This window comes from Marmota monax, unplaced genomic scaffold (genome assembly GCF_021218885.2).
Source record: "Marmota monax isolate L192 unplaced genomic scaffold, Marmota_monax_Labrador192_F-V1.1 WCK01_AAM20220418_F8-fsc00017, whole genome shotgun sequence".
Classification (NCBI taxonomy): Eukaryota; Metazoa; Chordata; class Mammalia; order Rodentia; family Sciuridae; genus Marmota; species Marmota monax.
In genome coordinates, this window is record NW_026695241.1 from 1,228,458 (window position 1) to 1,514,533 (window position 286,076).

Sequence of the window (286,076 nt, forward strand, 5' to 3'; positions counted from 1 at the left end):
ATTGTATGGAATTCCTGTTATGTGAGTAATGCCAAATGATGAGCAAAATTGTTTAAAAGAGGTGGAGGCATAACCAGGACCATTATCGGTTTTTAACTGTTTTGGAACGCCCACAGTGGCAAAATTTTGTAAGCAATGAGCTATAACATCTTTAGTTTTTTCTCCGGCATGAAGGGAGCCCATCAGAAATCCGGAAGAAGTATCAACTGTAACATGTAAATATTTTAATTTTCCAAATTTTGACAAGTGTGTGACGTCCATCTGCCAAATATGGTTAGGTATCAGTCCTCTAGGATTGACTCCAAGATTAACTTGTGGTAAAAATGTCACACAATTTCGACATTGTTTTATTATATGTCGGGCTTGTTCTTTAGTTATTTTAAAACGCTTTTGTAAAGTATTAGCATTGACATGGAACCTTTTATGAAAATTTATAGCTTTTTCTATTGTGGAGAAAATATGTATGTCATGTGTAGATTTATCTGCTAATTCATTGCCCAAACTAAGGGCTCCAGGCAATCCTGTATGTGCCCTGATATGTCCTATAAAGAATGGATCTTTTCTGTCCCAGATTAGACTTTGTATAGTGGAAAACAAAGAGAAAACAGTAGAAGAAGGGGAAATCCTACCAGCATCTTCAACGGATACTATAGCATTAACTACATACTGACTATCAGAAAATAAATTAAATACAAATCTTTAAACATCATAAAAGCTTGTAATACTGCATTAAGCTCTACCTTTTGAGCTGATTGTTTGGGTACTAAAAATTTAAAAGTTTGATCAGGGGTAACTACTGCTACTGTACCATTATTTGACCCATCAGTGAATATATTTGGAGCATTCATGATAGGGGTTTTTCTTGTCATTTTAGGAAAAACTACAGGATGCTTAGACCAAAAAGACAACAAAGGATTAGATGGTAAGTGATTATCAAATGAAACATTAGATTTACACATGATTATTGCCCAAGTATTTAACTCATTAGCTAACTCATCAATTTGATCCATAGTATATGGAGTAATACTTTTATTGGGAGAAATCCCAAACACTCCCTTGGCTGCTTTTATTCCTTTTAGTATTAATTGTCCTACAGCCTCAGGATATCTAGTAAGAATAGTGTTAGGAGAATAAGATAAATGTATCCACAATAATGGACCTTCTTGCCAGAATACTCCTGTAGGAATATTTTTTGTTGGCAGTACAATAAATAATAAAGGCAAACTTATATCAATTCTATCCAAATGCATATTTTCCATATATGTTTCAATGATTTTTAATACCTTTCTTGCTTCAGGCGTCAACATGCGGGGTGAATTTGGATCTGATGGACCTTTTAGAATATCAAATAAAGGTCCCAACTCTCCTGTTGGTATGCCTAGATAAGGCCTTATCCAATTTATGTCTCCTAATAACTTTTGAAAGTCGTTAAGTGATTTGAGTTGATCTACTCATATTTGAATTTTTGGTGGACGGACCATGGTTGAGGATAATAAAACCCCTAAATAATTAATTGGAAGATTTAATTGTACTTTATTTATTGCTATCTCTAGATTATAATTTTTTAATAAATTTGTAAGTGTGGCGTAACATTCTAGCAATGTGTTTTTATCTTTATGTGCCAATAACACATTATCCATATAGTGAAATATTTGTAGTTCAGGATTTTGATTTCTAAGTGGCTGGATTGCTTTGTTAACATAAATTTGACACATAGTTGGACTATTAGCCATCCCTTCAGGGAGTACTTTCCATTCATATCTCTGATCAGGACCTTCATGATTTAGTGCAGGGATAGTAAATGCAAAATGTGGACTATCCTCGGGATGAATTGGAATTGAAAAAAAAACAATCTTTAATATCTATAGCTAAAACATACCAGGTTTTTGGTAAAGCAGACAATTGGGGAATCCCTGATTGAGCAGGTCCCATAATAACCATCTCATTATTAATGGCTCTTAAATCTTGCAATAATCTCCATTTACCAGATTTCTTTTTAATGACAAAAATGGGAGTATTATGGGGAGATACGGAAGGTTGTATATGTCCCTCTACTAATTGTTGTTTGACCAGGTCATGGGCTATTTGTATCTTTTTTTTAGTCAGGGGCCACTGAGGAACCCACACTGGTCTTTCTGATTTCCAAGTAATTTTTATTGTCTCAGTGGCCCTTTCTGAAAACCCAATCCATGTCTATTTGTTTCTTGATCTATTTGAATTGGTGCTGTCATACCTTGTTCTTGTTCTCTTAATCTTTCTTCTTTCCTAAAGCCTTGTCTAGCCCTAGTAGTGGGCGCATTAGGATTGATGTTATTTGTTAATGTCAAACCTAATTGATCTAGGACATCTCGTCCCCATAAATTTATAGGAAGATGATCCAGTACATAGGGCTGTATAGTTCCTTCACATCTTTCAGGATCCTTCCAATCTAATACCATTGCACTTCTATGGGGATTAGTCGCCACTCCTAGGCCTCAAAGCATTTGAGTGGCTTGTTGTAATGGCCAATGTTTTGGCCATTCTTGATGAGATATGATGCTAAGGTCAGCCCCTGTGTCCAGTAGCCCATTAAAGTCATGTCCTTGAATATTTAGTTTTAGCATGGGGCGAGAATCTAGATTTAAAGACAGCATAGCCCAGTCTACACCTGTGGAGCCTAATCCCTTGGAACCTCTTTCTACAGTACGACTGGAAAATTTATCATGCAGGCTGGGTATTATTAATAACTGCTATTCTATCTCCTGGTGAAATTACTGATATACCTCTTGGAGAACTAGCTATAATTTTTATTTCACCCTCATAATCGGGATCAATTACCCCAGGACTTATCATAAGTCCTTTTAGTGTTGAAGAACTGTGTCCCAATAATTAGCCTACTGTTCCTTGGGGAAGAGGTCCTTTTACTCCTGTGGGAATGATTTGAACTCCCATCTCTGGAGTTAGTACTGCCCTGGCGGAGGTGCAGATGTCCAACCCTGCGCTCCCTCTAGTTTGTCTGATGAGGGATTTAATGGATAATGCGTCCTGGGCACTACCTTGATGGTGCTGCTGGGTTCCTCCATTGCCCCGTATATTTGTGGTTTTGGGCCCCGGAGCATTGGGCCCTCCAGTCCGTTTTTTGGCAATGGAGCCTGATGTCTTTCTCCACGATATCGTGGGTAAACACTTGGTCCTTGTCTGTTTTTTGATAACGGAATACCCTCTATGGTGGTTTGAGAACGGCATTCATTAGCCCAATGTTTCCCTCTACGGCATCGTGGGCAAATACCCGGTATTCTATTCCTTTGATACCTAGCCTTGTTAAACCCTCCTCCTATGGGGCAACTCCTTTTAAAATGTCCTGTTTGATCACAATTATAGCATGTTTTTGGCCTGGCATCTAAAGCCTGTTGTACTGCTGCTAAGACTTGCCCTTGTTCATTAATGTCTCTACATAATTTAATATATGTGTTTAAATCTTCATGTTTCCATGGTCTGATGACCTCTCTGCAGCAACGATTTGCTTGGTCATAAGCCAGTTGTTTTATAAATGGCATTGCCTGTTCTGTATCTCCAAATACTCTAGAAGCTGTCTGAATAAGCCTATCTACAAATTCAGCGTAAGGTTCATTAGCTCCTTGTATTACCTTAGATAATTGTCCTTGTAAATCTCCATGCCCCTGTAAAGTTTTCCATGCCCTAACTGCATCTATAGCAATTTGTGCGTATACGCCAGGATCATATTCAATTTGTTGCCGTTGACCCTCATAAGGTCCTTTTCCTAATAACATATCTAGATTTCTTTGAGGGTAACCAGCTGCTGCATTTCGCCTAGCTGTCTCCATGCAAAATTCCTCATTGGCAACCTTCCATAACAAATATTGTCCTCCATTTAGCACAGATCTACACATGTTAGCCCAATCTGCTGGCGTCATGTCTAAGTTGGTAATGGATTCGACCATGCTCACAGTGAAGGGTGCTTGTGGCCCGTAGGTTGTTACAGCCTCCTTTAATTGCTTCACTGTTTTGAAATCTAAAGCACGGTGAATTCGTTGCCCTCCTGCCTGCTCAAGTACAGGGCATGCTAATCTTTGGGGTCCTGCCTCAGGATTCCGTCCATCAACTACGGGAGTTGAGGGCCGCTCAGCTGTAGATGGAGCTGTTGGTTGAATTACGCCCTCTGGTGATAGAACGGAGTTAGTAGCAGCCTCCTGTTGTAATTCCCCGCCTGATGGTTGTTTTTCCTCTAAGCTTTCTTTCTTCAAATCTTCCTCTGTCTGACTAGCTCGAGAGACCTTCTCTTTCGCTTGACCTAACATGTTTTCTACCATAGTCTGGACCTCTAACAATTTACTTAACAGTCTTTCGGTTTGTTTTTTACTAGTTTCTAATCTACTATAAAGGTAACGCAACCCAGTAAGATAGCATAAAACAAAACCGAAACAGAATGAAACAAAAACCAAACAAAGAATAGTTGTATCAATTTTCTCTTTCTCAGGGCCGAACAACTTCAAACCTTGAGCCAACCATTTTCCCCAGTTTGCCTGAGAAAATTTTAGGGATAGGCAGCTTGAAACAAAAACAAGATGAATCAAAACGAGAACACATTGTTTTTTGAAATGGTCACCCATTTTGTTGCCTTCCCTCAGGGGCGAGCAATTTTACTCACCTCCAAGCTTTAGGCGTTCCCCGTACGGGCCACCAGTTGCCGCAGTCTGGCTGCCACAAAATCACGAGCCACTCAAGCAGGAACAAACTTTATTTTTTGAAACTGCCGCCAATGTCCAGTACACGCCCGGGAAGATTTTTTGATCCACCCACGCGGCCTCCTCCCTGAACCGCCAGAGAGAGCTCCTCCCCTGGAACTCCCTCCTGTACTTCCCCAACCAATGGGAACTCTCCAGGAGTCCCGTAGTAGGCCTAGGTGAACAGCAGGAGTCCAATATCTATATGAATGCAAATCTTAACATAATCATATCATCTCAATGGCTAGCTGGCGTCACCTTTCAACCAAAAATGCCATGCATCATATACTTGGCTCTTAGCAGGCAGCAGAATGCATTACAATTCACATTACACATATAGAACACGACTTTTCAAATCTCTGGTTGTATACAAAGTATATTCACACCATTTGTGTCTTCATACATGTACTTAGGGTAATGATGTCCATTTCATTCTACCATCTTTTATACCCCTGTGCCCGCTCCCTCCCACCCCTTAGCCCTATCTGGAGTTTATAGAATCCTCCCATGCTCTTCCTCCCAACCCACTATGAATCAACTTCCTTATAACAGACACAACATTTAGCATTCAGTTTTTTGGGATTGGCTAATTTCACTTAGCATTATATTCTCCAACTCCATTCATTTACCTTCAAATGCTATAATTTTATTCTCTTTTATTACTGAGTAATATTCCATAGTGTATATATACAACATTTCTTTATCCATTCATCTGTAAAATGGCATCTAGATTGGTTCCACAGTTTAGCTATGGTGAATTGTGCTGCTATAAACATTGATGTGGCTGCTTCACTGTAGTATGCTGTTTTTAAGTCCTTTAGGTATAGACCGAGGAGTGGGATAGCTGGGTCAAATGGTGGTTCCATTCCCAGCAATCCTTAGCAAGAAGAGTGAAGCAGGTGGCATCACTATACCAGATCTTAAACTATACTCCAGAGCAATGGGAACAAAAACAGCATGGTATGGGCACCAAAACAGACCAGTAGACCATTGGTACAGAATAGAGGACACTACCCCACATAATTACAGTTAACTTATATTAGTCAAAGGTGCCAAAAACATACATTGGAGAAAAGATAGCCTCTTCAACAAAGGGTGCTGGGAAAACTGGAAATCCATATGCAACAAAATGAAATTAAACCCCTACTTTTTTTCTTTTCTTTCTTTTTTTTTTTTTAAGGTACTGAGGATTGAACCCTGGGCCTCATGCACGTCAGGCATGTGCTCTACCACTGAGCTGCGACCCCAGCAGTGTATCTAAATTCTTTTACTAACATTATGTCTGTCACATTCTTCCTGTTGTTGGAGGTAATGGTCTATTCTTTGCTGTCTTTTTGAAAGAGTGCTAGGGATTGAACATGAATACAAAGCAGTCACTCTACCACTGAGATACATTCTCCAGTCCCCAGTACCCTGCTTTTCATTTCTGTGTATAATTATTTTCTTGTGTGACTTGAACACAGTATGTATTTTTCCCTTTGGTGAATACTTGAGTTGTTTCCACGGTTTGGCTTTTATGAATAAAAGTGTTCTTGTTCATGTCTTTTGTTGGATATAAGCACTGATCTCTCTTGGTTATAGAGTAGTTCCCCCATCTTAAGGGGATGCATTCCAAGACCCCTATATTTGTGTTAATCAACTTTCCAGGACTGAAACAAGTGTCTGAGATAGTCAACTAATGAAAGAAAACGCTAATTTTGGCCAACAGTTTCAGAGGTTTCAATCCATGATCAGTTGGCCTCTTAGCTTCGTGAGCATGGAAGCCCTCCATGGCGGGAGCACATGGTAGAGTAAATCTGCTCATCTCATGGCTGGGAGGTGAGAGAGGAGGAGGAAGGGCTGGTTCCCACTTCCACTTCTAGGGTACACCACCTAAGACCTTGAGACCTCCCACCTCTTAAGGCTTCTGCTACTGCCCAGCACCCAGCTGAGGACCAACCTTTCTACACATTGGGGGACATTTCAGATCAAACTATGGGGATGTTTTTTTTCTATACATAAAAACTAATAAAATTTAATTTATAAATTAGGCGCAGTAAAAGATTAACAATCACTTATAGTAAGAATGAACAATTATAACAATAAGTTGTAATGAAAGTTATATGAATGTGGCCTCTCAAAATATTGTAGTGGAGATCTCAGCTGCTGCAGTCTGGCTGGACACAAATCACGAGCCACTCAAGCAGGAACAAACTTTATTTCCAAACTCCACCAGCACACTCCCTGGGAACTCTCCCAAACGCCACCCACGTGGCTCCTCCAGGAACACACCACACACCCACCGGAACTCCCTCCCCTGGGCTGCAAGTGCACTCACTCTCGGAACCCCTCAAGAACTCAACTGGAACTCCAAAGTAGCAGGCACCCGAGGAGGCAGCAAGAGCCATCCTATTACTGGACAGTAAAAGTCTAATATACAATTGAATCAATCCAGCATCATCTTAATGAATTGCCTCTCAACCATTACTTCTGACAAAATGCCTCGGGCCGTTCTGACTTGGCTGTGGCTCTCAACACTCAGCAACATCAGCACTCAAGTTTTTTTTTTTTTTCCCTTGTTAAGAACATTCACCTTTTCTCTTCAATACTTTATGGCTTGTCTTTGGCATATTCAAATTTCCATTTAATATTTTCAGATCACAGTTGATCATAGTAATTGAAACCACAGAAAATGAAACCACAACCCAGGAAGACTACCACATGCTGCACGTGGAACTGCAGCTTTAGTGAGTACTCCCAAATGGTTTTCCAAAGTGCTGACACTAATCTGCATTCCCACCAGCAAGGCCTGTGGGTCCGCGACTCCACACCTTGGTAGTATCACGCCTTTGATTTCACCAGATGGGTGACATCTGGCAGGGTTGCAGCAGCATCTCATTGTGGTTTTTATTTGCATTTCTCAATTAATTATCTTGAATACTCTTTAATATGCTGATGGTTCATTTAGGTATCTTTTATGAAACTGTTAATCAAATTTTCTATTTTTAAGTTGGGTTGTCTTATCACTGCCTACCTAAACGAAGGCTGGGAAAGTGCATTTTGTCAGGAAGGATGGGACCCCACAGCAGGGTGGCAAGGATGTGTTTATCAAGCTAGAGAGGCAAACTGGCTTTGTATTCCCAAGCAGCTCTAATCATTGGGCTTCTCAAAGAGTGCGCTTCCAGGAAGAGAAGGTACTGGTGAAGTGGGTGTAGGAATCTGCCTCCTACCAGTTGTTTCTCAGTGTGGTGCTCTGTTGTCATTCCTGATCTCCCAGTAAATCAGTGAAGGCAGGTGAGCATCCAGGGTACGTGGGTATCTGTCTGTCTCTCCCTCTCTCTCTCTTCTTTTACTTTTTTGTTTTTTCAGATGGTCTTGCTGTGTTGCCCAGGCTGGTCTTGAACTCCTGTGACTTGGACTTCAGGCAAGCAGGTACCACCATGGCATGGTTGAGAACTAGGCTCCATCATGAATTTGCCAATATTAGTGCCACATAATGTGGCCTCTTGGTGACCTTATTACTTAAGTGTCCCATCACAGCCAGATGGAAATGGAAACTTTGTTGGATGACTAGAGGCTTGAATTAGTTATACATCTATAAACATACAGATGTTTATGAATTAGTTACCTGTCAATTAAATAATTTTCATTCACTGATTAATATTTATGCTTTGTTTTCTTCCAATTTCTAGAGATACAGAAAAACAAAATCCTTGCCTTCATAGAGCCTACATTTTAATGAGGGAGATGGAAAATAAATACACAGATATAAAAATCATGTCTAATGGGAGCTGAGAAAAGGAACAGAATGGGGTATCATTGGAAGATCCCTCTGGGGAGGCCTCTCTCAGCAGGTGATATTTGAGCTGAGCATGGATGAAGTGAGAGCAAGCCGTACATGTGTGTGGGCAGAGTATCCCAGGCAAAGGCACCAACAGTGATCATGGCTTGAGGAGCCAAGTGAGGGGGGCAGCGAGGTCACATGGATCAGATTGAACAAAACCTCCTAGGCCCAGCTCAGGACTTTGCCTCTAACTCCAAGTGAGATAGGAAGGCAGGGGCCTTCGAGCTGCTCTGACTTCTGTTTATTATTAAGATGCCTCTGGCTGAGAGCTACAAGAAGTCACAGAAAGGAACTGGGTAGGGGGATGGGGTGGTACAGCAGCAATCCAGGGGAGAAACCATGCTGCCCTGCACCAGGGGAGGTAGTGCTGGGGGGGATGAGAAATAGATTCAGGGTTTTTATTTTTGTAGTTGTTTTTTTAGTACCGGGGATTGAACTCAGGGGCACTCAACCACTTATCCACTTCCCCACCCTATTTTGCATTTTATTTAGACACAGGGTCTCACTGAGGTGCTTAGTACTTCACTGTTGATGAGGCTGGCTTTGACCTCAAAATACTTTTGTCTCAGCCTCCCTAGCCGCTGAGATTACAGGCGTGTGCCACCATGCCTGGCTCAGGGTATGTTTTGAAAGTTGAACCGGCAACTTAGGGTTCAACAACAACAAAAGACAACCCAAAATAAAGTGGGCAAAGACTTGAATATTAATTTTTTTTCAAAAGATAATATCCAAATGGCCAGCAAGCCCATGAAAAGATGCTTAGTTACAGGGTTGGGATGTAACTCAGTGGTAGAATGCATGCTTAACGTGTATAAGGCCCTAGATTCAGTCCCCAGCACCACTACACACACACACACACACACACACACACACACACACACACGAAGAAGAAGAACGATCCGGAGAAAAAGAGAACATTCTTAGTTACAATATGATGTCACTTAGCTAGATCATGGCGGTGGGGGCACAGCACTGTAAATGTTCTCACATACACTTTATGTACTGAACATACACTTAAAGATGTTTACAATGGCACATGTTATGTGTATTTTACTATGTGTTATGGTTGCAAATATCTCTTGAAAAGTTCATGTGTTGACAGAATGATCCCCAATGCAGCAAGCTTCTGAAAGGGGACTTTAGGCAATGATTAGGGTTCTAACCTCAGCTGTGGGTTATTTGCTAGGTTAACCCATTGATAGCCGGAAGGACTACTGAGTGGCAACTGCAGGCAGATGAATACTGGATGGAGAAGTAGGTCACTGGAGGTGTGGCCTTGGACTCTAGTTACCCCTAACCCTTCTTCCCTCCCCACCCCCAGCTTCCTGGCTGCCAAGAGTTGGGCAGCCTTCCTCTGCAGTACCCTCTGCGTGACCTTCTGCCTCACCTTGGGCCTTGAGCAATAGTTAGCTGAGGGCCATGTGCTGACACCTGTGAAACTGGTGTCAAACTAAACTTTTCTCCTCTAAATTGTTCTTGTCAGGTTTTTTTTTTTTTCCACAGAAATGAAAAGTTGATTAATACAACCATGATTTAAGGAAAAAAAAAATGTGAAGGGCTGGGGATGTGGCTCAGTGGTAAAGCATTTGCCTGGCATGCATGAGGCCCTGGGTTTGATCTCCAATGCCACAGAAAAATAAACAACAACAATAATATATGTACACACAGACATACAGTCTATGTAATTTTAAAAATGTAGTTATATTCAGGTTACATTGTGAAAATATATATCATTAAAGTAATTTCTTATTTAAGGCAAATCTAGGAATTTTAAGGGGGTTTCAGAGCTGGGGAAAAATTGTGAGCTTAAGCCTATATCATAAAGTTAATTTGTCAAAATATATTTGGCAACTTTCTAATTATCACATATATCATCAGTATTATTCTTTGTGCAACATGGATTTTTTTTCCACCACAAGGTTTACAGTTCTCTGATTCATCAGATAGAATCTTGATCCTGAACTCAGAAGCAGCCTTACAGAAGCCAATCTTATCTGACTTACTAAGACTCAACAACTGTTCTATTTATTTTCATTTCTAACCATTGGTACTGGGACCTGGTACTAAGTTAACAAGTTGTGTAAAATCATTAGTGAACCTGCTAGTGATTTTCTTTGTGCTGTAAATTAAATTACTATGGGCATGAATATGCAGAATATTTGGAACTGACCTAATAATGAAATATTAAATCAGCATTGATCTCATAGGCTATGCACAGATGCCTTATCAATTTATTTTTCAATTGTAGTTTTAATGAAGTAGTCATTCACTCATTGCCATTTAGCTTTTTATAATGATTCTACTTTATAGAATATTTGGTTACAGAAAAAGAAAGAATTTTCAAAAAACTAAGAATGCATTTCTAAAAGCAATTTTTTCAGATTACACTGTTAAGTTGATCTCTAGCTCTGTAGGGTTGCATGTTACAAGATCTTTGAAGTTTTACTGCGTTTCAGCATTGTTCTTGAAGAGATATTCTGCCTACAATTCAAAAAGACAAATCAACAATTTATAAGATATTTATTATTAGTTATATATTTGTACTATTAATGCTTATAATTTTAAAATAAAAGTATGTAAATTCTTTGCTTCCAAATGAATGATAAAATTCTATTATATAAGAATAAGTAGGGGTTGGATGTTCTTGTATACTGTGAATTTGAAGCTATTTCTCAAATAACCAGACCCACAATTTCTCTATTCAGGTGTTTTCCATTAAACTTCAGGCAAATCTTATTTTGAGACTGATATTTTAAAAAATTAAACCTCTTACCAGAAAATCCACAGGATCATCGGGTCTGACTTTACAACACTCATTCAGCCCCTGCATGAGGGTTGGCATCACATAGGTCATTAAGTAGTTCCTCAGGGGAACAGACTGAGCCTCCAGCAGTTCTCTTTCTTCCCGTTTTACTTCCTCTAGTCGCTTATTCTAAGAATAGTATGTTTGGAGGAGGGGAAAATGCACAGTCAGAAATGGTAGAACCTCTACACAACCCCCCCACACACACACACTGCATTAGAACTGGATAATGCTAAAAATGTTACCACCTTATGATAAAGATGACATGTTCAGTCAGCAGAGAAAAGACATAAATGACGTGATCACAACTGTCTCGTCATTTAGAAAATCAAAAGATGGATCCTTTCTGATACAAAAACATTTCCAGCTGCCCGGGGGAGGAAATAGCAAAATCACAGGAGTGCTACTGGGGAGTCCAGAGGGATTAGTACAGTGACCATGCTGTCCCTGCTCAGAGCACAGTGTGTAGTCCCCCTTTCTCCAACTCCAGATTTCCTTTGAAAACTCCTGCCTTTGGGGCCTGTTGTTTTGGTTTTGGCAAGACTTAAGCCTATTGGGCTAGGTGTCTTCTGCCCATGGGCATTAGTTAAGGGTAGGCCCATCAGGTGGGCTTTAGAATGAAGCCAACCATGGAAGGTAGAGCAGAGAGGGAGACCCCAGCTCCTTGGTGAATTATCTGAGCCACCAAATCAGGTCTCACCTGAAGCCTGGACTGTTACAAGAACTCATAAACTTTCTTTAGGCCATTTTGAGGTTTTTGGCTTTTTTTTTTTTTTTTTTGGTCACTCTCAAGGTGAAGTCATAACTGATATTTTTGCTTGAAAAGAGATGCTTCTCAGCAAGACAGCAAACCCAGATACCTAAACTGGGAAGTCAGGCATCATAGCGCACATCTGTGTTCCTTGTAGCCCGGGAGGCTGAGGCAGGAGGATCATGAACTCAAAGTCAGCCTCAACAACTTAGTGAGGCTCTAAGTAACTTAGTGAGACCCTGTCTCAAAATAAAGTAGCATTTTTAAAAAGGCCTGGGCATATAGTTCAGTAGTTAGGTGTCCTTGGGTTCAATCCCTGGTACAAAAAAAAGTGGGGTGGGGTTGGGGGGTAACATCTCCCGGGCTACAAGGAACACAGATGTGTGTTATGATGCTTGACTTTCCAGTTTGGGTATCTGGGTTTGCTGTCTTGCTGAGAAGCATCTGTTTTCAGGCAAAAATATCAGTTATGACTTTACCTTGAGAGTGACCAAAAAAAAAAAATTTGTTTGGCCAGAGAAAATGCCATAAATAATATTAAAAGATGGGTGATTAATTCAGAAAAACTCTTTGTAGCACATTATAAAAAGCTAGACTATTTTAAAGAGTTTATGTAACTGCACACTATTGGCCAGGCATTGTGTGCTTTATGTTAATTAATGTTTTTTTAAAAAATATTTTTTAGTTGTAGATGAACACAATACCTTTATTTTACTTATTTATTTTCATGTGGTGCTGAAGATCAAACCCAGTGCCTCATACATGCTAGGCAAGTGCTCTACCACTGAGCCACAACTCTAGCCCTTTAATTAATGTTTTAATCAGGTACAACTTTATGAAGTAGGTGCTATCATTGTTCCCACATTATTCATTTATCATTTTTATTTATTTTTATAGCACTTATATCAAATCCAGGGCTTTATAATTCTGGGTGAGCACTCTACCACTGAGTCACATCTCTAGGCCTGAATCCCCATTTTACAGATAGAGAAATTGAGGTACAAAGGTAACTCTGGCAGGGCCACATACCTACAAAGAGAGTGGAGTGGGATTTGAATGCTTGGAGCAAGTCTTGGAAGACCAATTGAGGTTATTGCTGTTTCTATTATATTGCTGTATCAGGAGTTCTAATAAATAACAAGAAAAAGACAGCCTACACACAGTGACAACGAGCAACATGAAACTTCAATTCCTAACAAAGTTGGAAAGGTTGTCAAATTAGAGATCAGAGAATGAATCCAAATACAACATGGTTGTTTTTCTTTATCAGTTTGACATGTTTGAACAAATTTGAGAAAGCCAGGTTGAATGAAGTGTCGGAAAACAGCCTCTGTTAGATGATGTGTGAATCAGTTTACCCTTGCTGGAGGGCAGTGTAGAAGTATATATCAAAACTTGAGGGCTGAGCTGGGACTGGGGCGCAGTGGTAGGGCGCTTGCCTAGCACTTGTGAGGCACTGAGTTGGATCCTCCGTACCACATAAAAATAAATAAATAAAGTTAGGTCCATCTACTACTAAAAATATTTTTAAGAAAACAAAAACCAAACAAACAAAACCTTGAACCTTGCCTAGTCTGACCCAACAGATCTTAGGAATTTATGCCAAGGCAATCAATCCATCCCCCAAGGATGTGTGCTGAGGACATTCTCCCTCCCCTTGTCCTTTTTTCTAGCCTGCCTTCCTTCCATCTTTTCACAACATTTTCTTAGTGCCTCTCAGGCATTGTTCTGGGCACTGAAAAATATAGCAGTGGAACACAATGACAAAGACTCCTGTCCTCATGTAACTTGAATTCTGTGCAAGGAAAGGGCAAGAAACAAGTTGAACATATAAAATATATAGAACTGTTAGAGAAGAAAGTCAGAAGTATGAAAGGGTGTGTAACATGGTAGGAAGAAGACGGGTTGAAATTCTACAAATGGTGGCCAGAAAAAGCCTCCTTAGAAAGAAACTTTTAGCAGAGTTGTGATGAGGCAGTCAGTCATGCAGATGGTGTGAGAAGACCAACCGGGCAGAGTTTGAAATTGGGAAAGATTCGAAGTGCCCGGGACACTCAGGACCTTGTGAGTTAACAATGAGGAGAATGGACTTTTACCTAATGGAGCCGGACAGCCCGTGAGGAGCTTTAAACAGCGATGCCCGTGGTGGAGCTGCAGGTTAGAAGCACCACCTGGCAGCAGCGAGGAACAGTGGGAGATGGACAGGGGCAGAGAGGAAGAGCTGGGGAGAGGACACCCCCTAATTCTGATGAGACACACTGACCCTGGTCAGGAGAAGTGGAGAGTGTGGATGGATCTGAGTGCTGTTTTGGGAAGCAGAATTAACCAGCCTTAGTGATTTGGAAAGGGAGGCTGACCACTTAGGTTAGATGGGTAAATGGAGGAAAAATCAAACCAAGTCAGAGCACGCAGCCAAATGCAGCACATTCACAGAGGTATATGTTATTAATCCTACTGACAGTGCCAAGTTTTTCTCATTAATTAAGCAAAAGACTGAGGATGTCTTTTTAAGATGGTACATATAACGGAAATCCATGTTTGGGGTGTTTCCATGACCCCTCCCCCCCATGCTCACTCACCCACTCCTCCCAGCGGGCCAGCTTCTCCGCAGCCTCCATGGCCTCAAGGCGCTCACACTCAGCCTCCGCGGCAGCCTCCCTAGCCAGGCGTTCCTCTGCAGCTCGCCGATCGGCTTCGACCTTTTCCTCCTCGGTTAAACCATAATTTCGAGGCTCCCCAATCTCTTTGATGAGCTGTTTGATGGCAAGTCTGTTCTGAGCATCTTCAAGTTTTCCTACATCTTTAAATACGGGAGAGGGGAGACCAACACATACTTATATTCTAGGGCTGTCTGCTATTAGGGATATCCTTTCTTATTATTGTATAATTTGCTTGTGATAGCAAATTATACAGATCGCCACCCTGAAGTTTCCTCTTCTAGGGGACGACAGTTGAGAATTTCTATTCCCATGGAATACTTATGATTCTCTGAAATTAAGCAGGAGGATGTGGGCTTGGGTCTGTCGGATTGTTGATCTGAATGGATGGATTAGAGAATGGGCTGTGCTATAGTTTGGATCTTGAATGTCCCCAAAGGACCATGTGTGAAAGGTTTGGTCACCAGGGTGGTACATCAGGAGGTAGAGCCTTTAAGAGAGGGGGCCTAGCTTATATGGTGGAGATGCCAGATCTGATAATAAAATGAAATTATAAGAGCATTATGATGAAGAACCAGCGCCTGGGGAAAGGGTTAGCCCACCTCTCAGCCTCTCCTCAGGGAACCTAATTAACCAGAGGTTAATTGGGTTGTAAATAGCTTATCTGTAGGAGTCTGGTGACTCTCTCTTGATATGTAAACATATCAGGTTTTTCAAGGCCAGAGATACTTCTTATACTTTGTAAACTTTTTATTTTTTTAGTTTGTAAACTTTTTAGGGATGTAGCTACATCACTTAATGGCTACTATAAATTTTAGGTCACAATGCCAATTAACTGTTGTCTAAGCCACGATAACAACGCTCCCCAGTGTTTTCCTTTGTTCTGCACCTGTGAACTACTTATGAAATTTTGTACATGGTCCTTGGTCCTGAAGGTCAAGAATCCTAACCCACCAATATTGTACCGGGGCCCAGAACCTCAGAGCACAGGCTCATCTGGATCCATTGATGGACGAACCTGAGTTCTCCTGCTCTCCCAGTGGTGCTTGATCTGCTGAGCACAATGTCCAGGACACTTAGGTCACTGGGATGTGCCTTTGAAGGAGATTTGGGGCTCTGGACTCTTCCTCTGACTCTCCTTCGCTTCCAGGCCATGGGCCCAGAAGTTTGGCTCTTCCACAGGCTCCCCCATGATATGCTGCCTTGTCACAGGCCCAAAGCAACAGGGCCTGTGGAGTATGAACCAGACTCTGTGCAGCTGTGACCAAAACGGACTTCCTTCCTCCCCTCCCTCCCACTCTCCCCCCTTCCCTTCCTTTCAACCTTTTTTGCTTTCTTCCTTTTTGCAGTACTGGGATTGGAACCCAGAGGTGCTCTACCCCTGATCTACATCCATAGGCCTTTTTATTTTTTATTCTGAGACAGGGTCTTACTAAGTTGCCAAAACTGGCCTTGAACTTGGGATCCTCCTGAGTAATTGGCATTATAATTGTGTGTCATGATGCCTGGCTTGTTGTTATGATTTTATTTTATTTGGTACCAGGGATTGAACCGAGAGGCATTTAACCACGGAGCCACATCCCCAATCCTCCTTATTTTTTATATTGGCACAGGGTCATGCTAAGTTTCCCAGGCTGGTCAGGATCTTGCGATCCCCCTGCCTCAGCCTCCCGAGTTGCTGGGATCACAGGTGTGTGCCACTGTGCCCGGCTCATGCTTGGGTTTTCCTGGGAGGTTTCTGCAGAGAATGGAAGGTAGTGCACACCTGGCAACTGCTTGCTGCATCTCACCCGCAGCCACTGCTGTGCATGACCTTGATCTAGACTAGAGACACAGCAAGTTCTAATAGAAGAGGGGAGGAGCAGGGCCCATGCATTAGAGAGTAGCAGAAATAAATCCTGGAAAAGCGAAATACAGGCCCAACCTGCCACCTCCCCATTGCCTGACCTCTGAAATTGAGATGTACTCCCTGATGTCTCCAAGTAATCACAACCTTGATGTCACTAAGTGCCCTCAAATGTTTCTTAATGGGTTCCGTTTTAATGGAGTGTGATCTGCTAAATAATCTGCAACATCCTCCTCGACCCTTGGAACTGGGTAGCTGCTGTTGGGCCCCGTGATATCTGACCAAACCTCAACCAGCAAAGTTGCCTGTCTAGGAATGTGGTGTTGGGACACAGAGTCAAGTCCAGCTCTGGCTCAACTCCCAGATAGCAAGGCAACTCCAGGGTTACGGTGGCCTCAGTCTGCTGTAGGCCAGACAGGAGGAGGAGTACACTGGTCTACAGAGGGTGTGGTCCAAAGAGATGGGACAAAAGACCCACAGAGAAGTGGACTCCCGACATGCAGAGAATGTGCTTCCCAGCATCTTCCCAGGTCCCGTTGCAGACCCTTATGAGGCCAGCCTGCATTCCTGACCTTCAGACACCACCCCCCAATGCCCACACCTGTGATCCGCTTCTCCCTTTGCTTTTCCTTTATCTCCCAGTTGTCAGTGTGGACATGAGGCTCAGTGCAATGGGCACAGACAGGACGGGCAGGAACACTACGGTCACTCATTCCTTCCTCCACCCACCTCGGTTTCTCCTCAGTGTCTCTCCTCAGGTTCTCTGATCTTTCTTTCTATAAATAATTTTTTAGCCTTTACTGAAAAGATGACAATTTTCTGAAATTTACCATTTTTTTCCTAGTTCTTTAGGTAAACAGTTTGACTTTCATATTAGTAGCTCTTTATATATAAGTGTGTTCCTTGTGCAGAAACACATCGGAACGATGGCAAACCCCAATCAATGCTGAGGGTGTAAAACAGAGAAGAAGACTTTATAGACTTGTATATATTTTTTTTTTCTTTTTCAGTATTGGGTGTTGAAACCAGAAGCACTTTACCACTGAGCTACATCCCTAGCCCTTTTTGAGACGGGGACTTGCTAAGTTGCTGAGGCTGCCTCAGACTTGTGACCCTCCTGCCTCAGCCTCCTGAGTTGCGGGGACTATAGGTGTGTGCCACTGTGTCCAGCTTATTTTTCTGTTTCTTAATAGTGCATCACGTTATGCCTTAGTATGGATAGTGATAAACTCCTTCAATGCACCAGGCACTTTATCTCTCATCTCTACCATTCATAACAAGCCTCCAGAGTGGTCATTTTCCTATTTCACTGATGAGAGGACAGAGCCAGAGCTGGAGTGAGCCCTCTGTCCCCACCGTCTCTTAGTTCTAAGCCTAACAGTACTCCAGGTTCCAAATGCTGTCCTATCTGCCAGGTAGGGAACGGGTGTTTTCCCCAAACCCAGAGAAGTATCAAGAGCCAGAAAACTAGAAAGGAAACTGAAGGTTCGCTGAGCCAAGGGAAGCCGGACAGCTCTGAGGTGTGAGGGGACAGGAGGGTGGGGAGAGGCTGATGCAGACGCTGGTTCTTGAGCAGTGCTGCGTGCTGAGCTGAGCTGTGTGTTGTGGGAAACAGAAGGTGAGTCTGAGGTCTGTGAAAAGTGCCACTGCCTGGCAAGCAATGGGGACAGAACAGTGCCCCAAGAAACCTGGAGGAAGGGTCCAAAGCAACCAGTAGTAAGAATGCATTTCTTCAAAATGCCTTTTTAAAAATAGGCCTATCTGGCTTCCATTTCATAATGTACCCCTATGTTTTCCTATAATTCTTCTTCACCACCATGTCCCCTGGTGGAACAACAGCCCAGAGGAGTGCCAGTCCACCTGTGGCTCCCTGAGCCCCAGCACAGGGTTATACCCCACACTCCTCATCCCCACCATCCCCATCAGATGTGCACCCTGGTTGGCAGGGGTGTCCTGGGTCTGAACATCCACATCCCCCTGCAGTTCATTTCATACCAATATGTATTGGGTGGATTTCAATTTCATCAAAATAGTTTAAGACAGTCTCATCTTCAATATTGATGTCCCGGTAGTTGCTTAGCGCCCGGAGGAAGCGGTCCTGGCTATAGTGGGTTCCAGCCACAACGGTCTCAGGAAGGTTCATCACCCGCTCCTTCAGGAACTCATCGGAGGCATCCAGTGAACACACGAATTCTGCAGAGAGGGAGAAGCTCTGGAGTTGGCCCAGCAACGCAGAGCTGTGTATTTGTTGAGTGAATGTGAGATCAGAGTGTGGGTCAGGGGAATAAGCTGCCCAAGGGAAGTTGCTCTTCCTGATATTCTCAACAATAGCACCAGCAGACATGGGTCCCAGGCCAAGTGCATCCCCAAAACATGCTACCCACAGAAGCCCGCTAAGATGGAGAATCATCGATTTCTGCTCTGATTGTCTGGTTCACACCTCATTTACTTGCACTCTAAGAGCTCACTAGAGTGGAAAGTTAAGTGTATCAGGAAGGCTAGAGGATGGTGTGCCCATGGTGTGTGAGGAACAGGTGTGAACAGGGCCTGGGGCTGCCACCTGTGTTAACAGTGGAAATAAAGGCTGAGGACTGGGCTGTGGAATGGGACCCTACAAATCCATAATAGTCGGATTCTACTACTGTTCTCATCTGTTTTGCTCATCATTGGCCATTTGGTTTTCATGAGTAGTACATTTTGAAAAGGGAGACACTTAAATTCCTAAATTCTTGTATAATACTTAAATCAAAATTCTGTCAATAAATTTATTGGAAATTGAATCTATTTAAGTTCTAGGATGTTAGAAATCTAGGTAGAAAGTTACTAACTTTGTTAATAATCGAAGAATTTCAAAATATGTATAATATTATCTCTTATTTCCCCCAAGTGATTGGGAGGTAGAAGATTCCAGTTAATCAAATATTTCAAATAGTGAGTATTATACTTGATTCTCCAATTTTCAAAGGACTTTACTGTCATAAAATATACTTACCAGTAGGTGATTTTTTTCAAAGTTCCTTTTTTCCACATTTTTTTATTCTTGCATTATAGTTGTACATAATGATGAGATTTGTTGTTACATATTTGAACATGTACACAATCACAGGTCTTTATGATTCAGAGAGAACTTCAGGATTTTGCAATATCTCAAGACAATTATTCAGAGCACCTACTGTCTTAAACTGGCTGGGAATGAAACTGGACCTGAGCTCACGGCAGTGGGGAAATCCACGGACTGATCCCGGGGAGAGAATGCGTCCAGAACTGATGTTGTACAGTCAAAGGCTTCATCACTGACGTGAAGCATGGATGCTGTATTAACCATTTTTAAATTTTTCTATGTCTTATGATGTTTTGATGTCTTGGGGGGCCTCCGGTCTAGAGATTCCCCCGCTCCCAGAGCTAGCTAGTTGTGAGTTTCCAAAGACAGGCAACTTATTGGGGGGCATCTAGAAGGGCGCAGGCAGCCAGGAAAGACGGCAGTGAGGAGGTCGGGGCAGGGCCAGGACAAAGGAGCACGGAGAGGGCCTTCCAAAGAGGTCAACTTCCTGATTGACAAAAGTGCTCGTGGACACAACCAGGGGACCCAATCAGACAGACACTTCCATACTCATGCTCCTAAGTGGGGGATCCAATGGAAAAACTAACACAGATGTGTGGACAGAGGGGACACCAGTCAGTAATATTGATGAGAGTGTGGACAGAGGAGGAGATAAGGAAAGGAGGAAATTTCAGAGACCGTAAAAAGAACAGGCCAAAATTCCCCACCAGACTCCCAGCTCTGGGGCCCCTTTTCCATAGAGAAGTCTGTCACCACTTTTGCAATAAACCTACTGCTTGCCTGCTATCTCTGTGTCCTGCTCTTCAATTCTTTGCTGAACGAAGACAATGAGCCAGCACCCCTAGATGGGTTTACTTGAGAGCAACCCCCTCTCAGTAAGCCATCACCACTTGACCCAACTCTCATACCACACCAGTCTCTGCCCTGCCCCAAATCATCTCAGGGCCAGGCAAGTAAAGACCACCTCTGCGCCCCAACTAGCCAACCCTGAGCTTCCTTTCATCTGCCTTGCTTTCCCATAGAAACCCAAAAAAAGGTTCCATGCAGCCTAGACCAAGTTTGAATGGAAACCCTTCCCTTTTTCAGAAAGGTAAACTGGGGTTTGGCTTTTGGATCTGGTAAACCGGGGTGTCATTCCTCCACATGGCACTGTGAAAAGGTTCCCCAGCTCAGATCTCACGCGGTACCTGGCACATGAGAAGCTGTTAATCAAGCTGAATTTTATCCAATTACCTCAGCAAGAGCATTATAATTTACTATGGAGTTTGCAATAAATTAATGAATATTACCCAGAAGTGTTAAAGTCTCATAAATAGGATAGTTCTAGTTATTCAAAAAATATCAATTTTACTCTCTAACTTTTCCCAAAGTGTATACTTAAATTAATGACATATCTGAGACAACCCCTCCTTTTGGCATTTTGGGTTTCTGCCATTGGTGCAGAGCCCACAGACAGACAATAAATATCCATCCCTGAGGATAACTGCTTTCTGGTGATCTCAGAGCTTCCAGAAGCTTCTCTGCCAGCTGTGCCTAGACCAAGGGGAAGAGATTACTACAGCTATCAACTGTACCCCTTTGGTGCCCGCTAGCAGGCCCTTTCAGTTACAACCTTGAAGTTGCTGAAAATAGCTGCTTTTATTGATCACACGACTCAAAATGACTCCCTATGATTCACGTCATGCGAACTATCCAAAAGTGACCATAAAACTTTTTAAAGGGTCACAGAGTGCCTGCCCATGCTCCACAAATCCTGTTGTGGTGGACAAGTGGTTTATGCTTCCATCTCCAGTGCGCTGTGAGACATCTGTGTCCAGACACCGTGGATTGAAGTGCTGCGCCTTAAGTCAGTGGCCAACAGGAAGGCTCTCACCTGACCGTCTCCACTCAGGGTCACAGGGTCCTCTGGAAATAAAGGCATAATGGCGCCAGAAACAGGAGGGAAGGGGCTGTGGTAGCCCAGGCCCCTGTGGGCTTCCCAGGTGACTCAGTTCCACACCTTCACCAGGACAGCTACTGGCTACCGGGTCCTTGGTCACAGGGGAGAGCAGCAGGACTGCTCTCCAAGGGACTGCTCTCTATTTCAGAACTTCAGTATCTCTGATATTTACCCCTGGTACACTCTCTCCTTTCCAAGTTTGTGCTTGTGTGCATCTTTTAATTTTTTCCTAAAAATAGATCTATTTTATTAAACTCAAAAAGATTGTTTTGGCACACGAGATGTTGAATACCATTCATTTAAATGTGATCTTGGAGAAATATCTTAAACTTACCAGGTATAATTAATTTATCAAAGGGAAGCATTTTGCCTTTGACTTCTTCCTCCTCCTCCTCATCTTCCTCTAATAGAACAAAATATATGAAGTAACATTTATTAACATATTACTAAGGGTCATAGCAAGAACTTAAATATCCTATCTTAATTCACAAACACTAATGAAAACTAGTCATCAATAGACAACGTAGTTCAGAAATAGTCTTGCAACCTAAACATCAATTGATAGATGAATGGATACAGAAAGTGTAGTTCATACAAAGAGTGGAATGCTATTCAGCCTTGAAAAAAAAAAAAACTTCTGCAGTGTGGACGAACCTTAAGGACATTAGGCTAAGTGAAGTGGGCCAGTCACAGAAAAAGTCCTGTGGGATTCTACTTACATGAGGGATCTTAAATGGTCAAATTCATGGAATGGGGGCTGTGCTGGGCTTCGGAGGTGGGGAAGGAGAATTAGCAATCAATGGAGACAAATTTTAGTCCAGCTAGATAAATAAGCTTTAGAGATCTGCTGAACAACATAGGACAAAGAGTCACCAATAACGCACTGTGCACTTAAGAATGTATTAAGAAGGTAGATCTCATGTTAAGTGTTTATGCTACAATGAAATAAAAACTTTTAAAAAGTTAAAAGCTATGCATCTAACTGGATGTGGTGGTGCCGGTCTGTAATCCAAGTGACTCAGAAGGCTGAGACGGGAAGATTGCAAGTTAGAGGACAGACAGCCTGACAACCTAGCAAGACCCTGTCTCAAAATAAAAACTAAGAAGGGCTGGAGGTGTGGATCAGTAGGAGAGTGCCCTTGGGCTCAACCCCTAGCACCAAAACAACAACTACAAGACCCTAGACATTAAATAAAAACAAGGAATAAAAATAAAGACCCTAGACATTAAATAAAAACAAGGAATAAAAACAAGGAATCTTTGTATTGCTTATCTGTTTCTAACAAAGACAAAAACATACATTTAATACTGGACAACGGGGAACATAAGCCTCAGAATAACACGGATTGTTTTGCTTGTTTCCTGGAACTGTACACCAGACCACTACCAACCCCAAGAAGGCAAAGGTCCTCCTTCCATTACCGAACACATTAGACTTCTGCCCACGTATTTAATTTTCTTCCTATATTATTCTACTTTTTTAAAAAAACTTCTACAATGAATATAAAATGAGGAAAAAATCAACACATAAACCTACAATATGATGATTCACTAAAATTTCTTATTATGGCTGGGTACCGTGGATACCTGTAATCCCAGCAATTCAGGAGCCTATGGCAGGAAGATTGCAAGTTCAAAGCCAACCTCAACAACTTAGTGAGGCCCTTAGCAATTTAGCAAGATCCTGTTTAAAAAAAAAAAATTCACTGTGGCTGGGTGCAGTGGTGCACACCTATAATCCCAGCTAGCTACCTGGGAGGTATTATCTCAGCTAATCAGGAGGCTGAGGCAGAAGGACCACAGGCCAGCATGATCAATTTAGCCAGATCTCATCTCAGAATTAAAAAAAAAGATCTGGGGATGTGACTCAGTCATAGTATGCCCCTGGGTTCAATCCACAGTATCAATAAACTAACCAACAAACAAAGCTATGTACCTAATAAAAGGTGAGCCAAGATTCAAATTTAAAAGTCTCTCCATATTTCTTTATTTAATTGAGTGAACAATAGGGTTACAATTTATCTGAATATAAATACACAAAACATAGGAAACACTCAAAACTTACGATTGAACAGATCTTTTGCTTGATCATAGGTCTTTGGATATCCATCCAAAATGTATCCTTGATTCCTACAAGGCATAGATTTTAGCTTTTCTTTGACAAATCTAATTACATATTGATCTTCCAGTCGACCTGATAAAAAGAAAAAATATGTTACTGGGGAGCACGGTCTACATGGGAATGAGGTTCTAAACTACCTCAAGAACTGTGTGGTTAAAAGGGTGATAGGGATCCTTTTAAAGTAAAAGTTACGTGGTTTTGATAGATGAATGGAGCAGTGAGCTGTCTGTAAGAGGGACAGAAGCAAACGTCCATGCCTGCGTTGAAAACTGTCTTGCAATCACAACTTTAGGTGGAGCCGAATAAGACTCGGAGTTTTACTCAGTTCTGGTGTTTTTTTTTTTTTTTAAAACAGACTTTTTTGTTGAGATGGGGTCTCATAGTCTTGAACAAGCTGGTCTCAAACTCCTGAGCTAGAGCGAGACTCCTGCCTTGACCTCATCTAGAACTACAGGCATGTGCCTCTGAGTCCAGCTCTCCCAATTTTAACTCAATATTACACTTGTGTAACCCTAATATGCAATAATAAATGCTTCTGTTGTGAGAATGAAGTGAGATAGTGTTCATTTATGTTGCTAGCACATGATTTATTAAAAGTAGGTGCTTGTCTCTAGGTGTGGTGGTGCACACCTGTAATCCCAGCAGCTCAGGAGGCTGAGGCAAGAGGATCCTGAGTTCAAGGCCAGCCTCAGCAACTTAGCGAGGTCCTAAGTGACTTGAAAGACCCTGTCTCAAAAATGCTTGGGGATGTGGGGATGTTACTCAGTAGTCAAGGACTCCTGGGTTCAATCCCTGGTACAAAAAAAAAAAAAAAAACCCCACAAAAAGTAGGTGCTTGGCAAAGGAGACAATAGGAATGTAAAGAGAGAATCTATAAAACGGGAGATTATCTTTGCTAGCTACTCCTCCGACAGAGCATTAATATCTAGAACATGTAAAGAACTCACAAAATTTACACTCCAAAAATCTGATCCAATTAATAAATTGGAAAATGAATTAAATAGACACTTCTCTAAAGAAGAAATACAATGGCCAACAAATATATGAAAAAATGTTCAACATCATTAGCAATTAGGGAAATGCAAATCAAAATTACACTGAGATGTCATCTCACATCAGTGAGAATAACAGTCATCAAGAATACAAACAATAATAAACGCTGGAGAGCATGTGGGTAAAAAGGAACGCTTTTACACTATTGGTGGGATTATACATTAGTATAACCATTAAGGAAATCAGTATGGAAGTTCCTCTAAAGGCCAGGCACGGAACCACCCTGTGACCTACCTGTACCACTCCTCAGTATTTATCCTAAAGAATCAAAGTCACGTTACTGCAGGGATACACACATCCCCATGTTTACAGCAGCACCCATCACAAAAGCTAAACGACGGAACCAGCCCAGGGGTCCATCAATGGATGAATGGATAAAGGAAATGTATGTATACACAATGGAGTTTTATTCAGACAAAAAGAAAAATGAAATTATGTCAATTGCGGGAAAATGGATGGAACTTGAGACCTTTATGTTAGAAATGAGCCAAACTCAGAAGGTCAAGGGTCATGTTTTCTCTATGTGGAAACTGGAGAGGACAAAGGAAAGGAAAGGTAGGGGAGGCAGGGACCTCCTAAAAATCAAAGGGAGATCAGCAGAGGAAAGGGGTTACGGGGTGAGAGGAAGGGACGGGGTGGGGGGGGGGGAAGTGCTGGGGAATGATATTGGCCAAGTTATCTTGTTATATTGTGTGCATGTATGAATGTGTTACAATAAGTAATTATGTACAACCATAAGGCACCAATAAAAAATGTGGAAAGAAAAAAAAAATAAAAGTAGGTGCTTGGGCTGGAACTAAATCTCAGTAGCAGAGTTTGTGCTTGGCATGCATGAGGACCTGGGTTCAGTCTCTAGTGCACGTGCGCCCCCCCACCCCACCCCCACACACACTGCTCAGGAAATATTTGCTAGATTTGAATGATAATTAAATTTGACCCAACTTTCAAAGGCACTGTTCTCTTTAGAGCTGCAGAAAAGGCTGTGCCCCCACCTCACTTCCTCTGTGCCTGGCATTTTTGACTTGGCCCAGTGCACAGGTCCCTCTCAAGCCCTGGATGCAGGGTTCCTGGAAGCTGGGAGGTGGACCTGAGGAGGGAGGAGTCTGCTCTAAAAAGGCACAGTGGTTACAGGACAGCATGTTATCTGAGCAGCTGCCAGTCCTTCAACTGCTTAACAGCGTGTCTAACAGTAACGCAAGTTTGCCAAGCCCGAGGTTAGATCTCCACGGTTCCTTCTAATGCTTTTAGTTTATCAGGGAGTTGCTTATATAAAATAGCTTTTAGCCTCTTTTGATATCCTACTAGTGACAATAAAATGATCTAATTAAAACATCTCTTCTTTCTTCTACTTTTCAATGTCACACAGATCATTACATGGTAAAGGATTCAGGAAATAATTGTGTCTTTCAGAAATTTAAGTGTTATGACCAAGATAAAATAATGATTAAAGGTGTTATTTAACATAATGAAATTCCTCCAAATGGGTTTACATTACTTCTTAGTAAGGCTGCAGTGGTACAAAGAAATAAAACCATTGTTAAGAATATCGAGGGATTCACTAACATTCAAAGACCAGCTTTATTTAAGCAATCTAGTCTCAGTTTTCAAAACTTGCATCATTATGATAAGGACACATAATCAGAAATCTAGCTGAGGTCCGTTTCAAGAACTCCCTTATTTATTTAAGTCACTGGGCTTTACCATTCATTTCTGCTTGATTCAGAAGGAAAGTGTGTTCAGTAAACAACAAGGGGCCTCTTACGTAGTTTTTGGTAATTATGGAATGTTTTAGAGGCATGACTGGGTGGGCCAAGCCCAAGGGCCTTATTCTAGAAAACTAGCACCTCCCTAGGCTAGTGTTGAGCTACAAGGCAGGTGATCTCTCCCGTCTGCTTTATTTTTAATTTTAAATAAATTTTAATGTGCATATCTGAGGTTTAACTGTGTTGCTAGGGGATACATATAGATAATAAGATGGTTACTACAGTGAAGCAGACTTGCTGTGTATCTTCTGGTTACTTTCCTGTGATAGGGCTGCTAAAACGCTACTCAACAAAGATCCCTGCTAGAACACACTGCCATTCCCTGGAGTCCTTGTGCTGCGGCACCTTCCACCTCTAGACTGTGATTTTGTTTCACTTGACCTATGTCTCCCCATCCCCACCCCACCCTAATCTTCACCAGTGGTTACACTGTTTGTTCCTCTAAACCTGTAATTAGATCTCTTTTAAAAATAAACTTCACAAATAAGTGATACCATGTGCAAGTTTTTTTTTTTTTTCAGAGCTTATTTCTCTTGACCTAACGCCCTCCAGTTCTATCCGTGTTAAGACAAATGGCAGGATCTCCTCCTTTTCAAAGACTGAAAAATATTCTGGTGTGTGTGTGGGGGGGGGGGGCGTGCGCATGTATGTATGTATATAACACATTTTCTTTATCCATCCAGCTGTAGATGGACACTGAGTTTGCTCCCATATCCTGCTTTCGTGACCAGAGCTGCCAGGTTTGCTGGTGAGTTCAGATCTTTTTGTTACATGCCCAGAAGAGCGATCGCTAGGTCTAATGGTGGTTCTATTTTCCATTTCTTTAGGAACCTCTATGATGTTTTCCATGGTGGCTGGACCACTCTTTGCTTTGAAATGAACGAGTACAGACCTACTGGAACTTTTAAAATGTCAACCTGCTTTTTTTCTTTTAAATACCACTAATATTTAAAATATTAATGCATATTCATAATTTTCAAAACAGGATTTAAAGAGAGCTATAGGCCAAGGTTTTCCAATTATCTATGCACAGAATAGATTTACAAAGCTGTACAATTACAAATGATTTTCCCTTTTTATTTCAAACTCACGGGAAATCCCACTACCTAGACTTAATAACCCCACACATTTTGAAATAGATGAGATGAACACAAAGAATCCAGAACTAACACACTCTGTGCTTTAGGGACTTTGGTTCCCATTTTGGCTGCATTGTTGGGGACAGCAGGCATGGAGTTCTGCCAGGGGCCCAGGGGCCTGGCTGCAGGACTGTGACATCACACCGCTAGGATCCTTGGAACCACAGGACAAAGGGTCATGTGAGGGGAAAGTGAGCTCGCCTCATGTCCCTGCGGTGGGTTCAAAGGTCTTGTTTTGTTCAAACATAATCAAGGTCTACGACCTGGCTTCAGGTAAACATGAATAGGAAGGATTTTTGGACAACCTTGAGGAAAGAAATCTCCCTAAAGTTAAGAGGGCTGGATGAACTATTCCCATCTCATAGGAAGTGGTTGGCATTGGGTGCCACGTGGGAAGGGCAGTGGCTTGCCGTTCTACACACTGCCCTCTCCAAAGGCCACTTCCCTGCTCCCAATCACTCCTGCATCTCTTGCCGGAGGCTGCTAGCCTCTTTGGCCTCTCTGGCAGCTGGGGAAGAACGGTGTCTCCTGACAGGAACAGGTCCTTCTTGAGCTTGGGGACTTGGCTACTGCACTATCTCCAATAACATCTGTCCTATAACGTCTGTCCTGGGTGTGAAGAAAGCTCAGCTGGTATTTTGTACTATTGTGTTTCGCTAAGTATGTGGATAGTGTCTTTGAGTCCTTGCAAAGACCAATTATGAAGTCTCTGTCAATAAGTAACAGTCGGCTGTCCTGTCAGCCTGAATATTAGTCTGGGGTGGCATAGATCACTGCTCCCACGCCCTGTCTGTGGCCTTCCACGCAGCCATAAGGTTTGCGTATACAAGGCCACATACACCTGTTCGTTACTAAGAATTCCACCCTCCACCCCTCAACATGACCTTGCCAGCCAGATCTCCTTCCACCATGTTCTCACTGTGGAATGTCTTATCTTGAGGGCTTTCCCCCTCCCCCAAAAGGTGAATGCCAGAACTCTTGAGCTCTAAAACTAGAGTATCGCCTCCCAAATGCCTTGTGGCAAGCCAGAGGCAATGCTGTGTCTTAAGTATTAATCTGTGTTTTCTGTGTTCCTTTGCTTTCCTCTGGGAACTTTTCCTGGAATTTGAATCCCATTTCCTCCAGAACCAGCCATGCTAGAGCAGAAGCTGACTCAGACAGGCAGCTGGCTTAAGTGGTTGCTCAGGATCAGCATCCAAAACCACTTTCTCTACCAGATGGAACCAGCCTGGGAGAAGAGGAGAAGTACAGGGGACCTGAGCTCAGAGCAAGGCAGGGAGAGACTAGCGACTTTAAAGTGGAAGGGGGCACAACAAACTAAGGAGGAAGAGTCAGGGATAAGAGGGGACCGTGCTCAGGCTGGCTGAATACCCTGCACTGTCACACATCCCACAAGGGAGGTGGCAATACTGACACTAGGGCATGCTATGAAGTCAGGACAGGGAAACTGGGTCCCCAGCCAAGGGGGAGCTGGGCTGGAAAGAGGAGCACCTTGGGACAAAGGTTGGGAGCCAGAGGACATCTCTGGATGGCCGTGGAGGGCAGTCAGGTCCTGTGCCCCAGGGCATGCAGTGGATGGGTACCAGTGCAGACTCAGCAGAACCCAACACGGCTGGATTCTGATGCAGGAAGGAACATGAAGCGCCATTACCCAGCATGGCTCCCACCTGAGTGGCCACAGATGCCTCTGTTGTATCCCCCCACCTCCCCCAGGCTCCGCGGCCCTAGATCAACCCTGGAGGATCAGAAACAGCCACCAGTAAGAGGGGCGAAGTAGGGAGAGGAAAGAAAACAAAGGTGGTGGAGAGGAGGGCGGGAGCTCTGATTAGACGCCCCACCAGCCCCCACCAGTCGTACCTCCTGGACACTCTCCAGACACTCTACAGTGATGGCTAGAAGGAAGGTCTCAATCGTCTGAGTATAAAAATGAAAAGGTTTTCTGCTTTCCTGCTGGGTAGCAAGATCCCCTAGAGATAACTCAGTTCAAAATCCAGTTTGTGAAAATTTGATTGTCAAGGATTTAGAGCAGGAGTAAACACAGGTGTTACTGGCTTCTTATCTGAGAGTTGCAAGAGGACAGGCTTGGAATTCCAGCCAAGGGTGGGGAAAGAATGAATCCAGAGTTTGAGTTTAAACAGAAACCCTCTGGTCTGGAAATGTGCCTCAGTGGTAGAGTGCTTGCCTAGCATGTGGCATGCTGGGGGCCCTGGATTTGATACCCAGAAACCGCCCCTGTAAAGTTCTTGCTTAGCATCTGGATGGCCATCTTAAGTGACAGCTGCCATTTTAAGGAAAAAGTTTTGCTTTTCTATCCAAGGGCATTTCTTTTTTTTTTTTTTTTTAATTTTTTTAATTTATTTTTTTTAGTCATACATGACAGTAGAATGCATTTTGATATATAATACATACATGGAATGTACATACATCAATCATATTGTCTATTCTATTCTACTGCAAGGGCATTTCTGAGAAAGGCTCACCACTCCCTCATACCAACCCAACCCCTAACTACCTTCATTAGGACCCACAAGGCTCTTATTCCTGAGCCTGCCCCATAAAAGTCTGGGAACCCAAGCCTGTTTTGCCTCTCTCAGATTTAGAGAGATGGCCTTTATTTGTCAACTCTGACAAATAAACTCTCTTGTGAACCTCTGCCTGGTCTCCATCTTTCATTTCTCATTTACCCGACTCTCGTTCTTCGATTTCCCTTCAGCATCACCCCCTAGCAATAAATAAAAATAAACAAAGAAATAAAACACCTTACTGTGATTAGTTGGTTCAATAAACTGGTTAATAACTAATTATCAAGTGAATAAGAAAACTTTATTTCTTCCTACATGAATTATTGGTTCATGTTATTCATCCATTTTTCTTATTGAGTTTAATGGGGTTTTTTTTTTTCTTTTTCTGGTGGTAGTATTGGGGCTGAGCCCCGGGCTTCATGGGGCCTAAGCTAGTACTCCACCTCTGAGCTACATCCCCAACAGTTTTTAGTTTTGATTTTAGACAGGGTCTCCCTAAGTTGCCAAGGCTGTCCTCAACCTGCAGTCTTCCTGCCTCAGTCTGTCTCCTGAGTTGCTGGAATTACAGACATGTGCCACAGTGCCCAGCAGAATTTAAAGATTTTTCTATTAGTTTGCCTGAGTATTTTATAAATTTTTTAAAAAATATTTTTCTTAGTTGTCAATGGACCTTTATTTTATTTATTTATAGGCAGTGCTGAGAATTGAACCCAGTGCCTCATACATGCTAGGCAAGTGCTCTACCACTGAGCCACAACCCCAGCCTGGTATTTTATATATTAATAAAATTAATTATTTTATTGGTCGCAATTATTTGTTTTCTTGGTTTGTCCTTTGCTTTTTGATTAATGATGTTTGGTACCTATAAAATTTATATGAACATACATTTGAATTGTGTGTGTAGTGATGAGAACCAAATCGGGGCCCAGCATCTCTTAGGTAAGTGCTCTACCACTGAGCTGCCCACTAGTTTATGATTTTTTTTTTAACTTAGAAAGTTCTTTCCCATCCTATTTTCAGACAGTCACCAAAGTATTGACAATGACGTTTTTCTCCCTGGGGGGTGAGATTAGAAATGAATTTTCTTTGTTGTTACCATAACTTCTGGAGTGCTTCACTTTCAGAAGCAAACAGGTAGTCTTTTAAAACCAGATGTGAAAAGCAGTCACCATTGGCAAGCTGTGTGCTGCGGCCTCACCTGCGTTCTGCTCCATGCTTTCCTTGATGCCATCCAAGAGCTCCTGAGCATCCTCCACGTTCTCCTCCTCCTCTTCCTCCTCGCCCTCGTCTTCTCCATCCCCTACCTCCTTAGGTGCAACAATCGCCTCCTGCAGACCACAGGGATGTTCAAATTGGACAGTGCTCTGCTTTGCTTTGCTCCTCACAAATCAATTGCCCAGTGATCCTGGAGAATGGCTAGTGCCCAAATCAGGAATGTAGTCAGTGACCGTGCAAAGGTTTGTCGAATATGTTTGTCTACAGCAATGTATGGGAGACTCAAGGTCTTTCCTACTCTGCTTTTAGGAGAATGTATTTCTGTGCTAATGCCAAAATTGCCTAAGAGTCAAGTCCTTTCTAAGGTATTTGGTTGTATCTTACTTGAAGGAAACATATTTTGTAGAAATCAAGACTTTAGGCTGGGGCGTAAATCAGTGGAGCGAGGACTTGGGTTCAACATCCAGCACCAGATGAAGAAAAAAGGAATTTTAGAAATCACTTCTGGAAAATTTTCTCAGTAGCTACCATTTCCAATAAAACGATGAAAAGCAGTCAGGGTTCTGATAACACCCTGAGAAACATACTGCAAGAATGAAAAGCAAAAAACAAAAAGCTTAATAGTATTCCAGTCAGCAGAGAGCAGACAAGATACACTTTGAGCAAGAGCGGGAGGCCGACTAAATTTCAAGGACAATCCATGAAAGATGCTTCTGTTTCACTGAGGAAAGCCCCACGGGAGTCTGGGTTTTCATAACCGGGGCCAAAACCAAAATCCAAATAGAAGAACAAATCTCTTTGACAGGTAAAATTAGTTGCTAGCATATTACAGCACTCAGGAAAGCATCTTTTAAACTTAAAAATCCCCAATAAAGTAGTTTAGCATGTTACCAGTTTTGCTATGGCTTCGGAAATCACATCCTTTATTTTGATGTGATGTAGTTTGTAATGCTTGGCCAGCTCTTCAGCAATACTGGATTTTCCCACGGCAGGAGGACCAAGGATACAAATCTTGATTGGCTGAAAAAGGAGAACAGAGAACATATAGTGAGTCTGAATGATCTGGGGCTACACATTCAGGGATGTGCCTTCTTCAGTCTCAGGACCCTGCAGCTGAGGCTCCTTCCTCCATAGAGACTCCAGAGCCTCTGCCTCCAGACCCTGCCATCATGGTCATGTTGTGTCATCCTGAAAGCGCCTGAAGGGTTCACGTCCTGGTTCAGGTTCATTCCTTCAGCAGGGATTTAATAGCATTTACAAATGTACCGACCTGGGCCTGGGGGATGACACTCGCAAGATTCCCCCAGGAACATCCCAAAAGGACTAAACAGTAAGTGCTTAGGCATCGGGTGCTACCCGTCTCATCTGTATGCGCCACTGTCAGGAGCACAACCACAGCAAAGTGATCCCACAAGAATCTCCAGTCCAGTGCACAAGGGGCCTGCTTTATTGCCTGAATATTACTTGTTTTTATTTATAACACAGTTCTCTACTCTGATTTTTAAAAATACACTTATTAAAATAAAACACCATTTATTCTACTGAAAAACTTGCTTGAATGCTATAGAAGCTCTGTGGCATTCGTAAGTGAGTAAACGTTTACTTCTAACAGAAATAAAAATATCAGTAGTAAGTAGTCACTTCTTTCAAAATAGTCCAAATAGTTGTGAAACTGAGGCCCAGTGTTTGCAAGGTAAATTTTAAAATCATGCCCATGAAAAGAATTTCCATGGGTGGGATATCTGTGTGCTCAGTGACGACAGATTTCACCAAGACGGCAGGCAGGAGGGAGGCAGGAGTAGAGGAGGCAACGCCAGAGTCAGTCCTGAGGGCAAGACTGGGCCCCTGGATGGTCTCGGTGCAGTTGCCAAGGCCTGAGGCCCAGTTGTCAGCTGGGCAGGTTTATATGCCTCACTGACCATGTACACAGGATGGATCCTGTCCCTTGGGTGGGCTCACCTTATCCAGCCAGGTATGAAACAGGAAGCAATTCACTCACTTTTTATATATAATTGTGATTTTAATATCTGATTTTATAAATTGGTAAATGCTATAGGTACAAATCCCTAATTATTACATCTAACTTCTTTTTAATAACAAACGAATTTTCACTGTTTTAATACTGACAGCATATAAGATGTTGTCTTTATTTGATTTTTTATTAGAGCTTTATAGTTACACACAGTAGCTGGGTTTTTCCGGACAGACTCAGACCCGCATGGGATGAGATTTCAGTCACTATCCCTCCTTTTCCCTCCCCATTTTCCTTCCCTCCCCTCCCCCGTTCTCCTTTCTCTACTACACTTCCATGTGCTTGTTCATCATTTATTTATATCTGATCAATTCCTTTTATTTATGCATAAAGGTAAAATCCCCGTGGCATATTTGTGTATGCATATAATACGTTCTTAAAGAATCCATCCTCATTGCCTCCCCTTCCCCACCCGCTGCTCCCCTCTCCGTCTCCTCCTCCTCTATTACTGCTCTTCCCTTTACCTTCACTATATACTAGGCCTCCGCCCCTTTCCTTTATTTCCCTCTAGCTTCTGCAGCTGGTCACTCATCTACTTATAAGGAGAAGCATGGCTGCCACAGAACTCGGAATGCTCCAAGTCCACAGGTCTGGCACTTTCCTCCCCTAGAGCACATAAGCATGGCAGCCAAGTCAGGTTTGCTTGCTGAACATTGATCAGAACAAGGGGAGTGGGATGAGCTGCCTGTTGAGTGGCTTCCTCTGTGTGTCTCTGCAGCAGTGGTCACCCAGCCTTGCTAGAGGAGCTGGGGTCATGGGAGGGTATGGCTCGAGACCCCATCCTGGATGGAGGCATGGGATGCTGCTGGCAGAATGCTTCCTATGCCGGGCCTGGCAGCTTCCTATTCTATGCTGCTAGCCAGTGCCCAGGGATGGATAGACTTTGTCTAGTTTTTTTTTTTTTTTTTTTTTTTTTTTTTTTAATTTGAGGTGCTGGAGGTGGAAACCAGGGCCTTGAGGATGCTAGGCAAGAGCTCTACCCACCACCAGCCCTCTGTTTAGTTTTTAGATACACTATTCCTTCTATCATGTTCTGTGCAGTCTTGCTAATCAGAAACCATATGGTCTCTTTAAAGTGTCTTGTCATCTCTCTAAGCTTGTGCTGCTGTTTTACAATTGACCTCCAGAGGAAAACACTGTCTAACACCTAGGGCTGGCTGTGCACTGCCTCAGGATTATCTCCCCATCAGGGAATGCAGATACTTTACAGGGATCATTATTTCTTCTGCTAAGTTTTTTTTTTTTTTTTTTTTAAGAGACAGGGTCCTGCTTTGCAGCTCAACCTGGCCCCAAACCCTTGGGTTCAAATGATCCTCCTGCCTCAGCCTCCCAAATGACACCAGCAGCACAAGCTACCATGCCCTGTGGAGTACCATGGGAACACTGCGCTTGCTTAGCTGCAGCTTTCCATGAACAGTAATTGTGATAATGGTGACACTTTTTACTCACAGGCTATTTTACAGTTTCAAAGCATTTTCTTACGAATGACCTACTTTCATCTTTAGAACACTTTCCTGGGATTAGCCCAATGATTTGGGCAGGTGCTGCATTTATCTGACTTCAGAGCAGGAGGTGTAGAGGCACTGTGGTGAAATGAGACGATTCTTACTAAGTCTGCATCCTAAGTTTGAATCCCTGAGTAGTTGTGTGACCTTGAAGAAGTTGCTTCATCTCTCTGAACCCCAGTTTCCTCATCTATAATGTAGAGATAAGAGTACCTATCTGAACATGAGGCTCTGAGTTTGGTTCCCAGCATCACAAAAACAAAAAACTACCTTAAAACATTGATTATGTGGGGAAAAAAAAAAAACAAAAAAACTTCTAGAGCTGATGAATTCACAAAATAGCAGGACACAAGATCAACACTGGTAAATCAATAACTTTCCTATATTCCAATAATGAATCTTCTGGGAAAGAAATCAAGAAAAATATCCCATTCACAATAACCTCAAAAAACCTCACTTGGGGATAAATCTAACAAAGGAGGTGAAATACTTCTATAATGAAAACTAGAATACTACAGAAATAAATTAAAGAAGACCTTAGAAGATGGAAAGACCCCTCCCCCCATGTTCTTGGATAGACAGAATTAATATTGTTAAAATGGACACATTACCAAAAGCAATATACATATTCAATGCACTCCCCACAAAGTACCAATGACATCCTTCACAGAACTAGAACAAAAACAACAACAACAACAAAAACAGTCTTAAAATTCAGGTGGAAGAATGAAAGACCAAGAATAGCCAAAGCAGTCCTGAGCAGGAGGAGGGACACGGGAGACATCACGACACCTGACCTCAATCATCTACAGAGCTCTAGTAACACAAGAGACACAAAGACCAATGGAATAGAAGAGAAGACACAGACACAAATCCACATAGTGACAGTCATCTGACATTCGACAAACGTGCCAAAAATATATATTGGAGAAAAGACAGCTTTTTTAACAAATGGTGCTGGGAAAACCGGATATCCATAGGTAGAAGAATGAAACTAGATCCCTCTCTCACCTTGTACAAAAGTCAAATCAACATGGATTAAAGAATTAGGAATTAGACCAGAAACTTTGCAATTGCTAGAAGAAAACCCAGGGTCAATGAATTGGTGCAGGCATCAGCTTCCTTAACAAGACTCCTAAAGCTCAAGAAATACAACCAAGAACCAAAAAGTGGGATGCCAGCAAATTAAAAAGTTTCTGTAAGCAAAGGAAATGAGTGCCCAAAGAGAGAGCCTACAGTCTGGGAGAAGATCTTTGCCAGCTACTTCTTGCAGAGAATTAATATCCAGAATATATAAAGAACTCGAAAAACTTAACACCCAAGAAATGAAATAACCCAAACAATAATCTGGTAAAGAACTACACAGACATTTCTCAAAAGAAGAAAACAAATGGCCAACAAAAATGTGAAAGAATGTTCCCAGTAGTCAGGAAAATGCAAATCAAAACTACATTGCACTCCAGTTAGAATGGCAATCATCAAGAACACAGATAATAAAAAATGGTGGAGAGGACGTGGGGAAAAGATACAGCCATACATTATTGGTGGGACTGCAAATTAATATAACCACTTCAGAAAGCAGAATGGAGATTCCTCAAAAGACTAGGAATGGAACCACCATATGACCCAGCTACCCCACTTCTTGGTGTTTGTCCAAAAGAACTAAAATCAACATATACTATAGTGACACAGGAACATTTAATGTTTATAGCAGTGCAATTAATAAAAACCAAATTATGGAACCAGACCAGGTGCACAACAGATAAATGAATAAAGATAAATGAATAAAGAAAATGTGAAAGCTGGGGTGTGGCTCAGCGGTAGAGCAGTCGCCCGGCAGGTGCGAGGCCCTGGGTTCCACCTCAGCACCACATAAAATAAATAAGTAAAATAAAGGTGTTGTGTCCAACTCTAACTAAAAAATAAATATTTTTTTTAAAAATGTGATATAAATACACAGTGGAGTTTTACTCAGCCATAAAGAAGAATGAATTTATGACATTTGCTGGTAAATGGATGGAACTGGAGAACATCACGCTGAGTGAAATAAGCCAGACCTAGAAAGTCAAGGGTCAAATGTTTTCTCTCATATGCAGAAGCTGGAGCAAAACAAGGGGGGAAAGGGAGGACAGATTCCACCAAACAGAGGGGAGATCAGTGGAGTAGAGAAGGGGACTAAGGGGAGAGGAGGAGGGATGAGGAAAGGGAGGAATTACAGAATGAAATTGGCCAAACTACGCTGTGTGTGTGTGTGTGTATGAAAGTATCACAGTGAATTCCACCTTTATGTATATTTATAAAGCATAAATAAATAAATAACTGGAAGACCAGTAGAGGAAGGGGAGGAGGGTAAGGGAGGAGGGAAAGGAAACAGGAGGTACTGGGGACTCCATGTGTGTGTGATCATGTCAAAATGAACCCTACCATTATGTATAACTAATAATGCACCAATAAACACATTTTAAAAAACCAATCAAAGGGCTGGGGATGTGGCTCAGTGGTTGAGTGCCACTGAGTTCAATCCCTAGTACCCTCCTGCAAAAAAAAAAAATCAAAACTAAAAAGAATATCTAGTGTAGCTATCTTTCACCACAAAAAAATGGTTAAGTATGTCAAGTAATGCACATTAATTAATTTACACATTCCATATTTCACAGTGGATACATATTTTGAAGCATCAGGCTGTATATGATACATATATATAATTTTTATTTGTTAATTAATTTTTCAAGAAGAATACCTACCTTGAAAGATTCTGAGTATTGAATAACCAGTGAATCCTCTGGCCAGTAGAAAGAAATCAAAGTAGTTTATAGACTTCTGCTAAGTCCAACCTACCCTCCCCTGAAACTGGCCAGCCAGTAAGATACCTGGGTACATTTCCTTGCATAGACAATTTTGCCACAATTATTCTTGAGCTCACCATCATGCTCAATTTGCATAACTCTTACTTTCAAAGCTCACTTTAAGATGTTTAATGTTCCATTGACAATATTAATGTAACTAACATGCATGTAAATTGTCAGACCTGGACAAATTTGTCAAATTTAAAAAACAACTTGAAGTTAGATGTTTGGATATTTGAAAAAGAAGATACTTTGATTGGTATAATCGCATCCAAAGTCAGTTTCCTTTATTTTGCTGAAATCAGAAGTTTAAATAAGAAATGATTATAGTTACCAATAATCCTCTGCTTTGCTTGTACTCTTTGAGGATATTGTTGATATTTTCCACAAATCCCGTCTGGGCAACCCATCGGATATTAAAATTCTCCTTCACGAAGAGCGCTTCCATTTTTAGGTTGACCAGCAAATGATCAAGACACTCTTGCTAAGAGTTAAAGTAAAATTAGAAATTTACCTTTTTTGTTTCATATTGACAGTTATAACAGATCCAAATCACTACGGTTCTTGAAGAAAAACAGAATGCATGCATTAATTAGGAAGTCAGTTCATCCAGAGCTGAGTACTGCCAGGGATATGATTATTGATAACAGGATATGATTATTGTTTATCTTATGTGCTGCGGGGGTGGAACCCGGGCCCTCAGGCATGTGAGGCCTGTGCTCCACACTGAGCTGAAGGCTCAACCCTGAAGCACTTCCACTCCCCTTAAATCATTCGGGGGGCAGTACTGGGGAGCAAGCTCAGGGCTTTGTGTGTCTCAGACAAATGTTCTTTCACAGAGCTACATCCCACCCAGTGCTTTTAAAAAAAAAATTAAATAGCATCTACTTTTCAAATAATGCAGTCCCATGGTTTAAAATTCAAAAGAATGATAAGTATAACAGAAAACAATCCCTCTGTTCCCCAAACATCACCCACCCAGCTCTGCTCCTCAGAGGCCACCAGTGGTATCAGTTCTTACAGCACCACAGCTGTCTATCTATCTTGGTGGTACTGAAGATTGAACAGGGCACTCTTCCACCGAGGTCTTTCTTTTTCTTTTTTTTTCTTTTCTTTTTTGGTGGAAGAATGTAACAGGGATTGAACTCAGGGGCACTCGACCACTGAGCCACATCTCCAGCACTATTTTGTATTTTATTTAGAGACAGGGTCTCACTGAGTTGTTTAGCACCTCACTTTTTGCTGAGGCTGCCTTTGAACTCATGACCCTCTTGCCTCAGCCTCCCAAACTGCTGGGATTATTGTATGCGCGCCACTGTACTAGGCCCCACCTGGTCTTTTTTATTTGTTATTTTGAGACAGGTTCTTACTGGTTGCTGAGGCTGGTCAGGGACTTGGAATTCTCCTAACTTAGCCTCCTGTGTAACTGGGATTTCAGGCATGTGCCACCGTGCCCTGGCAAAATATCACTCTCACAGTAAATAAGTTATATGTAAACACGGTGCTTGAGCCAGGTGCCACGACGTAGGCCTCAGCATGTGGGAGGCTCCTCGGGAGGCTGAGGCAGGAGAATTGAAAGTTTGAGGTGAGCCTCAGCAATTCAGTAAGACCCTGTCTCAAAATAAACAGGGCTGGTATGCAGCTCAGTGGTAGAGCATCCTGGTTCAAACCCCAGTACTTAGGGAAAACAAAAGAAAGGAACAAACAAACAACAACAACAACAAAAACCCAGATTACATCGTAAAGCAAGCTTAAAGAGCTCACCACCTGACGACAAGCTATTTGTTGCTGTGATGTGATGAAAGGTTGGAACCTCACTCAGCTCATGGAATTTTAGAAACAGGCCAAGGTGAACACAACCAGTGTTCGGGTAGCAGTTTACACATCAAGCGTTCACACACCTTCTCTGACTACGGCCTCTGAGGGGTTTTCACAAATGAAAACTGAGGCTAGAAGAGGAAGCTGCTTTAAGTAGAGCACCTAGAACACATGTTTTTGCAGACAGGCCTCCACCCACCCTCAGGAACCAGCAGGGTCTAGAAAACAGGTTGTTTTTTTTTTTTTTTTTTAAAGAATTTATTATATACTAACTTTTAAATCCTTGATTAGATAAGCATTTTCTTTGGGTACTTTCTGGGTTTTTCCAGGGCCGGTGTGTTTACTGATGCACTGTTAGGGAAGAGTAGAGATGTTATTTAGTTTATATAAAACTTCTCAAATGAATGTGAACAGAACTGAATATTTATAAACTCCAAAACAGAGTGTAGGGCATAGAGGGTACATAGTTAGTTACTTATTCTGAAAATATATTGGAGATAGAGATGAGTAAGGCCCAGTCTCTGCCCTGGAGGAGCTCCCAGTTTGAAAAGGGAGACGGACACAGATAAGGCCCTTGCAGCTCAGCAAAGGAGGCTCTGTGCTACCATCTCACTAAACAAAAATCACAAGAGCCCACTGTTTGAGAGACTGAACTGCAGCAAAGACCCCAGCAGACCAGACCTAACCAAAATGGAGTGACCCATGCTAAGTGCCACCCAATCAAGCTGAAACAGGGAAGCAGATAGACCCAAACAGAACTATTTTTCCCCCAAACAGGAGATTCCTGTTTACCCGAGTCAGCTTAATTAAGGAGATTCCCTCTGCTTTAACCCTTACAAAAACTAACCTGATGCTAACCCATAAGCGTTTTGCTTGCTATTTGGTTTCCTTGTTCCGTAGCCCCGTGGGAGCCCTTGTTCTGTTTTGTAGAATGGAGGCTTTCCTGATTTCGTGAATTGAGAATAAAAGCTAATTACATCTGTAACTAAATTTGTTATGATTTTGTCCTTGACAGTCTGTGCTCCCCACTACCCCGACTTCACATGCTGAAATCCTAACACCTGAGATGTTGGATTTAGGAGGTGGGGATTGGGGAGCCCATCGGTTCATGAGGTTGGAGGCTCATGAATGAGATTAGTACCCTGATAAAAGAGGCCAGAGAGAGCTCCCTGCCTCCTTCCACCACGTGGGCACACAGGGAGAAGGTGACTCTATGAAGCCAGACAGCGAGTCCTCACCAAATCTATCAGCGCTTTGATCTTGGACTTCCCAGCCTCCAGGACTGAGGGACAAAGCCTGCCAAGCTGCAGTGCTGTGTTATAACCCCAGACAGACTAAGATGCTCTGGGAGCATGGAAGAGAGGCCTCTGGCTGGAGGGGGAGCTTTGCAGGAGCAGGGAGGGTGCCGAGGAAGAGATCTGAGCCGAATCTTACAAACGCAGAGAGAGGAGGCTGGTCGGGGCAGGGCGATGGTCACACTCCCCAGGCTGCCAGGTGGTGGCATTAGCCAGCATGGCCTGGAGGTGGCCAGGAGGGCTGGTGAGCCTGGGCATACCCATACTGTGAGAACAGTGTCTCCACTGTGTCATCCGTGTGTCCTTGGTGTAGTGACGTTTGTCCCCTCAGCCAGAGCCCTATGCGGTCCTTCCTGTTCCCCTTGTAGGCTGAAGGAAGGCCATTTGGGTCGTAACTCCCCATACACACTGCAAATACAGAGTTCTAGTTTTAAGGACATTCTATTTTAGGAGCCCTCAGTCTTATTAGCACAACGAATTCCTAATATTTGTTTAGGGGTAAACCTATTTAACAAATCACTTCTGAGTACTGTACCTTGACAAAGTCCTCCAGGGTATGGACGGACTCGTCCACAGCCACCAGGTAATGGAGCTTTGGCACGTGGTCTATTACGTTTTGTACCACTCTGCAGAGCAACAGAGAAGAGAGGAAAAGTTGAGGAGAGACTGAACTAGAATTCACTGAACTCCACCCCCAGACATGACATTTGGAGGGTTAAAAAATTCTCTTAATCGCCAACAAAGTTGGGGTTGGGATCATTATCCAAGGATATCCTTGCACCCAAGGATGACATTTCTCAGGCTGACCACCTACGAGGAAAGCCGTGGAGCCAGCCTTTAAAGTCAGAAACGCCTGGCGCTGGATCTGGGCTTCTCCTAGTCTGCAGCACCTCTCCCATCGAAAAGGCTTAATCCTGTTAGGTCAGGAAGCCCCTGCCCACGAACCTCCCGACTGCTTGGAGTTGTTGTCTGACAAAGTGAAACACTGATGCAGAGAAGCAGTATCTCAAGGAAGTCGCCTAGCTGCAGTGACCAAGCCTGAGCTCTCCTACTCTGAATGATTGACTGTCAACATTTCTGAGTGCTTAACTCTATGCCAGGACTGTGCCGAGGTGCTCTGCCACTGAATCCTCACAACAGCCTTACTAGACAGGCACTATTACCATCCCCATTTTATAAATGAGAAAATCCAAGTGAAGAAACCTTCCAATCCCCAGAGCTCTGGAGAAGGCAGAGCAGGGGTTGGGCAGATTGAAGGATTCTGGAGAGAACTACGGTTAATAGAAGTCGATCACAAGGGCCTGTCTACCCAACCCCATTCATTTTAGCTTCCTCTTCAGTAAAATGAAAGAAAAATGCACACATCTAAATGAAATAATAACAGTTCATTTTACATTTGTTTTATATTTAATTTATCAGATTTTTTTTAGCTTCTTATCTTCTGTTAAGTATTTGGCAATCTTCAGAGAAATTTGGAAGAAGAAAACAGTGTTACTGAAGAGGGCCCCAAGTTCCATAATGAGAACATTTTCACTAATTTATTGGGAGAAGATGTTGTAGACTGATGCTAAGTACTTTGTCCTAAGAATGTAAGAGAGCCTTTCAGCCACATCTTGAGAACCCTGTTACACAATGCACATATCTGCAAAAGGCCAGGGCGCGTTTGGCTCCTTCGCTCCCAGAGTTAACGCAGGCTGGAGCAGATCGAGGTTTGGTGGAGTTGAAACTCGTACTTTAAGAAATTCTTTAAGAACAATAATAAAAATGAGGTTCAGGGCCTTGAAAGGCACGCACATAGGGGAAAGGCGGTGACGTCTAAGTTTCACTTGCTTCCTGGTAAATCTCTCTGGGACCATGACTAATGACTGTGGCCAGTGGATGAGGGGAGGGCGGAAACCAGCCCCTCTCTGAAGGGCAGAAACTGTTCCCTCCCTGGGAGCGTGCCTGGGGTGGGGGAGTGGGTCCCTGGACCCTGGAAGGCAGGGTCTTCTAAGGAGAAGGTCTCAGGACCTGTCTGGGTGGCAGGGTGGGAGCCCCGGGGAATGGGAAAGACAGGTCAGCCAAGTTCTCTGAAGAAGCCACATGTGTACTGGAAACCTTGGAGACTGTCCAACCTTTGCTGTGTGGAACCCTGCGGCTGTGGAGAGATGATTGTCATTGATCAAGAGTGGACATCATCTTGGGCCATGGTGGGCCCCTTAGAAAAACAACCATTTACTTTTATCCTCTGTGTGTGACCTAACATTCCCGTGACTATTAGGTAAACCTCTTGGAATGTATCGCTAAGCCTAGCGACCTCCAGCCTCCTTCCACCCCAAAGCCGAGTGCTGTGAGGTAATACCTGTTACCTGTAGGGAGAATCTCCTGGCGACCCACATGCCTAATGGGCCCACCGGTGTGTTTGTTGATGTATTGATTTATAGGTATCTTGAGTTAGTGTTCTTGGGCCATCGTCATTCACATTTACCTCAGAATAAACTTAAAGGCAGAGTTATTTCCTTAAAGGCAGAGTTGTTCTTTTGAATTGGCACTTTACCTCCAGTTGCAAAAAAAAAAAGAAAGAAAAAGCTTCAGGTCGACAGTTCATCATCTGATGTGTGGAATTTAGTTTGGTGGGCCTGACATCCCCATCTCATCTGGACAAAGGAAAGGCAAACTCTGTTCCCAGAGTGTACAGAACAAGTTCTTTCTTCTCCAGAAGGGTCACTCTGCCGACAAAGTTCCCAAGAGATGAACCGGAACCTGTCATCGGAAGTACAGGGCCTTAGGGCTGGGGTTGTGCTCAGAGGCAGAGTGCTCGCCTAGCATGAGTGAGGCACTGGATTTGATCCTCAGCACCACATAAAACAAAGTAAAGGCACTGTGTCCACCTATAAGTAAAAAGTCAATATTTAAAAAAAAATTCTAAAAAGTGGGGAGCGTTGAGGGCGAGGGTGTGGCTCAGTGGTGGAGCACTTGCTGAGCATGTCTAAGGCCTGGGTTCCACCCCTAGCATCACAACAAAATAAGACAAAACAAAACAAAAATCTAGACATGTAGACCTCTTAGTTAGATATAATTCTCACCAGATGCAAATGGAGATAGTAAGAGTCCCCTCTGCCAGGGTGTGGTGAAGAATCAATTTGACAACACTGCTGAGTTCTCAGAACAGATTAGTTAACAGACTGATACACGAACCATCTAGAAGAGTCCCCTTTCCGGGAGAATGCTTACCCTGCTAGGTCAAGAACATGAATTGCCGGAATTACATTTGTTCCATCTCCAAAAACAGGTAAAGCAGGAACCTCACCCAACCAAGCTATCTGAAAGAAAAACAAAGAACAGCATTTCCCCTGGTTCTATGGGTCTGACTGTTGCAGATCACCAGCTCCAGAAGAGCTGACCACCAGCTGAGAGATCCCCTCCAGGAGAGGCTTCATAAATCAGTCCTCATGAAATTTATCTAGAATTCACTCCTCTCAGGAGGAATAAAGTGTGACTTCAGGACATTCTGCTAAGTGAAATAGGCCAGACACAGAAAGATAAGTACCACATGTTCCCTCTTATGCGTGGAAGCTAAAAAAAAAAAAAAAAAAGTTGATCTGAATGGAGAATTACTAGAGGCTGGGAAGCAGGAGGTGGGTGAAGGGAAGTTGGGTTTGACCAGTACTTGGGAAGCTGGTGAGGGGTGAGGAGGAGGAACTGGGTTCTGATGGTAGTTAGATGTAGAGTGGTCCCATTTTCTGAGGTGGAGCTCTGGAGGGGGAGCAGGTTTGGGGGTGACTGCAGGATTTAGGCCTGGGGATGTGGCTCAGAGGTAGAGTTAAGGGACTGAGGGGGCAGCTGGACCTGTAGAGCTGGAGTGTAAGAGAGAGCCTGGCTGGGGGGCTAGGTCTGGAGGACACTGGTGCCCGTCCTGGGGGAGTGGCCCAGGGAAAGAGCCTACAGGGGGGAGACAAAAGGGTCGGCAGAGGCCCTGGAAGGCCAACACTCAGCGGTCAGGCAGGGAGGGGCCGCCGAGAGGGGACAGGACAGGGAGTTTTCTGAGGCTTATCCTCTTCAGCTGTCATATTTATTAAAAAATAGATCCAACCAGCCTTTCAACTACCCTCTTCCCTCTATCTTTCCCCTGTTGTCTCTATCCCTCTTTTACAGCAAAATTCCTCTTGAACTCCTCTCCACCTGCTCCCTGCAGAACCCACTCCTGCGGGACTGTTGTCCTACAGCCTCGCAAAACCCAGTGGCCAACTCTCAGGTCTCATCTGACTTGATTATCTGTGGCATGTGACATGATTTCTTTCCTTCTTTCTCTTTATTGACTCAGCAGTGTGGATTTGAGCTCAGGGCCTCGTGTGCTTTGTGAGCACTCCTTGACAGAGCTGTCCCCAGCCTTCATTCTTTCTTTTTAGAGACTTTTTTGCTTGGCTCTCTCTTCTTCTCTTACCTCCGGGCACCCCGGCAGCCTCCCCTTCTCATTCCCTCTCATCTCCCTGGAGCCCCTAAACACTGGAATGTCCGACTCATATCTTCTCCACGTTCCTTCTCCTGGTGAAGTCGTCGGGTCCCACAGATCTAAAACCTTCTCTATGAGGCAGCCTGTGACATGACATGTCAATCCTGATCTCTGATCTCTAACTCTTACGTCCAACCGCCTACTCTGATCTGTGCTGGAAATCAGTCATCTCCAGTCACAGGCCCAGACTGGACTCCTGAATTCCCACTGCATTCGCCCTGCCCTACTCCAGCGCCGATCCTGCCCATCTCAATAGCCTGCAGCCCCCATATGTCCACTGCTTACACCCGGATCCTTTTCATGGTCCTCTGCTTTCAGTCCCCTTTGCATTCACAGTCTGAGCAATCCCACTGCCTCTACCTTCCCCACACACCCCGACCGGAACAATTTTCAGCATCACCACTGTTTCCACTCAGGTCTCAGACCCTCCTGGCCGGTCTCCCTCCCTCTCCATTCTGCCTGCCCCACTAGGGCACATCCTCACCTAGCTGCAGAACAGGCGAGATCTTTTAAAACTTCAGATTGTGACTTTTGTGCTCAAAACAGTCCGATGGTCTCCCAGCTCATTTAGGGGAAAAAAGCCAAAGCTCTTACCGTGGCTGGGACCTGGGCTCCGCCTGACTCCCTGAAACTCCTTGGGCCTCCTGGTCTTCCTGCTGTTCCTCAAACACAGCCATCACATTTCCACCTGGGCTCTTTGCATTCAAGTCCCACTGCCTGGAATGTTCTTTCCCCAGAAAGCACCTTAGTGATTTCCCTCGTTGCCTTTCCCTCAGACACCACATCTTTAGAAAGTCTTCCCTGAGCCATCTCCCCGCCTGGCACGCTCCACCTTATTCTGTGCTGCTGGGTTTTGGAGCGTGTTTCAACTTCTGAAATGTTCCATATTTGCTGGCGTCTTTGTTCACATCTTCATCTTCTTTGTTTTTAGCTTACCCCACTAGAAGTAAGCACCACAAGGACAGAGGCTTTATGATGTTATTGTGTCCCCTGTACCTGTAAGAGTTGGCACATGGTCGGCACTTAATATTTATTTCATCAATGAAAGGAAATCCATCTTTTCCTTTACTGTTCTCAGCGTGTGAACATAAGTGGTTAATAATGGCAACTAAGCGCAGGTGGTAACGGTAGATGCCCAAGTTTTTCCTTATTATGTGGAACTAGCCACCTTCAATCTGCGTTTCCTTATTGCAGCACACTTTTTATTTATTATTTATTTGTGGTGCTGGGGATGGAACCCAGAGGCAAAGTGCTCTACCACCGAGCTCCACCCCGAGTCCCGCAAAACACGTTAAAATATCCATAGTCATTGAAAAGTCCTACCTTAAAAAAAGTGTGTAAGATGCCTTCTTCCACCCCATACTGAAGTCCGGCAGCAATAACATAAGTTGCGAATTTTTTGACCTGTTAGTTAAAACAGAACAAAAGCTGAACATAATGTTTAACAATCTTGTTTACTAGATCATTTGAGAAGTTAAAATGAGCACTGAAGGAAGTTTCATTAACTCTTCCAGGCTTCTTAGGTATTGTCTAGGACAGAAATAATGTTCTTTAAATGGGAGAACACACTTCTGCACTATTCAGGAATGTCTTTGACCACAATTAAAATTTAGTTGAATGCTGGTGCAGTGGTGCACACCTGTAATCCCAGCAGCTCAGGAGGCTGAGGCAGGAGGATCACAAGTTTGAGGCCAGCCTCAGCAACTTAGTGAGGCCCTAAGCAACTTAGTGTCTCAAAATAAAAATTAAAAAGGCTGGGGATGAAGGACAGTGGTAAAGCACCCCTGGGTTCAACCCCCTGGTACAAAAAAAAATTTTTTTTTAGTTGGGAATCCTAATTCAATTAAAGCCAAAGCTATTATTTGTAAAAATGTAATACCTGAAAGTTTTATCCTGGTACTGGGGGAAGGAACCTTTAAAAAGGGACCTTCTGTGAAGTTCTTTAACCACTTAGTAGGGTAGGGGTGGAGCACGAAGCAAGTTGGGGGAGTTTTAGCTGGCATGGATGTTCACTCACCCGACCTGGGGTGGGCCAGGCACTGTGAGACTTTGCCTCAGTGGTGGCACTGGGGATGGAACCTGGGGCTCAGGTAAGTGCTAGGCAAGTGCTCTACCACTGAGCCACACCCCACCCAGCATTTATCTGTGTTTTAATACTCATCACAGTGCCGAGAGTGGCCCAGGGCATATGGCTTTCTGGCATGTTGGAAGCTTAGGGCAGAGAGCGTACCTGGGCACTGATCTTCCCCCTCTGTGCCCTCCCCACTCATATTCTAGTAAATATGTGACCTGGATGGTGCTTAATTAAGAAATCGAGCTGGGAGCAATGGTATTTCTGTCATCCCGGCTACTTGGGAGGCCGGGGAAGGAGGATCATTTGAGTCCAGGAGTTTTTTGAGGCCAACCAGGGCAACACAGTGAAACACTTTCAAAATAAAAAAGTAATAAGGATAAAAAAGAAAAAAAAAACCCAAACAACAAATCAAATCCCCAGATAACCTCGTGTAATTAATTGTTGGCATGATGTTTTTCTGTGTTGCTGATCTAAGGTTCCAGTCTACAAGGAGCAGTGACCTCTAGAGGGCTTGTGGGCAAGTGCTCCAGCCCTTTCCACTCAGCCCTGTCCCCAGCCCTTCCAGGGAACACCCGACTTCCAGACTTCCAGAGGCTGCCTCACTTCAGATCAGAACTTTAAAAACCTTTGGTTAATTAGATTGCTTTATGGTGTGGAAGTGAGGTGTCCCCAACACTCCTGTGTTAATTCAGGAATGATCAGAGGTAATATAACTAGATTACAAGAGCCGAAACCTCATTAGACCATCCTGGTTTGAGTGGGTGGTAGTGCAGGCAGGTGGGCATGGCTAGAGGAGGTGGGTCACTGGGGGTGCCCTGGCAGGTGCATCCCCCCTCCCGCCCCCCGCTTCCTGGCCTCCATGCGCTGATAGCTCTCCTCCATGACTGCTGCCTCCCACCAGGGCCCAGAGCACTGGAGCTGCCGTCTGCACTGAGACCTCTGAATCTGTGGTCCTCATTCCTACCAGTGGAAGAGCGGAGCAAGGTGACCTTGTTCCCGGGTTTCTCCTAAGTGTCCTGGGTAATGTGACAGCAAAAGACTCCCCAAATGAACTTTTTGTCCCCTAACTTGCTCTTGTCAACACATTTGGGTCACAGCCAAGCAAAAGCTAGCTAGAGCAGGTTGGGCAGTCAGCCTCCCTGGAGAGGAGGCCGTGGCTGGGGGCACTGCTCTCTCCAGCTACCCATTACCAACTGAAGTAGCACGGTGGCGCAGCGGGGCTATCGGGCTGCTGTCTTGTCTTCCTTCCTTTCTTTCATTTGTGTGATGCTGGGCATCAAACCCGGGGCCTCCTCATGCTGGAAAGCGCTGCACCACTGAGCCACACCAAGCCCCCACAGTAGAATGAAGTCCTCTCGAGGACTTGCTAGAATTGGAGAGTCAGAGGTTGGTAAATTCAGGGAGGGAACTGATGAACTGAGGACGGAGCCCAGCAGGAAAAGCCACAGGGTGGCAGAATCAGGGCCATGGAAGGAGGTTTTGAGGAGCAATTACATCACTGTGCTACAAGGATCTGGAGTGCTCCCCGAAGGCCCATATGTTAGCACCTCAGCCTGGAGCTGTTGGAGGTGCTAGAACCTTCAGGAGGGGGTGCCAAGTGGGAGGTCTTCAGGTCACTGGCGGGGGCGGGGGGATGACCTTGAGGGGATTGTGGGACTCTGTCTCTCCTTCCTTCTTCTTCTTCTTCTTCTTCTTCTTCTTCTTCTTCTTCTTCTTCTTCTTCTTCTTCTTCTTCTTCTTCTTCCTCCTCCTCCTCCTCCTCCTCCTCCTCCTCCTCCTCCTCCTCCTCCTCCTCCTTCTTCTTCTTCTTCTTCTTCTTCTTCTTCTTTTTTTTCCCTCCAGCTATGAGGTGGCCTCCTCTAACACACACTCCCATCATGATGTATTGTGCCACCACAGGCCAAGACAACAGGGACAGTAAGTCATGGACTGAAACCTCTGAAACAGCGAGTCAAACAAATCTTTCCTCCTATTAGTTTATGATCTCAGGTGTTTTGTTACAGTAATAGAAACCTGGACAACACATGCTATAATTGGTCCTCATTCCTACCAGTGGAATAGCTAAGCAAGGTGATCTTGTTCCCTGTTTTCTCCTAAATGTCCTGGGTAATGTGACAGCAAAAGATTCCCCAAAGGATTTTAAAAGCCTATGTGCATGAGGTAATCCTGCAGGTCCTCTCAAGCCCCAACTAGATGGGCATGCATTTGCTTTCTGGGAAGAAATTAAATAACTGTTGAGGTTTTATGGGGTAGGTGGGAGAGTGCAGCTAAGAATTTAGGGGGTGGAAGACGGCTCAAAACAGAAGGGATAAAACAGAGGAAGATTCTAAACATGGGTGTGGGGGGTAGTGCAAGTTTAAAAAAATGCTCTTTTGGGGAGGATGTTCTGGGGGGTGATATTGGACAAATCACATTGTCACATTGTGTGCATGTGCAGATATCAACAACAAATCCTACCACTGTGTACAACTCTAATGCACCAACCAAAAATGTGGGGGAAAATGCTCTTTTTTTCACTCATTCTTTCTGATACAATGTTTAAGGAGGAAATTGGTTTCAGTAAAACATTCTCGTTAGCAGCTTTATTTTAGGATGCTTTGAATCTTTTATGGGTCACTTTGGTCTGAGACTATGGTTTGGGAAAAAGTGCTGGGAACTGAGCAGGCTGAAGTTAGGGTTCAGATGCCCCCCATTGTACTTTAAAAGACACATACCAGTATCTTGCTTCAACTAAGGGCTTGAAGGGGGTCTGCTGGGGAGACAGGACCCTTTAGAGAAGAGAAATAGAAGACCTGAGAGTGGATGGCGTGGAGTACTGGGCCTCAAGCAGATGATGACTCTGAGCACTTCCCTTCCTGTGACTTCAGTAGGCAAGGAAGAGTCACAGGGGCTGTGGGGTGTGGCTCAGCGGAGAGACCTGGCCCAGCAGGCGTGAGGCCCTGGGTTCCACCCCAACCCACCCACACACACACACAATAAAGAAACAACTAAATAAATGGTGGTGGTGGTGGTGGTGTGTGTGGGAGAAACAAGAAAGAAAGAAAGGCTAGCATCATTTTAGGCTGGTATCAGAAAGTCAAAGTCTGGTTGGCTTGTTTGAATTTTGGTGAAACTTTGGGAATCCTATTGGGTTACACGCACCATGTTACAGGAGAGACATTTCACTTTCTTTTCTGTGCTAATGTCATCAAAGAATGCAAAATCGGGAATACACATATTGAACATTCTAGTCAAATGAAGTTTACAAATATTTCTATTTTGCCTTTCTTTTTAAATTTTTTTTAATTTTGGTTGTCGATGGATCTTTATTTTATTTATATTTATATGAAGTGCTGAGAATCAAACCCAGTACCTCACACGTGCTAGGTGAGTGCTCTACCACTGAGCCACAACCCCAGCCCTATTCTGCCTTTCAGTAGCTATCCTGTACTTGCTTAGAGAGAAAACTTCTAAAATGTACCAATAACTGATTGATTATAGAAAATACAAATAGAACAAACAAAAAAGCAATTATAATCTTTCATAATCCACAGACACAGGGGCCTTTTCTATGTTAGGTCTTGTGTAACCCAGACAGTGGGAAAACTATTAGCATCAGACATTATTCTACAACATTCTATCAGAACGACAATTCTTGGTGTCGATTCTTCTTCTTTGTTTTGTGTGTGTGCGTTTCAGATTGAGCCCAGGGAATCTTTACTATTGAGCTACATCTCTATTTTTTTTTTTTTGAGACAGGGTCTCGATAAATTGCTGTCTAGCCTTGAATTTGTGATCCTCCTGCCTCAGCCTGTAGAGCTGCTGGGATTACAGTTGTGTGCCATCATGCCCGCCTTGATTTATGGTATTAATTCTTAATTGATTTTTGACAATTAGTTGGCAAATGACTGAGATCAAAAATAGTGCATTTATCAAAGATATTAAAAAATTGGGCTTTCGATGTAGATTGGTGGTGGAGTGCTTGATGAGCATGCATAAAGCCCTGGGCTGATCCTTAGCACTGGGAGAAGAAACAAAACAAAACAAAAAACAAAAAACAAAACAAACAACAACAAAAACAGAAGGAAAGAAATAAAGATGGAGATGAAAAGAATAGATTTCATTATTTGAAGGTGTTTGATTTTTATAATAAATATTAATGATAATAAGATGATGATATTTCTTTACTTCAGACAACTAGTTAGTTTTTGCGTATGATCATTTATTTTAAACTAATGAATTAGACATAAATGATCAACAATCATGAATTTTAACAAAACAATAAAGTTATGGAATTTGGCACTGGAAGAATATTAGAACATCTAATCTAGCCCCTTTGCTTTATTTATTTTAACCCCAGAAATTATGGGGTGGGTATGTGGCTCAGTGGTAGAACGTTGTCTAGCATGTGCAAAGTCCTGGCTTTAATTCCCAACAGTTAGAAAAAAAAAGACATCATAACCCCAAAAGTTTAATGACTTGATAAAGGTCATAAGCTAGTGGACAGAAAAGGGGATTGAATTCCTAATTCATTGCTAATGTCAATGTGTTTTTTATAGTCAGCCAGAACTTGAGGACACTTGAACTTCTGTTGTAATATATTCCAAGACCACTAGGTGTCACCTTAGAACTATTATTCCACATCACTTAACTGTGGGTCTTCTAGGGGAAAAATGTAATGAAATCCTTAAGGGAATCCTTGGGGTTCCATATAAGATAAACAGGGATGATGATAGAAGCACCTACTTCACAGAATTTTGTAAATTACACATGAGATCCTGGAAGCTAAGCCCCTAATGACTTCTCAGCTATTACTACTTCTTCATTACCAGGGTATTCCACCGTTTATGTTGATAAAAGGCAAGAGAAAAAAAATAATTTTATGATAGATATATGTAAAAATGATACATTTGTTGCAATAGAAGGCTAATAAGCTATTATTATTATTATTTATTTGGTAGTGGGGATGGCACCCAGGCCTTGTGTATGTAAGGCAAGTGCTCTACCATGGAATCGCACCCCAGCTCTAATAAGCTCTTATTATTGTTTACATAAACTTCTCAGCCTTCAGTATGTTTTAATAGTGAGTGACTGTGGATGTGTCAAGATAAACTCTACTGGATGATAGAGTTTTGGAGTCAGGGGGAAATAATAAAAGCAAATCCACAGGCCTGTTGTCTGATGGGTCTCAGTTTGAATCCCAGCCCCACCACTTTCCCATGGTGTCTGCATCTATGAAGGGGACAGTGGTGTCCGCAGACAATACCACTGTTGTAAGGGGTAGATCAGACAAGGCAGAGCAGTGCGCAGGATGGCTTGGCAAATCCTAGTTAACCCCTGGAAGGTGCCATCTCTTTATTTGCAAGATGAAGTTAATATGCACTTTTCAGAATTGTTTTAAGAAACAAATGAGATAGATTCTGGGATCAGAGACAATGTAGTTCCCCTCTTTTCCATTCCAACTGAGTTATCTGCATCTTCTGGACCAGGGACCCTTGGGATGTTCAGACCCCTTGATGGGTGAGGGCTTTACTTCAGTGGGCTAGTTGAGAGCCTGGGCCAGCACCCTAAGGGCAGTACATCTTGGGGTGAACCTGAAGCTGAGAGATCTGTGGGTGTAAATACAAGGAAACTAAAACAAAGGTGTTTAAAGAATCGTGATAGTGTGAATAAAGCCAGGAGCATTTCCAGCTGTGCAGATAAGTAAAAATATTACCTTAACCAGGTTGAGTAAATATGAATGAGGAGGAAGAAGCCCAGGTACACTGCCTCAAAAAACCCTTTTTCTACCCTAAATGTTCTATGACTCCATACTTACATTTTTTCCAAATTTGAGAACCATTTTTTCAGCATTGATGTGGTCTGTAAAATTAGGATGATGCTTTCTTCTTCGATAATCCTCTTCAGTAAATGGGACCTCAGAATCATCCTACGAGAGAGAAAAGGTGCAGACCTAGTATATTAGAACTCCTCTGCAGCCCAGAGATGTGTTTTTTAAGTTCAAATAAAGCTTAAAACTACTGCTCATCAGTAGGGTAACTGTGGTCAACAGCAATTGTATATTTCAGAACAGTAAGTATTTTAACATTCCCAACATAAGTGATAAATGTTTAAAGTGATGGATATTCCAATTACCCTGATCTGATCACATTGTATAGATATTATTAAAATGTACCCTATAAGTATGTACAATTATTATTGTCAAATTTATAAAACTAAAAACGTATTATTTTAAAACAAACAAAAAATACTGCTTTTTTAAATTTTTATTTTTTATTTTTATTTTTTGTGGTGCTGGGAATGGAATCTGGGCTTCATGCATGGCAGGCAAGTACTCTACCACTGAGCCATATCCACAGCACACTACTGTTTCTTTTAACAGTGATTTCATTTCTTGAGAATGCTTTAGGCCACAAATTTAATAATTTAAGTTTAATCTCAGCAAATTAAAATTTTACATGTCTTTTATTTTGTAGAGACAGTGGCAGGTTGTTACTGTGATTCCATAAAGGTATTCAATCCTTCTCAGTAGTCCATGTAATGTACACCCCCACCGCCCATGGTGCTGGGGACAGAACCCAGAATCTTGCACCTGCTGGGAAAGTGCTCCAACTTTGAGTGACATTCCCAACCCTTATTTTTAAGTTAAATCATGTTTTTACCCTCTTGTCCACACGCCTCTCCCCTCTCCGCAGTCAATCATATGTTAATACTAATAAAAACATTACGTGTGCAAAGTTCAGTCTCGGGCTTTATAAACTGCCTCCATCCCATAAGATGAAGTATCAGTTCATCCTGGAACTCATGGATCAGAAAAATCTAACAGTCCACTGTTGAGAGCCACACCCGAAGGGGCCCCAGCAAACTTCCAGCTGCCAGCTGATGATTGGCTCACAGCAGCCCCAGCAACTTCTAGCTGCCAACTGATTGGCTCCTCTGAGGTGATGCTCATTGGGCTGTTTCCCTGCCCTTTCAGACCACGGAGCTGCTCATTGGGGGACTTTTTTTGGCTCCACCCACGAGACTCAGCCAATCGGCCTCAAGAGCAGGAGGAGTGGGGGAGGTGGAGAGGCTTGTGGGAAGCCGGTGGTGGCAGTTGAGGCTCTGAGGGTTTTTCCTGAGGAGCTGTGTGGTTTGGTGTGTGGTTCTAAAAATAAAGTTCATTTCTTTTGACAAGTGGCTCCTGAACTGTGCCCAGCCAGACTGCGGCATTTGGTGGCTCGCACAGGGAACGACTGAGGGTAAGTGATAAGGTAAACTGCTCGCCCCTGAGGGCAGGGCGAGAGGATGGGTAGCCATTTTAAGATTCTTCTTTTGTTTTGTTTCGCTTTTGTTTTAAGTTTCCTGTCCCTGGAGATGAGTGAGACGGAAGAAAAACCGCTCACATCTGAGGAAAAACTATTTACGTCTGAGGAACAGATAGGGAGAAAGGACAGATGGACATTTCAGGAGGATAGAAAGGCTATAATGATTTTTTGTTGTTCCATTTTTGTTTCATTCTGTCTCAGTTTTGTTTGGCGTCATCTTGTTGGGTTGTATTATAGTAGAAATATGGGGTCAGAAATTAGTAAAAAACAAACCGAAAGAGTGTTAAGTAAATTGTTAGAGGAAGGAGGCATCTCAGTAAAATCAAGAACAGTCAGGGCATACGTTGATACAATACAAAAATGTAGCCCATGGCTTTTTAAGGAGGAGTTGTTAAATATATCACAATGGAACCATCATGGTGAAGATTTAAAAAGAATAGAAAAGAAAAGCCCAGGGACTCTGCCAGTTGGCACATTGCCATTGTGGACGTTTGTATCTTGTTTGCTTAGTCCAAAGCCTTCAGTTCAGACAATGGTAGAGGAAGGAGAAGACATATTGATTCAAGTAAAAGAGAAGGTCTCTCGAACTAGTCAGACAGAGGAAGAAACTTTAGAGCAGAAAAAGCCATCAGGGGAAAAGTTACAACAGGAGACTGCTACTAACACCTTTCTATCACCAGAGGGCGTAAGTGTCCAACCAACAGCGCCACCTCCATATGCTGGGAGGCTCCCAACCCCCGCAGTTGATAGTTGGGATCCTGAGACAGGATCTCAAATACTAACATGCCCTGTATTTGAACAGGCAGGAGGGCAGCGAATTCACCATGCTTTAAATTTCAAAAAAGTGAAGCAGCTAAAAGAGGCTGTAACAACCTATGGTCCTCAAGCACCCTTCACTGTAAGCATGGTCGAATCCATTAACAACTTGAACATGACGCCAGCAGATTGGGCTAATATGTGTAAAGCTGTGTGAAATGGAGGACAATACCTGTTATGGAAGGTTGCCAATGAGGAATTTTGCAAGGAGTCGGCTAGGCGAAATGCAGCAGCTGGTTATCCTCAGAGAAATCTAGATATGTTGTTAGGAAAGGGACCTTATGAGGGTCAGCAGCAACAAATTGCATATGATCCTGGCGTATACATACAAATTGCTGTAGATGCGGTTAGGGCATGGAAGACTTTACAAGGACATGGAGGTTTACAAGGTCAATTATCTAAGGTAATACAAGGAGCTAATGAACCTTATGCTGAATTTGTAGATAGGCTTATTCAAACAGCTACCAGAGTTTTTGGGAATACAGAACAAGCAATGCCATTAATAAAACAACTGGCTTATGAGCAAGTGAATCGTTGGTGCAGAGAAGTCATTAGACCATGGAAACATGAAGATTTAAACACATATATTAAATTATGTAGAGACATTAATGAACAAGGGCAAGTCGTGGCAGCTGCAGTACAACAGGTTTTAGATGCCAGAGACATTAATGAACAAGGGAAAATCATGGCAGCTGCAGTAAAACAGGCTTTAGATGCCAGGCCAAGAACATGCTACAATTGTGAACAAACAGGCATTTTAAAAGGAATTGCCCCATAGGAGGAGGGTTTAACAAAACTAGGTATCAAAGGAGTAGAATACCAGGTATTTGCCCACGATGCCGTAGAGGGAGACATTGGGCTAATGAATGCCATTCTCAAACCACCATAGAGGGTACTCCATTATCAAAAAATGAACAAGGACCAGGTGTTTATCCACGATATCATGGAGAAAGGCATTGGGCTCCATTGCCAAAAAAATGGACAGCGGGGTCCAATGCTCCGGGGCCCAAAACCACAAATATATGGAGCACTGGAGGAACCCAGCAATCCCATCAGGGTAGTGCTCAGGACACATTGTCCATTAGATCCCTCATCAGACAAACCAGAGGGAGCACAGGGTTGGACATCTGTGCCCCCGCCAGAACAGTACTAACTCCAGAGATGGGAGTTCAAATCATTCCCACAGGGGTAAAAGGACCTCCTCCCAAAGGAACAGTAGGCTTATTATTGGGACGCAGTTCTTCTACTCTAAAAGAACTTATGATAAGTCCTGGGGTAATTGATCCTGATTATGAAGGTGAAATAAAAATTATAGCCAGTTCTCCAAAGGGTATATCAGTAATTTCACCAGGAGATAGAATAGCACAGTTACTAATAATACCCAGCCTACATGATAAATTTTCCAGTTGTACTGTAGAAAGAGGTTCCAAGGGATTAGGCTCCACAGGTGTAGATTGGGCTATGCTTTCTTTAAATTTAGATTCTCGCCCCATGCTAAAACTAAATATTCAAGGACATGAATTTAATGGGCTAATGGATATAGGTGCACACCTTAGCATCATCTCTCGTCAAGAATGGCCAAAACATTGGCCATTACAACAAGCCACTCAAACGCTTCGAGGCCTAGGAGTGGCGACTAATCCCCATAGAAGTGCAATGGTATTAGATTGGAAGGATCCTGAAGGATGTGAAGGAACTATACAACCATATGTATTGGATCATCTTCCCGTAAATTTATGGGGACGAGATGTCCTAGATCAATTAGGTTTGACATTAACAAATAACATCAATCAAAATGCACCCACTATTATGGCTAGACAAGGTTTTAGGAAAGGAAAAAGATTAGAAAAACAAGAACAAGGTATGACAGCACCAATTCAAATAGATCAAGGAACAGAGAGACATGGGTTGGATTTTCAGAAAGGGCCTCTGAGACAATAAAAATTACTTGGAAATCAGAAAGACCAGTATGGGTTCCTCAGTGGCCCCTGACTAAAGAAAAGATACAAGCAGCCCATGACCTGGTCAAACAACAATTAGCGGAAGGACATATACAACCTTCTGTATCTCCCCATAATACTCCCATTTTTGTCATCAAAAAGAAATCTGGTAAATGGAGATTATTGCAAGATTTAGGAGCCATTAATAATGAGATGGTTATTATGGGACCTGCTCAATCGGGGATTCCTCAATTGTCTGCTTTGCCAAAAACCTGGTATGTTTTAGTTATAGATATTAAAGATTGTTTTTTTTCAATTCCAATTCATCCTGAGGATAGTCCACGTTTTGCATTTACTATCCCTGCACTGAATCATGAAGGTCCTGATCAGAGATATGAATGGAAAGTACTCCCTCAAGGGATGGCTAACAGCCCAACTATGTGTCAAATTTATGTTAACAAAGTAATCCAGCCACTTAGAAATCAAAATCCTGAACTACAAATATTTCACTATATGGATGATGTATTGTTAGCACACAAAGATAAAAACACATTGCTAGAATGTTATGCCACACTTACAAACTTATTAAAAAATTATAATCTAGAGATAGCAATAGATAAAGTACAATTAAATTTTCCAATTAATTATTTAGGAGTTCTATTGTCCTCAACCATGGTCCGTCCACCAAAAATTCAAATACGAGTAGATCAACTCAAATCACTTAACGACTTTCAAAAGTTATTAGGAGACATAAATTGGATAAGGCCTTATCTAGGTATATCACCAGGAGAGTTGGGACCTTTATTTGATATCCTAAAAGGTCCATCAGATCCAAATTCACCCTGAATGTTAACGCCTGAAGCAAGAAAGGCATTAAAAATCATTGAAACATATATGGAAAATATGCATTTGGATAGAATTGATATAAGTTTGCCTTTATTATTTATTGTAATACCAACAAAAAATATTCCTACAGGAGTATTTTGGCAAGAAGGTCCATTATTATGGATACATTTATCTTATTCTCCTAACACTATTCTTACTAGGTATCCTGAGGCTGTAGGACAATTAATACTCAAAGGAATAAAAGCAGCAAAGGGAGTGTTTGGAATTTCTCCCAATAAAATTATTACTCCGTATACTATGAATCAAATTGATGAGTTAGCTAATGAGTTAAATACTTGGGCAATAATCATGTGCAAATCTAATGTTTCATTTGACAACCACTTACCATCTAATCCTTTATTGTCTTTTTGGTCATTGCATCCTGTAATTTTTCCAAAAATGACAAGAAAAACACCTATCATGAATGCTCCAAATATATTCACTGATGGGTCAAATAATGGTACAGCAGCGATCGTTATACCTGATCAAACTTTTACATTTTTAGTACCCAAACAATCAGCTCAAAAGATAGAGCTTAATGCAATGCAGTATTACAAGCTTTTGTGGTGTTTAAAGATTCTGTATTTAATTTATTTTCCGATAGTCAATATATAGTTAGTGCTATAATATCCCTTGAAGATGCTGGTAGGATTTCTCCTTCCTCTACTGTTTTCTCTTTCCTTTCCACTATACAAAGTCTAATCTGGGACAGAAAAGATCCATTCTTTATAGGACATATCAGGGCACATACAGGATTGCCTGGAGCCCTTAGTTTGGGCAATGATTTAGCAGATAAAACTACACATGACATGCATATTTTCTCTACACTAGAAGAAGCTACAAATTTTCATAAAAAGTTCCATGTCAATGCTAATACTTTACAAAAGCGTTTTAAAATAACTAAGGAACAAGCTAGACAAATAATAAAACAATGTCAAAATTGTGTGACCTTTTTACCACAAGTTAATCTTGGAATCAATCCTAGAGGAGTGATGCCTAACCATATTTGGCAGATGGATGTCATACACTTGCCAGAATTTGGAAAATTAAAATATTTGCATGTTACAGTTGATACTTCTTCTGGATTTTTGATGGGCTCCCTTCATGCCGGAGAAAAAAACTAAAGATATTATAGCTCATTGCTTACAAAATTTTGCCACTGTGGGCGTTCCAAAACAGTTAAAAACAGATAATGCCCCTGGTTATACTTCTACCTCTTTTAAACAATTTTGCTCATCATTTGGCATTACTCATATAACAGGAATCCCATACAATCCACAGGGACAAGGCATAGTTGAAAGAGCTCATCAAACTATTAAAATGTACTTATTAAAGCAAAAAGAGGGAATTGGGAAGGGGTATATATTCCCCAAAGATAAACTTAAAATAACCCTTTTTACTCTAAACTTTTAAAATTTGGATTCATCAGGGCTTAGTGCTGCGGAAAGGCATATGTGTCCAAAAAAATGTACATAAGCCCAAGGTACTTTGGAAGGATATTCTAACAGGACAACGGAAAGGTCCTGACCCAGTGATTGTCTGGAGTCGGGGTTCTGTTTGTGTGTTTCCACAGGGAGAACAGCAGCTGATTTGGATTCCAGAGAGATTAACTAAAGCGATTTCTACAGACCAAAAAGAAGATGATTTGGCTCAAATCCATAATAGCTGATATCCAAGACTCCAGTTTGGCTATCCTTACATCTGCGACAGAACCAGGATGCTTTTTTCAATATCTATTTTATTATTACCCTTTCCCACATCATGAAGTTCTATTTTGTTTTTTGAGCTCATAACAGACCTAGGTTAATGTTTTGCTGATCAGTTCTATTTTTGACTATAGAGTTTTTAAACATTGCAATGGAGATTTCACCTGTAAAAAGTTATAAGGCCTTTACTATTATGTTATGTGTTGTATGTATTATATTATGTGTGCACACTTGTGTTTTATGTTGTATGTTTGTATGTACGTATATCCATATATCATATATGATGAGTGCTCATGAAAAAATGGATCCAAATATTTTTTTTTTATTCACGTGATTTAAATGGTTTAATTTAAATTGGGTAAACAGCTGTTGAGGATTGTTTTAAAATGTGAACAAACAAGGAGGTTAACAGATCTGTTTTTTTACTTTCACCTTTCCTTTTCATTATATTTAATAATTCTGTTCAAGATAATGTAAATTGTTAAGAAAATTGTTTTCTTTTAGTGCCTTCTGGAATGTTACATAATTTTTTCTTTAGCCATTATTGCCAGAATTCCTATCTTCATCCCAGTGCTGGTGAAGACAAAGATAAAACCAATCTACAGCTTCTGCAATAGCCATCACTGAACTGCTTGCAGAACTTCCCTGGACTATGTATCACTTGTATGCATTGTGAACTCACTTGTATGCATTGTGAACTATCTGTTGGTGCAGCGACTTGTGGTAGTGTTGGGGTATTTTTGCTGATGGTGTCATCGGTGGTACAATTTTTTCCAAAAGGAGCCGTCAATTGGCTTGGTGTATCTTCCTCCCTTCTGCTTGTCATGGTCCTTCAGCTAAAATTTGGGGGCCAACAGAGGTGAGGCAAAGAACCTCACCCCCCCCCCCGCCGCTGGTACAAAGACCTATCCACAGGTGTGGCTGTATGCTGAACTGGTAGTCAATAACGGGTAAGATCCAATTGCAATTGTACCAACCTAAGACAGGAGGCTGATGCCTTGAGGTCAGCTCATCAGATTACGGGTAAGGACCATATGTACTATTGGACAACCTAAGGCAGGCATGGTCCCTAAGCCACATGCTTGTTATTTAAACAGAGAGGGGGAGATGTTGAGAGCCACAGCCGAAGGGGCCCCAGCAAACTTCCAGCTGCCAGCTGATGATTGGCTCACAGCAGCCCCAGCAACTTCTAGCTGTCAACTGATTGGCTCCTCTGCGGTGATGCTCATTGGGCTGTTTCCCCGCCCTTTCAGACCACGGAGCTGCTCATTGGGGGACTTTTTTTGGCTCCGCCCACGCGACCCAGCCAATCAGCCTCAAGAGCAGGAGGAGTGGGGGAGGTTGAGAGGCTTGTGGGAAGCCGGTGGTGGCAGTTGGGCTCTGAAGGTTTTTCCTGAGGAGCTGTGTGGTTTGGTGTGTGGTTCTAAAAATAAAGTTCGTTTCTTTTGACAAGTGGCTCCTGAATTGTGCCCAGCCAGACTGCGGCAGTCCACTTTAACTGTTCAGCACGTTCAGCCCCTCCACAGTCACCCTCTTCAGGGTGCAGACCTCAGAGGGATGCCTCTGAAACCACCGCTTCCTGGGGACTCAAAAGGAACAACTGAGAGTCATGCAACTTCTCAAACATCTGTCCAGACTTCGAGGTCCTTGTTAGGTTGGTGGCAGCGACTTGGTGGTGACTTAGTGGCAACTTAGAACAAAGCAGCCCGTGCTGCTTTGAACATCAATCAGATGCCGGCGGAAACGCCTGTCAATCAGCCAGATCTCCTGACTAATGCCTGTCAATCAGCAGGACCCCCTGGCCAATCCTGGAGTTCAGCCAACTCCCCTGACCAACTCCAAGGGGGCAAGGGACCCTAGAGACACCTTTTTCTGTCTCAAGCCCTTCCCTTCCTGCTGTAAGCCCCATAAAAGTCCAGTCTGGTTGAGCTTCCACGCAGTTTCTCCTCAGACCCTTCCCCTGTCCTCTCTGTGGGTCTGGTCGAGTTCCGCCCGGGAGTGATATCTCAATAAAGCCTGTTCAGCGGCCCTTTTAAATCTGCCTCCTTTGGTTGCTGCCTGCCCAGCCTGATCTGACAGTCCTCTTTAAAAATACACTGCTCTTTATGATCTTTATGATAGGCCATTGATCTAAATTAGATAACCAATCCAAAGCACGTGAGCCCAGTGCGTATGAGGAATACATCCAAAGGAACATAGGAAACAGGTGACTGCCCTGCTGTAGAAGCCCACTTGCACACCCTTTGGAGAGACGGGAGGAGACTCAGATGGCTAGAGCCGAACTGGGAATTGGCAGAGGATTAAGCAGGCAATAGCCGGATTATCAGGGTTTATGGCCATGTTAGTAGTTTAGGTTTATTCTGAGAGTGACAGAGGATATTGAATGGTTTTAAGCTTTCTCAGCAGGATTGCAACATGATCTGAATTATATTTTAACAAGATCTCTTAGGCTATATCATGGAGAATGGCCCAGAAGAGTCGATGGCAGGCAACAGCCACACAGCAATTTTAAGCTAAGGGCTAAGGCTTGGGCCAGAAAGTTGCCAAGGACACAAAGAGAACTAGATGGCTTTCTGATATAATTTGGATGACGAGTTAATGGCATTTCCTGATGGACTGACTGAAGGTTGGAAATGAGGTTAGAACACTGATAATGGGGATGCCCTTGGGGGCAGAGAGAGAGACATAGCTTTTGAGAGGAAGATCAAGTTAAACCACCTCAATTCTGTGCACATAGTAGAAATTTGATGAATACATACTGTATGATCAGATGTCCTCTTTTTAAACTTCATTTCTTTTCATTTCATTGTTGTAGTGCTAGGGGTCAAACCCAGGGCCTAAGTCTGCTGGGCAGGTGCTCTATCGCTGAGTCACACCCCCAGCACCAGATTATCCATCCTCTCAAATCGGGTTGCCAGAAAAATACAGAGTACTCAGCTGAATTTGAATTTTACAAAAATGAATGATTTTCTATTGTAAGTAGAAGTAGGTCTTTAATACTTACACTAAAAAAAAAGACTCATGATGAAAATCACTTGTTGCTTATCTTAAATTCAAATTTAACTGAGTGCCCTTGTTTATATTTTGATTTCCTGACTCTGGCAACCCTACCCACATGGGGTCTGGAAACAGTGTGATCAGCTTTGCCTTGGAGATGAAATCAACTTGGTAGCTCCATAGACCTGGATAACACGACACAGCGGCCAGCCTGCCTGAGGGACTCTCCTCTGCTCCCTGTGACTCTGCCTGTGACACCCCTCCTTGTGGAATTTGACCCACCCTCAGTCCCATGGCTGCAGTTTTATAAGGTGAACTGCAAGGTTCTGAGGCAGGCCCTGTTTGTTTGGGTTTTGTTTTACTGTGCTCTTACATGTCTGCCAGGAAAGTGTTCCTCCGCTAGGCCACATCCCCAGGCCTGGCCATAGGCTTGTATTAAAGAAAAGGGAGATTAATTTCTTTGGCAGGCCGCACTGCATCCCATAAATTCAAATCAACCAGGACTGTAGATTCTGAGTGGTTATTTCTCTCTTCCTGCTTGTGAGGACGCCTGGTCGTGCATTTTCAACCTTTGCTACCAGTTGTTGGGTTGGGTTCCTTTGGTCCTTAATGGTCACTGTTACGACAATAACAACATAGTACATTTCACTTTTCTTTTTTTAAAAAGAGATGGGATTTTATTATGTGGCATAGGCTAGGGACTTGAGCAATCCTCCCACCTCAGCCTCCAACTAGCTGGGATGACACCCGAGTACCCCGCTTGACAATCTCCTTTCTAAAGGGTGGCTGATTGTGACCACCCGTGTGAGTCACATGCTGAATACTTATCCTAAGTGGCCATTATTTGTGTCAGCCAGAGCCTGTCAGTTTTTCTTACTCTGGACTATTTGGTTCATCAGGGTCACCTCTGGTTTCCTGTTTTCACTCACCCGTACAGAAACAAGAACACACAGACTTCAGAAACAGTTATGACAGGGGGAAAAAACAACCCCAGTATATATTGAAATTCTCTTACTTATTGAAATCAATACAAACCAAACATTTTGTCATATTCACCCTTTTGTGTCAAAACTGATTTTATGTAGTTTTGTATTTGCTTGGATGCTTTGGGCTGTAAATCACATACAAGCAAGTTGGAAATGGCCAAAGCACCAGGAAACTCATTTTCTGCCATACATGGGTGACTCTGGGAACCATGGGCTGGCCTGGCTCTGCTTTTCGGTTGCACCCTTGGCTCCATCTCCCTATGGGGGTGGCCATGCCCTGGCAGCAGAAGGGCAGCAGCAGGTCCAAGCTCCACAGGCAGACCTAGAACGTCCGCAGAGGGAGTGTGAGGACAAGTGCATGGAGTACTGTATACATGGCATACGTTAAGGGTGCCTGAGTGACAAACCACTCTCCTTGTGTTGGGCATGTGAGTGGCATACCGCTTACCCTGTAGGCACAGCCCTGGGTGTGAGGCCACATGTTGTGATCCCATCACTTGTTCCATAATCCGCTCCTCCGCTGGTCGCTGCAAGGACAGTTGGCCAGAAATTGCATTGGTGGCTGCCTGTAATCTGCTTACCTACTGCTTAAACATATATACATGGTAATTGCTCAATAAAATCAGACCTGCTTTCTGCTTGGTCTCCTGAGGTCTTGATTTGTGACTTTGCAGCCACTCTCTCCTCTACCCTTTTCTGTGGACCTCCTCGCTAGATGAGAGAGAGCCCATGCAAAGGAGAAGGACTACATCCTCACCGAGGACTCCGTTAATCAAGGAGCAGCCATACCCAGAGTCTCAGCTGGCTTCCTGTGCTGAGACTGGACCTTGCTGGTCTCCCGGCACATGGCTAGACCACACACCCTGGCTCTCCTGCAGCAGGTGTGCTCAGGTGGGTAGGTCGAGGTCACAGGGATTCACAGAAGTGATGAGCACCTTGACCCAGCTTGGTTCATAAAGTTGCCTGTGGCTCTACACAGACTTGGTGTAAATGTGCACACAGCCTGGGAGGCTTCTGGAAGGTGGCTGAGCCAGCTGAAGGAACCTCAGTCCCCAGTCAGAGTTCAAAGGAGAATTAATCATCAGGGGCACCTGTTTTACAAATCACATGTGCAAGAAATGAATTTCCAGCAGGGTGCACTGGTGCCCACCTGTAATCCTGCTGAGGCAGGAGGATTGCAAGGTTGAGGCCAGTCTTGGCAAATTAATGAGAGACTGTCTCAAAAAACAAAACCAAACCAAACCACAAAATAACAGTGTGGGCATTGTAGTTCAGTGGTAGAGCACTTGACTAGCATGGCTGAGATCTAGGGTTCAATCCCCAGTACTGCAAAAACTTCCACCATGTTTAAGCCATTTTGCATTTTGGGGGGTTGGTTTGTTACATCCTCACACTTCAGAATCAAGTTGTTGTCCACCCCTTAAACAGTTGTTGGCAAGAAGAATGGACCATCATGGTGGGTCTGGATCAGCTGGGAGCTGGGGCAGTTTCCCTTCCTTGGGTCTATGGATAGTGTGGACATCTGAACAAATCCAGCCTCTGCTGGCCAGGATGGCATGGCGACTACCTGACAGGAAGCCAGTTACATCCACACGGCCCTGGGTTCCCCCTTCCCTTCCGCGTGGCATGATGCTGTCGTGACTTGGCACAGTCCTCTGACTCCAATGAACCACAGTACACCGGTCAGGGTCCTGGCCGGAAAGCATGAACCTTCTCGCATGGGCATCTGAGTGCAGTTTAACAACAGGGCTATTAAGGAAGATGTGGGCAGGAGGCAGGGGAAGCCCCATGCCTGCAGCCATGACCACGATGCTCTGTACCACTCCTAAGTCCTAAAGTGTCAAGGAGCAAGTGATTAGAGCCTGGTGACAAAGTTGGGTGCGACAGGAGCAGCAGCCTGACGAGGGACAGCCCATCAGCAGCAACTCTGCAGAAGGGCACTGGGCGAGCAGATACCCTGACTCATTCTTGTTGTCTCTTCCTTCCTCTGGCCAGTGTGTCCCTTGGCCAGACAGAGGTGGGAGCCCAGGACAAGGCTGCCTGCTGCTGTAGGCTTCACAGTCAGAGACAGAGTGCTCTGGAGGGGCAGGTGGACAACATCCAGTGCACAGACCTACCATGGAGTTCCACTTCTCACAACTTGGCATGTCTCACAACCTTTGTCTCCCCAGCACTCCCAGGACAGCTCTGGAGGTATCTGGGCTTTCCAGCACCACCAGAACATTCCAGGCCCATCCAAACATTTACCAACCCACGGCAGGTACTGACTGCCTGCCACAAAATCCCAGAGCTACTAGGCTTGGCCCAGGGAGTCCACGATTACCATCTGTGCACCGGTGATGCCCAGAGGGCTGCTGGGGGCCACTGTGCAGAGTGACAGGGTTGAGGTATCTTCCATAAGCTCATGAGTTTCAATGATTTTTGCAGCTCATCATACTGGTGACTCCTCCTTAGAACCAGCTCCCAAGACTGTTAGATTTTCCTGGGATGATCACAAGGAGACAGAAGCAGAAAAGAGCTGAGGCTTTCTTGAGTTCCCAGACGTCCCCAGTCCCTATCCCCAGTGGCAGCTCTGTCCCTGGGTCGTAAGGCACTGTTCATGTCTTTGCAACGGCTTCCTCTTTCTGTTAAACTGACTCCAGCTGGACTGCCCTAACCGATGGTCCTCCTCAGCTCGTCCTGATTTCAGACAGAAGCCACATCTTCCTCTGCCACCTGCTCTTCTGCTGACTTCGTGGGGACAGACATGCTTGCTTTGTGTAGCCATGTTTTCCACCTATAACCCACCCCCCGTCCTCACTTCAAAAGCAAAGCTCAGATATAGTATCATTTCATCCATGAACATGTTATCAGTTTTATTGTAGCTAAATTTATTAATTATTCAAATATTTAAATTATTAGGACTTGTTTAAGAAATCCTTCCATATAAATTCTATAAGTTTTCTTTAAAAACTAAAGTTTTGCTTTTTACTCTAATTATGTGACCCACCTTGAAATGACATTTTGTGCGGAGAGAGGGAGAGTTCAGGAGGGCTGAAGGGAGTGTTCTGTGCCTTAACTGCTGTGAATGTGCGTAATCAGGCGTTTGTCCAAACCCAGTGCTGTGCAGGAACGGGGTCAACTTACTATATGTACGTACACCTTAGTAGACGTGATCTTTAAAATGATCATTAGCCACTAGGAAAATACAACAGAATCCAGTGCAAGGTGGGGGCCAGAGGACTCAGGAGCCAACCTAGGAGCTGTTTCTCCATATTTTCTCTGGGGGATCAATAATTCTTCACTGTTGGTTCAGGGGACTGATCCTCCCTGGTCTGCAAGGAGTTATAGGATCCCTGGTCTGGAGATCAGACCACTGTATTCCCCTGGCCACAGTGATAAGTTCAAGGTTAGACCTGTGACCTAAGACCTGGCCAAAGAGCATATTCCAGTCCTGGCATAAGACATGACCTAAGAGGAGAGTAAACGGAAGCTCAGGAGGCCCACACAGGGGCCGCTGGGAGTCAGAAGGAGCAGGGAGCTGACTGGCGGAGGAAGCCTGCTCTGAGGAGGAAAGAAGCCGTGGAAGAGGGCAAGCTCTGAGCACGTGACTCCAGCCTGGAGGTCCAGCTGTGCCTGCAGTTGCCACTTTGCTGAAGTCAATGGGGACAGTCAGTCAGGAAGACTGCAGGATGGTCAGCCAGTCCAGTGGTCAATGATTGTTTTGTAGGGGACTGCTATAGTTTAGATATGAGGCGACTCCTCCTTAGAACTGGCTCCCAAGACTGTTAGAATTTCCCGGGATGATCACAAGGAGATAGCAGCAGAGAAGAGCAGAGGCTCTGAAAGCATGTGTGACACAATGTAAGAATTTTCAGAGGTAAGACGATTGGGTTATGAGAGTCTTGAGCTAATCCGTGCTTTAATCCCCTGATAGGGGTTAACTGGGTGGTGTCTGCAAGCAGGTGTGGCTGGAGGACACAGGTCATGGGCAGAGTGACGCTGGGGTTTGTATTTTGTTCCAGGAGAGCAGAAGCCTCTCTGCTTCCTGATTGCCATGTCCTGAGCTGCTTTCCTCCTCCACACCCTCCATCATGCTAGATCTTGAACAAGTGACCCTTGAGACTCAACATTCACTTTCACACTGGGTAATGAATGACAATCCTTGAATCACTGACACTACCCAGAGCCAGCAGGAATTCACCACTGCAGTGGGGTCTCTCATCATTGCAAACCCTTGGCTTTGGCTGTGATGCCGAGGTGTTGAGGGGGATGCGCTTCTGTGTCTGGCCTCGCTCGGTCCAGGTCCCAGAGGTCCTCCAGGTCAGATACAGGCCCTCCTCCGGTTGTTGCCCACAGTGAAGCAGACCCTTTAATGGCTCCCGTCAGTTGGTTCTCCTTCAAGATCAGAGCCGTGGCGAAGCGGGATGTGCCTGACTATGAGCAATGACCATCACTGAGTGTCCACTTGGCAGTCCTTAATCACTTTACGTTTTGTTTCCAGGTCCATGACTTGATCTGACCTCTTCCTGTCAACATCAGCGGATTTTTGGTGAACAAAACAACTTGGGATTAAATCAAGAGCTGACAAACGAGATATGTGAGGGCTGCCAGCGTAATAGGGCCTGCTGTTTGACATTGAACCTTTCCTTTTTCAGTAAGGTGGAGGGCACTCTAACAACAAAGAGTATAGCACAGTGCTGGGAGCCATTAGCCAAGTAGGTATGACAATTTCCTTGCCAGCGTACCCCATGTTGCTTAGTGGAAGGACTCGTGGAAATAGGACATTTTGCAGTGACATTGCATGTAGGTGACCTTGCTCAAGGACCAGGGCGGATTAGGGTGTTCCCGGTTTAGGATAATCGGGTTTAGGGCGTTCCAGGTTTAAGATTATTCCTGCTGGGAATAGGGCGTATCCTGCTTCCTGAGTTCCCCTTGAGTTCTCACGGGATTCAGACAGTATATTTTGGGAGACAGAAGCCCAGTGGGGGTGGATTTGGGCAGAGAACGTGGATTTCCCCAGAACGTGTTTGTAGACGGCTGGTGTGAGTTTGGGAATAAAGAGTTGCTGTTTGAATCTACAAGCTGTGTGGTGGCTCGTGATTGTGTGCCCAGCCAGACTGCGGCATTTGTGCCCAGCCAGACTGCGGCAGCACAGGAAATGCATAAACCAGTAGCATGGTCTTGATTATCGAGAACCATGCACTAGGTGCTACACTTCTCCACAGCAGGCAGCTCATGAGGTTGGTTGGTCTGCACTGTATCACCCAAACACATGAGCGGCGCCTTGTGTCAGGACCTCAGGAATGTCCTTGCTCCATTACAACTTTATTGGACCACCCTACAGATGTGTCCCTCCATGACCAAACACCATTATGCAGTGCCTGACCACAGCTTACAAGGTAGCATTTTAGAATCCTCTGTTGTGGGAAGCCATCCTGACACGTGACTGGGCGGCTCCCGTTAAGGGTCTGAGGCTTCTGGCTGTGTCGGAATTTTCCCGGCCCTTTCCTGATGAGAGAACCCGTCAGTGTGGGGGTGTGACTGACCACTGACCCCGGGGGCCCAATCACTGACCCTGACCTTGGAGTGCAGTCCCCCCTCAACCTTCATTGGATGGAATTATCCCCTGAATTTCTTGTTCCCCAATAAAAGGCTACTCCCTGGCGTGTTCTCTCTCTCTCTCTCTCTCTCCTGCTAGCCCTGAGTAATCCTTGCTGCCCTGCTGGGCGGTTAGAGGTTGGAGCCAGAGAGGGGAGCCGTCTCGGACCTGGCAATAGAAATAAGGTAACTGAGTCTGTGTGTTTTATTTCAATCTCTTCTAGCTAACTTTTATGCCAAGAACCTCATTGATGAAACCATTGCGCAGGCCTCATGGTGGACTCTGTGTCCTGTAAACCAATGGAGTCCCGCAGAACCAACCAAATGGGCTTAGAAGCACTAGATTCAGCTGCACACCTGCAACAGGAGTAAGAAAGCACAGCTCACTGTACAAAGCTCCTTCCATATGTAGCCAGCAAGGCCTTGGGGTGAAAGGTTACCTAAAGGAAAGCTGAAGTTCTACTTACTGGGTCCAGAGGTTTGGATCGTGCCCAAGTCATCACGGTGGAGAGCAGAATAAATACCTTTCTCTTTTCAAAATGGCTGACTTCTTCACTCAGCGCTGCAGGACCAAAAAGCAGAGCAGTTATTTGGACCCATGCAGAATTTGCTTTAGCAATCACACCTACTATTAGATATCGGGGCGGGGGAGGGCTTGAAGTTTCTTCCTCAGCGAGCAATTTAGCTCCAGGGCGGGGGGTCACCTCTGAGGTTTCACCGTTCCATCCCCATCTATCTTCTCCCCAATCCTCCCTCCCATTGCCTGATCCCTTCTGGGCTCAGCTCAAAAGTTTAACCCCTTCCCAGGACCTGTGTGCTATTAAACCCAAACTCTTGGGACTGAGGTTCTGAAATTGAGGGTTTATTGAACCGTTCCGGGAGCTAGCTGGAACAGATCCTGGGACACGTTCTGCTACTGCAAGCTGAACACTGGGTGGCAGTTGGAAATGTCTCCACCTGACCCAAGAGCCAAGCAAGCGTACTACGGTGAGCATCGGGGGAAGAAAAGCATAAGCTGTTGACACGGAGGCCACACTGGTGCTGGATAAGAGGGGCCAGGAATGCCAGTGGGGATAGGAGGACAGTCCATAAGGAGAACTTGCTCCTCTGGATTGGTTGGGGCTGGTAGTCCAGAAAGTTTATATGTACCCAGGAGGCAGCAGTGGCACCTGAGGTCAGGTCCAGGGGTGGAACATACAGCCAGGAATGTGGAGCAGGTGGCTGCTAACTGACTGCAGTCCCTTCCTCTCTCCCCTGCCCCTCTGCCCTTCGTAATTAAGTTTAGGGATCTCAGAACTGTCTCTCATCAGGGCTTTCCCTTACTTGGGGGAGGGATGGGAATAATCCTGGCTGACATGAATTGGGACAGTTCATAGGTTTATTGGATTCTTACCCTGTGAGACAGGTCCTGATATCATGTCTGTTTTACAGATTCAGGACCCGAGGCCCAGTCTGCCCTGAATCAGGGAGGGGAGTGTTGGGGCAGGCGGTGCCATCCAGGCAGTGGCCTGCTGGGCTATGCCCCCACCCCTGCAGATATGGATGGAAGGGTGACTGCTGCCATGGTTTTGTCACACATTTAGGCGCTGCGCCTCCGTGAATGCATCTAGCAAGCGATTCCACTAAGATAGTCTTCATCTTGTAAATTTTCCAGAAAAAAGGTGTAAGCCTTAAAATGAGGTCTACTTGAGTTGTCAGAGGGTCTAGAAGATACAGGTTCAGTCTCATGAGGGGATTCACTAAACAATGAGCTAGGAAAACAAGGACATGGTGACATCCTGAATGGAGAAGGCGTGTGGCTTCCCACCCCAACGTGGGGAAGTATTAATGAATCAAGCTTAAGGACATTGTGTTTCACATATTTATCCCAAGTTCCAATGCTAATTTTAGTTTCTATTTTTATTCTAATAACAAAAAGATTGTCTCTTCAACCTCGTTTTGCTCTTTTGACCTTTCCGCTCGGCTGTGCTTCCGATCGGCCTATTTTGTGAACACTTGACACACTTTGAGGTCCTCTAACTGGGTGGCCCTTTCTATTTATGATATTTACAGCAGGTCTGAAATGATGTGCTTGTTCTCCTTCTGATCACACCATTTATGCAAATATGTAAATGTTTTCTTCTCATTTCTGATAATTTTCCCTGCTCTCCTACGTCCTCTTGCCTGCTTATAGGGGATAGGCGAGGTAGGAGAATTCTGAAAATTTAAAACCCAAGTTAATAAAACATTATTAAGAGTTATATGTATCTATTGTAAGAAAAGCAAAATCTAAGAATGCGCCTGAGTTAAGTGACAAAGTCCCCACTGCTGTTCCCCCAGCCCCACCAACCCCACAGCCCGCAGGCGACTGCCAAGAGAGGAAGGGTCCCTGAGTACACTTTCCTGCACACAGTCACCCTGTGGCTCAAAAACAATGCGATTCAGTCAAAGCTCTTCCTCCAAAAGGAGAAGTAAAATTTTCTTAATTATGTAAATCAGGATGAAGAAGACCCTGTGAAACACACTCCATGATCTACAGCTTATGGCAGGGAGTAGTCGCAAAGTCTGAGAAGTGATTGGATTCCCCTGAGGCTGTGGAGAGGTCCTAAGGGAGGAGGATGCACATCTGTCCCAACGGCTGCTGCTGTTTGGATCTCAAGTGTCCCCCAAAGGCTTAGTGCTGAAGGCTTGGTCCCCAGCTGATGGCACCCTTGGGAGGCAGTGGGAACTCTGGGGGTGGGGGACGGGTGGAAGGGAGCAGTCCCTGAGGGCGTGTCCTTGACAGGGATCTTGGCCCCTCCTCTCTGCTTCCCCATGAGGTGAGCTGCTCCCCTGGCACTACCCACCTTATCACCGGCCTCCTCACAGGCCCAAAGCAACAGGGCCTCCAACCTGGACTGAAACCTCTGAAACTGGGAAGCAAACTAAGCCTTTAAATTGTTTTTCTTAGCTATTTTGCACAGCAATGGAAAACTAAGTAACAAAAGGGCCATCCATACAGGCTGTTTTTTTTCCCCCAGGTGCTGAGAATTGAACCTGGGGCTTTGAGCAGGAAGTCACTTTGGGAAAGTAGGGACAGAGTAGAAAGGAAATGCAGGGAATTGTTGCTTTATTCTAAGCTCTACTGTGCTTTATAGTTCTGAAAACATCTAGATTTTATTTCAGAAAAAAAATGTTAGAAATTTAAAGAAAATTACAAGCATGCATTATAAGAAAAATCAATTTTTCAAACCTAGCACAAAATAAGTGCTCAAAACCATTAGCTCCAATTATTATTTCAGATGGTACAATAATATATCATCTGTAAGTATTTGCTAGGGGACACAATGTAGAGAGGAGGCACAATGCAGAGAGTAGGGCTTAAGCAAGCTCTGTTCCAAAAGATGACAGCGCTCATGTTTTTGATTTATGCCTCACTGAATAAAATTTAGGCACAAAGTTGTAAGTGAGAAATTGAACATTCCAAGCTCCACAAATCCATCATTTTCCTGAATATGTAAGTCATTCCTAGGTTCCATTCTATTTCCTTAATTTAGCCAAAAAATAGTTTTGCTATTGATTGAATTAAGCCGTTGGCAAAGTATTTACTGCCTGTTTTTATAAATAAACTTTTTTGGAACCCAGTCCTTTCACGTACATGCTGTTTACAGCTTCTTTTTCCTACACCCACAGAGCAGTTGGCTTACAACTAACTCCACAGACATAGTCAGTAGCACCGATTGCATACTTTAGGTAAGTCAGTTTTCCCATGGCCCTAATTTATCTAATGTTCATTAGATGACTCTTAGACAAAGAAAGATGCACAAAAATAATGCCCTTTACAACTATAAAGTGTAAATAAGAGACCAGGGACCAGGGGTGGAGCTCAGTGTCAAAGCACTTGCCACGCATTCTTGAGCCCAGGGTTCAATCCGCAGCAACTCCAAAAAAAAAAAAAAAGGTCAATAAAAGATGAGCTGCTGAGGTAAGAGTGCCCCCTCACTGACCGGACACTGCCCACACAGCCTCCTCCACTTGCTGCGAGCTCTCAGTGATGTTGTAAATGACCACGTCACACTCCAGCAGGCGCAGGAGAAGGTCTTCTCTGGAGATGGTCTGGAAAGAGAAGTGACAGTCTCTTGCAGAGGGCTAACACGATGACCTTGATATTTAGACAGGATGGCAACTTCCAGATCAGGCTGCCTGGAGGAGTAAGTACCACGGAAACATTTGCAGAAGGATTTGGATGTAACATGAACATTTGGCTCCTTTCTGTGTGGAGTTTTCAAGTGACAAAGAAGTCTGAGGAAACAGCCTGGAACAGGTGATTAAAAATGGTGCAACAATCTCGGGTCCTCCCTCTGCATGCCGTTCCCACCCCAGCTCAGACCATGTTGGAGGACCACGAGTGAGCATTGAAAAGTGACTCAAACCCCATGCGAGATTATTTGAGCAGCTACGTATCAGGAATCACTTAGAAGTGCTGTGAGTAATTGGTTTGAATTATTGGGAACCCTCAAAATGGAAAGAATCTGGACGTAAGGTATCTTATTACACTTGATAGTTGGGACTATTTTAAAAACATGGAAACTAGCAGGGCATGGTGGCTTAATCCCAGCTACCTGGGAGGCTGATGCAGGAGGACTGATAGTTTGAGTCCAGCCTCAGCAAATTAGTGAAGCCCCAAGTAACTTAGCAAGATCGTGTCTCAATATAAAATATAAAAAAGGGCTGCAGATATAGCTCAGACCACTGAGCTATATCTGCAGACCTTTTATATATTTTACATTGAGACAGGATCTTACTAAGCACCCTGGGTTTATCCCCAGTACCAAAGATAAACAAATAAATATGGTCAGACCTATCCAGGATCAAATAGGTACATTTTCAAGAGAGTTGTTGTCCTGACCCACATTCCTGAATCCCTTTGTTCACCTGACAAAGATCTGTGGTTCTGCTTTTGGCCCTAGGATAGAGGCAAAATAATTAATGGCTATAAATGCATATGGTTGCTAATATTAAGGGCATCATGTATGTGCATGTGTGTGTGTGCGTTTTAGGGGAAAATTTTAGCAAATAAAAGACCTGGACTCAACTAAGCAAATGGCAGCCTGCTCTTGGAATGCTTATAAGAAGGCCTTCATCTGGGGCACAGTGTGGCCAGCAGAACAGGCTGCTTTGCAGCCCCCCCACTCACTCCCTCAGCCAAGCATCATCCTTGTATGGTGCGCAACCTGCATAGCTTCCCGTGGCAATCCTAAGTGTGTGAAAGGGGCTTAGAGGAACATTTGAGATTCAATGAACTTGAGAAAGATGTGATTATGTCTCATAGGAGCTGACATTTGAGTTGGGTTGGAGGGGCAAATATGAGCTCACTGGCAGAGTTTGGAATGCCCAGGGAACAGCAGGTGATTTGCCAAACAGAGGCATTTTTTTTTTTTTGGTACTGGGAATTGAACTCAGGGGCACTTGACTACTGAACACATCCTCAGCCCTGTTTTGTATTTTATTTTAAAACAGGGTCTCACTGAGAGGCTTAGTGCCTCAGTTTTGTTGAGGCTGGCTTTAATATTCTTTTTTTTTTTTAGTTTTCGGCAGACACAACATCTTTTTTTTTTTTTTTTTTTTTGTATGTGGTGCTGAGGATCGAACCCGGGCCGCACGCATGCCAGGCAAGCACACTACCCTTGAGCCACATCCCCAGCCCCTGAGGCTGGCTCTGAACTCACGATCTTCCTGCCTTCCTGCCTCAGCCTCCTGAGCTGTGGGATTACAAGTATGTGCCACGGTGTCCGACCAAATAGAGGCACCTTTCACAACACGGACCAGCTCCACGTTTTCCATGCTCAACTCCCCCTCCCTTCTCTGTCACTCTGCTTCTTCCCACTGGCTCCCCACAACCGGGCACTAGCTATACTGGCTCTTTCTAGTTGAAAGCGCAGGATGTGCTGGGTTGTTTCTTTCCCCCTCATCTGCCTGGCAAGCCTGACTCAGTCTGGAGGCCCAGCCTCATCTCCAGGAGGCTCCTGGATCAGAAGGTCAGGGGGAGTGAGGGGCCTCACTGTCTGGGATCTGAAGCTGCATTTGCCTGTCTGTGGATCAGGCCAGAGCTTGTCCCCTTGACCTTCAAGGTGCTCAGGGTGCTGCTGTGTGTGCCCCTGGTGCACCTAGCTCCTGGTCTGCTATGGAGCTCCTGCTGGGCTGTGAGCTCTCTATCTATGGACCCCGGATCTGCTCCGTGCACATTCACTGAGTCAGATCTGGGGGCACACGAGAGCCCTGGGATCTGAATGCATGCGAGTGCCAGCTGGGAGGCTTGGGAGCTCTCAAAGGTGGCCGAGGACCATGCCCAGTGGGCTGTGGGAGGCGAGGTGGGTTAGGAGCCCACAGCGACAGAGGCCTTCAGCTTGTGTGGGAGACCAATCTTGCTTGTGACTGAGTCACACTCCCTGGCTGGGTGCTGAGGCGCTCAGTCACAGAAATGTGGCAGAGCTTTCCCCACCCTTCTTGGGTTTGAGGGTCGGTGTCTCAGTGTCGTGCATGGGTGTGTCTTGCTACAGCCCCATGGATGGAGCTACACTCACTTGTTCCTTTGTAATATAACCCCTTGCCCTGTTTAGGATAGAATCTTCCATGGAAGTGCCTTGTGTGTGTCCCCTTCTCTTACTGTGCCCTTGGGTGTGGCCTACCCAGGTGTCAGTCAACCTGCTGACAGTGGACATCATGAAGATAGACTCAGCCCCCTGAAACCTGACCCCTTGCCTCATTTGAACAGCTTCTCCTCAATAAAAGGGGTCAGCACGTGTGTGTGCTCTCTCTCTCTCTCTCTCTCTCTCTCTCTCTTCCTGCGGACCCTTAAGGTCAGAGGAGCCGTCACAGCGACCCCAAAGAAAAAGGTATTGTGTCTCTTGTGTGGTTATTTTGTGCAGCCCAGTTAGCCCAGTTCAACTGGAGCAACCCCTGAGCCTCTTAGTCTCGAGAACAGAAACCCGGCAAGCTTGGCTGGAGGGTGAGTATGTGACGGCAGTTACAGTGGTTTTTGTTGGTTTTTTGCCATGCCGGAATCAAATCCAGAGGTACTTCACCCCTGAGCTACGTCCCCATCCCTTTTTATTTTTTATTTTGAGACAGGGTCTTGCTAAGTAAGTTGCCCAGGCTGGCCTTAAACTTGGAATCCTCCTGCCTCAGCATCCCAGGTTGCTGGGATTACAGACATGTGCCACTGTGGCCTGCACAATATTCATTTTTAAGTTTTATTTTTAATTGATACATAATAATTGTACAAGTTTATGGGGTAATGGGTTAAATCTTGAAGGATGACTAGCGCTGGCTGGTTGAAGGAGGAGGAAGGTGGTCTGGGGACAGTGTGCTCAGGGCTGTACAGTAGGGTTCAGGGAGCAGCAGGTGGGACAGGGTGGGAGGGGTCCCCTGGGACCCCTGGGAGAGGAGGCCCCCTTCTCGCCGGCATTCGGATGTCTCGGGTGAGTGCTGTGTAGACTGTGTGCGTGGAGGTGATAGTGTTTCACAGTAAGACACAACACCATGGTCCACGGTTCCTGGGTGGCTTGTTACCAAAGGTCATGCCGCCATGGTTCAGAGTGGTTGTGGGCAGAAGTTAGGTTAAGCACAGCATAAAAAGAATGTTAGGCGCCTGAGAGTCCAAATTAGATCCATCCTTTCCAAGAATGTCTAATCTAAATTATTTTTTCAGGCAAAAATTTCAGCCACTTCACGAAAAAGCCCTGCCACCATCGTGCTGCCGCACACCCTGCACCTGCAGCGACAGGGAAGGGGAAGCCCAGAGCAGCCACACTCAAGGAGGCACTGGGAGGGGACCTTCCCTGAGAAACGGAGAAAGCCCCCTGACTCACTGAGTACGTTTCCACCGCAAAGTTGGGCCCCGGGCTCTCAGGCTGGGAGAGCGTGCCCACGATCTGGAACGTGCCCTCCTTCAGCCTGAAAGATGAGGCTTCCCGGGCAGCTGGCTTTTCATCTTCCTCTTCTTCTTCCTCTGTAATTTCTTCCAGGGATGCCCCAACGACGCAGTTAGACAGGTACTGCAGGAAAACACATTCCCAAACTCTGAGTGCAAGGAGAGTCGATGCCTGGCAGTTCCAAACACCAGTCTTTCCCATGGGCTTGCTGGGTGCCACCAGGGCCAAGCTGGTGCTCGGCAGACTGTCATCTCAGTGCACTTCCTGCCCACAAAGACCCCGCCTAGGGGTACTGCTGATTGCCCACTTCCTGGATGAGAAGCTTTTTGGCAGAACTGGATAACCCACCCAAGGAACTTCCCTGCATCAGCAATAGCCAGAGCCGACTCTAGTGAAGATGTTTGTCTTGTCCACTTGAAACAGAAATGGGATGTGAGCCATTTAAGGGTTTTTTAGTAGTCACATAAAAAAAAGTAACGAGAGCTAGGGAGGGATGTAGCTGAGAGGTTGAGCACTAACTTGCCTAGCATGTGTGAGGCCCTGGGTTCAAACTCCCAGCACTTAGAAAAAAAAGTAAGATGAAATTAGTTAATTTAATTAATGCTTTATTTAATCCAATAAATCCAAACTACTATCAATTTAATATATAATCAACATAAAACAATTAATGAGACATGTTCTTTTTTTTTTAATACTACGTCTTCAAAACATGGTATGCATTTATACTTTCAATGGTAACACTGAAGTGTAACCTATCTTTGGGATAGCCTATCCAACATTTCAGAGTTCCATATATATATCCTGTTAGATGTATATAATCTTATTTTAATTTACATATTAAACTACGTAAATAATAATGACATTGCTGTACCTGAGGAATGAAAACTAACAACACCAACCCAAGTCCCACCTCATTTATTTTGATAAACACTGCGAGGTGGCATGCCAGGTTGTTAGCTTCAACCTCTTATTGGAAGAGAGTGTCCCAAATACATTTCGATTGTTATCTCAAACATACATAATCAATTTTATTATCCCATGTCGCAGATGAGGAAATTGATGCCCAGCAATAAGTAACTTTTCCAAAATGACGGCTCAGGTGCTGAGACTTGAGAGAGGGGTTGTGGGTTGCCAGCTGGGCAAGGGCTCTACCACTAAGCCACATGCCCATCCCTTTTTATTTTGAGGCAAGGCCTTGCTAAATTGCTGAGGCTGTCTTTGAACTTGTGATCCTGGGGCCTCAGCCTCCTGAGCCACTGGGATTACAGGCTGTGCCACTGCACCCAGCCTCCATTTATTTTTTTGTGTTTCATATTTCCATTGCCATGTTGTTTAGTACAGATTAACAGCAATTGCCTGGAATTTGAAAGAGGCCCTGCTTCATTAAGGACTAATCAGAAAATTTTGCTATTGAAAAACTTTTGAAAAAGATCTTTGCATACCACAGAGGTTTTATTATATGTTGTAAAACACAGTCAACATCAAAAGGAATGAACTAAAGGTCAAAGTGCTTTTCTTCCCTTATTCCTAACCTCAGTCATGTGACTTTTTTATACATGCCAGTGGCTTGCCATGGGATTCAGAACACAAACCGAACTGCCGAGCCAGGCCCTGCACATCTAGCCCTCTGTGCCTGAACCTGCTTCACTGGTTTAGGCCACAAATACCTATGAGTGCTGACTGTTCGTCACTCAGGAGCTGATAAGGGCCACATTGTGACTGACTTCTGTGGGACTCTTCCTCCATAAAAATATATTAAATATTATATTTTATGACAGCATGCTATAAAGCTAAACATAATCTCTGGCAATAAAATTTTATTTGTTTTTGGTTTTTATTTGCTGATTTTAAAATAAATTAAAATGCTTTTATGGGCCCAAAGTCTTGTGGGCCCATCTTGAGAAGATGGCACATCAGACACTCTAACTTCATCCCACCAAGGTATTGCCCTCTCTGTGCCCTGTGAGCAGTTCCCTGGCTGGACCCTCATCCGGCCTGGGTGGCTCTCAGGAGAGCTCCCACTAGGTGCTCTTTCCACTCACCGTCATCTCACCTTCTCTTCCTTCAGAGTACTCGGGACACATTGAACTATCTTGTTTACTGAAAATAGTACTTACTATCTTCTTCCAGCAGAGGCAGACGGAAGTAGCTTTTTTTTTTTTTTTTAAATCTTATTCACTGTCCAGTTCTCTGGGCTCAGCAAAGTACCTGGCATTTCATAGGTGCTGATGAATGCATGAATCCCATCCAACAGAAGGGATCATAGTTGAGTTTCTTGTATAGCCTTTGAGACATTTTCTGTGCCTATCTACCTATCCATCCATCCATATTCTCCATATCTATCTTTTTGAAAAACACAAATAAAATTTCTGAGAGAAAAAAAAAGAGAAAGAGAGAGGGAACATGTTTATGTGTGTGCATGTGCGCTGGGGATGGAACCTCGGGTATTATGCATGCTAAGCCCTGCTTTAACACTAAGTTATGCCCTCAACTTATATTTGTCTTTTTTTTTTTTTTTGAGGTACTAGGGGTTGAATCCAGGGGCATTCTACCCCTAAATTACATCTTCAGCCTTTTCAAATTTTTATTTTTTTATTTGGAGATAGGGTCTTGCTAAGTTGCCAAGGTTAGCCTTCAATTTGTGATCCTCCTGCCTCAGCATCCCAGTTAGCCAAGATTACAGGTATGTGTCACAGCACTCAGCTATATCTGTCCTTTTGATACTCCCCTTCTTTGAAAATTTTTATTGTACTGTTTTAGTTTGCTTGTGTCCTTGCCCCTTATTGCCCCCCTTTGCTGTTAATTTGGAAGATGTATCATGTGTTTTGAATCCCTTATAGTAGGTCTATATCATACACATGGTTTATATGTATAATTACATACTATAAAATATGCAAATTTTACATATAAATTATGTAGCTAAATCTCTGTTTTTGACTCATGAATGCGGTAGAATGGTCTTTCCAAATTCCTGTTCTCCTGCAATCTCTAACGTAGTGTACTTTGCAAATAGGGTCTTTGCAGATGTAGTCAAAATAAATCCATACTGGATTAGGATGGACCCTAATGCCATGACTGTTGTCCTTATCAGAAGAAATTAGGGTACAGAGACTCAGAGGACACCATGTGAGGAATGAGGCAGAGATGGGGGCAACGGGTCTGTCAGCTAAGAGATGTCAAGGATTGCAGGCTCCCAGACAATCCAGGAGAGAAAGGTGGCATAGATCCCCTCCCTGCAGAGGTTCTAGAAGCAAGGAGCCCTGCTGACACCTTGATGTTGCACTTCCCTTCAAGAAATGTGAGATGATAGAGTCTCTTGTTTGAAGTCATCTAGTTTGTGGTGATTTGTTATCACAGCCCTAGGAAACCAGTGCAGACACTTGGTACTAGAGCTGCATCCTATTTTAGGCAGTTTTGTCTTGTTTGAATCTGAAATCATTAGCTTTAGAGGTTCCCAGGGTGAGGTTAGATTTCTGTGTCACTCCAGAGGGCACAATTAAGATCAAAGGGTCCTACCAAGGGGAATGACAGATTCATGACTTTCTGGTTTCAGCAACTTAAGATGAAGGGCCCCTGGGTTTTCCTTTTGAATATTTTCATTTTCCAGAACAAAAGATGGAGGTACTCCAGCCCAAAGAGTCCCTGTTACATAACACGCTCACAAAAGAGCCGGACTAATAAAAAATGCTTCATGAACTTAACTTTTCCATCACATGCCTGCTTCAGATGCAGTGGCAGCATAGAGAGACAACCTCGTTAGGAGGGAGGAGACTCAGTCAGGAGGCTAGGTCCTGCCCCGAATTCTCTACATGAACCTGGACAAGTCCATTTCTCCCTCTGAGCCTCAGTTTGTCCTCAGTTCCCAGGGAGGAAGCAGGATTGGACCTGTGATCTCCAAACACTTGTGTTTCCAGCTGGGAGCCCACGTCTAGCTTGGTTGCGAACCGGGGCCCAGGGGTATTGGCGGTGGCCAGGACGTGGGACTTCCTCAGGGGAAGCGGGTGGGGGCCTGGTACCCGGCGGCGTGGGCAGGGGTCCGGCTCTGCGCCGCGGCGGCTCACCTTCCCGATGTTCCTGCTGCTGTAGGTGTCCAGCAGGTTTATAAACACCCTCTGGACCCGGATAACTTTCTCCGGAGGGGCAGCAAATCCGTCTTCAGCCATGGTGGGAGCTTCGCTGGTTGCTAAGGTGAAAGAGTCCCTCGGTTGCTAAGGAGGCGGGTCCCGGGAGGCCGTTCCAGTCGGGCTCTTTGGGGGCGTGGCTTGGGCGGTGGGTGGAGCGTGCTGGCCCGGGGCGTGGCTCTGGCGCTGGGTGGGGCATTTCCGGGGGGAGGTGTGTCGCGCGGGGCGGGGCGCCCAGGGGGCGTGGCGTGGTTCTGGCGCTGGGTGGGGCATTTCCGGGAGGGGGCGTATCGCTCAGGCCAGGGTGTCTCGGAGGAGGAGTGGCGTGGCTTGGGCGCTGGGCGGGGCATTTCCTGGAGGAGGCGTGTTCCAAGGGGCGGGGAGTCCCGGGAGGGGGCGTGGCGTGGCTCGGGCGCTGGGCGGGGCACGGCGGGAGTGCCGGGTTCCCGCCTGGGGTTTCGGGTGCCCGGTCGGTTTGTGGGCTGCAGTTTGGGGTCCCAAGTGAGCGCTTTCTGGTCTCATTTTACCGTACGACCCACCGCGTGCCCTCTGGCCGAGGCGTCTCCTTTTGGAGCCTCATTCAGCGTCTGTCACACGGGGCCAGGTGATCTCTGTTCCCTTTCATTTCTTTCCACTTGACCAAAAATATTGATATGATGACCCTGACGAAAGGATCATCCCCTGAACCCAGCTGAGCCTCGGGCGTTCCTTCTCCTGTGGAACGGTCTCCGGGGCGACGCGACTAAGTCCTCTACTGGGAAGAGAAGCGGTTGCCTCGGGGCTTGGGGGCCAGGACCCCGGAACTACGGCGTGGGCGGTCTCCTCCGCGCAGCCTCCCGCGGTCGGGTCCACAGGACTCATGGCTTAGGGGTTGTACCCAGAAGGCTTCTGAGGGTGAGGAGGAGGGCCACTAGAGGCCATGTGGTGCCCAGGGTTCACTCACGTTCACAAACGGATGAAATTTACACGCTTGACCTTCTTTCCAAATGAGATTACCTGTAGAATTTGCTAAATTAAATTAAAAAAAAAAAAAAAACTTATTAGTGGACCTCAAAGGTTGTGCTGGACTATGAATATATTCTGTAGTTATTTTAGAACAAATAGCCCGATTGTATCAAAATATTTAAAAACGTTAATTTGTTAAATGTAAGTATTCCACATATACAGCGTTTTATTTCCCCCTATGGCTGCTGCTTTTTTTTTTTTTTCCCCAGTGCTGAGGATTGAACTTGGCCCCAGGAATGCTAAGCAAGTCCTTTACCACTGAGCTATATACCCATCCCTCCACATTTTTAATACTGATTGCTTTGAAACAAATGGCTGTGGCCCAGAACCTCCAAACAGTTTGGAGACTCTGGGCTGTTAGGGACTCAGGAGATGTTTGAGTTCCAGTGAAGCCATTTGAGGACCATTGGGTCCAATCTTTTAACTTCCCCCAGGTTGTTCAATTGGCTTTTAAACCGGAGTAATACCACCAGCCTAATAGGACTGTTTGGATTAAATAAGACAACACATTTTCTAAAGTGGTCTCCAAAGGTGAAATTACTGCTTGTTTTTGGCAGGCTGAAAACTTTCAGGAATGGAAACCTGTTTCACCTTTTTAGAGTTCTAGTTCAGTGGTACAGCACTTGCCTTAACATGTATGAGGCCCGGGGTTCTATCCCCTGCCCCCAGATAAGTGCATTCCATTTTTGCCTCAAACCCCCCCTTTTTGTGTGAAAACACACACACACACACACACACACATACACACGGGATTGAACTACGGGGCACTCAACCACTGAGTCACATCCCCAGCACTATTTTGTATCTTATTTAGGGATAGGGTCTTACTGCGTTGTTTAATGCCTCGCCATTGCTGAGGCTGGCTTTAAACCAGCGATCCTCCTGTCTCAGCCTCCCGAGCTGATAGGATTGCAGCCTATTTTAAAAAAATATGTGTGAGCCTCATTAAAACTTCTTCTGTTTGAATTTTTGCAAAGTTGGGAACAATTTGCTCAAGGCACAAAAAAGTGCTGTCAATTTAAATGCAAAGGCACTCATGCAAGACTGGTGCCAAAGCTGATGGGGTAGATATGATTCAGCATTCTTTCAAAGGACTTGTTGGCTCGAATATTCTAATGTTCACCTGATTCCTCATTTTCAAGGTGTTCATTTGTCTTTGCTTTCCTTATTGATATAGTTAGGCAGGTAAATACTTTGGAAGTATTTCAGCTAGGTAACTACAATGAAATAACCTAACTTACCTTTGTTTCATTCTTACTGTTTACACTCCAGATAATGGCAAATGAACTAGCTCTGTAGTTACAATGCTGATGGCTTCCAGATTATTTTATATTTATATTGGTAGAAGTCTATTGATTACTTCTGTTATACCAACTGATGTCTTTATTTTTTCCCTCTTTCTAAATCAGCCTACACATAATCACGAAGTTCATGTGATGGCTTTTATGTTACTGTATGAGCAGACCTTTTTTGGGGGGTGGTGAGCTGGGGATTGAACCCAGGAATGCTTCAACACTGAGTCACATCCCAATCCCTTTTAAAATTTTTTTGAAACAGGGTCTCGTTGAGTTGCTTAGGCCCTTATTAAGTTGCTAAGGTTGGTTTTGAACTCAGATCCTCCTGCTTCAGCCTCCTGAGATGCTAAGATTTACAGGTGTGCACCACCATGCTCTGTGTCAGACTTGTTTTGATCTAACTGTAGGCTAGGCTAGGCTGCTGAGCAGGTTCCTCTCAGCTATGCCATTCCTAAAATAAGTGTTTAGAAATTTCTTAAGTCAGTGTGGCACACCTTAGGATCTAAGAGGGAACAGGCTGACAGTACCATTCATTCATTCATTCATGACGTTGGGGATTGTACCCAGAGCCTTACCCACGAGTACTCTACCACTGAGCTACATCTTCAGCTCTGTTATGGAAACAGGATCTCACTAAGTTACTGAGGCTGGCCTTGAACTTGCCATCTAATTGCCTCAACCTCCCAGGTGGCTGAGATTACAAGGGTGCGCCCAGGACATTTTGTTTCTGAATGCTGGAGAGAGAATAGTGCAGCGAAACGGAGAAGCCAACAGTCAGTACAGCACTAGCTAATGAGCTGTGTGGGAAGTGTAACAGCTGATTCTGGAACCTAGGCAAAGGCAGGAGCGTCACTACAGAAAATGAGGTGCCACTCTTCCCCATCACACTGCCCCACAGCACATAGAAACCCTGTGCCGGTCGCACGCCTGCCTCTGCTGCCTTTTTATTTTTGGTTTTGGAATTTGAACCCAGGGCCTCATGCATGCTGCACATGTGCTGAAGCACTGACCTCCACCCTGTGTGTCTCCCTTAATGTAGAAAATGAGAAAAGGTATAAAGAGAATGAGAATTACCTAACTTACCACAGAGTGGTGACCATTAACATTTCAGAACATTATTTTAGTATGAAGCTCCTATATTTTAGTGCAACGTAATCTCCCCTTACTGCCATCTTGCATAATTTTAAATCACTGTATTTTTCATCAAAAGGATGTAGCATAACACACTGCTCTTTAGAGTCTTGCCAATTTTTCATTAAACAAACATCATTTGTTGATCATTTCCCCACACCAGATTGCTACAATCAGTTCAAGAGTTAAAATCTGTCAAGTTTTGTTACCAATATTTCATCCACATATTCTCCAAGAGAATGGGATAGAGCCCCAAAGTCCCAGTATTTAAAAATCACAAAATTATTAGGTGAAATGGTCGGATTATTTAAAATTTTCCTTTCTGATATTCTTAATTGGTTGAATATCTTTCAGGTTTTTTGTTTTTTAAAATAGTTTTCAAGTGAGAGATGTGTATTTTCTTGCCCTTTCTTTTTTCTTCTTTTTTTTAAAAAATTCATTCGTTAAGAATTATTTGTCTAGAAGCTACCCGCCCCCCCATTTTTTATTTTAGGAGCGACAGACTTCATGTCTGCCTAAATCCTTTAAACTGTTTTGTTTTGTACTGGAAATGGAACTGCTTTATCGCTAAGCTACATCCCCAGCTGTTTTTATTTTTTGAGACAGGGTCTAAGTTGCCGAGGCTGGCCTGAATTTGTAATCCTCCTGCCAAATTCCTGGGATTACAGGTGTATACCATTGTGCCTGTTTTAAGATGGGGTCTTGCTCTGTTGCACAGGCTGAATTTGAACTTGTAAGTAATTCTCCTGCCTTTACCTTCTGAGAGGGTGGGATTATAAGCATGTGCCACCATACCCAGCAAAATGAAGGTTTTAATGTCTAGGTTCTCATGTAGATCTGTGTAGTTTTACTAATATCCTCTCTTGGTGTTCCTCTTTCATGGTAATTAAAAAAGGCAACTCATTTAACTCACTTCAAATCAAAAGTACATACGTAGAATATAACAATGTAGAATTGAAAAATGGAAACAGAAGCTTTTGGAATCAATCATTTATCACAAAATGAACAATTTCAATTTTTAAACACAACTGCTTTTCTTCATAGTTAACTCAAAAAATGATAAACAGAATTTTATTCAAACTTTACAAATATCATTTACATTTAGCCTGAGATTAAGCATGAGAAAGTTCAACCTGAAGTTAGACTTCACTGCCCAGTTAAGCGTCTGAAAATAAAGTCGAGAGTGAACATACGTTATCCATCACACGCATTTCAGTGAGCTCTGACAGGGATAATGACAGAAAACTGAACTTTAATTTGCTCTGGTCCAGTGATCCTTTTTCTTCCTTTTTTGGTGCTGGGGATTGAACCCCAGGACCTCACATATGCTAGGCAAGTACTGCTCTAGCACTGAGATACACCCATAGCCCTCATGTGATCTTTGGAACCTAGAAATGCCTATTTTTCAAATAATGACCAGAAAAAAAATCTGCAAATGACAAATTCATGAAGGTGTGTCTGGAAACAGAATTTTAGTTCAATATTTCTACAGCAGCTGCTTCAGGTGACTATTAAAAAAATTCCTCAATCCTTATTGTTCGACATGTACTTGAAAACATGCAGCAGCAATGGACATTTTATTAAGTTTATAAATTTTAGTACCTGTAGTAAAATATAAAATACAGAGTATCTCTTTTTCAAATATTAAGTCTCTGAATGCTTCATTCATCCTTTGGTTTCAAACCCATACAATGCACTCACATTACACTGTACATTTAGCACTGAGATAGAACACTGTCCATCTACTGGGGAGGAGGGGTGCCATGGGAATACCAAAGCACTACGTTATAGAAAGTAAATGTTGAAGCAAAAATACTTTCTGAATATATACTGTACATTATGTAAACAAACATTCAGAATAAGAATTAACACAGGCCAAAATATTGTCTTCTAGGAAACCAGAATCTTCTTTTCAATCACACACATTGAGGATGCTTTTTGTTGGGAATGAAGCCTGTTCCTATATTTGCTTATGTGCTTAGATGTCTTGGAAACAAGTAGTTATTACATTCATTTGCTAACGGTTCATCTTCTGCTTAGCTGGCTGGCTGCTGCAAACAAGGAGCACAAGCACGACTTCGGTCCCTGTTTTTATTTAATACTAGCTAGAACATATAAGTCATTCATCTTTTCAAACCATATTAGCAATATAAATAGATTAAGTGAAGCAGTGAATCTCAAAATTTGTGCAGGGGAAACTAGTCAATAGTTTGTTTCCAATAAGGCCAGTAGCAAAATAATCACTACAAAGTCAGTCCAAGCTAGTAGTAAACCCCTGATTTAGCAGGCTGAATCCATGTTTGAAGTTAGGTAATTCTAATTCCTATTATTACTGTGCAAATCTAGAATTTCATATGTAAAAGAGAGTGCTGGCAGCATCAAAGCCCTGTAATAAGAGAATGAAACACTGATTAGGTTCTGAGATGCAGAGAAATTATATGAAGAAATCTTATGTCCTATGATGGTGTCATAGCAATGGCCTCAGAATTCCCTTAATGAATCAGAAACTAAGACAACTGATTAGGTCACTGATGTTCTAAGCCAAAAGCCTAAATCTGAAGCAAATGATAAACACACAGAACTGAAGAAGCATTTTCAATTATGACCATGTGCAAAAACTTCAAGTTTCATGTGGACATTCTGTACCAGAAGCAGCCCCATCTGACAGGAAACAACTTAGTCAAGACTGTCCGTCCCTTTTCAAAGCTTCTAGTCTCTGAAGCAGCGCATTTCCAAACGCCTCCCGGTAGGCAGGGCTGAGTGTGTCCAGCAGAGAATAGACGGTTTCGTGGTAGGGAGTCTGCAAGTGATCCTCCACCTGGTCAAAAGCGTAACCTACCACCTACAAGAGAAATATACCCATGAATTACATAATTCCTTTCCACCTTGGTTCAGGAAATGAAAACTGAGTGTTTAAACAGGTTGTTCTCTAATACAACCTTTAGTATTTAAGGAACTTATATAAACAACCCTAGAAAAATATTTCCTATGGAATTCTTTTTTTTTGATATTTAAAAGGTTTGATTTACCCACTTCTGCTCCTAAAAGGAATATAGAGAAAGAATTTAAAAAGTTACATACATAAAAATTTCATTTTCATATATCAAAATATGCTTTTTATACCTATTTAATTCCACATATACTGAGGGTCCACTACATTAAGGTGTTATAATAGATAATATCAGTTCATATTTTATTATTATTTATTTAGGTTAGACTTTTTAAATAAAGTATCCCAAAATTATTCCTATAGATGGTTTAATTTAAATAATGAATTAGCTTTATCAGTTTTTTATTTTAATACTTGTTTTAATAACAACTTGGCTTTAGTAATTAGTAATGTGAAAGGTCACTTTCACCTAATACATTACTTATCTGATGGTCTGACAGGGAACAAATTTATGAGATAAATGGAAATGTTATTCTATGTGATTTTTTCACCTTTAAACATAGCTAAGCTTTTCTGACAAGAAAATAAGATATATCATGTTTCACCAGCACATAAAGATAAAAGTAAGTTTTTGTTCATTAAAGCTTATAAAACCCCCATATAAACTCTATATTTTGTTGCATATAGTTAAGCCAGAGAAGACATTTAAGCCATAGAAGTTTATGTTAGAAACCGAAGTTGAGTAATTTATAGTTAAAATAAAACCAGAGGCAGACACCTGAGGAAGATGAACCACACCTCTTCAGGTCCACATTTCTATGTCACTCTCTGCTGTGTGGGACACTTCGTCTGCCTCTCTCTTATCCCTGCTAGACTGTGACCTTCCAAAGGTCAGGGGTCACATCTTTTTGATTTGATTTCTAAGCGCTGGCGCAGGACAGTTGCTCAATAACTATTAGACAAAAAAAAAAAAAATCTGAAAACAGACTGACATCATGCCCATTCTTATGATTGATTCAGATCTTTCTGCATCATTTAGTCATATAATAGTGCTTACAGTTCATTTTAGTTCTTAATTTTTAGGTAATAGATAAAGAAGCAGGAGTTCACAGTAGACCAACTCAACCAAAATCACTCACATTTACGATTTCTGAGTCTCCCTGAGAACTGCTTCTACTTAGCTGTGTGCTGTGGTGCATGCTTGTAATCCCAGAGACTTGGGAGGCTGAGGCAGAATCATCGCAAGTTTGAGGCCAATCTAGACAGTTTAGCAAGGCCCTGTCTTAAAATAAAAGCTAAACTGAAAAGGGTTGGGGGTGTAGCTTGGTGTAGACTGCCCTGGGTTCAATCCCCAGTAGCACAGAGGAAAAAGAACACCTTTGACCTTACTACAGCCACTTTAGAATTAGCCAAAACCAAGACAGAATTTACCCTGGGCATTTATCTCTAAACCTGATTTGGCTATTTGTCTTTACATTTTGTGGAGGGTACTGGGGATTGATTGAACTCTGGGGCACTTGGCCACTGAGCCACATTCCCAGCTCTATTTTGTATTTTTATTTAGAGGCAGGGTCTTACTGAGTTGCCTAGCATCTCGCTTTTGCTGAGGCTAGCTTTGAACTCTTGATCCTCCTGCCTCTGATTCCTGAGCCTGTTTGTACTTAAGATCCACTACAGTTTTCAGTGCAAATTATGAAATTTTGAAAGGGGTGCATAAAAATTGGTGGATGCAGGGCTGGGGAAGCAGCTCAGCGGTAGAGCGCTTGCCTAGTGTGCTCAAGGCCTGGGTTTGGTCCTTAGGTGAATGCAGGTACTACTACTAAAGCAGCTATCTATGTGGCAGTTATGAGGAAACTGAGAGCAGTGGAGATGCTGGCCTTGCTTCACCTCTCAAGGAACATACAGTACCTATAAGTCATCGGAAGGAAACCAGAACTGGGGATTAAACCCAAGGCCTCATACATGCTAGGCAAGCCCCATGCCAACATCCCCAACCCTTTTATATTTTAAGACAGTGTTTCACTAAGTTACCTCGGTTGACCTCAAACTTGCCATCCTCCTGTCTCAGCCTCCCGAGTTGCTTGGATTACTGGTATGTGGTACTCCATCTTTTCTGTTGTACAGCTGCTGTAAGTTGATGTTTTCTGTTATTCTAAATTTATGATTCTGGTTAAAGATGTGGAAAGGTCAATCTGTCTGGAAGATTTTATAACAGATTCTTATAATAAGGGAACAATAGGAGACTCGTGGAAATCTGGAGGTACAATGTCATTCTCTGATTTTTTGGTACCAGAAATAGAATTCAGAAGCGTTTAACCCCTGAGCCACATCCTCAGCCCTTTTTAGTTTTTACTTGGACACAAGGTCAAGCTAAGTTGCTTAGGGCCTTGCTATGTTGCTGAGGCTGGTTTTGAACTTGTGATCTTCCTGCCTCAGCCTTCTTAGTTGCTGGGATTACACACTTGTGACACCACTCCCAGCTCTCTCTGATTCAATTTTGATCTAAGAGCTGGAAAACAGAAGAGTCAAAAACTTTGTTTTAATAGGAAAGACATTTATAAGAAGCGCACAAAGATCCTTTCAATATATAGACTGCAAAACTCATTCACTGCAGAGTATGAATAGTTTTGGTGGACACATTTAGCCCCATGAAAAATAAATTACTGTGGGGGTAATGACATAGTACCTTGCAAGTAAAATTTTGTCTTTTTCAAAAAATTAAATTTCTCATGATCAAAGACTTTTAAGGTTTTCTTTAAGAGTTTTGGAAGTTACTGAATGTCTAATTTTGACAGTGAACACCACTCCCATCCTTACTCCCCTCTACTTTTATCAAAAAATGGTAAAGATATACTTTTGGGTGAGTGTGCGAAGAAAACCGAGTTACCCTGAGTCCTGCTTCAGTGAGCTCCAGGCAGTATCTGTTCCTTTCCTTTGTTTCCACATTGATATAGGCCACGTCATCTGCACAGCGTAGGCTTTTCGAGACAAACATGTTGTTCACAGCAAAGAGAACGTCGTTCACAACTGCTTCAGCTTCCAGCCTCATGTCTTTCATGTCAGTTCCTTCAAAGCCATTAAGCTCTGAGCCTTCCTCGAACCCCGACATACTGCTTAGCTCCATGGGATTGCAGTCTGTTTCCATTCTGCAAAAAAGTACATATGATTTTTTTTTTTTTAACAGAAAGACATTTAAAATATTGTTGATTGAAATAGCTTGGCATGAAACACTAAGTAGCTAACAATTTTTAGGGAGAATACATTCTAAAATCATTTCCAGTAGTTTTTTACAGTAAAATTACAGATATCTATGGATCAAAAAAAGGGTCTTGGGGCTGGTGTTGTGGCTTATTGGTAGAGCGCTTGCCTGGCACATGCGGGGCCCTGGGTTCAATCCTCAGCACCACATATAAATCAATAAAATAAAGGTTTTTTTTTTTAAAAAAAGGGTCTTTCTTCCCCACTTATCCCTAAAAGATTAATTCCCATATTGATTAGCATATATTAGTTTTGAGCTCTTCTGAATAATGGTTCAGTGAAAAGACTATGCACACTTATAAATGTGTGATTAGGAGAGAGATTTAGAACTGGAATTGCAGAGTCAAAGGACATGCTCATTTTAACTCTCAACAGACATTGCAATTCACGCTTCAAGGAGGCAGTGCTGATTATATATCCACCAACAGAACAGGGGCATCTGTTCTCTTTTTCAACATACTCTTTCCAATCCTTTCTAATTTTTGCCAACGTGAGAGGCGAAGAATGAGAGTTCATTGTTTTAGTATGTATTTCCCTAAGTAAACACTTTTTGACTGTTTAGATTGTATTTTAGTTCTAAGATCAAAAGGGCAGATATGCAGTGGAACCCAGGCCATCTGATGTCCAGTTCAAGTCCTTATCCATGACAACACTCTGCCTCCTACTGGTTCCTTTCAGACTTCTGGGTTGGACTGTGTCAGAAGGCCTTCCCCACCCCCATGATTACATCTACAAAATCTCTAGCAGTCTTCTAAATTCTCATATTCATATTTAACTCTTTAGTTAGCCCGGGATGTATTTTCTGTAGCTTTATTTTACAAATGGACAGCCTATAATCCTAAGAGTTTCCGAGTAACTCATCTTTTCACTACTTATTATTATTTTTTTATATTTATTTATTTTTTAGTTTTCGGCAGAAATAACATCTTTGTATGTGGTGCTGAGGATCGAACCCAGGTCGCACGCATGCCAGGCGAGTGCACTACCGCTTGAGCCACATCCTCAGCCCTTCACTACTTATTTGAACTGGTCCAAATATTAAAAAAAAAAAAAATGACATTTCTCAGGCCAACTTGATCCAATATTACTGCTGGGCTGTTATGCAGTTCTAGTGTTTCTTCTGTGACTAGGGTTAAAAAGGATTTTCCTGGCAGTGAATTTTATTAAATTTTGAAATGTAGGAATGAGAAAAGTTGATATATGTGAAAATGTGTAGGACTGTAAAAAAGGTTTTAGAGAATAAGATCCTGAACTTTCTTTTTACCTGGCAGGTTTTAAAAGTTAAGGCTTTCATTTCTCTGACAGGGATTAAGCACTGCTCTGCTGAATGCAGGTGCCTCTCGCCCATCCACACTTGCTCAGCATTCTCTTCCTGTCTACTGTGCACGCTGTGCTCCCCTCTACTGTGCTGGAGAGCCTACATGAGTGATGATCTCATTTCCTAACAGAAGCCTTAATAACCTTTTTTCCTGACAACGCTGTATGAACATTCTGGTTTATGCCATTTGTCTATTACATTGTGTATTCCATCTCTTTTTCTAAAGTTACTCACTTGTGCCCTTTCTATGATATCCAAAATGTTTTAAGTTGGTACTTCTCAGCCTCTGCAGCTCACTAGAACTGCCTGGGAGAGCGCATAAAAACGGATGACCTGGCTCCAGCCAGGAACCCAAACCTCTGGAAGATGGGTGTTTTTCCAGAGCTCCTGAGTGATTCTGCTGTGCAGCTACTGCTCTGAGTTATCAGCAAAAAGCTTAAGGAGGCAGAGTTCCTATAGCTGCATGTCATCTGCACATTATTTAAGCCAAAACTATTTGCTAAAGACAACTTGTGGAAAACTATGTAAAGCTATGTTAAAAAATAAAAGCAAATGGATAAAAAATGTACTCCTCCATTCTTTTTTTTTTTTTAAAAAAAATATTTATTTTTTAGTTGTAGTTGGATACAATACCTTTATTTATTTATTTACTTATTTATGTGGTGTTGAGGATTGAACCCAGGGCCTTGAACATGCTAGGCAAATGCTCTGCCGCTGAGCCACAACCCCAGCCCTGTACTCCTCCGTTCTATCTCAACTAACGACACTTTTAAGAATCCTTTGTCTCCTATTCCACTTTATAGAACTAGCCACTCATTGCTGACAACACAATTACAAAATGATCAATTACTATTGAAACAATCTGTCAGGTAACTAAAATCTGATTTACTATATATATGAAAATAAAAATATTTGATTTTCTAAAAATTTCAACCTTCTTAATATAATCAATATGTTGCTTAATATCATACTTGGTTTTATATATAAGCTCTGGAGCACATTTTATATTTTGCAAATTTAGTTTTGAAGATTTTGAAATTGCCTACCTACTATAAATCTCTGAACATCATGAATGTTGTTTTTATTTTGCTTAAGTGACTGAGTGCCTCAATTATAGATGTAATAAATAATATTCATTATTTGCAAAAGATGTATACATGAGAAAGCCTGACAGTTTACAAAGTTTTCTTTTAGCAGGAGTGTAATTCAGTGTGATTAGGGCCTTAATGATGGGGAATGATGAAGAATCTGGTGCTAGAATGGAAGAAATCCTCACAGGTCTGTAAAGTAGGTCACCAAATTGTTGCTGTGTGATTATTAGCACTAAGCTGGAAAAGAGAAAGACCTTCTCTGAGACTGTGACAACTCTGAGAAGCCTTTCTCCAAAATGCCTTTTGAATGAAAGTGTAACATTCAGAAAGAAGGTTTGCTGTTGCAGTGGTACTGAGGATGGAAAGCTGAGCTAGGTGTGGGCGAGGCAAACACTCTACCGCTGAGTCACAACCCCAGCCTTTTTCCTTTTTTGATTTTGAGACAGGGTCTTGCTAAGTTTCCCAGGCTGGCTTTGAACTTGCTATCCTCCAGTCTCAGCCTTCCAAGTTACTAAGAATACAGGTATGTGCCACTTCACCTGGTAATATTCAGAAATTTTCATGATATAGGTTAAAATATTTTAGTATTAAAGCATTATACAAATAAAAACATTTTAAACTATGATTACAACTTATTTTTCCTAACAGGCTAAATAGACTTGTTTATCAATATCCTTTCTTGAGTTACTACCACCCAGACTTTCTGAGAGGGTAGGGAGGGAAAGTCATGAGCTCTGGGACAAGTGGGCACTAAGGTCCTCAGAGCTCTTGTTGGGGGTCTTGACGGGTCTCTGCAGCTGCTCCCCGGCTAGTTGCTTTGGTTTCAGTTTGGCTATTTCATATAATATGCCCCAGGCCTGCTTGTAGAATCAGTACCACTTTGCTAGTGTAACCCCCTTTGCCACTGCCCAGGACATCTAGGTATGCGCCAAATCACTCTCCCACTGGGGAGGCAAACATTTCCAAGCTGTTTCAAGTGTAGAATTTTAATGTTCTGATGAGGTAAACCCTTCACCCTGTAGTGCTTCCTTTGCCCACTAGCACAGACCAACTGTCGATAGCCCCTAAGCAAACTGTGGGTGGTAAGGGATGACCTCCCAGCACTGTCAGACTTAATTCTGTCTTTCTTCTACTTTGTTTGAAAGCCTGACAATTTCTTCTTTGCCATGTGCATCACTATAGTGATTCTGAAGGACCAGCAGCACAACACAAAGCCATGTGGATAAACTGTCAGGTTGGCAAAGCCGCTGTTATGGGTGTTTGTTGCAAAACAGCCATGGTCCTGCCAGGTGAGCACCAATGCCATCATCCCCTGCTCCAGGACATCAAAGTGTCCTGGAGGCCTTTTAGAACAGTCTTGTCATCAGCTTGGCACCAAGGACAGAGCTGAGTGTACTTGCCCTGCTCTTGCTGGAGTAAGGCCAGGCAGGGGCCACGCCTGGGGTGGAGGCTGCGGGGGGCTGGGAGCTGCAGCCTGGCCCACCTTTTCAAGGTTTAACAACGTTCAGCCTCACCACACTGTAGACCAAGCTCTAGCATGTGAACCTTTGAGGTTATTAGACCATATCCAAGCTTCAGTGGCTGGAGAAGCAGCAGAGCACTGAGCATCAGAGAAGCAGTTTCCTCATTTTTGATTCCATACAGCAGTGGGTCAAAGCACTCTGAGCAGACACCTAGTTATTTGTACTTATGTACATATTCTACCACAGTTAAAACACTGAAAACATGCAAATAAGCCAAATGTGTATTAAGCTGGAGAAGGTAAAAAGAAAATATAGACATGTTTTCTTCCTTCTTCTTATATTAAAATTGTAGTTTTACTGAGGTTTGATTTTACCATGTGTGTCAGGGATCGAGCCCACAGGAAAGAGTGAAGCCTAGGGGCAATTAAAGATGCCTACTGGTAGCTTATGGTCTAATTTAGGAAATAAAACAGAATGAGGAATATTTGTACAAATATTACAGCTACAAGCCAAACACATCATAATTACAACCAAAGAAATGTACTTTATTGTGAATGGCTGATAATCACAGAAAACGATGATATGCTTTTGGACCTACTATGACCTTTACCATTACACTTGTGTGAACTTGGAATTTGGCCACATAATCTCATTGGGCTCATGCTATTCTCATATAAAATAAAACGGACAGAAAAATCTACTGTTTTAAGAGCCCTGATATTGCGTGGTCTACGATATATCAGTTAGTTATGATGAGGTTCAACTCATGAACATGTCAAAATTGGTCTGAAATGAGCCTACATACAGTTATGGACAGCAGAGTGGTCTTCAGAGTCTGTTCATGGGGAACAGAGGATAAGCACAGCTTTGTGTAGGATATGGCAAGATTTGTAAGGAGACTAGCCTAGATGACATACAAAGAGACTGTTAAGGGCATGATGGATGGGCAAGAATGGCTATTCAACATGGTGCTGACACCTAGATGGGAGGAATTTGATTTTGAAATAAGAAGTTGTTTTAAGGTCTTGAGAATGGAAATAACAGTCTTTATTTGAAGTCTGTATACTGTCGGCACATAGTTTGGCCCAGTTTTTTAAATCCTATTTGGCAACCTTTACATTATAATTGGGGTTGTTTAACCATTTACAATTAGTATGGTTACCGTAAATACCAGTATTATTGAGTTTAAATTTACTATCTTGCTATTTGTTTTGTTTCATCTGTATTTTACTTCCTTTTCTTTATCTTTCTGCTTATGTTTGGACTAGGCACTTTTAGGATTCTATCTTTCGGTGGCTTATTAAATATAATTTTCTGTGGTATGTTTTTGGTGGTTGCTTTAGCTTACAGTATACCTCTTTAATTTATCACAATGTGCCTGCAATAGATATCATTTTGTGTATAAGAACCTTACAAGAGTATACTATACCATTTTGTATATAAGAACTTTACAAGAGTATACTACATATTATTTGCTATTTTTGTAATATATCTTCAATATATGTTAAAAACTTCATATAAACTTTTATTCTTAATCACGCAGTTACTATTTCTGATGCTACTTATTCCTTTGTGTTACCTATATCTATATATATGATCTGTGTACTTTTTGCTAGAAGGACTTCCTTCAACATTTCCTGTAGTGTACATTTGCTGTTTATGAATTCTTTCAGCTTTGGTGTGTCTGAACAAATCTTCCTTTCATCTTTGAGAGAGATTTTGCTGCATATAGAATCTGAGATTGACAGTTGTCTTTCAAATCTATTTTGTGTGTGTGTGTGTGTGTGTGTGGTGCTGAGGATGAATCCAGGGCCTTGTACATGCAAAGCAAGCACTCTACCAACTGAGCTATATCCCCAGTCCATTCATTGTCTTTCAAATCTTTAAAGATGTTTTTCAACTCTCATGTTGCTGGCAGTTTCCCATGAGAAATCTGGTAACACAGTTATCACTGTACTTCTTGGTATACTTTTTCCATGCTTCTTTGGCTTGGGTTTTTTGAGATCCTTGGGTTTATAGTCTTCAACTAATTTGGAAAAAATTTGGCAGCCATCATTTCAAACTTTTTATCTGTCCTTCTCTTCTTGGAGACTCTAATTTTGTGTATTAGACTGAGGGTGCTCTATTCCTCACAGCTTTGTTCAGTTTTTCAGTCTCTTGTGTGTTTCTTTCTTTTTAAAAAAATTTTTTTAGATATTGATGGATCTTTATTTTATTCATTTATTTATATATGATGCTGAGAATCGAACCCAGTGCCTTGCACATTCTAGGCAAGTGCTCTACCACGGAGCCACAACCCCAGCCCCTCTTGTGGGTTTCATACTGAATGATGTCTACCGCTATATCTTCGAGTTTTTTCTTCTACAATATCTATTTTTTCTAAAAAAACCTTTTTCTGAGTACTCTACCAAATGCCTTGTGAATTTTGTGCAAGAGGAACAGGAACTCTCTCTGGTCCCGCTTTAGTTCAGAAAATTGTTTTTTCTAGTTCTTTCAGGTAGTTCTTTTCTCACCTTTGGATGGTGTCCTCATAGCAATATGCTGATCAATACTCAGCTATAGGCTCAAGGCGGGGCTCTCTGTTATCTCCACAGCCCTTGCTCTGTGAAGCTCTCTGCTTTCTAACCCTCTGTCCTAGCTCCATGTCCTCTATTTAGGTAGACCACCAGACTTCACCTGAGTTTTTCTCCCAAGTGCCATGTCTAACATCTCTCCAGGCAATAAATTAGGACCACAGGCTCATCTCATTTATGTCTTGCTTCTTAGAGATCACTATCCATTGCTGATGCCCCAAATACTGCTTCATGTATTTTTGCCCAAATTTTGTTGTTTATGGTGAGAGGGTCCCTATTACTCTACCTTGGCTAGAAGTAGAAATCCCACCAGTCAATTTTGCAACCCTATTTCATCAGTTTTTCTTTCACTGACTTTGGTCTTGCCTATACTACTCTGAATCAACCTTACCATCTTGTGGATTCCTTCATTAATGAATGTTGCAAGTACTCTACGACTGAAGTGCATCTCCAGCTCTAGATTCCTGTTTTTAACTTTATAAAATATATTTCGACACTACTTTGAAGATCTACAATCCTTCAAAATTCAACTCGGACATCTTTCACGGTTCTGTGTCCGAGTGTAAGAGAGATCACCATATCCCCTACAAAGCACCTCTGCATGGTACTACTGTACTTATTGTACCTCATTACCAACAGTTTTTGTGTCTGTTACTACATATTCATGAAGATGGGGGCCTATGATGTCTACTATCACCCGCAGTGTCTGCATAAAGATCTTTTTGAATGAATAAGCCACAGAAAAATTCTCAAGTGGTGGTACTCAGCTCTGTGAAGAAGGTTTTTTTTTTTTTTTTTTTTTTATACAAAGTCACAGGACATATATGGTAATGTTCTTAGAGAATAAATATCACTCTTTTTTTTAAAAAAAGATTTTTGTAGTTGTGTATGGACAGAATGCCTTTATTTGTTTGTTTTTATATGGTGCTGAGGATCAAACCCAGTGCCTCACACATGCTAGGCAAGCTCTCTACCACCGGGCTACAACACCAGCCCTGCATATCACTCTTATAGTATCAATATTATGGAAAAATGTTGTAAAACTGACTTGAATTAAAAAAAGAACAAAAATGTTTGGAAGTCTCAAGCCATGTCCTCTTTAGGTTATATCCCTATACCTCTGGGGTTTCCTTTGCCCTCTGATAGGAATATTTGAGTGAAACAATCTGAGAAATACTGCCCTATCCTAAGAAATTAAAAGCTAGAAGGACTTCTTTCAACATTTCCTGTTGTACATTTGCTATGTACACTATAGGAAATGTGTCTGACAGTAGGAAGTTGACAGGCAGAGGCAGGAGCTGTACGAGGGTGGCAGGTTGGCACTGAGCTCGGCATTCTCTAAGTTCTCGCGACTCTTTCCACTTCACTTACACTGATGTTTTTTGTTCAAAGTGAAGGTAGCCCCGTGTGGTGGCTTATGCCTTGATTCCCAGCTACCTGGGAGGCTGAAGCAGAAGAATCACAAGTTGAAGGCCTGCCTTAGCAACCTAGGGAGGTCTTGTGCAACTTTGAGAAACCCTGCCTCAAAATAAAAAATAAAAAGGATTGGGGATGTATTTCAGTGGTAAAGCACCCCTGGGCTCAATCTGGGTGGGAGGGGGGAAAGAAAGAAGGTAATTATTGGTAGTTTTAACCTTTTACCTTTGTAGTTTTTCTATGGTAAAATGAAAATGTATTATATTTGCAGTAAGAAAAATAAATAAGATTTGTGATATATTGGAAAGTACAGGTATGGAATCTGGAATCTGAAATAGTTTCTTAGAAAAACTAGACTATTATTAAGATGAAGTAATTTGGAGCATCTATTTCACATGAAGTTTGAGCTTATAATATTTCAAACATTAATCTGAAAGTAAAGAGGAATAAAGTTGGTTATAATTGGTTTCATTTAGAATTTAGGAAAAGTCACCTAATTTAGCTTTTATTTTCTGAAACATAACATTCACATCTGTTTTCAATAACTCATATATACTTTTCAAATTAAAATTTTTAAATCTATCATTTGCAAATCATTTGTAAAAAATGGCTATTTTCCATTTATGCACTGATCTGTAAAATGACTATGCATCCACCTTTCAGCAATGAGAGAGACACATTACCTAGGTGCAAATTAAGCCAAGAGAATCTGATTGTGGAGGGAGCTCTGGGGTGGAGAAACACCTTGTGCTGATTTGAGGAGTTTTAAAACTATAAATAAACAGCAACACTGTGCCTCTGTAAACTTTTCTTCAAAACCAGAAATTGTAAACTTGGTCCTAAAAAAAGACTCAAACACTGAATGCTTAAAAAAAATCTAGAAATTAATTAGTTTCTTATTACTATATAATCCTCTAGGAAATAAGGATGACTTGGCACTATATTTAAATAAAGCACTTTCTAACCAATATAAAACAAATCAATAAAGAGATAAAATAGAAAACCTCACTGCTTCCCATTTAAACCCTACACTGGTTCTCTACCAGAGTCTGGGCAGTATTCTGTTGCCAATAAAATCTTTAAAAATTGGAATTCATTATAATTGCTCTCAATCATTCTGGTAGATTGCATCACCTAGTTTTTATAAAGTTTCCAAAAATGATTCCTTAAAACATCACGCATAAATTATTTAGGGTTCAGCTCTTTCTCCATCTGTTGGTATAATTTTGGGGCTGTTCTAAATAAGTGTTTTTATGTCTTTGGAGGATTCACAAAATTGGTTAGCAAGATACTGATTACTACTAAATCCCTTATTCTCCACTTAATTTACTTGTCTTAATTTTGTTTCACTACAAATTCAAAGCATCAAAGACCTGGAAAAAAATCGTAGAGGTGAGCTTTGTCCTTAATGACAAGAGAGTGGGCAGAGTGACAGTTACCTAATGCCTGGCAAAAGATTTCAAGAGCAGTACAAAGGTTACAAATACTCACTTTGAAACAAAGTTTGACTTTTCAGCTGACATTACAACAGTCAGCTGAGGAGTGGGATGTGGCATCTTAATTGCCATCACTTTTTCTCCAATACTACAATCTGAAAAATCCTCCTAATGCTAACTAGAAGTGATCAGCATGATGTGGTTGATGCTCTCAAGCTGGCTGATGGGGCTGACTCTCAGCTCTAGCAGTTAATCTGTGACTCAGGGCAAGATGTCTTAGTCTCTCAGTAATACATCCCTCCTCTCTAATATGAAGCTAATAGTAATATCTACCTTAAAGTGATATTGATAGAATTAAGTGAGAAAATATATAGAAAGTGCTTAGAGGCTTAGAGGGGCTGGAGATGTAGTGCAATTGGTGGAGTGCTTGCTTTGTATGCACAAGACCCTGGGTTCAATCCCCAGCACCACCAAAAAAAAAAAAAAAAAGGGCTTGGAATGGTGCTGTGGGGGCTGGCGCTGGGGCTCAAGTGGTAGCATGCTTGCCTGGCATGCGTGAGGCACTGGGTTTGATCCTCAGATATTGTGTCCATCTAAAACTAAAAAAAATAAAAAATAAAAAAAAAAATAGAATGGTGCTGTGTACTTGCTAAGTTCAAGAAATATTATCTGTTAATTATATTAAACCAATTTTAGAGAATAAAGTGCTGGCTTTGAAACTCCAGGCGTCTGAATCTTTACATTATAGGGTGACAGCTGCTACTGCTGTTTTGTAGAACTTCTTCAAAGAGACCTGGGAAATGGTAGTCTTGACATCAGATTCCTGTTCCTCAGGAGCGAGTATTAAAAAGGTCCATAACATCTTACTAGCTTCTTTTATTTCACCTGTTATCATGGATTTCTTTGAAGAATGATTATTTTGAGATGACCTATTTAGTCTGTGATATATGTGGTTTCCAACCTGTCTCTTCAAACCCCTTTATGTAATTCCTGAAAATCTCACAATATTTAGTTGGGTAATTATTTTCATCTTCCTCAATTATTCCTAGGTATTAACATTTTGTGGTAGTAGTTCTTTGATAAAACACAAAATAGCATTGTGACATGGGAAGAGTTTATATTCTATTGGAGCTAACCATATGACAAGGACATTTAACATTTATGCTGAATTTCTCCTAGAAACTATAAAATGTATAAGACAACCCACTTAACACTTCGAGTGTTTATTGAAAAATCTTTGGTTTTAATTTTCCTTTCCTTTTCTGTCTGATAGTTGCAATTATAGGCATTCTATGGATAGCTTGAATGTAATTCCACATTGCAAAAGAAACCACTTATTAACAGTTACTGAAAAAAGTTTCATCCATTTGTCAAAATTCCAGTCCAAACCTTCCAAGGCCTATTTCACTGCCAGATGAGATCCCCACCTTGGACTGTTCACACCACTTTGTTAATACCCCTTTTATGGCAAGGGTTATAATTATTACTCACAAACACGTCTTAATATCTACACACACACACCACACAGTGTGTGTGTGAGAGAGAGAGAGAGAGAGAGAGAGAGAGAGAAAACGAACATCCAGCTGCTTCTAACTATCTTCTCTGTCCCAATGTCCTGTTTGGATTGCAGTATGGATTACTGCAGCATCCTTCTAACTGGTCTTGCTGTGTTCATGCCAGACCCTTCAACCCCCATATCAGGCTATTTTCAACACAGTAGTTAGCATGACCTTATAAAAACAGTCTAGATTATGTCACTTTTCTCGTTAGACCTGCTTTACCCAGAGCAAAAATCCTAATAATTGTCTGCAAGGCTCTGTATGACCTGTTCCCAACTCCATGTGCCTTGCTTCCTAGCTTTCTCCAAGTCTGCTAAAAAGTAATAGTTTGAGAGGCCTTCTCAACAGCATTCTTTAGTTTTTGTAAAGGCGAATTCCTCCCCTCATTTCTAGATCAAATTCCTTTACGTTTATTTTTTTTTTCCCTATAGCATTTAACACATGACACATTATTCAATTGATTTGTTCATTTCCCCTTTCTTCAGTAAAATGTAAGCTCCATGAAAGTAGGAACAATCTGTTTACTGCTGTAGCCCCAGAGCTTAGAACAGTCCCTGACATACAGCAGGCAATTAATAAACACTAAATACACGAATGGCCCTTCTACTTCAGAACATAAGGTCCTTGAAGGTTCTGTCTGATTCAGTCACTCACTCTCTTTTTGGTGTAGGAGAATGAACCCAGGGCCACCCGCATGCTTACCACAGCTCTGCCACTGAGCTGCACGCCTGATTCTGCTTTACACTTTTGGGGGCCCAGGTCATTTCATTTAAATGACCCTTAACAGATATATTTTCAAAATAACTTTGTTTATTTTTTAACATGGTGCTAAGGATTAAACCCAGTGCCTCACATGTGCTAGGCAAATGCTCCACCACTGAGCCACAACCCAAGCCCTTAACAAATATTTTTAAATGAAGGAATAGCTTGGGAATTGAAGTTATTGGGGATACTTGAGATACGTCTACACAGAATGAGGGGCATCAACTATCAAAGCCACTACATATACTGGAGAGCAGCACGCTGGTTCTAAAATGTAAAGGACAACCAGATTTTTTTTGTATCCATCAACATTTCCGGTCTATGTTAATATTCATGAAATAATTACGAAGACAGTAAATATTTAACTCCTTAAACTGGTCATCTTAATTCACTATCCTTAATTAACCAGCTTTATGTTTCAGGACTCTGTTTCGCTTCGTGCCCAACTAACATCATTTACTCTTCCTAGCAATCCTTGGAGGTAAGATATTAATACTCTCGCACTTGGCAAAGAGTCAAGGTAGGCTCAGAGAGGGCAGTGGCCGGTGCAAGGTGGTTCCGCCACTGAGTGTCAGTGTCAGAATTCTAATCCAGGACAGCTGACTTCCGGGCCACCGGCACCGGGTTGACTAACTTGAACCGGCTCCGCCTCTGCAGGAGTAGCCTCCTAGAGGGCAGAAGCACGATTGCGCAGATGCTCAGGACAGCACGAATTCTTCACCCAGGTCCCCGAGGGGTCGGGAGCCTTCGGCATTTATCCGAGAAAACAGTTTTGCCACAGATGCCTCGAAAGCCCAAGTTTCCTGGTCGTCGGTATAGCACCCCCAGGGTGGACTAAGAGTGTACGACAGGCGCTTTGCAAACTGCAAGCCACTAGAACAAGAGTAACCCAGAGGAAGCTTCGAAAACAATGCCCGCAGGAGGCACCGGACCCATAACTTGCTGACAATGACACCGGTCGGGATTCCTGCGGCGGGCGGGATGCCGACGGTCACCCGTTCTTGCAGTGGAAGGGGCGGCGCCGGGAGCAGCGGTTCCCAGGGGCCCAGGATCTGAGCGACCCGGCCAGCCCAGGCCGGACCCGCCCCCAGACTCCACTCAACGCGAACACCGGGCCCGCTGTCCGTCGCCCCTCACCACCCGGCCGAGGGCCTCGAGGGGGTACGCAGGGCCCCGCCCTGCCCCCAGCCCTGCCGGCGGCAACCCGCCCGCAGACCGCAGCCCGGCAGCGCGACTGCTCACCTGTGCTCGCCCCGTCCTTCTCTTCCTCCCGGCGAGGGCGTCTGGAGCCGACCCGCGGCGCCAGCCCCGCCCCCGCCCCCGCACCGCCCTGGCCCCGCCCCCGAACCGCCGGAAGTGCTCGGCCTGGGCTCTCCTTCCCGCCTACCCGGCCGCCAGTGTGGCGTCACTTCCGCTTGCGCCAGGCCGCGCGCGAGGAGGCTGCGTCTCGCGAACGCGCTGGGAGCGCCCCGGGGCCGGGAGCGCGCCTCGTAGATGACAACAAATTCGTCGTGCGGCGGCGGTGGAGGTGTCTACCTCAGCCCTTGCCTCCTGCCTCGCGCTGTCTTGCACCCGCTCTGTGGGCCGACGGTGACCCGGAAAGCCGCCGGGCCTGGAGCGACCGGCACTCCTCAGCGCCTGGTCCCCGCCGGGCCTAGCGCGAGCGGTGCGGCGCGGGTGATGGGGTCGCCCTGAGGGACGGTGGCGCCGAGCGGGCATGCAGGAGCCGTCCAGCGCTTAGACCCGCCCGCCGGCCTGGTGCCGCCGGCCTCGGAGCCTGAGCCTGGGCGCGAGGCCGGAGCCGCCGCACGCAGCCCCCGCGGCCAGCTGCCAGCCCTCACCATGCCGTGGCCGTTTTCGGAGTCCATCAAGAAGAGGGCCTGTCGGTACCTCCTGCAGAGGTACCTGGGCCACTTCCTGCAGGAGAAGCTGAGCCTGGAGCAGCTCAGCCTGGACCTCTACCAGGGCACCGGCTCCCTCGCCCAGGTCCCTCTGGACAAATGGGTAAGCGCCGCCCGCCGGGCGGGACTCGCTCCCCGTCCTCCGGCGACTGGACGAGCGTCCTCGGGGTTGGCACGTCGCTCCCTGCTTGGGGCTGTTTGGACCCAGGTGTGGCGGGGCTCGGGGGAATTGTGTCAAGTGTGGTGTTTAGTCTGTTGGCTGCGAGATCGGTCCCCAGAGTCACGTGTTCCAGAAACTTAACAGCTGTCAAGGCGTCTACACCGTGGGACTCGCGAATCCGGGCCGTGGGGGCCCTGGGGCAGGCCGGGGCCCGGGAGCGAGGTGGCCAGCCCTGGCTGTGGGGTGGAGGGCCCGTGGCCGACCTACCTGTCTTTGGGTGACATTCCGGAATGATGAAAGATGAAGGGACCGTTGGGATGTCGGGACCCCGGTTGGTTATTTGGGGGTGGCTGCGTGCACGCCGCGCTTGCCTGGTTTTCTCCGAAGCCTTTGCCATTTGGAAGAAAGTCGGGTGGAGGCTTCCTGTGCCGCTTTGCCTGCGTCGCTTGATCACGTGTTTTCAAGGCCAGCGTGTGTAGCCAGGTGGTGAGTGGCCGAGTGACCCTGGTAGTGCCACAGTTGTTACGCCTGTGGACTTCACGTCGCAGACGTAAAAGCAGGCGTTGGAAAGCGCTGAAGTTGCGATTCAGACATTTTTATAGTCTGATTTACACTTGTCGCCCAGAGGCTGTGAGTTGACTCATTATGCCTTAAGGCTTTTCAGGTGTATCCGACTCACCACCTGCCGTTGTGTGGGCACCTGTGGGTGGGACGCGTAGTATTTTACATAAAAAGTCTGTTTGGCCTTCAGTTGGACAAGGTTAGAGTGGCTTCTCCCCTTTGCCACAGAAAAGCTTCAATTATGGTAACAGCTTATTAGGACTCTATTATTAATTTGTGCTAAGGAGTATGAATAAGCATATAATTGTATCAGTAAGTAGGTGACTTAAGCTAGAGTCTTAAATTAGTTTAAAGAGCCCTAGTTTGAGTAGCAAAAAGACTTAGTCCTACACCAGGGTTGTCCAGGTTGCCAGAATTAGCCAAGTGATAGTGGAGGTAGAATTTACCTGAGGTCAATACGTCATATTGTACTTCTATAGTATAAATGCAATTCTTACCAAAAGGTAGAAATTCTGATAGTTATTTTTGAATTCAGCAACCTATCATTCTATATTTTTGGTACATTTGGAATGGAGAATCTTGATGGAGGAGGGTTGGGCATTTTATTTTAGTGTGTTGGGATCAACCCAGGGCCTCTCACATGCTAGGTAAGTTTTCTACAAGTGAACTGTATCCCCCGTCCTGGACATTTATCACATGTCTTTAGTAAGAGAAGTGACTAATATGCATTATTCTTTAATGTCTTCATATCCAAAAGATAGGTATTATTTCCATTTTATAGAAGGAGTTAAATAATTTGCTCAAGTCACATAGCTAGCAGGTGTTACAGTGAGAATTAAAATCTAGTTCCTAAGCCTATGCTTTTTTTTATTTTATTACATCACATAGTTTATGAGGAATCCAGTTAACAAAGGAGCTGAACAGGTGCATCACAGAAGAAATACGAATCGTCACAAATATATGAAAAATGTTCAACTTCTCTAGCAATTCGAGAAACACAAATTAAAACTACACTGAGATTCCATCTCACTCCACTCCATCTCACTTTTTGTATTATCAAGAATACAAACAACAATAAATGTTAGCGAGGATGTCGGGGTGGGGGGGGGAAGGTACATTAATGGTGGGAGTGCAGTTGATGCAACCACTCTAGAAAGCAATATGGAGATTCCTCAGAAAACTTGTAATGGAACCACCATTTGACCCAGTTATTCCACTCCTTGGAATATACCCAGAGGACTTCAAATTAGCGTACTACAGTAATGCAGCCACATCCATGTTTATAGCAGCTCAATTCACAATAGCCAAGCTATGGAATCAACCTAGATGCCTTTCAGCAGGTGAATGGATAAATAAAATATAATATATATACACAATGGAATATTATTTAGCCATAAAGAAGAATGAAATGATGGCATTTGCCACTAAATGGATGGAAATGGAGACTATCATGCTAAGTGAAATAAGCCAGTTCCAAAAAACCAAAGGCTGAATGTGCTGTCTGATTTGTGGATGTTAATGCACAATAAGGGGGAGGGGTGGAATGGAAGAATAGAAGTTCATTGGATTAGATAAAGGGGAAAGAAGGGGAATGAAGGGAAGGGTGGGGAAATAGAAAGAAAGACAGTAGAATGATTCGGACTTAACTTTCCTATGTTTTTATAAGAGTACATGACCAGTGAAACTCCACATCATGTACAACCACAATAATGGGAAGTTATACTCCATGTATGCATAATATGTCAAAATATATTGTCATGCACATCTAAAAAGAACAAATAAAAAAGGAAGCCAATTAATGTTTATTGAGCACCTATTTATGTCAGGCAGTGTTCTAGGCTTTTTCATTTCTGTGGTTTTATTTTATCCTTATGGGAAATCAAATGATGATATTTGAATTTTATATGTTGACTTCAGGATCATTGGCAAAATAATTTATGACTAGACTTAATTTGAGGATTGTTGTGTTCTTGTAAGGGTTATGCCAACTAAAATGCTACTGTTAAAGTTTCCAGTAATATTTGCTGCTGTTTATTTATTTTAGTGTGATACTTAGCTATAACTATTCAAAATTCTGTTTACAAATTCAGTTGCTTTTGATACTTGCTTTTACTGACTTTTATAACTGAAAAAATGATACCTACAAAGATTCATAAATCCTAATGGAAGAATGCATCATTGGCTGCATTACTGGTTTTTTTTTTTTTTTTTTTTTAAATACTAGGAATTCAACTCCAGGGCACTTTACTACATCCCCAGTCCTTTTGTTTTTATTTGGGATAGGGTCTCATTAAGTTGCTCAGGGTCTCAGTAAGTTGCTGAAGCTGGCCTTGAACTTTTGATCTGCCTCAGCCTGTGGAGTCCCAGGGATTACAGGTGTGTGCATGATGCCCAGCTAATAGTTCAATTCTTTTTTTTTTTTAAATGTTTTAATTCTTAACTAATTTATGCATAGAATTTTGTTGAGATTGGCAGTGACAGTCCCTTCTTCCCTGATCTTGATTAGTTATTCTTGCTAATTAATTGGAAAGTGCTGCAGAATAAAAAAAATTAGATTTTTTTTTCTCCCTAAACTTTTTGTTCAGAAGACTTTTAGGTTGGTTGGGATAGTCTTTCCATATTTTTAAACCTTTTGTAACCTGTGTAGATAATGTCTTCTAAAAACAGACTGTGTTTAAATAGACAGTGTTTTTAAAAAGTCATTGTTTTCAACAATAAAATCATGGAACAATGGAAACATTTCCAAATATAGTTTTAAGAAGTATACCCTCTTTATAGTATAGGTATCCTTTGAAAAGGCGTTATTTTCTTTTTCACTATTAAAATATTTTTTTTTTATTTTCAAAAGACAGATTAAATATATTGTATTTTTGGGACCTGAAGGTAGCATATTACTAACGGTAGCTGTTTATCATCATATAAATGTTTGGCATTTTTAGAACTACTTACACTGTGGAAAAGGGAATTGCTTATTTCAAAACTCAGCTTTTAAGAACTTGATGAAAAGAAAAATCAGGAAACCAGAAAGTTATTTTCACACACTCTCTCTTTACAAAGATTCCACCATTTAAAGATCTGTTTTTAGTATATAGAATGTAAGCCTAAGTAAGTTTCAGTATGCTGAAATGGAATGTTCACTTGAGGACACTGCTCTTAACTCTTCTCTGTCGTGGAACTGCTGGTCAGCTCTGTACAGATCTGAATAAGAGTACTAATGCCTATTTATATAGTAACTTGTAGTACAACTTTGTAATATAACCATTGAGACATTTAATGTAGAATATCTGATTTTCTTCTTACATCCCTATGAATCATCTTTTACACTTCCATATATATATAACCCACTTTGGAGAGAAGTACTTTAAACAGTTCCTGGTGGGAGGGGGAAGAGGAGCAAGGGGTTTGGAATGGCTCCGTAGTTGGAATGGGCTGTTTGATAGTTTCATGAGTTCCTTGTCTCTAGAAGAGGGCAAAACATAGAGGAAATCTGCTTGGTAGGAGGTTGGATTTAAGACTCCCACTCCAAACCCTTTAAGAATATGACTTTAATTTTTTAAATGGAAGTTCTTCCATGAATGAATTAAATGCATGTGCTATTGTGAGAGGCTTAGAGATCTAATAGTGAACTAAACGAAGACCCTTTTCTCATAGGAATTCAGTGTGGTACAAGTAGATAGATATTAGCAACTCAGTACACCAAAGTCTTTTAAGTTCAATTTAATAATTTGTTTGCTTTGATATTTATGTCTTATTGGTATATATAATAAAATTGTTTTCAGTTCTAGAAATATTATTACCATTATTTGCCAAATGCTATAGTAGAAACTGGAGTGTGGCCTTTTTTTAAAAAAAATATATGCATGAAACTCATTGATGATAACAGAAAGCAAAATGGCTTTAAACAGAAGAGCCTTAAGGAAATCTACAGGAGGGCATTTATTTGCTGAGAATTTCAGGTGGTTCTACTTTTACTTTAAGAATTTTTGAATCACATGGAAGTACTTTAGTGAACTAATGGGGAAAATGTCACCAGACTACACAACAAGGGGTCAATTTGACCAAGTTAGGTTTAGAAGTTTGTTCTGTTCATAGTGTAGAGTAAACTTTGGATTTGTACAGGTTGAATTTCAGAGTACCTTATGAAACAAGACAGACATAAGGGATTTTTGCCCAAGTGCACGTAAGACTGTAAGTGCAACCTATTTAAACATGTAATTAGGCAAATTACAGTGTAAATTCTTGAACTACTTTGTTAACATCTGACACATTTTCTTTTTAGTATTATTCTTCAGTGTTGTAATAAAATTTTCTGAAGCATTATGTTAGAAATTTTAAGTAGCCACAAAATTGGGACAGAAATTTTGGTTTGTACTGAGAAAAGAATTCCTCAAATCCATTTTCTTAAATGGTTGTCTAATGTTGACAGATTCCCATTTGCAAAGGCTAAGTCACTGTTTATGTACACTTAAAATGTTTGATGTATTTTTAATTGTTCATTTTAATTATAATACTAATATGTTTATTGTAAAGAAAAAAACAGAAAAGAAATATATAAAGTATGAAGTAATAGTACCTAATCCTATCTCTTCCAGAGAGAACAATATGGCATACAAATTTCAAATTTTTAATTATGGAAATAATATATGAAACAAGCAGTTTTGAACTTAGTTTTTTTGTCTTACATGGGGGTGGGGAATGAAGGAGGAACTTGAGATTGGAGTAAGTTTAAGTTTTACCATGAAGAATTTTGAGGGGGCTTTGAAATATTCAAGTAGAGATGACAGGAGGCATAGAGGAGAATTGGAGTTGATAAAGACTGGAGCACCAGAGGGAGTCAGTAGTCACTGAAACTGGAAATAGATGCAAAGTAGGTGCATTAGGTTGAGAGATATGGCTGAAGATAAAATACCAACATTTTAAGTGGCAAAGGGTTGGAAAAAAGACAGAGTGAAGTGTCACGGAAGCCAAAGGAAGTTATAATTCCAAAATGGGAATAGAGGTGTACCTGTTACGGTAATGTATCCTTATGCTTAGTGTACACCATTGGCTGAACTATCTATAGCCTCATGCTTAGATAACCTTCAAAATGAATATGGATGGGTTGTTTCTCCCTATACTCTAATTAATTCATGTATCCTTAGTCGAATACACTTAAACCTAGAATTCAGTACACCCCAGCATAAATTTCAAAATAGATATAAACTTGAGAAATACTGATATAGTAAATAAGAATTGAGGAATTTTACAGTAGCAATATAATTTAGTTTTTGGAGTTACTGGGATTGTCGTGTCAAAATAAATAAAAGCATAAGATAGGAAAGACCAGAAAATATATTACTGGCCCTGCTTCTACATACAGTTGCCTCTGCGTGTGTTACTTTGCTGGTTAACTTTGAGCCTCTGGTCTCAGCTTAAAAACCAAACTTTCTCTGGAGGCCTGCTGTTAGTTAGCTCCAGGTTAGCTTCTGTCATGTGCTTAAAAGAGCCATCTATTTCGTCTGTCATGCAACTCCTCATTCTTTAACAAAGTCTCTTGGGTGTTGTGTACATCTTAATGAAAACCAAATCACCTTTTAACTTGGTCTCTGCTTTCTTTTCTGTGCTTATTCACAGGTATGGGCATATTCATATCTTTGAAAAAGTTAATTTTATGTTCTTTGTGTGATTTCAAAATGAATTTGGTTTTTCTCTTTAGTGTCTCAATGAAATCCTGGAGTCAGCAGATGCACCTTTAGAAGTCACCGAAGGATTTATTCAGTCGATTTCTCTGTCAGTTCCGTGGGGCTCCTTGCTACAGGACAATTGTGCACTGGAAGTAAAAGGGTTAGAAATGGTCTTCCGACCTAGACCTCGTCTAGGTAGGTTGTTATATTTTCCTGTTTTATTTGCTTCTATTTTTACCCTACAGAGATTGAGAAAGTAGCCTGATTGATTTATTGATTTTCTTTGATTTTGTAAAAATTTCAGTTGATAAAATATTAGGATTTGGTTCTTTGTAGGATGTGTGTGATGAAAATTCTAAGAGTTGTTTCTTTCCCTGTTTACTCACAGGAACTTCAGTGTACATATACTTTGGTTTATGTAATTATTTGTTACTTATTATCTAAAGTTTTAAAGATTCAAAGTATTGCCACTTAACAAGGAAGAGTACTCAAAGGTATTCTGATATAAATAAGGTGAGCAGGGAGAAGGGAATGCTCTTCTTGAGAATGTCTACTTATAAATGTAGAAAAAAAATAGGATTGATAAATTTAGAGGAAAAGTATGCAGTGATAAAAATTTTAATCCTATACTGTTTAAATTTTGCTTAGTAGAATTATAGTGACCTGTATTTTGAAAATTGATAGTATAATCATGGATATCCTCTTTAATAATCTGATATTTAATTTATCAGAATATTCTCTATTTTAACTATGATGGGTATATATAATACTTCCCTATGAAAAGTCAAACTTTAAAATATTTTTTCCTTTTAAAATATTCCATTAAGAGGACTTGTAAATTCCATTTTGGAAAGCAGTAATTTTTCTAGTAATCTTCATTTATTTTGAATACCTAAGGAGGTATGATGGAATTTTCTTAGGAGGGAAAATCTGGAAAGAATATTTTACAGTTCATTTGTTTCCTCCGCAAAAGATGTTCCTTTGTATTACCTGCACTTATGCTAATTTCCAAAGTTATATCATCTGCCACCTCTGCCAGATTTCCTGTTGATCCCCTCAGCTAGGAGATGATTCTTCTCTTGGCTTTTATGATGTTTTCATTTGACTCTTAGTAGTCTTCTATTAATTCTTCTTAGCCATGCTGTATTTCTTCTACTACTTGTAAGCATTCCGAGGGCAATTCATAATTCATTTTTCTATGCTCTATAGCAGGTTAGCAAACTCTGGCCTGCAAGATAAATCAAGCCTGTTACCTTTTTTTTTTTGGTACTGGGGATTGAACTCGGGGACACTTGACCACTGAGCCACATCCCCAGCCCTATTTTTGTATTTTATTTAGAGACAGGGTCTCACTGAGTTGCTTAGCACCTCTCCGTTGCTTAGGCTGGCTTTGAACTTGCAATTCTCCTGTCTCAGGCTCCAGAGCCACTGGGAAAACAGGTGTGCACCACTGATCCCAGCTTGTTAACTGTTTTTATAAATAAAATTTTATGGAAACACAGCCATGCCTTTTTTATTTACTTTCTACTTTAGCACTATTGTAGGAGAGTTGTGATAGAGAACATATTGCCCACAAAGCCTAAAATATTCAATACCTCACCCTTTATAGAAAATTAATTGCCTCCTGATGGGTGTAGTGGTACACACCTGTAATTCCAGCACTAGGAAGCTCAGGCAGAAGAGGCCAGCCTCAGCAACTTGAGACCCTATCTCAAATAAAATCTAAATCACCCCAAGTAATCTCCAGAAACAAAAAAAAAGAAAAGAGAAAGTTCATTGAACCCTGCTGTGTAGTATTTAGAACAGTAACATACATGTACAAAAATAATTCTTGTTGAATGAGTGTATGATTTAATATTTTCTGAAAGTAAAATATATAGTGAAATCACATATCGCTGGAATTTTTCATGTGATCTGCTTTTGTAAGGTGGTATTTAAATCTCAAGAGTAATTTCTAGAATATTGTTTCCCTGTGTAACACCCTAGTGTTAAAAATCTATTTGAGTTGAGGCTACAATAACAGATCTGCACAATACATCGGAACTAGAAAAAAATGATTGTTTTTTCAAAGCCTCCCTGAACTCATTAATTGACTTTAAAATAAGTGTCATAAATGCAAACTTAATAACTATATATTAATAATAAATCTACTTGAAATATGTTAATTTTAAGAAATGGGGGAGGGGGAAGTATTAGGGTAGGTACGACATTGATCAAATTGTATTGTTACACTGTATGCATGTACAAATATGTAGCAACAAATCTCATCATTATGTACAACTATAATGCAGCAATAAAAAAGTGGAAAATTCAAAGAAATGGCATTATTGAAATTTTGAGAAATTATGGATTAATCTTTATTTTCTGTAGCAACTGGTTCTGAGCCTATGTATTGGTCAAGTTTCATGACCAGCAGTATGCAACTGGCAAAAGAATGTCTTAGCCAAAAATTAACAGATGAACAAGGAGAAGGATCCCAGCCTTTTGAAGGGCTTGAAAAATTTGCTGAAACCATCGAAACAGGTTTGACATTATTGATCATCTCTAAAAATTCAAATTTTATTTAGCAATTTAGTACCTTAATAACTTAAGTCTTGTGTAAGGCAGCCCTCTTGGAGTGTTTTTTAAAAGAATTAATGTTTGAATTTCAGAACTTTACAATTGGGGTTATTTCATTTAATTGCAATTATTTCCCTAGTCTCTCATTTGTTTGATTTATTACATTTGCAAAATGATGTGATTGGAGTTCAACAGACAGTGTTAGTGACTGTTCTAAGTATCTATTGAACAGTAGCTTGGGTATGTGTTCAGTAAGTGTAATATCTATTTTAAAACTCAGAATTTGGGACTTTTAATGGAAAGAAATCTGGCTTTTTTATTTTGTAAGTTGTTATCAAACAAGTATTTTTTCTTTTATTAGAACTTTTTATTTAGTAGATATATGGTTCTTCCATTAATGATTAATTGTTTATTCTAGTACTAAGAAGAGTAAAAGTCACTTTTATAGACACTGTTTTGAGAATTGAACATGTGCCAGAAAATTCCAAAACTGGAACAGCCCTTGAAATTCGAATAGAAAGGTAAGAATTTTTAAGAATTTGAAAATAACTGTATTCTAACTCTCACATTACATTTCAAAATGCTGGGCTGGGAATGTGGCTCAGTGGAAGAGAGCTTATCTAGCATGTGTGAGTCCCTTGGTTCAATTCCTAATATTGCAAAAATTAAAAAAATAAATTCAGGATGCTTTTGGAGACTAGAGGTGATGATATTAAATTAAAATACTACATAACATTGGAGTAAAGTGCTGTTCTCCAAGTTAGATTCTAATTCCATTACTGAAATTACTATGTTAAATTTAAAGCAAGTAGTTTTCTTTTAGTTATCAAATCAAAGCTACAAGTATTGGAGTGCTACTAAATTTCAGGCTGTCTTGTGAGTTTGCGTTTTTTTTTTGTGGAGCAATGCAATATGTAGGTGGGTTTCATTAATGTGAAGGACTGGCTTTGCTGTGCTTAATCTTAGTGCTGCTTGATTGAGAGAGGGGGAAGGAAGGCACTGTTTCTTTGGAGAATTCTATAAGCATTAGTTTCAGGCAAATATCTGTAATATTGATTTACTTAAAAAGATATAAACATGCTGCTTTTAATTTTTTGTGTACCCACTTGGTAGCACCCCATAAAAGCTTGAAAGCAAATTTATTTACCTATGTACATCTGATTGTTGATGTGAAGTCATATCTTCACCAGTGTTGGTGCTGTACAACTTGCTAAGAGAAATGAGCAGTATGAGGTATGTACACCAAGCCCCAAAGACACTTTTTTTTTTTGTACTGGGGATTGAACTCAGGTAACTTAACTACTGAGCCATATCCCCAGCTCCTTTTATGTTTTATTTAGAGACAGGGCCTCGTTGATTTGCTTAGGGCTTCACTAAGTTGTTGAGGTTGGCTTTGAACTCTATCCTCCTGCCTCAGCCTCCTGAGCCACTGGAATTACAGGTGTGTGCCAAGACTCCTGGCCCCAAAGACCCTTTGTATATTTATCTATTGGGGTCCTTTTCCAGGGTTTAAAGAGATGTACTATGGTTTCTGTTTTTCTCAAAAATACATCTGTTGTTAAACAATTATTGTTAATGATCTTTGAAAATAGGGGGCATTGCCTTAGGTGGCATATTAAAACTGTTTGTAATATCTCATGCATTTGGAACCACATACTTTATCTTATTTAAAATGAAGATTGGTCATGCAAGAATTCAAGAAATGTCATTTTCAGACTTGTGACTTGAAGCCAAATGCTGTCTCACTGTTACCAAGAGATATTTTGGGAAGGAGTACAGGAATTGTTTTCCTTGAAGCTAACTTTAGGAAGTTATTAATTTTTTCCTTCAATTTAAGAGTCTTATAAAGTTATTTTTCTTGGAGTTTAAGGTCTCTGGGAAATATTTACTGAAGTGTGATCATTCTGACCTATTTTATAGGCATTATTATAGGTACTTTCTAAGAAATGCTAACACCTGAAAAGTCTCTTTAACTTAAAAGCTCTCCATTTTTTTATTATTTTAAATAAGTTGTCCCAGGAGTTTTGTTCAAATAATCTTTTTGTTTTTAATTTTTAGAACTGTATATTGCGATGAAACTGCTGACGAATCCTCAGGAATTAATGTACATCAGCCCACAGCTTTTGCTCACAAGTTACTTCAGCTCTCTGGAGTGTCTCTCTTTTGGGATGAGTTTTCTGCATCAGCAAAATCTTCCCCAGTGTGTTCGACTGCACCAGTGGTAAGAGAAACAGAACAATCCTAAACTTGATCATAGATTTCTCAAAGGTTTAAATGAGGACTGTTAAATTTTTCTAGGATGTATAGTATGGGCTAAGTCTTCATCTGATTTGCAAGTTAACACAAATATTCAATATGGCAATATGTATTTCAGATATTTAAATATACTTGTACTTTTAATTAATGCCCTCCCCCACTTTTTTTAAGCTAGTTTGCTATGTGTTAGTTTGACAGAGAAATGTTGGCAGAATTATTGGGGCAGAATGGCTCATTAGTATATAATCCTTTTACAATATAAACTGGAAATTAAGCAATATTCAAATTTATCTCACAGAATGAACATATTGCTGAAAATTTATCTTACAAATTCTGCCTTTAAAAAAAATCTGTGCAATTAAGGAACTCTGTTAATTTCTTCCAAGAGTACAAAATCTTTATATATTAGTCATTCCATTATTTACCCTTTACATTATTTCCCAAATTAGGTATTCTTAATTATAGTGTCTGTTAGGTTTTTCTTACTAAATTGAGCAGATATTATGCTTTCTTCATGAAGTCCTTTCCATGTTGTGTTTTCATTACTAGCCCAATGTAGTACTGTTTTATTTTAGCTACCAGATATAGTTTATCCATTGTAACAATATAGTTTTGCGTGCCAAATATTTTATTCTTAAGTTGACATTTATTTTTTGCATTCCAGTTTATTTACACTAAGCTTTTTAAATAGTTCCTTTATTCTTATTGCATTATTTTAGGAAAATGAGCCAAAGCTGTCACCTAGCTGGAACCCCAAAATTGTTTATGAGCCACACCCACAACTAACTAGAAATTTACCAGAGATAGCGCCCTCTGATCCAGTGCAGATTGGTGGATTAATTGGTAGGTTGGAGTTGAGTCTCACGTTGAAACAGAATGAAGTACTTCCTGGAGCTAAGGTCAGTGTTTATTTTCTCTAATAAAATTAAAAGTATTCTTTAATCTATACACTGAGCCTCTGGTTGGTTACTGTAGATTACCCTGTAACAAAGGTATCTGCAGTTTTGCAATCAGCATTTTATTCTCACTTGGACCTGGTGTTTGGGGTCACAAAATTAAAGTGAGGACTGACTTGGCCTTACTCTTATGCAAGTCAGGTTTTATGAAGAGTTGCCTCCTACACTCACTCTTCCCGTTCTAACAGTCCAAAACCAAAAGCATGGTTTCATTGATTAAGATAACTAGATTTAATTATATAATAGTGTCTTTCTATTGTCATAAAATTAAGATGTTAAAAAGGAAAAGAGATTTGAAAAGCAAGTTGACTGTAGAAATGTCCATCCATATTTTGAATGGAATGACTTTTTGTAGTTGTGCAATATTTGTGCAATATTTATGAAAAGATATTCACTTATTATTTTTTGTAGCTTTTTGAAGACATTGTATAAAGACAATGAAAGATACATTAAGGGGTATGGATATTACTATGGGAATATAGAAGAGGGACACACTGAATGCTTGTAAATATACATAGAAAAATTTTCAGTGTATTGAGGAATCCTCAAATCTTTTCTTGGATTGGGATGTTTGACTCATGTTGGAGGAGGAAATCTAGAATTAGAATGAAGACAGTTCTATTTCTGATTATTGTTCTCTTCCTCATTTACTGACTTGTCCTACCTCAAGATGGTATAAAATTCTTTCACTAGGTCTTCAACTGTCTTCCTGAAATAACATGAGAGGCTCCTTAGGGAGTGGATAATTGTAGGTGTGTGTAAGCCCCATGGGAGCTCCCCTGCTGTGGCAATATCCTTGGGATACCAGCACATCAGTGTCTTTAGGGAATGTATTTATCATTTCTTTAAGAAGGAAAAACTATAACAATAACTTTTATAGTTCAATTTTGATCAAATATATGTCATTCTCAATATTTATGTTTTTGATCTTTGTACACACCCAAAGTTTTTAATATTATGTATTGATATGTATAAGTTTTTGTCATATGATACTTTTAGAGTTTGTGTATTAGGTGACAAATGGACACCTGGAAATTTTGTGTGGCAGCATTGTGTACCAGCAAATATTTGGTATTAGAGATACTATAATCCTTGTCTCTTTAATAACTTTTGTGTAATAAGTTGGGTACGTGAAATACATTTTGTGTTTATTTAATGAAAATGAGTGCTAAATGGGAAAAAAAGAGTTCTGGAAATTAGTATTGAGAAGCATAGATCTTATAACCTTAATACAGAGTAGACAAGGGGTAGCTTTACAAGATGTGCTCAAAGTGTTAGGTCTTTAGTCTCTTTCCAGTGTTCATTAAACTTAAACTTTTTAACTGTGCATTCAAAATGTTAAGAAAGGTTTCATGGGTTGGGGTTGTGGCTCAGTGTTGGGGCACTTGCCTAGTATTTGTGAGTCACAGGGTTCAATTTTCAGTACCACATATAAATAAAATAAAGGTCCATTGACAACTAAAAGAAATTAATCACACAAAAAGAAAGGTTTCATGCTATTTTTTTTAGTTCTGCAAGAATAGTATACACTCAAGTAGTAAGTCTGATATTTCATATTTCCAATCTTAGTGTATGTTTTCAGCAATGCACTATATATGAAAGTAGAGGACTGCCTGGATTGATTTAGAGAGATTTTGTTTTAGCTACTGTGTTACACTGTGTTGAAAAATTTTTTGGTTATTTTATATTTCCAAAAGTAATAAGTACTTTGTCTTTTGTATGCCAAATTCAGAATCTATTTTTTTTTTTTGTTAAAATACCTTTGTTTATTTTTATGTGGTGCTGAGGATCAAACCCAGTGCTTCACATATGTGAGGCAAGCGCTGTACCGCTGAGCCACAACCCCAGCCCCCAGAATCTATTAATAACAAAATATTTTTATAAAAATTAGAATCGCCTCTCTTGATTATCTATTCTAATAAAGATCAGAGATTATACTTTCAATGCAAAGAAAATATTAAAAAAAACATTAAAGAATTTGGCCTATAATCAGAAGTATGTTTTGCTACTCTCCCCAGCCTTAATCAAGGGCATGGCTTAGAGTGTCACCGGTCAGTAAGGAGCCCCCTAAAACAGTCTGTGTGTAGCAGGGGGAGTCATGCTATGAAAGGAGAGAGGGCTGTTTATCTGGGTCTGCCTCCATTAAAATCTTGCTCTGCAAGTCACTTAATCTTGTGAACCTGTTTCCTCCTCTGTAAAACAAACAGTAAGTAGAGAAAATATATACAAAGGCACCAATGCTCAAAATAAATGATAATGATAATTATTGTTTTTAAGGAATATATTATATTCTTAGATCATGGAAACTTATCAGAGTCAATAGTAATTTATTTTTTGTTTTGTACAATTAGAAGAAGTTTGTTTTTCTCTTGACAAAAAGCCATTTTCCAAATGTAAATGTGTTTTATTAATTGTATTATTTATCAATTGCAAAATGGTATACAAATACCAGAAGCTATTTATTAGCTTATTCAAACTAAGAAGAGATGAATGAAAAATAAGGTGGGATATTTAACTTTTTAGAAGGCTGTGTAGAGAATAGAGTGATTGCTTTTGTTGAGTATTCTCCAGGATCAGGAAGAGTGTGATGGAACTTTTGTTTTCAGAAAGAATAGTGAGCCAAGAATTGGAAGGAGAAAGGAAGGCCATGTAAGCACTGTCTTCTGTTTACATGCCTTCAGTGGCTTCCACTCATGTCCAAGAGAGGATGGATGTTGGAACACAGTAGACATCTATCTGAGAGGCACACTGCTTGGTGGCCTTGAGGTCTTTTCCTTTAGGTTTGTGTGAATTAGTAGAGAGACTCTTAGGTAAAGGAATTCAAGATTAGCAGTAAATATTTCTCTCAGTGCTTCAAATATACTGAAATTTATGGTGATGAGGTTTTGAAAGAGTATTCATCCTGAATGGTTTGTTTGTTTATTTTTTTAAGTTGGATGTTGATGGACAGATAGACTCTATTCATCTATTCCTGTCACCAAGACAGGTACACTTGCTTTTGGATATGTTAGCAGCTATTGCTGGACCAGGCAAGTATAATTCTGTTGTTATTATTTTTAGTTCTCTGAAACTTTTAAATTGAAATGTATAACATACACCTAAGAAAGTTTATTATTTTGAATATATGAAATTTAACATATATTGTAAATTAAAGATGTATCATGTCCTAAAGAGTTAATTCGATTGTGTCTTTTTGAATTGTGCCACCATGGCATATATTTGCATTCAGAATGTGTCACATTCTTGTTTGAAAATTGTTCTGACTGATTTCTTTGGTTGGGATAGTACTTCATACAAAGAAGAAAATGTAATTCTTGAACACAGTAAGTAGCATACATGTTAAAATATTTTTAGTAACTAATATATACTAGAGGTAAGATTTTTTTGATTCCTGGTTAGTTGCCTACAACTTTTATTTAGATTTCTGATTAATATTGAATAGTGGTGTTTTGCACTGCCTTATGGTCTTAAGTTGCCATTGGTATTGGATAAATGGGATTTGGGAGAGAAATGCTTTAAATAACTTAACCTTGAATTTAATTACTATTCTGCTTTCCTTTTGTATACTTGTAGAAAATTCTAGCAAAATAGGGTTAGCTAATAAAGATAGGAAAAACCGACCCATGCAGCAGGAAGACGAGTATCGAATTCAGATGGAATTAAACCGGTATTATTTGAGAAAAGATTCCCTTTCTGTGGGTGTATCTTCAGAGCAAAGCTTTTATGAGACAGAAACGGCTCGTACACCTTCTAGCCGTGGTAAGCAACTCAGTTGACACCAGAATCATACTTAATCATCATAGGTAAAATTAAACTTAATTTTGGCTTTTGTGAAAGGAGTTTAGCAGTGAAATAACAAAAGACCCATATCATTAAGAAAATTTTAATTTTTAAGTTTATCTAACCATAGTATTAATAGTGATGTGTCAGCACATGGTTGCTATTTTTTTATTTTGGTTTTGTCTTGTAAATGATGTTTTTGAGTAAAGTCAGTTTATAAAAGTGTAGATTTACACAAAAGATAAATTGGGAGTAATTATACATTTTGTCAAATTATGTGCTCACATAATGATATACAGTAGATTTCTTTAAATAGGAAACTTTATTAATCTTTCCATTAATTATATCTAAGTATCATCATTACCCAGTTTACTTTACATTTACAGGTGTTTTAGAATATATGAGCACTAATACCATAAATAGTAAGAATTAATAAAGTATGGAATGTTGAACCGAATAAAAAATTAAAGCCTTCTTAAATTTTGGCCATAACTACCTTTATTTGCATAAGGGTACAACAATCTCCAAAATATGGAAGTGAAACATAAATAGAAGTCTCAATAATATATTTGATTCTTTTTTTTTTAAAAGGAAATAGCTATATGCATATGAAAAGAGAGAAGGCAATATATTTGTACTATTTATTTATGTTGGAGATTGAACCCAGGGTCTTGTGTATGCTAATGACATTTTAACATGTAGATTTTTTTTTAACTTCTAAATTGTCATATGTTTTAAAAATATACCTTGTAAAATACTGGGTTTAATTAAAAACAACAAAACAAACAAAACAAAGCTTCACAAAACCACTCAGTAGGAAAGCATAACCTTTCGTTAACTAATATTCAATTGAGTTTTTGCTATGCCATTAATAACTTGGATTCAAATACCCCATTGGAAGTAATATACATTTTGGAGCATCACTGTATCTCAATATTTCAGAAGAAGATTATATTAATGTATATTAGCCCACTTTAAAGTATACAAAGTGGGTGAAATTGTGCTATAAGTGATGAAGTTTAATTCTCTCCAGAAGAAGAAGTTTTCTTCTCCATGGCTGATATGGACATGTCCCATAGTCTCTCTTCTCTTCCACCCCTTGGGGATCCCCCAAATATGGACCTGGAGTTATCACTAACTAGTACATACACTAATACCCCAGCAGGATCTCCATTAAGTGCTACTGTGGTAAAGTATTATTTTATTATTTTATTCTTAAAAAGTTACTTCTAAAATTTTGGACTTTATTCATATTCTTTAAAAAAATATCTTTCATAGCTTCAGCCAACATGGGGAGAGTTCCTTGATCATCATAAAGAACAGCCAGTGAGGGGGTCAGCATTTCCATCCAACCTGGTTCACCAGACATCTTTGCAGAAGGCTGGTGAGTGGAAGAGAGTTAATCTTTGTTTCCACTGGAACCTTTTTTTTTAGTTGTAAATAGACACATATCTTTATTTTTATTTATTTTTATGTGGTGCTGAGGATCAAACCCAGGGCCACAAGTGTGCAAGGCAAGCATTCTACCACTGAGCTACAACCCCAGCCCTCCTGGAATTTTTGAAATATTAAAAATTACAAAATTCTTTTTAGTCATTCTACTTTATTTTTTTAAATGTCAATTCTATTTAAAAAAAATTTTTGGTGCTGGATTTGAACTCAGAGCCTTGTATATGTTAAGCATGTACTCTACTTACATCTGTCTTTTGGGTTTGTTTTTTTGGGGGGGGGGGTCCTTTTTTGGTTTAGGCCATTTAACAAAGTTTAGAAAGAAAATGAATTGTTGAACAATTCCCTGTGAAGTGTTTTTGAATAGTTGCTCATTCATCATAGCTTTTGTGTATTTAAATACTTGGATATTGTTAGTGAAAAGTATCACGTAAGTTTCATATTATTATTAAAGTTTAGGATCCTCAACCATCTGATTATTATATATTTATTTTTGGTGTCAAGGATCTAACCCAGGGCCTCACAATGCCAGGCAAACACTCTACCATTGAGCCATGTCACCAGCCTCCTAATTTTTCTTTCACTGTTTATATATTCCTTGAAATAAAACCTCAAGTTTTTACTCTGCAAATATCAAAATTTTTTGTGGTGCTGGAGATGAAGGTTAGGGTCCCATGCGTGGTAGTCCAGTGCTCTACCACCGACCTGTACACCTCTACCTTTATTCTGCAAAATTTAATTGAAATAAACACAAACCTCAAAAGAAAATTTGGTTAGCAGCTTTTGATTAATTTTGATTTTTCCAGTATACTTTCAGTAACGAAAAAGCATTTTTCATACATTTACTATTTTAATGGACTCTTTTCTACTTCAAATATCAAGTATACTAGATGTAAGACATAGGAAGTTAGCAGTTTATTGTACCTTAATTATTTAATGTCATTCTAGCTATTGTATGGTCAGCTGTTTTTTAAATCTAATATATGAGTAAATGTTTTATAGTTTTGATATGTGAATTTAAGTATTAAAATTTATGTGTATAATTTCAACACATGTATTTCAGCTCTCCCATCTAGATCTGTTTCAATGGATGAATCCAGGCCTGAGCTTATTTTTAGACTAGCTGTTGGAACTTTTTCAGTCTCTGTGCTTCACATTGATCCTTTATCTCCACCTGAAACGTCATTGAGCCTCAACCCATTGACACCTATGGCTATAGCTTTCTTTACTTGTATAGAAAAGATTGATCCAGCAAGATTTTCATCTGATGATTTTAAGTCTTTTCGAACAGTATTTGCAGAAGCTTGCTCACATGATCACCTCAGGTAAACTTTGTCATGTTTATTAATGATCTTTGAGTAAGAACCAAGTGTGGACTTTTATATCCAGCTATCTGTATTTGTTTTAAAAATTTATTTGTAAAAGAGTAGAATGAGTACTTTTCTTGCAATGCTATGAAGATGTTTACGAATAGAATTTTTCATTCAGGTTGTGTGGCATGCAGAACTATGGAGATAATCTGGAATTTGCTAAAACATCTCTGTAGTTCCAAATTTCTTTGCTCGTATTTTGCCATCATCCCTGTTGACTGTATTACAATCATTGGCATTAACAGCTGACGGTAATGTGAGAACTAATGAGAGAGGCACTCTAAAATGCTGCATGTTCACTGGCCAGGAATGGGAAGTTGTACGAGGGTTGGTCCTTAACTTGGGTGCTACATTTCCATCCTTACCTTAAAAAACAAAACAAACCCAAACTGTCCAAATTGACACTGATCCTTTATAAATTGAGTCCTAATAGATGAATTGAATTTGTTAGTATTATTAAAATGCAAATACTGTTTATGACCTGAGTGATATTATTTTGATAAATAGTTTAGGCAAATATAATTAACTTTTTAGAAAAATACCTTTGGGTTTTATTTTAACATAACTATTTTAAAGTTAATATGTAAAGTAGTTTTGATCCCTACCTAAAGATAACCTACAAATTAGGACCATAGTATTTATAGAGATGTAGAGATGCTTTTTCTCTAATTTTGACAAGTTTTCAAATATCAGAAAATATAGCAGAACCCACAGAAATTAGAGATAGGCTTCATTTGAGCCCCACCAACTGAAGTTTTAAAATATTTCATGATGCTTTTAGATAATTTTCAGAGACTATTTCATGTATTTTTTAGATCTGAAAGATTTTATCTACTGCAATGTAAATTTTAAATGTATGGAGAAGGAAGGGCAGTGTTGGGAAATGAACATACCCTGGACGATTTTCTGTCAGTTAAATTTATTTTTTTGTCAGGGAATGGGAAATTGAAAGCAGACTTGGTTAATAATCTTAGGAGTATTACTATTGTTAACTTGAATTTGTCAGAATAAGTGGGTAATTAGTCTGTTATTAACATTTGTTTATGGTTCCCTGACTACTTGTGATATGTCATTTAATCTAGAAGTATATAGAGGCCTTTAAATGCTGCATTTTTTTTAATAATAGATTTATAGGTACTGGCATCAAAGTAGCCTATGAACAAAGACAAAGATCAGCTTCCCGGTATTTTAGTACTGATACATCCATTGGACAAATGGAGCTTTTGGAGTGTCTGTTTCCAACCGACTGTCATTCTGTTCCTCCTCACTACACAGAGGTAAATGATGGTCACTTTCTTTGGATTACACTTTAAATCTGTCTTGCTTTTAAGGAATTGTATGATCATAAATAGTTTTCTCAAAAAATGAACAGGAATGCATAGAGAAATTCACTCACTTTCAATCATTCTTCATTTCAGAAGACTTTTTTATTGAACAAATACCAAAGTGTACTATTCAAGTTGAGCATAATGTTTTGTGTTCTTTTACCATTAATATGATTTTTCCAAACATCTAAGTATGTTGGCAAAAATAATATTTATTGCTGTTATTTTGCCCTTATATGTTTATTTTCAGAGCTCTTTCTTGAGTATTAATTCATTTGAATTCTCACCTGCATTCTGCAAATAAGACACTGTCTCAGAAGTTAACTTACTGAAGCCCGAGTGGTGGGGAAGGCCAGTAGTCCTGAAATTCAGGAGACTGAAGCAGCAATGCAAGTCATGGGCTGCTGTAGGCAATTTAGTGAGACCTTCAGAGACTTAGCAAGACCCTGTCTCAAAACAAGAAAATTTAACTAACTGGACTAAGATTTACATTGCTAGTGAGTGATGAAAGTGAAAAGTAAGGCCAGCATTTCTGACTTCAGATAGCTCTTCCCACTAGTATATTGGCACCTCTGAATTCCTGTGATAAATTATAGCTTAACATCTAATATTTAATTTATCTTCTTTGTTTTTAAGCTTTTAACATTTCATTCTAAAGAAGGAACTGATGCCCACCCCCCTGTGTGTCTTCAACTTCATTATAAGCATTCTGAGAATAGAGGACCCCAGGTAAGAAATCTTTTTGTTTAAGTGCTGCATGTAAAATTTTGGGGTATATATTTTCTCACAATTTTGAGGTCTTAACCTAATCTTTTAGTATTATTAGTGATTGTAGTAATGCTCCTCCCTCCCCCCTTTTAAGGGCAGTCAAGCAAGACTTAGTTCAGTTCCTCAGAAGGCGGACTTACAAATTAAATTAAATCCAGTATGTTGTGAACTGGATATAAGTATTGTGGACCGGTTAAATTCCTTGCTTCAACCACAGAAACTTACTACAGTAGAGATGATGGCCTCTCACATGTATACTTCATATAATAAGCATATCAGTCTGGTAAGTATTCAAAATGTTGTAAATAATCATAATTTAATTAGCTAATAGGCTTATTGGGATAATTTCTGAGCTAAGCATTCTCTGTAGATTATATAGCATTCGTTAAAGTATCAGTATAAATTGATGCTCAGGAAAAAGAATTAATAGAATCCAGGTGTGGGGATGCATACTTGTAATCTTGGTTACTTTGGAGGCTGAGGGGTCATAAGTTTGAGGCAGCTTTGGCAATTTAGTGAGATCCTGTCTTAAAAACAAAGGGTGGGGGTTAGGATTCCTGGGAATATAGCACAGTGGTAGGGCACTCAGATTCAATCACTAATACCAAAAAAAAAAAAAAAAAAAAGAAGGAAAGAAAATAATAGAAGTTATGGCATTTGATAGCATTTGATTGTGTTGTAGGACTTAGATTTCCTTTCCTGAATTTATGAATTTCATAAACTGTGCTTGTAATATTACAAAGTTTACCTGTTCACACTTTAAACAAACATCTAAAAAGTGTAGCCCAAGTAATATAGAATATACTTTTGAAACTGGGAAAATAATCTCTTGAACATCACATTATAGTCCTTAGATCTGGTGTATAGATTCTTTCATAAGCAAATCAAGGAAGTCAGATTTGTAAGAAATCTATTTGGAATTTGGGGGCTGTAGGACTAGGACCAACATAGACAACTGTAGTTAAAAAGAAAATGGACAAAATATTCTATTTTCCTATTTATTTTTCCTTAGTGGTGGGTATTCACATTGAATCATTTTTTTATTGTCACCAGTTGCTAGTTATTTTAAGTTCTTTGGACTAGTCTCTATATTTTCTGTTACTCATAGATATATTGGGATGATGGTTTAATATCTTGGATTACTTTTGCCTTGGAGTGAGAGATAGTATGAGAAAGTCAAATAGAAGAGAGAAAGTGTAGGTTTGTTAAAAATCAATGTGTAACATAAGAAGGGAACTTTCTAGTCTTAAGACTTTAGAGACTGATTCAAGAAATAGTGGACTGTTCCACGTACAGTGGACTAAACCTTTATTGCTTTTAATACATTTTAGAGAAAAGTTAGAAGTGGACCTTTATGTGAATTGCACATTCTTTGACCCTTTTGTTTCATGGTTTGGGGCATGTGGTACATCTGTTTGTTTTCCAGTAGCCATTTCATGGGATTATACTCTTAGATTGTATAGGAACTCAGGGTGAGTCATTTAGTGGATATTTATTTGGAACCTAGTATGGGCTAGGCTCTGGACTTAGTCCTAGAAATACAAAGATGAGTCAGAGACTGGTCTTGTATTTGGCATAATTCATCTGTGTTCACACTGAATTTTTTTTTCGGCGGGGGGGGGTGGTGGTGCTGGGGATTGAACCCAGGGTCTTGTACATGCTAGGCAAGCATTCTACCAACTCAGCTATATCCCCAGCCCCTCACATTGAATTTTTAAAGTAGTATGTTGGTAGGTAAATCCTTCAGATTGAATGTTGGATACTGTAATGATTTTTAACTACATTTGATTTGTTGACAGGCTAATTTACACTTTTTTATTTTTAGTTTATAATAAAATATGTATAAATGTACCTATTGTGTCTTTGTCTTCTCTTTAGTTCAGTTTTTATTTTGATTGATTTATTTTTATATCAGGGTGTAACTGTTGCCAATAGTTCTAACTTTTGCCAGTAATTGTTACATTATACAATTTCATTATACTAAATTACTATGGTAGTGAATTTGATTTGAATGGTAATTAATTACACTGGGGAATTAGTTATTGTACATATTGAAATGTTGAATGCTAATGTAATTTACTTAATTTAATTTTTTGGCATTTTTTTTGATGTTTTGTGTTTTAGCACAAGGCTTTCACTGAAGTATTTCTAGATGATTCACACAATCCTGCAAATTGTCGAGTATCAGTTCAAGTTGCTACTCCAGCATTAAATCTTTCTGTTCGTTTCCCAATACCTGATCTTCGGTCAGATCAAGAAAGAGGACCATGGTTTAAGAAGTCACTTCAGAAGGAGATCCTTCACTTAGCATTCACAGATCTAGAATTTAAGACGGAGTTTATAGGAGGCTCAACCCCAGAACAAATTAAATTGGAACTTACCTTTAGAGAACTAGCTGGTAAGATTGAAAGTGCTTTAGGAGACAAGATACAAATAACTGCTACTAATTTTATGTCATAAAAGTATGTGAGAGCTCCAAAATATAATAGAATTGAAGAATATTATGTTAGATATAGTAGCAGTAGCTTTTCCCAGCAAGATTGTTTGCAAATATGTAATATGTTAGATTAAAAAAAATGACCAAGCATGATGATTTAATCACTTTATTCAAGTACTGATTTTCTACAGAGGAAAATAAAAGTGGCCTTTAACCTACTGTTTTGTAATCACCTACCACTTATTAGCCCATATACAGAGTGCCAGTGTATGGTTAGGTACTGTGCTAAGCACTTCATACATATTATCTTGTTTCCTTTAATCATCATAATCACCATATGCTTATTTTTTCCAGTTTTTATAAGTTAATAGTTGAGGGAATCTGCATGTAGAAGGAGGTATCTTTCAAGATCATGTAGTAAATGGCAGGATTTAGATTCAAACCCAAATCTTGACATAAGAACTTGAATTTTCAATCATTATATGAACTAATTTCTAGTAATTTTTCTTTGTTAAGCCTGTTTTGAGTTTTTCTATATTGCTCTGTTTTTGTCACCTAATGAATAGACTCTAGGTAAACTTAGAGTGAACCAGCCTATGAAGAGCTCTGGAAGGGCTTTGAGCCTGTGGTTCCTGGACTGCTGCTTCTGCTACAACCACCCCTGCTTGCTGGGAAGAGGCTGCAAAAGTTTCCTTCCCTGTTCTTACTAGTTTTCTGTATCTGTGGAGATATTTAAAATTAACATTTATCCATTAAGGCCTCACTAGAGGACTTTTAAAAGTTACTAATCATCCCTTATCGTCAGTGGCAAGAAACTATTTTGGAAGAAAGCCATTCTTCAGGTGTAAAATCAAATGAAAAAGCATAAACAATATAGAGTTATTTTGAACAGAGGTAATTCTTACCGTGCTTGGAACAAATTTTCATTTAAGAAATATGCTTATTTTTATTTGGTAGTGGTAGATTAGTTATATAGACTTATGAAGAAATAATAGCATCCAGTAAGTGGTATTAACAGTTTACTATAGTTACATATAAGTAATACATAAAATATATAACATTTACTGTTAATATATATGGTAATACATTTACTGTGTCATGATATATACCTTATACATCAAATATTGGAACCCAAGAATTTTAGTCTGAATATAAAACAGCATCAAAAATTTATCTGCTCAGTCCCTTATGTTGTATGTCACATGAATGTGGGAACAAATGAATAAATGCTATAGAAGTTAATAGTGCATTATTAAAGGTCTTTTAGCACTTGAGAATGAATGCGTTCTAGTATAACAGTCTTATTTTATTAGGGTCGTTCCAGGAGGAGAAAGGGGAGCCATCTGTTAAATTTTTCCATGTATCTGGTGGAGTAGATGGAGATACAGCATCGTCAGATGACTTTGACTGGCCACGGTAAGGAAGTGTATAGGTGTAATGTATTTCCATTCAAAATTAAAATATGATAGTCCTTTTAACCAACATTTTGGCTATAAATTTTGCTAAAAATGGTTAATGAGAGAACCTAGAGCAAGATGGATAAATAAGAAAATATTGAGCACCACTCTGTGAAATTTATATTTTAGATATTATTCAAAATAGAAGGTACAGGTGTTTCTTCGGTCTCTAGTTGCCTAGTTTAATTACATCTTAAAAATACTTCAAGGATACAGAAGAGAAATCCTGAGTCATCTTTTGAGTAGTTGTCAAATGAATTTTATAGTCAGTGGTTGCTTTTGCAGTGTTTTATGGGTCACTTTTACCCAAATCCTACTGATTCTTGGGCTCTAACCTGAGATTCTGGGGTAGGCCTGGCATCATTGTGTTTTTAAAATTTACATCAGATGATTCAAATATGCACCTGTACTTGGAGAACCATTGCTTCTAGAAAGATAGATTCATTTATTTTACAGTATAGTGGATTGTAGATATTTTGCTAGTGACCAACAATGAGTTATATACCGAGCCCTTTTTTGAGGCAGGGTCTTGCTAATTTACCCAGTCTGGCCTTGAACTTGAGATCCTCCTGCCTCCGTCTTCCAAGTCTCTGGGATTTTAGGTGTGCACCACCATTCCTGGTTCCAAGATTTCTTAGGCAGGAGAAATCATTTCTTAAGTTACCCTGAAAAGTGAGCCTGGATCATGTTCCAAAGAACTTAGTTTACTTGAAATAACAATCCATTATTGTATGAAAACTGAATATTTGAGGGTTCAGAGTAAATTGATTTTTTTTTGTGCCATTTTATCCCTGCCTTTTTCACCTTCCCTGCTATATATTAGCCTATTTTCAGGACAGGCATTATCAATACATTTCTGATAATGAATGTAAGTTTTCATCAGAAGAATTGAATCTGCTTCAGTTAAGTAATTTGGAAGCACAATTTACATTCGGATATCCATAAATTAAGAAATGATTTGTGATAGTTTACTAGAACCAAATAGGAACACCTTCTTAGGGCCAAAACAAAACAAAACAAAACAAAAAAACCCAAACGTCACTTAGGTAGAAAGAATAACACAGCTATTTTGTTTGAGGACTTCATGACTCATCATAATAATGGTTTGATATGGTGTTAAAAAAGGACCCTAAAAGCTGTGCTAGTGATGTTCTGTAGAAGACGAGGAAAGGAATGGGATTATACTCTGAAGTCAAAGCTCAATGGCATTTGCAGTCAAAGGCTGCATTAAGGCCATGAGGTTTAGAGTTTGTAGATACATACAATAGTCACACAAGTCCTTTACTATTGAAATTCCTGGTAGAAAAACTTTGTTCTTGCAGTTTTCAAACTATTTCCTAATCGACTTTTTTTTCCCATTTGAACCATTTATATAACACGAGGTTTCTTAGGTAGGCAAGTGTTCCATTCTAGCAGAATAGAATGTATATGAGAGGATTTGGTTTCATGATAATAACTCAAATTCTTAGGTAAAATTTGCTTCCTGTTAATGATACTTGAAATGACCTTTTTGTCCTCATAAGGTTAGACTGTCATGTTTATGGCCTTTGTTTATTTGCTTTTTCAGTTCTACATTTACAGTATATTTAAGTTTATAATGTATTCATAAGTGGGTTACTAGACATAGACTTTGTAAAGAAGTCTAATACTTTCATTAATCAGAGCTTTTTAGTATTAATATGCACAAAAGTTAAAGTCTTCTTATTTATACTTAAATCTTGATTTTCTAAAAAAGTTATCTTTGCTATCAGAATGGTACTGAAAATAAACCCACCAGCCATGCATTCCATTTTGGAGAGAATAGCAGCTGAAGAGGAGGAAGAAAACGATGGTCACTACCAGGAAGAGGAGGAAGGAGGTGCTCATTCTCTGAAAGATGTCTGTGACCTAAGGAGACCAGCCCCATCTCCTTTTTCTTCTCGTAGAGTAATGTTTGAAAATGAACAGGTAAAATAACAGTGTGAGCAAGCAATATCAAAATATTATCTTTAGTCATGTAGTAATGATTTTAATTATTTTTTTAAAAATGCTTTCTTTTTTCCCCTTTTTATTGGTGCATTATAATTATATGTAACAGTGGGATTTGTTATAATATATTCATACATGTACACAATAAAACAGTATAATTTGATCAATTTTATTCCCCAGCACCTCCCCTTTCTCTCCCCTCCCTCCCCCTGATCCCCTTCTTCTATTCTACTGGTCTCCTTTCTATTTTTTTTTTTTTGTTCTAATTAGTTGTATATGATAGTAGAATGCATTTTGAAACATTGTACACAAATGGAGCACAACTTCTCATTCCTCTGGCTGTCTGTTCATATTGCTGAGTCACTCCAGTAGTGTAATCATCCATGTATATAAGGCAGTAATGTCTATCTCATTCTACCGTCTTTCCCATCCCCACAACCCCACCCCTCCCCTCACTTCCCTCTGCACAATCCAAAGTTCCTTCATTCTTTCCTGCCACCCCCAAACCCCACATGGATCAGCATCTGCTTATCAGAGAAAACATTCTTTTTGTTTTTTTTGTGATTGGCTTATTTCACTTAGCATGATGTTCCAAAATGACCAGGAATACAAATCATATCTCAATAATAACTCTGAATGTCAATGGCCTAAACTCACCAATCAAAAGATATAGACTGGTGGATTGGATTTAAAAAAAAAAAAAAAAAAGGACTCAATAATATGCTGTCTTCAAGAGACTCACCTCCTAGGAAAAGACATCCAGAGACTAAAGATGAAAAGTTGGGGAAAAATACATCACTCACATGGCTTTATAAATAAGCAGGGTTTTCTGTCTTTATATCAGATAAAGTAGACTTCAAACCAAAGTTAGAAGGGAATAAAGAAGGACATTTCATATTGCTTAAGGGAATCATACATCAACAAGCTGTAACAATAGTAAACATTTATGCCCTAAACAATGGAGGATCTTTGTACATCAAACAAACCCTTCTCAATATCAAGAATCAAATAGAACACAACACAATAATACTGGGTGACTTTATCACACTTTTCTCACCACCGGATAAATCTTCCAAGCAAAAACTAAACAAACTATAGAGCTAAGTAATATAATAAATGATTTAGATTTAATAGACATATATAGAGTATTTTATCTATTATCAAGCAAATACTCCTTTCCAGCAGCACATGGATCCTTCCCTAAAATAGACCATGTAGTATGCCACAAAGCAACTCTCAGCAAATACAAAAAAAGGATACTACCCTGTATTCTATCAGATCATAATAGAATGAAATTAGAAATCAGTGATAATAAATAATAGAAGCTACTCTAATACCTGGAGGCCAAATAATATATTATTGAATCAACAATGGGTAGCAGAAGACATCAGGGAGGAGATAAAAAATTCTTAGAGGTAAATGAGAACACTGATACAACGTATCAAAATCTCTGGGACACTGAAGGCAGTGCTAAGAGGAATGTTCATTGCATTGAACTCATTTATTAAAAGAATAAAAAAAAAATACTTTGAATACTTTTTTTTAAAATTAGGTTTTTAACTCCAACATCGTCTTGTTTTTCCTTCTCCCCTGTTATGTTTGTTTATTGCTCATATACTAAATGCTATGATACGTTAAGAAGATGTTACAACTATTTTAAACGTAAAATAGTTATTTGCTTTTTTGTATGTGTGTGTAAAATTATTATGTTTTAGATGGTGATGCCAGGAGACCCTGTAGAAATGGTGGAGTTTCAGGATAAAGCAATCAGCAATTCTCACTATGTGTTGGAACTAATGTTACCGAATATTCATGTAACATTACCTAATAAGAGCTTTTATGAGAGGCTTTATAATAGGTGAGTTTAAAAACATATATAGTTTAAAAAAAAAAAAAACATATATAGTTTGATCCTTGGAACCAGATTGTTTGCCTAACTGCTCCTGTTTCTCCCTTTCCTTTTTTTTTCCTTTAATATTATTTGCCATCCCAGTGTACATTGTATGTGTTTATGGTGACTGTAGAACTGTTACCATTATGATGTGCTGTTGTCATAGCTGATTTTCCCAGTTAGTGGTTCTGGTGTCTGGGCTGCTGGTATGTTAGATGCTGATTCTCTCAGCCCTCAGGTAGACTGGTTGCCCCTGTCAGCTTACTGCAAATGCTGAGCAAATGCTATGTTTTTCTACATGTACAGGGATGTAAAAAGTGTTAAGAGATTCTTTTGTCAAGGGACAATGGATATGGACATAGAATCAGAATTCTGAAGCATGTCTTCTCAAAATTCAAAAAGGCATTTGATTTTAAGCAACTTATGTACTTGTGTACAGCAATTTATTTTTATTGTATTTAAATGCTCCTCAATATACATACTAGGCAAATATTTTGAAATAAGTGGAATTCTAGGTTACAGACTCTAATGACTTTGAACAATTTGCCCAGCTTTCATAAGCCTCAGTTTCTCCATCTGTGAAGTGGAGATGATGCTACATACTTGCTTGACCCAAAGGCTATGTAGGGGATTAAGTGATGTAATACTTGGATTCTGAGAATAGTGCCTAAGACATGGTAAGCACTTAGTAGTAGTGGTCTAATTCCTACCCACAGAAGGGCTTTCTTGTATAACATAACTGAAAGGTGGTCGTGTGATTCTTGAAAAAGAAGCTCTTGGTGCTTATAATTAGTAGCTTCCCACATGTACTAAACAATTTATTGTGATTTCCGTGAATCTTCAGAAGCTCCCAGTTGTTGTTTCTGCTGTAGGTTTACTTGGCATCAGATATCTTGGCCCTTTTTTTCTTAACTGAGAATAATAAACTCCAGGTATTTTTACTGATTGTCATTAGCTGTTGTCTTAGAATCATATAGTTAGTCCCGGAATGGGTCCATGTTAGTTCAGTGGTCTTGACAGTGAGAGTCACAGGACAGTCCACAGGAATATAGGAAGAAAAGGTTAGCACTTTGTTTAATTCTGAAAACAACTCACTTAGCACATTCCTGTAATCCCAGCTGCTAGGGAGGCTGAGACAGGAGGATTACAAATTCTAGGCCAGCCTGGGAAACTTAGCAAGACCTTGTCTCAAAATAAAATAAAAAAAGGGGCTAGGGATGTAGTTCAGTGGTAAAGAACTTGCCTAGCATGTAGGAGGCCCTGAATTCAATCCCTGGCATACCCCTATTTCTAAAAACTACTTTTCAAATTTATATTTTTTATATTTGTTTTGTAATACACATTAGAAATAGCAGCACATGGTTGGTGTTGTGGCTTAGTGATAGAGTGCTTGCCTAGCACATGTGAGTCCCTGGGTTTGATCGTTAACACCACATAAGAAGATATTAGGGGCTGGGGTTGTGGCTCAGTGGTAGAGCACTCGACTAGCATGTGCAGGGCCCTGGGTTCAATCCTCAGCCCCATGTTAAAATAAATAAGTAAAACAAAGGTATTATGTCCAACTACAATTAAAAAATAAATATTTTAAAAAAGAAAAGATAAATAAAGGTATCATGTCCTCTACAACTAAAACTATTTTAAAAATAGCATGTAATTTATAAATTCATGTTAGAGGAGGAGTTTGATTACCTATAATCTGAAGTTTGGAAACCATGATCTCTAGGCTCCTCCCTTTAGATATAGTTGAGGGATATCTGCTTGTCATGGATACATGCATATGGCTGAGACTAAGGGTCTTGAACAACTTGTTCAAGGCTCACTGGGAAGACAGAGGGCTTGACCCTGCTCTCTCTGCATTGATTGAGCGGATTATTGTCAATTAAACCAGGAGATTTAGAATAGTAATGCATACTATAAAAGTGCAATTTATAAGTGTATATTTATTTACTCCTTCTTGAGAAGTGAGTATCACTAGGTTGCTCAGGATGGCTCTGAACTCCTGGGTTCAAGTGATCCTGTTGCCTTGGTCTCCCAATTAGTTGAGACTATAGGCAAGGGCCACTGTGTGTGGCTCTGTTTCCTTTTGAAATATAGAACAAGGTTTTTTCTTTGAATATGAGTCACTGATTACAGTTCCACCTTGTCTTTTTTGCATAAAATATACCCAGAAGGCATTGTGTACGGTTTTTAGTTCTAATTTGTGTGTGTGTGTGTGTGGGGGGGGGGGGTGCTGGGGATTGAACCCGGAGTGCTTTAGCACTGAGCAGCTACATCCCTAGCCCATTTAAAAACATGTCTTATATTTGAGACAGGGCCTTAATAAGTTGCCCAGGCTGGCCTTGAACTTGTGATCCTTCTGTGTTTCAGGTCCCTGAGTAGCTGGGATCATAGGTTTGTGTCACTGCACCCAGCTAGTTCTTCTTTCTTTAGAGTGGAAAAAAATATTTTCAAGGTCAACTAAATGCAGAATCCTTATAGATTTTTAAGACTTTTTTCTCCTCAAAATGTTACTTGAAATTAATCATTTAGCATGTAGTGTTAAACTGTGCTAATGGTAACAAATATAAACAGATTTGAGGCCAGATGCAGTTGACCCAATGCCGCAGTCTGGCTGGGCACAATTCAGGAGCCACTTGTCAAAAGAAACGAACTTTATTTTTAGAACCACACATGCCAAACAAAACAGCTCCTAAGGAAAAACCTTCAGAGCCCAACTGCCACCACTGGCTTCCCACCAGCCTCTCAACCTCCCCCACTCCTCCTGCTCTTGAGGCTGATTGGCTGGGTCGTGTGGGCGGAGCCAAAAAAGTCCCCCAATGAGCAGCTCCCTAGTCTGAAAGGGCGGGGAAACAGCCCAATGAGCATCACCGCAGAGGAGCCAATCAGCTAGAAGTTGCTGGGGCCGCTGTGAGCCAATCATCAGCTGGCAGTCTGAAAGTTTGCTGGGGCCCCTTCAGCTGTGGCTCTCAACAACCCTGGATGAATATATGTAAAATACGTAACTTCATTGATGGCAAGCAGCAGTTCTCTGCTGCCATCAGTGAAAGTTGACTGCTTAAGTCAAAGAACTAGAGCCTCTTGTTAATCAGGGTTGTGAACTAAATGGGCCTGCAGAGGAGAGTGTCTGTTCTTTCTTATTCTGCCTACTCGCTCTCTCAGGTCCCTGGAATCACGTGAATGCTGAAATGCCCCCCTCTCTCTGTACATCATGTAATTTCATGTCTAATTTCCTCAAGGTGTTAATTCTTTGACCCTTAATTGGCTTTGTATTTTCAAAGTAGTATAATTTAAAATTTTTTGAAATGTTCTCAGACTGACAGTTTGCAATACAGCACAAATTGCTTCCTCTTCCCTCACCATTTAAGAGTAAGTTGTTGACTAATTCCCCTTTAGCCTTGAGTACTTGAATATAAACTTACCACAAACAAGGACATTTTACATGTCACAACTCATGCATCTAAACCAGGAAGTTGATATTTATACACACTGCCATCTCATTTTCATCAGGTTTTATTAAATGTTTCAATAATACCTTTCTATTTTTTATAAAGAAATATATTTTTTTTTGAGCAGGGATTATAACCAGTAACCAACTCTGCCTTTATTTTATTCATTTAAAATATTAAAATATTGTTTATTCCTTTTGGGTCTTAGTTGAATGACTCTTTGAAGATAGTTTTGGTTATAGTATTTTTTCTATGTAAAAAATCCTTTAAATAGAAAATAAAAAAATAAGTATGACTGGTTTCATTAAATCAAATATTGAGTATCTGTTATATTTCAAGCTCACAGACACAGAAATGTGGTGGTTATATCCTTAAATATCTTAAGCATTCTTTTCTTTCTTTATATTAGAAGCATCATCCAATGTTTTATAGTATTAATGGTGTCAAGACTGTTTAGATCCAAATATAAATAAGGAAAACAGTAAAATATGCAACTTACTTGTATAGGGCGTATGCCACAGACTCCAGGTTTTATTTAAAGTAATAGTTTCCATGTAGCCTACCAATAGAAAGAATGCTTGTAAGCAGTAATGTAAAGGGAGAGCATTTCCTGGGAAAATTCTTCATTTTATAATTTCATCATTCATATGCATAGGAATTCAGAACAAAATCTGGATTTATAAACCTTTGTTTCTTTGTCCTGTAATATGCCCCAGAAGAAGTAAGCCACATTTGTATACAGTGTTTTGAGGCATAGCTGTCAGTGACTGAGATGTGACATCCTTCTGTCCTGTATACCTGGTATCTTTAACAGTGATGCTTCAGGTTTTTCAGGTGGGGAAAGAGTCACAATGCTCAGTCATGCTTTATACTTCTAGGGCTCTACAAGCTCAGCCACTGGCCTGGGAAGAGTCTTCTCACTGGAAGGGCAGGGCCACCTCATCACTTGGCACCTTGCTTTACGATGAGTCTGTGCTTTGGCAGTCCTTCCACATGAGCTGTCTAGTTGTCCTTTCCTCCTCAGTTGTTGCAGCCTGCTGCATGATGCCACTGTGCTAGGCACAGGGAGAGATGATTAGATGCAAGTCCCTCTAGCAGGGCAGGCTAGCAGTCTAGGGTAGGGAAAAGGAGAGTGTGAAAGGTTGGGATTGAAATAGGTATGCATGGAGGTTGTGCTCTGGGTCCAAATCTCACATAGACTTCTTGGAGAACTTTGTAAAGTTTGAGTTTTCTTGAAAGCTTAGAGAGTGAGGGGTAGAGTCTAGGACAGAGGGCATCTGAGTAGTGACCAGTATTTCTTTGGAAAGATAGGATACGAGGGTAGCCCAGCTGTGACCCCATGGGTCAGTATTTGGTTGGGCTCTTCTGGCTAGCCAGTAACATTTTCCTCTCCTCCCTGATACATGTGGTCTTCATCTCATATGTTCTTTCTAGTGAAGTTACGTACGTACGTACACACATACATACATACATACATACATACATACATACACATACTGGGAGTTGGAAGAAATCTGGACCCTCGTTCCATTTCTTCCACCAAGTGGCTGTATGACTTTGCAGGTCACATACCCTGGTGAGGCAATTTCCTCAGTTGTGAAGTAAGAATAGCAGTTCTCCCTGGCTGCTCCCCAGGATAGGTGGGATCAAATGAGACTGCATGAGTGGGTAGTTTACAAAGTGCTCTTATGTGGACGCTGTTTTCGTTTTGTTCTTTGTGGCTTTTATTTTTAATTAGGTTTCATCTTTAAAGTACATTTAAATGTATGAGTTTGTAATTTGAGTATGTAACACAGGTAAAGCTAGGTACCTAGCTAATTAGGTATCTACTGTGTAAATTCCTTTCTCACTGTCCAGCATGGTAGCCATAGCAGTTGTTTTCCCATCAAACATAAATGTTTAAAAAATTCTTTCATAGGATCAAATTTCCATTTCACCATTTTAAAAATTATTGATCATGTGATATATATCTTAAAGGAATATTCTTTAGTTTGTCTTCCGTTAAATTAGGAGTTATATATTTATTTTTCAACTTTTGTCTTTTTAGGATCTTTAATGACTTGCTACTGTGGGAACCCACAGCTCCTTCACCAGTGGAGACATTTGAAAATATTTCCTATGGTATTGGGCTTTCAGTAGCCAGTCAACTGATTAACACCTTCAACAAAGATAGTTTTAGTCCATTTAAATCTACAGTTCACTATGGTAATATATTTTAAATTTGTTCTGAATTAAAATACTTAGTTTATAATTAACAAAATAGTAGTTTTTAGATTGTGGATTTAAAAATGTTTCTTTGTGTTTATATTAGTACTATATTATAATTTCTTTAGTAATTTATAAGAATATTTCCCCATTTCTGATCTATATATTGAATATTATGATCACTTGAATATATTTTCTTTAGAGGAATAGTATACACATTGAAGTTCAGAGTTAAAGAGAAAAACATAGAAGATACTATTTTATTTCAATTCTATATTTTTTGTAAAAAATAAATAGGTTATAAATACAAAATCTTCCTGTGATAAGTTTTTATTTTTATTTTAATAAGCTGTTAGAACCATGTAACAGTATTTTTCCCCCTCATAGATGAAGAAAGTGGATCTGAAGAAGAGACTTTGCAGTATTTTTCTACTGTTGATCCCAACTATCGTTCTCGTAGGAAAAAAAAAATAGACTCTCAGAACAAGAATTCTCAGAGTTTTCTCTCAGTTCTTCTGAATATTAATCATGGATTAATGGCAGTGTTCACAGATGTAAAGGTATGGTTTATAAATACAAAGTGTTTTTTCAAATGTGTCTTATTTTAAAGAAATCTAACATGATATATACCCAGTGATTCAGATGGGTTGAAGTGGCTTCAGTGCCCGAGGAGTCCAGTGTTCTGAGGCATACCATGGGGACAGCACCTTTTAGTTTGGAATTTAGCTTTCATTGCTGACCAAACTTTGGCTAATTCTGCTCCCAAGAGTGGTAACTGATCTGTTTTAAAGAAGGGTGAAGTACAGAGATTTATTTGGCAGAAGAGGTCGTACCTAGGAGTATTTAAATCATTCAGGTGTTAATACCACCACACTTAATGGTTCAAGAATTAGATTACTTTACTACAGTGTGGGAGATTTTCCTGAGCTGAATTAAGAAAGAGTATCCTGAGGGATATTCTGACTTTTCCACATTTAAATAATGACTTTTAGGGGTGGGGCATGTAGCTCCAGTGGTGAGCATGTGCCTAGCATGTGTGAGGTCGTGAGTCTGCTCTTCAGCACTGAAATAAAATAATAACTTCTGTGCTTTTGTGATCTTTTTATTAGCAAGATAATGGAGACCTACTGGAAAACCAGCATGGTGAATTTTGGTTAGAGTTCAATAATGGATCATTATTTTGTGTAACAAAATATGAAGGTTTTGATGACAAGCACTACATTTGCCTTCATTCTAGCAGTTTCAGTCTGTACCACAAAGGTAGGATAATTGTGTGTTTTGTTCATTTCTGTTTGAACATGTTTGAATTTCTCATTTAAAATAAAATCAATTGGGAATAGAACTTTGCTATTAGAAATTATTTTCTGTGTGGAATTCAGATTCCACTGTTAAAGTAATACTTATTATAAATTAGAAGGTTTTTTAAAAAAGTTTTGTTAAGTTATAATTCACATATCATATAGTACATTTAAAGTGCACATATCCGTGATGTTTTAGTATCTCACAGAGTTGGGCAGTCAATCACCAGACTTAAGTTTTTGGAACATTTTCATCACCCTAAATAGAAATGCCAGCTGGGTGTGGTGGCACATGCCTGTAATCCCAGTGACTCGGAAGGCTGAGCCACAAGGGATCACAAGTCAGAGGCCAATTTTAGCAACATAGGGCGACCTTGTTTCAAAATAAAAAGGGCTGGAGGTGTAATTCAGTGGTAAAACACTCCTGCTTCAATCCTTAGTACCAAAAAAAAAAAAAAAAATCCATATACTTTAGTTATGACCCTCACTTGTACTGCCCCCAAACAACCATTAATCTATTCTCTCTCTTTCCATAGATTTGCATATTCTGAGAGTTTTTTTTTTTTTTTTGTGAACAGAAGAGTAAAATATTTAGTCTTTTTTCATTTGACATGATGTTTTCAAGGGTGATCTAGGTCATATCATTTCTTCATTCCTTTTTATTGCTGAGTAATATTCCATTATATGAGTATACCACATCTTATTTGTGTGTTTATCAGTTGATAGGATTTTATATTCTTTATTTCCTTTTGGTTTCAGATAAAAATACTTAACCACTTTTCGAGCAGTGTCCTGTGAATAGACATGAGCTACTTGCATATTTTTGATGTTTATGAGATTTTCCTATTTATATTTTCTTAGCATTTTTGAATCTAGGTTTGTTTATTTTTTAAAATATTTGTAGTTGTGCACTGTCAGACATAACAATATAAATAAAGAGCAATGGATTATTAATGCCAAGCTGTTTTGTGGTTGTTGTGCTACCAGGATTGTGTTACATTCAGTGGAAGTATAGGTTGAGCATTTCTAATCTGAAAACTCTAAATTTGAAATGCTCCAAAGTCTGAAACTATTTTAGTGCTCATCTGATACCACAGTGGCAAATTATACCCTGAACTCATGGTGGATCACAGTCAAAATGCATGCAGACTAAAAATGTATAAAATTACTTTCAGGCTGTTTGTTTGAGGTTGTAAATGAATTTCACTTTCAGGCTTTGATCCTCTCCCCAAGATAATCTCATTAGGTATATACAGATATTCCAAAATCCAAAAAATTCTGAACTCCAAAACACTTTTTTGGTTCCAGGCATTTTAGAAAAGGGATATTTGGCTGTACATGGATTTTGTTTTGAGTTATGGGAGTCAAAATAGTTATAGAAAAAATTAATTTTTAATTGTTTTATTAATGTTTTCACCTCAATGGGGATCTAGGCATAGTAGATGGAGCAGTTCTTCCTACAGAAACACGACTTCCCTGTTCAACGCGCCCTCATTGGTTGGAGCCTACTATTTATTCTTCTGAAGAAGATGGCCTCAGTAGAGCTGCTTCAGATGGTGTTGGAGGAGACAATTTGAATATGCTCTCGGTTGCAGTTAAAATATTGTCTGATAAATCAGAGTCTAATACAAAGGTGTGTGTTTTCTGTTTTTATACCAACAAAGAATGATTATGTAAAAGGCAACACATTTATTTTCTTGGAAAAATTTTTGAACTATAATAGGATTCTATAAGCAGTACGTGTGATTCTTTGTATTGTTCTGTATAGGAATTTCTCATTGCTGTAGGACTAAAAGGAGCCACTCTGCAGCACAGAATGCTTCCTTCTGGGCTTAGCTGGCATGAGCAGGTAAGAGAACTATTGTGCATCAGTTTATTTTAACATTTATATGACATATACTGCACATATGGAAAAGTTCACAAGAGAGAAACGTGCAACTCAGTAGTTATCATGAAGCAGACATTATGAAATGGGACATCATCAGCTGGGCCTGGTGCTGCATGCCTGTAAGCTCAGCTACTCAGGAGCTGAGGCAGGAGGATTTTGGTGAAAGGGCCCAATTTTTAGACTGAGCTAGAGATAACTAATTAAGGAAAGAGATCCTCCTTCAACAATGAGTTGTACAGAACCACCCCACCCCCGACCACCACAGTGGGTTATTTAGGAAATATGAGTTTTAAAGTGGTCTGTAGCAAACTTTATTTTTTCAAGAATTGTTTAAAAGAAAAATAATGTGAAATTATATTCATACTTTGTTGTTAATTTCATAAGATGCGATTTTCTGAGTTTTCTGTAGCAGTATAGATGTTGGATGGGACTGTTCATTTCAAATTCTGATTTTTCAAGTATTTTCAATATTTAAAAATATTTTTAGTTCTATATATTTAAGATGTAAAGCATGTGTTTTGTTTGTGTGTGTTTGTATAGAGTGATATCTATCTCTGTCTCTCTATTCTTTCTCTGTATAGATAGATATATTTCAATCTATCACTTCTATAACTTAACAACAAAAATCCATGTAAATCCCTTATCTGAAATGCCTGGAACCAGAAGTGTTTTGGAGTTTGGATTTCTTTTGGATTCTGGAATATTAGCGCATACTTAATGAAATTATCTTAGGGAAGGGACCAAAGCTTAAATGTGAAGTTCATTTACATTTTATATATGCACATATATATGTACATATGTATATTTTGAAGTGCTTAATATGGTCAAATTAACACATCCATCATCTTTCATAATTACTTGTGTGTATGCTTGCACATATACAAGTAGTTTATGAAATTAATTCCTTCAAAATGATTTTTTTTCTTTAGCATTATCAATTTCATTGTAAATGCTTTTTCTGTGAGATACTTCGGTTTTACATCCATTAAGTATATTATATCAAAACCTTTTTATCTTCTAAAGCAGGGTATTTTATACTTTTGTGATTATAGATTTTATACTTCTTGAATATTGCTGATGAACCTGTTTTGGGGTATAATCCTCCAACTTCATTTACAACTTTTCATGTTCACCTTTGGAGCTGTGCACTTGATTACAGGTAAATTCACAAATGGAAAATTTAATTTAAGATGTGTATTAAGTTTTGAAAAAATACATAATTTATTGAATAAGGTTCATTTTTTGTTGTTGTTGGTACTAGGGATTGAACCCAGGGGAGCTTTACCACTGAGCTGTATACACTCAACCCTTTTTATTTTTTGTTTTAGATAGGGCTTTGCTAAGTTGCAGAGGATGGCTTAGAACTTGCGACTCTCCTACCTCTGCTTCCCCAGTTGCTGGGATTGTAGGTGTGCACCACTGCACCTAGCTCAAAATATTTTTTAAAGAGAGTTTCTGTTGTTGCATTAAATTAACATTCTATTATTTCTTTTTGATACTAGGCCCCTTTATTTGCCAATCCGATCTGTTCTTACAGTTGAAACATTCAGCATTTCTAGTAGTGTTGCACTGGATAAGTCGTCTTCTACTCTCAGGTACTTGTGTGAACTTCATTGTATACTGAACCTGGCTGTTCAGAACATGTTAGCTGGTGGATACATTTCATCGTTCCTTTGTTAAAATCAGCATTCTACAAGTAGTCATATCTTTTTGTCTAACTTACTCAAATTTTCTTTCTCAAGTGACCTGCCCTATCTATCTACTCTTTTCATTATTGTATTTTATTTTTAGGGAAGAAGTTAATCTCTGGGAGTTTTAGTTTGCTTTTAGAATATGGGATAAACTTCTCAATACTTGATATACTTTATCTTTGTTACTTAAGCCTTGTGAATTGGAGCATCTATTAAAAAAACCACTAAAAATTTAGAATTTGAGCAAATGATTAATTTTTTTATACCACATAAATATTTCTAGAACTTATCAACAGTGAGTTTTAAAAAAAGTTAGGTAACATTAGAAATTGTAGGTAATTTTGATATGTTATATTAGAAAGAATGGTGTAGTTAGGTGTAGAGTAATTCTGAGATAGATTCAAAGCTTAGTTTTCAAATATGGGTTTTATCTTTTTTTCTCAGAATAATCATGGATGAGGCTGCTTTACATCTGTCTGACAAATGTAACACTGTCACTGTAAATTTGAGTAGAGGTAAGAGTTAAATAAAACCATCTGGAATAGATTTAAGCTTCTTTGTTTTGTGTGTGATTATATTAAAGCATTTTAACTCTGGAGTAATGCTAGTAAACTAAGGATCTTATTAAAGGATCTTTAAACATATAGTGATCATATGGTGTATATATTCAGTTTTTCAGTTATTGTTTTTCTAGCTTGATAGTATAACGTTCTTAAAAGATTAGCATTTACATCAAAATTATATATACTCCAGTTATTTAATATAAGATAGTTTCTCACTAAATTAAAGTGAATTGCAGGAATAAAATTGTGAATTTGTAGGATGAAACTATATTTGTCACATTTCAATATTTATAGTATTATTTGCAATGAATTTTAAAGAAATGTTCAGTTTTTGGTGTATGTTGGATAAGCATTTTTTGAAAGCTCTACTCAGACATTTTATTTCTTTAAAAATTTTTAGATTATGTTCGTGTGATGGATATGGGGCTTTTAGAATTAACCATAACTGCAGTGAAGTCTGATTCTGACAGAGAGCAAGTAAGTTCGTAAGATAAGGAAATTTTTATTGAAGTACTGATTTTTTGAGAGAGAAAAAATTATACTGTACTCTAAAATTACTTTTCCACTTACCTAATTTTGGTCAAAAATAGATAAAATATTTAAAAATCAAGATTAGGTTAATACAAGTACATTTTTCTTATGACAGATGTTCACATATTTAAAGTAAGTGTGTGCCCAAAAGGAAGTTGTGTCTCTTGTTTGGAAGACATTTTGTCCTTTTCTTCCATGTCTTGTCTAGACTGAGCCCCGCTTTGAGTTGCACTGTTCGAGTGATGTTGTCCACATCAGGACCTGCTCAGACTCCTGTGCTGCTTTGATGAATCTCATTCAGTACATTGCAAGCTATGGTGACTTACATGCACCTGGCAAGGCAGAAAGGAAGCCTGGAGGCCCTCAGAGAAAGTCCAAGGTACAGTCAACAACATTACTCCCCCAACCCTGCCACATGAGTGACAGGCTTATGTCATTGTCTTCATGACAATCGGGTAGGAAAGAAGCTTTGAAAAGTTAACTGTCCATTCTTTACAATCTAAGAAATGGGGTCTGGGAAGGTGATTTTCTGGATCTTTTAGAAAGCCATTCTGCTGCTTGGTAGTCTTTGTTTCAGAATATTAATCTTCTCAACTAATACTTTTTTTCTAGTCTTTGGTTATTTTCATCTATTCTCAGGGAAGAATGAAAACATTAATGTAAGAATTGTTCTCTGCAGATCGAAAATAAAACATGCTCTGAGAAGCTTGATGGTAGATGTTCATGTTGTCAGACTTAGTTCTGTAAGAGTGGCTTCCCTTTGGGTTCTAGGTAGTGCTACTTAGCATTCAGTGTGCTTTCTCATAGAGTTCCTTTTCCCTTCCTGACAACTCTGTCAGAGGAGAGGTTAAAGATCATCACCTCTGTTGTGTAGATGATTAGTAGGAGAAACAGCAACAAACCCAGATGTTTTTGTTCCAAGTTCAGGGCTGTCTTATGTCTCAGGTGTCACATTTCTGACCAATTTAAACACTCTCCTCTTTGTTAAGCGCTTTTATTTTTTCAGGGCTATTCTTTTCATAGCCTCTTCTGTGAGCAAGATCCTCAGTCTCTGGGGTGGGTGCCTCTGCTGTGAACTCTGGTCCTACTGGCATTGCTTTATCTTTTGTTGAGGATATCTTACACTTCATATGTTATCCTTCTGTGTGTGACTCCTTGCTCCTTCTGCATTATCACTGGTAATAAGGTGATTTATGACACTCCCTCTCTACTATTTGTTCTCTTTAAAAACATTCTCCAGTTTATTAAAAATTAAATATTAATTCTTTCAATTTGTATTTTCCATTTTAAAAAGTATGACTTGGATTTAATGAAACCACAGTTTACTAACCAAAGTGGTGAAGTAGCAGTACTGAAGTTGAGCCCTGTGAATCACCACTTAGTAGATTTTTTCCTCCCGTGTATGTGTATGCCGCTTCCTGTCCTTGGGAGTCCAAGAAAGGAGGCTTTGACCTGCAGTTGCTTTGTCTTCAAAAGTGAAAGTCATCACAGCCTGTCAGATTTGTCAAATCAAACTTGCTAGTAATGCCCTTTCCCAGCTTCACAGCAGTGTTGTGTTGGCAACTGGGCTGTCTTCTCTTGCATTGTCTCTGCAAGATCCCAGTTCACAGTCAGTCATTCTTGTTTGCAGTAGTTGTTAGGGTTGTATGGTAGTACTAAAAACTAAAAATGAAAATGTAAATAGCTACTGGGCAGAATTTAGAAAAATGAGTATGGTTCCATTTCTGGTGTTTCTGTAAAATGTAATATATTTCTAAGATAAAATAAATATAAGGAGTTTCTTAAAGAGTACTTTCAGCTATTTTTAATTTAATTTTATTGTTTTTGAGACAGATCTTGCTATGTTGTCCTATTAAATGGCAGTTCGTAAGCCTTTACTCCTGAGCTCAAGCAGTGCTCCTGCCTCAGCTTCCAAAGTAGCTAGGTCTACAGGCACATGCCATGATACCCATCTTTGGCTATTTTTAATTAAACTTTTTGGCTATAGGTAGGTTCCCCTGGTGGATCATCCTCACGTGGTCCTGTGCTTCCTGAAGCAGATCAGCAGGTTTTACGGGATCTGATGAGTGATGCTATGGAGGAGGTCGACATGCAGCAGACCACTTCATCAATAAAGCCACAAACTAATGGTAAGACCAGGACTTTTTCCCTGGGAACACTGATATTGTAGTGTCTTAGATTATTTGTGTTCTCAGAAATTCTTCAGTAAGTAACTTACTGAAGAAAAGACTTGTCCAAGTTTGGGTATATATGTATTAGCCAATTAGCTTGTATTTGTGGAATGTCTAGTAAATAAATAACAGTATCCAGGATGACATGAAGGATACAGAGGAAATGGGAGACAAACTTATTTTTTTTTGGTAGCTCATAGCCTAGGAAAACAAATGGGCAGGACACTGAGGCTACTGCTTGGAATGACTGAAAAATGACATAAGGAAATACCTTGGAATGTGGTTTGTATTCTGTAATTTGGAAAGGATTGAAATGATTTCATGACACTAGTGAAAATGAGATGAGTTGACTTTGGAAACTGGGTGGAATTAGGTATGTAGTGAGGAAGGAGAAGGAGACCCTGGAAAGGCCATAAACTGGTCTGTGTCAGAACACAGGCATTGAGAGCCTTAGACTCCTCGGTGCTGCCAGGCTGCTACAGATGAAAGCACCCTTCTTAGTGAGAACTGGATAGTCAAATTGGACAGGCAGGGAGGGACTGGATGATTAGAAATCCTTGAGAGCTAAACGGAACCATTTAAATATTTAAAGCATCTATTTCAAAACTAGTTTTTCTAATTGGATGGACATAACTATTTCTGTATATTGTGAATTTTTTTTTTTTTTTTTTTGGTGTGGGGGATCAAACCTTGTGAATGCAAGGCAAGCACTCTTCCAACTGAGATACATCCCCAGCCCAAATTGTGAAATCTTAATTTTTGAATATTTTTATGGTGTTACAAAAGTTTAGCATTAAATGTAGCTTTCATTCTAATTTAGAATAAATTAGAACTAAGGATGTAAACTGGGAATTCTGGCTTCCTTTGTACTACCTTATTTGTAATGAACAGAGCTGTCTAATTACATGGGAAGGCATATTTAATGAATATTTGTTGAGTGGCCAATTTGTGTGTGTATTGGGTAGGGTGTCTGGAGATTGAACCCAGGGGTGCTTTACCACTGAGCTACATCCCATCCCTTTTTATTTTATATTTTGAGCCAGGATCTCACTTAAGTTGCCGAGGCTGGCCTCAAACTTGCAATCCTCCTGCCTTAGTCTCCTGAGTTGTTGGAATTATAGGTGTGAGCCACGCTCCCATTCTTATACTGAGTGAGTTTAATAGACAAGATTCTTCACTAAGCGCTGGACACTTAGACTGCATAATTCAGAGGTGCTACCACATGAAAGTTGAAAAATTTTTCAAAATTTATACATTGTCTGTGAGCCTCTGGAAGCCAAAATGTTACTTTATACATTTTTGTGTTCTTAGCCCCATCTCAGTGTTTGGTTTGAATGAATGGAGAAACAATCAGTGACTCTAATATGTAGTATAAATGTATAAAAATATATTCACATATATAAGGTTTTTGTGCACATGCTATCTTGTGAACTTCCTATTGAGAGAGCTCCTCCTGAGAACAGGTGTCCAGTGGGGAGAAAGTGTGTCCAGGAAATAGCTTTCTTTTTATTGCTTGGAATCATTTTCCTCTTCCAATACTTAAAACATGCTTAGTAACTGTTCTTCCTCCCCAATTCATAAGCAGAGATCTCCTAGTTTTAGGTAAGGCTCTGCTAGATGTAACCAATTTCTCTTCCTCCTGCAATATTGCCCAAGAAATTTCTTCCAGAATATCATCCACAGGACAGAAATGTCAAAATGAAATTCTGGCTGAGGCAAAACGAGTCAGATTTAATCTGCTGCTGGATTCCTGAACTTCTCTAAAGCCATATAACTGAGAGGAACTATCTCTATTTAGAAAACTATCATTTGCTGTTTTTTAGAGAATTAAACAGTCTTTATATGTATCCATACATTTATTAAACAGTCTTTTTGATGTATTTCTGCCACTTGCTGAGGTGTTTTGGGGCAAGTTACTTTAGCTGTTCTTAATTCTCAGTTTCATAGGGTTATTGTAAAAAATAAATAAGATTTTGCAGGTGAAAACATTCAACCTGTATATCTGACACATAGTTAAGATGTTTAGTATTTTTTCAGAGTATACGAAACATTGTATTTTTTTTTTTTTTTTTTTTAATCTAGGTGTTTTGAATGAAAAATCTCAAATTCAAGAACCGTGTTGTTCGGACCTTTTCCTGTTCCCAGATGAGAGTGGAAATGTGTCCCACGAGCCTGGCCCCACTTATACCTCATTCACTCACCACTTGATTAGCGATGCAATGTCAGGTGTGCCCACTGAAAACGATGATTTTTGCATTCTTTTTGCACCAAAAGCAGCCATCCAGGTAATAAATTAACATAATTATTGTGGTTTAAAATAATGTTAAAAGTTAAATTGACCAAAGTGTCCCTGAAGAAGATTGTTTAGATTTTGTTACTTCTTATGGTTCAGTTCAGAATTACTTCAATTTAAATTCACTTTAATGGTGGTTGTACTTTATTATTTCTATGGCACATCTCTCAGACTCAGAGACTACTGCTCTATATTTTGCAAAGTTTCCTATATAGATTATTGAACTGCAAATATCATATAGTTAGATGACTCTTAAGGGCATTAATATTAAATGACAGAAGTTGTGCTGCCTAGAGTGGTTGGTATAACTGGGAAAGACAAGATGTGTGTGAATGCTAATGGTTGATTGAGAGGAACACAAACACACAAAACTGCCCAGTTGTATCTTAGTAGGTGACTGAATTTGTTCACTAAGTTCTGAGAACCTTCTGGTTAAAATTTAAAAAATCAAAGCAGTCAAACTCAGGATAAACCAATTATTAGAAACATGATAATTTGCTCAGTATTTTGAAGTTGGTCAAGTTTTGGTTTGAAATGCAGTATTGACTTTAATTGAAGGAATAAAATACATACATGTGCAAACCTATACATAAAATCTGTACTTTTATATTATGGAATAAGTTGTAAGAGTCAAATTGTAAACTAAAAAAAATTTTCATGGGTGATTTATAAAGAACAGAAATATAGTTCATTGTATGCTTAATGAAGCAGTCTCTCTTACGTAGTGGTTAACGTCAGAATTATAACCTTATTTTATATATCAAAATTAGGAAAAAGAATATAGACTCATGAAATTCCCTTGAGATATGCAGCATAACCAGTCATTTCTAATGAGGTGAGAGTCTGTGTTACTGTTGATTTCAGGAGAAGGAAGAAGAGCCAGTCATAAAAATCATGGTTGATGATGCAATTGTGATAAGAGACAACTATTTTAGCCTACCTGTTAAGAAGACAGATACCAGCAAAGCCCCATTACACTTTCCCATTCCTGTAATTCGGTATGTTGTTAAGGAAGTTTCTCTTGTGTGGCATCTTTACGGAGGCAAAGATTTTGGGACAGTTCCTCCTACTTCTCCAGCTAAAAGTTACATGTAAGTTAATTTCTGTGCAAGTTTATTTATCAGGCCAGTGTATTCTTTTCATATAAAAATATAGAATTTATCTTAAGAGTTAATAAACTAGTATTTAAGTGTCATTTCCCATTTGTGAACTTATTTGTATTGTAATTAATGTTGACTTATATGAGTTTCACTCAGCAAGATTTTCAGGTATTTACTATATGCCCATTCTAAAAAAGGAGCAAGACCCAGCTCTTTCTTCAGCTCCAAAGGGAGGGGATAATCATGGACTGAAGGAGAACAGCGAAGTGAGTGTGTCAGGAGGCAGGAACTGTGCATTCCCTGAGCTCCCAGCACGCAGGAGAGTACCGAGCAGGGCACCAGTGCTTACCGAGTGCTTACTAACTAAACAAAGGCAATGCTCTGCAGCAGGAGAAGAGAACTAGGCAGAGGGTGCCCGGACAGTGGGGCAAAGAGTTTCCCAGGGTGGGAGGAGCAGTGACATTTGGTACAATAGTTCGCCTTCTTGTTCTTAAAAAGTTACTTTAAAACACTTCTGACTTGATTATAGTTCTTTTCTGTTTTCTGGCATTTCTAGGACTTGTTCTTAGACCAAAAAGTTTTCTAAGGTAATAAGAATGCTATAAAGAGGTCTCATTTCCAAGTGAATCCTGTGATATGGAACCCAGCACCATAATTAGATTTTTCTAAGTTCTGACTGTTTAGCAAGCAGATGACTACTCTGGTTTTGATTTATAATAATATAATTTGTGACAACTTTCTGATAATTCTGTAATTTTATTTTTCTTTTCATCTTATTAATTTTTCTAATATTATTAATTAAATTTCTTTGCTTATTTTTAAACACTATTTTCTTTTTCTTCATTTTTAGTAGTCCTCACAGTTCTCCTTCTCACACACCCACAAGATATGGACGGAATACAGTATGTGGAGGGAAAGGAAGAAACCCTGACTTTTTAATGGAAATACAGTTAAGCAAGGTAAGGAGGTATTTTGAAAGGAAAAGTCCACTTAAGATGGAAGGAGTATTAGTGGTGTTTCTTTGGTTTCCCTAGCCTCATTGGTCTTGAGCTTTAGGTCCTAGCTCTTTGGATTGAAAAAGTACAAGGATCTCCTATAAAATGCTTCCTTTTCTTTCTTTCTCAGGTGTTCTAAGAAGCCCATGGTGCTTTTTTTTTTTTTTTTTTTTTTTTCTCTCATGCTATTCCAGGAGTTGGGTTCTCAGAGTTGAATGCCCTTAGAATCCCTTAGTGGGTTATTTAGGCCTGGATTTGTGGGCCCCACTCCAGCATTGCTGACTGAACGGGTCTGACAGACATGAATTTTTAGCGTGATTCTTTTTGCAGGCACATGATAAACTGCTGCCCCAGAGTACCTGTCTGGGAAGGCCTGCCTTTGGATAGTGCATATGGCAGGTGCTCTGTGAAGTTCTCAAGGCCATAGGTCCCACACCACTAATGACATTATATGCATTTAATTGAATCTGTCAGTCTGTTCAGGATGCCCCAAGTGTCATATTTAGGATAGGTGGTGTACAGATATTGTAGTGATGGCAATTCTTTGCCCCTTTTTGGAACTGAACTTTCCTTCTATTGATTTGTTCATGCAGTTTCATAGGTATGCAAGATCTTAATTTTAGGTTTTCTAATTTTGCTTGAAAAGGTTAAAAGGGGGCGGGTGTGGTAGTACAGGCCTCTAAATCCTAGCAACTCCGGAGTCTGTGGCAGGAGGATCACAAGTTCAAAGTCACCTTCAGCAACTTAGGAAGGCCCTAAGCAGCTTACTAAGACCCTGTCTCAGATCCCTGGTACCAAAATAAATGAGTAAAAAATTAAAAGAGTAAGGGATTTCACTAAGATCATTTAAGAAATATTAACAAAGCTTATCTGTGTATATTGTAGGGTACACATAGATCAATAAGTAAGTGAACAAATGAAACATTTAGTTCTTTGAAAGTGGAATTATAAGCTGAGATAGAATCCAAAGAAAATTATGAGTGATTGTTTGCATTTTAAAGAGAAAATCTAATTTAAATAAAAGTAAAGGTTACTCTGTGTTCCTTCTCCTTGTCTGTTAAGGTGAAATTTCAGCATGAAGTCTACCCCACATGCAAAGCAGAATGCGATTCTAGCCTCTTAGAACAGCCAGTCTCTCGGCAGGTGTTCATTGTTCAGGATCTTGAAATTCGGGATCGGCTGGCAACATCACAAATGAATAAATTTTTGTACTTGTATTGCAGCAAAGAAATGCCTCGCAAAGCTCATTCCAACATGGTAAGATTTAAAGCCTCACTTTTTGTTGTTGTATTCTCTTTTTAATATGAAAATCCCTTTTAAATATGTCACTTAAAGTTTTGTGTTCAAAAAATTGTTTTGCATATTGTTGCTAGAGTCCATTAACTATAATTGGCCAATATATTGATATCTGAAGAAAACCAGAAATCCATAGCAGTCTGCACAAAATAATTAGGATTGTGAAAGTGTTCCAGAACATGGTTCTAAAAGCCTTATTTGAGTTATAAAATAAGGTGCTTAGTGGAAATATAGTGTGGTGGTGAAGAGCATGGGCTTAGAGTTGGACCTGGGTTCAGATCTCAGTTCTGTAACTTACTAGTGATGGCTTTGCTTAAGTTGCTTAATTTTATCGAGGTGGAACTGATAAGCTTAGGACCTTAGAGGTTCTTTACAGAAGTTGACTTTGGAAGATGGGCCTGTACATTGGCTTCTGGGCCTCAGCAGACTCCTTTGAACCTGCAAGTACAGTATCACTCATTTGCAGTTTTTCTTCTAAAGGCAGCCCAATTTCTGTCATTAGGTTCTTAAAAGGGATTGTGCTCCAAAAATTTTTGATTCAGACTTTTAAGGAAAAGAGTGTAGATAATTCATCACTTTTTGTACTCACATAGAATTAACGATTTTTCTTTATTAACATGAGAATAAGGTCATTTTATCTCACTGGGAAAAAAAATGTTTTGTTTTTGTCTTATAGTTGACAATTAAAGCATTACATGTGCGCCCAGAGTCTGGCAGGTCACCACAGGAATGCTGCTTGAGGGTATCATTGATGCCACTTCGCCTCAATATTGACCAGGTTGGTAGCATGGGCATGATTCATGTGATTATGGTTAGACTTATGCCCCCTCATCCAGAATAAAGGAACTTTAATGTTTCTTACTTTTGAGCTTTTGTGGAATTATATAATTTAAGCAGACTTTTGATAAATAGTAGAGCAGATTCATTAAAGGTTTGGAATATGAATTACTGGTGGGTAGATGTTATTGATGTTATTTATCCCACTCTCCTATTCATTTTGGTGGGACAAAATACATGCTACTCACTCTCTCCAGTCCTTGTGGACTTACTTCTAGTTCAGATGTACACGCCATTTTCAGAGACTATTAAAGGACTTCCTAATGAGTTGAATGATAAATATAAAGGATTGTGTTGTAATAACATCGGGGAAGATAATTTTTCTACCCCGAGCAAAATGAAAATTAGCAAATTGTTACCTAAAGAGGTCATAAACAACAGATTTATGGAAAGATGTAAATAAGGAAAACCACTTTCCGAAATTCAAGTAAACCTCCCATCATATTTTTTCTGGGCTAACTTTGACCCTGAGAAGTGCTTAAAACATGGTTGTAAAAGCCATATTTGAGATATAAAATAAGATGCTTAGTGGTAAAATAGTGTGGTGGTGAAGAGTGTGGGTTTAGAATCGGACCTGGATTCAGATCTCTGTTCTGTAACTTACTAGTGTGTGGCTTTGGTTAAGTTGCTTAACTTCTCCAAGACTCACTTTCTTTATTGATAAAATGAGCGGGATTATAATACATGCATTAGGATTTTTAAGAATGAGGATTATAGACTGATGTAAGGAAACACTTATGCTAAGTGCTCGGCAGCCTATGTTAAGAGTCTTAATGTTAACTGAAACATATATCAACTGCAGAACACAAATGGAATTTTTAATCTGCTTTAAAATAATAAAACCCTCTTCATATCCTTTATATTGATTTGAGCTCAGGTTTGGAAGCAGAGTATTTATTTGTGAAGTGTCATTCATTTACTTAAATAATATTGATTGGATATTATTCATTAGTTACTTAAATAAAATGTGAATAATCAATTATAAGCAAGTAACAGGTATTTTAGGACTGAATTTAAATATTTATATTGCAAACAGAATGGCATTATCTCAGAGAACAATGTACTGTGAGGTACAGGAGTGGACCTTAGTTTCACATTAATGCGTATGACTTCTGAGTTGGGCCAGATTTTAGGTTTTCTCATTATGAGAATAATATCTTTTGATATTCATATCCATATTTTAGTTTACTTTATCTATATATTGGCCTAGTAGAAAGATTTATGGGAAAATTAATCTGTGGAAGCACCAGTGTGAGCAAGACTGAGTGAAATTTGTCTTTATGTCATGACTTTATTAAATGTGGCAAGCCCAATTCCTTTAGTAGATTTTTTTCTTTAGTGTTGAGTATAATTTCTTTGATATAACTATAAAACATTAAAACGTCAAAATGAAATATTAATCCTAAAGAAAACAGGGAAATACATGTCGTAACTGCTTGAGGAAGAAAAATGGGAAATTAGTCCCTAAGACATAAAACCTAGGAAAATAAAACCATGCTACAATATACAAGCCTTACGTTTTTTACTGAATGAAAAAAAAATCTTTTCTACATGGCATATTTTGAGATTGCAAACCGTCATGGAGTAGAAAACCTTGCATTCTATTCATTTTTTCTTATGAAAATAAATCAGTTGGTGAATGATATGCTTTGAGTAATATTTTTCTTAGCCAGCTTCTCCTGATCTTATTCATCTTAATTGAATTGTAGACATCAAGCTTCATTGCTGTTGGAATTAATGGCATTTGCTTCCAAAGCACAGCACCTCCATAGCACAGGCAGTAAACAGTGCAGATGGATGAGTCCCACTGTGCAGGAGATAGGAGATCCAAAGTATGAAGGGCCAGATTCCCTGACTGTCCTAGTCTAGCATTTGTTTTAGCCTTGCACTGCCTGGGAATTGTGTAGGGGAGACTTGTTAATGAATTCAAAGCCATTTCCTGAATGCCTACCTTGTCCCAGGTTCTGAACTAGGATGCTGGGGATACAAAGATGAATAAGACATTCCTATCCTCAAAGATCTCTCTGTAGTGGGGAAGACTGACATAAAGCAGATGCTTTTAATATGCTGTGGTGAGTACAAGTGATAAAGAAGGTGTAGAATGACGTGCCTGGCCCGCAAAGGGAGTTTGGAGGGTGAGGGATGGTGAGGAAAGGCTTTCTGGAGGCGGGGATATGCAAACTAGGTCTTAGGGAGTGTCAGGGTGTTAGGCCAGTGAAGTTCTTCATGAAGACATGAGGGGCTTAAGTCAGGCTGGGCTGGGAGGCCATTCTGGTGAGATAGGGAAGCACTGGGGCTGGGCAAGGGTACACAAGTAGCAGCACCTTGGCATATTTGTGTACTTTGTCTTCATCACTTCCTTGTTTGAGTATGGCATTAAAAGTAATTAAAACAGTTAAAATTAAAACAGTTTAAATCCTATTGCACTATTAATATCCTTTGTTTTTGTACCTTAAAGCTGGCATAAATATTTTGCTATGAAAGTTTTTTTAAGTTTTAAAAAAGTTATTGTATTGAGGTATAATTTATGTAATAAAATGCATAGATTTTAACTTTACAGTGAAACTTTAACAGATTTGTGTACTTGCGTGACTACTAAACCAGTTGAAGTACATAACATTTTCCATACCCCACACAATCCCTTTATGTCCCTTTGTAGTCAGTTTCATTATCCCAAAGCAACCACTTGTCTTTCAATTACCATAATTTGTTTTTTTTCCTATTGCATAGTTTTATGTACATAGAATTGTGTTTGGATTCTGCACTCAATATTTTGTCAGTTATTCACCTGTATTGTAGCATGTCAAGAATCTCTTCGTTGTTTTTACGGTGCTGGGGTTGGAACCTAGGGCCTCATGCATACTAGGCAAGTGCTATACCCCTGAGCTGCACTTCCAGCCCAGTCCATTTTTTTTCTTTTTTTTTTATTGCCATGTGGTATTTCACTGTGTGGATATTCCATAATTTATTGATCCGCTTACCTGCTGATATACATTTGAGTTATTATATGTATAAGATAAAAGCAGGATTTCTTGGTGTTCAGGGGATATATGTTTAACTAGCATAAGCAGCTTCCAGACAGTGTCCTACTGTCCTATTTGGCTGTACCAAATCTACATTCCCACGCATTACCAGTGAGCACTCTAATTGCTTCACATCTTTGTCAAACTTACAAGCATCAGCTTTCTAATTTAGTTGTTTACTTCGTGTTCATGGTGGTTTCATTTTGATTTTTCTGAAGACTAGTGATGTTATGCGCCTTTTCACATGTTTGTTAGCCATTTGTATATATTTTGTTATGCCTTTGTATTTTATGCCTGTTTTACTGAGTTGTATAGAGTTTAGCATAAATACAAAATAAAAATTGAGAACATTTTAAAAAGCTGGGAGTAGTATCCCTTTGTCAAGTTGTGTATTGTGTCTAATTTTTCTTTTTTTTAAAATAATTTTTAGTTGTAGGTGGACACAATACCTTTATTTATTTTTTTTGTTTATTTTTAAGTGATACTGAGGATTGAACCCAATGCCTCACACATGCTAGGTGAGTGCTCTACCACTGAGCCACAACCTCAGCCCTTTTCTTTTTTTTCTTTTTAAAATTTGTTTTAGTTGTTGGTAAACCTTTATTTATTTTACGTGGTGCTGGGAATCAAACCCAGTGCCTCACACGTGCCAGGCAAGTGCGCTACCGCTGATCCCCAGCCCCAGCCCAGCCCCCTTTGTTTTTTCTTAAAAAGCACATTGATATCTGAAATTTTCTGTTTTTATGAAGGCAATCTTGGACTTAAAACCTTGATTGTATTAAAATGTTACCATCTAGTGGCCAAGGAAAGCATTTTATATACGGTTAGATTTGTTAATGGGTAATACTTGATATAAATAACATATATTATTTGATAAATGTATAATATAAATAACGTATAAACTATGTACAGGAATATACATGTGTAAAGCATTACAGAGTAATGAACAGCCCATGAACTTGCTACCTGCTTCTAGTAGTGTTAGAGCTGCCTCATTCCCCTGTGCTCCATGGTACCTAGAATATTCTTCTAACTTGATCATTTATACTTGAGATAAATGGGATCCTAAGTACTCGGATCCTTGGAAATTGTCAGACTTTTTTGGTGTTCTTCCAAATATTGTGACCCTATAATTGAACTTTGCCTTGTATTTTGGTATATTAATTTAGGATTTTATATTAATTTAGGATTTTTTAAAGTGGAAGGGAAGAATAAGAAAGAATAGGCTCAGGCATTTGATTTTTATATGCCCCAGGATGTATTTGTCACTTTGAGAAAAGCAGAATGAAGCTGCCAAAAATGGGCCAGATGTGAATGGATTATCAGGACAGAGCCAAACATTTTTGTTTGAAACTCTATAGTACCAGAAGGGACTACTCTGAATGATTGATTTTATTTTTCATTCTTATTTTGAATGTCGTTGTCCACTGGAGAAAATGTATTAAGGTAACACAGTGGTAAAAGCAGAGATGAGACATTAAGAACTCTCATGGCAAATGAGTATCCAGAACAAACTAGTTGCCATTATTATTGTTAGTAGTGTTACCACTACAATTTAGAATGAAGAGTAATGCCAAACAAGAATGAGAATGCTCTGTTTCTAAGAAAACTAAAAGGTACTTTGAGAATCATTCCTAGCTTTGTAATTTTTAATTTCTCTAAGTTAATTTTCTCAGAGTTGTGAGAATTGATGGGAAAGGTGTGTGGTGGTGGAGGAACAGACAGACAGACACGCACAGAATAGGAATAAGACCTGAGACATGGTAGGGTTACAATAAATTATAGCTATATTTGAATAATGAGTAAAATGTAAGACTTTAAAATTACTTTGTTTCATAGTTTTAGAAATAGATGTCCTTTTCCTCTTTTCAGTTGTAATGACTTCTCTTAATTCTAGGATGCCTTGTTCTTCCTGAAGGATTTCTTCACAAGTCTTTCTGCAGAAGTGGAGCTTCTACTGACTCCAGATCCAGAAGGTATTTAACATAGTTTGAAAAATCTATAGTAAGTACAGATGCCCTTAACTTAGGATGGGGTTATATCCTGAGAAATACATTGTAAGTTGAAAACACTTTTGAGTTGAAGATGCATTTAGTTATCTAACCTACTGAACATCATAGCAACATAACACTGTAGGGTGTTTTTTGTTTCCCCTTGTGACTGAGGGGTTGGTGGAACCCCTGCAGATACCTGCCATCACAGACAGAATCTGACCACAATTATTAGCCTGTGAAAAGATAAAAATTCAAGGTACAATTTCTACTGAATGTACATATTTTTTTTCATACCATTGTGAGGTTGAAAAATTTTAAGTCAAAACTGTCATTAAATTAAATTGGGACTGTTTGTACTTGGATTGATATGAGGTATTTTTGAGAATATGCTTATTTTTATTAGTGCATTATAGTTAGTAGTGGGGTTCACTTTGACTTATTCATATTTATAATCTTTATTCCCATGTATATAATGTGTGTTGTTTTTAATTAATGCAAATGTAGTTTATATAAAAGTAATAATTACTGAGAAGCAAATTTTCTCTGTAATAGGGTTTGTATTTATTAAATGAAAGGTAACAAGATTGATTTAAACAGTTGCTCTATAGAGACATACCTAATACTTCAAATGTGCACATTACATTTTCAGTCAAAAAGTCTCCTGGAGCTGATGTCACCTGCAGTTTGCCAAGGCATTTGAGTATTTCAAAGGAGCCAAATCTAGTTCTTTCTTTCCCTGGGCCAAAACCTTCCCAAAACGAGAGTGCCAGTGCAGCAGAAGCAGTTAATGGAGCAGAGGAAAAGGACTTCTCAGCTGAAGAAGTGTCATTTAGTGATCAGCCTGTGTTTTTTAGGTAAATAATTTAATTTTGATAACAAGTTACCTTGAAGTTCTGAGGGTAGTTCTGTAATGTGTAAGTATACTGGTAATTGTGAGGTTACATCAGCTTTTCTTTGCCTTGCCACATAATTAACTAGTGTGTTTATTTGCATGTGGTGCCCATCTAACTTATATGCTCATTTATATGTAGGAACCCTGGTTCAGGATCTATCTCTTTTGAATCTGTTGTACAAGTTCCCTTTTCCTCCTAACTTCTTCCCTTCCCTGCCCCCCCCCCAGTCTCCTTCTTCCTAGTCACTGTTAACAGTGTCTTGTCTCTCCCCAAACAGGAGGTTTTCCTTTTGCCTCTTTTCACACCTTGGCTTTGGCATTCCTGCCTTTTCTCCTGTGGGATTTTCTACCTGATGTTCCCCATCACGGTTGTCTTTCCTTTCCTGACCCTTCCTCCTTGGCTGAACCATCACTCCCTGATGCCCAGGTCTCCTGAACTGCTGCTGCCTGCTCTGACGCTGTCTAGCTGCCTGGCCAGCTGGCCACACGCTGGAGTTCTCTCACTTCTCCAGACTTTCATCTTCTTGTCCTCTTCTTTCCTAACCCTTGATGGAAGGGATGGAGCCTTGGCATTAACAAGGGAGAAAGAGCAAAACCCCTTGTTGAGAGGGACAGTTAGCTACCCTCTCTGGTTCCCTGAATCCCTCCCCTGTTGGCATCATGACCCCCTGTTTCTCTGTCTTCACTAGATTCTGACGTTAGACCTTAGATCTGGCCCAAAGTGGCAGTAGATGTGTTTGAAAGTGTTTGTTATGATTTGAACATCTTGAGCACTTACTGTGTGTACACCAGGTTTTGGTCTACACACAATGAAAAATCAGTGAGCTTACAAATAATTAAAATAACATTTGTTCTGAGTAAAAGGAGTGGGGAAGGAGAGAGTACCAAGTGTATTACCCAGACAACCAGGTGGAGATGAGCATTCAAGAAATGAGGAGCCGAGTCCTGTGGCGTATGCCTGTTATCCCAGTGACTCAGGAGGCTGAGGCAGGAGGATTGCAAGTTCAAAGCCAACCTCAGCACCTTAGGGAGGCACTTAGTAACTCAGTGAGACCCTGCCTCTAAATAAAATACAAAAAGGGCTGGGGATGTGGCTCAATGATTAAGTGTTTCTGGGTTGAATCCCCAGTTAGCCCCCCCCCCCCCCCCCCCCGAAGGAACAACCTGTGATCCCAGGCTGAAAGAGATTGCTGTAAATACACTATTTCTTTTCACTGAATATTATGTGGACTTTTGTGAGGTGGCTTACGTTGTAACCACCAATATTAATTCTATGGGAAAAAAAGTTCCATGTATCCAGTTTACATTTAGCTTTTAGAAGCCAGATGAGTTTGTTTGCTACATGCTATCAATGTACATTATTTTATTCTCCCAGGATTCTCAATATTAGTATGTTGATAACCTACTTAAGCATAAATTTTAAGGATTCTCACCAAAATTTACCAATGTAGGTGGCATTTAAAACATATGCTGGTGAAGACAGGCTCAAAGTGTTTTAAGTCACTTGCCCACGATTGCATCCCATTTAACTGATGCCGGGTCTCCTGACGGCTTCACACCAGCCAGAAGAATCATCTAACCTCTTCTCTTTTTTACTTCTTGGTAATGATTGACTTAATGATTACTCTTAAAGGTCACTTTTATTAATTTGTTTTTATTGATTTGTATGAATGGAGAATATCTACCAAAATAAATTTTTATAAGAATGAACATTATTTAATAAATTAGAAAAAGGTTTTGTGAGAAAAATTAAAATATACTAAATACAAAGTTATCAAATGACTAATATCTGATTAGTTGTTACCTTACGAAAAGATAGAACTAAAAGACATTTTTTATTTAGGCCATAAGATATTTACAGACTTATTTTGTGGTTTTATTTTTATTCTCTAATTCAACAAATTAATTTATATGTAATTTAAACAATTAGTAATTTTGAATATAAATAACTCCCTCCATTGTTTATCTCTAGAGAATTCAGATTCACATCAGAAGTTCCTATTCGACTTGATTATCATGGCAAACATGTATCAATGGATCAGGTTTGGAAATTTTGCATAAATATGTTCTATGAAATTATCTCTTTTTTTTCCTAATGGGCTCAATTCTTTTAAACTTTGCACTCTCATAGTTTATAGGTATATAAAATTTTAACACACACATATATAGAATTGAAATGAAGCATAGGGTTTTAAATTTTTTAAAGTAAATAATTTAAATAGTGTTTCCTTCAGTGCCATAAGTATAATTTGGGATCTAGTGGGTAGTACATACTATGAATTATATATTCTGTAAATATTTCAAGATTTTTTAGCTTTGTTAATGAATATCATGTTGATTTTCCCAAAATAACAACAATATTAAATGTTGAGTCTGTCTTTTACCAATTAATCCAAATGTTTTTAACTTTAAAGGGTACGTTAGCTGGGATTCTAATTGGTTTGGCCCAGTTAAACTGCTCAGAACTAAAGCTGAAGAGGCTTTTCTATCGGCATGGGTAAGTTGATTTATCCTGGGAGGCTTTAAGGGGAGGCTACTAAGGCCAGTTGACAACAAATTAGAAATGGAGCCCTCATAGCAAGCATGCATATGTTAGTTGTTTTAAAATACAGTGTTTTCTGTAGAGAGCTCATTTTTAGAGTACTCTGATTGGTTAGAGGCTAATTTTTATTCTGAGAGAGACAGAGTCAATTGAATAGAGTACTAGTATTTAAAAATAGCTATCGTTTAGGACATTTCTAATGATTTCCTAAACTTATAAATTAGCTTATTCTTTGAAAAAAATTAATGGCAATTTATAGACTTTGGGTTAATTCTATGCTAGAGCTTTAGATAGTCAAGAAATAAGGATAGTGGAACAACACACACATGTACTTAAGTCTTGTGGAAATTAGAAACATTATAACATTAGAAACATTATATCTGTTTATGTCTATATTTACCTGCCATCTAATATAAATATGTAGAAAGAGAGTGATTCAGATTGCAAGTTAAGTGGCTGATATATGTTAATTTTTGATTTAAAAAAATTTTGTTTTAAATTTTTAAAAAGTATAAAAATTTTGCTCACATAATTCATAAATTTAAGTTAAAAAACTTATCTAAATGTATAAAGTTTATTTTTCCTTTCTATATACTAATAGTCATTTACTCTAGTTTGCTAGGTGTTGATAAGTTATTTTCATATGCAATCACTGAATGGCTCAATGACATTAAGAAGAACCAGCTACCAGGAATCCTGGGAGGCGTTGGACCTATGCATTCACTGGTCCAGTTAGGTGAGTTTTCTCTTTTAACCCTTTTGGGGTTATGAATGAGAGTCTACATGAAGATCATTTTTCTAAAAACCCACATGTGTACTATCAGACAAAAAACTTTGCCTCCAGTTTTGGGGTTAAAAACTCCAGGATTAGAATATTAATGGAGTTTTGAACCCCAGAACTCATGTTGATTTTTGTGCTGTTTCAGTGCAAGGCCTCAAGGACTTAGTGTGGCTACCCATAGAGCAGTACCGGAAGGATGGCCGCATTGTCCGAGGGTTCCAGAGAGGCGCTGCTTCCTTTGGCACTTCAACAGCAATGGCAGCTCTGGAGCTCACAAACAGAATGGTCCAAACCATACAGGTATCTTTCCCAGCCTGTCTTAATCCCCAAGGAAGAGCTACTGTAAAGTGGGCTGTTTTGTTTTTAAACATACTGTGAAAATATAAATACACTAAGTGTTGAGCATAGATGTTTTATTTGTAATTATTTAATATCATTTTATCACTTAGATGTCCAACATTAAAATATTCAGTAGAATGGAACAGTGGAATGCAGTGTTAAATTTGTTTGCCTATTTCAGGTAAATAACAACCATTAAATTAGGGGATTTGTTTTATCAGTCTGTATAAAAAGATCATAGCTAAATTCAAGAAAGCTTAATTGATTAAACAGTAAAGGTATTAAGGTTTGTTTCCATTCAGTATTAAATTGTATAACATAGAAATATTGAGTATTCTCTATGGAGAGAGAAAGGAACTGAATAAGTGAGCTCAATCCAGATATGAGTTTTTAGTTATCTTTCATATTCTTATTATAGAAGTCATAACTCTTGTATAGAATTCAGACCCTGGAAGCTCCGCACACTCCCCATAGAGTTCTCTGTTGTTACAGAGCTCTCCAGACTGCTTTCTAATTCATTTCTTATTCTGACAAAATATCCAGGCAGCAGCAGAGACTGCTTATGACATGGTGTCTCCTGGTACTCTTTCTATTGAGCCCAAGAAGGTCAGAAGGTTTCCTCATCACCGATTAGCTCACCAGCCAGTAGACCTGAGGGAAGGTGTGGCCAAGGCCTACAGTGTCGTCAAAGAGGTACGTAAGTGCTTGAGTGGACAAGTCACTAGTTTGCCTATTTTCCTGGCTGTCACCCAAAGAGCATTCAGTAGTGTTAATGTGTTTCAGAGAAACCCCTGAGAATGGAATGGGAGCAGCCACCAGTAGCATGTGACATATCTTCCTGAAGTGAGACAGGAGGGCTAGGTTGTGACTGACAGCCTTTCACCAAGAGAAGAGAGTGAGGGGCAGATTCTCACTACCACAGAAGTATGTGGGGAACGGCAGAAATATATGCCCATGTGTGCACCATCTGCAGTTTTTTCTTTTTTTTTTTTTGGTTCTGGGGATTGATCCCAGGGGTGCTTTGCCATTAAGCTACACCCCCAGCCTTTTTAAATATATATTTTTTTATTTTGAGATAGGTTCATACTAAGTTGCTGAGGGTCTTCCTAAAGTTGCCCAGGATGCCTTGAAGTTGTGATCCTCCCAGCTCAGACTCCCTAAATTGCTTGGATTACAGGAGTGCACCACTGTACCCAGCTCACTGTCTGCATTAAAGCAAAGTTATACTTTGCTTTGTTAGTGTTAGATTTTTTTAAGAAATGCAGCTTTTCAGTGAACCACCCACCTTCATCTTAACCTGAAGGTGATGCATATTTTTGTTTATGTGTTTGTGTCCATGTTAGTACTCATAATCGGATTTAAATGACTTTATAGTATCATGATGTAAATATACCATAGTTTATTATTTTCCTATTGGTGGCTATTTAGTTTCTATTTTTCCCCCTGAAGCACTGCTAAGGGGAATCTTCACCTAAATGTGTGTGTTTACATGTGCAGAAAGTTTTCTAGGGTGGAGTGGCTGGGTTGCAGCCGAATCTTGCCCTGTAGTAGGCATGCTACGTGGCTCTTCAGCAATCATGTAATGAGTGCTGATTCTTTCTGTTGCCTGGAGTATTCTCTTGCTTCATCATTTTTGACATTCTTTTTAACATGACTTGAAGAAGTTTGTGGTCACCCTACTTTATGGTTCATGTTTTAGAATTTCATAAAAGACATTTCACCAGTCATGTTCTGGTGATAAAAGGACCTAGGCCAGTCCTTCTTCTACTGAAGTAGACTCTGTGGTTCCCAAGTCTGTGGGAAGGCCAGTGGGGTAGGGCCCAATAATAATATCAGGGGATAAAAGAAGGGAAGACCAAAGTTCAACTTCTGAAAAGAGATATAGCGCAGAGAATAAAGAGAGAATTACCAGTATTGGTCCAGTTACCAACATATTTGTAAGACTTATTACTGAGGTTCAAGGTAGGCAAAGGCAGTGGCAGCAGGGAAGAGCAGCACTTTGAATATGGAGCACTTGGGAAGCACTTGCCTGACAATGTATGTTTATACAACACGTACATTGATGTGGTCCTTTGTGTCCAGGGTATAAGTGGTTCTTAAGACAGGTGCCGATGCTGACTTAGAGATGAGGAAACCGGCTTAGTACGAACAAGGAGCCCCCAGCAAACCACAGCAAGCAGATGGTGGGCCAGGACTGACACCCGGGGAACTGCAGCTGAAGTTCAGTTCTTTTCTCAAAAACCATCTGTAGGAAGAATGAAGGAAGAAAGGATGGGGGCAGTGCTTGAGCTGAGTTGTGAGGGCATGCTGGATTAGACTGAAACTGAATTCTGAACTAATGTTTTTTTTTTTTTTAATAGAGGTTCCAAAATGCTGAGAAATATTTTTTTTTTCAGTTTAGATGTTAATAAATCAAAGAAAGAGAGAACGTCTCAGGTGTTAATAAATAACTCATCTGTGAGATGGAGGTTTGCAGACTAGCCTGCAGGTCACATCTACCCAGGCCTGTTTTTGGAGGGACAATCAAGCTAATAATGTTTTTTTTTTTTTTTTTTTAATTATAAATCATTTATTAAAGCTCTGTCAATCAGAAGAGGTAATTTTTTTATTTTTATTTTTTTAATTTTTTATTGTTGGTTGTTCAAAACATTACATAGTTCTTGATAATAATGGTTTTTCACAATTTTAAATGACTCTAAAAGGGAAATCCAGAAAGAAACGTGAATAGACTGTGTGGCCCATGAATCTCTACCATCTGGTCCTTCTCAGAAGATATTTGTTGACCCCTGTGCTCTGTGATTCTTTAGTGGTAGTCAGATCTTTGGGATGTGGTCATGGTAGTCTTCCAAGCAGCGTCAGGCTCTTTAATTCCAACAAACACCGTAAGAGGCAGCCAGTGTTTTAATTCCCCATTTAAAAGACTAGCTTGAGGTTACACAGCTAAGTGATGGGGTTTGAATTTTCTTCTGTGTCTCCAAACTTGGTGGAGTTGGTCATTCACTTAGCGTCCTGACCTGTATTGTGGGCAGGAGGGGAGGGGGGGTGACTAACTGCAGGGAAGGTGATGCAGGGAGGTGGATGATTTGTACTCACAGTTCCTCACTGGCTGTTGTCTTCTAGATGGTTTTAAAGGGAGCACTTCTATTTCTTTTAGTTTTCTGAACTTTGTGCTGTGTGTATGTGTAGAACTCATGGTATTACATGTTTTTGTTTGTTGAGCTGGGTAAAAACCTTATGTTATTAGCTTGTTAAACTGGTGACTGGATTCTGAGTTAAGACAAGACCTTTGATTTCCCAGGAGAACCAAAAGTTCCTTTATATATTGGACCTAGCACGAGGGAACAGTGCCCTGGTCTCTCTGGGGGATTTCTGAGTCAGATGAATAGCAGAGGTTCAAAAGGCACATGAGGTTTTACTCCTAACGGCGCACAGCACATTTATACATTATCCCCGGAGCTGGGCGGCCATGATTGCTTTAACACTGTAGACCAGGGAGATTGAGATGCTGCAGAAGCTTTGTCTCTAGTCCTTGGATGACAGGTTTCTGCTGTGTGTTCTCAGAATTTTCTCTTCAACTCAACAGAATGGGTCTATTTAGCTTTTTTATTGTAATTGAATGTTCCTCAGTTATCTTTTCTAATACATAGCCAGTAATTTAAGACAAATAATTTTCTACAGCTTAGGGGAATTAAGTTTTCTTTGTGTTGCATCAAGGGAGCTATCACTGTGGTCCTTTAAGTGAGTGTTTATTTGAGCTTTGTTTCCTAAGTTGGGTTTAACTGGAGTTATTAATCAAGCTAGAAAAGCTGCTCTTGGATCATTAAGTATTTCTGTAAGCTTCCCTGTGTGAAAAGTAGTTTAGCTACATTTTGTATGCATTGGTGTCACAACAAAATACTAATACTTGCCTCTTTTCCTTATTATTAGAATTTGTCATAAAAATAATTATCCTGGGTAATCTCAAAAAAGCAATTATTTGTCTACTTATAAATATAATGTTATTATACTGAAAGTGTATAATATAGGATAATTCAGATTTCTGACCAGTAATTTATTCCCCTTCTCCACCCCCCCACCCCCCCAGGGAATCACAGACACGGCTCAGACCATTTATGAAACAGCAGCTCGAGAACATGAGAGCAGAGGGGTTACCGGTGCTGTGGGTGAAGTCCTGCGCCAGATTCCCCCAGCAGTGGTGAAACCTCTGATTGTTGCCACTGAAGCGACATCAAACGTGTTGGGTGGCATGAGAAACCAAATTAGACCAGATGTTCGGCAAGACGAATCACAGAAATGGCGCCACGGGGAGGACTGGCATTTCCAACGAGACTCCTTGTGAGGAGAGTAAGGGTGGAATAAGAAGCATAGAGCCCCAGTGGCAGATTCAGAGGGAACTCATTTATTTTATCGTGCTCACCTCAGGAACAAAAGCATTTTTTTTTTTTTTAGTTAAATAATTTAACGTAAAAACAACATGCAACCAAAAATTCTGATATTTAGGACTAGTTTGGTATTTGCCTATAGAAGCATTTGGTGGCTGGTGTCAAAGATTGTTAAAGCATTTGCTGCCAAGTTAGTGTATTGCTTACTTTTATTAAAATGACTATAATTCTCCTTGTTGTAGACAGGATTTCATTGGAAACCTTCTTTTACAGCATAGAGTGCTCAAAAAGCATTGGAGCATTCTAAAGCACTATTTATGTAGCTCTGGTGAGTTAATTTTTCTCAAGGTTTAGAAAGAAACACAGCTTCAAAACTTTGGTTGAGAATCAGAGAAGCCCCAGGGGACGCAAAGTAAATAGGGCTTTTAATATGATACCAGTGTGAAAACACAAGTCACCCTGCTGGGTTAGGTGTTCCCCACACTTGAGGTGTCAAAAGCAGCATTCATCCCATTTACTCGGAAGAGCCTTCTGGAGCTTGGAAAAAGTGAAGTCACAGACATATTCTGTCCTGTTGCACTTTATCCTCTGTGTGTGTTTGTGTGTGTGTGTGTGTGTGTGTAGATTAATACAAGTCATGTTCTTTATTCCTTATTCTTTGTCATTTACAAAGTTACACAAAACACGAAGAGGAGTAAACATGCCTGAGAGCTTCTGGCAGACGGAAATACCCAAGTGCAGTAGCTTCCTCTAAGTGAAAGTGGAAACGTGCATTCTGTAATGAACTGGGCCCATGTAATTGTTTGTTTAATTTAAGCAGGTATAGTGCAAGCTTGTTAGAATGTGTGGGAAGGGAGATTGGAAGTAGTTTTTACTCTTTGAAAATTAAATTAAAAAATCCTCAAAACATATTCCCTAGTCAACTAATTCAGAGTACCATTTTTATTTGGTTAACAGTGTACATTTTGATAACCTGTCAGGAATGAATAAAGTATTTTCTATTTAAAGATAAAATTGTTTTATGCTTTAATGACTATTCTGCTTTTCATAGAGCATATTCATAAATGCAGTACTTTGATTTAGTCCAAAATATTTGGAAATACTTAGTCAGAATTGATTGTGGTTGTTATCAAGTAAATGATCCCCAAGGACTGAGAGAGGTCCCTGATTGTGGAGTATTGTCACATAGCTTCTCATTCCTAATGTGTGGGAGGGGTTGCAGGGGAGTATTGTCAAGGTGAATTTGGATTTTGGAATTGTTTTTTCTTTTTGGGGGGGTCAGAAAATGAAATTAAATCAATTTTATTCTCTAAATTTGTAAACAGGGAGGCAATGCAAACCAAAAATCCACACATTCAGAATTCATAAAAGTCGTGTTACCATAGCATTTAAATTTACTTTTTTTCCTTTTTATTGCTGAAAAACTTAGAAAGGCAATGCTCAGAGTAACTACCTGCAACTACCTGCTTGAGCATCATGGAACCATTTGTAACTCTATCCCTATTAACAGTCCAGCCTCTGGGGTGTATTTTGTTGCCTTGCTCACCAGCTCCAGTATTCTGTTTGCCTTAAAATAAACCATGTTGTGTACGCTACCTGATTAATCAAGCTGAAAAACACTGGATCAAACTTTAAAATCTTTAATCTCTTAATCCATAGTTATACTTAAATTTAATTAAATGTAATATGGGGGAAATAATTATCCTTTTCTTTGCCCTTGAGTTGTGAATGGTTTAGTTGAAAAAGCTCATTAACACATACGTCCTTTTGATGGGTCTCTGCACTGCCTTCTGTCCCACCCTCCTGCCCTGCTTTGGGGTGGGATCACTGACTGGAACAAAAACTATGTCTCTCAGAGATTCAGTGTCAAGGGACTGTTCATAGTCAGTTTAGCCAAAATGCTCTTCCCTTGAGCTGTTAGTAGAGGGCCTATCTGTATCTGAACATGTGTATGTTAACTATCTCCTACTAAAGAGGGTCTTTTCAGACTTCCGTGTGAGGACACAGTGAGGAGTGTGCAGCAGGATCCTTGGGTTGCTGGATCTGCAAGCCACCAAGCAGATGACTTGGCCAACATACTTAGTTCTCCAAGTGAAGTTTTCTTTTGACCAAGCCCGATGGGAATTTGGTGTGCACCTGTGCGAATGGTGGCATGTGTCTGTGCCCCCTACATTGGGAGGTGACCTTGAGTGGGAACTGTGACTCTGGTCACGTCACACCCTGTGCAGCTGTGGGCTACTCCATATTTCAGGCTCTCAGTAATATGCTTTTGAATTGTCACTTTGCCTGCGTGTTGAGTTGGGATGCGACGCATGCTGTTGCATTGAGCCCCTTGCAGGTCTCCCCCAGGAGTCCAGGTAAGCAAGCTCCATCAGGATCTGCCAGGAGCCTTAGACTCCCACAGTGCTGTTGAGGTGACTGTGTTATAAGTTGTCAGCACAGACCATAGCCATAGCCATGTATTTCTCTTGCACTGACCAATTTTACCTTCCTGTGTATCCCCATATTGCTTTTATTTACAAGTACAACATCTATTGAACTCTTTTTTGGGGGGGTACTGATTGAACCCAGGGGCGCTAACCACTGAGCAACATCCCTAGTCCTTTTTATTTTGAGACAAGGTATCACTAAGTTGTAGAGCCTGGCTTCAAACTTGCGATCCTCCTGCCTCAGCATCTCGAGCCCCTGGGATTACAGATGTGCGCCACTATGCTCATCTGAAAATTGGCCTTTGACAATAGATAAAACTGTTTCTTTCAGATTCTGTGGCAGTAGACTTTCATTTTAATGAAATTGGGGTACAACTTGGTTCTTGCTTAGAGTGAATATATTTAACACTGATGTTTTTATATGCAAAAGTCACTTTAAGAAAAAAATCTTTCCAAGGAGCAGCATGCCTACCCCATGGCAAAATAGTAATAAAGACCAGTGGTTTTTGTCCACTGCCATGTGCCACTTTTTAAGTGCTGTTGCAATATTTCTGGTTTTTAGGGAATTGCTGTTGAACCTCAGATGCCCTTTGACATGGGTCCTTGGTACCTGTGTTCTCACCAATGGAAGAGTTGAATTTTAAATGCAGAATCTACATTTTCACTAAATGGTTTTAGGATTAACTATTAATTTTCTTAGCATTGATGTAAATATTGTATATGTGAAAAGCTGGGGCTGGGAATGTGGCGCGGTGATAGAGTGCTTGCCTCATGTGTGAACCCTGGATTCAATCCCCAGCCCATGGGAGCTTAAAAAAGAGAAAAAAAAAGCACCCAGCTTCCGTTTTCTCATGACTGTGTGGAGTGAATTCCCGAGGTTATGGTTAATGTGCTGAGCCATGGGGTGCACACTCTTTCCTTTCCCTTCACATCCCCTGGCCTCACCTGCAGCAGTAGAGAGGATAGCTGATTTTTTAAAATATATATATTTTTTAATTCTATCTACCCATGACAGTAGAATGCATTTTGACACGTCGTACATAAATGGAGTATTATTTCTCATTCTTCTGATTGTTTGTGATGTAGAGTTACACGGGTCATGTAATCGTGTGTACATAGGGTAATACTGTCCCATTCATTCTAATCATTTCTATCCCCATGCCCCCTCCCCTTCCTTCACACCCCTCTGTCTAGTCCAAAATACGTCTGTTCTCCCCCCACGCCTTATTGTGAATTAGCAGCTGCATATCAGAGAAAACATTCAGCTTTTGGTTCTTTGGGATTGGCTTATTTTGCCTCTTATAATGAGGATAGCCAATGTACCTTGAAAATAAGAGACTGTGCACACTCATTTTGGACCTGCAAATGCATCAGCTGGATATAGCAACTGGCATCCAATACACATTCAAACAGGGAGTGGTGATGCACACCTGTAATCCCTGCAGCTCAGGAAGCTGAGGCAGGAGGATCTCAAGTTCAGGGCCAGCCTCAGCAACTTAGTGAGACCCTGTCTCAAAAAGGGCTCAGTGGTCAAGTGCCCCTGGGTTCAATCCCTGGTACAAAAAAAAAAAAAAAGTTGTGCTTCATGGCCTGCCTGCTTTTAGCTCAGTGCTTAAGATTGTTGTGGGGCAAGCTGCTCCTTTAATAGATGTGATGCCCAGTTGCAAGGCAGCTACTTCTAGTGAGGAATTACTTCCCTCTTGTCATGCTGTCTGCAAACTGAAGACAGAAAAGGCATTCCTATAAAATGCCACAATAGGCCTCTTTGGGGATGAGAAATTTGAATGTCAGTTCACATTTTGGATGTTGGCAAAGGAGATAGAGATGTAATTCCTCCTTGAACAGCCATGCGGCTTTCAGGCACTGGCTTCCTAGTGAGTGCCAGAGTGCTGCTGTGTCCAGAGCTCGGGAGTGTTGGCACTGGCTCAGGGTCACTCGTGCCTGGGGAATCAAAATAGCAGCCCCCAACGTGCTTCCTCTGCTGCTTCACCTGCATTTTGTAGCTGTGGATGGCCGCTCCCGATTTCTGGTCGATTGGCCTTGCCCTCTGTAGCCTGCTGCTCACTCAAGACTCGAGGCTTTCTCAAGGAGAAATTTGGAAGCGACACCAAATTCAGCTTTTACGTAGATCCAGCCTGACTTATTTTAGAGACTGAATCACCACAAGGATGAGAACGTTCGTGTAGATATTTACCGACTTTGCTAAATTTCCTAATTATCCTAATTGTGTTAATTATGGATGTGAATACTTACAAGAATACTGATACTGTACAAGTATTTTGGTGGGAATGTATCTGTTAGTGTGTATTTAAAATATGAAATCAAGAATACTCAAAAAATTAAAATTTATTTACTCTTTGGGTTTTTCTTTAATCATAACTGTTGTCTGTCACCATGAATTGTTTCCAAAGCCTGTTTGAAATGCCTCTGGGACTAGGAAAGGACATTCCCATGATCCTGCATTTCAATAGCAAATCTGGCATTTGCTACCAGTTTCTAACACATAGAGTATATGATCTTACAATTCGCCGCTCCTACCCCTTTTGAGTAGTGATTACTCTTTCTGCAGTTTGGACTTGGAAATACATCCTGTAGTTTTGATCTTAAGGACCTAGATAAATATTTGATAAATCTGTTTGGAGAAATAATTTGCTTATAAAGGAATGTATAAAAGGCATTTTAAAGACAAATTACAAGAAGTTTGATGTGGCAGGTGTCACTGTGCAGTCATCCTCCAGCTTGAGCCCTGGGAGCACAGGACTAGTCTCCTGGGATGCTCAGTGTGCCCTGCCCCTCCCAGCTGTTCCCCAGCTTCCCTGGTCCTGTGCTCCTGCCTGAGGCCTGTAAGCAGAGGTTGGAGGAGCCTGGAGAGTGCCTTTTTTAAACTAAGGTCCCTCACAAGTCAAAATAGGGCCCAAGCAAAGGTCCCTCCGTGGCAGCACAATATTTGGGACCTGATTGATCTTTGGGGGGGGGGGGTGGCCTGTGACTGCAGGAGGTCTCAGCCTCTGGACCTCTACCCACTAGGTGCCAGGAGCACCTCCCCCCCCCCCCAACTCTGAAAGCCGAACACGGCTCCAGTAAAATCCAGATGTCCCTTGGGGAAAAGCCTTTTTGGAAACCCCAGGACTGAAGCTCCCTGGCAAAAGTGGTGAGGAGCCCTGGCTTCTCCCCGCTGGGCTTTGCCTTCCTGCCCCAGTCGGGCCGCGCCACCTCCCTGTCTCCTCATTCCCCATGTAGCACTGTCTCCTCTTTTTTTTAAAAAAAAATTTAAGTTGTTGGTGGACCTTTATTTTATTCACTTATTTATATGCAGTGCTTAGAATCGAACCCAGGGCCTCACACGGGAGGCAAGGGCTCTACCACCAGTCTGCTCTCTGAGTTTGAGTCCCCATTGGTGTCCTACCCCGTCTGCCCATGCAGGCAGCGTCCCTGTGTGCCCGGTGCCCATGCAGTGCCTTGCCCAGAGCCGGGAGCCGTGCGTGGAGGGTGAAGGAAGGAACCGCAGGCCATCTGGCCTGTGCAGTCACTTTGCCCAGGGAGAGGAAGTCATCTGCCTAAGATGGTGTGACTGATGTTTAAAGGTGCTTTTTATTCAGTGTCATCTCACTTTCCCTGGTTTTCGCACCACTGGTAGTAATTCTAACATACACATAAAATAAGAAATCCATCATCTCTGAATATCTGCTCTGTGGTGACCACCTGCTCCGCACTGAGCCACAGACACACACAGAATCAGCAGGGTCCTGGCAGGAAACCCATGACCCATGGGGGTGCCTGGAGCCAGGAAGGAGCTACTTCCTTGGTGGCAGGGCAGGGGGCCCCAGGAGCTCCAGGGCTCTGTGGACCCAGGAGAGACCTCAGCCTTGAGTCAGTGGCCACTTCTCACCCTTCACAGGTGTCCTCCTTCCCGTCCTCCCAAGAGACTGAAGCAATGCGTGCCCCTCCCCCAGGCTGAGGGTGACTCACACAGGGGTGGCAGTGGGTAAAGTGGCCAGAGGAGCGATTCCCCATACCCCACTCTCCTGCCCTCTGGCCTCCCTCAGGGCTCCCCTAGGAGGAGGCTACAGCAGTGAGGCTCAGCCTCCCAGGCAGAGGTTAAGGTGCGGGCCAGGGGCTGGAGGGTGGGGGTGCAAGGGTAGGTGACAGCCATCCAGACTGTGGATTGTGGTGCTCGCACGGCTCTCTTCATCCTGCCTCCTTCCCTGTGGCTCTGCCTCCTCTGGAGTCTGAGACTCCCCTGAAATCTCTACCTGCAGCAGGAAGGCCAGTGTCATTGCTGTCCACATTCTATTGGTCAGGTCCTGCCAGATGGCCACAGCTCACTGGGAGGCACCGGGCAATGGAGGCTAGCTGCGTGCCCTGGACGGGAGGAACTGGGTTGCTGAGCCCTGGGCAGCTCCCCACCCGCAGCTCACAGCGCCCACTTTAGACTGGAAGCCAGGAAGGCCGGCAGCAGATCATGCTCTTCTCCATCAGGAGACAATCAGCTCACTCCAAGATAATTTGCTGTTGCCAGAGGTAGGATTTCCCCCTTCCTGGGCTTGTTGGTATTCCTGAAGGCAAATCCTCGCGAAGCAAATAAGTTAGATCCAGCGAATTTGCTGGCTAATGAGGCAGGATATGATGATGCAGTGGGTCTCAAAAGTGTCTGCTCACTGGAATCACTAGGCACTCTTAAAAATGCCAATGCCCACAAGCCTGTGATCTCAGTGACTCAGGAGGCTAAGGCAGGAGGATCACACAAGTATGAGGCCAGCCTCAGCAATTTAGCAAGGCCCTAAGCAACTCAGTGAGATTGAATATGGGAAACAACAACAACAACAACAACAACAAAAAAAAAAAAAAACGGGCAGAGGGATGTACCTCAGTAGTGTAAGTGTCCCTGGGTTCAATCCCCAGTACCTCCCTATCAAAAAATGACAAAGCCCAGGTCACATCCAAGACCAATGAAGTCACCACCTCTGGGGTGTATTTTTAAAACTCTAATAGACAAGTTTGGTTATGACTGTGGCTAAGGGTGTAGATTTTTGAATCAGGCTACTTGGGTCTGAAGCGAGGTTTTACTATTTAGGAGCTGTGTAGTCTTGGGGAAGTGACTTAACCTCTCTGTGCTTTGGTTTCCTTCTCTATAACATAGAGATAGTAGCAGTGTACTTATGAAGATTGTGTGAGTTAATATCTGCTTAGTGTTTTAAACAGTGTCTGACCCATGTGAGCACCATCCAAGTGTTAGAAATGCTGCTGCTGCTTCTTGAATGCCTGCTATGGTACAAGGCCCTTCACCAGTCCTGGATGATTCTGCTTTCGCTTTTCGGCAGCGCAGAAGCCAGTGAGCAGACCCCTGCTCTAGCAAGAACCTGATCAGACGCTGCCAACCATTTGGGCCATTGTTCTCATAAGAGTGTATCAGTTTGAGTCATGTTTCATGAAGCTGAGCAAAGAAACAAAGCCATGGGAGCAGTTGTAGAATTCCTGGCGTGGGAGGCCTCGGGACATGGCTTCCCAGGCGCCAACAGACCTGGAGCATGGCGCGGAGCCGGGGAGCTGGCTCCCCTGTGAGCCAGGTGTCAGGGTTGCCTAGTTCCAGGGAGGTCGGATTGGAGGGTGGTGCAGACTCAGAAATAAGACTCCAAGAGCACTGGAGGCCAAGTCTTTGCTTTTGGAGTAACCGAAAGGCGAACGCTGGCTTGTGCTCACAGGAGAATCTCCAGGCCACCGCCAGGGGACAGGACATTCTTGCAAACTTGGGTCCCACTGGGGTGCGCACCGCTCGGTGCCAAGCCTCCCCTCGCTTCCAGAACCGAGGCGCGCATTCCGTCAGCCGACTGTCGCCGGCGGAGCCTCCTCCGACACTGAGTGACAGTCAAGAGCAGCCCGCGTCCCCAGCTGCGCTATTCCAACTCCGGAGTCGCGGCCCCGGCGCGGTCGCAGGCCCGCGTGGCGTGGGCGCTGGAGGCCGGTCCGCGCCCCGGGTCCATCTCCACGCGGCTGCAGCGCTCCTCCTCCGCCGCGGGACCTGGTTTTCCTCGAACCCTGCGGAAGCCGTCCCCCCCGGCTTCGTTGCACAAGCCACGCCTGGAGGTGGCCCGGCCTCGAGGTCCTCCGTGCTCTGGAGCCACGGGTCTGCGCGCTTCTCTGCCGCCCCTCAGGGTGCATCTGCCGACGAGCCCCGGCAGGGGGCGCAGGGAGCCAGGGACAGGTGGCAGCCGTTGGTTGCCCTGATAGAAGCTGTACCTGGTGACCCGCCCCATTCATTGGGAGCACTTCCTCCTGAAGAGATTTTGCTTTGGGCCCGACCCGTGGTCGCCCGCGTGGGGCTGGCTTTGGGCATGTGTGGCAAGGAGCACCCCCGCCTCGGTGCCAGCAGAGGGAGCCCGCGCTCTCCCTGCGGAACCTGGGGCTGGACCGCGTGCCCCCCAAGTGTGGCCTCTGCAGTGCGAAGGCTTTGGGAAAGTCCTATCCGCCTTCCTCTCTGGGTCTGGTTTTTTTTTTTTTTTTTTTTTTTTAAGAGAGAAAGAGAGAGAGAGAGAGAGAGAGAGAGAGAGAGAGAGAGAGAGAGAGAGAGAGAGATATTTTTTAATATTCATTTTTTAGCTTTTTTTTTTTTTTTTGATGGACACAACATCTTTATTTGTATGTGGTGCTGAGGCTCGAACCCAGCGCTACCGCTTCAGCCACATCCCCAGCCCCTCTGTGTGTGTTTTTTGGGTTGGGATTGAACTCAGGGCGCTTTACCGCTGAGCTGCATCCCCAACTCTTTTCTCTATCTCTCTCTTTTTTTTTTTTTGGCGGGGAGGAGGGCAGGATCTCGCTAAATTGATGAATGAGGCTGGCCTCAAACTTGTAATCCTCCTGCTTCAGCCTCTCAGAGGCTGGATTACAGGCGTGTGCCGCTGCACTGGGCTCTTCTTTCACAGAGCTCACCTGTGACAGCTTCCCCTGAGTCAAGGACACTGCTTAAATGTCAATTTTTTTTTTTTTCACGATCAATTTATCCCTGGAAATACTGGGTCACGTGGCAGCACACAGCAGCCCCTGTGCCTTGAGGCTTTCCTCATAGGTTGATAAGGAATATTTGGGGCCTGAGAGAAGAGAAATGGGCTTTGGATTCCCATCCCAGTCTCTTTGTTCTCCCTGGGGGGTGTCTAAAGGGGAGTGAAACAGAAGCTGTGGTCACTTCTCTGCTAGATCCCTTTCCCAGAAATGCAGGGTCCCCTCCCCAGTCCTCTGCTTAGGTCTGGGGTCAGGCAGGTGCCCTCCTGGGACGTGGTGTTTAAGTGGGGAGAGGGCATCGTGATCCAGATAAGCCATAATTTAATACAATGTTTTAAAAACAAAGTTAACACAAAAGCATCCGTAATGAACAAAACCTTAAAATGTCAAAGACAGGATCAGACGTGGGACTGTTTCGTGCGCATCACCCCCAACCTGGTTGGGGCCCTGTGGGGTCGTACGGTTGGTGGCATCTCCTTGTGACGGAATCCCACCCCTCCCTCCCTTTGCTCATGCTTCCCTGCCTCCCCTCCGATCCTGAGATTGGGACAGGACCAGGCCGGGGAGGGGGCATGGCTGGAGGCAGCCACGGGCGCTGGGAAGGGGTGTTAGGCACCAGGGAATGGTCCCCAGGTCCCCAGTGGGAACTTGCTACGAGCCGCTGTCACTCTTTGGACTTAATGTTATTAGCAAACCCTTGCTGGGGGGCTGTGCGGGGCTGAGCGGGGCCAGGTGACTTCAGGTGGCTCTGGCTGGCCCCCAACCCCCATCCCCATTGGACCCGACCCACCCTGCCACTCCCCTGGCAGCACCTGCCCCTTGTCTCCTCCTCTGGGGCTCCCTGCTCCCCTTGAGTCCAGTCCTTCAGGGTTTGGAGTCCCCACACCTCCAAGAAGTCTCCCCAGCCCACCTGCCTCTCCCGAGGCCGTTGTTGGACAACCTGATCGTGTCTGCTGAGTGTGGTTCTTGGGTGTGTGTGGGGGTGACTTTACCCACTAAGGGACTCTTCAGTTGACACAATTTGGGGGGTTGCTCCTGATCCCCCACCTGGTGCACAGAGGCCAGTTGCTGCTAAACACTGCTCAGACAGGCCCACCCCCAGCACAGGTCACTTGGCCCCAAATGTCCACAGTGCTGTGAGCCCTGAGCCAGAACTCACTGAGCTCTTGTTAAGGGTTCCGTGACGTCTCCCAAGAACCAGATTCGCAGCTTCTCATAACACCTGTTTGGGATTTGAGTCTGTCGCAGTCAGGGGCAGGCAACGTCCAAGTTCATTCCTGTTGCTATAACTGGATACTCGAGACCGGATAATTTATAAAGAGGAAACGTTGATTTCTGTGGTCCCTGAGGCTGGACCTTCTAAGAGCATGACTCTTGCATCTTCCAGGTGTCACAAGGTGAGGGCCTCGTGCTGTGTCATGACAGGGCGGGCATCACACGGCGCGGCCAAGCAGGAGGCCAGGGGGGTCCTTCCTTAACGAGGCCTCTCCCGTGAGGACCCGATCATTCATCTGTGAGGGCATGAGTCCTTCAGCTTGGCCTCATGACACAATGGCCTCCCCCAAAGTCCCACCGCTCAGCACTGCTGCCTTGGGGACTGGGCTTCCAACATGGGACATTTTGGGGACATTTCAAATCATAGCAGACCGTGAAGCTGGGGTTTTCCCTCGTGGGCTCTGAATTTGAAGCAGGGAAGTCAGCGTGGGGCCACAATGTCACCCCCATTGCCAATACGGGTTAGCCTGGAGGTGAGCGGCCAGGATGGGCTTCTTGAAGCTGAGTCTCAGACTACAGCCAGTTTAGTCATGCAGCCCAGGAAATGCTGATGATGGCCCCCCTGGGGTAGAGCCTGGAAGCTTACCTGGTGGCCAAGAGAAGACAGAGTTTGCAGTCAGGCACTTCCCGAAGAGAATGGAGAAAGGAGCTGATCCCTACAGGTCTGGCTCTTCTTTTTGGAAACTGTTTAATTAGATAAGTCAGTTCTCTTCCATGGAGCGGGTGGACAAGAAGCCAGGATTGTAGGGAACAATCCTCTTTCTATTAAAGTTTGATGAATCAGTCAGGATGGGCTGGGTTCTGCTGCAATAACAAACATCTCTCAACTCTCATGGCTTGAAGTAACAAAAGTTTATCTTCTACTCACTCTCTACTGGTTGGCAGGGGATTCTGCTTATCGCTCAGGGGTGCAGGCTGATCTTAGCACAAAGTTTCTAGGTTGGCTACAGCAGAGAGAGGGTGTGGAAATCTATGATCTTAAATGCTCTGCATAGAAATGATTGTGCATCTCACCTTGGCCAGGGGGTGAGAGAGAAGGCCACACTCAGCCTCAACAGACTGAGGAAATTCAGTCTTCTCCTTTTCCAGGAGAGCTCAGGAATTGTGGCTGGGCTGCAGTAATGGCTGTCACAGAAGGGTGGGGAAGAAGGGTTCCCTGCCTCCTCCATCCTATCAACCCTGGCCGAAAGATACTTCTCTCGGAAACATAAGACGTTCAGGAGCTGTTCCCAGGGAGCCACGGCACAGGACAGATCCCTAGACAGAGAGGAGAAAGGCCCCGATCCCAGACATCACACCAAATGTCACTGTGAGGTGGGGCAAAGTGTCCCAGGCCTCAGTTTCCCATCTATAAAATGAGTGCCCTGCACTAGATGCGCTCGTTCCTGGGGGTCTGGATTCTCCGGTTGGAAAGCGTCTTCCTTCCCTCCGCTCCCCGGGCCTTCAGGAGGCACGTGCCTGCAGGGACTGCACAGCGGCCTGACTCTGGTTTTCAGAGGTCAGGGGGGCTCCTCACCGAGCATCACCGTGCCCACTGTCCCTTTCCCCAGAAGCAGAGCCACCGGCTTCCTGATGTCAGAAAGCCCGGCTGGGCTGGCAGAGCCACCTGTACCTGCAGAGTCGGGAGCTGGGGGGTCATTTTAAACCACGGCGGGGCTGGTCTGTTCCCAGCTGCAGACCGTCGGCGCCCTCTGTGAGCGGCGATCCACTTCAGGGACAGCCACTCCCTAAAGGCCACCTCTGGACACACTGCTGCCCACACAGGCTGTGATGACAATGTGACCTCGAGGTGACAGTCACCCTTGGCCTTGGCATGACTCTTCCCCTGACTTGGGCGAGGAGAACTGCAGGTGCACGCGGCCACCCGTGATTACCCGCCTCACACGTCTCGTCGGCCCTCCAGGGCGGCTGCTGCTAATGCCTCTGGGGTCCTGGTTGCAGTCCCCTGCCAGGGGGCCCGCAGCTCTGTCAGGACCTTCTCCAGTACCAGGGAGCCCACTGGGACTCCAGGCAGCTAGTCGTATCTCAGGACAGCTCTGCCTGTCAAAGGCTCCTCCTCAGATTACGGAACTTGTGTCTCAGGAGTATTTTTCCTCTGGTCCTACTGTGGTCATACTAAGTACATCCGTTCCTCTCCCTCCAAGCTCAGGCCCTGCTGTGGGGTCCCCTCCACCTCTGCCATTCTGATCTCTTTCTTCTGAACCAGGCAAGGGCTGAACCCATACTCCCCATGGCCCCTGTGCAGGCTGACTCAGTGGGATTTCACCTTCCTCATTGTAGATGCTCTGCTCCTATTGATGCAGCCAATAGCTGGCAGCTATTTGGGTAGTGGTCATATACTGAGCTCCCTACCAACTACCACCAAGAAATATCTTCCCCGTATGGTTTCTGATTTCTAAAAGACCGTTTCTGATACTTCCCCTTTCCCTGAATTTCCTGGAAAGTAGACCTGGCTTCCTGATCCTTGTCTGAGATCCAGTCCCGGCCATAGGTATCTCTGCTGCCATTGAGGCCACTTGGCCTCTTCTCGGACCTCACTGCTGGGAGCTGTCCCAAGGCCTCATGGGCATCCTGGGTCTGGAGAGAGCCCTGCTCAGGAGCCCAGCTCCCTGGGAATCCTGGGTAAGTCTTCCTCCCTCTCTGGAAGGGAGATCTCTCCATCTATAAAACAGAGAGGTCAACTTCATATGGCACTCTGTCACAACCAGAGAAAGGACCCTGGTGCCATTTCTCGGATTTTGTTCCGACATCCCGACGTGGCCTGCACTCGTTTGCATGGTATTTATTTACTTGGTGCTGGGGTTTGAGCGAGGCTCTCCTGACACTAAGCACACAGCACCCCTGGGCAGTGCCCGGCCCTCGGGACAGCCCCTGCGAGCCGCAGGAGAGCCTATGTTCCTGGCTGCAGCGGGGGCCTAGGGCACGTCTCCAACTCCCCACCCTGGTGGCTTCCATCCCTTGGCTCATTCCATCTTTCCCAGCCGGTGTGGCAGCCCGTTACTCACTTCAATTCCATAAGATCCCACCGTGGGGTGGCTGCGGGGCCCTGTGGACCGACCGCACATGGCGGTGGACATTGTGCCTTCCCCAGAACAGCAGGAAGGACATGCAGGTGTGCAGAGGCCAGAGAGCAGGCAGCAGCTCAGCCAGGAGCTGTGGCAGGAGGGAGGGTGGAGGAGGGAGGTGGAGGAGGGAGGGTGGAGGAGGGAGGTGGAGGAGGGAGGTGGAGGAGGGAGGGTGGAGGAAGGAGGTGGAGGAGGGAGGGTGGAGGAGGGAGGTGGAGGAGGGAGGGTGGAGGAAGGAGGGTGGAGGAGGGAGGGTGGAGGAGGGAGGGTGGAGGAGGGAGGTGGAGGAGGGAGGGTGGAGGAGGGAGGTGGAGGAGGGAGGGTGGAGGAGGGAGGTGGAGGAGGGAGGGTGGAGGAGGAAGGTGGAGGAAGGAGGTGGAGGAGGGAGGGTGGAGGAGGGAGGGCGGAGGAGGGAGGGTGGAGGAGGGAGGTGGAGGAAGGAGGGTGGAGGAGGGAGGTGGAGGAGGGAGGGTGGAGGAGGGAGGTGGAGGAGGGAGGGTGGAGGAGGGAGGTGGAGGAGGGAGGGTGGAGGAGGGAGGGTGGAGGAGGGAGGGTGGAGGAGGGAGGTGGAGGAGGGAGGTGGAGGAGGGAGGTGGAGGAGGGAGGGTGGAGGAGGGAGGTGGAGGAGGGAGGTGGAGGAGGGAGGGTGGAGGAGGGAGGGTGGAGGAGGGAGGTGGAGGAGGGAGGGTGGAGGAGGGAGGGTGGAGGAGGGAGGTGGAGGAAGGAGGGTGGAGGAGGGAGGGTGGAGGAGGGAGGGTGGAGGAGGGAGGTGGAGGAGGAGTCCCCAAGGCTCCCACCTGCTCCTCATCAGGGTGATTCATCTCCAGAGAACAAGACCCGCCTGCTCTTGCGACACTGTGGAGTTCCCTGGGCTGGATCTGGAGGGGCTTAGGGTCGCCCAATCGGTGATGGGTACGGGGATGGATGGGGCTGGGGGAGGGCTGTGTCCTTCCCAGGATTAGGAGCAGTCATGGCGAGACGTGGCCATTGACCGCAGGTTCCCGGGCCCAGGACAGGGCCGAAGCCGGCAGTGGACTGGGGAAGAAGCATCTCCAGGAGCCCTTCATAGAGGCTAGGTGGGAGCCTCGTGGGCAGTGGAGCAAGGGGTGCTGCAGGACCTTCTGCTGACACGTCCCTCCACCCAGGGCGGGCGTCAGCACCCGGGGTGTGGCTCAGGCCTGATCCAGGTGGCAAGGGAAACCAGCCAGCGGTGCCAACCAGCCCCATCCACAGGAATCTGAAAAATGGCTCCTTCAGCCAAGGCAGGAATCTCTGCAGTGAGCAACAACCTCCCGGCAGGGGGTCGGGCCTCAGTGCAGCTGCCAGGCGCCAGGCCCTCCTGCTGCGGCTGCCTTCAGGAGGCTGGCTTCTCAGGGACCTTGTCACAGCGTGCCCTTGAACCAGCCTGGAGCTGTGCACTCAAAAGCTCAAGGCCGGCACGTGATCCTGGGAATGCTCTGCACCCCTAGAAAGGTTGATGAGCCACGAGCTGAAGGGGCTGAAGGCAGGTGGCAGAAGGACAAAGGCAGCTCAGGGAAGAGGGACGCCTGTCCATTCCTGTCCAGCGAGTGTTGCCGGTGCCTCCTGCCTCTTGGCTCGGGAGTGTTGCCTGCAGAGCTGCCGCCTGGGGGTCTGGAAGTCACCAGCCTCTGCCCCTCCCTCACCGCCCTTCCTACCCTGGCACACGGGGATGGACTCATAAGGACTCAAGGAGGGTGAAGGAGGTGGCCCCGGGACGTTGGCCCTGTGGGTGCTGTGGCTCTCCCTGGGCTTGCTCGCGGGCCACCTGCCCTCTGTCCCTAGACTGTAAATGAAGGAGCTGGGTCAGATCAGGGCTTGCAATCGCAGCCACCTGCAGTATGGTGCCTGTGCCACGCTGGAGGGAGGGCTCCCAGCCCACAGGGGGCGCTGTCACTCAGCACCCAAGAATCAGTGTCCTGGGAGCCCCAGAAGGCCAGCTCCAAGGGCCCGGGAGTGGCGTCTGTGTTCACTGTGCTGGCGGTGCCTGCGATGGCAGACCAAAGGCACGAACTGCCCGGTGTCACTCCACCTTCCGGGTGTTTGGGAGGAGCTGGAGAGCCGGTATCTCTCTGGAGCTTGGGTTTGGATAATGCATCAGAAGCTGTTTGGATGCCACGCTGCCCGGGGCTCGCACTGGTGCATCCCGCCTGCTGACCCAGATCCAGGCTGCTGGGACCACACCTGCTCTCCAGGCACTCTGGGCTGGAGCAGGATGGCAAGGTCATCGTTCCCAGGGTCCCAGCAGCCCAGCCTCGCAGGATCATGTGTCCCCAGGGACACTGTCTGCTTTCCATTTCTGTGCTGCGGCATGAGGGCCGGCCTTTCTTTCCAGGCCAGGAGGCTGCCGGCTCAGTGTCTCGGGGGTCTGAACAGGACCTTTGTCCCTGTTCCATGGAGCTGATCTTGGCCCCAGGAGCACTCTCTCCTCCCCAGGGCCTTGCCGTGACTGTTTGCCCGTGGGGCTCAGTGGACATCCCACCTGCACACACCTGTCCTTGACCTGTACCACTGGCTTCCCTCACCTCCTGCTGAGCTTGGATCTGAAATGGCCCTAAAGGCCCTCATGTGAAAGGTTTGGTCCCCAGTCCCTGGCACCATTGGGAGGTGGGGCCTCCTAGAAGGTAGGTAGGTCACTGGGGTCGTGCCTTGGAGGAGCTGTTGGACTCCAGGCCCCTTCTCATCTCTCTTCAAGTGCTGGCTGCCAGGAGGGGGACAGGCTCCTCTGTCATGCACTCCTGCCGTGATGTGCCGGGCAGCCATAGGCCCAAGCAACAGGGCCAGGTGACCAAGGACTGAGACCTGGGAGACCATTAGCCAGATTAACCTTTTCCCTCATTAAGGGGATTATCTCAGGTAGTTTGCCATAGTGGCAGAACACTGGCTGGTGTACCTCCTGCACGTTCCCTATTTTAGTCCTTCACCACCGACTGACCAGTACCTCCAACCCCCGGGAACTGTGGCTGTCCATCTGGCAAAACCCAACCTGGAGCAGTCCGACTGCCTGCCTGCCTGCCTTCTGGAGCTTGCTGAGCGCTGTAGAAGGAACGTGCACATCAAATTCATGCTTTCCAGCTTCAGCAGGGCCCCGAGCCCCTGAGTCTCTTCATGCTTCCTTAGTGAGTTGACTCTGACCGTCGACCATCACGGACCCCCCAGCAGGCCATCCTCCCCCAGCCCTACGCCCGGGTCCTCCGCCTCCCTCCAAGCCCGCCCTCCTACCTGAAGCCCACCTGCCTCTGTTCTGCTGCTGCTTCCGCAGGAACGTGCCCTTTCCTTACTTTGCTTGGCCAATGGCCAGGTGTTTGGGATTTGGGTCATCCGTCCTTCCTGTGGGAAGCCCTCTCTGGGGGCTCCTCCTAGCCACCCGGCCGGGCCCATCTCTGCACTCTCACCCCATTCTCTCCCCGGGGGATGGGGCGGTGCTCCTGCTCTGTGATCTGCTCCTGGTTACTGTCCTGTGGCCACAACTGAAGCAGAGACACGGTCAGGCCATGCGTCAGGTCCCCGGTGGCAAGGAGAGCATGGTGGGCCAGGGGCCAGTGGGTGCTGACCAGTGCGTTGCAAGTGGCCCAGGGCAGTGCTCCCCCCAGCTGTCCTCCCCTCCTGTACCCCACCCTCTGTTGAAACTCAGCCCACAGCTCACCTCCCCGTCCCTCTGGGCAGCCAGACCTTGTGGGCAGGAGCTTGGGCTGAACCTCGGTATATTCCTCACAGCTCAGAACATTCTGGACAAATGGAGATGTAACAAGACACCCTTCCTGGATGCCTGTATGAGTTTCCTGTTGCTGCTGTAACAAATCACGCAGACTCAGTGCTTTGAACAACTCAGATTTATTCTGTGACGGTTCTGGAGGTCAGGTGCGGGCAGGGCCTGTTTCTAGAGGCTCTTCTGGAGGCTCCAGGGGGATCTGCCCCCTTGGTTTTCCCCGCCTCTGAGGGCGCCTGCAGTCTTGGCTCACAGCCCCTTCCTCCCTGGCTCTGACTTCTGCATGTGTCCCCACATCTCCTCTGACTCTGAGGACCCTTGTGACTATGTTGGGCACCTGGATAATCCAGGACCGTCTCCCCACCGGGAGATCCTCATCTTAAGGACACCTACAAAGCCCCTGTTACCCTGTCAACTAACCTCCCCAGGGTCTAGAAACGGGCTCCGGATGTCTTTGGGGGTCATTATTTGGTAGATGGTCATCTGACCACCACTGTAGTCTTTATGAGGATGGAAGGATTGAAACGGAGGCCACGATTCTCCGTTCTCTGCTGCTTCAGCTCCGCCCGGACAGCGGGACGCAGTCTTTCCTGTGGGTGGAGGACAGCGCCTCGAGGCTCCGGGGGGGTGCATCGTTTGTAAAGCTCCCAGAGCTTGGTCCTGAAGAGCCGGCCCACGAAGACGTAGATCACGGGGTTCAGGCAGCTGTTGGCGAAGGCCAGGGAGTTGGCCAGCTGCAGACCCAGGTCGATGGGCTCCTCCCAGGAGCAGCCCCGGACGGCCCCCACCCGGAACAGGAACTCCAGGAAGGCGAAGAGGTGGTAGGGCGCCCAGCACACCAGGAAGGCCCCCACGAGCGCCAGGATCAGCGCCGTGGTCTTGCCGTCGCTGGGGCCCCCACACCGGGCCCTGCCGACGGCCTCCCGCCCTCGCAGGGAGGCCAGGATGTGCCCGTTGAAGAAGAGGATGGCGGCCAGGGGGAGCAGGAAGCCCAGCACGGTCAGCTCCACCATCCTGGCCACGTGCCAGGCCTGGTGGGGCAGCAGCAGGACGCAGGCGGAGATGTTCAGCTCAGGGACGGCTTCCACGGACCGCAGCAGGAACGTGGGGGTGCTCAGGAGGCCCCCCACCACCCAGATGAGCGCACAGGTGGCCTGGGCCTGCCGGCGTCGCCGCCGCCTCCGGCTGGCCATGGGGTGCACCAGCACCTGGTAGCGGTCCTGGCTGATGGCCACCACCAGGAAGATGCTGGTGAACAGGTTGGCCTTGATGACCCCGCTGACCACGCGGCAGAGGAGGGCGCCGAAGGGCCAGTGGAACTCGTTCCAGATGTTCTCCGCCCAGAAGGGCAGGCCCAAGACGAACACCAGGTCGGAAGCCGCCAGGTTGGCGAGGTAGATCTCCGCTGCATTCAGTCGCCGGCGTGGCAGGAGGAGGACGGACAGGACGAGAAGGTTCCCCAGGAGGCCCAGGGAGCAGATGGCAAGGAGGAAGGCAGGCAGCACTCTGTGCAGCAGGGCCCAGGCCTCGGAGGCGCCCTCGCAGGAGGTGGCGTTGGGAGGGGCCTGCAGGCTGCCGTTGGAGGACTGGAGCTCCAGGAGGACCTGGGATGCCATCCACAGTGACCTGAAATGAGAAGAGTCGGGGCTAGTGCAGGGGGAGGCAAAACCCAGCCCACGGGCCACCCTGCCTGCGCCTGCTCTGAACAATAAAGTTTTATTGGCACATGTCCACATCACTTGCATATACCTGTGGCCATTTCCGTGTTACGACAGCAGAGTTGACGGCTGCAACAGCACCCCTGGCCTGGAGCTGACCCTACTCACCAGCTGTTCCTCTAGAGGAGGAGGTTGCTGATGTCTGGTGGAGAGGAAGAGAACAGGACTTTGCCCTTGAGTTCAAATGCTGGCACAACCACTTGTGGCCTGCGTGGGCCCACTGACTTTTCCTTTCCTTTGGGGATCTGTCTATTGAGTGCTTAGCGTGGTGCCCGGGGGAAAAGAAAGTGCTCAAAAGAAGGCGGCAGCGATTAGACTTACTGGAGACCATTTCATGATTGTTACGAAAGAGCTGAACAAATGTTTAGTGAGCATCTACTTCCTGCACTTTGCAAGGTCCTGGAGATTCACAGGACAGAGCAGCCCCAACTCTGTGGGGCTTGCCGCCTGGAGGAGATGCAGGGTCATAACCTACGAGGGGACACACACAGGGCAAGAAGGAGGCACAGCCAGGGGAGCTGCTGGGGCTGGGCTGGCAGGGTGGATGGGTGGGGGCAAGAGTGAAGTGTTTCCGGAAGGAGATTCTTCTGCGCTTGGAAAACCTGGGCAACTGGATGGGAAGGAGAACACTCCCACTCATCAACGGCCGCTGGGTTCCAGGCACAGCTCTAAGTGTGTTACGTTTAAGTATTTCCTCATTTGATCTTCCAGCAGCTTGTCGTCGCCCTATGACCAACTGGACTTGTGCAGGGGGCGGTGTCTGTTGGACATGGAGTAGCGATGCCCAGTGTGCAATTAGGTATGCAAACCCGGTTTTCAGGGACAAATCTGGGATAAGGAAAAGTAACCGAGAGTTGCAGGCCCATGGAGGGAACCCTGGAGGGGGCGTGCAGATGGAGGGGGAGGGACAGAAGAGCAGGAGACCCGGGAATGATGCTTTGGTGGCTGTGAAGTTCCACGGCACGCAGGACGGGGCAGCTCTGATACAGAGCAGGAGGAAGATCTTGCTCTTGCCACCGTGGGACTGTCCGCCACGGTTGTTTGCTTTGCAGTCTGGCAAAATGCTTTAAGTTTGCAGTGAGCTCTTCTGCACGACGGGCCCTGAACCAAATGTCGAACAAAAATCCAAGTCTGGACTTTCTGTTTCTCAAGGAGGGGGCCAGCGTGCAGCGCCTGCGAGATGTTCTTGGCAAGTCCCGCTCCATGATGCGGAGGGTTGGGGTTGGCAGAAACACAGCCCCCAAAGGTGTCTGGGTCCTTGCCCCTCCCCTGGGGCCCATGAATATTATCTTTCATGATGTCATTGGATCATGGGTCACGGGGTGGGGAGTGTCTTGGGTCATCCACATGGGCTCCATGGCATCCTGCGGGTCCTCGTAAGGCGGGTGGGCAGGTCAGGGAGAGATGTGACCAGGCCGTGCTGGGGCCTAGAAGATGGGGGAGGGGCTGCACGCACAGGATGAGCTGGCCTCTGGGAGCTCCGGAGGAACACGGCCTGGCCACCCCTGTCCTTAGGCGTGGCCTCCAGAAGTGTAAGAGAATTAATTTGTGTCGTTTCAAGCCACGGAATTCGTGGTGCTTTGTTGGAGCAGACACAGGACACTGATGCCCAGCCCAAGATGTCAGCTCCCCCACCTATGCAGGAGCCTCAGCTTGGATCTGACGGGGTCAGCAGGCTTTGCCCTCCACTCCACAGCAGCCACAGCACGTGTCTGCTGAAGCCAGGGTGGTCTTTACTAGCTGGGGTTAAAGTTGGCCAGAGGAGAAATCTTCCTTCCTTAGTTCTTAGCTTCAGTGCTGAAATTTTTCCTGGCACGTAGTAAGTGCTCAGTAAACCACAGCTCTTGATGGCAGTAATTTGCTCTGCTTTGAAAAACTCACTGGGGACACTGGGCATCTCTACCAAAGATGGGAAGTCTGTAATTTCTAAATGAGGTTTTGTGAGTTTCCCTGGCATGGGCTATGTGGCAAGTTCAAAATTTTCTTCACTAAATTAGCCCTCCTCAGATGAACTCCAATGTCAACAGTCAGGCGGTGACAAGGACACTGGGAATATAGACAGAGTGGGTGAGAAGTCAGCACCGTCAAGAGCAAGGCGGTGCTTCCAAGCCGAACACAACCCGAGCAGTGATTGTCCTTAGGAAATCTTGTAAGCCAGCTGGGAGGGATTTATTTTCATAAATCAGAATCTGTATATGGTGAGGGCAGAGTCCCTGTGAGGGCAGATGGCTGTATTTGGCACTGATGCGTTACTTTTGTTTTCTTTTTTATTTCCTACAGTCCTTTATTTGTTCTTTTTAGATATACGTGAGAGTAGAATGTATTTTGATGTATTCTACATACATGGAGTAAAACTATTCTACTTAGATCCCATTCTTGTGGTTGAACATGATGTGGAGTCATACTGGTGGTGAACTCACACATGAACATAAGAAAGTTCTGTCTGATTCATTCTATTGTCTTTCCTATTCCCATCTCCCCTCCCTTCATTCCCTTTTGTCTAATCCAATGAACTTCTAACCCCCCAACCCCCATTGTGTGTTGGCATCCACACATCAGAGAGAACATTCAGCCTTTGGTTTTTGGGGATTGGCTTATTTCACTTAGCACGATAGTCTCTAGTTCCATTCATTTAGAGGCAGAAGCCATAATTTCATTCTTTATGGCTGAGTAATACTTCATTGTGTCTATATACCATTTTTCTTTACCCTATTGAAGGGCACCTAGATTGGTTCCATAGCTTAGCTATTGTGGATTGAGCTGCTAGACACATTGAAGAGACTGTGCACTGTAGTATGCTGATTTTAAGTCCTTTGGGTATAGACCGAGGAGTGGGATAACTGGGTCAAATGGTGGTTCCATTCCAAGTTTTGTGAGGAATCTCCACACTGCTTTCCATAGTGGTTGCACAACTTGCGGCCCCACCAGCAGTGTATTGTATGAGTGTGCCTTTCCCCACATCCTCACCAACACTTATTGTTGCTTGCATTCTTGATAATTGCCATTCTGACAGGAGTGAGATGGAATCTGATAAACAAATTCAGCAAAGTAGCAGGATATAAAATTAACACCCATAAACCAATTGTGTTCCTATACAGCAAAGAGGAATCTACTGAAAAAGAAATTAGGAGCACTATCCCATTCACAAGAGCCTGAAAAGCAACCACCACCACCACAACAAACAAAAACGAACTTGGGATTCAATCTAACAAAAGAGGTGAAAGACCTCTACACTGGAGACTCCAGAACACTAAAGAAAGAAACTGAAGAAGACCTTAGGAGATGGAAAGATTCCCATGTTCTTGGACAGGCAGAATCAATATTGTCAAAGTGGCCCTACTACCAAGAGCATTGTACAGATTTAAAGCAATTCCTATTAAAACCCCAATGACATTCTTCATAGAAATAGAGAAAGCAGTCATGCAACTCATTGGGAAAAAACAAGAGGCCCAGAAGAGCCAAAGCAATCCTCAGTGAGGAGAGTGAAGCAGGAGACATCACAGAACCAGACTTAGATCATCCTGCAGAGTCTAGTGACAGAGACAGCAGTGCGGACGAGTTCCACTTGACTGTGACATAAAGGGTGACGGGAACCTTCCCTAGCTGCTCCAAACACTCTTCCTCATTCCCCTAATCTGAAAAATCAATTAAAGCCGAAACCAGGCATGAGATTGATCAGAATTGTTTCTGTTAAGTCATCTGCACTTAAGAACATAGATGCTGCCGACGTACAGGTGTAAGGGAAGCTTTCCGTTTGTTAGATTCTTTTTTTTTTTTTTTTAACAGATGTGATCTCTTCCTTTTTAGATTCATAAGAGAGAAAAAAAATAAAAGGTGGTCATTTACTTACCGGAATGGAAAATGAAAACGCTCACAACTTGGGCTGGGTCTTCTCCTGGCGAGGACAGCCTTCGGAGGTGTTCTGTGCTGGGACCTCTGGGGGCATGTGACAGCCTTCAGTGAAACCGTCTCTGCTCCTGTGATGTCACGGGGAGGGGGGGTTGGCTGAAAAGTGAGTCTTGGCTGGAGAAGGTGGTCCAGCTTTGGAGAGGGAAACTCACTGTCTTTCGCTTTACTCAGCCTCCTCTCCCCGCTTCTTGGGTAACATCCGGGAGGCTGGCCCTGCTGCCCGAGACGCGCACCGCACACAGGCCCTGCATCCCAGTGTTGGCACCGTGCCAACCTCCGCCTCTGCTGAGGGGTGATCTCCCTGTCACAGTCGGCCCCCCAGTGCCTGGGACTCGGCCTCACTTTGGCTGGAGATGGCTTGCGCCTCCCCTTTTGCATTTTGGTCATGAAGGGTGGGTGGCCTGGAATCCACCCGCGTGGACAGTGACACACACAGCGGGCGGGGCAGAGGCTGACTCATGGGGGCTCGGGGATGAGTGAGGCCTCGGCGCGTCCCCCGTCCTCCCGGGCAGATCTGGAGTCTGGTTTTGATCTGTCTGCGTTGGTGGAGTTACACTACGCAGGACCCCACATTTCAGAAAAGAGGAAATTCATTCCTGGCTTTCCTGGGGGGGGGGGGACAGGCAACGGGCCCTTCCTCAGGAGGCCACTGACCAGGAGCCCAGCTGTGCCAGCTCCCCGGCTTCTTGCAGGGCCTCACCTGCCAACTCGGGGCTCCTGAGGGGCCGGCCCCCCCGCCGCGCCCCCACGCCTGCCACACAGAGTGTTCCTTTGTCTGCAGAATCGGGCCTGGCCTGGCTCTCCTGTTTTCTGTTACTGATGTCTGGGGGATGGACGCACTCTCGAAGGGGGTCCAGGGGCATTCCAAGATCGGATTGGTAGAGGACACGTGGGGAGCTGGCATGGGCCTCTGGGGACATTCCTTACCATCCAGGCACCTCTCGGGGGGGGGGTGGGGGGCGTTGGGCAGGGGCCTCACACTGTCCTTGGGTGGATTTTAGCCAGAGAACAGCACCGAGTCCCCTTCTTTCCTCCTGTGGCTACGCAGCGGGGGTCTGGCTAGCCAGCCACTGACGACGCCTCCCTCAGCTGGGAGATGAGACTGCCCTGGTCTGGGAGGCTCCTTCCCAGCTGTCCCCCTGCCAAGTGTCTATTTACTCTCCCGCGGCCGGAGACAGTCCTGCCAAGAGGGGGGCTCCGCGGGTCTGAGCTCAGCTTTGCTCACCCGGAAGACGGAGGGTGGAGAGAACGGCCCTGTGCAGGGCCACTGATGGGGGCCGAGGAAGCCAGACTTCCAGGGGTCAGTCTGTGGCGGCCTTGACCGAGGCGGGGGAGCTCTCTGATGAGACTCGTCCAGCTGTCCCTGGCCCTGGATGGAGACTGGGAAGCAGACCCTTGATCCAAGGGAGCAGAGGGTCTCCCTCGGTGGGGAGTGGGCCAAGGGCAGTGTGAGGCAGCCCCCCGGCTCCGTGCTCACCCACCAGGCAGGTGGACAGATGCACAGAGTCACAGTCGTGATGGTCCACCTGAGCGGGTCCCGGGCATTCAGAGACCCCCAGGTGGGGCGTGGGCCTGAGCCCACGGGCTGGCCGAGGTGCAGGCCTGAGCGCTGCTCCAGGACAGGAAGGGGCGGTTGGCGGCACAAGCTCCACTGGGCCAGGGCTTCCGAGGACGAGGAAAGTCCAAGAACCCAGCCTCCGGCTCCAGCCCTGCGTCCACCCGCCTGGGAGAGGAAGGGCCGCCCACCTGGCAGTGGGCTCACGAGACCCTCTCCTTAGGGGAGTTATGAGGCCCCCATGGTGAACATGGTCTGGGACCTGGACCATGGAGATCTCCCCAGGGACACTTGGAAGGGACTTGTGGCTGGGAGAATCAGCTATGCTTCTCCGTCTTCTAAAACCTGTCAGGCCAGGTCACTTCTGAACTTGAAACCCTCCTAGGCTCTGTGCCAGGCACAGGCAGGGGCTGGACAGTGGCCTACAGGGCCATACAGGCCAGACCTGGCTACCTCCCAAGCATCCATCTCGTGGTCCCTGCCCAGCTCTCCCAGCAGCCTTGGGCCTTCTTGCTCTGTTTTGGACACGCCCTATCCTCTCCCACCTCAGGGCCTTTGCACTGCCAGCTCCCTCGGCCCACCCTTCCCAGAGACTCACTCACACCCTCACTCTCTCAGCTGCTTCCCATCTCCACAAGTCCCTCAGGTGAGAGAGCCTCTGGAACAGCCTCTCCTTTTGTGCCCAGCTCTGTGGTTCTTCACAACCCTGTCACCTCCTACATGTATGCACTCCTGTGTCTGTGTTCACTTCCTGTCTTCCTCGCCAGCATTTGAGCTCCACAGGGCAAGGAACTTATCTCTGTGGATCAAAGTCCCATTTCCTCTCTCAGAGATGATACACAGTAGTTGCTCAATAAATACTTGCTGAATGAATTCACGACCCCAGGCATTTATAGATAAAAGCATCAACAGTTTGTCTTATGCCAACAAACATGTCTTTGCCCTTGGACTGGAATATGCATCGCCAGCCTCTGGGCCTCCAGCCTGCAGACAGCACCTCAGAGGACTTCTTAGCCTTCATAATCACACGAGCTGATTCCTCATAATAAATCTCTCTCTGTCATCTATTTCTCAGGAGAGTCCTAATAGGCAGAGTCTGGGGAGACTGCATGGAGGGGGGACATTTGAGCTGGGTTTTGAGAGATGGATAGGAGTTGGAAGGCTGAGAAGGGCGTGTGCAAGGACAGCGTGTGAATTATAAAATGCAGAAGCCCTGTGCGAGGCCCCTGGGAGCTCGGAGCAGGCCGCACGCCGCTCTGATTCTTCTTTCCAGGAAGACCACTGGGTCCAGCTGGGTTTGGAAAGACCGCCCTGGGCAGGCCTTATAAGGACCCATGGTTTGGTGCAGAGAAGATTAAACAGAGCTCCTCAGGGCGGAGTGAGTGGTGTGCTGAGTGGGTGCAGGAGACGGGCCAGCCCCACTCAAGACCTCTGGGGACAGTGGGGGACTTGGCGGTCTTAGGAATGTTCCAGTCCTGCCTACTTTTGAAAGTTGCTGGGAGAAGCCAGGGCCAGGGCCAACGCTGCACTGTCTGGCTGCCCGTGGGCACCCTGGGCATGAAGATGCCCCTGTGTCTTCCCATCCTGCGCCCTCCTGTTCAGCAGCCTTGATGCCTGGTGGTCGTGTGCAGCAAAGAACGAGGCGGAGACGTGATGGCTGCCTTTACGGTGCATGGGGTTGCCTTGGGACGGCCAGCACCTAACTTGAGCATTGGCCACACTGATCCCCAGGACAGGAATGCTTCCAGGGGCTGCAAGACTCTGGGCACAGGGCTACTGGGATAGCTGAAGACACCTGTACCCCTTCTGGAAGACCTGGGATCACTCTGGACTGTTCTCGTCCTGGATGGAGGGCAGCTACCAACTGAAATGCATGTGTCATTATAATCCATGAGCTCTGTGAAAAAAAAAATAATAGGACACAGTGGCCCATGACACAGAGAGGAGTGGGGACTTGTGCTCAGGGAGGCTGTTCAGGGAGGCAGCACGTCCTGTGCCAGGTCCTGGAGTATGAGAAGAAACCAGCTGTGGAGTAGGAGGCACACACAGCATAAGCAAAGGCCCTGGGGCTCAGTGGCTGGAACAACTGAGGAGGCTGTGTGCAGAGTGTGGATATCTGGAGAGTGGTGGGGCAGGCAGAGGCCATCTCGACCCAGCCTGCTAGAGCACTGTGGGGAGTTTGGAGTTTCCTGGTTCAATGACATCGAAAGGGAGGGAGGGAAGATCAGGCAAAGGGAACGCTGAGCTCTGAGGCAGTCCCCAGGAGCGCCAGGCAACCTGTGGGGGTTCTGATGCTGAGATAAACCTTCAGAGCTGCTAGGGGGTGAGACAAGGGGGTGAGACGGCTGGGGTGCCCTGCAGAGGTGGCCTGGGCCCTCCCGGTGGCCCAGCACCACAGCCAATGGGGAAGGAAGCTGTGTTTGGAAGATCACCTGGCTCCTGTGTGGCAGATGGGTCACAGGTGGGGGGCGGGCAGTCAAGGAGGAAGTGAGCTGGTGCGGGGATTCCCTGGGGACACATGGTGGGTGGGAGAGGGCAGGAGGGGGATCCAAGAGCTTTCCCAGATCTAGATATCTACCTACCTACCTATCTACCTACCTACCTACCTGCCTACCTACTTACCTACCTACCTACCTACCTGCCTACCTACTTACCTACCTACCTATCTACCTACCTACCTGCCTACCTACTTACCTATCTACCTACCTACCTACCTGCCTACCTATCTACCTACCTACCTACCTACCTACCTATCTACCTACCTGCCTACCTACCTACCTACCTACCTATCTACCTACCTACCTACCTATCTACCTACCTGCCTACCTACCTACCTACCTACCTATCTACCTACCTACCTACCTATCTACCTACCTGCCTACCTACCTACCTACCTACCTATCTACCTACCTACCTACCTACCTGCCTACCTACCTACCTATCTACCTACCTGTCTACCTACTTATCTACCTACTTACCTATCTACCTACCTGCCTACCTACCTACCTATCTACCTACCTACCTACCTATATACCTACCTACCTATCTACCTACCTACCTATCTACCTACCTACCTACCTACCTATCTACCTACCTACCTGCCTATCTACCTACTTACCTATCTACCTACCTACTTTCCTACCTACCTACCTGCCTACCTACCTACCTGCCTACCTACCTACCTACCTACCTATCTACCTATCTACCTACCTGCCTATCTACCTACCTACCTACCGATCTACCTACTTAACTATCTACCTACCTGCCTGTCTACCTACCTACCTATCTACCTACCTACCTGCCTACCTACCTACCTACCTGCCTACCTACCTACCTATCTACCTACCTACCTACCTATCTACCTACCTACCTACCTATCTACCTACCTACCTACCTACCTATCTACCTACCTACCTGCCTATCTACCTACTTACCTATCTACCTACCTACTTTCCTACCTACCTACCTGCCTACCTACCTACCTGCCTACCTACCTACCTACCTACCTATCTACCTATCTACCTACCTGCCTATCTACCTACCTACCTACCGATCTACCTACTTAACTATCTACCTACCTGCCTGTCTACCTACCTACCTATCTACCTACCTACCTGCCTACCTACCTACCTATCTACCTACCTACCTACCTGCCTACCTACCTACCTACCTACCTACCTATCTACCTACCTGCCTATCTACCTACCTACCTACAGATCTACCTACTTAACTATCTACCTACCTGCCTGTCTACCTACCTACCTATCTACCTACCTACCTATCTACCTACCTACCTACCTACCTACCTACCTACCTGCCTGCCTACCTACCTACCTACCTGCCTGTCTACCTACCTACCTATCTACCTACCTACCTATCTACCTACCTACCTACCTACCTGCCTACCTACCTACCTGCCTGCTTACTTACCTACCTATCTGTGGGTCTATCCCCCATCTCAAGAGTTCTTTCAAGGACTTGGCTTATAGGATAGGGGGTCCGACTGAGACCAAGCTTTGCAGGGGTCCCTTAGGAACCCAGGCAGGGCCGATGCTGCCATCTTGAGGCAGAACTTCCCCTTCAGGGACTCTGGGTGTTTGCTCTCAGCCCTGCACTGAGTCCACTGTGGAGAAGCCCAGCTGGTTGCCAAGGGCGACCTCCTTTATGTACTGCCAGGGGTCTATAAGGTGCTAACCCCCTCTGCCAAGTGCCCCACCGTAATACCCACGTTCACATCCATCTAAGTAACTGTGCAAGGATCGCGGCCACATGGGTACATGAAACCCTCCGTCACACACGGTATGAAGAGCCATAATTCTGTCTGAGATTAGTCAGAGGACCATGCAGACAGACAAGAACAAGGGTTAGGGTGGAGGCCCGGGGAGTCCAACATTTAGACTTCAGGTGAAGAAGGAGGTGCTGGGCAAGGAGACCATGAAGATCCAGGCGCCAATCAAATCCAGGAGGCTGGGGTCCACCCATCAGATGGAATGGGCCCGCCCCCTTGCAGGACTTGTCAGGGCCTGTAACATGCACACAGGCACGTGGAGCCCCGTGAGGAGGCGTGCTAATCACATTTCCTGGACTCATTTAATCAGAAACCAGGGCGGTGGTTATTTATTTATTTATTTAATTGTGAACCTTTGGGAAACTCTGGGGAATAAATAATGACACAAATAGTCAAAATTGTGAAAGTGGCCCTGCCCTCGGATTGCCTAAAAGGGCCCTGAGAAATGCCATCTGTGGGCAGGACGGGCCTCTTGAATTCCCCATCCTGAAGGTGAGACACTGGGGCCTGACTTGGAGGTGAGTGGAGTGGAAACGCCTAGCCAGGGCTTGAATCCCTGCTCCACCCCTGAGGGCAGGGCCACCTGGGCCCTTCTCTGCCCTCTCCAGGAGCCGCTCTGCAGAGCTGGGGCATCGGATGAGGTGGAGGCAGCCGGGCTTGGTGGCTCCTGGAAGGAGCCGTTCCTGAGGTCGTCATCTTGCTGTTGCACAAGACAGAGGGAGTGTCAGCCCAGGGCCACCGGCTGTCCTCATGCAGCCAGACCTGGAGAGGAAGCAGATGCCTGTCGCTGGCCACTGTGGGGGCCACGGGTGACTCCTGTGGGGGAGGCTCGAATCCCCCTTCTGGCCATGGTTCAAGGCTGTGGATAAACAGCCTCCCTCCTGGTGGGCTCGGCCCAGCTGGGCCCTTTGGTGGGAGGCTCCCTGAGTCAGCCGGCCCTCGGGCCTGCGGGTGAAGACAGGAGCAGCACACCAGGCCTGGGGCCCTGGAGGAGGGGGCCTGGGCTGGCCCCTGAAGTGCCGTGTGACTTGGGAGAGGCCTCAGGACCCTCTGTTTGGAGGTGGCACGGCCTGTCTTTCCTAGGAAGCCCTCTCTCACGGCTCACAGGAGGTGGCAGGGCAGGGACTAGGCCTGGCCCCAAAGTTCTCCCCCTGTACCTGATATTCTACCCCAGTGGGAGGGGGGTGAGAGGAGCCACCCAGAGGCAGGTAATCGTGATTCTAGGTGAAGTGTCGCTGCAGGCGTCTCTGCGCGGGGACTTAGAGCCAGAGCAACAGAAGTGGCTGCCAGGAGTGGCGGGAGGTAGAATTAGGCACGACCCTGATGGGTGGGGTTTCTCTTTTGGGGTGATGAGGAGGGTCTGGCATTAACAGCGGCCACGGTCGCCCAACTCTGTAGATAATGAAAAGCTGGGGTGGGTGGACTGTATGACATGTGAGTCATCTCTCGACAAAACTGCTGTGACAAATGTGAGTACAAGGAGCGGCCACTGTCCCTGGGGGAGGCGACAGTGCAGAGGGCATGTGCAGGTGCCCCGTGGGGAGGGGCTCCACCGCAGCACGCCCACCCCAAGGTGAGGATGTCCTATGTGGAAAGCGCACTGGGTCCCCCCTTCCTCCCAGCCTCCCAGCGGGCAGCTCGGGGCACTGTCCACTCACTGGTGGTCCTCGCCCCCCCCACCCGACGTCGGACAGAAGAGGCTGGACACCCAAAGAATCGTCAGGAAGCAGGTTTATTGACTGTAGGGTCCAGAGGGGCGGATGCCTGAAATTCTCTGGATCTTGAGTCTGGAAATTCTTGGAACCTTATCCCCAAGGGGACGGGGGGTGCTGGATGCTTCCATTTTTGTAGAGTCTACATAAAAGAATATTTTTTCCCTTGAGTTCACAGAGAGTGCTTTTGGTCCCATGTTTTTTTAGATTAGTCAGAGGTTTTACAACAAAAGCAGAAGCGACACCATCAAGTCTCCGGTCACACTCAGTTTTTGCAAGATGGAGCAACTCGGCCTCACAAGACATAGGAAGCTCTGCCCCACATGGGGTTTTTTGTAGGAATTTTGGCTGATGTCCTGTGTAAAAAGCTTTCTGACGAGAGGAGGAACTTACAAGTTACAAATATGGTGGGGGTTTCTGCTGGATTATGGTGAGGGTCCCCCAGGTGGGGGTCTCCCGGGTGGGGGTCTCCTGGGTGGGGGTCTCCGGTCTGCTTGACCTCCAGCCTGCGCCTTGGTGGCTGCCACTGTCCACCGAGAGAGGATCAGATGGCTTATGGCCAACCCAGGGAAGATCTAGGTTCAAAATTCAAAGTACGGTTCCTACCGAATATTTGAAAAATTGTAAGTCAACCCTTGTGAACTGAGGGCCCTCCACTCAGGAGCACGGAGTCCCTCGGGTGCTCAACACAGTGTGAAATACTTGATGGGCCTCTTCGCCTTAGGCCTGGCCACAGCCAAAAACCGCAAACAGACTTAAACTTTCAGCAGTTGCATTGCAAACCACGACCTCTGTTACTTGTGGCTGACCACACGTCCCCTGGGCCGGGGCTGGGGGACAGTCAGGAAGCTGTGTGAGGCCTTGCAGTGGGGTCAGGGTCGGGTAATATGGTGATGACCCAGGACACAGCTGGTTCTTGGCCTGTGGAAGCACAAAGATGCCTCTCAAGTGGCTCCCTAAGTCAGCGTTGCCCTGATCTGGAGCAGGAGTTCCCGTGGGGTCACTTGATGTCCAGTTTGCTGCTGGCTCTGCCTCCCGTTTTATAGACAAAGTGATGTCGACGCGGTGGGCTCGCAAGAGCGAGCCCAGGGCAGGACTGGCTGGCAGGGCATCCACAGCCATGCTGTCCCACAGCCTGTGCCCCAGCCCTGATCCGGGAGCGTGTGTGAGTCCTTCAAAGGTGACCTTGGCTGCAGACTGGAGACCTGGGAGATGGTGGTGGCTAATATTGGAGGTGGAGAGGCCAACAGAGGACAGGTGGACATGGAAGTGGGTAGATCCAGCTCACACTCATGGGGTCGAGTCTCAAAGACGTGCCAACCCACCAGGTGGGAGGCATTAAAAAGAGGTGCACTGAACAGTGAGCCCCAGGGTTCTGGAGGGCAGACTGAGCAGTGCTATAGATTTTAGATTCTTTCTTTTTCTGTAGTGGGGATTAAACCCAGGGGCACCCAGGGGCTAACACTGAGCTCAGCCCCCAGTCCTTTTTATTTTGAGACAGGATCTCACTAAGTTGCCCAGCCCCATCTGGAACTTGCAATCCTCCTGCCTCAGCCCCTGTCCCCCCAGGGCTGTGCTACTTATGGAGACACAGAATGCAAGTTCTGTTTAGCGAAGGACAGAACTGAATGAAGGACACTGAGGCGGATGGGTACAGCTGCCCTGAGAATGCGCAGGCAGTGGCTCTTACTCTGGATGTTATTCGACTCCTGATTTGAAGGGAAGGTCAAGTGTAGGCACTCAAAAATACATCCAGTGTGAATGAAGACTGAACCTCGGCCATCTGTGATTCTGGGCCTCGTGGGCACCCAAGGGAGCTGGTGAGGAGCTCCCCATGGAGGGATCTAGGAAATTTGTGAAGCTCCATCATTGCAAAAGCACGAGACCCCTGATCTACACGCCAGAAGCCGGAGGAAATCAGTGGATCCCCCAGCCCCCCAGGCTTGCGACTTGCCAAGGCAGCATCCAGGGACAAAACTCAAGGTTAGGGAGCTGTGACAAGTGAAGGGGCCACGTGGGACAAGACGCATGCTCACAGGGTCCCCCTTCCTCGTGGCTGCTGAGCTGCTTTAATGTACAAGTGACAGCTTTGGGCTCTTTCCGGGGACAGACCTCTCCACCTGGGGATCAACACCACCCACGGGTGGCTCCCCTCTGGCCGACGCAGTCTTGCCCCAGACCAGGCAGAACATGAGGAGCCCAAGGCTGTGACCAGCTGTAACCAGCAGCTCCCTGGGGAAGGAAGTTGGGGGGAGACTTTTTGGTGACAAAATCAGAGTCAGATTGGCCAGGAATTATGGGCTCACTGCACCCCAATCCTCCTGGGGTCTAACAGCTGGCTGCTAATGTTCATTTCCTGTTCCACTGAGCTCACTGCTGCAGTGCTGGCCACAGCAGGCACATAATTAGGCGCATCCCAGGGACTGGGGCGGTGTGCCATGCAGCACTCAGCCTCGCCTGCGTCCCGTGGCAGAGCCCAGCCAGGCCCTGTGCTTGGCCCTAAGGGGAGCACACGCAGCAAGTCCCCTGATGGAAGGCCTGCTCGGGCCTCTGTTTAGCCTCCCATCTGTTCAACATGTGGGTCTGGGTCTCCACATGCCCTGAGGTCACACATGCCCTGACTGGGCAGCCCAGAGGGTACAGGCTTGGCACACCCAGGGCTGTGGGACTCCCCATGGTGTAGGGAGGCTGGTCCCATAAGCTGATGCCTTGGGGTGAGCGACCTTCATGGGTCTCGGCCCTTGGACGGCTCCACTGCTTCCCACCCAAGCTCTTCTCTGGGTCCCTCTGGGCACCTTTGAATAAAGTATTGACTGGCAGTCTTGGTTGCTGAGACCAGGACAAGGGAGAAGTAGGACTGGACCCCCAGACAGGTGGGGGCCGAGGCCAGGGTCTGAGCACTGTTGTCCCAAGCAAGTCTTACCAGAGACCACTCTCCTGCGGCCACGGAAGGGATGGCTCCTTTCAAAGGCTTGGGTGTGTGTGTGGGGGGATGGGGAGGAAAGTGGGAGGGGGCGGGGCAGGCGATGGAAGGCAGGTGGGGCCAGCAAGCCCTACTGAGCCCCTGCTGAAGCTGCTGTGCCCACCTTGGCTTCCAGGTCTGATTCTCCTCCAGGAGCGAATTCCAAACCTCAAAGTCTTTTCCTTATAATAATCCATCCCACTTGGTGTGCAGAATGACATCTCACAGTGACACAGCACCTTTTGCTTCTCAAAGGACTTTTATGCTTGTCTCGTTCTTCAGTCCTCACAATGACCTCATGTTACATAAGAGGAAACGGAAGCAGGGACCAGGAGATTGTGCATCTAGCAGTCAGCTAAACTGGGACCTCGGGTCCCTCCCAGCTCTGCTGTCTGTGCTGCTGCAGCCTCTTGCCTCACCATGCCACGGAACTGTAGGCACTCCCAACCGAGTTCTGCGGATGCTCAGAGAGAGGCTTTCCTCTGGTCCACTCTTCAGTGCAGTGTATACAGCAAGTGCTTAATAAGTGCTTATTGGGTTCTCCTTTTGCATGGACCACATGTCGAATGGTGAGAAGAGCCAAAGGCTCATGGTCGCTGGGTTTTTGTAAGAATTTAACCTTCGTTAATCTGCAGAGTCATCCTCCAAAGTCCTAGCTGCATGGATTAATGACACCCAGGGCAACAGTGCAGCCAGGTCCGGCTGTGCACTCCACCACAGACCAAAGCTGGGCCACTGTTCTCTGGAGCCCTGAGCTGTCACACTGAGGCAGGGAGGGACCACCGGCCCGGCCACTCCTGCCCCTGCTCCCTGATCCCCTCGGCTCCTGGGAAGCAGCAGCAGGCCCCGCAGGGTCAGCAGGGGACAATAATACTGTTGCGTGTAGGGGGCACTTGGCTGTGCCCAGGTCACCTCCTCATCAGGGCTGTGCACTGCCATCCGGGAGGGCGGGAATCGCTTTCCTGTATTTTTCCTGAGACACCAACTCATTGCTCGAGATCACGGGAGGCCGCCAGCTCCTTGCTGGGTCCGTGCTGGACAGCCGCTGTCCGTCCGTCCTCGCGCACAACAGCAGCAGCCCCGGGGCCCGTTCACTGGCTGCCCCTCGCCCAGTCCTACAGTTTGTGAATCTGGCGGTCCACCGAGATGGAGGTGCGCAGCGTGCCCATGGAGTTGTCCGCCGGGACGGGCTCGGGCACGCAGCCCCCTTTCCCGCACGTGCCCTGGTACACCTCGCGGGACTTCTTCCGGAAGCGCTTGCCCACGATGACGTACACCAGCGGGTTGAGGCAGCTGTTGCTATAGGCCACGTAGGAGCTGATCTGCGTGATGACGTCGATGATGTGCTCGTTCCAGCAGCCCGAGAGGATGCCGAGGCGCAGCAGCGTGTCCAGGAAGGTGCTGATCTGGAAGGGCAGCCAGCACACGACGAAGAGCAGCAGCACGGCCAGGACCAGCACGGTGGCCTTCCTCTCTGTCTGGATCTCCTTGAACTTCTGCATCTCGTTGTTCCGGAGCACCTGCATGATCTGCACCGTGCAGAAGGTGATGACGCTCAGGGGCAGCAGGAAGCCCACCAAGTTCAGGAGAACATTGGTGAACACCTCCCAGGTGTGGGATGGGTAGATGATGACGCACGCGGTCACATTGTGGCCCTCCTCACTGTACCCCCTCATGGTCCGGAACACCAGCATGGGCGAACTCAGGAGCAGCGTGCACCCCCAGATCACCAGGCTGTAGAGTTTGGCCCAGCGCACCCCGCGCATCCTGCCCATGGACATGGTCTTCACCAGGGCCAGGTAGCGGTCGATGCTCACCAGCATCAGGAAGCAGATGCTGCTATACAGGTTCATGTAGATCATGGTGTTCACCACCCGGCACAGGACCTCTCCGAAGAGCCAGTCAAAGTTGTTGGCGATGGTGATGGCCCAGAAGGGCAGCCCGCAGGCCAGGATCAGGTCAGCCACCGCCAGGTTCCCCAGGTAGATTTCGGCCACAGTGCACCTGCTCTTGTGCAGGCAGAACACGCTGAGGACAAAGACGTTCTCGACTGCAGCCAGCACAAACAAGACCCAGAGGAAGGGGGCCTGGGTGGCATTGAGCCAGCCCCACCACTCGGTGTCGGGGCAGCTGCTGTCCTGGGAAAGGGTCCCGTTAAGAGCAGATTCGAGAGCTTGTGAGGTGATGTTGAGCATTTCAGTGCTGAAAGAAAGTGAAAAAGGGGCTTTTAAAACTCCAGGTCACAAGCGCAGGAAGGTGTGGGGGAGTGGGATGGTCCATCTGCCCCCCGGGCAGCAGGAGAATGGGCTGAACTGCTTCAGCCAGTGCCAGGAGACCCTGAGACCCCACCCTCCATCTTACAGTGCCCCTCCACACCTGGACCTAAACGGAGACCTCATTTCTTCACCTTGAAGCTCCCCCGGGGTACTTCCTGGGCCAGTGTCCATCAACAGCACTAACGCTAACCATCTGAGTGTTGGGCCAGGGGTGTCTAGAAGCTTCCACAACAGGAGGGTGCACAAGAGTTCCTCACTTATCCTGTGACCCCTCCCAAAGGAGGGGTCATTCAATTGTGTCATGGATGAGCAATTAATTAGACAAGAAAAATATCCTGCCAGACTGGGAGACTCCAGCCTGGGCGTGAGACCAAGGGCCATCTGCTCACACCCTGTCTCCTGGGTAGCCTGCCTCTTCTGGAAACGGGTAGCTTCTTGTTTTCACGCCCTCCATCTGCAAAGTGTGGGGTGACCGTGGTGGGCTGCATGATGGAGAGAGAAGGTGGGGTGTTGCAGACAGACAGTCCTGCTGACTTCAAATCCTGGTTTGCTTATTTATTAGCTGTGTGACCTCGGGGAAGTCGCCTCTCTGAACCTCAGTGACCTAACCACTTCTTAGGATTGTGATGGAGCTCTGAAATGATGTGCAGAAAGCTCTAAACTGCATTTGGTTCAATAAACTAGTAATTATTTTTGTCCACTTATTGAAACAACTGAGTCAAACCCCAGCCCCACTGTTTGCAGTTCTGGCTTCTGTGTGGGTGACTATTAATGGAGGGGGTCTGGAATGCTCCCCTGAAAGCTCATGTACTGGTCAGTGTGGTGGCGTTCAGGGGTGTGACAGCCTGGATTATGAGGCCTGTGACCTCTTCAGTGGATCAGTCCATCTGAGGGGTTCATGATTTGAACAGACTCTTGGGTGTTGACCACAGGCAGGTGCATGTGGTTTGGGGGAGTAGGTCCCCGGGGGCTGTGGCCTGGGACTATATCTGGTCCTCTCTCTCTTCCTCCTTCCCAGCGGTAATGAGCCGAGCAGGATTCCTCCCTATGCCCTTCCACCATGATGTTCCACCCACCTTGGGCCCCGAGCAGTGGAGTCAGTTGACCAGGGACTGAGACATCTGCACCCATGAGCCAAAATAAGTCTTTCCTCCTCTAAGTTGTTGTCAGGTACTTTGATCACCCCAAGGCTGAGTAACGCAGCGACCTTGTCATCAACCCAGGTGAGCCTCAGAGACCAGGAGGGAAGCGGTGTTCTAGAAGACTAACCATTTCTACCTCCAGGAAAGAGGCACAGGACTTGGGCAGAAGTGGGCACCGATTCTAGCTATCTCTAGGTGCGTAGTCTTGGGAAAATTGCTTGATCTCTCTCGGCTTCCGTTTTTTCTTCCTGGGGAGTAGCGCATTGTTCACCTCCCGACTTTCCCTGCATGATGGTGGCAAGGTTCACATCCGAGAGTGCTAGTGAAGACACCCTGAAAAGTGTGCAGCACACTCAGAGAGCGGCGGGCATGTCCCTAGGGCTTGTGGTGTGTGCGTGGCGAGGAAGGGGCTCCTCCTGGGAGGCCCATGGCTGGGAGGCTCAGGAGGAGGAACTGAGCAACCAAGTGCGGGAGAGGCTGCCGTGGCCTCTGGGGTTTCCCAGGAACAGCCCCACCTTGAGCTGGACGGGGCCCACCCATCCAAGCTTTTATCCTGGAGGGGCTTCTGAGCACCTGCTCTGAGCTGAGCCCCGCCCTGGGACAGGGACACGAGAGGAATCCCACTCTCCCCTGGTCCCGTGAGTGTGGGGTGGAGGGCCGGCCCAGGTACAGGATGAGGGTGGTGCAGGCGGATGAGGATGGGGAGCCAGGGGTGGGAGACGGGCAGAGCAGGCAGCGGGAGCCGCTGTCACAGAGTCGGAGAGGAGGGAGACGCTGGGGCACGTTCCGGAAGGTGGTACCAGGGGTTGGGGAGGACGGGGGGAAAGTGCGAGAGGTGAGGTTGACTAAGGGAACCGAGTGTCTGTGCTGGCTGCTGGGGAAGTGGGGCGCCGCCCCTGTAAGGAGGGGGAAGGGGAGCTCAGGGGTGTTCTGGAAAGATCCCTCTGGTGGCTTGAATAGGCCCCAAACTGTTTTGATACCGTTGCCTTCAGAAGGAGCAGCGCACTTCCCCTCCCTGTGGATATGGGCGGGGCGTGGCGCCTTGCTTCTGACCAACGGTGGCAGTGGCGGTGTCCTCAGGAGTAGGTCATAAAATGTGCTGCGGCTTCCTTCTCGGCCTCTTGGATTGCTTGATCTGGGCAACGCAGCCACCATGTTGGGAGGACACCCAGGTGGCCACAACCAAGGAACCGAGCAGGACCCCCTGGCGGTGGGTCCCCGGGCCCCAGAAGGGCCCAGGTGCTTCTGCTCCCTGAGCTTTGCATCCTCGCAGCTGAGGCTCCGGACACCAGGCCACAGGACCGAGCTCCCCAGCGCAGCTTCTAGTCCTGACCCCAAGCAGGAGGCTCCTCTCCAGTCTTCTGAAGCCAAGACCTCCCGTGGCCACTCCCTTAGTCGGCGTTTGGCCCCATTTCTGCAGATATAGAACACCCGGGGCCTCGGTGCCCCAGACCCGGGCACTTGGTGTGTCGCTAGAGACTGAAATACAACGCTGGGCAATGTCTTGGCTTCTCAGCTGGACACGGGGAGAGCCAGCGGGCTGGCACCCTGGCCCACGGCTCGTCCTGAGAAGCTGCAGGATCAGCTGTGGGTGGGATGTCGGGAGCCTGGGACCAAGTTGGCCCTCTGGAAGGCTGCACCTGCCACAGAAGGGGACGCCGGGTGGCCTTGCGTTCAAGGTTGGATGCTCTGACCTTCGTTTCCAAGTTTGCCTGGGAGGTCTCACATGTGACAACCAGGAGCATGCCCCGTGGCCCTCCCACCATCCCCTGCAGCAGCCCACTCCCCCACCAGCCTGCAGGGATCAGGACACTTGACCACTCTTGGCTTTGGACTCAACGTTGTCTGCTCCTTGGCTGTTGTCCGGGCCTGAGGACCCAGGGCCCGGCTCTCTGGGGAGCGCCCAGGCTGTCTAAGCAGCACAAGGAGAAGCCCCTGCACTCACCTGAGGGAGGCTGTGGTGGGCATGGGGTCCTCATGCACAGAGAGCAGCACTGGTCTCTTCCAGGTGGAGAACATCTGGACTCAGAGCAGGACGAGGGCGAGGCCCGGCCTGGACTGGAGGAAAGAGAGGAGAAGGTTAGGGGGCGGGGCCGTCGGGGACCATAAGTACATTCATTCCCCACCAGGGAGGGAGAGAGGGTGCGGAGGCCGGTACCTCGCACATGCTGATGAGGTGCTCGCTGCACGCTGGGTGCTGGGCACGTAATGGCCAGATGAGTGCTGAAGCCAGAGGGTACCCAGATGGTCACCAGTGATGCCCACTGATCTGTGTGCTAGGAGATCAGACGCAAGGTCCTGTGATAGTGATATGGTTTGTGTCCCCGGGCATTTTTGTATTGCAAGCTGGGTCCCTAGGGGGGTGATGTTGAAGGTGGTGGCTGAGTACAAGGTAATTTGGCCACTGGAGGCACTGTCCCCCAGAAGACCCCAGTTGGTTGTCTGAGAGGGCTGTTGTACAGAGCAAGACTGGCCTCCCCTCCTCTGGCTTCCTGTCTGGCCATGTGATCTCTCCCTCTCACGGGCACTCCCACTGTGATGTCATCTGCCAAGAGGCCCTCAACAGAGCTGGTTCCACACTTTTTGCACTTTTTGGCCTCCCAATCTGTGAGGTAAATAAACCTCTTTTCTTTGTAAGTATACAGCCTCAGGTGTTTTGTTATAGAAATGAAGAGTGAGTAGATACTGATGTTGAAGCCTGAGCATGAGCAGGAGTAGGAGGGTGAAAGGTCATGGTAGAGGAAGGAGGATCAGGTGCAAAGGCCCTGAGTCAGGGGGACTGGAGGTCTTAGGCCCTGGAGGCTGCTAGGACAGGGGATCATAGGGGCCAAGTAGAAATGTGGAGTGTGGCTAGCCAGTGTCCATCAACCTAGGCATGGGGTGATGGAGAGGGAGGAGGATGGATTCCAGCGGGGTTCAGAGAGTAGAGCTGATGTGCTGGTCCCAGGTTGGACACAGAACGGTTGGGGCTGAGGGGTGGTCAGGATGCTCCCCAGGTGCTCTGCCTTCTACAGAGCAGAAGAGCAGGGAGGGCAGACCTGCAGGGGGACCTTGCATTTGGACTGCGGAGAGTGAGGTTCTTCTGAGACTTGCAGCTGGGGAGGGAGAAGCTGTGGCCCAGGGGTGGCAGGAGCTGCCGGAGGTTTGAGTGGCAGAGCTGGACGGAGGTGAGTTAGATGGGCCTTGGGGGCTGCGAGACGAACAGGAGACGGCTTGGATGAGGGTCCTTGGTCCCTTCTGGTGTTGGCAACACAAGACTCCCCTGTTCTGGGTGGCCCTGGTGGAGAGGTGTCTGCCCTCCTATCTGTGCTCGCCACGCCCACCCCGGGGGCCCGGTGCCTGCTGCACACCTGCCCTGCCCCGAGGAGCCGGGTGCAGGAAGGTGCGGATGTTCTGCATCCTACTGCTGGGGCGGCAGGTGGGGCTTAAACCCCTGGCTCTCCTCCACACTTAGCATTCTCTGCAGGCTCCCAGGGGACCTGGGACTCCTGCCTAACACGCATGAAGAGCTGTGGGCACATGCAGTTGTGTGTGGGTGTGTGCATGGGTGTGCCCAGGTGTGCATGGGTGTGCCTCGGATCTGCCCTGTGTCAGCTTCCAGCTGCTCAGAAACACGGGGTCTAGATGGACCCTGGGCACTGCCCTTCTGGAAGCCTGGCTCTCCTCATTTATCTGTGGGACATGGTGATCAGGGAGCAGACGGCCCAGGGAAGTCACTCAGAAGACGACAAGGCTGAGTCAGTCAGTAGGGCGCCCAGGGCAGGTGTTCAGTTAACACCTAGAAGAGATTCATGGACCTGGGGCCTCAGCAGAGCCAAGGCCAGGACCCGGAACTTGCCAGGGACGCAGCGAGCAGAGTCCCTCTGATCCTTTGGTGGTGGGGGGTTTGGGGAGGGAAGAAAGACCTCGTGACTGGTTTTCCGAGGGGGCCTTTCCTGGCTCACGGAGAGAAAATCCACCTGCGGGCCAGAGGTCATGTTTGAATCACTTATTTTAAAAACATTTCAAGGATAACTGAGCGTCCACCACTCACTTGCTGGCTGGCCAGCAGGGAGGAGGGAGGACAAGCCTCCCCTGCCCCTTGGGCTGGCTGTCCAGCTGAGCTGTGCAGCAGGGGACCTTAGCCTCCCTGCCTGGCCTGCGATTCCCACCCAGAGAAGGACAGCCACGAGTTAGCTCTGCGGTGCCTCCCCCCTGGGGAGATGTCCATGTTTCCGGTGACCTCAGTCTGGGGGTCCCAGATCTGGCCAAGTCAGCCCAGCTGAACCTCATCACTGCTCAGGCTGTAACACAGCGCTCATTTCAAAACAGAGTCTAGGACGTTCCCAGTGTCCAGAGCTCAGGGGACTTAAGCTCAGGGGACAAGAGAATCTGGGAGCCTGGGTCCCCACTGGCTCTGTCCATCTGCTCTGGAGGTGGGACTTGGGCAGGGGGCTGTGTGTTCTGCTCCAGGTTCCCTCCGGCTTTCCCCCTGGACCCCTGCCTCTGGAGCCCCATGGGGACAACTCCACGGCTCCTTGCCATCTGGGTTCTCTGGGTTTGGCCAGTGGAGGCCCAGGCAGGAGGCTGAGGGAGGGCGGAGAGTGAAGATGGGCTTCCTGGGCGCTCTCCCTTTTGTCCCCTGTCCCCCCCCCATATTTTGGGGTTTCATATTAGAGCTAGGCCCTCAGGGACTGGACTGGAGTCCATTGTGTCCACTGGGGGCCCTGCTTTCCAGAGGGGAGGGGCAGGGAGCTCAGCCGTGTGTCCCCAGCCCGAGGCACAGGGGAGGCACCTCCTGTCGGACTCCCCTGGACCTCTGTTCACCTTCTCTTCACCTCTGTTCACCTTCACCTTCCTGAAGGTGCTGTCCCTCTCTGGGGACCTGACTAACACGTCCTGGGATGGTGAGGTCAGGTGTGAGGCAGGGGGGAGGAGCGTGGTGCAGGGCGTAGGCAGGTGGGGTCAGGAGCGGCCCTCAGTGATCTGGAGTGAGTCCCCTATCTCTGTGGGCCTGGGTTTCCCCCTGAGCAGAGCCGGGAGGGTGGACATCAGCCCTCTCAGATGCAGACCTCCATGACCGGGCTGGGGCCTGTGGACAGGAGCGGACTCTAGCGGATGCTTCAAGGGGACCTCCCACATTCTGACCCGCCGTCCCCTCTCCCTCCGCCAGGAACACTGTGCACATAGTTCCCTGGTTAGTCACCGAGCACGGGGCTGGGTGCTGTCGGGGTGAATTCCACGTTAGTCTCAGAGGAGTCTGTTTGCTTTCCCAGGAGCCCAGGTCTCAGGGCCTTGGAGGCTGGGCCTCCCCCAGACACAGGGCGTCACCATCTCCAGCACCAGGCTTTGCATGGACCCCCAACCTGGGGCAGGGATGGGGTTCAGGGAGCTGGGGAGCTGCAGGTGCTGGGAGGACGCGCTGAGGCCAGAGCAGCCAGAGGCCTCCCGTGACAGGGTCCCTGTGCCCGCGCAGCTCTGTGGCATGCGGCTACAGGATCTGCAGGCCCCGTCTCCAGTGTGCACCCAGCTCCTCCGCCCGCCTCTCTCCTTGGAGCTCAGCATCAACCCCTCCCGCTCCTGGAGCTCACGGGGGTAAATGTCTCTGCTTCTCCGTGAGCTGCCTTTTGTGACAGGGGCCTCAGCCAGAACTGAGGAGGGCAGAGGGAAAAGGTCCTTTTGTCCCCCGGTACAAATACACATGCCGGTATTTGGGGGTTTCATGTAGGAGCTGGGAAGCATTTCCCAGGCCGGGGGTAGACTGGCGGGTAATGACCTGAGTCCTCCTTCTCACTAGGCAGGGAGAAAGGCTCAGCCTCGTGCCCCGTGTCTTCAATGCCTCTCTAGGATTCAGAAGCTCCCTGCTCTGGACATGTCCCCTAAAGCTCATGCACTGAAACCTTAGTTACTCACTCTGCTTGCCCGTCTGCTTTCTGTCAGGAGTTGAGCAGCCTTTGTGGTCCCACAGCCTCGGACTTCCATCCTCCTGAGCCAAACTGGACCTTTTTTTCCTTCATAAATTTCTCAGTCTCAGGTGTTCTGTCATAGCAACAGAAAACAGAGACATTCCCTGTTTAACAGGGAGAGCAGGCTCTGCTGTGGCTCACCGTCCCCCCCCCCCCCCATCTAGTCATACTTTAATAAAGGTGTCTATATTTTTATAAATAACTCCTTTTAAATGACAAATGAAACTCATTTTCTCTTTAGGTTGGTGATATGAGCTTACAGTTGGAAAATAAGCCAGTAGTAAAGTTATACCTGTGCAGGTGCCGTAGATATGGCAGAACGGAATGGTCAAGTGTGGAAGTGTCTGGCGGTGTCTGGCTGGACACGTGCAGACAAGTGTGTGTGTGTGTGGGGGCAGCCTGGCAGTTTGGGGGATGGACTGGAACCAGGCCTTGGACTGAGTCCTCCTCCAGGGGCAGGCTGTGTGACCTCGTTGTGCCTGATGGGGCTTGGTATAAAAGTATCCTGATCCTCCCCCCTCGGGCTGCTATGGGGAGCAGATGAGTCAACGCAGGTCAAGGCAGGGAGCGGAGGTCAGAGTCCTTCCCAGACCGAGGCATCCCCATGAGAAGGCCACTCCAGGGGCCAGGACGTAACGCAGCCTGCTCTCTGGCTCACACTGACTTCACAGACGGAGGGAGAACAGGTGTTTCTGAGATGCCCCAGCCGCCCACCCAGGGGAGGCTTTGAGGAGGTGGAGCTATGTGTGTGTGTGTGTGTGTGTGTGTGTGTCCCAGCATAGCCAGTCTCGGAGGGGAGCACCCTGCCTCCTGCATCGCCCCACCCTCCCTGCTCCCCACGCCGGCTGCTGTGGTCAGCACACCCCGATCTCTTGGACATTTGCTCAGGGCACCCAGCAAGCTGGAGTCAAGGCCAAAGCTAGAAAGGAGGGGCATCTCCTGAGCTCTGCCCTGACACCCACGCCTTCCCCCACGTCCTGATTCATAGGGTCACCGAGTCAGGGTGCTGTTCACGGAGCAGCACTGGGTGAACGTCTGGCGGCAGCCCACACGGGGAAGGGCCAGTGCCGCCTCATGAACCTCCCGGGCAGGGAGGCGTGGCCCCGAGCACAGTCTCTGGGAGCCCTGGAGGCTCATCTCCGCAAAGGGGAAGCAGCCTGTGGGGCAGGTGGTGGGAAGCCACCCTCCAATCGTGGGCCTCCCAAGAGCTGGCCCCCGAAAGTGGGATCAGTCCTGGGCACAGGCACAGGGGCCCTCCTGGCATTTGGACACTTCATGGGCCAGAATGTTCTGGAAACACTTTGAGGGGACAGGAGAACCTTGAGGGCAGAGCCCTCTCCATCCGGCTGTCTGCAGGGGAGGGGAGGCTGGCGGAGTCCTTCTTTTCCTGTTCACTGCAGCTCTTCTGGTCAGCACCTTTTGTTTCTTTGCCCCGTGTTGGATTTCATATTTTGTTAAAAACTCTTTTCTTTTTTTGAGACAGGATCTTGCTAAATTGCTGAGGGTCTCACTCAGTTGCCCACGCTGCCTTCAAATTTGAGATCCTCCTGCCTCAGCCTCCTGAGTCACAAGGATTCCAGGCTTGTGCAGTTTTAATAAATGACAGATTTCTTCTGACATTCTAGGGCTCCTTTCCCCTAAAGGAAGAGTCCCCTTTCTGACCAGCAGAACTCAGGTCTTCGTGATGTCCGTTGCCTCAGGGCACTGTGTTCCTGGAGCTCAGAAGACGGACCCCACAGACTGTGCTTGATGCGTGGAGGCCTCAGACTTCCCTAGAATCGAGGTCCCCGTGACCTTCCCTTGGTTCTTTCCCTCTCAGAGCAGAGCGCAGTCCTTCAAGGTCCCCTTATCTACCTGACCAGCGCTGTCAAAAGAGGGACACAATTGCCTTCAGTCTTATTATTGAAAAGTCATGAACCACAGAAGCCCAAAGCCTTTATCCTAGGAAGAAAGACGGGGTCCGTCGACACACCTGGGCAGACTTTTCCACGCACCGTTGACCCCCATTTCAGTCCCACAGAGACTCACATAATCCATTATCTGTCCTGTGGGCCCCGAGGACTCTGTCCCAGCCCAAGTCCATGAGGTGCCCCTAAAACCCACTTGCTCTTCCCTTGAAAACTCCCTACCTCCCTCATGGTCTGTCCTCCCTGTAGAAAACCGCGGTCTCCGTTGCTGAGCCCCGTGGAGCTGGTGTTTAATTGCACTACGCTGTTTCCTCTGTGCGCGTAACAAATCCGAGAGTCTTGTCTCCAACTTAAAAAAAATTAAGACAGAAAGAAAAAGTCCCCTGGGCAGGCTTCCTCCCGGGCTCCCGTGGCTGACAGGTGGCTGGGACGCTCCTGTGCCGGCTTCCCACCACAGGAGGCCCCTCAGCCCAGATCTTCCCAGCCGACTTTGGTTGGGTTTGAGCTGCGTGAGGCAGGAAGGCTGCCGAGGAGCAGCAGTGTGTGTGTCCAGGGCCTGGGTTCAAGGGGAAGCTTGGCCACTCACTGGGTGTGGCCTGGGAGAATTCCCATCATCCCTGGGCCTCTGGGCTCCTTCCCATGTGCCCATGAAGGTGACAGAGCAAGGGCCACGTGCCTGGAGGTGTCCCAGGCCTGGGAGGACAAGGGTGCTGCGGTTTCGTGACGGAGCCCCACACCTGTCAGACTCCTAGCTCCAGCACTGACCAGCTGGAGGTGGCCTTGGACAAGTGGTCACCTCGCCAGAGCCTGGCTTCCTTCATCTGCCATCTGGGGTGTCCTTGTATTACTCGGAGAGGCTGCGAGGATGCTAATGATCGTGGGCGCTTGGGACAGCGCTTGGCACCCTTAGCTGCTGCACAAATTCCAGCTCCCCCTCCTCTGCCTTGGGTCTCTGCAAACAGTGCTGCTGGGGGCGAGGGCTCTGTGCTGCAAGACGGACGACCCCCCACTTCCCTTTCCTTCACACAGGGCCAACGGAGGCCCAGAGAGGTGGGGAGATGTCTCGAGCCCCCAGCAAGGATGCGACAGCCTGGGGCAAGAGCCACGGTGTGCCTGCTCCTGCTCATGGGTCTGGGTCCGGGCCATCTTACTGGAGTCCTCCTCCTTCCTTCTTCCTTCTTCCACCCTTGGAAGTTTCCCTGGTGCGGGGAGCTCCTGGGCACAGCACGACAGACCGGCTTCTACCAGGACACACCTGGTCCGTGGCTGAGCTTCACCTTGCACCCAGGTCGCGGAATCCCAGTTCCCAGCCCCCTGTTCTGGTCAGCCTCCCAGAGCGGCGCCCTCCCAGGGAGTAAGTGGAGCTGAGCATCTGCACCAAAGCCCTGTCCCGGCCCACGCAGAGGTGCTGGGGGACACGCCCAGCGCGGAGAGCAGATGCCTTTGCACAGAGATAGAGACACCCTCTTCCCTTGGCCGGAGATTCCCGTTGCCTAGCATGGGCAGTTCAGTCACAATGAGAGGAAACAGGAGGAAAGGCTTTGCCACGCGGGAAAGGCCTCGGGAGGGAACGGCCCCTGCACGTGGCTCCCTGGGACAGCCCAGGCCCGGAGGGGAGCTGTGGTCAGTGCGCCCAGAAGGCTCTTTCTCCCTCCATCTCTCCAGCCCAGGAAGGTCCCCAGTGTCTGGAGGGTGGCACAGCTCTGCTGGGCAGGAGAGAGATGAGCTGTCCAGGGGCTGTCCAGGGGCTGGCCATTCTGTCCGCTGGCCGCTGGCCCGACTCCTCCCCCACATGCGGGCATGCGCCCGCCCTGCTTGCCACGCAGCCCAGTTTACAAAACCAGAAAGGAAGACACAATAAACAGAACCCGAGCTAGCCAGGGGGAGAGAGCCCGGGGCCACGGAGCGGCTTTGGCCCTGAGGAAGGAGCAGGCAGGAATTGCTGGGGAGACCGAACTTGGGGCAGGGAGTTTTGTCCCTTCCTGAATACCGTAGTTTGTGGGCCTCAGTCTCCCCACAGCACCCCTGGGCAGGACCAAAGGAATGAGGGCACCCGGCAGCAACCTAGCGCCAAGGCCACCTCCTCGAGAAGCCCCCCCCTGCCCTCCGGCCAGCAGCGAGCCCTCTTTTTCTAGGACTCTGCAGCAGAGAGGTGGGAGGAGATGGCCTGGGGGCAGAACCCAGGGACCAGCTGGGCCCCAGGCAACTTCACCATCTCTGGGCCTCTGTGGCCTCACTGGGAGGATGCAGGGTTGTAGAGGATTCTGGGGACCTGGGGACAGCCACTTCCCTAAAGAAGAGGACGCCTTGAGCTCCCCACCCTGAGCCGCATGCGGAGGGAATGGGATCAGGGCAGAGTTCCTGAGGCTCCAAAGGTCCCCATGGAGACAGTGCGGAGCAGGCTCAGCGACCTCCCCATCTGCGGACACGGCTCAGAGGGCAGGTCCCTCGTGGCCTGCCCGTGGACTCACGTCAAAGCCCTGTGACCTCTCTCTGCTGCTCACTTCTGCTGTGGGACTCTGGCACCCCTTGGAGCCCAGGGAGGCAACCTTGAGATTCCAGAGCTCCGTGTCCTGCCAATGTTGACTCTTTCTAGAAAGGAGGGGGGCGTGTTCTGGGAGCTGATTGACAGCAGTGGGCCCCGCCCCTCAGGACCTGGGGCGCTCGGAAGACAGCAATAGCGCAGCCGGCTCAGGGCTCCTGGCCTGCCCTCGGGGCCCACAGACCTGGCGGGCGGCTGGGCTTTGCCTCCACGTGCTGGATTGAAGGTGACTTGGCCTCCTGAGGAAACGGGGAAGGCCTCCCGGTGCAGGGTACAGTGGGGCAAAGGTGACAGACCCCCAAATGCAGTTTGAACCGGGCGGGCTGTGCCAGATCCCCAGGAGTTGGGGTGTCTCTCTCTCTCTCTTTTGGGCCACTGGGGTGGTCGAGGGATGCTTTATCACCGAGCTACATCCCCAGCCCTTCCAGGTTTTTTTTTTTAATTTTAATTTTTTATTTTGAGACAGTCTCGCTAAGTTGCCCAGGTGGGCCTCAAACTTGTATCCTCCCGCCTCAGCCTCCTGAGTCCCAGGGTTTTAGGTGTGCGCCCCTGCACCCAGCTCCAGTTTGTTCTAAAAAACTTTCCATGATAGAGAAACTTGAATACACGCACAGGTAGGTAGACGAGCGTCCTGACGCTCCACCGACCTATCGCTAATGCACAGCTGGCCCGTCTTTGCCTGAACCCCACGGTGCCCCGCCCTCCCGGCCTGACGCAGATCCTGTCCGTCTGTCTGTCAGTCAATCTGTAAATATCTCAGCAAACGTCTCCAAAAGCCCAGACTCTTGGTCCAGAAAGCAAAGCCACAGGAGCATGGTCACACTAAAGCCACCTGACAAGCCCCCCTGGCTGCTGCCACTGCCTTCTGTTCCATTTCCAGTCGTCTCATAGATGTCACCTTATTTTTACCCACAGCCGGTTTTCCTGGATCAGAATCTGACTTGGGGCTGCTCGATGCCTCTCTGGGGCTTCTTTCCTCTCCTGGTTCTGTGGCCATCTGATCCCAGTGCCCAGTGCCCAGGGCGTCGCTGTCCAGTAGAAATGGAATGTGAGCCACAGAAGTGATTTTAATTTCCTATCAGCCTCGTTTAAAACAAAGGAAGAGGACTCAGGTGAAATTGATTCTGATACTATAATTGATTTAACCAAATATGTTGGCTGTGGTTTGGCCATGGTGGACCCCCAGGGTCATGTGCTGCGAGCTTCATCCCCAGCATGGAAGGGGGTGGACGTTTCAGAGGTGGGGCTAGAGGGCGGTGGCAAGGTCATGGTGCCTCTGCCTTCACCAATGGACTGATGCTGTCTCTCGGGAGGGGGTCAGGTCTCTTGGGACTGGGTTTAGTTCCCTGAGAGTGGGTTGTTACAGCTAGTGAGCCTGGCACCCTCTGGTGTTTGCTTCCTGCTTGCACGTGTGTCCCTCTGCACAGGACACATTACAGGACCCTGGCACCATGCTGCTTGGATCCTCTAGCCACCAGAATAGAGAGCCAAATAACCTCTTTTCTTTGTAAGTTACTTGTCCTCGGGTGCTTTGTTATAGTAAGATGAAATGGACAAAGACAATATCTAATACATTACTGTTTCGTCATGTTGTGAATGTAAAAAGTCTTTAATGAGCTTCTTTAAGAATGTTTTTCCTGCTGACTCTTAGACATGGATGGGCATTTTGTAAATCATAACCTATCTCAATTTGGGCTAGCCACATTTCAAGTGCTCTACCATATTAGGCAGGGTAGATCTAGAATTTGATTACAGAATTTGACGTTCAGAGCTTGTGGTTTGTGGGACCGGATGTAATAAAAAATATATATTTGGTCCTTGATCTTGGTTCCAGATACAGAGCTTGGAAATCCCTTGGAATTTCCCGGGTGACAAAAGACATCTTTTGGTGTAGGAGATGACTCTCAGTGGGCACAGCCATGGGCTGGTGGTGGCCAGCTTTAGGATGGGGGCTGGTCACCAGAAAGGTCAAGTGTGATCCAGCTTCAAGCTTTCAGCCCCACCCCCACTTTCCAGGAAGGAGAAGGGCTGCCATAGGATGAAGCCTCCCTGGGTCCCCTAAAAGGCAGGGTTGGGGGGTGTGGGGGAGAGAACACGCAGGGGGCCGGGAGCCGCCTGTCCAGAGGCCCCCGCATCTCTCCCCTGTTCCCGAGCGGGTCCTGCTTAATCCGTCTATAGTGGAGGTCACCGTGTCCCTGACCCGTGAGCCGTCCTAGCACGTCACCAAACCTGAGGGAGGGATGGCGGGAACCTTTGTTTACAGCTAGCTGGTCAACAGTGCAGGTCACCACCTGGGACTGGCATCTCATGGCACAGCAGTGGTGTGGCACTGAGCCCTACCTGGGGTCTGTGCTAACTCCAGGTAGCTATGTCAGAAGCGAGCCCCCCACATCTCCAGGGTCCTTGCCCTGTCGGGGTCCGCAGGGCCATCGTGGTGCTCCTCGTCCCTACCCCAGCCTTCCCTCTCCACACACTCAGGATGTTCCATTCTCCACGAGCACTCTGCACCAAGCACTCAAACTCCAAGGACAATTCCTCCTCCTCCAGGAAGCCCCCAGGAATGCCAAGCTGCTGCAGCGCCTCCCGAAGGACGTCAGAGCTCCAGAGGACTCTGGGCCTCACCTCAACTGTACGGGGCCACGGTCCCTTGGGAATATTTGTGAGCGTCCACTGGGGTCTCCTGAGTCCTCACTGTGGACAGCATGGGGGGTGCTGACAATGACCCTGGGGCTGACAGGTGGCCCCAGCACCTGCACGGCATTTCTCTGTTCCCATTTCATTCATTCCACAGCTTTGTGAGGGCCCCTCTGCCAGCTTCCAGGACATGACAGTAGCACCGTCCTTGATGGCCAGGCGGTATTCTAAGCACCGTCCCCGGAACAGTCCCTGCAATCCACCCTGCCTCGGTGTGTGGGGGGGACTACTGCCATCTTTCCACCTCCGTCTTTCAGTTGAGAATGAGGGAGGCACAGAGTGGCCCAGCAGCTTGTCCAGAGTCACACAGCCAGTGGCTGGTGGCTCCGTGTTCCTCACTGCGCTGTCTCTCGGAATTGTGTGACTATAGGATGAATGACAGCTGGCACTGCCCTTAGGGATCTCCCAGGTGCCAGGGATGCGGGCCCAAAGGTGGGGGCACGGGAGCCTTCCTGGGGCAGGTGACTGCCCACCGCCCTGAGCTGTCTGCGCACTGCTGGCCTCCTCTGTGTTGTAAGACCCTTGCTCTGGCTGCCCGCTAGGCCCTGTGCACACAGCCATGGTGTGACGGTGTGTGGTGTGCTTGGTGATGGTGGCCCAGCAGAGGGTGCTGGCTGAATCTGGAGGCAGGAACAAGGGACCTTCAGGGATGGGGGACAGACAGAAAGGCATCCTCTGTCCCCCGGCCTCTGCTTCTCCGAAGCACAGATCCGCCACTTCCTCCCGTTTCTGCCTTTGGTAACTAGTTGAGGAATCAGCCGGGGGTTTGTCTTGTCACTGTGTGGATAAGCTTGGGCTCGAGAAGGTCCCCAGCTGCTAAGGGGACGATTTCTCCTCTTGTTCCCCTTGGGACCCACTGTCACGCCCTGGCACGGGAGACTCCTGATGGACACCTTCTCTGTAAACATCCTGGTTTCCTCCTGACCTGCCCAGGACCACGGCTCTCAGGGGACAGTGAGTGGAGAACCTGGTCCTTGACCTACCGCTCCGCCCTCTGTGGAGTGGGGGAGACGGGGGGCGGGCGGTGCTGGTCAGTGGTCAGCAGCTGGCTCTCTGGGGGGAGGGGCCTGAATTGTGGCATTTGAGATTCCCTGGTGTCAACGCCCCCACCATGGCCAGCTTCAAGTCCAACGTACCCACTGGCTCTAAGCCTGTTAGGCCTCAACACGCGAGGTCACAGAACCTACTCCCTGTCCCCTCCTCCAACAGCTCCAGGATTAGGTCACCTCCTCCAGGTCCTTCCTGGACCCTGCGTGGTGCCCAGCCCCAGTGCTCCTGTCATAGTTCTGGCACTGTCCATCTCAACAGTCCATTTAACCGTCTCTCCCTGACCGCCTGGAGCCCCCAGAAGGCCCCCAGTGGTCACCCTTCCTCCCCACTGTAGCCCCTTACAACTGGCCTGGCCCAGGCTGGGAAATGTGTGTGGAAAGGACAAATTATAATGACAGTAGCAGGGTGCAGTGGCACACCCCTGTAATCCCAGCACCTCTGGAGGCTGAGACAGGAGGACGGCGAGTTCAAAGCCAGCCTCAGCAAAAAGCGAAGTGCTAAGCAACTCAGCGAGACCCTGTCTCTAAGTAAAATACGTTGGCAGCAAACGCGTCTGTCGTCTCCACGCCGTCTCCACAGGTCAGCCCGGTTCTACACACATAAGATATGAACTCACCAGCCCTGAGATGGGCCTGAGGTAGGAGTTGAGGCCGGGGAGGACACTGTGCCTCAGCCTGTCAGTGCAGAGACCGTCTGGGACGCTGCTCAGATGCTCCCAGGCACAGACTTGGGCCTCCCTTGTCCTGAAAGACGCAGGCCGGAATCTTGTCCTCACTTTTTCCCCCTTTGGTACCAGGGATTGAACTCAGGGGTGCCTGACCACTGAGCCACACCCCAGCCCTTATTTTCTATTTTGAGACAGGGTCTCGCTATGTCTTAAGTTGCTGAGGCTGGCTTTGAACTTGAGATCCTCCTGCCTCAGCCTCCCGAGCTCCGGGGATTGCAGCTGTGCACCACCGCGCCGGCTTGGCCTCACCTTTATAAACAACAAAACAGGCCCAGAGTCCAGTGGGGGCTTGGTAAAGCTTGGGGCTAAGTGCAGGGCTGTGGCGGGATCAGTACTCGGGGTGATCCGCGAGGAGCCACTGCAAACCTCAAGTACCCCAGGCATGCCAAGTACCCCTGGGCTTTCAAGTTGGAAGAGCCCCGGCATCTAGAGTTCTGGTCCAACCCTCGTTTAGCAGACGAGGGAACTAGGACTCTGAGAGGAAGGCGCCCTGTCCTGAGTAACAGGCGACATCCCAGGCCTGCCCCGCTGCCCCTCCCCAATCCCACGGTGACATCCTGGTGCTGGCACCGCCCTTTACAGTTTGTAGCACAGGGGTCTGCATGTCAGTTTCCCCCGATCTGCTCAACTGTCCTGCGAGGGACTTCTAATGCCCATTTTACAGACCAGGGGCTGAGGCTCCGTGAAGGGACATGATTCATTCCCGGTCACGGAGCCCAGCAGGGAGCCAGCGCCCACTCGGGGCTCTGTGCTACGGGTGCCTCTGAGCTGGTGGCTTTCCTCTCCAGGCTCAGTTTCCCCAGATGGGGCAGATTGTCTTGCAAGGTCCTGCCAGTGGTGACGGTGTGTGATTTCCAGCGACTCTGTCACTCTATGTCCTCGTCACGGGCACGAGCTCGTGCACACAGATGCAGATGCAACCAGGCTTCTCTTTTCCTTACGCCCGTCTTGACTGACACACTGTTGGTCCCCTGAGCACTGAACAGGGACTCTGCGTGTCCTTGTCCTCGTCCTGGAACAGCACAGCTGCTTATTGACTGTTTGCTGAACTGAGTTGCTTTGGGCAGTGGGGAGTTCCCTGTCACTGGAGGCAATCAAGTAAACTCGGCAACGTTTCTGATATGCTTGAGCCCAGGTTCCTTAAACTGCAGATCCCAGTCCTAGGGCCATGGAAGACTGCCTTGCCCACTGCCGTGGCGCCCCTTTCCCCCCAGCCTCTCTGGATTGAGACAGGAATCCCGTCTGGGGGATGTGGAGGGGTCATCTGCATATCAGGAGATTCCCAGGCCTGAGGCTTCCTTAACCCTCTGACAGCAACGCAGGGGGTGGTGGAGACGTCTCACTGGGTGTGAGACCTGCTGCTTCTCAGGGTGAAAAATGAGTTTCAGAGAACACACTAGCCTCTGGGAGGGCCCCAGCTGCGGAGAGCGCAGGGGACCCTGAGGTGTGTGTGTCCTGCCCTCCTGGCCTCCTCCGGCAGGGAGCGCAGGGACAGAAGCCTCCTGTTCCTGTCTCAGTTTCATAGACGTCCCCCACCTCACAGAGCCAGAGCTGCCTGGCGTGTAGCTCAGCTGGGAGGAGGGGACGTGCCTCCTGTCCCCTCCGCGGCCCCTGGGCTCCACCGTCTCTGGTGCTGACACAGGAGAAGACCCCCCTCTCCGAGCTGGAAGGAGGAGGATGTCAGATTTCTCATGAGCTTGCTTTCTTCCCTTGGCAATTTAACACCCTTCAAGATTCCCTGCCCAGCCTAGTGTGGGACCCAAACAGCCAGAACCAGGCAGGGACACACAGGGGCGGCCACCCTCCCACTGTGCTCCAGAGCCCAGTGCAGGGAGAACTATCAGGACGGCGAGCGCCTTCTGCCAGGTCCCTGACCGCTGAGCCTCAGCCTCCTCATAGGTAAACGGGGCTGGTTGTTAGCAGGGCTCAGTCTTGGGGACCACTGTTCATCAGCTTGCACCCGGCGAGATGTCCCTGTCTCCAGGCACCCTCTTTGCTGCCTGCCCCCGATGGCCGCAGGAACTGCTGGAGCCAAGACGATGTAAAAATAATCTGGTTTGCTGGTATTTAAAGGGCTGGTCCAAGACCAAGGGAGCAGGCAGGTGGCGTGGGATGGCCCAGCAGCCGCCGTGTCCCCTGAGCATCATGGAATCCAGCCTTCTCTGAACAGGGTCAGGCAGGTGCCGTGTGGCTCCCAAACCGGCTCCAGAAAATTCAATTTTGGGGCAATTGGGCAAAGCAAATCGAGAAACTAAAATAAACAAACAAAAACCCCGGCTTTTCCTTTTTGCTTGGTATTTCTGAAAATAATCAAAAGGACAAGAAAAGCTGCACGTGCAGGGGGTCCTCGTCACTCGAAAGGGCAGGGACCATGCTAGCAGGAAGGAAACCGGTGCTTCTGACCAGCTGCGGAAAAGGAGAGGCCGCTTCTGATGGCACCTCGCGCCCAAGAAGGCCAGAGAGTCCACGTCGGGTAACGCGGTTCCAAAAGCTGGAGGCCAGCAGCCGGTTACGGCGGGTGCTGTTCGTCCTTGGCCGGGGACCACGTGTGCTTCGGGTTTCCGTCTCCTTTGTAGTGCTTTCCAAGTTTTCTGGGAAGAACGGCTATGACTTCTGTAATAAAAATATTTAAGGAAGCCAAATGTCTTTCCTTAAAAAAAAAGAACAAAAAAACCAAAACAAAAACAGGGACTGAGTTATGGTTAGTTGACGTAAGAAAGATAATCAGCCAGTTCATGCCCAGGGGAAAGGCCTGGATCCCGCAGAAACTGGCAAACAAATGGGCATCCTTCTGTAATGACTTCCAATCCCGCCGGCCACCAGTCCTGGGCAGGTGGAGTCCGCGGGCTTCCGATGACCTGGAAAAGGAGCCGCCGTGGAGCCAGCGGAGGAGGCTTTGGAGGGTGAAATTGCCCTTGAGCCCCCAAGTCCCCTGGGCATCACAGGACTCAGCCTGAGGGTCTAAGTGTCCCAGCGAAATGGGGGGAAACACAGAAAGAGTCCCCCTCAGCCTGTCCATCATTGTGGTGCTCGTCTCTGTCGCCTGGGTTGAGCCTCTGGGTGACTTTTCCACGATGGGCGCGGGCGTGGCACTTTCTTCGGAGGCCTCTCACCCTTGAGCGTGTCTTCCTGTGGCCGATCAGCGTCTGCCGCAGTTTGGATGTGGTGTGAGCGTGAGATCCCAGCCTCTCTGGTTTCCATGTGATCTCCTCCCGCGTGCGTTCCTGCTCTTGCCATCCACCAAGAAACGACACCGACAACTGGAGGGGGCAGGCGAGAGCCCGTGCCGTGTTGTTTGAATTTTCAGTATCCAAAACTCTGAGCTCAACAAACCTCTTTTCATTATAAAGTTTGCCTGCCTCAGATATTTTGTTGTAGTCATGAACAACGGACTGTGACAGCCCCACAATCTGTCCCTCTCCTGTCTTCAGCTCCTCCTCCGTTGGGGGTCTGATGAGTCTCTGCTGCAGAAAAGCTGAGGCCAGACTGATTTCTCTTGCTCTGTGTGTTGCCTGTCCCTGACCCTGACCCCATGCCCAACCTCCAGTCAACCTAGTGATTATCGTATTTCCCTTTTCTCTTTGCATTTAAAAAACGCTGTCACAATGTTCTTTCTCACGGCCTCTGAAGGAGGGAGGCATGGCTACATTTCATAGGGGAGGACTGAGGCTGGGGAGGGGGTCGTTGGGACTCAAACCACAGCCCAGGTTTTCGGGCTTCCCCTCACCGTCCTCTCAGGCCACCCAACGCAGGCACAAGAGGCAGACCTGCTGGTAACAGAAGAACCTGATGAAGTCGCACTGGCTGCCACTCAAACCCCAGCTCTGCCACTGACTGACGGTGTGACTGGGAGTGAGTGGCCCTTCTGAGCCTGGGCTCCCCACTTCCAGGGTAACGAGCCTCATCTCCAGTGTGAGGGTGGTTTGGGATGCAGCGTGATCACCTGGCACTCAGGACTTCCTTTCCTGTCTCAGGCAGGACAGTCACCTCCACCTCCCCCGGGTCCACTCAGCTGTCCCCACCTCCATCCCCCCCAGCTCTCACAGCTCAGAAGGACTCAGAAGAAATTCCCAGGCTACTCGTAAGGAAAGTACCCTGGGCCGGTCTTTGTGTTCCTACTGAGCACACATGTCCTCTGCTGGGAGGGCCTGCAGGCCAGCGGCCCCTGTGGCAGGTGGACTGGGGCTTCTGGATCACCTTTGCCAGCCTGGTGACTGGGGCTCCCAGGGCTCCCCACCGGCCTCTCCCCCAGCTGCCGGCTGCCTTCCTCCCGGCCCTGGGCTGCCCTTCAGGCTCCTCCCCATGCCTTTGCCGGTCTGGAGAGGCAGGACCCGGTGGGGAGGGCGAAGCCAGCTTTGAACGCCGCGTGAGTCTCCAGAGACTTCCTCACCTGTCAAGTGGGGCATGATTCCCACTTGGCAGGTTTAGCAGGAGGGAGATTTGTGACAGTTTGGGGCCAGGGTGGGGCTTGGACATATTTCCATCAGCCCTGGCTGGGCTCCCTGGCTGTGGGACCCATGGCAGGCTCTGCCCTGCACCTGGGTGTGGGAGCTTGAACTTGAAACCCGTTCTCTCCCAGGAGAGAGCTGACACTTGCCTGCAATGACAGGTCAGACCACTCTGACGCTTGTAGTGAGCTGTTGTGGGGACGTGCAGCTGTGTGTGTGTGTGTGTGTGTGTGTGTGTGTCCCTTGGGGAAGGGACCTGGAGTTACAGATGCACTGTGCTGTGTTCGAGAGTCTGAGCTCCTTGGGGGCAGAGGTCTCTGAGCTGAGGGATCCCAGTCTCTTAGTAAATGGCTCGGGAAGGTGGGGATAAGCCAGCTTCTGCGTCCCCTGGTGCCCTGTGGGAACTTCCACACACAGTTCTGTCACATCTTCAAGACAGCAGTCATTGTCCCTCCCCGGATGCATCAGAGAAAGGAGAGGCTCAGAGAGGTCGGGAACCTGCCTCGGGTTGCTCAGCAGGCAGTTGTCTGTGCCTGTCCCAGGCTGCTGGCCAACGAGGCTGGTTGGTCCTAATTTCTAAATATATTTTTTAAAAATATTAATGGCTAAGTTACGGGCACGTGTGGGAGCCTGGGTTGTGGGCTCAGACTGAGACGTGGGTGTGAAGGACTGGAGCCGAGACGGGGATCCTAGGTGTGGGCCGTGGAGTGGGTGCAGCCTGAGCCCCGCAAGCCCACCTTTCTGGAGGGGAGGCAGCCTCGGTCCAGGATATGGGAATTTCGGCAAAAGTCCCAGGGACAGGTGGGAGGGAGAGCTTCTTGGGGCTGGTGCAGGTCCCTGACCAGGGGGTCTCCCCATGTGCTCCTGGTGCAGGTGGGCACTGGCCCCTGCTCTGGCCGCAGGCCACTCTTGACCACCCTGAGCTGCCACCCATCAATCTCTGTTAACTATTCAAATTCTTTTTTTTTTTGTACTGGGGATTGAACCCAGGGATACGTCACCGTGGAGCCCAATCCACAGCCCATTCTGTATTTTATTAGAGGCAGGCCTCACTGAGTTGCTTTAGTGCCTCACGAAGTTGCTGAGGCTGACTTTGAACTTGCAATCCTCCCGCCTCAGCCTCCCAAGCCACCGGGATTACAGGCGTGTGCCACCACACTCAGCCCTCAATTTTATTTAAATTCTCAGCATGTCCCATACCACTTCCTGATGTGTCCCTTCCCCTGTCCTCTCTTCCAGGAGCTAGCTGAGAGCATCTCCATGGATGACCTACTGATACTGATGTTTTTCCCCCACTTTGCTTATGTGATATTATTTTCTTTATTCTACTTTTTTTGGGTCATTATTCATTATCTAGGTTTTTATTTGAATTTGGCATTTAGTTAATTTATTTATAACCTTTGTGGTTTAATGATTTAAAAATACAAAGACATGAACTGTCCTCTGAATATGGCTTTGGCTACATCCCGTAAATTTGATAAGTAGCATTCCTCACATACCTGTGATTTCAGTTTTGATGAGTGATTTGATGAAAGAGATTTGAGGAAGAGTGTTTTCTAATGTTTGTGATGTTTGGTGTTTATGAGTCAATTTCCACCATATGGTCAGGTCATGCATGCAGCCTGTGACGGTTCTATACCTGTGACTCTTTATTGCTGTTAATTAATATCTACATACTGAGGTTTTTCTCTGGGGTCTAGGCAGAGTTAATTTCTGTAAATGTGTATTCTTTATAGGGTACAGCGTAATCGGTCCCTTTTCCACTCTTCCAATGACTATCTCTAAGGTTTTCACAAACCTGTAGACCCTGCCCCCACCCCTTGTCCTCAGGAGCAGAAAAGTGACTATTCTTCTTACAGATAAGACAGAAACCGTCACACACATATCAGTCTCTGCTTCCCTTCCACTTTCAGCTTTAGTTGAAATAACATGAAGTTTTAGTTCCAGATTATTTTCAAGTTGTTCACGTCTTCTATTCTAAGCAGCCTTTTAAACAGTTGTGAGGCTTCGCGATCATGTTCCGACCAACTTGTTGACCACAGTCCTAGACTTTAGCTGCTTCCAGTGATCACAGTGATGTTTTCTATAACATGTCTTCCTCTGTCTTGAATTATTTAAAGTTATTAATTTTCCCTGTGGCTAGAATGGCTTAATGAAGCAATATTTCTTTTTTTTTTTTTTTGTATTTTCCAGGAAAATATTCCTCCTGGGACTCTGAGTCTGAGTGAGCAGGGGCTGTTTTGGGTCCCTGTAGCTCTAGTGCTCAGCACAGAGCCGGGCACGTAGTAGATGCTCGGTGAATGCACTTTCTCGGGTGGTCACAGAGTGGCTCTCATGACCAGGGTTTGCTCGTCCTGCTTCTCTCGGGTCCCACCCTTTCCCTGGCCACCTCTGCTGAGCAGGCTCTCGGGTGTGGGCACAGGTGCTTGAATGGCTCTTCTTCCTTCACTTTCAGTCCTCTTCCCTCACCCAGAGGAAGATTCAGGATGGATGCAGGCTGCAGAAAGGGGAACAGGAGCCCATTCTGTCCCCTTATTTCCATTCCAGTTTGTTTTGTTCTTTTATATTTAAATTTTTGTAGAAGGATCTACATGCGCAATAAAAACTTCTGTGTTCACAAAAGAGAGCACAGCCTCCCTCCTGGCCCTGCCCAGCCCCTGACAGCCCTCTCCTGCAGAGACAGCCAGGCTGTCACCGGGGACCTGTCTCTTTCTAGGGGTCTTTTGGGCTTTCCTGGGCAGGTGTACCTGGATCCATGCGTCAGGACACCTGGGGAAGCATCCCAAATACACCACCGTCGCCTCTGCAGGTGGCAATCGGCACTCTCCTCATTTTTTAAGAAAACAAGACGTAATATCTGCACACATTTCTACACCAGGGCCACTCAATAAGGAGTCCCAGAAACCAGCATTTGCTCCAAATGTCAATCTAGCTATGTGCTGAGAGGGGGTCATTTTGAAAGATGTCATGGGTTGTTCTGATAGTTCCCCTGCTGTGCTGGAGGACCCAGAGGTCATGCCTCCTCCTGTTGAGGTGCCACCTGCTGGACTTCCTTCTGTCACCTCCATGTTGCAGAAGGACTGTCCCCGCCTCAGAGGCGCCCAGTCCTGCGCCTTGGATTCTGTCATTATGTACAGCTCAGGGAACCAAGGCTCAGAGAGGTCTTCCCCAGGTCACATAGAGGGGGAGGGGTGGGGAGGGAGAGGAGGAGGAGGAGGGAAGGGACACTGTCTAAAGTGCCCTGGTTCATGTGACGGGCCCCTTTTTCTGTGTTTTTGGCTACCTCGGGGGATCTTGCGGACCAAGGCCTTTACCTGGACCAGGAGTGCACCCTCTTTCCCACCTCTGAGTGCTTGGGGTGAGGGGAGACCCCAAAGTTTCCTTCTTCCATTCTTACTTCAACAGGCACAGTGGGGTCCAGAAGGGGTGGCTCGTCCCAGGAACAGCCAGGTGACACCTCCTGCCCCAGTCTTCGTGGAGGGAGAGGCTGCTTGCTGTGTGGGTGTGAGGGGCAACTACCAGGCTGGGGGGCGCCCGAGGAGCCCGAGGCTTGTTCTTAGTGCCCAGTCGGGGCCACGCCTGGGTGCTGGGGTGGAGTGAGGCCCCGTCCTCCCCAAGAACCTTCCGGTTGGGTGAGAGGCAGGGCAGATGGCCCTCAGAACAGTGAGGCCCAAGTTCCCCTGCGGATGGCTCTGCTGTGAGCCTCTGGAGGCCCGGTTCTCTGGGACGTGGTTCCGTCCTGGGAGGCTGGCTTGGGCGTCCAGGAAGAAACCCTTTGCTAAAGCTACTTACTTCAAACAGTGGTGTGAGGCCGCCTGCTTCAGCATCCCCACAGATGCCCGCAAGCCCTCGGGTGCCCAGCTCTGCCGCCAGAGACCCCGAGCAGGCCTGGCTGCGCCTGGGTGCCAGGTGATTCTGAAGTGAAGGTTTGGCCTTTCCTCATCTGCCACAGAGTGGGCTGCCTAGAACCCCTGCCCCCAAAGAGGAGGAGAAACAGCCTCGTGGGAAAAGTCAGTTCAAGAACAAGCCGAGAAGGAAGGGACCACCGGGGTCTGCAGGCCACCGTGCACACTCCCCACCGGGGTCAAGGGTCGGCCAGGCACTGCTGTCGTCAGAGGTCACTTAGCTAGCCAGGGAGCTGGGTGTCCCTCCTTGGCAGCGGAGCTTGGAGGGCCCAGAGGGGCTGGGGCGGGGACAGGCTCCACCAAAGCCAATCTGAGCTCTGATGGAAGGCCACAGCCCTCTTGCTGTCATTGCCTGCAGATTTGGCTTATGGGGTGGGGCTCCTTTCCCTGGGAACCCCCAGGCTGCTAGGCAACAAAGCTCTGACAGTCCCCGGCCCTTGCTTTGGCCTCTGTGGGCTGTCCCTCAGCTAGCTGCACACCCCCACCTGAGCGGCACAGCACCTTCTGACAAAGCCTCCCTGTGGCCCTCCAAAATAGGTACCGTTACTCCCGACGCACAGATGACAAAACGGGGGCCCAGAGAGCTTCCCCCTCGGTGACTGAAAAAGTCAGGTTGGAATCCCAAGTCACCTGCGCCCCTGGGCTCTGAGCCGCGGTGGAGTTGTTCAGGAGGGGCCTTCACATCTGGCCTCCAGCACCTTGCAGACCCCATTTTGACGACAGAATCAGAGGAACACCTAACTCTGTGGGTTTGTTCCAGAAAACAGCCCTGGGCTCTGGTTTAGGGGAGCAGGCCCCCAGGAATGCCAGCAGGACTTGGGGGAGGGAGCAGATCAGCTTGGAGAGGACCCGCGGGACCGTCATGGGCAGACTCCAGGGAAGGGAGGTGGGCCCTTGCTCAGCGGGCGGTGGGCTGTAGGCCTGTGGAGGAAGGGTGCGTTCCCCGGCCCTGAGACGGACAGGCGGCTTATAGAGCAAGGAGCTCCGCAGCCCACAAGCAGCTGCACCACGTGCTGTCTGCTCCAGGATTCTGGACGGGCCATGGGCGGTGCTGCGTCAGGGCCTCAGGCCTCAGCAGCTTCTGACCATTCGGCTCACGACCCTGAGGTCCTGTAAGGGCTCTGCGTCCTCACTCAACACACCCACTGCCCCTGGCTGGTTCTCCTGCTGTCCTCTGGTGATTGGTGGTGGGAAGCAGTTTTAGGTTCATGGCCAAATCGATGGGAAGGTGCAGAGCCCCGCCCACCCCGAGTCGGTGGCCTCTCCCCCACCTGCGCCCCTGCCGTGGGCGCCGCTGGCTGTAGGGCACCTGCAGGACGCATCCTGCCACCTGCAGCCCGTGGGGCACCACGGCTTCCCTTGGAGCAGGGCCTCCTCTGGCTTTGGAAGGTGGAGGGGTTCTTCTGCCCTGAGCTTCTCTGCGGGCTGCTCCTCCCTCCCTCCAGGCCTCCCGCAGCCTCTGATCTTTCCCTGACTCCACAGCTCAGCGTTTCCGGAACCCGGCAACCGCCTCCTCAGACAGGCTTCTTCCTCCGGGAATACCCCAGTGCCTGCCCTGTGGCTGGGACTCGTGCGGCCATTCCACCTTCAGTCATTCAACAAACACCCGCTGGGTTCTCACGCCGAGGGGGCAGCTGCGAGCGCAGACCGTGGCCTCGTGTTCCTTCTGGAAGCTGGGGTCCCCTGGCTGCTCTTCCACCCCGAGCAGACGAGAGAGGCAGCCCTGGCTCCACCTCGAGCCCCTGAACTTATCCAGCCTGTCACCAGGTCAGCAGAGGTCACGGGGCATGGCTATCCCCGTCCACTCTCCCCTGTCCACTCCCCTTGACCAGCATCTGCCAGATTTGGTCCACTCCAGAGCCTTTGGACCCACCGTCTGGGCTCAGTCATCCAGAGGTCCCCTGCTTACAGACGAAGAGCCCGAGCCCCACAGTGGCCCAGGGTCCCCGACACCGAGCAAGGGCTCTGCAGGCCCTCTGCGTCCACACTCACTTTCCCAGTCCGCACAGGGAGGGGCCGAAGCCTGTGGCTGCCGGGGAGCCTGCAATTGTGTGGGACGTCACAGGGCATGAACTTCAGGACCAGGTGACCCGGGGTCCTGGGGTCCCCTGGGGCACATGCGTCCTTTTCAACGTGTCCCCCACTCCCAGCCGAGCAGGGGAAACACAGCGACCTCTTCTCCAAGCTTCTGGGCTCACAATTATGAAGTGTCCCCATCCCCTCATGCTGCCTAGGCACGGGAGGGCACGGCCCAGTTCCCCAGCGCAGCCAGGGCGAGGGCAGTGTCCCTGCGTCACTACCCTGCCCAGGCCACCCCTCGGAAGAACAAGCGCTGGGGGTGGCCGAGGAGCCCCCCACCACGCCCAGCCAGAGCCCCCACTTCCTGTGGGTGGCGGAGCCCAGGCGGCCTGTGACTCATAGAGGCACATCGCAACCTGCCCGGGAGCAGCACCTCTACCCGCCCAGGCCCACGAGCTCCTGGCAGCCCGCCCCGAGCACCACCATGTGGTCCCTCGGAGGTAACAGCCCATTCCTGTCTTTGCACGGCTTCTTTGTGGCTCAGGACCTGGGCAAAATAACTTGTCCAACAGTGTCTGTCCCCCGTGGGGTGAGAGCAGATCTGGGACTCCCAGCCAGGACCCTGACAGGAGGACACAAAGCCTGTCTGAACTGAAGTCACCAGCAGCAGCCACCAGCCACGGAGAGCACACTGGACAAATGCAAAGCCTCTCTACTGTCTGAGTTAACCTCTTCCTTCCCTAGGGAGCAGGAGAGCAGGGTCCTTTGCAGACAGAGAAACCAAGGCTCAGAGAGGTTACATAGTTTGTCCAGGGTAACACAGGACAAGTGAATGGCACAGCATGAGTGGAAAGTCCCATTCTGGAGTTGACGCTCCACACCTGTGGCTCCTGCTGCTTCAGCCCAATGTGTCAACCCAGGAGCTACAAAAACCAAATCATGAAGCTGCTCACACCAAACTCGCGCAAAAGACAAACCCAGAACAAACCAGACAATCCCTCCTGCTGACTGCCCTTCTCCCCAGGCCACTTTTCTGACCTAGGGAAGGAAGAGAACTTTGCTCACACTCCCCAGGAACGGAGCTCCCTCTGGAGCCTGCGAGTCTGCCCCCAGCTCGCCCTCCCTCGTGCTGGGACAGAGGGTCCTTTCACCAAAGCTGTGCTGGATCAACCCCTGCCGGGCACCCACCTTGTCTGGAGCAAGCTGTGCAGGCACTTTGGCAGTTTCCTGGGTCCTGGGGCTGCCTGATGTCCCCACCCGTCCCTAGCTCTCTGAGAAGAGGATGGGAGCTGAGCTGGAGTGGCGACCAATGGCTCATCTTTCAAGGGCTGGGCGGTGATGTCACTGCCCTCCTGGGCACTTCCTCCCTCCTCCCGCTCTGCTCCAAGCTCCTGCCCAGCGCTGAGCAGTGCTTCCTCTCCCGGAGTCCTGGGCTCTGTGAGCCAGAGGTTTCCGTGTTCCCCCAGGAATGTTCTCTGTGTACGCTTCTGCCCAGTGAGCCTCGGGGCGGCAAGTGTCCCAGCCTGCCCCAGGGTGGCCCGTGAGGGGCCACGTGAACGAGTGTCTCTCGTGACATTTATGATTTATTTTCCCGAGGACTTTGTTTTGAGTCTGAGTTTTAGGTGTACACAGGGGGCGTTCCCACGGGTGTGAACAGAAGGTGGCCAGGTGGGCAGGGACCTTCTGAAGGCACTTTTTACGGCATGTACCCGTCCCGAGTGTGACAGGGAGGAAACTCAGGGACCTCTTCCCAGCGACCCCAGGCATTCCCTTGGAGCTGTCCGCTGGGCTTCCTGGGTGGGCCTTCAGCACCCTCTCCCAGAGGCTGGCGACTCAGAAAGGCAGAGACAGACCAACTTTTCTCTTTTTTTTTATTTAAGGCCAAAACCTCTCCTTTGGGAGACCAGGTTCAGAGCAGGCAGAGGGAGGTGGGCAGATGGGGTCTCAGCCCCCCTGCCATGTCCCCTTCCCCTGAGCTTCTCAGAATCCTACAAAACAGTGACCCAGCCCAACCCCATCATGAAGGAATGGGGACACCGAGTCCTGGAAAGGCTGAGGATGGCCTGGGGCCCAGCCCTGGCTAGCCGTGGGCCGGCCAAGCTGTAACTTAGAGTCCAGGTCCCATCTGCACCTGTCCTGTTGGATGTCCTTGGTGCTTCCTGCCCTGGGTTCCCTGGTGGGGTGGAAGCCTGCAGGGGCCTCTTGAGCCCCCGGACACACTGCCGAGCACGTGCTCCGTCCTGGGGCGAGGTTGATCACTGAGGGGGTGTGTGATGGACGGGGTCCATTTATAGAGCCCACAGGGACAGGGACCTTGGGGAGTCTCTTCTGGGTTGGACCCCGCAGGGCTCTGCACACTGAGTCCCCAGAGGTCTGGATCCAGTATACCAGCGGCTGGGAGACTCTGGACGAAACGGCCACCTCACCCTTGTCCACCCAGCGCTGCAGTGGAGGGCTGTTTGGTCCTTGGTTTTATGTTGTTGTGACCCAGTTTGGAAGTCCTGGCTCAGGGCTGGGGGGGCTCGGAGCTGCAGATGAGCTCACGTTCCAAACACTTCCCTGCTGGGCTCTCACACTCTGGCCGCTGTGCACCTGGGGCCAGGTACCAAAGGACCATGGACAGTCCTCGCACCCTGGAACTCGTAGTAATATTCCAATGTGCCAGTCCTCAGGGGGCGCGGGAGACCCAGCCAACGCCACCCCTGTGCCGCTCATGAGCTCCCGTTGGCTGTCTCCCGCTGGAAACCCCGTGTAGCTCTGTCTGGAAGCTCTTTCCTCAAAATAGCAAGCCTCAGTAAGTTCTGCCTCTCATCTGTCCACGGATCATTATGTTGTGTCCTTCCATCAAAAGAATCTGCAGTTTTTCTGGGGGAGGGGGGACGGGTACTTGGGATTAAACCAACTGAACCACATCCCCAGCCCCTTTTTAAAAATTTTAAATTTAGAGACAGGGCCTCACTGAGTTGCTTAGGGCCTGGCTAAGTTGCTGAGGCTGGCTTTGAACTTGTGATCCTCCCCCCTCGGCCTCCTAAGCTGAAGAGTCTATAAATCTTTTAAAGCAACGGCTCCCTTTGCCCTGCATCTGCACTGGTGTCCACATGTCCTCGTTCTGCCTGCCGTCCACGTCTCTCCCTGTCCATCCACCAGATGCAGGTCCACCTGTCCTTTCTGCGTCCTTCCCTCCACCCACCCACTTACCCACAGGTTCATTTATCAGATACCCACACAGCCGGGCAGCAGGTGGCCAGGTGGCAGTGAATAGCGGGACACACCCACGCCAGTCCCCTGCCGGTGGCTGGGGTCAGGTCAAAGGGTGCCTTGTGACTCAGGGCCACCCACACTGCATCTAGATCAACATGTCGTCCGCACGTCCTTTTTGCCATGAGAAAACTTGGCTAAACCCTTTCTCCAGTGTCCCTGCAGCTGTGTCTACCTCGGGGACTCTCACCAGTTGGCCTGTGCAGGGGGTTCCAGGCAGCCTGGTGGCATTCAGGGAGGACTAAGGGGGATCCAGTTGTTCCCATGGGAGTGGAGACCTTCCCACTCAGCCAGGACCCTTTTCTTAACCTCGTGGAACTGCCCACCCAGGCTCCCGCCCCTCTTACCCTCTTTCCAGGGCCCTCGCCTCTCTTGCCAGACACACCCAGCCCTCTCAACTTTAGATCCATGAAGTCCCCTGGGCTCCCACATAGGGCGGGATGGAGCTGGGCCCTGGGCCTTTGCACACGTCACAGTGTCTGCCTGTAAAGCCCCTCCTCTGCCCTGCTCAGTAGGCCTGCTCTTCCCGCAGGAGGTACTCGGGCTTTGCCTGAAACCCTTGCCGATTGACCATGTCCGTCTGCACGTCCCCTGTCACAGCCCTGGGATTTTCCTCGGTGGGCTGAGAAACTCAGGAGCCAGGGAACCCTATCTTACTTACTGCTACTTATCACCTACACATAGTAGGCACCCTATGCCTGAACTGAAGAATCAACCCTACTCTGGGGAAAAGCCCCCATATCCAACCTGAAGAAGAGACCAAACAAAACAGAACAGTAGAGTACACATGCTCATGAACAGGTGTTTTCATTCTGTCCAGTGCTTTATCTCAATGTTCCAGAACATTCTCTGCACCAGTCTCTGTGTGTGAGAGAGGTCCTCTAAACCTCCCAGGAAGGCTGTTTGTTATCTCTCAGGCTCCCGTGGTGGGCTGTGCTTCTGTTTAGAACCCAGGGTCCTGGCCAGAAAGCCACTGCTGACCCCTATCAATCAGCAGCCCCCTGAGAAGGCCTGACCAGACCTCTGTCTCAGACGGGCTAGTCCTGGAAAACTGGAAGGTGGACTAGGAAGGACTCTGATTTTGATGGGAGCAAAACACTTGCAGAGCCTGTACCATTTGCCTGGTTGGCCCTGGTACCTGTGAAGGGCAGGCTGGGCCCTGCTGATCCAGCCCATGGACAGAACAGCAGGCCTCAAGCTATGCAGAGCCCCCAAGGGACTTGGCTTATAAAGCCATGAGCTACTCCGTTGTGAGTCCAGAGCCCGGGTCGATGACTCCATGCCTTGTTTGTACCAGTAAACCACAGCCATCCGCCCAGTGAGGCACACGTTGATAAGCAACTTAATTGTGCCAACTTATCACACTAAATCAGAAGTTCCCGGACATCCCAGATCCCATCAGGAGCTTATCAACCTCACAGAGCCACCCACCCATAAAAGGAGGATCCCCCAAGACTCAGCTGTGCCCACCCGGCCTCCGGTCCTTCTCTGCCCTAGCTGCAGCCTCCAGTGACCCTGATGCCACCTTGACCCTTTCCAAGCTTGATAATGACCAGTAAGTGTGAGGTGGGACTTGAGGGTCACAGATGTTGATTCTTAAAACCAGAATGGAATAAAAGGACGGGGGTCGCCTTGGCCGTGAACCTAAATGCACGGTGAGTGTTTTCTGAGAACCAAAGTTGATGGAACTGGCTTGTGAGTTGCTGTTATTCAGTTAATTCTGACACGGCAGGAAGAAAAACGTGCCTGGTCCATGTTCTGCCTTCGTCTGGTCCCCTCAGGAGATCCTGGACAGCCCTGCGCGCGTCTTGGAACGCAGGCCAGGGCTCAGGACCTCCGTCGCTCATGGCCTCTTTTGGTCCCCTGTGGCCCCTCCTGGCTGCCTACAGAGTGGTCTCTGGACCAGGCCCCCTCTAAGCACAGGGCAAGGCCGTCCACTGACTTCCCACTGCTCCATGCATGGTTACCAGTCACTGTCCCCATTTCACAGACGAGGACGCAGAGGCTGGGAGGCTACTTGGCCTGATTCCTACAGATTGCAAATGGCGGAGCTGGGGTCTGAACCCAAGTCCGACTCCTTAGCTGCGGTCCACCCCCCAGCAATGAAGAGGCAGCTTTTTAAAAAACTGATAATATCTATAGTATTTATGCAGTTCTCTACTCTTTGAGCTTGATGTGTAAGACAAAAAGTGAAAGTTCCCGGGCAAGGGGACTGCTTGGAGGTTAGCCATTTGGTCGCATTCTTACACATCTTAGGTGACCCTGTCCTACACAAGTGGGATCAGACACATGTCATTTTAGTGTGTGACTCTCCCTTTCCTGTTCTCTTTTGCTGCCCATGCCGCCTACCCTCTGGCCACTCCCCTTCCCAAGAGCCTGGCCCTGGTGCCAATGGTGCTTACAGAGGACGTGGGTCCCCTTCTTTGGAAAGCAGGAGAGAACTGCTGCTAGAGGTTCAAAAGAAAAAGCTTTCCCTGTCTTCTGTGCCTTTTCTCTTTGACGTGTCATGATGTGTGTGCGTATGTGTGTGTGTGTGCATGTGTTTTTAATAATTTGATACTTAATATGGTTCTAAGTATAGAAAAAATAAAATCTTAAATCATTAGCTCATGCCCTGCCATTCACCTTGATGTTTTCCAGTGCCAGTTTTAAACACAAACATTAGTTCATTCAATTTGTTTGAGAAATTGCTGAAATTATACAATTTGCACTCGGTGTCTGGTGCGTCTGGTGTCGTGCATTCTCATCAGGCCAGTGGAAGCGCCACAGAAACCAAACTCACCTGCTCAGCCTTCCCCTCCCTGGGAGCGGGAGGAACTCAGGTGCCTGATCTCCCCCTTTCCTCCCCTGTCCTGGCCTTCAGTGTCAGTGGGTGGCCGACACAGGAAGGGACCTGGGCAGGAAGTCTACCATGGGGTGGGTCCTCTGCTGTCCCTGCTCAACAGAGCCTCCCGGCCCTCTTTCTGCATTTGAAGCAAGTCTTGGTGTGAAAGCCTGGCCTCTGGGGAACACGCTTCTGGGACTCAGTTGAGCCTCTCTGAGCCTGGTGTCCCCCCTTCCAGCTCTGAGACCTGGAGTGAACTGAACCCTAACCCCCTGGGAAACAAGTCCTAAGCCCTAACCCCACGGGGTGTGGCTGTGGGCATCGTAGGACAGGGGGACCCACGTCTGGCTCCTTGTTCAGGGCCTGGCAGGGGCTCCCCAGCTCTGGGACCTGCCCCATTTAACACTTTGGAAGCTGAGGCGCAGGTTTAATCTGCTGTTGTTCTTCTCTCCCTGAAGCCTGCGGAAATAGCAAAGTCCCCGGTCAAGTTTTATTAAATGGCTTGTGAATAAAAATGCTTAAAACAAGTGGAGTTGCACGGAGGCCTTCAGAGGTGAGATGCAGGGGGCGTGGGGGAGTGAAGGGGTGGCCAAGAGGCCGGTCCACCCTCCTCCTCTGTCTGTCCATCTCCTGCTGCCCTGGGCGGGGTGGGCCTGTCGTCTCAGGCACGGTGGAGGCTCGGTCCCTCCCATGCGGGAGGAAGCAGTCTTCAACCTGACCATCAGCCTGGCTGTGCTTCCTAACTCTGTCCTTGGACCTGACGCTGTCGCCAGCAGGTTGGGAAAGCCGTTACTCACTTCCTGCTACGGGGCGCCGGCGGGCCTGAGGCTCCCAGCCCGGGAAATCCTCGGCGAGTGAGGGCGAGCCGGGTCCTGGCACCCTTTCGGGCCTCTTCTCCGGGTCTGAGTACCTCCAGGATTCTTGCAGAGTTCTGGAGCTGTCTCTGCTGGGTCCTGAACCTCCCCCAAGCTGGGACCTCTTACCCGGCCCCAGCACCAGTACCCAGCCGACTGACCAAGTGGCCTAGAGCCACCGGCTCTTCTCCCCTGCCCACTCCCCCACCTCCTCCTCCTCCTCCTCATCAGGAAACTGGGGCCCAGGGAGGGCAGCCCCTTGTGAGTGGTAGAGCTGAGCTTGGGCAGGGTCTGCTGGGGGCTCCTCCTCAGGGGGTCGAGCCCCACTGGCCTTTCCTGCCCCACATTCAGGTTTCATCCTACTGGCCACCAGAGGCCCAAGGGAGACAGGGCAGGACGGGCTTGGCCCCTGGCAGGAGCCCTCTGTGATCTGTCTACCCACCAGCCCCTTCACCTGCCCAGTGTGCGGCCGCTGGCCTGATCTCCACCGCACTCCCCACCTGCCTCCCTCCTGAGCCCAGCACGGTGCCCCCGCCCCCCGGGGGTCTCCCACTCTCTGGAGACTTGAATCATGTCCCTCTGGCAGCAGGACTTCTCTTCCTCCAAGGCCACGAGCCAGGGTCCTCTGCCCTCTGGCCACTTGCCTCTGGCAACTCTGTGAACGAGACTCCAACCTCCCTGTCCATCAGTGTCCTTTCATCACATGGGGACAACACCTGCCTCAGAGGTGGTGAAAATCAGAGGGACCAGCAGAGTGAGGGCGGGGCCTAGGGCTGCCATTCACGGCCTGCAGGGACTTGGGCAGGCCCCAGGTTCCCTGTGGGAAAAATGGGACTGTTAACGAATCCATCATAGGGCTTCTGGGATGGCCAGGTGGGGACTTGCCCCACTCCCTGGAATCGTCCACTCTTTGGCGGGAACTCACGAGCACTCCTCCACTTCCTCCATTAAAAAAAAAAAAAAAAAACTGGAGGAGAATTCACACAACGCCATCCTTTGGCGTCCACAATGGTGTGCCAGCAGAACTTCTATCTAGTTCCCAAACATTTCCTCAGCCCCAACCAGCCCAGGGCTGCCCAGCTAATGTGGGGCCTGGTTGGAGAAGGACTCTGGCCTTGGAGAGCCGGTCACTATGCAGCCTGCGCCTCCCGGAAGACCCTCCTTCCCCCCCTCCACGCGCAGAGCCCCAGTTAGCCCCGACCCGGGGCTCTGGCCTCCCTGGAAGCATTGCTGCAAACACACAACCTTCTGGGCCACATTCCTCGGCGGGGGTGACGTCACTGGGTCCGCAGGCTGGGGGCCTCCAGCTCGGTGCCCTTCACTGTTGAGCAATTACCCTTTGGTTCACCTTCAGGTCTGTTTTCTTCATAGAGCCCTGGCAGCTCCAGCCCCCACCCTGCTCCCTGGGCAGAGAGCTCACCTCCAGGTGGCCTGGGGACAGCCACAGCCACTCTGTTAAGCAGGCAGCCTGGCACTAGGTTACAGGTGCCATCTCCAGCTGGGCCTCACTGTGCGGGTTCCTGATGAGGAACCTGAGGCTCACAGTGTCAACAACCTGAGGTCATGTCCCCAAGGCCACCATGGCCCTGGACTCAGCCTTCTCACTGGGGTCTCCTAGGGATCCCCAGGTGGCTTCCCGCCCCTCCTCCTGTCCTTCCAGCCCTCTCTAGACCTTCCCATGTCAGCTGGAGGGATTTTAAAAACAATTTTTTTTTTTAAATTAGTACACACCACAGCTACTGCTTGGTGGTGCGCACTTCCTTGGGGTTCAACAGACGCAGAATCCTCCATCCCCCATCCTAGTGCCAAACCCGACATTCAGTCACCCTACACAGGGCGCTGTGTGGCCCCTTGCTGTGAACCCTCCCAGACCCCTGCTCTCAGCCATCTGCTGTGGCCTCCAGCGGACTGAACATTAACCTGCCCGCCCACCTGGGCACCTGGCCCTACTGGTGCTGACTCTGGTGTCCACACCCCACCCCGCCATGCCCTCCAGGGCTGTGCACCGCCCCTTGGATCTGCAGCAGGTCAGGGCGCAGCTGGCCCCTGTCGGGAGGGTCTCTTGGCCTCAACTCCCAGGGCCCACTCCTCTCCTCTGCAGTTACAGCCTCAGGGGCTTCTCCTGCCCTCCCACCCTCCCTGCCAACACCCTGCTGTCTGCAAGGGCTCTGCTGCGATGCCCACCATGTGACCCTGCAGCTCCGTGGGGACAGGGGTGGAGCCAAGCTACCTACTGACCCACAGGCAGGCACTTGGGGTACTCCAGAAACCCTGATGGAGCAGAGGAAGGGGTGCAGGCAGAGCCCTCCAGAGGTGTTCAGCCCAGAGGAAGGGACCAGCCTCAGGACAGGGGAAGCTGGAGTTGGTGAGGGGGACCCCAAACCTACGAAGCCAGGCAGTATCCTCTAAGAAAGTTTGGGGGAGTCAGGAGCGGGGGCAAGGGACATGTCCCTTCATACTGAACCCTCACGTTGGCACAATGGGAGGGCTCCTGAGAGGATGGCATTGGGTGGGGAACCTCCTGGACACCCCCTCAGGGACAAGTGGAGAGCTGGGGTGCAGGAAGAACAGTCGCAGGTCACTCGGCCCTTCCTCTGTGGAATTTCCCCTTCCAGTCCCAACCATGGGTCCCGTGTTTTCTGGTGGGTCTGAAAGCAGCCGCCCTGGAGTGGGGGTGACACTCTGGGGCAGAGGGAGGGACCAGCTCCAACGGCACTGGGACACTGAGTGAGCCCATCCTGTGGCTCCATAAATAGACGCCACCTTCCTAGATCATGCACCCCGAGGGTGGAGGTGGGAGCCGGAGCCGGGGTTCCCTGTTGCCATCTGTACCCCCAGGTCCCCCTGCATCAGAGACAGCGTGGGTGGCGACTGGCCGCTCTTCCTGGCACCTAGCTAGGCTCTCTTCCCAGACCAGAATGATTCAGAAAGCAAGAAGGTGACCTTTTCCTTCCGTGTCAGTCACTTTTTTGATTCCAGGGCTTATTCAGGGACATTTTAAGTAATCTAATGAAAGCAAAAAGGAGTGATGTCACATTATTGAGGTCCCTTGGCGCCAAGCGGGGGGCAGTGGAGGAGTGCATCCTCTCCCTGCCCTTGCATGTGCAGATGCTTCGGGACCAAGGAACAGAGGCCAGGGCAGGTCTGTGCACCACACAGCAGACCAGGACTCACAGCCTGGGCAGGGGTGGTGTCTGAGAGGCCTGGCTTGGAGGCCATGTGCTCAGGAATGGTGCCCAAAGCCAACTCAGGGCTGCTCCTGTGCAGACCCTGAGGCTGCCTCAGCAGGCATCACTGATGTGCTTCAGCTTGGCACTGGACGTCACGCTGTCCCCATGAATCAGGAAGCTGGGTCCCACTGGGGCCTCCTGGTCACCTGTGTGCACCCCAGGTGTGAGGGGTCTGGGAGAGCATCTGTTGCCCTGCAGGACTGGCCGGGGGGGGGGGGAGATTCCCTGAACTCAGGAAGGGAGCTCAGAGAGCAGGGCAGGCCGACGGGGAGGGGGAGCTCCTGACAGCCGTGCTGGACACCCGGGGCTGGGGCTAATTCAATACCCTCCAGCCTCCATGCATGGTCTCTCTGCACCAGACGTGACATTCTGCTCTGCATGCTGCAGGTCCCAACCCCTGAGAAGTCTCAGAGTCAGGGCCACCTCCTCTGGGCAGCCCTCGGTCGGAAGGATTCTTTCTGTCCTCTGAATGTTCCCAGCCTGTGTGGATCTCTCTAGGGGCACAATTTCAGAGCTGGCTGGGGTAAGGTTCTGCCCGGCTTCAAGGGCTGATCTGCACACCTGTTCACCTCCTGCCACTGCCTGTGGGGTGGTCGCCACGGAGCTGGCCTCTGAGCTGCTCCTACACCAAGGCAGGGAGGCCTTGGACAAGAGGGTGCCGCACCCACCCCTGCCTCCTGAGCTGGGCCTCCTCCCCACAGGGGGTTTAGTGAGGCCCAGCGACTCTCAGGCTCTACCTGCAGGCCCTTACCTGTCTCATGAGTGCTGCCCCTCCAGGCCCGAGCTCCCTGTCCCCACCTGGTCACACTCCCCCCTTTCCTCGTGTGTCTCCACTCACGGACACCAAATGCCTTTCGGGGCCTCCTCTGCTCTTCCTGCTCAGCCAGAACACAGATTCCCAAGGATGGCATTTGTGTCCTCACCTCCGGAGACTGCCGGAGACCTGCCTGTCACCCATCTCCAGCCGCGTCTTCCAGTGACATGCCCTGTGCTTGTCACCGCTGGTCTCCTCACATCAGGGGATGATGGGTTGGGGAAGCCTGGCTCCTTTTCTCTAAACAGATGTGAGTTTTTGTTGAAATCCTGTAGACACTCACGTAGCTAAAAACCCCGAGACGGCAGGTGGAAGACAGAAGGGTCCCCTCCTGCACCTCCACGGGCCCTAGCCCAGGGGATGAGCTGTCACTTTGCTGCCCCTGGGACCAAGAGCTGTATCACGCCTGGGTTTCCTTGTAGGTGTCCTGGGCTGGTGGAGCAAATGGCCACAGCTCGGTCCCTTAAAGCCCTAGAGCTGTTTCCCCGGAGCTCTGAAGGCCAGAGGCTGACTGACGTCAAGGTATCGGCCGGGCCGCGCTCCCCCGCCAGCTTCTGGTGGTTGCGGCATTCCCTGGCCTGTGGCCACAGTACTCCCGTCTCCCTCTTAAAACGACACCTGGGATGGCTCTTAGGGCCCACTCTGGTAATCTGGAATTATCCTCTTATCTTGGAATCTCTGATCACGTCTACCAAGACCCTTTGCCCAAATAAGGCCACGGTTCTTATTTCTCTGGCAAGCTCTTCCACTTGGTTTTCTTTTGCTTCCTTTTTTAGGAATTTCTGTTTTTCAGATCGAGTCTCTAACCCTTGACAGTTTTTAGTCCTTCTCCTTCTTCTCCCTCCTCTCAACTTGCTCCTGGAACTTTCCTTGACCTAGTCTCCCAGCTCTCGAACATGTCAGTTTTCATGAAGTTCACACACACAAAATTGCACATCTTTAAAGTGCACATCTGATAATTTTGTTTTTACACATGTCTCTCTTGCAAACATCACCTAGTCAACATAGCAAACCTGTTCATTACCCAAATTGCACCATAAGAATCCCTCCCTCTCACTCTCTCCACCCGACTCTCTTCACTTTCTGTCACTATGGATTCATCTTCATTGTTTAGAGTCTTTTTTTCTTTTTTGATTTTTTGGTTGTGGTTAATGAACATTTATTTATTTATTTGTTTATGAGAATTGAACCCAGTGCCTCACACATAGTAGGCAAGTGTTCTACCACTGAGCCCCAGCCCCAGCCCCTTGTTTAGAATTTTATGAAAATAGAATAACACAATATGTGCCTTTTCAAATCAATATAATTATTTCAAGATTCATTTGCACTGTGTGTATAAATCTTTATTACTTTTCATTGTTCAGTAGATGGATGCCTAAGTCTGTTTTCTGTGGCTATAACAAAATGCCTGAATCAAGTGACTTACACAAAAAGAAATTTATTTCTTATAGTTCTGGTGGCTGGGAAGTCTAGGAGCACCTGCTCAACATCTCCTGAGGTCCTTCCTGCTGAATTATAATATGGTGGAGGGTGTCACGTGGAGAGCTAGAGAAAGCTCATTTTTATAATACAGCTGCTTTCTTAATAATCCATTAGTCAATTAATCCAAGAATGGGTTAATCCAATCAGGAGGGCAGGAATCTGAAGATTTCATTACATCCCAAAGGTCCCACCTCTCAGATACTATTAACACAGGAGTTTAAGGACTATGTTTACAACATATGAAATCTGGAGGACACATTGAAAGCATAACAACGGATACACCATAATTCATTTATTCTTTCTTCTGTTGCTGGGCATTCAGGTTCTTTCTGTCTTTTGGGGTTATTGCAAATAAAGCTGCTATAGCATTCATTTGCATGTAAATACGTGCACATGAATGCTATAGCAGCTTTATTTGAACATGTATTTCTTCTTCTCTTGAGTAAATAACCAGGAATGGAATGGTTAGATCATATGGTGAGTGAATATTTAACTTTTTAAGAAACTGCCAAACCACTTTGAAAACTGCCTGTACCATTTTACATTCCTTCTACCAGTTAATAGAGTTCTAGTGGGCTCAGTTTCCCAGCATTTGGTGAGTCAGTTTTTTTAATTTTAGCTCCTCTGATAGGTGTTTAGTGGTGTCTCATGTTGTTAATTTGTATTTGCTCATGACTAATGATGCTGAGTACATTTCCATCTCTTTATTGGCCAATCAGCTGTCTGTCTGAGTGAAGTGTCTGTTCAAATTGTTTGTCCACTTTTTACTTGGATTGTTGGTTTCCATGTTGATGAATTTTGAGAGTTCTTTACATAAAGATACATATAGGTACAGGTGGATGTATGCTCTGCAAAGATTTTCCTCCCAGTCTTAGCTGTGATGCTTTTATTTTTTTATTTTTTTTATTGGTTGTTCAAAACATTATAAAGCTCTTGACATATCATATTTCATACATTAGATTCAAGTTGGTTATGAACTCCCAATTTTACCCCAAATACAGATTGCAGAATCACATCGGTTACACATCCACATTTTTACATAATGCCCTATTAGTAATTACATATAAGAGGTTGTGAGGGGAATGGGAAAATAAACAAGGAGAGATATGAATTACAGTGGATGGGGTAGAGAGAGAAGATGGGAGGGGAGGGAGGGGGGATGGTAGAGGATAGGAAAGGTAGCAGAATACAACAGCTGTGATGCTTTTAATGTTCAAGAGTTCTGATTAGTCTTGTTCATTTTTACAAGCACCCTGTTCTTGTTTAATGGATGCAATATTTCATCCTTGCAGGTTATTAATTATAATTTTAACAAGTTTTTCTGTTTTCTGTGCTTCTTTTCCTTGGTTTCTTTTCCTTTTAGGCTAGTGGGTTTCCTCAAATGGACAGTGTCCTTGGCTACCTGTCTACACTGAGTGTCTGGTCCTGGGCTTTGCACACTGAGAAGTCTCAATGCCAGCTGTACTCCACGGGGGAATGATCCAGAGGTGAGTAAGATGGGTGTGGGGTTGGGGGAAGCTCAAGGCAGGGAGATGCCTAAGAACCATCTATTTTGCAGATGAACTTTCATTCCATCTCCTTGCTTTTGGTCCTGAATCTAACATCCTCCTTTTATGGCACCTGGTGCTTCAAAATACCAAGCACCTCAGGTGTCCCGTGGCCAAGTATCTTGTCTTTGATGTTGTTCCCTCGGTGCTCTCGGCTGGAAACTGTCCCCATTCAGCTACACCCTTTTTGCTTTCAGACAACTAGACATTTCTTGATTCCTTCAGCTTCTACCCAACTCCTCTGTTTGCTATATTCTTGGAGAGTCACACCTTTCTTATTTTTGTGGAACCGTAATAACATCTTAAAAGGAGTTTGAGGAGGGGGCGGAAGAAATCCAGGAGTGGCAAATCTGCCATTTTTGACCAAAATTGAGAGTGCATGTGCTGGTGGGGGGCGCCCGCCTTCCGTAAGACTGATTCGACCCCTCCCTGCCGTCTTCGCCTCACGGGGTGCTGCTGGGCCTTCCCTGGGCCCCTTGTCCCTCGCTGCCTCCTCTCTTCTCTACCAGCACAGACATTGTGATCTGCCACTTTGGCATCTGCTGGGCACTGCCAACGGCCGCACAGAGCCCAGTGCCTTGATGCAGTTGCCAACCTCTGCTGGGCACCCACTGCCCGGTCTCCAGGGTTTCCCATCTGCTGGTCCTTCCAACCTCCAAACCTCCCTCGTCCCCATCGTTCGAAGCCAATGGCCTTTATAGACAGAACCGCAGAGATGAGACTCTTCCCCCTGTCCCCCATGGCGGCCACCATGGCCTTCTGCCTAGAGTGTGCCCCTGTGTCCTGGGCAGGGCCTCATGGCCTGCCCGACTTCCCCATTGTTCTCATTAGCTGTTCCGCTTCGGTGAACACCTGTGGAGGAGGAGAAGTCTACCTGGTGACACCTGTGGAGGAGGAGCAGTCTACCTGGTGACACCTGTGGAGGAGGAGCAGTCTACCTGGTGACACCTGTGGAGGAGGAGCAGTCTACCTGGTGGCACCTGTGGAGGAGGAGCAGTCTACCTGGTGGCACCTGTGGAGGAGGAGCAGTTGATGTGTTGGTCACGGTCTCAGAGGTCTCAGTCCACAGTCGGCCAGCTCCACTGCTCTGGGCTGGAGTGAGGCAGCGCATCAAGGTGGAAGAGTGTGGAGGAGGACAGCAGCTCAGGACGTCACATCAGGAAGGAGAGAGAGAGAGAGAGAGAGAGAGAGAGAGATTACGGATGAGGGACAGAATACACACCCAGAGGCGGGTCCCCATGACCCACCTCCTCCAGCCACACCCGCCTGCCCACGTTATCACCCAGTTCACCCCATCAGGGGACCGTGCCCAGGTGAGGTTAAGGCTCTGTCACCCACTCGTTTCTCCTCTGAACTTCCCTGTCCTGTCTCACACGTGAGCTTTGGGGTCACCTTCTGTCTAAACCGTAGCGACCTTCTCCCTGCTCTGCTTTGGCACTTCCTTTCAGTTCCAGAGATGTCACGGATACAGATTGTCACATTGGCTTCCTCCAGGGGAGATGTTCAAACATTTACCTGTGGCAGGAGGATACAGCAGTTCCCGCGGCCTCCTGGTCCGCCAGGAGCTTCCCTGTCACAGTAAGCTGGTGGGAGGGTGGTAGTGAGCTGGGGCTGCCGTGACAAAGTGCCCTGAACAGAGTGACTTCAACACGCTGCTGCACCGTTCTGGCGGCTGCGGCTCAGGATCGAGGTGTGTGCTGGGCCACGCTCCTTCCAAGGCGCCTGGGAAGGGTCTGCTGGGGCCACTCCCCGAGCTCCTGGCAGCTCCTGGCTGTGGAGACGAGCTCCCGCTGCCCTCGGCCTTCTCCCTGTGCCACCTGTGTCCACATCTGTCCCTTTTATCAGGACACAGTCATATTGGGTTAGGGCCCCCTCAGGACCTAATTTTAATTTGATTGTCTGCAAAGATCCTATTTCCAAATAAGGTCATTTTCACAGAGAGCTCCGGGCTCCATGGGTGAGCCTCGGACAGGGGTCCCTGGGGAGGGGGGCTCTCTAGGAAGGGACCGGAGCCAGGGAGCTGAATGGCATGAACACGCAAGTTCAGTGACAAGGACAGGCCCAGGCCCAGGCCTGCTCCAGGCTGCCCTGCTCAAGACGGAGGCTCATTCCTGGCAGGGTTTGCCTCTCCCTCTGTGGACCCTGGAAAGGAGGACACCCACCTGCTCCACCCAGCAGGAGGGGGTGATGGGGCACCCCCAGAGCTGTAGGGCCCTGGAGCCTGCGGTTGGCCAGCTCAGTCACCTGGATGGTCATCTCCCGGGGCCAGGCTCTCTGGCCAGGTGGGCTCAGGTGTCTCAGGAGAAGCTGCCCGGCCACCCAATCTAGAGTAGCCCGTAGCATGTACACACCCCTCCCCTCACATACCCCACACAGACACACAACGCACAACCACAACCACAACACATCACACATGCCTCACGCCACACACAGATACACGCGCACAGACGCCTCGACTCTAAATCTCTCCACCCTTGGCTCTTCCCTCCTAGCCGGTTGCTCTCATTCTGTTGGGGTCCCGGGGGTCCTTGCCCACCTGCCCCCTGTTCTAGGATGTAGATTCCTGGCCACTGTCAGGGACCTGCCCATCTTGTTCCCTGATGGGCCCTGAGCCCCTAGAACTTGCTGGGCACATGGCAGGTGCTGTGGGCTGCAGGCTTGGGGCCACCTTCCTGTGGTCTGTGGGTGTCGCCAGAGAGGAGTGGGGACCTGGGCTCCTGCCCACCGCACAGCTCCGCTAGGGTCCCACTGCCCCAGGTTTTCTCTTGGCACTTTTCTTATTCAGAAACACAAACCTTCAAGTTGCAAACAGAGCCTTGGAGAGGCTGAGAGCCCCCAGGTACCTGGGGATTTCTCAGATCTCCTCGCAGGCATAGATCTGGTATGACTGTGTCCACGTGCAACCCAGAGGCTGCCAACCCAGGTGCTGCCCATGTGACCCCCACAGGGGGTCACCTAAACTCAGATGGGTTCTTTCTGCCCTGGCAGCTTTCTGGGGCCCATCTCACCAAAACCCCCAGGACTCCAGGTGCCGGCCCCCAATACCCCTGCAGCGTTATGAAGGAAGTCCCGCTGGACCCTGAGCGGCAGGTGAGCAGCCAGGGAGTGGAGTGTCTGGTCCAGATCCAGCCCCGGCCATGGGTCTCCAGCCAGGCTCCTAACTTCCTCATCTGGAAAGACAGATGGGAAGAGGTCGCTCTGACAGACTGGCTGGGGTTTCCCGGCCACTCCTCTCAGTACCTATTAGCCTGGCCCCAGTTCAATGTTCCATAGCCGCAGGCAGCAGGAAGCTTCTGGAACAGCCTTCCTGCATCCGTGGGGGAGAAGCGGCACACTTGGAGTCAGTGGGGCCAAGGCTACGAAAGGAACCGGCTGCGAGACCCCTCCAAGGCCCCATCCAGTGAAAGTGCAGGACAGGCTCCTTCCCCACCCCCGCCCCCGCCCCAGGGTCACTGCTGTGCACCGCACTTCCTCAGTGTTATGCTCATTAATTAAACTCTTATTTACGCCCGAGGGCAGTGTCCGGCCATCTGGAAGCCTTTCCCTCTGTGGTCGGGTCATGAGAGCTCACGCACAGCTCAGGGGCTCTGGCGCCTGCTCCGGGAGGTCCCACCTGGACCCTCAGAAAAACCACTGAGCTGTCCAGCAAGGTCCTTGCTCCCCACCCCACCAATAGTGACCCTGGATTATGAGCTGTCACCAGCACCTCCTGTTCCACAGAACGCAACGTAAGGCTTTCTGTAACTGCGACTTTATTTTAATACTCAGAACACGCCTGTGAAACAGATATCAGTCCCGTTTCACAATGGGGGAGCCGAGGCTCAGAGGGGGGCAGGAACTTGCTTTAGGTCACAGTTAAGAGATGAAGGGTCAGTTCTGAGGTGGGACCAGTATCTCATGCCCACCCAGGAGCTCCATACCCCTCCTCTGCTCAGTGAGAATCAGACCTGGTCTTGGATCGAGCTCTGGGCAGAGGGCGATTCAGGACAGCAGCCAAGTGATGGGCCCAGAGGGAGGCTGGCTTAGTGACATGGACAAGGACAGTAGGTGCCACTGGTCCTGGGGAGCACCAAGAGCCCGGGGAGAGGGCTGAGCCAGTCCTGCTGGGCTGCCGCCTGAGTGGTCCACCTCTTTGGGAAGCTCCGGGTCCCGAAGGGTACCCCAAGTCCTGGGGAGAGATTGTCAGCATTTCCAGGTGAAGGACGGGAGGCGGAGCAGCTGCAGCAGGGACCAGGGATGGGCTGGCACTGGGGAGCCAGGGGTCATACAGAGGGAGGGTGGCGGGGGCAAGCGAGGTCCCCCAGAATTCCTTGACTCATGGCTTGGGAGACAGACACCCAGAAGAGGACTCACCGGAGTCTCCTGGAGCTGGGAAAAGCAGGGTGGTGTCGGGCCCAGGGCTCCCCACCAGGGCCCAGGTGGCCTCCCCTTCCTCTTGTGGACAGTGGTCAGGGCCTGGGCCTGCAGCCAGGGGCTGTCTCTGTCAGGCTTCTCCGAGATGTGCTCATGCTACCGTAAGATGAGTGATGGCATCGCCATGACCCCTAAGAGTTCCAGAAGTCACGACTGGGGCCTTTGCAGAAGGGATCCTGGCTGGGCCACCCAAGCTGCGTTCCTTCCAGAGCAGGAACATATCTGGGGGTCAATCCATGGAAAAGAGGAGAGGAGCGGAGGGAGAGTTAAGAAGGGTGAGGACGATGCCAGGGGCCTTATGAATTGGCCACCGCAGGGGTGACAGGGCCCTGGGCAACAGGATCTTCTGAGCCAAGGGACAAGGGAGTGTGTTGCTCCCCACACTGGTGCGGTCTCCTGGCCAGGCCACAACCCCTGCGCTTGCTCTCCGGCTGCGCCAAGGGGATCCAGCACCCCTAGGCAGCCCAGGGGTGCCCCAGGCAGGAAGTGAGGCAGGCACAGGTGCAGGGCCCAGCAGGGAGCAGCGGGGCTGAGCATGAGCTGAGGACCCGAGGACTAGGGTGGCCCAGGACACTCCCAGCCCTGCCGGCTGCCCTCTGCCTCTGCTCCTCCCCCTCGAGAGATGGACACCTGTACCCAGCAGCCCTGACCGCGTGTCTTCCAGCTCTGTCTTCTCCCGCCCTTGTGGTCCCTGGTCTCTGTTCCTCCTTCTGGGAGATTCCTCAGCCTCTGCTTCTGCTGACAGCTGATGGCCAACTTCTGAGACCTAAGTTCAAATTTCCAAGCCCATATCCCAAGGGGGCAGGTGGTCCCATCACCCCTCCGGGCCCTACTGTCCTGTCCCTGAGCCCAGGGGTCAGACGCCCTCGCGAGGCTCAGGAAACCCATTTTCGTTTCCCAACAGCTCTGCTGTCAGGAAGCCGTCGGATCCCTCCTTCTACTGGCTTCTGATCTTAGAAGAGATGGAGAAGGTATCTGCCTGTTGCCTGGGGTGGGGTGGCGTGGGTCATACTGAGGGTCTCCCACAGGGGCCATCATCCCAAAGAGCCCCCGTGGCCAGCAGAACAAGGGCTCCTGAAGATGCCCCCAGTGCTGTGCAGCAGGTTGGGGTGGGGGAGTTAGTTTGCTGATGACATCAAGGGGGTGAAGGGAGAGGTCTGACGGCGTGGAGATTATGCTGGGTCATCTGGGCCCACTCCAACCCCTGGGGCCCTTAAATGCAGAGGGGGGCAGACAAGGATGCCTTCACCTGCCATTACAGGTGGAAGGGGAAGGGGCTGTGAGCCCAGAGATGCAGGTGGCCCCTACAGCAGGAAAACGTGGAAAGAGCCATATGGTGGCCCAGGGAATCGGGAGTCAGGCAGGAGGAGGAGATGGGCCCCCAAGCTTCCCTGCGACTGGGCAGGGTGGATCCCCCGGGTTAGGAGCCAAGCCAACCAGAGTGGCCTGTCCGACGGGCTCTACCCTGCCCTGCCCTCCAAGGCAGCAGCCCCAGTGCCAGTCATCCGTGACAGTCTGATGCCACCATCTCCTGTGCAGCTAGACCACGGGTGCCACGCTGCAGCTGGCATCTCGCTGGGGACAGGCCTCGGAGGGAGCCTGCAGTCCTCTTCTCTTGTCTGTCCTGCTTGAGGAGCGTCACACCCCCACTGAGCCTCAGTTTCCCCTTTGCCCTCAGGCCCCTTCCTTGAGCTGTGAAGGACACGCTGAGTACGACGTTCTGCTGAATGCAGGCACGGCCCAGGTGGCTCAGGTGGCCGCTGGGGAGGACCACAGGGCTGCAGGCCTGGGAGGTCTGAGCCCGCTTCTCCACTGGAAAAGGGGCCAGGGGCAGATGATGGAGTCCGTCCTCTGACTCAGGCCCAACGTTCCCCCCGTGCCCACTGGTGTCGTGGGAGGGCCAGATGGCGTCCATCTTGGTGAAGGAGGAGCTCGGACCCCGGGAAGCAGATGAAAAGCGAGGTTGGACGTGGTGGGAGGTGAGCTTACCGCCAGCCTCCGTGCCCCCTGCCGCCTCTGTTCTGTCTCACTCTCTTGTCCGTCTCCTGTTCCTCTCTCCTTCTCTGTCCGGCTCTGTCCCTCCCTGTCCTTGTTGGCATGAGCTCTCTCCGAGGCCTCCCTTTCCAGCTGATGCCCCAGCTCTTGGCCAGTGTGGGCTTCTCGCCGTCTCTGCGTCTTCTCTTGCTTCTCACGTCCCTCCTCCAGGTTCTTATAGGATGATCTCTGGTAACCCCCGAAGCACCCGCCCCATTGACCCTCCCCGGAATAGAACTGAGTCTCAGAGACCATCTGTGTCCCACTCCACATCTGCCCATCCTGGGTATCATTGTCTCAGATCCCCTGGTGTCGGCCAATGGGTTGACAGAGAGCTGTCTGACTCCACTTGAGAGTCAAATTCATGCTGTTGCCCCATTGTCTGAGTCCACAGTGTCTTTACCTGAAGGACAAGGTCCTACAGCATGTGGCAAGAAGTTTGGCTGAGGTCTGTCGACCAGGAGGATTTTCCTGATCCCGCATCCTGGATGCCTGTCCTCTGGGGACCACCAGAGAAAAGGTCTTTTGGATCGACAGCTGTCTTAGTTGAGTGAGGGCAGAGTTTGTGCAGCAAAGACTGCGCAGGACGCACAGGTTTATCTCTAGTGAAGCACCCAAGTTGTCCTGGAGACCTCATTCCACCCAGTCACGCAGGGACCCAGGTCTCCACCATTTGTTATTTCACTGTCCCCTATGTCAATTTTGTCATTTGCATGGTTGGAGTTGGGTCACCCATGAAGGTTAAGGTCTAGACCACAAGGGCATGTGCCCAGGACAGCCTGCAGAGTGCATTCGGACTGCTGAGCTGTGTCTGCCACTCAGAAATCAGGGGGGTTGGGCTGGGGGACAGCTAGCAATCTCGGCCACTCTGGTCAGCAGGAGAAGCTCTTGCTTTAACTTCAATCTGACCCCTGTACTCTGTGGAGAGGAGTGCTAGGTGCGCCCCAGGATTCAAGCTCTAGGCTACTCCCCGAGGACCCATCTTCTGTCTGAAGGACCCAGTAGTTTCTTGGAAGATGAGCTATTCTTCTTGGAAAGAATCGTCCTCAGAGGCTTCAAGGCAAAAATATCCCAAACTGGAGGAGGGGCAGTTCCTAACACAGCCTGGGGCCTGTCATTCAAATAGTGTCCCAACTCAACCCTGCAGATGGCTTCAAGACAAAACGTGGGGTGCAAAGAAAAGTGAGTCAAACCCAGAAGACTGATTGGAAGGAACTGTGACGTGTGGGAATGGGTACGAGGACCCACGGAGGAGAGCAGAGCCCACCCCTGCTGTGGCAGGTAAGGAAGGAAGAAGGAGGAGAACCCGTCTGTGTTTCTGTTCCTACTTTACCTCCAGGCTGGTGTGGCTGGGGACTGTGGTGGCTTAGGGGTTACTTGGGGTGGGACAGGGAATAGTCAATTTTGGCTCCCAGACAAAGGAAGTCCTGGCAGCGGGAAGGGGCAGCCAGGCCAAGATACAGAGGGAGATGTGACTGGCAGCAGGCGGCCAGGGCCTCGCCCCTTAAGCCAGAGAGCTGAAGGCACCCTGGGTTTGCCATCAGCTGTCCCATTAGGAAGGGAGTGGGCAGCTGGGGTGGGACCTGGGGACCTCAGCGGCTGATCAGGAACGTTTGGCTGGATGATGTGGGCAGGAGAGGGAGGAGCGGGGAGGGGCACCGGGAGGGTCGGATTGTGGGTGAGGAGTCACGGGCGGGGCTGGTGCCAGGCAGGGCCCTCTAATTAATCCCCAGGATCGAGGGTTGCGCAACGGTGGAGAAATGTTGGATCGGGAGCCACCGTCACGCAGTCTAACAGTGTGTGTGACCAGAGAGGACGGAGCGTGGCCACCGAGGCACCAGCCGGAGAGTCCCATCTGGATCAGAACAGAGACCCACCTGGCCAGTCTGTGAAGTTGCACACAGGCCACCTATTTGCCCCTGTCACGGGCACTGGGGTTCCTCGGGGAAATAGCAGGCTGTGCAGGCCCCTTGATAGGAGAGAGCTTAGGGGAAGATGAGACACTAAGTGTGCAAAGTCACGGATGATCATTCAGTGCTTCTGTGAGAGGAGCCATGAGGGGTTGGGGTGGGAGGGGTGACAGGGACTGGGTTCTTGGAAGGGACATTTAAGCTGCTGTAAGTAGGAGGTTTGTCCAGGGAGCACTCGGGAACAATTCTCAGGTGGTAGGTGCATGTGTGCAAAGGCCCTGGGGCTTAGAGAATGACTCACTGGATTAAGGAAGCGGATGCTTGTGAGGAACTTGATGGAGCAAGATGTGTGTGGCATGGGTGGGGGTGGTGGTGGAGGGGGTGGTGGTGGGGGGGGTGGAGGGGGTGGGGGTGGGGGTGGGGCAGAAGGAGGCTAAGAGTTGGCCCTGTAGGTTTTATAAAGGGAGAGGTTGAGAAAGGGCTCCTAAGCCATGAAAAGGGTTTGGACTTTGTCCTAAGGGACATGGGAAACCACGTGTGTGTGTGTGTGTTACACGTATGCCTGTGTGTGTGCATATTAGGACTCCCCAGAGAAACACAACAAATAAGATGTATATATAAACATATATGGAAACTTAAGGAATCAGATCATACAATTATGGAGGTTGGAAAGTCTGAAGTCAGCACGATGAGGTGTCAGGCTGCAGATCCAGGAGAGAGAAGGTGCTGGGGTCCAAGCTCAAAGACCATCTTCTCTCTGGCTCAGGGGACACCAGTCTTTTGTTCTGTTCAGACCTTCAACTGATTTGATGAGGCCCATCCACATTATGGAGGATGACCTGTGTTGAGGGCCACAACCAAGTCAAGATGGCGCCTGGCACTTTGCCAGGAGGAGTGGTTTGTGAGCCAACACCACCAAGCCATTAAGATGATGGAGATTCCTTATTGGCTGATTGCTGTATCTAGATGATGTTAATTGAAACAAGCTGTGTATAATCAGTTAGGTATATATACCTCTGCTGTCCTGTAATAAAGCGGCTCCCACTGTTTCAATTTTCCCGGTTATTTGCCCAGCCAGACTGCGGCAAACCTGCTTTACCCCAAATCTCAATGTTAATCTCATCCAAACGCCCTCACAGGTGGGCCTGGACTAATATTGAATGCATGTCTGGGTGCTGAGGCCTAGTCAAGCTGACGCATAAAGTTAACCGTCCCAGTGTATCTATCCATGGAGGGTGCTGTGTGATCGAAATTGCATTTCCTGGGCCCTCTGGATGCAGAGGGAGAATGGACTGGTAGGGTTGTGTGCAGAGGAGGATGGAGTCGCCACGGGAGAGGGGCCTGGGTTGAAGATGGTGGGGTGGAGGTGGAGACACGATTCTGTTTCGAGGGTCGGGGTGGCACTGCAGTGCCGGGGAGCCCTCAGAGCTGTGTCTGCGGGGACGGAGGGGTGGAGCCAGGAGCCCAGGCCTGTGGGAGGCAGCCAGCCCCTGGCACTGGCTCATCCTCCTCCCGTCACACTGGGGCTCTTCTTCCCGCCCCCGGGAGCTGACACGATGGCTGAATGAATGACCTTTTCCCAGCTCCTCTCCAGGGGGAAGGGCCAGCTGGTCCTGGCTGGTTCCCCTCAGCATCTTCCTTTAAACCACTTCCCAATGTCCACGCTGATGTCTCCCCTGAAGTCCCCCAACGGTGTGTGCTATGCAATTAGCACGTAGCTCCTTCACTCCTTTATGACTCTTTAATTTTTAAAGGCTCATACGGAGGTGCTTTTCATGGGCAGTTGATTGCACATGTTTTTAAAAGTCCCAGCTGCCAGTAGCTGTCAGATTAGGCCAGGATGCAGAAACAAATGGCTCTTGATACCTTTAAACAACAAAGGTTTATCTCCTGTTCAATCGCAGCTCTGACCTGGGGACCCAGGTCTGCTCTATCCTGGGCCCTTCCACTTGTTTCCTGATGGCCGTGGTTCATCCAGGAAGCACGGGGGGCCTGGGGGCTGGGAGTGAATGAGGACCCTCGAGGCAGAGTTGGTGATCCAGGCACGAAAGCAGCATATACCACTTTCTCCTTTGCCCCGTGGTTAGAACATAGCCATGTGGCCTCGTGGAGTTGCAAAGGAGGCTGGGAAATAGGGTTTGGCAATATATCCACCAAGAGGGGTGATCAATATTGGTGAATGCCAGCCTCTGCCCCCGTAAGACTGTGGTTATTTTAGAGAAGCAGATCTGGGAGCACAGCAAGGCAAGATGAATTCTAAGGTCATGGGGCTGGGAAAAAGGGGTGCTGTGTCCTGAGCTCAGCTACCAACACGTGGTGAAGTGCTCACAGTAACGTGTTCACTGAATACGGCAGCATGTAAATCGGAATGTGATTTGTTCCCATCTATACTCTTTCTTTTCCTCTCTTTTATACATAGAGAAAGGTGGGGGTGGGGGTAGACTAGGAGAAGGCCGGACCCGATGGCATGCACCTGTAATTCCCACCACTCAGGAAGCTGAGACAGGAGAATCACAAGTTCAAGGCCAGCCTCAGCAGCTTAGTGAGGCCCTAAGCAAATTAATGAGACCCTGCCTCCCCCCAAATAAATAATAAATAAATAAAAAGGGCTGGGGATGTGGCTCAAGGACCTCCGAGTTAGATCCCCAGGGCCAAAAACAAGACAAAACAAAACACCCAAACAAAGCCAGACTGGAAGAAAACGCCTCCAAGTGCTGTTGGGTGAGGGCTTGGACCTCGGATGGTTAATCTCTTCATTATATTTTCAATATTTTCTACAATGAGAAATCAGTTTCCATTACTCTCTAAGCTTAGTTGATTAATTTTCTTAAGTTAAATGGTTTATTTTAAGGCCATCTGATGATAGAGATACCACCTGGCAGTGTGGTGACAGTGCACTGTCACCAATAGTGACGACCTGACCCCTGGATTCTGGTTCTTCACGGTGTCCAGCATGTTCCTGCGGCTGCCTTTGCTCTTTCACTGATTCGCTCTGTAAGCTCCAAACTCATCCCCTCCCTGTCTGCTGGGTGCCAGCAAGACCCTGATACACAGAGGACCCTGAAGGGTGGGCCCAGCATCCCAGCACCCTGAGTTCAGGAATTTAGTTGTGAATGGATTCGGGAGCCCCTGCTGCAGGGCCTGTCATGAAGGGCCTGGTGCTGGGCCTCGGGGCTCAGCGGTTCCCTGTCACCTCCAGAGAGCACTGCAGTGGGCTCCCTGTATGAATGATGGCTGCTGTGGGGTGGGGCCGTGCCAGGTTCCAGGGACACGGGGAAGGCTACGGAAGCCCAGTGGGTCTTGGAGTCTGGAGACCAAGGTCTAATCAAGACTGGGCTCCTGCTCAACCCAGGGCTCTTTCTAGAACCTCCTTTCCTGGCTGCCAGATGGCTTGCAGCTGGCTGTCTCCTGCCGTGTGGCCTACCTACACAGCTGGCCCACAGCCCTGTGGGGTCCCCATCTGTGACTTCAGGGAAGGCCAGACGCTCTAGGGAAACAAGATGCTCAAAGGGAAGGTCTGTGCATCTCGGCATCTAGGAGCATAAACAAAACGCTGGCTGCGGCTGTGGTCGCCTCTCGGGGCTGAGCCGGATTCCTGCCCAGGACCTGCAGCCTGACTTTCTGTGACAAGGCCCGCATGCATACACATGCACACACCACACACAAGTACCAAGCACACGTGGACACACACATCTCCCCTGTCCCAATGGAAGAGCTGATTACTCTCTCCTCTGCCTTCTCCATCTCAGGGGCCTTGTTTATTATTATTTTTCCCCCAAACAAATTTAAGGGTAAAAAATAAAAAAGAATGGAGCGAATATGACTTCACTGCTAAATGTTTTTGATTCTGTAAGCAACAGAGAGTTTTTTCCCCAACTAAACCTTACACTGGAAGCAGTGAAGGTGCTCAGGTTGAAGCCAGGTAGGGCCGGAGCCCTGGCTACGGGGAAGCTCCCCTCAGCTGTGGTTGGAGAAATACTGGGAAAAAGGGAGAGGAGGCACAAGCACTGCCCAAGGGTCAGGAGAGCCGGGTTCCATGCCGGGCTCAGCCTCAACTCTCAGCCCCAAAGACCTCCTTGGGGCCCTGGCTCCGCAGTGACTGGGTAAAGGGGGCAGGCCACCCCTCTTGGGGCTCGGCTGCCCATGGGCCCATTCCTGCAGGTGCAGATGCCTGGCGAGCCGAAGGGGCCCCGGGAAGCCCGCAGCCCTGCCCTCCCCTTCCTTAGGCCCGAGGATTCTCTGGGTTAATTTCTGGCTCTGTGATTGCATGGGAGGAAGCCCCACTGGGAATGAACTAGAACAGATAAAAAGTTGTATTGGGGCATTATTTGTTATAAAACCCTCAAAAAGTCCTGTGTGTGGTCATGTTTTGGCTCAGTTTGCGGACCTCCCGGAAGGACTGCGGAGCTGTTTGTGTGCTCACCTCCTCTGACCCTGGCTTTCAAATCAACTGATGCACTTTGTATCTTCAAAGCATTTTGGAAACGTGAGGCGGAACCCAGTAAGGAGGAGATTTGGAGTCCCACGCAGCTGTGTTCACTCCCCAAGCCCAAGACTTCCGTTTCCAAACGCTCAACAGAGCTGGAAGGGACCCTCCATCGTACAGATAGGGCAACCGAGCCCCAGCAGGAGGACCAGGTCAGCGGCAGAGCTGGGAGGGGGCCCAGGGCTCCTGACTGTGCCAGGGCAGGGCTTGTAAGGACCCAGGTTTCAAAGGAACAGAGCCCCACGTGGAATCCTGGCTCAGCCTACGGAAAGCCCCGGGATGGCGGGCAAGTCAACCGGCGTCACTGAAGCTCAGGGTCACCTGTGGAAAGTGGAGGGATGCCCTGCTCACAAGGTCAATAACTAATAACTAACATGACCGATGCAACGTGTTGGTGATAGGAGCAAGGACAGCGCTGGGGAAATGTTCACAGCCCTCTTGATGCCCTCCCTGTCCAGACAGGAAGTTTGAGGCTGTGAAAGGCACAGCCCTGTGGGGGCACCACCCTTGCACACTCAGTTTGCACAGAGGAGCAACGGATCTTGCCAGGTTCCTGGCAAGGAGAGCATTACACATCTGGGAAGAAATTCCCAGGCAAAGCCCCTTGGGATAGAGGCCGAGAACCAGGAGCTGTGTGTGGCCAAAACATCCCACCTGAGGCCAGGGGAGAAGGTTGGTCACCCTCCTCAGCGCCTGTGTGGAGCCAGGGCAGGGCAGAGAGCAGGAGGAAGGGGGAGGCCCGCTGCCTGACTTGGCTGACCTGCAGCACACCTCAGGCTTTGTGTCCAGAGCGCAGGGTCTAGAATCCAGTCAGCTCTGTGGACGGGACCTGGGAGCGAGGGCTGCAGAGGAAATCCCCCAGTGAGCAAGCTGTCGAGAAGCCACAGAAATTCTTCTGGGGGTGGAAGGTTGGGGTGGGGAAGGAGAGGGGCCCTTTGGAGGCAGAGTCTAGAAATTGAGTCAGATAAATTTCCCAAACTACCCAGCACCAGGGAGGCCCCCCGCTGATCCCTAGCTTTAGAGTTAGAAAACTAAACTGGCGTAGTTTTCTACAAACCGGGAGAGATGATGGAGAAATCTACTCCTCCCACCTGGTATACATCCCTGCTGGGCCCAGCACCCTGGGGCGCCTGTCAGTGTGAGCTCGGAGCCCCAGGACCAAACCCACCCAGACTTAAGTCTCATGGCCCTCAGGCCCTGGAAGAAGCCGAGCCCCCGATCATCCAGGACCCCCACTTCCTATGTAGGTCCTGAGCATTCCCGATTCTGACCCCGTGACCTGTCCATCCAAGGCTGACCACCCCCTTTCCCCAAGTGCCAGAACTCAGGATCTGTCAAGAGCTCCTATCCAGTCACCTTCCTGGGCCAACGCAAATGTGGCTGTGCAGGTGCCTCAAGTTCCCCGTGCCAGAACCTGTGAGCCACAGAGGAGCTCTGCTTGCTTTTCCTGCCATTTCCTAAACGTCTCTTCCTCTGCAAAGCCCCTCGCTCCTTTGACATACACTTTCCTGGCCCTTACTCCTCCTGGCTGAAATTTCCCACATCCTAGCACCCTCCTTATTCACCAAAAACCTCAGTACCTCAGGAGGCACAGGAGGTTGGTTTCAGGACCCCCCTTGGGGAGCAAAATCCAAGGAAGCTCAAGTTCCTTAAATAAAATGGCAGAGAATTTGCATACAACCCACACGCACCTGCCTGTGTACTTTAAATAACCTCTAGATGGCTTACAGCACCTGCTGCAGAGCGGGTGTAGGCACGGGTAGCTGACCACTGTATTGCTTTTGGAAATCATGACAAGAAAAACATCCTATATCTTTAGTACAGACACATCCCCCCAAATATTTCAGTCCGTGGCTGATTGAATTCACGGGTGGGCCAGGCATTGCTCCGGACACGAGGACACCGCTCTGCTTTAGAAGCAGAGCTTGAGGCTGGACACTTGGTTTTAAGAAGTTACTGGGGGAGAAGGGAGCGAGGGATGGAGGCCTGGGGAAGGTGCCCTTGTCTGGAGAATCAGCTTCTGCCTCACTCCACGGGGGGCTCGGGAACACTCAAGGCAGTCTACCGTCAGGGGCCAGCAGAGTGCTGGGAACCGAGCCTCCAGGGGACTGGGCTGGGTCATCGGCCACAGCTGTGTCACTGTCCAACTCCAAGTCACCTCCCAGTGGCCTGTTCTCAGGGACATCCAGAGATCTCTTCTGCCACCCATCTCAGCCACCCACTCACTGTCCTGATTTCAGGAACCCACTCACCAAATACCCTCTCTCGTTCTTCTAGCACACGATTGTTCAAAACCTCTCCACCCAACCACCTGCGCCTCGGCCAGCCCCCGTTGGCTGGTTTTGGCTGAGAAAACCGTACGGCTGGGTCCTTGTTCTCACTTGGATCAGCACACAGACCCCTAGTCAGTAAGCCCACCTGCTCTCTGGGGTCGCGGTTCTTTCCCGCCTGTCCACCTGGTGTTGTCCCCTCGCTGGAGCTGACAATGGCCCTCGGGTCTTATGAGGATATCCGGGCCCAGGGGTGAGCTGCTCCTCCCCAGCTCCCAGCCTGCCAGGAAGTGGTCCCCATGCGTCCACACGGGAGTCAGGCTCGGGAGCAGGGCCTCCCCCGTGGGGTCCCCCTCCACCCCCCTCCTGGTCCCTTCACAGCACTTCAGAGTGGCCCCAGCCGTGGTCCCCACCTTCTCACCTCCCCCTCCGGGCTTTCCAGAGGGGTGCTTGTCCCCAGGACTCCCGTGAGATGGTTCCCAGGGTCACCAAAGCTGGGCTCGGGTCCCTGTCCTCACCTGCCTTCACCTCCCAGCATTTTCTGATGTGACTGGCCTGACTTCTAGAACCTTCCCTTGCTACATTTCCCACCTCAGGTGGTTGCCTGCTCCTTGCTCCCTGTGCTTATCGAGACCCCCTCAAGGTTGGAGTGCCCCAGGGCCTGCCCTGGCCTTCCGCCCTCCTCCACCCCTTAGGTGAGCCCACCCAGAACGTTGCTCGATACCCCGTCCTGGGAGACTCAGAAACTCTCTCTGACAGCCAGCGCTCCCCTGAGCTCCAGACGCTCCTCCCGGGCAGCCCGGCCTTCTCCACCTGAGGACAAGCTCCCCTTGACCCTCACCTGACAACGGTGGGGCTCTGGTTCTCGCGAGTTCCAGCCCTTCCCCAGTTTCCCCAAGACAGGAAAGGCCGTCACCACAGGCTCCGTGGCTCTGCCCCAGACTGAGAAGTCGCCTTCGGTTCCTCTCTCCCCTCCTCTGAGCCACCAGCCATTCCTGGTGGCTCTGCCACTGAAGCAGATCTGATCTGATGGCCTCTGGCACCTGCGTCCCCTGAGCCCAGGGACCGTGAGCTCACCTGGCCGACCTGGCTCCTGCCCCCCCTTCCTCAGAGCTGAGTGATGTAGTGGGGGGAGGTCAGACCCCGTGCTCCTCAGTGCCCTCCGCTCCACTTCCAATGGATCCACATTCCTCACCAGGCCAGAGCCACCCGCCCTGCCTGCGGCCATGCCCTCCCGTCCTCTGGGCCTCCCGGCCACACGGTTTCCTCCAGCGCCTCATCCTGCAAAGCTCTGAGTCTCATCAGGACCCCACGCCTTCATCCTGTGGTCTGGAATGTTCTTCCTGAGATCTCAGGATAGCTGCCGTCCTACACGTAGGGCCCAGAGGCCCCCTTCTCAGAGGCCCTTCCTCACCTGGTCACTGTTCAGAGCCTGCATCAGTCCTGTTCAAGACCCCCTCCGTCCCCAACTTCACCTTCCTGGGTGCTGGTTGCAGGCTCACCGTCATCCCCTGGTAACCCAGAGTGCCATGAGGGCAGCGTTTTGTCCCCACACCTGCCAGGTGCTCTAGGTGCTGGAGGCTCATGCCAGTTCTTCTTTCCTGACAGCTTGGGGCCTCCGGGGCCTCAGGGGCCACCCCAGCCTAAGCAGAGAAGGCAGTGGCCCCCTGAGCAGGAGGAACCGCAGTCGGCAATGCCAGGTCTCCTGGGGCTGTAGATGCCAACGTCCCCAAGAAATGGACAGCCACCCTCATGTCAGCTGCACCCAACGCTCCAGAGAGGAGCCTCCGCAACGAAGGACACCGGACTCACAGCCCCTGCTCCCAAGAAAGTGCTGCGGGGACACTGAGGGAGTTCGACTCTTACTGACACCTGCAGTGTGTCTGCTACCAACTGGTGAGGGGGACCCGGATGGCCGTGGAAGAGCTGCCCACATCCAGCTGCCCACCTCACTGAGACCCGGGCTGAGCCCCTACCTGGAGTCAGACTCTGCTTTCCCAGGTCACTGTCCCACTCCAAAAGACCTCCAGGGCTGACCTCACGGGACAGCTCGGGATCTTTCCTCCCACCCATCTCAGTCCTTCATGCTGTCTGGATTCCAAGGGTCCCACTTGCTGAGACCCTCAACGGAAAGAGGAGCAGGCTGAAGGCCGGGGGCAGGGGGGCCCTGAACACTGAGGCCACAGTGGGGGGCAGAGAGGGCCGGCTGGAGGGGACCTGGAGCCCACCATGCCAGCCCTTCAGCTTTCCTCCTGGATGGCGGGGAGGGGCCCCAGTGCTCTGAGGAGCCACAGGTGTGACTTCACCTGTCAACTGGTCACTCCGGCTGCTCGGTAGTAATGGAAGGCAGGGGAAGGGGCGAGGGGCAGGGAACAGCTCTGAGCTCCATGCCACCAGTCCAGAGGGCCCTGGGTGGTTTAAGGATGGAGGCTTGCCAGGTCTGTAGGGATGGCAGGTGAGCCCCCAACACACGGGGACACCAGAGGGCAGCTGGGGTAAAGGACGTGTGTGGGGCTCCGACTGCAGGCACCTGGCTCACTGGCAATAAGGACAGCCAGCCCTTATTATGTGCCTATGTGCCAGGCCCTGCCAGCCTCCACAGAATGAGCCTCGGGACTGGAGACGCCAGGCGGGAGACTTCATTTGTCATGTGCTATGGAGTGTGATCTTGCTCCAGGGACACCTGGAATAAGAGAAAGGCCAGGTCACTGTCAAAGGACAGCAGTAGAGGAAAGGGAGGAGGGAGGGAGGGTGCTGACCCCCCAGGGGGTGCTTGTGGGTGACAGTGGCCAAATTATATTGCTACACTGTGTGCAGGGACAAATCTGTAACCACAAACCCCATCATTATATAGGACTAAAGCATACCCCCTGCCAAAACGTGGAAAGATGGAAGGAAGGAAGGAAGGAAGGAAGGAAGAAAGACCGGCTAGGGTCCTGTGGGCTAGTGCAGTTGGGCAGACCCAGGTGTGCAGAAGGCTCTGGGGCAAAGAGGGGTGGGAGCCTCACAAATTGCCAGCCCCTCAGTGTACCCCCTGGCCACCTGCAGGGACAGGGCTCCGTGCCAGGCAAGGGGTCCTAAAGGGCTATACCACAGACTGTGCCATCAATGGGTGTCCTGTTCAGCCAGGGACAGGTGCCCCGCCCTCTCTAGCCCTCTTTTGACCACGTGTAACAGACTCCAACAGAAACAGATTCGAGTGAAGAGGAATCCCAGAGCCCGACGTGCCTGAAGAGCCAGGCCCGTGTCCAGCCTCAGGAGATGGTCACTCTGGTTGACATCTCAGATGGTGTCACCAGGACTCCGTGCACCAAGGGTGGGGATGTGTGGATCCCCAAGTAGCTGGTCCTGGAAGAAGAATGGGCTGAGCGGAGGCAAGCCACCAAGCTGAGTCGGCCACCACCAGGGGATTCCAGGTGAGACTGCAGGCAGCACTGGCCAGGGGGAGCCCCGGGAGGGAGAGGTCATCTCCCCTGGGGGGTCAGCTGGAGGCAAGGGGAGAGGTGGACTCCAGCTGAGACCTAGAGGGAGTTCTGCACAGGTAGAGGAGGTGGGACGAGGGTCACCCCCGGCAGAGGAGCCGTTCCATCTAAGGGGCGCGGGGCGCGGGGCTGGAGCTTGGGGCTCGGGAGATGGTGGGCAGCTGGCCATGGGAAGCTTGGGAAATGAGGGAAGGAGTGGGTTGGCGGTTTCACAGGGGCCTCGGGCGGCGTGAGGAACGTGGACACCTTTCACAAGCATTGGGAGGAAGTGGGGTGGCAGAGCCGGGGTCACCGTGTCCATGCTTTATGGAGATCTCCCGTGGTGGTCAGGGGTGGACGGGGCACAGCCAGAGGCTGCTGTGGCCTGCTCGGGGTAGGACCTCGGCAGGGAGAGGGGAGGTGACTGCAGGAACTGCGCGGTTAGACTCCGCACAGGCCGAGTGTGGAAGCGGGCGTGGCCAGCAGCTGACTGCTCATCCAAGGTCCAAGCCTCTTTCCCGCCAGCAGGAACTCCGTTTCCTAAGAGCACCAATGACTGGTTATTGTCTGTGTTCTCAGTGCCACGCAGCTAAAGGTGGCAAGTCATGCTAATGAAGTGCAAGCAGAATTCTAACAGGGAAACCTACTGTTTTCTACAAAAAAAAAAAAAAAAAAGTGGAAACATTAGGGTAACAGACCTTTCCTTCCTTTCCTCTTGCTGGGAAGGTTGTTGGAATGTCTGGAGGTAGAGCACCTTTCTTGTGATCATGAGGATGTAAGCTTCAAGGTAAGGAAGGTGGAACAGGAGGCCATATGGTGCACTGTTCCATACGGCCCACTCCCATGCCGCCTGACATAGTGCCTCTTTGATTAAGCCACTGTAGTTGGGCTTTTAAAAAATTAATTAATTTATTTTTTATTCTATTTTTTTAATATATTATAACAGAACGCATTTCAATTCATAGTACACATATAGAGCACATTTTTTTATATCTCTGGTTGTACACAAAATAGAGTCACACCATTTGTGTCTTCATACGTGTACTTAGGATTATGATGTCCATCTCATTCCACTGTTTTTCCTACTCCCCTGCCCCCTCCCTTCCCCTCCCACCCCTCTGCCCTTTCTAGAGTTCATCTATTCCTCCCATGCTCCCACTCCCAACCCCACTATGAGTCAGCCTCCTTCTATCAGAGAAAACATTCAGCATTTGGTTTTTGGGATTGGCTAACATCACTTAGCATTATCTTCTCTAACTCCATCCATTTATTTACCTGCAAATGCCATGATTTTATTCTCTTTTATTGCTGAATAATATTCCATTGTGTATTTATGCCACATTTTTTTTTATCCATTCATCTATTGAAGGGCATTTAGGTTGGTTCCACAATTTAGCTACTGTGAATTGTGCTGCTATAAACATTGATGTGGCTGTGTCCCTGTAGGATGTTGTTAAGTCCTTTTGGGTATAAACTGAGGAGTGGGATAGCTGGGTCAAATGGTGGTTCCATTCCAAGTTTTCCAAGGAATCTCCATACTGTTTTCCATATTGGCTGTACCTTTTTGCAGCCCCACCAGCAGTGTATGAGTGTGCCTTTCCCCCCACATCCTCGTCAACACTTATTATTTCTTGATAATCGCTCTTCTGACAGGAGTGAGATGAAATCTTAGAGAAGTTTTGATTTGCATTTCTCTAACTGCTAGAGACGTTGAACATTTCTTCATATGTTTGTTGACTGACCATATTTCTTCTGTGAAGTGCTAGTCCCATTTCTTTGACAATTTATTGATTGGGTTATTTGGTTTCCTTTGGGCGAGTTATTACGTTTTTTTGATTTCTACCTGAGGTGCACATGGTAAAGATTTCCTTCCATTCTGTAAGCTTCCGCTTCACATTCTTGATTATTTTCTTTGCTGTGAAGAAGCTTTTTAGTTTGGTTCCATCCCACTTATTGATTCTTGATTTTACTTCTTGCACTTTAGGAGTCTTGTTGAGAAATTTGATTCCTAAGCCGACATGATGGAGATTTGGGCCTACATTCTCTCCTAGTAGGAGCAGGGTCTCTGGTTTAATTCCTAGGTTCTGGATCCACTTGGAGTTGAGTTTTATACAGGATGAGGCATAGGGTCTAATTTCATTTTGTTGCACATGGATTCCCAGTTTTCCCAGCACCATTTGTCGGTTCCACAATTTAGCTACTTTTCTCCAACGTATGTTTATGGCACCTTTGTCTAATATCAGATAACTGTATTTATGTGGGAGTGTCACTGTGTCCTCTAATCTGTACCATGGGTCTTCATGTCTCTTTTGGTGCCCAAACAGGTGGAGGTTGGCATATTAGCAGATTGGGAGCACTGCAAAGGGAACAGGTTTGAAAAAATCCACAGGGCAGGGAAGGAGCCAGGACCCAGAGCCAGGACGACCCAATTGACCAAGGCTCTGGAAGACCCTGTACCCTTCTCAACCTCTGCCTCCCAGTCTGTGAAATAGCGTTTTAAAACCTAGTACCTTGAGAAGACCAGAAACAAGTCCATTATGTAAAGCATCCAATATGCACTTTGGGTTCTCAATAACCCTCTCAGGGATTTGGTTTTGGAGTCAGGAGAGAGGACTCCATTCTCACTGGAGATTAATGGTGCACAAAGATAGAGACGGCACAGTGGGGAGGCTGGGAGGGTTCCTCAGAGGTGGGCTCCGGCTTGTCCTGCAGATACGTGGACTGTGCAATGATGACACTCAGGCACAGAGATGGCTAAACATGGGTGGTCAGAGGTCCGTGGGCTCGTTTGGGCAACAGATTTCGTGCAGCATCATAAACTCGGAAGAGCTGACAAACAGAGCTGATCCACGGTCTGTTTATGAGGGTTCCAGAGGAGGGAGGGGCTCCCGCTCGGGCGGTCCCCAGAGTGACTCAGCTCTTGTTTACCCCGCTCTGTTCAAGGCCTGATCGCTGCCAACCGGAAGACCGCGGATGGGTACTTGGGAGCCAGTATGTTTCCGGAGTGTGGTTCTGGAGTCAGGGGAGCCAAGGGCTGGAAGGGACACTGAAGCCATCTGGCCACCACCCCTTGGAGCTGCAGTGCCCTTTATGGGTCCCTGCCAGGCTCTGGCTCAGCCTCTGTCCATGCTCCAGATAGGGGGCCTCACTACCTCCCAGGATGCCCACTTCATCACGACGGTGAGCACCCTGGGCACAGGCTACAGGCCTCAGCCACCTGTGTCCTCGGAGCCTGGCACAGTGTCAGTCTGTAGAAATGTCCATCGAGGTCTCTTCTGTCTGTTGTCACTTTATAGTGAGCTAGGTTCTGGGGGTCGGACAGGAGTACACTCAGAAGAGTCCAGAGCATAGATGGGAGGCAGGAATGTGCACAAAGGACGGTGGCAGTGAGGGTGACGGTAGGGTCACACAGGTCCAATGCAAGCGGGGCCTCACAGGGGGACTCCCGATGGCACTGGGAGCACTGGCCGGGCTTGTGGAGACAGCGACAGCCTCTGCTGCAGGGGCCTGAAGGCCTCAGAGGTTTCCCTGGCTCTTGTGACCTGGGTAAGGTCAGCAGGCCACCCTGCCCCTGGCTTGGGGAAAGCCAGGTCTCCGGGGAGTTTAGGTTCCATGGAACCTAAACTCCTCTGGCCCAGGAGTCCCACCCGCTTGTCTCACCCACGTTCACCACGTCCTGCCTGACACCCAGCATGGGGCTGGGCTTTCCCTGTTTCCACAAGGGACCCTCACAAGGGACACTCACAGCAGGTGTGACGGGGTGTGCACTGGCGCCCCCCGAGGGCCAGGGGGTGCATTGCAGCAGCACCTCCACCCCCAATGCTTGGCCACCGGCAGCATCTGACCTGGACGCCTCTGCTGGGCTCTGAGTCCCAGCTCCCACCGCCCTGCCTTGGCCCCTACGTGGCTCCTCGTCCACCCTCCCCACCGTGGGGGCAGCCTCCTGGCCACCTGCACTGTCCCAGCGCACCCGGCTCCGCGGGTCACAGGGTGTTCCTAGAGCAGAGTCTTGGCCCCCGGCAGAGGCCCTGGCAGCGATCGCAGTTCTCCTTATCTAAGGTCCTCCACAACTGGGCAACTCTGTCCCCTGGGCTGTGCAGGCCACTGGCCCCTCTTTTCCTGGATAGCAGCTCTGCCAGCATCGCGTCGTGCTCTGGGCAGCCCGAGGGGAAGTGGCTGCCCGCGGATCTCCGTGCACACGCTTCCCGTCGTTACCAAGGGCATTTGTTCCATTTTTGCTCATGGGTTCCTGGCCCCTGCGGGCAGCGCAGGACACAGAGTTGGCTTGTGGTCAGGGCTTTAAGCAGTCCTCCTGGGGCCCTTGAGGGGACCTTGAGGTCGATGTGGTTCTTGAGGCCAGTGCCTTGGGTGCCCTCCTTCTCCGGCTTCCTCGGGATGGCCGTGGCTTATAGCTGTGGGAGGAGCTCAGGTCCACAGAGGTTCCAGTCACCCTGGGAGTCTGCCCTCGGGTCCTTGCAAGCAAAGAAATGAGTCAGTCCAGGCCAGGGGTGCGGTTGTGAACTGACCAACTTCAGAACTTCTGCACTTGACCCTGGATGTCCTGAAGGAGGCTTGGCCCAGAATGGACGCTGACCCCCACCTAACCAAGTGAGGCTGGTGCTACCTGACTACCCCAGCCACTGAGGCAGTCTGAGGGGTGTGTGGCCAGCACATGTGCATGGCCCTTGTCGTCCCCTGGATGCTCTGGTGTTCCCCAAAAGCTCCTGTGCTGGGAGCTGGTCCCTAGTGTGTTGGGAGGTGGTGGAAGCCTTAAGCAGTGGGGCCTTGTGAGGAGTAACAAGGTCACGGGGGCATCGCCCTTTGAAGGATCAGTGCTGGTCTCTGTGGAGAGTTTGTCCCTGAAAGTGCAATGTTATACAAGAGTGAGGTTGGCCCTGAAGCCCTCTGTCTTCCTGTCTTGCCATCGGAGCTCTCTTTCCTAGGTGTTCCCACAGTGATGCCATCTGCTACAATGTGAGGCAGGTAAGGAGGGTCCTCATCAGAGCCAAAAAGACAGGGCCACATGACCTTGGACTTCTAACACTGTAAGCTAAATAAACCTTTGTTTCTTTTTAAAGTACCCAGTTTCAGGTAATTCATTATAGCAACAGAAAATGACTCCATCAACTGGTCTTCGGCAAAGGCTATGCTCTTCTTTGCTTCTGTGTCTTTGCACTGCAAGGATCCTCACCAAGAGTCCTGTTCCCACATTCATTCAACTGGGGCACCCTTACAAGGCCCACAGCTCACCTGGACACTGCCCCTTATCCCTCATCTGAAGACTGGGCCAGCACATGTCCTCTGGGCTCTGATTGTGGGTGCTGTCCTGCTTCTCACTGTATTGTTTTAAGGTCGTGTGGGGCTCCAGGGCAGGGCTGGCCCTAGTCCAGCTCCATCCTCCAGGTCTGGTTCAGTATGGCTCTGGAAAAGTTCGCAGACGTGACTGCCATGAGCTTGGCCTGCTGAGGTTGATGTGGAAGAAGGCGGGGTACGGCAGTCATTTAATGATTCAGAAACCCCAAAACAAAGTTGGTGCTTTCCTCGATTATGAAATCATAGACAATTTGCAAAGCTCAGAAAAGCATTAGGGAAAGAGTGCTGTTCTTTCCATTCTTGGCAATATCGGGTTCATTTTTGTTTAGAGTTGATTTTTAACTGCTGTATTCCGTGTCCTCTGCCAGGGTCGTCAATCATGTTGTGTGTACACTGCACAGATCTGCCCCCACCCTGGGTATGGTGTCACCAGCCGGATCCTCTCAGGCTCCTCTGTGTACATACCTTTTGTAAACAGTTGCCGATCTCCCACTAAGTGGGTTTGTCCTGGTTTACTTAATCCCCGTTATTAGAAATCAAGGTCGTTCCCACATTGTCAGCGTTAAAAATAACAGCGTGAGGAAACACTTGGCCCCTCGCCGGCTGAGTCTTTGGAGATGCAGGGCCAGGGTCAGCAGCAGCTGGAGGTCTGCTGGGCCGGCCTCGGCCAAACGTAAGGAACCACCGGGATGTTTTGTGGGTCCCAAAGATTGATCTGCTTTTATTTATTTATTTAAAATAACTTGAAAAATCTGGAGGAGTCACGTACAAATTCCATCCTACAACTTCTTCAGGAGAACCAGGTCGGGAGACCCTGGGCCTCGCCATCCCGCAAGTCACTCTTGGATGGGGCACAAACTCTCCCTTTTGCCCCAAGCCCCACCCCGTCCTCTCCACCCCACCAGGAGACTGAGTGGTGGTCAGCATTGGCCCTTGTACTTTGGTTGGAGTTTTTCTTAAGGAGAAGGGCGAGATGTTTCTGGTATCTATGTTTTTCCCCAAAGTGGAACTTGAAGGGCAGATCAAGCAGGAGTTAGGTTTCATAAAACAAAGTAGAGAACGAGTTTCTTGGTGCAATTGAAGAATATTCATAACCCTTCACATGCAGATCAAGTGCTTCTTTGTAGGAAGGCCGCTTAAACTATATTCTGTGAAAATTTGAAGCACACCCCAGGTTCCTGGGTCCCGGCCTGCTTCTCCTGCTGTGAGCCTCTGCTAGGCAGTGAGTTCCTGTAACCTGATGGACCTGTCAGGGCTTTGTGCGGCAAAGAGAAGACAATGGATTCCCAAAGGCTGAAGCCCCAAGAAGACGTGAGTCTCACACGACAGGTGTGAGAGCAGGTGGGCTTCAGGTACAGGGCGCTCTGGGGTTCCATGCTGACATCAGGGACCTGAGTTTTTTCCAGTCTCTCTACTCCACCATTCTTAGCACTGATGTCACCCTGAGGCTGGTGCATCTCATGGCTTCCAGATGACAGCCAGGGACAGCTGGTACAATGTGCTTCTTTATTCATACCCATCAGGAGAAGGCAGAGAAAATAAACTTTCCTTCAGAAAGACACTTGCACTTGGGAGAGAAAGGTCTGCAGGGAATGCTGTGAGCCGATGGTTGGGTGAACCCCGGGGGTTGGAAGGGCCTTGGGACATCAGCTTCATGCCTTCCGAGGGCCCTCCTACCGCTTGGCTGGGCTCCAGAATTGCAGATTCCAGCTCAGTACTCAGGTCAAATTCCTGTCAATCTCCACCTGAAACCGGTTCTTCCCAAACCAGGAGGGCAGCCTTTGACTCTCTCCCCTCATCCCCTTTCCCCAAAGCCAGCAGGTCTCAAAGCCAGGGTCTATTTCACACACTTGTCTTTGGGCCTTCAACATTCTTCTCCACAATGTCGTAGGTCACCATATTCATTTTACACCTGGGGGTGACTCCAGGAGACCAGATGAGCAGGGCCCCCACTGTTTAGGTGAGCAGTAGTCGTTATTTCCCATCAGACTTCCGACTTCCGCCCAACGTGACAAGACAAGCCGGGGCTGGGTGGCTGTCTACTCAGGGACCCATGGGGTGTGCGGTGGGTGGCCAGGCTCCAGGGCTCACACTCTGGTTGGCTGGGGGGGAGAGGTTTTTCTGACCCCCCTTCCTGGGCCGCTGCCAGCCACAGTCCAGTAATCAGAAGTCCCTGAAGTGCTCGGCGCTGCAGAGGGTCGAGGCTGGCAGCTGCCTCCCAGATGCTAATGTAAATAAGCCTCAGCTCCCAATGTCCCCAGATGGATGATGGTCTCTGAGGATGTCTCTAAATGCACATTAGGCCCTCAGCCAGGTTGCAGCCTCATCTACGGGGGGCTCCTTATCACCACGTGCTGTTGCACTCGGCAGAAGGGGAAATCACAGAGCACTGAGCTGGGGGAGGCTGTTAGGATCCGCAAATCCACTTCTTTCAGGACCCACCTACAAGGTGGGCCACCTGTGATGCTGGTCCTGAAGGATGGTCTTGGGCCTTAGTGTCGCCATAGGAGCCAGTGACCTAGAAACTCCAGCCACCGTTCCTCCCCCAGCCAGGCCCCCCCCCCCCACAAGGCCACTTGTTTTCAGATAATGACAATGAGCCTGAGGGTGAGCGGGTGGGCTGAGGGCCAGGCGGGCAGTGCACAGTACAGCCAGGAAAGGACCCAGAGTCCTGCCCTCCTCCCACCGGGGAACCGGCTCTCCACCCTTCCACGGCTGGAGGGTGCTGGGAAGGAGAGCGCAGGTAGCACCTGCCGGGTGTCTAGTAATTCTCTTTCTCATTTGATATCATCTGTTTATGCATTTATACATGTGATTTGTAAGTTGATGTGAAATCCGTGTGAAGGGAAATGGCCCGATCCTGCATGTGCGGCCTGCTGGGAGTTGGCAGGTTCTAAACAAGCGTCCCCTTCCCACCAGAGTCCCTGGCCCCTGACGGCCATCTCTGTTGACCATCGTGTGGGTTCTTTTGTGAGATGTCTGTTTGAATCCTTGCCTAATTTTCATGGGGCTATTTGTCATTTTGTTATTGAGTCGTAAGAGTTTTAAAATAGAACCGGGATACCAGTTCTCCATCAGATAACTGTTTTGTAAATATTCTCCTCCAGTCTGGCTAACTTATTCATTGTTACAGAAAAATTGTCTTTTGGTGAGCGGAGGTTTTAATTCTGATGAATTTCCATTTGTTAATTTTTTCACTTGTTGCTGTCTGTGTCCTGTGTGAGAAACTTACACCAACTCCAAGTTATGAATCTGTGTGTCTGTGATTTCTTTCAGAATTTTAATTTCAGTCTTTATGTTTTCAAATATTGTACATCATGCGTTAACTTTGCCCAATGATGTGACATAGGGGCATAGATTGGTTTTGTTTTTTTTTTTTTTGGTCTTAGGTCACTATTTAGTTATGCCACAATATGTTGAAAAAAACTTTTCTTTCCCCATTGGAAAAAATGAGATATTTGTATCTCATCAAAAACTGAATAACACGTAAGTGTGAATTTTCTTCTGGGGTCTCTGTTCTGTCCCACTGATCTATTTGCCAGTCCTTATGTGGGCACCCTATTCTCTTAATGAAAGAATCTTTACAGAAAACCTTGAATTCTGAAAGCAGGTAGCAAGTTTTGTCTAGATAGCTTCGGCTATTCTAGGTTCTTGGTCCTTCAATTCAAATTTTAGAACTATGTTGTTAATGCCTGGTAATTGATTTGATCAGCATTTTTGCATTAAATTCATACATTAATTTGAAGATAATTAGTATCTATAAAACATTGACTTTTCAAGTCAATGATCATAATAACATAGTTCTCCATTTATTTAGAGTTTCTCTCATTTTTTCTTGGTAATGTTTTTCAATTTTTAGTGTTTGGGGTCTTACACATCTCTTTTTGCTTTTTATGCTTATTCCTAAATATTCAAGAATTTTAAAAATATTTTATTGTGAATGATGTTGCTTTTCAAATTTAAGTTGCTTACTGCTAACTTAAAAATATGATTGATTTCATATATATATATATATATGGGATCCATATATGTGTGTGTGTATATATATATATATGTTGTATTTTGCAATCTTGCTAAATTAATAATCCTTGTTGTAATTGTTTTGTAGCTTTCTTACCATTTTCTATATAAAAACAATATTATCTGCAAAGCAGTTATTTTTCTTACCTTCTAAAGCCTTTCTCTCTACTTTCCTATTACATAGCTAGAACCTTCAGCGCATGTTAAATAGTTGAGATGAAAGCATGTGTCTCTGTCTTGCTCCTGATCTTAAGGGGAAAATATTAAATTCTTCACCATCAAGTACAAAGCTAGCTGCAGTATTTTCATCAACTCCCTTTCCTTGGATTTTTCTGAGAATTTATCATTATGAATGGGTGCTGAGTTTTGTCAAATACCCTTTTCTGTATGGATTAAAAGTGTCATGTGCTTTTCATCTTGTTAATATGAAGGTTGAACCAACCTTGCCCTCTGCCACAAAACCCACTTGGCTACAATGCATCATCTTTTTTATGTAGTACTGGACTTGGGTGGTGATAATTAGTTAAGATTTTTGTGTCTGTATTCATGAGGAATACTTGCCTGCAATTTCTTTTTATGTGACGTCTTTGCCAAGTTTTGGTGTGTTATCCTGACTGGTTATGCCTGCAGATTAACCCCTTCACTCCTAATATTGGTATATATATATATATTTTTTTTTCTTGATCAGCCTGGTTAGGGATTTTATCATACATTCATTTATCTTTTCAAAGAACAAACTTTTGTATGAGCGTATTTTCTCTATTGTTATTCTGTTTCTATTTCATTAATTTCTGCTGTTATCGTTTTACTTTCTTCTTTCTACCTACTTTTATTCTACTTTGCTCTCCTTTTTTCTAATTCAAGAAGCTTAGATATTGGCTCTAGATCTTTCTTTCTTTCTAGAACAAGCACTTAATGCTGTAAACTGTTTCCAAGTATTGAATGAGCTGCATTTCACAGGTTTTCTTCCAGTTTTTAAATATTTTATAGTTTCTTTTGTGATTCCTTCTTTGACTGATAGATCACTTAGAAGTCTGTTGTTCAATTTCCAAATATTAATTGAATTTCCAGATAGCATTTTGTCACTGATTTCTGATTTAATTCCATTCACTTCCACTCTACATGACTTAAATATTGGCAAATGTGTTGTTACTTAGTTTATGACCCTGTATCACGTCATTTTGGTAAAGGTGCTGTGTGCACTTGAAGTAAAGAGAGATCTTGCTGAGGTTGAGTGCAGTGGTTGGTACTGATGTCTCTGTGTCTTTCCAAGCTGTCACCTTGGTTTTCCGGTTGTCTTATCAGTGGTAGATGGAGGGACGCTAGAGCTTCTTGTGACATCAGGCAGAGCTCCAAATCATACTTCTGATCACGTTGCTACCTGCTTTGGTTTGAATGGGGTCTGTCCCCACCAGAGCCTGGGTTGAGAATTGGTTTTCCATCCAAGTGTTGAGAGCCCCGGGCCTTTAAGAGATGATTTGTTCCTTTGGAGGGATTTATGCTGTTCTTGAAGGACAGTTCTCCAAGAACTCTCAGGACTGGCCAGTTACAGTGTGGGAATAGGTTGTTGTGATGCAATCTGGCACCTCCCACACGTGCCCACTAGTTCTGCCACTGTCCATCATGAGTTGAAGCCACACCAAATTCTCAGAGCAGATCCTGGAGCCTTGTCAGTCTCTAGAACCACAAGCCTAAATAAACCTCTTTTCTTTATAAATTACCCGGCCTCAAATATTCTCTTATAGCAACAGAAAATGGACTAAGATATTCCCCTTCTCTTTGGAACCTGGCAGGGGCCTCCCACCCTCTGCTGGGCAAGGCTAATCCCTAAGGGGGATCCAGTCCCTCCAGGGTCCACCTTCTCTACCTCCACTTTCACCAAGCAGCATGAGCCAAGTGTCCATGAAGGACCTCCTGCTGGTGAGCACTAGATGGGGCTCTGGGTACTCTCTCAGCCTTCCCACCTGAGTGTGAAAAGCCACACACCAGTGTTCCCAAGAATCTCGTTTGTGTTGCACTCCGGCCACGCCCCACTACAAACAGCAACTCAAGAAGATCGCTGGTCACCTGACACTTCTCAGAAGGCAAAATACCCTGTCGTTTCTGGACGTTTCAAGGGAAGCAAGTGAATCACTGGGGTGCCTGCATATGAGTTGGGCTCCTCACCAACTTCCAAAGAGGAATTTGAGATGATGCTTTGACAAGCGGGAGGAGTTACAGAATAAACAAGATCTGAATGAGGGCCTCCTTAAAGACACTATCCCAGCAGTGATTGACAGTCAAATCAAGTTCCTGCGTAACTCTTGGTGTGCTCTTGGACCAGGGCCTGCAGAGCCTCTTTCTTTTCCTTGGGAATTGAACTCGTCATGCAGTACCTTCTCCTCCATGAAGCTTTCCTGGATTTCCTTCCAGAATGTCCCCCACACTGCCCCGAGGGACTTTGCTCAGACACTTTAATGTGAAATAGTGGAAATAAGTAGAGCTCTGGAAGCAGACTCCTCAGTATCTTGGGTCTCAACGTCGCCTTTAAGATGAGGCCAATCTATAAGGGGGCTAAGAAGAGGAACTTCCTCCTAAGTTCCTGTGGAATTGAATTATTTGACGCCCACACAGCACTAACCAGGAACAGGGAGGGATTCAATTTGGGTCAGTGGCTGGGCTGGTGATAGGTGGCGCTGTCATGATTACTAGGTTAATTTTGTTTTGAGCTACAGTGGTTATTTTTTATCTGTCTCTCCTTCTGCACAGTAACCTCCTAGAAGAAAGATATTACGTCTGATTTCTGCACACAATGGGCACTCAGATAACATCTTTGAAGCCGGGTGTGGTGGTGCACATCTGTGATCCCAGTGGCTCAGGAGGCTGAGGCAGGAGGACCTCGAGTTCACAGCCAGCCTCAGCAACTTATGAGACCCTGTCTCACTAAAATATAAAAAAGGGCTGGGGATGTGGCTCAGTGGTGGGACACTCCTGGGTTCAATCCTCAGTATCCAAAAACAAAAACAAAAAAACCCCAAACATCTTTTAAGGGAGGAATGAAATGAACCAGACCCTCAGGCTGGTGTGACTACGCTTTCCTTGCTCGACCTTGTAGAGGGCCCACAATTTCTGAAGCTACCCAAAGGGTGAGCACGCCTTGGAATGGACCTCTTCGGGTTTGTTCAATGTGTTTTCTTGAGCTGCTGCCTGCTGCCTGCATGAGGCGGACTTGCCCTTATTTGCATCTCTGAGTCCTTGTGGATGCTTCCTCTTGCTGAGTTCCTGTAGCTGTGCCTTACAGGATGGAGGGTGGGCCCCTGGGAGCTTGGACTCCTGCTTTGGAAGCTGACTGCACCCTGTTTCTTAGACATTCCCAGGCTGTACGCTGAGCCGCCGGCAGGGAAGGGTGGACCACTGGGCCAAGGCCAACCTCACACACCGCCCTGCCATTAACGGGTCCGGAGGAAGCCAGCCGGCCTGTGTTTTCCCATTCTAGGCCCAGGGCAGCAGCGCTTGTCCTGCAATGTCCGGGGCAGCCACAGGCGAGAACAATGGGGAGGGATTTACTTGGCACAGTGTGTTGGAGTCCAAGTGTTGCTAAGCACGTTAGGCAGCTCTCCTCCCTCTCTGGCCCTGGCAGGGGTTTCCAGATTCCTCCAGCCACGAACTGCACTCTGATTTTTCCAAGTGCTGTTTTCGCTTTGCTCGGTCTTCCTTGCCCTGGCATAACGACCGCTGTGCCTCTCGACCTTTTTTTGTCGTGGCGATCAAGGTCATGTAGATCAAATTAAAACACTTGAGAGATTAAAAATGCAAGATTTATCACAAACGAGCTAATCCACTCTGCATTAGAACCATATTTCTTCATGTTCTGATACACCACGTGGATGTCACATCTAAACTTGAAATTGGCAAGATGTCCTACCCGAGTGTGTCCCAGGGTCTGGACTTGTTTATTGCTCTTTAACTCCCTTGTGGCAGAACATCACTCCAAATGCCCACAGCCGTTTCCAGGACACACCGTGGCTGGCAGGAACCACCAGCCGCACAGATTCTCCCCTTAGAGCACATTCCAGAGAGTCATGAAGTCTTTGTTTCCCCCAAAATGAACTGGCCCCAGGCCAGGACTTCCCTTTAACCCTGTCCAGCTTGGGAAAATATTTAGCATGTGTTTTTACAAAACCAAACTGTGTTCATAATTTATATGTTATTTTGTAGCTTTTCCTTTGTAATAACATATTGTGAGCGTTGTCTTAAATTTCCAAGTGTCATTTCTAATGGTCACAGAGTACCACAGTGAAGCCCTGTACTATGATTAGTTCATCCAAAATATTATTGTGAGATGTTTAGAAAAACCATGTCTTAATATAATTCATCAATTCATTTGCCACTCAGCCAGGAAGCATCAACCAAGTTTTCTGTTGATTGATATATAAGACAGTCCTGGCCCTGAGGAGTTCTATCTTGGGGAATGACCTCTGATCCACCAAATCAGAGCAAGAAAAAGTCACAGGCGAGACCTCTCTAATGGATAGGGCCTCTCCCTAAAACCTGCCACCCTCTCTGACCCCAAAGTGCTTAGACCCTGAGCTGTACCCACTGGAGGGGGAGCCTTGCATCAGGCCAGCTGCTGTGAGAATCCTCTTCATCATTGTTTCCCTCTAGAATCACTGATTCTTCCCCCCTCTGCATGGGGGTCTCAGCTAGTAGATTTTTAAAATACCAATGCCAATACTGATGGATGCTTTTGGGCAATGGAGCTGGTGCATATTTAACAATTGTCAGAACTTTATTTATCAATGACATAAGTGACTTTTTGCTGGATTAGATAATGGGTTTTGAACTTGGATGAGTGTTTCTTCTCTGTCTCTCTCTCTCTCTTTTTGGTACAACTCACAGATCTGGTATTCCACTAGGTTGAATCTGCGCTAGTAACATTTTATCCATTGATTTCGTGTACAAAACACAGTGACAGCTCAAGTTCCGGCCTGTAGCATCTGCCTGTTCCTATGGTGTAAATGCTTCTGAGGCTGAATTCAAGCTACCAGTGCAACCTCACTGAGCTCAGGGCTGCAGGAGGTGTGCTATAGCCTGTCATTTTATAGAATTTTCACACACAGATGGGAATGATCTAAATAACCTCAAAGACAGGAAGGAGTAAAATAGTTTGGATGTGAGGGTTTGTGTGTATTTGTTTTTACGTGCTTGTAGAGTTTAATATTAATAACACTGGTGCAAAACTTCTGAAAATTTAACAATCGGTTCTGACAATCTAGGAAACCAGCTCTCTCAGGGCCAGCCCCACACGCCAGAGCTCCTGAGGTGGTTCCGCGCTCCAGCCACAGTGGATTCACTGCCGAGGGGAGAAGTTTTAAAATTTGTTTGCCAAACTCCTTAAGATCATTCTAAAAATGACTCCCTTGGACCTACTCAAGTTGACATCTAAAACTCATCTAAAGTTGAAATAGTTCCCAAACCTAAAATTTCCAAAAAGTTATACTGATATTTTGAAAATAAGGTGGTTCCATCTCCCTGTGAATGTATCCTAAGGAATCTACGTGCCATGGCCATCAGACGCCCATTATCAAGCCTTCAGATAAACACATCAACAATCTGGCACAATCTTACATTGTTCCTGTTTCTCTTTGAGCTCATATTTCTCCTCCACTTCCTTCCCCTAGATTTTTATCTCAACAAAATATATTCTTTGTCTGGCATAAAGATATGAACGTAAACAGAAATGTAGACAATTAGAACTGCCTTTGAACATAGAAACTAAAGGTTAAAAAAAGTCTTTGGAAATAATTCATCACTGTGATTATGAGTTCACAGTTGATTGAACAACAGAATAGGTTCTAAATCACGTTAATAGACGAAAAGTGCACGTTCCTGAAAGAGCGTCCTAATGGACCCACAGGCTTTCTCCTCCATCAGTTCGCCATCTGTTGGAGGCATATTAATTATTGAGATGACATCGGGGCTAGCATTACTTTTATTTTTCACTTTTATAAGTTCCGAGTAAACCTTGAAGTACCTGGGAGTGGAAGGAGTTTCTCTTCAGACGTTGATTCTTCAAAATCCTCCACGTCCTGTGCCAGAAGTGACGCAGTCTTCTCTTCTCAAAAATGATTTCTCTATAGGGGACAAGTGGGTCCTTCTTCAATTTAGAAGAAGAAACGTCACCCTTAGGAAGTGTGAGCAGTGAGCTTCTCTTCAAGGCCGTTGTCTCCCCGTGGACAGCTTACCGCCTCCACAAGGCTCCCCACCCTGGAGACACTAAAACGGCTCCTGTGGAGGCCCTGGACTACCCAGCTGGCTATCTGTCCTCCACTGGTCCTCCCTGTCTCCTCAGCTTGGGCCTGGTCAACCCCCCAAGTCTGCCAGAGCCGGGACTGCTGCTCCCTGGGTGGCTTGTTCAGGTGCTGCCGGCTGCCCCTCCCTCCCACCGCTGGAGACCACGTCTGAGAGCCTCCGTGTGATGAGGGCACGGTGCAGTCTGGCGATCAGAGAGGCCAGTGTCAGCCGCAGGGGCCCTCCCTGGGGAGCTGACTTACCCCACAGCCTCCTCGAGGGAGCTCTCCAGATGGTGCCGCTTTCCTAAACTAGGCATCTCAGGACTCCCAGGGAATTTATCTTGAAGTCAAAGCCTTACCCCATTTCCTTTTAAGAATTTCTGGAAGAATTTTTTTTTTGTGTGTGTGTGTGTGTGTGTTTTGATGGTGGTGGGGTTGAAACCTAGTGAAAAAGAAGTGGCAGAAAAACAGAAACTGGAAACTCAAGATATAAAATGAGCCTGGTGCCGTGGCACAAGCCTGTAATCCCAGCTGCTCAGGAGGCTGAGGCAGGAGGATCTCAAGTTCAAAGCCAGCCTCAGCAAATGTGAGGCCCTAAGCAACTCAGTGAACCCTGTCTCTAAACAAAACACAAAATAGGTCTGAGGATGTGGCTCAGTGGTTGAGTGACCCTGAATTCAATCCCGGGACCCGCCCCCCCCCCAAAAAAAAAGATATAAAATGCTTCAGGATTTTTCCTCAAGTAGAAAATGAGACGAGGTCCTCAAGTCCAGATGCTAAGTCCCTTTGCTGAGTCTCAGAAGGAGATGAAGGTTCTTGGGAGCTGCTTGGGGCCAGAAGAACATGCCCAGATGGCGAGCGGCGTGCACCGCAGGCCAGGTGGGTTCCCGCTCCCTCTACCCTCTTGTCAAGATCTGCTGTGGACCTCAGCTGGACATTCACTGATGTGGCCCACGGAAGGGACCACGTGGCCGTCCCAGGAGACCCCCGCTAGCATCAGGCAAGGCCTGCGTTTCCTTCAGAAGTCCTTCTAGCACATCCTGAAGGCTCCTTGAGATGGAAACCAAGTGGCGCTGAGTGGCTGGAGGTCCCAGATGGGCCTGGAGGGAGGGGCAGCGAGCAGGAGGAGCAGGGAGAGGGGGCCCACGGAGGTCTGCAGAGGCGGGCCCGGAGGAGCTGTCCCTCTAGGAACACAGGCTGTGTGAATGCAGGGCCGAGGGCTACCCTGACCCCGGCCACACTCCTGTGGGTCTTATGGGTTAGATGTGACTCCAAGCCACTTAGCTTGGGGCTCAGGAGCCAAACCCGTCTGCCTGGGCTGGACAGGAAGCTCTGGTACTTATCTGCTCATAACCGTGGGGACACCGACCTTCAGTTTCTTCTTTTGCATGGTGGTGGGGGGACGGGGGGTGGGGGGGCGCAGCATGGGCAACTGTGACTTCGTGCATCTGGTGAGCCGGGCACTTAAAGTCCACCATCTCCAATCCTCACAAGCCTTTCACACAAGCCAGAAAACAGCTCTCCGCCCACTTGTTCAGTTGCGATCTCTCAGGCACTCACTCGCCTCACTGCGCTGGGTAATGTGACGTCACGCAGGATGCCAGAATCCAGGAGGTGGCGAGGAGAGGCGGCCTTTCTGCAGGACAGACTTCATGATGGAGCTGCCTGACACAGCCCCCAGTGATCCCCACCTCCTGCTCTTCACGCCCCAGTCACTGCCCCCTGCACTGGCCCACAGTTGCTCTCGGTGACCCCCAGCGTATGGTGGAGGCGCTACTGTAAGTCAGCTCGGTGGGGAGCTGGCTCTCAGGACAGACCCGAGCTCCAGCCCAGCCTGGCCGAGTCGGGAATTCAGCCTGGGCTGCACGGAATGCCTTGCACGGGGGACTTATTTTTTTATCTTGGCTGACGGTTTAATGCCTTGCTTACACTGGCACATGTCCTTGTGCCTCCTGTCTGACCATGTCACTTACTCCAAGACGGCCCCTCTGCCGCAGAGCCCTGGCAGGAGGAGAGTTAGACTTGGGGGTGGGGTCAGGTGTGAGACGGAGGAGGCAGCTCGACACAGCCCATGAGTGACAGAAGCAGGTCCAGATGGAGAGGGCAGCCTGCCTCACAGGGCCATGGGACCAGGGAGCCACCCGGGACCCGTACACTCAGCCGGTAGGTGGGAGGAAGAGGCAAAAGCAAGAGTCCCTTGGGCCAGTGTCTTTTTTGGGGACCAGGGCATTGCCAAGCAGGTTTCCCCTGGGAGTCCTAGCTGGGGGGGCTAGAATGAGCAGGCGAGAGTTCCAGGAGGTCACACTGACGGAGAGTTGGTCCCTGTGGCAATTCTGTGCAGTCCACACAAGGACGATGGCCAGTGGGGTGACCAGGCAGGTGTGTACAGTCACCCTGTAGGGAGGTGGTCACCAGGAGGTGGTTATATAAGACAAAGACCTGGATGGACCATCTCGAGAGCAACATACGGTGGGTGAAGGACTGGAAATCGTGTCAAGGGTGACCGAGTCCTGCTTCTGGCAGGACAAAGTCCAACTCACATTCAGAATGGATGCCAAGGCCACCCAAGAGCTATAGGAATTCATGGCATGATGGCTGCCCCTTCTGAGCTTGGGTCATAGAAGACTTAAGTTATAGAGGACGGGGCTCTCTAGGCACCTCCTCTGTGGGGGGCCAGCTACCACATGTGAGCAGCCCTAAGGAGAGACGCAGGGTGAGGCCCAGGGACCTGGCCACCAACACAAGTGTGGGCTTGAAGATGACTTCCCCATCCTCTGGCCAGCCTTCTGGTGACAGCTGCCCTGTCAACAGCCTGACTTTGACCTCTGAAGACCCTGAGCAAAGCAGCCGGCTCAGCCCGCAGATCCCACCCCTCTGAGGACGAGACATCAGGTGTTTGTCTTAACCTGCTAGATTTGGGGATAATTTGTGATGTAACAATAGAGAACGAATACCTGCGAATCTCGGGATTTGTTTCTAGAAAACTACCAGGAGATTTTTATAGATGAAGGAACATAAAATCAAACAAAGATATGCAGCTTACCCATAGAATGTGGGAGAGGGACGAAATCTTAGAAATCATCTACTTCAATGGTGTCATTAAGAGACAAATGAACAAAAATAACATAAAATAGCTCTTCAGGTTCAGAAGTTGTACCCATCACTGCACTCCAACTTACCAACTGCTGTATTCACATTTACCCACAGTCCTCCTGCCCTTGAGCTGTAGACTGCAGAGCCTGGGTCCTGGGTGGAGCAGTTTTGCAGCCAGCTTTGAACCACTTCACATCTCGTGACTATATCCTTCCATGTGGATGGCAAGGGACCCCTCTAAATGTGTCATATCCCATGGTATCAGCAAGCCACATTTCCTACGTCTCTTAGTAAACAGTTCTGTTATGTATTATAAATAACTTTGTGAGAAACAACCCTATACATGGTTTTTCCAGGTTCTCCCAGAAGTTTCTTTTGGATGCTTTCCCAGAAGTGGCACCGTCAAGAATGATGTATATATATTTGGCTGTTGTAGAGGAGTGGCGGGGAGGTGCCTGAAGGCTGCTCACTGTGCTGCTGATGTACCTTGGGGTGTCTGACAGGGATGGTCCGATTGGCCTGGACAGAACTCTCCCTGGGGGAAGAGGAAGGTGAGGCAACCTGTTACATTTCAGTCACTTTGCATCCATTATTCCACAGCTGAAGTCCTCCTCGAGTGTGTGCGCCTGCGCCCCTGCCTGTCTGTTTTGTGACGTATGGATACCCTTCCCACTTTTGAGAATGGAAAAAGTAGAGGCCGCATACTGGGTTAAATTAAACGATAAACCAGATTCCAATCCAGACCCGACAGACGCCCATGTCGGTGGTCTTTCCACTACACAATGTTGCCTTGAATACAGTTTTGATGACTCTCTGGTGTTATATTTTGTGACTCCGCTGTCCTCCAGTCCTTTCGGTTCAAGGTTACAGATGTGTTGCTCTTGCTCTTCACAAACAGAGCATCCACTTCACCCCGGAAGGCAGGCAGGACAGCGAGCTCATCCGGCTGCATGCACGCGGTCCTCAGTTTTCCTTGTTTAATGCAACTGCTTTGTTACGGTGTGGAGGTGAGGCGTCCCCCGAAAGCTCACATGTGGAACAGTGAGATGATGTTCAGAAGTGAAACAACTAGATGAGGAGCCTTCACCCATCAACGGACCAATCCCCCGACCAGGATTACCTGGGTGGTAACTGCAGCAGGTAGGCTGTGGCTGGAGGAGCTGGTCACCGGGGGTGGCCTCGGGGGTCTGCATTTTGTGCCTTGTGAGCAGAGCCCTCTCTGCTTCCTGTCGCCATGCCCTGAGCTGCTCCCGCTGCTTTGATTTTCCACCAGGAAGTTCTGCCTCACCCTGGGCCCAGAGCGGTGGAGTCGCCCAGTAGGATCGGAACCTCTGAAGCCATGAGCCAAACCAAGCTTTTCCTCCTTTATGTTGTTCTTGTCAGATCTTTTGGTTACAGCAATGGAAAGGCTAAAACACCCGTTAACTGAAATTTGCCCTGGACTGGGGTAGCTCGCTCCCGGTCCCTGCCGCACCCCATCCCGGTTCACTATTTTCTGCCTCTTATCCCCTTTCCCTGCCTTCCAGAATGACACTTACATTCCAAAGCAAGGCTGGACACAGCACCTTGTGCTCTCTTTTTCAGGAAAACTGGTTGAGAAACGGTTTCCTCGAGGGACCTCCTTTGGATGCCAAGCTAAGGTGTGACCAAATTTTACATCCCTGTCCCTGAGGCCAGAGAAAGCGGGGCCCCAACCTCCCCACCATTTCCCAGTTCACAGGAGGCCCGGACAGCGGCCTGTGCCAACTTTGAAGTGGCCACTTCCTCCAAACTGGGCAACGTTGTTTCCCTCCCGTAGCGGCCTCCCTATATGGTGGTTGTTTTCTTGCCTGGGGCTGTTTCCCAGAATAGGTGCTCAGGAAGCAGCTCTGTTCCACTCACTGAGGGAAGGGCGTCTCCTCAAAGGAGGAGGATATCTCGGGATGGAGTTGGGGAAAGGGAAGGTGGGAGACAATTGGACCTTTAGGTGAGGTCATTGTGTCTGGTGCTGTGGGTCGAGGCACATTCCTCAGCTCTGAGGAAGGGTGGGAGGAGGGTGGTCTGGGGTGGCAGGGCTCCTCCTCAAGCCACTGAGGTAGTCGCAGAGGTTAGGCTCTGTCTGTTGTCAATCATTTAGAATCCATTTCTTCTTTAAAAAAAAAAAATGGTGAACTTCATAATAACAAAATGAACAATTTTAAAGCCTAATGTTCTTTGACATTCAGCATGTTCACTTTATTGTGCAAACATCATACCTCTCTGGTTGCAAAATATTCTCAGTGCTTTAAAAAAAACCCCACAAAACCTGAATTCATTAAGTGACCCCCAACTCCTGCCCTGCTCAGCCCTGGCAACAACCATTTTCTGCCTCTGGACTTAACTGCTCCGGTAGTTCACATAAGTGGGACCATAAAACACACCAGCTGGTTTCTTTCACTTGGCCTGTTTGGGGCCATCCATTTTGCAGCACGTGTCAGAGTCTCATTCCTCTTAATGGCGGAACCACGTTCTGCTGCACGGACAGACCACGTTCTGTTTACCCATCACCCTCCATGGACCTTTGGGTTGCTCTGTGTCTTGGCTATTGTGAACAGTGCTGCTGTAGCTATCTGTGCACGAGTATTTTTTTGAGTACCTGTTTTCATTTCTTTTGGATATATATACCAGAAGTGGAATTCCTGGGTCATACGGTAATTTTAGGTTTACTTTTTTGAGAAACCACCAAACCAATTTCCACCAAGGTGCAGAACTTGTTCAGCTCTCTTTGAATTTTCAAATCTCTCTCTTGAACTCATGCCTTACCCAATAGGGCTTTCCCCCTTCTCCCTTCCATTTTTAGGCAACGTCTTGAACAGCTGACCCTCCCCAACTCCTATTCCTCATTCTTTTTCATTCTTCAACCAATCCTCTGGCCTTGCCTCCCACCCCTTACTCCACCAAAATCAGCTCCCACCAAGGTGAACTGCGCATCTCTGAATGCAACCAGAGCTTGGGGACTTTCTCTTGCTCACGTATCCCCATCATGTGAGCTGCTGAGCACCCCTCCTGCCCGCCCTCCCTGGCCTTCTCCAGCAGCTCGCCCTCCTTTGCCCCTCACCTCCTCTGCCAGCAGCTCTTGTGTCCAACCCCCAATGCTGCAGCGTCTCATGGTTCCATTCTGGGCTCCCCTCAATCCAGGACTGTGGAAACACAGCAGGTAATGACCATCGATCAGCTATGGCCCCCACCCTTCTATCAGAAGCCCAGATCTCTCTCTGGCATCCAGCTTAGAAAGTCAACCTGCCATGGACACACAGTTGCCTTAAATGCACCGCTGGGGCCTCAAGATTATCATTTCCAAGGTGAGTCCTTAGTCTTCCCCTTCCCCTTTGCATCTCTTCTCCGTCCCCTTACCCAGCCTGGGAGAGCAGCATTTGTGACTAAGTTCCGGAGCTGGTCAAGGCATTGTATCAGCTCCTGCTCTGCAGGCTGCCTGAGCTCAGTAGGTCCCACAGCTACGTGAGTGGAGGTGACCAAACGACACGTGCATTCAGAACAGGCAAGAACAGCCGACATGTAGCCAGGCACAAAGACCTGGACAGCAATGTCCCCAGAGGGACCAGTCCCAGAAGGAAGTGTCCAGCAAGGGGCCGAACTCTGAGCTTCCACATGCTGGGGGCTCTTCCCACCTCCTCAACCAGGGGTGGGCGGATGAGCCTTGAGCTGGATGCTCCCTGCTCCGACATCTTCCTGCCAGATGCATCCACAGCAAAAAGAGGGGACAACATGGCTCTAGGGTCCCTAATGGGTTTTACAGACACCTGCCTAAGGGCAAGGTCCTGCGGCTGCTGTACCATCTTGAGGAGTGTGTGTGTGTGTGTGTGTGTGTGTGTTTTACGTCAATACAAACTTTAGTTTAGACTAATTTCATATGGGATATTATTTTATATTATGTGACTCTGTAATAAATATAAGTAAGCTGAGAGAGAGCTGCCTTTCAGTTTTTACTCCTCTTGAGATACAGAAGGCTAGGCAGTGGAGAGAGGGAGGGACAGTAAAGGTCAGCAAGAGGGCCAGCAAAGGGACAGCCATCCTAACATGCCCCACATGTTAAAGGACAGTTTTTCTTTCTCAGAAAAGGAGTGAGTTTCCATCTCATGGAAAGTGACTGCATAATCCATAACCCAGCCTGCGGCTGCTGCAGGACAATTAAAATATCAAAAGCCAGACCAGGGGCTCACCAACCTCTCCTTACAAGCCTGTAAGAGGAGGAGCGCTGTGACCGGCACTCCCGCCCCTCCTGGGCGCTCTGTATCTTTTACTCTCTTTTTAAATAAAATTCTTGCTGCTTGCTTGGCTCTGGCATTCGTGGTGTTCATTCTTCGACTCCATGGAACCCGGACCCTATCCTAAGTCCTGCGGGTGTCCTGTTGAGGGCTCCTCTGGGATCCCCACTGAGGTAAGTCGATTGTGCCTGACGCTCTTTGCCTTCACCATCCTTTGGAGGAAACTGGGCACCTGTCACACGCAATCGGTGTGGCTGCTGGTCTCAAGTCTCTGGAGATGGGTTCCTCGTATCTGTAGTTCCCAACCACCTGCCCTGCGGGTTGGGCACACTGGGCCCTTAGGAGCCATTTCCTACCTTTCTGTCCCAGCTTGGGTGTGCCTGGAGAAAGAGGAGAGTGCCCTGATCCTAGCCTGCCTTTGGATGCCAGGATTAGGGTGCAGCTGGGAGGCAGCTGTGAGATCCTGACAAGGCTGCTCTTCAGTGACTCTCAAAGGCCCCTCTGCCAACCCCATTTCCTGAGGCCCCGTTGGGTATCCTTGGTGGTTGATCATGGTGCTGGGGGAACATTCTGCCAGGCAGCTAGGCCTGCACCTCCATGTGAGCC

General features: G+C 46.3%; 6 protein-coding genes and 3 long non-coding RNA genes across 18 annotated transcripts; 4 read left to right on the plus strand and 5 right to left on the minus strand.

Annotated features, from left to right (window-relative positions):
* Positions 1-10,229: 10,229 nt before the first annotated feature.
* Positions 10,230-81,788, minus strand: Ak7 (adenylate kinase 7). Its single transcript, XM_046440518.2, has 18 exons — positions 81,630-81,788; positions 77,506-77,691; positions 73,642-73,750; positions 70,144-70,238; positions 53,278-53,388; positions 46,730-46,810; positions 44,128-44,216; positions 41,450-41,540; positions 39,893-39,970; positions 38,136-38,285; positions 32,310-32,438; positions 31,402-31,531; positions 23,670-23,798; positions 21,939-22,007; positions 18,600-18,797; positions 14,681-14,901; positions 11,321-11,479; positions 10,230-11,028 (listed from the first exon to the last, which is right to left on the minus strand). Exons 1-18 carry the CDS (start codon positions 81,729-81,731, stop codon positions 10,990-10,992), a joined length of 2,166 nt encoding a protein of 721 aa, XP_046296474.1. The 5' UTR covers positions 81,732-81,788; the 3' UTR covers positions 10,230-10,989.
* LOC124090137 (uncharacterized) lies at positions 24,465-30,484 on the plus strand. 2 transcript variants are annotated; one of them, XR_009226370.1, is made up of 3 exons: positions 24,465-25,334; positions 27,226-27,290; positions 27,370-30,484. It is a non-coding gene; the product is annotated as an uncharacterized LOC124090137 (long non-coding RNA). The 2 variants fall into 2 exon arrangements; XR_006850971.2 differs by lacking the exon at positions 24,465-25,334 and adding an exon at positions 25,753-25,993.
* On the minus strand, positions 81,752-82,550 carry LOC124090415 (uncharacterized). Its single transcript, XM_046441108.1, has 2 exons — positions 82,377-82,550; positions 81,752-82,171 (listed from the first exon to the last, which is right to left on the minus strand). The coding sequence occupies exons 1-2, from the start codon at positions 82,548-82,550 to the stop codon at positions 81,752-81,754; spliced, it is 594 nt and encodes a 197-aa protein (XP_046297064.1).
* A 3,545-nt stretch (positions 82,551-86,095) lies between these two features.
* Gskip (GSK3B interacting protein) lies at positions 86,096-105,371 on the minus strand. 3 transcript variants are annotated; one of them, XM_046440523.2, is made up of 3 exons: positions 105,215-105,371; positions 90,865-91,156; positions 86,096-87,962 (listed from the first exon to the last, which is right to left on the minus strand). In XM_046440523.2, exons 1-3 carry the CDS (start codon positions 105,229-105,231, stop codon positions 87,801-87,803), a joined length of 471 nt encoding a protein of 156 aa, XP_046296479.1. In that variant the 5' UTR covers positions 105,232-105,371; the 3' UTR covers positions 86,096-87,800. The 3 variants fall into 3 exon arrangements, with proteins under 3 accessions (XP_046296479.1, XP_046296481.1, XP_046296480.1); XM_046440525.2 differs by having other exon boundaries at positions 90,898-91,156; positions 105,215-105,368; XM_046440524.2 differs by lacking the exon at positions 105,215-105,371 and adding an exon at positions 104,129-104,215.
* Atg2b (autophagy related 2B) lies at positions 104,658-168,668 on the plus strand. Of its 5 annotated transcripts, none has more exons than XM_046440520.2 (42): positions 104,659-104,890; positions 111,204-111,366; positions 113,542-113,694; positions 114,149-114,251; positions 115,789-115,951; positions 116,706-116,885; positions 119,875-119,971; positions 120,516-120,701; positions 121,759-121,910; positions 122,001-122,106; positions 123,235-123,496; positions 124,668-124,818; positions 125,503-125,595; positions 125,729-125,917; positions 127,759-128,032; positions 129,385-129,487; positions 131,280-131,475; positions 133,212-133,354; positions 138,881-139,038; positions 139,426-139,598; positions 140,148-140,298; positions 141,770-141,969; positions 142,105-142,185; positions 143,277-143,383; positions 143,727-143,819; positions 144,360-144,430; positions 144,879-144,955; positions 145,218-145,388; positions 146,997-147,138; positions 149,263-149,465; positions 150,338-150,564; positions 151,424-151,532; positions 152,631-152,825; positions 153,541-153,642; positions 158,622-158,700; positions 159,368-159,572; positions 161,583-161,652; positions 162,025-162,107; positions 162,767-162,888; positions 163,079-163,233; positions 163,816-163,965; positions 167,357-168,668. In XM_046440520.2, exons 1-42 carry the CDS (start codon positions 104,729-104,731, stop codon positions 167,609-167,611), a joined length of 6,255 nt encoding a protein of 2,084 aa, XP_046296476.1. In that variant the 5' UTR covers positions 104,659-104,728; the 3' UTR covers positions 167,612-168,668. The 5 variants fall into 5 exon arrangements, 4 of the variants coding, with proteins under 4 accessions (XP_046296478.1, XP_046296476.1, XP_046296475.1 ...); XM_046440519.2 differs by having other exon boundaries at positions 104,660-104,890; positions 121,756-121,910; XM_046440521.2 differs by lacking the exon at positions 120,516-120,701 and having other exon boundaries at positions 104,660-104,890; positions 121,756-121,910.
* Positions 168,669-185,270: 16,602 nt separating this feature from the next.
* Bdkrb1 (bradykinin receptor B1) lies at positions 185,271-191,317 on the minus strand. The gene is given in 3 exon segments (XM_046441087.2): positions 185,271-185,771; positions 185,773-186,772; positions 190,715-191,317. Coding segments are annotated over 3 exon segments (1,515 nt in total). The 5' UTR covers positions 191,161-191,317; the 3' UTR covers positions 185,271-185,702.
* Positions 191,318-200,714: 9,397 nt separating this feature from the next.
* On the minus strand, positions 200,715-231,451 carry Bdkrb2 (bradykinin receptor B2). Its single transcript, XM_046440526.2, has 4 exons — positions 231,134-231,451; positions 210,601-210,726; positions 206,654-206,766; positions 200,715-203,492 (listed from the first exon to the last, which is right to left on the minus strand). Exons 3-4 carry the CDS (start codon positions 206,725-206,727, stop codon positions 202,406-202,408), a joined length of 1,161 nt encoding a protein of 386 aa, XP_046296482.1. The 5' UTR covers positions 206,728-206,766; positions 210,601-210,726; positions 231,134-231,451; the 3' UTR covers positions 200,715-202,405.
* Positions 231,452-238,917: 7,466 nt separating this feature from the next.
* On the plus strand, positions 238,918-243,891 carry LOC124090143 (uncharacterized). Its single transcript, XR_006850975.2, has 4 exons — positions 238,918-239,246; positions 240,499-240,634; positions 240,995-241,175; positions 243,771-243,891. It is a non-coding gene; the product is annotated as an uncharacterized LOC124090143 (long non-coding RNA).
* A 6-nt stretch (positions 243,892-243,897) lies between these two features.
* Positions 243,898-252,454, plus strand: LOC124090144 (uncharacterized). 3 transcript variants are annotated; one of them, XR_006850979.2, is made up of 5 exons: positions 243,898-249,338; positions 250,046-250,346; positions 250,796-250,921; positions 251,549-251,682; positions 252,135-252,454. It is a non-coding gene; the product is annotated as an uncharacterized LOC124090144 (long non-coding RNA). The 3 variants fall into 3 exon arrangements; XR_009226385.1 differs by lacking the exon at positions 250,796-250,921 and having other exon boundaries at positions 243,898-247,044; positions 249,272-249,338; XR_006850977.2 differs by lacking the exon at positions 250,796-250,921.
* The last annotated feature ends 33,622 nt before the right edge of the window (positions 252,455-286,076 follow it).

Bases quoted from the DNA above. Each gene is read 5' to 3' on its own strand.
- Atg2b (XM_046440519.2), top strand. From the start codon at position 104,729: ATGCCGTGGCCGTTTTCGGAGTCCATCAAGAAGAGGGCCTGTCGGTAC. The intron at 123,497-124,667 runs GTAAACTTTGTC...TTTTAATAATAG, and splicing joins TGCTCACATGATCACCTCAG to ATTTATAGGTACTGGCATCA. The intron at 140,299-141,769 runs GTAGGATAATTG...ATGGGGATCTAG, and splicing joins TTTCAGTCTGTACCACAAAG to GCATAGTAGATGGAGCAGTT.
- Gskip (XM_046440523.2), bottom strand. The intron at 87,963-90,864 runs GTATATCTTTAC...TTTCTCTTGTAG, and splicing joins CTTCGCACACTCACCCAAAA to GTGGTAGGTTACGCTTTTGA.
- LOC124090415 (XM_046441108.1), bottom strand. From the start codon at position 82,550: ATGAGTCCTGTGGACCCGACCGCGGGAGGCTGCGCGGAGGAGACCGCC. The intron at 82,172-82,376 runs GTTCAGGGGATG...CCCAAACTGCAG, and splicing joins AACGCCCGAGGCTCAGCTGG to CCCACAAACCGACCGGGCAC.
- Ak7 (XM_046440518.2), bottom strand. From the start codon at position 81,731: ATGGCTGAAGACGGATTTGCTGCCCCTCCGGAGAAAGTTATCCGGGTC. The intron at 11,480-14,680 runs GTGAGTGAGCAT...TACTATTCTTAG, and splicing joins TGGCCCGCTGGGAGGAGTGG to AATAAGCGACTAGAGGAAGT. The intron at 11,029-11,320 runs GTAAGAGGTTTA...TTTGAATTGTAG, and splicing joins ATGATCCTGTGGATTTTCTG to GCAGAATATCTCTTCAAGAA.
- Bdkrb2 (XM_046440526.2), bottom strand. From the start codon at position 206,727: ATGTTCTCCACCTGGAAGAGACCAGTGCTGCTCTCTGTGCATGAGGAC. The intron at 203,493-206,653 runs GTGAGTGCAGGG...ACTTTCTTTCAG, and splicing joins CCCACCACAGCCTCCCTCAG to CACTGAAATGCTCAACATCA.